The 288,358-nt window shown below is 36.4% G+C and overlaps 13 protein-coding genes, 2 long non-coding RNA genes and 1 other non-coding gene across 18 annotated transcripts; 9 read left to right on the forward strand and 7 right to left on the reverse strand.

Annotated features, from left to right (window-relative positions):
- Positions 1 to 6,566: 6,566 nt before the first annotated feature.
- Trnaa-cgc (transfer RNA alanine (anticodon CGC)) lies at positions 6,567 to 6,638 on the reverse strand. The gene has a single exon. It is a non-coding gene; the product is annotated as a tRNA-Ala (tRNA).
- A 6,308-nt stretch (positions 6,639 to 12,946) lies between these two features.
- On the forward strand, positions 12,947 to 27,244 carry LOC129940155 (cytochrome P450 307a1-like). The gene is made up of 2 exons (XM_056048405.1): positions 12,947 to 13,764; positions 25,743 to 27,244. The coding sequence occupies exons 1-2, from the start codon at positions 13,242 to 13,244 to the stop codon at positions 26,927 to 26,929; spliced, it is 1,710 nt and encodes a 569-aa protein (XP_055904380.1). The 5' UTR covers positions 12,947 to 13,241; the 3' UTR covers positions 26,930 to 27,244.
- A 4,112-nt stretch (positions 27,245 to 31,356) lies between these two features.
- LOC129940104 (uncharacterized) lies at positions 31,357 to 34,039 on the reverse strand. The gene is made up of 2 exons (XM_056048352.1): positions 32,955 to 34,039; positions 31,357 to 32,887 (listed from the first exon to the last, which is right to left on the reverse strand). Exons 1-2 carry the CDS (start codon positions 34,037 to 34,039, stop codon positions 31,357 to 31,359), a joined length of 2,616 nt encoding a protein of 871 aa, XP_055904327.1.
- Positions 34,040 to 45,736: 11,697 nt separating this feature from the next.
- LOC129941036 (endoplasmic reticulum metallopeptidase 1-like) lies at positions 45,737 to 65,527 on the forward strand. The gene is made up of 15 exons (XM_056049578.1): positions 45,737 to 46,075; positions 46,170 to 46,209; positions 46,288 to 46,610; positions 46,672 to 46,834; positions 46,889 to 47,065; positions 47,208 to 47,290; positions 47,359 to 47,634; positions 47,708 to 47,855; positions 53,150 to 53,282; positions 53,520 to 53,613; positions 63,825 to 64,005; positions 64,079 to 64,425; positions 64,494 to 64,702; positions 64,783 to 65,068; positions 65,128 to 65,527. Exons 1-15 carry the CDS (start codon positions 46,049 to 46,051, stop codon positions 65,293 to 65,295), a joined length of 2,655 nt encoding a protein of 884 aa, XP_055905553.1. The 5' UTR covers positions 45,737 to 46,048; the 3' UTR covers positions 65,296 to 65,527.
- A 2,175-nt stretch (positions 65,528 to 67,702) lies between these two features.
- On the forward strand, positions 67,703 to 68,223 carry LOC129940114 (uncharacterized). The gene is made up of 3 exons (XM_056048363.1): positions 67,703 to 67,722; positions 67,770 to 67,956; positions 68,008 to 68,223. The coding sequence occupies exons 1-3, from the start codon at positions 67,703 to 67,705 to the stop codon at positions 68,221 to 68,223; spliced, it is 423 nt and encodes a 140-aa protein (XP_055904338.1).
- A 1,299-nt stretch (positions 68,224 to 69,522) lies between these two features.
- LOC129942039 (proline-, glutamic acid- and leucine-rich protein 1) lies at positions 69,523 to 78,932 on the reverse strand. Its single transcript, XM_056050834.1, has 8 exons — positions 78,503 to 78,932; positions 78,212 to 78,428; positions 77,637 to 78,156; positions 77,398 to 77,580; positions 71,165 to 71,272; positions 70,952 to 71,096; positions 70,650 to 70,880; positions 69,523 to 70,579 (listed from the first exon to the last, which is right to left on the reverse strand). Exons 1-8 carry the CDS (start codon positions 78,605 to 78,607, stop codon positions 69,608 to 69,610), a joined length of 2,481 nt encoding a protein of 826 aa, XP_055906809.1. The 5' UTR covers positions 78,608 to 78,932; the 3' UTR covers positions 69,523 to 69,607.
- A 10,544-nt stretch (positions 78,933 to 89,476) lies between these two features.
- LOC129941934 (putative autophagy-related protein 11) lies at positions 89,477 to 155,382 on the reverse strand. Its single transcript, XM_056050714.1, has 4 exons — positions 155,080 to 155,382; positions 154,264 to 155,019; positions 92,936 to 93,091; positions 89,477 to 92,478 (listed from the first exon to the last, which is right to left on the reverse strand). Exons 1-4 carry the CDS (start codon positions 155,263 to 155,265, stop codon positions 90,319 to 90,321), a joined length of 3,258 nt encoding a protein of 1,085 aa, XP_055906689.1. The 5' UTR covers positions 155,266 to 155,382; the 3' UTR covers positions 89,477 to 90,318.
- Positions 155,383 to 165,879: 10,497 nt separating this feature from the next.
- LOC129938828 (ribosome-releasing factor 2, mitochondrial) lies at positions 165,880 to 168,887 on the reverse strand. Its single transcript, XM_056046617.1, has 10 exons — positions 168,688 to 168,887; positions 168,454 to 168,616; positions 168,096 to 168,388; positions 167,663 to 168,029; positions 167,341 to 167,563; positions 166,984 to 167,281; positions 166,706 to 166,916; positions 166,432 to 166,645; positions 166,219 to 166,368; positions 165,880 to 166,135 (listed from the first exon to the last, which is right to left on the reverse strand). Exons 1-10 carry the CDS (start codon positions 168,809 to 168,811, stop codon positions 165,971 to 165,973), a joined length of 2,208 nt encoding a protein of 735 aa, XP_055902592.1. The 5' UTR covers positions 168,812 to 168,887; the 3' UTR covers positions 165,880 to 165,970.
- Positions 168,888 to 174,663: 5,776 nt separating this feature from the next.
- Positions 174,664 to 175,086, reverse strand: LOC129940122 (uncharacterized). The gene has a single exon (XM_056048375.1). It carries the CDS (start codon positions 175,084 to 175,086, stop codon positions 174,664 to 174,666), a length of 423 nt encoding a protein of 140 aa, XP_055904350.1.
- Positions 175,087 to 177,355: 2,269 nt separating this feature from the next.
- LOC129941580 (transmembrane emp24 domain-containing protein bai) lies at positions 177,356 to 187,432 on the forward strand. Its single transcript, XM_056050252.1, has 5 exons — positions 177,356 to 177,650; positions 177,719 to 177,839; positions 178,043 to 178,113; positions 186,932 to 187,058; positions 187,130 to 187,432. The coding sequence occupies exons 1-5, from the start codon at positions 177,471 to 177,473 to the stop codon at positions 187,249 to 187,251; spliced, it is 621 nt and encodes a 206-aa protein (XP_055906227.1). The 5' UTR covers positions 177,356 to 177,470; the 3' UTR covers positions 187,252 to 187,432.
- Positions 187,433 to 187,558: 126 nt separating this feature from the next.
- Positions 187,559 to 188,204, forward strand: LOC129941581 (uncharacterized). The gene is made up of 2 exons (XM_056050253.1): positions 187,559 to 187,687; positions 187,763 to 188,204. The coding sequence occupies exons 1-2, from the start codon at positions 187,652 to 187,654 to the stop codon at positions 188,156 to 188,158; spliced, it is 432 nt and encodes a 143-aa protein (XP_055906228.1). The 5' UTR covers positions 187,559 to 187,651; the 3' UTR covers positions 188,159 to 188,204.
- A 10,826-nt stretch (positions 188,205 to 199,030) lies between these two features.
- LOC129941728 (uncharacterized) lies at positions 199,031 to 212,491 on the reverse strand. Of its 2 annotated transcripts, none has more exons than XM_056050432.1 (7): positions 212,365 to 212,491; positions 212,003 to 212,101; positions 211,768 to 211,906; positions 211,571 to 211,700; positions 200,027 to 200,121; positions 199,277 to 199,513; positions 199,031 to 199,222 (listed from the first exon to the last, which is right to left on the reverse strand). In XM_056050432.1, exons 2-7 carry the CDS (start codon positions 212,080 to 212,082, stop codon positions 199,109 to 199,111), a joined length of 795 nt encoding a protein of 264 aa, XP_055906407.1. In that variant the 5' UTR covers positions 212,083 to 212,101; positions 212,365 to 212,491; the 3' UTR covers positions 199,031 to 199,108. The 2 variants fall into 2 exon arrangements, with proteins under 2 accessions (XP_055906407.1, XP_055906408.1); XM_056050433.1 differs by lacking the exon at positions 212,365 to 212,491 and adding an exon at positions 212,239 to 212,357.
- A 32,384-nt stretch (positions 212,492 to 244,875) lies between these two features.
- On the forward strand, positions 244,876 to 247,521 carry LOC129940141 (uncharacterized). The gene has a single exon (XM_056048397.1). It carries the CDS (start codon positions 244,876 to 244,878, stop codon positions 247,519 to 247,521), a length of 2,646 nt encoding a protein of 881 aa, XP_055904372.1.
- Positions 247,522 to 248,637: 1,116 nt separating this feature from the next.
- Positions 248,638 to 249,615, forward strand: LOC129940152 (uncharacterized). Its single transcript, XM_056048406.1, has one exon. It carries the CDS (start codon positions 248,638 to 248,640, stop codon positions 249,613 to 249,615), a length of 978 nt encoding a protein of 325 aa, XP_055904381.1.
- A 13,463-nt stretch (positions 249,616 to 263,078) lies between these two features.
- LOC129954257 (uncharacterized) lies at positions 263,079 to 263,499 on the forward strand. The gene is made up of 2 exons (XR_008782673.1): positions 263,079 to 263,217; positions 263,293 to 263,499. It is a non-coding gene; the product is annotated as an uncharacterized LOC129954257 (long non-coding RNA).
- Positions 263,500 to 286,477: 22,978 nt separating this feature from the next.
- Positions 286,478 to 287,516, forward strand: LOC129941034 (uncharacterized). Of its 2 annotated transcripts, XR_008780800.1 has the most exons (4): positions 286,478 to 286,612; positions 286,674 to 286,787; positions 286,847 to 287,399; positions 287,470 to 287,516. It is a non-coding gene; the product is annotated as an uncharacterized LOC129941034 (long non-coding RNA). The 2 variants fall into 2 exon arrangements; XR_008780799.1 differs by having other exon boundaries at positions 286,479 to 286,612; positions 286,847 to 287,505.
- The last annotated feature ends 842 nt before the right edge of the window (positions 287,517 to 288,358 follow it).

Genomic DNA, 288,358 nt, shown 5'->3' on the forward strand with positions numbered 1-288,358 from the left:
ATTTATTTTAAATCACTTGCCTTCAATCTCGGCTTATTTGTTGGTGGAAATGAGCTATTAGTTTTCGGGTAATTGGAATGCTTGCCGCGTTTATCTTTTTTATTGGTAGCTCCACCTGAAGCCTTTTTCTGAATAATTCTTTGAGATATTTCTGAATAATTTGCGAAACATAAAAAAAAAAAGTTGTACAGTGAACAAGATAAAGCGTATGGAATCCCCACAACTTACTTACCTGGGCCTCAACCAACATGCGTCTTCAGTTTCGGACGCCAGGTTGGTTGAGGTCTTCCCCCACCTGCGTGCGCCACCTGAGTCGCGGTCTTCCTCTACTGCGCCGTCCCTCGGGATTGGATTCGAAGACCTTCCGGGCTGGAGCGTTGATGTCCATTCGCTCTACATGATCTAGCCATCTAAGCCGTTGTTGGACTTTAATTCTGCTAAGTACGTCAGTGTCGCTGTACAGCCCGTACAGTTCGTCGTTATATCTTCTCCTCCATTTTCCATCTATGCGTACGGGACAAAAAATCACCCGAAGAATTTTTCTCTCGAAGCATCCTAAGACGCTCTCATCTTTCTTTGACAGGGTCCAGGCCTCAGCGCCATAAATAAGAACCGGGATGATGAGTGTCTTAGAGATGGTGATTTAAGAAGCTAAAGAGAGGACTTTACTTCTCAATTGCCTTCTAAGTCCAAAGATGCAGCGATTTGGAAGAGTTAATCTTGGTTTGATTTCAGCGCTGGTGTCGTTGTCTGTATTAATAGCGGTGCCAAGGTAGACAAAGTCCTCAACTACCTCAAAGTTATAGCTGTCTATGGTGAAGTTTTGTCCAAGACGTAGTCGTTCAGTGTCCTTTTTTGATGACAGCATATACTTGGTCTTGCCCTCATTGACCACTAAACTAAAACATCACGCTTTGATCTTCCAATTATGTCAATATCATCTGTGTATCTGAGTAGTTGGATGGATCTTTGGAAGATTGTGCCTCTAGTGTTGACGGTTGAGTTTTGCACAATTCTTTCCAGAATGATGTTGAAGAAGTCGCATGACAGTGCATCGCCTTGTCTAAAACCTTTTTTGACATAAAATGCATCGGTGAGATCTTTTCCTACCTTGATAGAGTAGCGTGCATTCTCCATCGTCATTCTGCACAAACGGATAAGTTTGACAGGGATGCCAAAACTAGACATTGCTCGGTAGAGCTCTTCCCTATAGATGCTGTCATACGCGGCTTTGAAATCGATAAAGAGATGGTGGGTATAGATTTGAAGCTTCTGGTTTTTTTCCAAGATCTGCCGTAGTGTGAATATTTGGTCGATAGTGAACTTTCCTGGTCTGAAGCCACACTGATAAAGACCTATCAGGTTGTTGACGAACGGCTTCAGACGTTCAAATAATACGGCAGAGAGGATCTTATGTTAAGAAGACTGATGCCTCTGTAGTTGGCGCAATTTAGAGGTTCTTTATGTATTGGGCAAACTATGCTGAGATTCCATTCATCGGGCATGCTTTCTTCCGACCATATTTTGCAGATGAGTTGGTGCATGGTCCCTACCAAGTCATCGCCTGCAGCTTTGAATAGTTCGGCAGCGATGCCGTCAGCCCCAGCAGCCTTGTTTGACTTCAGTTTAGATATACCTATCTTCACTTCGTCTAGGTCGGGTAGACGGAATTGTTGATCTTCGTCGACTAGGTTGAGTGGTTCTATGTCCCTTACAATTAAATTCGGTTCGTCATCGCCGTTTTATAATTTGGAGCAGTGGTCTTTCCATATTCTCAACATAGAATTTGGTTATACTACGATGTTCCCTGATCGTCCTTACAAGCTTCGGTTCGTGGATGGTACCCTTGGGAGGTTTTTGTATCTTTTGGTAAAATTTACGAACCTCATTCTTGTTGTGACATCCCTCTATCTCCTCGATCGCGCGCTTCTCATGCTCTCTTTTTTCCCATCTAAGAGGCCGGTGTTCCTCTCTCCTCTTCTGCTCGTAGAGCTCGCTGCATGCTCTTGCCGGCATTCATCGTCAAACCAGGGGTTTGGCTGTGGTGGCCGCGTGAAACCTAGCACTTCAGAGGCGGCATCTCTGATGGCTGCAAGGCAATGTTGCCACTGGTTTTCAATTCTTAATGCAGGCAGCATAGGACTTCTTAAGAGGTTGTTAGAGACTCGATCGGAAAAGGACATGGCAGCCTCTTGCGATTGTAGCCGTCTAACGTCGAATCTTCTCACAGCACTTCCTTATTTTGGCTGGGAACGGGATATCCGTAGCCGTACCTTGGCTACAACGAGTTAGTGGTCCGAATCAATGTTGGCCTCTCGGAATGTTCGAATATCCTGTATATTGGAGAAGTGTCGTACGTCGATCGCAATGGGGTCAATTTGGTTGACGGTTGATTGATCAGGAGATTTCCATGTCCCCTTGTGGATATTAAGATGCGTGAACTGTGTACTAGCTAACAGACCGACTTGCCCCGCAGCGAAATTGATCAGCCTCAATCCGTTGTCGGAGGTGGTGTCGTGCAGGCTGTATCTCCCAAATGTGCCACTAAAGATGTCTTCTCTTCCAGACGTGGCGTTAAAATCTCCTAAGATAATTTTAATGTCAAAGCCAGGGCACTATTCATGTGTCTTGTTTAAGACCTCGAAGAATATGTCTTTGGTGTCTTCATCTTTCTCCTCTGTTGGGACATGCGCGCATATTAGGCTTATGTTAGCGAATTTAGCTTTGATGTGGAATGTCGTGATGCGCTCGCTCACACTGATGAAACTGAAGACTTATTACCTGAGTCTAGTTCCAACAATAAATCCACACCCAAATAGACGCTGCCTTTGTTCTCGGTTCCCGTAGTATACATCGCAGTCTTTTAGTTTCCGTTTGCCCGGTTCATCCCAACGCACTTCTTGGATGGCGGTAATATCTGCCTTGCAGCAGTTTAGGGCTTCCGCTAATTTTTCGGCTGCACGTGTTCTGTTAAGGGACCTAACATTCCACGTACAGATCCGAAGTTCGTTGTCCTTATTTCGTTTGCGTGGGTTGTCAACAGTGAATCCGTCCGTATCCGAGGCTTGTTGCTGCTTCTCAACTAAAGGTATTTTTTACTTGGCCAGGAAGTCACCCCGACGGCACAACCCCCAACCTGGAGAGCCAGATCCTTAGTATAACTCCAAGGAAGAGGAGCCGGATAAAACCGCTCCTTATAGGTCTGGGCTCCGAATAATTCGAAGAAACCCTATAAGGTGTTCACTAAGTAGTTCAACCTTACTGGAACTGTAGACGCCACCGTTGATTCCATCTCGGGAATTGCTCCGCTGCCGTCTTGATAAGAAGAGGTGCCTAAGTGGAAACAGCTCTACCCCCTCTATCGTTTTCTGGCCGAACACTTGGGTTAGAACCTAATATCAAGTTGAGGTACTAGGCACCCGATGTTCACCGCCTGATAAAGGGTTTTTCAATATGCGGCGGAAAGATGTTTAAATGGAAAAAAGAAGCTGTGTGTAAGCTATCAACAAAATTATTTTTTATTTTAAAGGCTCATGTATACCATTAAGTGTGGAGTATGACATCATTTAAATGCCCTCATCGGCTTCTTGTTCTTACGGTGGCACGAAGCAGAGTGGTCCAATTTTCAATGACTCTTTCGCATAGATCCGCCTGAATTTGGGAGATGGCCTGTGTTATGTTCGCCTTTGGAGCATCAGTCGATTGTGGTATATTGATATTGATCTGCGACTTTAAGAACCCCCACAGGAAAAAGTCTAGCGTGGTCAAATCGCATGACCTTGGTTGCCAACTCACCTTACCCTCAAATCGTTCATGCTTAATGTCAATCGTGGCGTTTTCTGTGTGGCACGTAGCGCCGTCGTCTAACTGGAACCACATGTCGTCTAGGTCCATATGGTTAATTTTGGGCCATAAGAAATTAGTTAACATCGTGCCCGCCTTACTACCGTCGTTTTCAAAAAAGTACGGACCAATTACGCTACTGCACAGTGGTACGTTCAGTGCAATGCTAGCTGGCCAAAAGTAAAATTTTGTTTGTCTTTTGATGTCAACAAAAAGCCGTTAATCATTAACCCCATTTTTTCAGTTATATCCGTTAGTTTGGTAATGCAGAGCTTTCTTAAATGTGAATTTACCTTTTTAAGTGTTACCAAGCGTTTACGAGTAATTTTATTCAGATAAAATTTGTGGAATTAGTTGATGCAAGATGTCAGAATCTAGTACAGGCAAGTATTTCAATACTAAGCAAGATATTCAAACAAAATAAAATGCACGAGCTGTATAAGATTTAAAAATATACCTGTTAAATAAGTAAGACTTCAAACATATAAATGCCATTTGACTTGTTAAACCACGCGATTCATCCCAAGACACAACTCATCCCGGAAATGAAAAATATTTGTAAGCATACTCAACGAAAACAATTGTTTGTGTATTCAAATAATTCGGTGAAAGCTTTTTTCTTAAGTTAGCTTTATTTTAGTTTAATATTAAAAGAACCAAGATAGAAAGCAAATTATCTGAAGATAAGAAAGAGGAAGAACATGTATGTTTAAATTGTAAAGCGATCGTCTGTTGGTTGTGTAGTTAGGAAGGTGTCTAAAACGAATAAAATGTATAATTAAATTTTGTCAAAATAATGCGCTCATGCACATGGGGGTTACATTCAATACAGTTAAAATAATTTTAAAAAACATTTAAGATTCAAAATTTTATATGAAAAATAAGTTTGTCTTCAAAAATTTAAATTCCATTTTATAAAACACCCTTGATTTTTCAAAATTTTCATTTAAAAATCGTTAGAGCGTTTTTTTTTTAAATTAATTTTGTATATGTAAAATTTTGTTCTTAAAATATTTTTGGTATGCAAATATACGCCCTAACTTTAAATTTCGTAAACATATTTTGACCCATTTTTGAGATATCGAATTTTGAAAAAAAAATCAATATTTTTTCTAAAATCCAAACAATAAAAATTGCACTTTTGATAATCAAATACTGTTAAGGCAATATAAGAGCTTATTCAAAAAAAATTGAAATCAGTTCATAAGTTGCCGAGAAAGTTAAAAAACAAAATAGCGGTTCTACGAGCAGTAACTTTCCTGAGCAATACAAATACATGCTTTTCTTATTAAAAGAAGTCAAGTTAAAAAATCAAATTTTAGATAAAATTAAAAAAAAAGTATCGGGTTGTTTTTGAGAAAATTCGAATTTTCGTTTTTTGAACAAAAAAATTGTATGGGGGCCATTGTTAGTTTTGATCTTAAAAAAAAATTAAGCCTAACGCGAATCTGCTCAACAGCCATTATGGCTGAAACACATACACGCTTCGGCTTCAGCTTCGTCTGCGTTACGGTAGGCCTGCTTCGAGGTTGCTTTGAATGACATTTCTATTATTTCATCCCTCCAAAGAGCAAATATTTTGTTTGTTGACATTTTTTTACAGCTGTTAAACTGTCAGCCAAAGCAAATGTTCAGATAATTGAACTAGAGCTTCCGTTTGGAGTCACATTACGTTACATTACGTTCTTTTCCTTACGATTGTCAAACGAAACGTGAGGTCGAAGCTTCATTGAGATAGCATGCATTGAATTCCTATGGCTGAACTCGTAAACGTCAGGCGAAGCCGAAGCTAAAGCGTGTTTGTGTTTCAGCCATAACTTCCAAGTTTGAACTCAATCGACCCAATGGTTTAGGCTGTAGGAGCGTGGACAGACAGACAAAACCGACCGGACGGAATCGACTTCTCTACCATCGTAATATCATGTTTGATTAAAATCTCGAGTTCGAAATTTTGCACGAATGCAAAACTTACCATATACATAGTTCCTATATGTCGCAAGTAAAAATAATTTTGTTCATACCTTAGACACACCTTGTTTTTTCCATTTCAACATCTATACCCGCCCTTATTGAAAAACCCTTTATAATGTGTTGCAAATGCGTCGTTGAGTGACTAATCAGAGTGATGTTTGTTAGAGATTTGAAACACAAATAGGGACGTTTCTGCACCCTGGCTACAAATAGAACATTTTAAATTGGGCCTTTGTTTAAGGAAATACTTTTTTTAAAACTACTTAATTCAAATTTAATTTATTTTTCAATACTTCCTATCAATTCCAAATCGTATTATTATTTACTTTTAAGTCTACATATTATTTTTTCAAACTTTACATAATGTACATAAGTATTTTCTACAAGCGCTTGCTCTACGAAATCTAATTATGCTTTATTTTCTTTCAAAAGAGACAATTAACTTTTAATCATTTAGTTAAACTTTAGATATTGACATCTTATTCTAGAATAATCTACCTTAATATCTAGACAACAAAAGAAGAACATATAAAACTATTCAACTTCGAATTTATTTTCAAATTCGAACAATCTAGGAATAAACAAATAACATTCTCGAAGTTATACAGTTTAACATTTACGCAGGTATTCTTTTGTGGCATTGAACAAAGCTTATTATCAATGTCATAATTTAAACCAAATAGATGACTAATTTATTTACAAAAAAAAAACATATTTAAAAAAAGAATTTGCCATCCCATATAGATGGCGACTGGAGATGCCGGGGTTTGAACCCGGGACTTCTCACATGCGAAGCGAGCGCTCTACCACTGAGCTACATCCCCATGCCTCTCTGGTGTTCAAGTTACTATTTAAACTACGGCAAACATTCTATACGTTATGTACTTCGTTTTCTTTGTAATATTATGTGTAGGTAACGGTACATAAGATCCACATTATTTTCAATATTATAAATCAAATCTTTAAAAGGAAAATAATGGATAAATAAACTGATAATTATTATCAGAAAAGAATTGAAGTACAATTTTCTAGGTTATGTAAGATTGTCTCATAACTTACTATGTATGTACAGCTTTGGCCAAAATAATAGGAACATTCTTTAATTTTGAATTTAAGTCTTTTTCTTACTTTAAACTTACGTCAAGAAAAAATTGTAATGGGTCCGTACGTCCGCGACGTTTTTTTCGTCGTCCATAGCTCAAGAACCAGAAGAGACATCGACTTAAAATAAATTTTGTTATACAGATAATAAGGCATAAAGATACAGAAAGGGCTCTCAAGAAAATTGCGTGGGTGGTTTTTATACCATAGCAGTTTGAAAAAAAGGTGAACATTTTGGTTAACCCTAAATATCTTATGAACCAAAAACGCTAGAGACTTGAATTAAATTTAATATATTATATTGTAACCAAACAAGTATATTTTTTGAAAAAAATCCAATTAACGTTTTTATAAATCAAAAAAACTGAAAACAATTTTATCTCCAAAACAATTTTGTGCAACGAAAAATGACGTTTTTTAAAAAAATTGGTAAAAATGTACTTTCGACTCAAATAGCTTTACAAAAATTACAAATATTGTCTCAAAACTCTTTTTATTTCACAGAAAATATTGTTTTCGATATTCAGTAGTTTCTTATATAAAAATCCAAGTCCGTTTTTCATAAAAAAAATAAAATCTACAAAAAATAGTACGCAAATTTGGTAAAAATTGATGTTCGGTTCTTGATATCTTTCAAATTAATTTCATTCATCCAATTTATAAAAATTTAAGAAATGAAAAATTTTTAATTTGTAAGAATAATTTAACTAACAACTTATTTAACCCAACACGAAAACCTACAAACTTTTAAGCAAGACTAATAGACAGACGGGATGGGAAGTTATTAGTGTGGGTCGCATCCCAGCCTCTTTTTGTATTTAAAAATTGGTACAACTGAAAGAAGACCCGTCAGAATAATAATACAAAAAAAACACAAAAAGAGGGTTTGTTCGTAGACTACTATACGCCTCAATTCTATATATACCTAAATCGAGTTGAAATGAGCTTGATTCGCCTCGATTCCGGTTGGGGATCGAAGTCGAGTCAAAGTTTCTAAAGAAAAAACTGTGTGGAGGAGTTGATTTTATACGGATAATGCATTATGGTCTGTTGATATGCATGTTTGTGTACAAAAAATATATTTTTGTTTAATCAAATTTATAAAAAAAAATTGGCACATGAAGTAGGTAGCATATTTTTATATGGTGCTGAACTATTCAGTTTTTCATTGTTTAACACGAATCAAACTATCTCAATTGCATTTCCCTAGATACATCGAAACGCCATTTGCATTTTAGAAAGTGTTGCCAAACTTTATCATTTTTACCATGAAGATTTATTTAATCTAAACTGTGATAAACTTTTGGTGGAAACATAAGAAAACTTAATTATATTTTCTATTGTTTTCTCTTGCAAAATAAGCCCGGTTAGTCCATTTTCACTTAAAAACACTAAATAATATCAACAGTAATAGATTTTTCCCCCAATGGAAAACACATGCTTCCAAATGCACAACTATTCAACGAACACAGCCATCGAGATACAAATGCAATATTAATCAAGTCACCATTTGAGAACGAAATCACATAAGATCTATTCGAGACTCGTGTAAATGTCAAAAACCCATCCGTAGTAAGATTCTACTCCAACTTTTATCGGTAGTATAACCTTACTATACAATTGAAGGGTTTTTCTACAAAACATGGGTGTTTTTGAGCTTTATGAATTCTAATACCAAGTATTTTTTTTTAAGAGAAAATGTATTTCAAGCTAAATTTATTTCCTAGATTTATTATGAAAATGTTAATGATTAAATTTCATTTTTCCTGAACAGCTGACTTCCGAATGCAAAAAAAAATCCATTTCGTTTTACTGTTGGCGTTCCAATTTGTTTCTGTTCCGATTGCACCTGTTGTCCATTTATTAGAGATTGATTGATTAAATTGATAAAATATATTAAATTACCAATATCACTTTTTAACCGACTTCAAAAGAGGAGGCTTTGAATTCGACAAACTATTTACCAAGGTATTCAAAACTTGTTTTTTCTTTATTTTGTTTGAAATCAGATCACATTAGACTAGGATCTGATGATGGGGAGGTCCTGGAGAATTTGAGAAAAATTGAAGGGAAGAATAATTCTCCTAGGTAATTCTTGCGTTTTCGAGCCAGAGCAGGGCATGTACTTTCAGAGAAGATGAAGAATTGTTTCCTCCTCTTCCTCTTCCATACAGCTTCAGCAAAAGTCATTTGAGAATACGCCTAGTCGCGTGGCGTGCTTTCCTATTAGACAGTGTCCGGTTATGACATCTATTATCGAGCTTATATGCGATCTGCTTAGAGATAGCACCTTCAAAGTTTTAATCCAGTGTTGGCCAGATGTGAATTTCAAATGGTAGACATGCGCATTCAAGAGGACACAAGCGTCCACATGTTTTTCTCAAAACCCACCTCTGTCAATCAACTCCTACTATTACCTCCCCGCGGTGAACATCGGGTGCCGAGTACCTCAACTGGATATTGGGTTCTAACTCAAGTGGAAAGTTGTTCGGGGCAGCAAATGGGAGAAGGGGCAGAGGTGTTTCCACTAAGTCAAGTCTCCTTATCCAGACTGCTGCGGATTAATTTACGAGATGGGATCAACGGTGGCGTCTACAGTTCCAGTAAGGTTGAACTACTTAGTGAACACCTTCAGCTTCTTCGACTTATTCGGAGCCCATGCCTATAAGGAGTGGTTTTATCCGGCTCCTTATCCTTGGAGTTATACTTAGGGTCTGGCCCTCCGGTAGGTTGTGTCGTCGGGTTGACTTCCTGGCCACGTACAAACTTCATAGTTGCGAAGCACGAACAAGCCTCGGATACGGACAGATTTACTGTTGACAACCTACGCAAACGAATTAAGGACAACGAACTTCGGATATGCACGTGGAATGTTAGGTCCCTTAACAGACCACGTGCGGCCGAAGAATTAGCGGAGGCCCTATAGAACGATATAAAGCAGATATCACCGCCATCCAGGAAATACGATGGGATGGGCCGGGCAAAAAGAGGATGAAAAACTGCGATATTTACTATGGTGACTGCTACCACGAAAGCCAACAGCGCTTATTTGGATGTGGCTTCGTCATTGGAGCCAGACTTAGGCATGAAGTCTTGAGCTATAGGTGCATCAATGAGCGTCTCATGACCATACGCATCAAGGCTAAATTTGGCATTATTAGCCTGATATGTGCGCACCCCCCCATAGAAGCGTAAGATGACAACACCAAGGATATGTTCTTCGAGCTCTTAGACAAAAAATATGAACAGTGTCCTAGCTACGATATTAAAATTGTCCTGGGCGATTTTAATGCCAAGCTAGGAAGGGACGACATCTTCAGTGGAATAATCGGGAAAAACAGACTGCGCGACAACACTTCCGACTCCGACGGATTCAGGCTCATAGATTTTGCTACGGGGTGAAGCGTCCTGGAAGCCAGTAAGCGTTTTCCATACCTCAACATCCACAAAGGAACTTTGACTTCTCCAGATCAATCTACCGTCAACCAGATTGACCATATTGCGATCGACGCCAGACACGCTTCTAGCATCATGGATGTCTGAACTTTCCGAGGAGCTAACATAGACTCGGACCACTACCTCATTGTAGCCAAGATAGCACTTCGGATTTCCAGACCCAAGGCAAAATAGGGAGATGCTGGGAGAAGGTACAACGTCGAACGACTTCAATCGTAAGGGATCGACAAATCCTTTTCCGACCGAGTTACAAGTAACCTCTCTCGAAGTTTTCTGCCGCCATTACAATGTATCGAAGACCATTCAACGTAGACGATGAAAGCCAAGCATCCCGACCTCCCGAATTAGTCGAATAAAGATAGCCATATCTAAGCTGAAGTCTAATAAAGCCGCTGGAGCGGATGGCTTGAATGCCGAGCTCTTTAAAGCAGCTGGAGATAAGTTGCGTAGGAGCATGCACCAACTTATCTGTAAGATATGGTCGGAAGAAAGCAAGGCCGATGAATGGAACCTCAGTATTGTTCGCCCGATCTGAAAAAAGGAGACCCTCTGCACCAACTATAGAGGAATCAGTCTACTTAACGTCGGCTACAAAATCTTCTCTTCCGTAATATATGAACGTCTTTAATCATTAGTATGGTTTTAGACCAGGAAAGTCCAAAGTCGATCAAATATCCACATTACGGCAGATCCTGGAAGAAACTCAAGAACACCAAATCGACACCCACCATCTTTTCATCGATTTCAAGGCCGCATATGTCATCATCTACAGGGACAAGCTGTATAGAGCCATGTCTATTTTTGGCATCCCTACCAAACTTTTCCGTTTTTCCAAGATGACCGTGGAAAATTCACGCTGCTCCATAAAGATTGGAAGCAACTTAACAGAACCTTTCGAAGTCAAAAAATGTTTAAGACAAGGTGATGCGCTGCCATGTGATTTTTTTAACATCGTGCAGAGCTCACACGTCAACACTAGAAGCACTATCTTTCAAAAGTCTGTCCAATTACTAGCATATGGTGATGACATTGACATAATCGGAAGAACTCAGCGTAATGTCAGTGGGGCTTTTGTGAGTATTGAGGCAAAGGCGGGTATAAGGGTTAATGAGGGCAAAGTACATGCTGTCGTCAAGAAAGGACATACAACACCGACGTCTTGGTCAAAACGTCACCATTGACAGACGTAACTTTGAGGTAGTCAAGGACTTCGTCTACCTAGGCTCTGCTAAAAACGCAGAAAACCACACCAGTTCAGCGCTGAGATCAAACGCAATAAGGCCCTACAGGCCCTATAGTTCACACAGGACTGTAGCGCCACCTTAAGTAAGTAAGTAACACAAAGATAGAGTGCAACTTATTCTTCCTGAGTATTTTACCTAATAAGTTATCTGACATCCAAGGTTTCAATTTATGCAGTCTACAAACTTTTTCTATATTTACCTTAGAAAACAAATCAAATGCAAAAGAAGGATCATTTTGTCCGTAAATTTCAGACCATTTTCATCGATTATTTAAAAACCAAACTCAAATTTTTGTGATGTTTGAGTATTAAGGCTACGATTATTTGTTTTCGGTTCCACAGATTTAAGCTGAAATAAGAGACTTGTCATACAAGGATCAATTATTTTAATGTCTAATATAGAACTTGTGATAGCAAAAACTGACTTTCTATCTAAACGACCAAAAATATGATCTAAACAATTTTTGAATTTTCCGTTAATCTTCTAGGTTCATTAATGCATGAAACTTAGCCATAAGCCGACATTAAAGAAAGATAGTTATCAGTAACTAAATTCTGAGTTATAATGTTAATATTCATATCGATAAATATCAAATCTAACCCTCAAACATATCAAAAATACTTCGATTAACAATAATTTTACTTATAGCATTTTTCTTTTAGCATCATAAGAAATATCTAAGAGCTGGAAAACGATGTGGTTTAAAAATGTGAACCTCTCCTAAATTCTCTTAACAACTTGCGTTTTTCAATGGTAAAGTGTTCCTATAATATTTCCACTTTATTTGTAAAGCCGCGAGTTCTCTTACCGACGTTAAACCACCATGACAGCAGAGAAAAGTTTTACTTCAAAACAAAGTCCCATTATCCACCGAGTATCACATCTTACCAGATACAAGCTAGCAACATGAATCTAAAAAATCGAAGACTCAAATTTTCCCATATGATTCATTTATTTATTTGAATTTCAGTTTTTCCTCTTTTTCAACTTGATTTGAAACACCGAAGAAAACAAACAAAAACAACCTGCTTGAGGAAATCAAAGAAAGATACCAAAGTTGGAACTTGAAATGGAAATGGAAACAAGGATTGAAATTGAGATTGAGATACAATTTAATATAATCTCTTGGGTCTTGAGTCTCTATACTTCTGCTCTTTCTTTTCAATTGAAATTTCTGTCCATGTTCTTCTCCATCGACATCAACTTTTGGTTTTGGCTTCGGCTTTGCCTTTGGTTTTGACTTCTTCAACACCAAAGTGCGGCTAAAAAAACAAACGCTGATCAAATCAAACACAAGAGACAAGACACGCACCGTAGTCGGTCGTATCTGCGGCAGCGTTCGGATGTGTTCCCATATAAAAGCAAACGACGATATAGAAAAGTGATCAGTTCATGTTGCGATATCTTCACGATTCAACAAACTCTGCTCCTCCATAGAGAGAGAAGCGTCGTCGTTCACCGCGATTTGAATTTCGATTTGGACAAACAAATATTGTTATTTGTGTTTCTTGATAAAAATAAAGGATTCTTAATCCTTCAAAAAATTAAAAAAAAAAAACAAACAAACAATTGTGCAACAAAATACAAAGTGTTTTAAAATTCAAAAAAAAAAAATAAGTGAGAAAAATGGGACTGGAACTAACCGTAGTCCTTACAGGAACAATTTTAATCATCTTCCTTTATTTGTACCTCCGTATTGTTTACGAGTGCATTCGAAAAGTTCATATTACAAAAATCCAACAACCTAATAAAAAATCACTCACTGCAGCCGTTGCCGCAGCCACCAATAAAACATGTGACCTAAATAAAATATCACCCATCAGCGTCACGAAGACAACGATGACAGCGCCACCGACAACGACAACGCAAACAATGACGATGACATTGAAACAAGCCCCAGGGCCATTGCCATGGCCAGTTTTAGGAAATTTAGCATTGTTAGGACAATACGCTGTGCCATTTCAAGGATTCACCGAATTAGCTAAGCAATTTGGCGACGTTTATTCACTGACACTGGGCACAACACGCTGCTTGGTGGTTAATAATTTGGAATTGATTCGTGAGGTGCTTAATCAGAATGGAAAATATTTTGGCGGACGACCGGACTTTTTACGATTCCATAAACTTTTCGGAGGCAATCGCAATAATTGTAAGTTAAATATATTTTTATTTTATATACAAAAATATAAAATGTCGAATGTGATAAAGTTATAAGAAAAGGGGAAAGATCGGAATTGTTTTGTCTTTGATTTAGTTCCGATTCGAATTATAAAAATATTGCCCTTCGATGTAATCGGCGCTTTATGAGTTTTACTACTTTTCTTGCGGTGATAACGGTATGAATTAATGTCAGATTCGATGATATGATGCGTTAACCCACTGACGACACGACGGCAATCGTAAAAATTCTGTTAAATATTATACGATTATAAACAATAAATTTCAAGTTCAAGAATACGGAAATGCTAAACCATATCAATCATCAAAAATATTGTGCAACAACAGTTTAATCATAAAATAGTTTAAGATAGAATTGTTGTAGATTATTTATGTTAAAGATTAAAGAAAGGAAAAAGACCGTTAAGTTAGTGAGCAATTTAAAATTATCACTTAACTTAATGGTGTGATGAAAAAAAATAAATATGGTACACGTGTAATAATAAAGTAATGTAGTATTTTATTAACTTCCCATAGGAAGTTACTGTAACGGGTCCGATTTGTCAAATTGAAAATTTTGACATTTCTCGACGTTTCAAGTTCCCTAAAGTGGAAATAAAAGATTTTTAGACGTACCTTCGTACGTCCGTACGTTCGCAACGTTTTTTTTGTCTTCAATGGCTCTCAAGAAAATTGCGTGGGTGATTTTTTAACCATAGCAGTTTGAAAAAAGGTGAAAAACAATTTTTTGCAACGAAGAATAATGTTTTTGACATCTGATAAAATTTTGAGAAGAATCAAATTGACAGCTTTTTCTATAAAAATAAAAATCTAAAAAAAAAATATTACTCAAATTTGGTAAAAATTAATTATCGATTCAAATATCTTTTCAACAACTTGAAACTAAGGCCTTCTTTATCTTATAAGAAATATTGTTTTCAACATTAGGACAAATTTGACAGTTAAAAAATTAGTAAAAGTTGGTAAAAATTGATTTTCGACTCAAATATCTTTTCAAAACTTTGAGATATTGGCTTTAATTTACTTTTATCTTTTAAAAAAATATTGTTGTTAACATTCAGTAAAATTTTGAAAAAAAAAACACTTGACAGTTTTTTACAAAAAATTAAAACCTAAAAAAAAATAATAAAAGTTGGTAAAAATTGATTTTCGACTCAAATATCTTCTTAAAACTTTGGCTTTAATTTACTTTTATCTTTCAAAAAATATTGTTGTCAACATTTAGTAAAATTTTGAAAAAAATCGAATTGATAGTTTTTGTACAAAAATTAAAAACCTAAACAAAATTTTACAAAAGTTGGAAAAAATTGATTTTCGACTCAAATATCTGTCCAAAAATTTGAAATATTGGCTTCAAACTAATTTATCTTATATGAAATATTGTTTTCAACATTCGATAAAATTTTGAAAAAAATTGAATTCACAGTTTTTTACACAAAATAAAACTCTAAAAAAAAGAACAATACTAAAACTTGGTAAAAATTTACTTTTTTACTCAAATAGCTTTTCAAAAATTAAAAATATTGGCTTCAAACTTATTTTATTTTACAGAAATTATTGTTTTCGATATTCAGTAATTTTTATATAAAAATCCAACAGTCCATTTTTTCATAAAAAATAAAATCTACAAAAAATAGTACGCAAATTTGGTAAAAATTGATACGAGTACATATAGACAAACTTTTAAGTAAGACAAACCGACAGACGGGATGTGAAGTTATCAGTGTGGGTCGCATCGCCCTGGCAATGATGTTTGATGTTTTTCGCTTAATATTACGTATCAACTTTTAAATGCTATACGAAAAGCTAATGTTTCTTGAAATAACAAAGAGATGGATTTAAAAACGTTAGATTCGCGGTAATGTGTGGGCAGCCTAAGAACTATCACTCCGCTTTTATAATAATACTAAGGATATGCATATTCTTAGTATCTTCCTCTCGAAGACTTTAAGTTTTTCCATTGCAGTTTTTGATGTGGTGAAGCATATCGGAAAACTGTAGGTGACAACCGGTCTTGGCAGCTGTTTGTATATCAACAGTTTCGTTAGTCTGCTTAATCCAGTTTTCTTCTTCAAGAGAGGTTGATCTCTATGGAGTGCGATGTTAGCTTTCGTTATCACAGCCTTAGAGTGTGGGTTGAAGCGTGGAAGTGTATTCCCAGGTATTTGGCGTTCTTCTTTGGTTTAATCCTTGATCCATCCGGAAACGTCAGAACAAGGTTTCGGGCCACTGCCGCCGATCTACAAAGGCTGTTGTTGGTGACGGGTCTCCGGAAGCATACCAGTTCCGATTTAGAGGTATTTATCCTTATTTCCCACTTCTGGTAATACTCGTAGAGTCTGCTTATGTGTGCTTCTACTCTTCGGGCTGCGATCGTAGGAAACATGGAGGACGAATAGGTGAGTGAGTCATCCGCAAACAGCAGATTCTCACAATACGTTGGCACTGGCTGGTCAGATGTCATGAGGCTGTAGAGGAACGGTCCAAGTTTTGATCCTTGGGCGACTCCCGCCTTTACGTCTTTAATTGTTGACTTGCAATTGTCGATTTCTACGAAGAAGTTTCTGAAAGAAGGAAAAGAATTGGCTGTGGGTTATTAAAAAATTCAGAGCTTATGGATGAGGGCCTCAATCCATACGCTTTCGAAAGTTTTCTCGACGTCCAGAAAGCATCCAACTGTGGCTAGGTGGCTATTGAGAGCGGCGGTGACGTCGGACTGAAACTTTAGGAGTGAATGGATCGTTGAGTGAGCTTTTTGGAATCCAAACTGCATGTCGATTATGATGTTTTGTTCGTTGCAGAATTTCTTCAGCCTCCTTAATATCACTTCTTCCAGAATTTTGTTGAACACTCCAGTAGCAATACTTCTTAGCACCTCATATCACAGGTTGACTCAGTAAAGATTAAGGAAGGATTGTGTGTTTCAAATTTTTGAATGTACAGCTTATTTTAATTAAAATTCTGACTGCCCAAAAATCTGCATAACCAAAAAGTAACATATCGTTGTCGCTGGGAAAGCAGAGTTCAATTAGTCAAAACCTTATTTGAATTTTAAATTTACGTTTTTTTATTTATAAATTTTAATCGAAAATTATAGAAATAATTTATTTTATATGAACGGTAAATATTAAACAATTTATTGTTACGAGCTTAACAATTTACTAGTTAGGGGTTTGCTTAATATTCAGCAATTTATTAAGGGAGTCCAACATTTTAAACTTTTGCTAGCTAGTTAATTGATAATCGCCTTTTATTAAAAAACAAACATCCAAACACGCCTAAAAAGTGACAGATCGTGAAAATAAATATACCAACTACGCTTAAACAGACCTATTAATTGGAATTCCAAAAATTAGATACATCACATTGGGTAGGTTCCGGCGACATAAGGGACTTGAAAGTAAGGCAAGTTTCTAGTAACTGATTGGCTAGCTGCAAAAAATTACCTTGTAATTAAGGAAACTTTAATGGAAAGTTGACTGGAATGTTAGTCAAGAAAAATCTCCCTAACTATCAATTCAAATCAGCTTATGTCAAAATTACAGTAAACCATGTTCTTTCATTCAATTCAAAGTTAAACTTTATTTCTTTATGATTTTTGTATTTTCTGACCAATTTTATTTAATGATTTGTGGAAAAGGGTTCCTTGTCAAAGTGTTTTGTAGACAATATTGTTTTTGGTAGTTTTTGTACGATGAACTGAAGGTAGAAGTTAGTGAAGTAAGGTTTTGAATTTGAAATGTATGACACTTGAAAAAGTAACTAGCAGCCTTGTTCAGAATTTGCGTTCAAAGGATGCAGTTGACTGCAAATTAAGTCCCTTATGTTGTCTGAACCTGCCCATTCTCAGCATATTCATATGTCAAAAAATGTATTAACAATTTACTAAATCGTTTAAAATTTTGTGCCAATAATTTTTGTCTATAAAAGTTTCAGTACTTGAATGTGAATTTAATGAACGAAAAATTAAATTTTTGACTTATGTCACTTTGTTTTTATAGTGATCTTAAAATTTCAAGACAAATCTGGCTTCAATATATGTAAATTTGCTGATGTAAAAGAATTTAATAAAAAAACTGGCTTTGTGGGCACTCTAACAAAATTTTAACTTAAGGGGCCGGTTATACATAGCTATCAGTAAAATCCATCAAAAAAAAAATGTTTGTTTTTAGTTTTTGATATTGTTACAGATTTATTTCGATTGATGCAATAAGTTGAATCCTACTCGTACATATATTGAAGTATTTTTTTTCAAAAAGAAATAATGCATTTAAAGTTTTATTTAAACTTTTTAATGATGGAATTTCATTTTACTGAACAGCTGACTGTCAAAAGCCAAAAAAAATCAATTTCGCTTTATTGTCGGTGTTCCTATTTTTTACTGTTCCGATCACATCATTAAACATTTTACTGATAAAAGCAACACTAAAAAATTGTCTGAAACGTGAAGCCCAAACTCTTCAAATAGAAACTTCAAAGTGGCATTTAATTTAGTGACGTAAATTTACTGATTGCTATTAATGCTCATCAGTAAAACATTTTAGATTCTTCCTGTTTTATTTTTTTTTTTTGGATTTTACTGATAGGTACTGATATCATTGAAATCGATTCGGGAAAATTTTTAAAACGATTATGACTAAGTTTCCCTTCGATTAGAAATGAAAATTATATTCAGATCGATCGAAAATCACACAAAGAATTTTTTGGAAAAAAAGGGTAATTTCGCATTTATTTTTCTCTGAAAATGTATTTTTCTATTTTCCGGACGGAAATTCATTTTCCGGAACAGCTGATACGCACTGATTTGTGTTCCAATTTCACACAATTCCAATGACATATTTCTGTGGATTTCAATCAGGAAATTTCTGTCAATGACAGAAACTTTTAATGATAGCTATAAACGACCTGTCAAGAAAATTCCAATGTTTGTTTTCAATGATGAAAACCAATGATAGCTATACTGGCGTCTAAATATCAAACTCCAATTTAGTTCTGTTCATAAAAGGTGGCCTTGAAGTTAAACTTTAAAACTTTTATTTAAACAAACTAAATTTCTAACAAAGCATCAAATTCTTTTAAGGCATACATTTGAACTGATTTATGTTTCAATTTCACAAAATTCCAATGACTGATTTCTGTCAGAAAAAAAGTTTTCGGTTGAATTTCAATAAGGAAAAAAAATTCAAATGATTGGTTTCGATGATGACAACCAATGATAGCTTGAACAGGTCCCTTACTCTGTTTTTTTTTTTTTAATTAACAAGCACTGAAAATACATATTTTAAAGTGGGCGTCTTTTTAATATACAGTGATGTATTTTTCATTATTTTGTTCACATTCACATACATACCTCAAACTTGTTAAATCAATTAAATTAAATTTTCCTGTTTATTCTGAAACGGTACTATGAAGTTTATCAAATGTTTAACTCAAGCTAATTAATATTAGAAGTACATGTAGAATACCGAATCCTTTGCGAAGAAGGCGTTTAACTTTTCTGTATATGAACTCAGCGAAGAATTTTAACTATTTCAACCGTAATACATCTTGTATTGTAAGTAGAGATTTTGTGTACTCCATTCTATTTTATAAATGCTTAAAGAGATATTGATTTTAAATTTTAAACGATATAGTAAAATGTAAAAGCTGTTTTTAACAATTTACTATGCTTAAAATATGATTTACTTAATTTTAAACATCTTAACGTGTATTTACAATGTGCTTAAGTTAAAATCAAGGAATGGTAACTTTGACATTTAACAATTTCCTAAATCGATAAGACATCTGTACAATTGTACTCCAATTAGAACTATTTTTTAAACCTTCCAAATTGTTTAAATTCGTACGTATATACCTAAGCTATGTTTACATTGCTCCTCTTTTGAAGTAACTCATTTTTTTCTCTTATTGCTTTAATTATTTGATTTTGATTTCACTAGGTGGTCTAAAAAAGATATGGAAGTGGATAATACGAAAGGAGAAATACCAATAGATCACCTAGAACTGATTTATGATCTAATCGATTCTGAAGGGTATGTTCGTTTGGTTTGTTTAGCTGGAAGTTTTTTATTTTCTCATTGCAATTGGTTGATTTTGTACACTTCAACCTGATTCTGAAATCATATTCAAAAGCATAAATGTTGTAGGATTCGAAAAACTAATTGAATTTTGTCATAAGTTGTCAAAGAACTGTCAAGGAAATGTATTACCAACTTAAAAAATAAATCAATGGAACTGTTTCGGCCTAAATGTGTGTTGCTCGTTCAACGGCGGCCGCCTCTTGACCTAAACTTTTAAAATTAATTTTAAATCCTAGAATAATGGAAAACATAGTTTGAAAATCAATTAAATAAAAACATTCCCTCAATGAAATGTAATTAGCAGACGCCATTTTGTTTTACCGGAAGTTTATATAAAATATGTAAAGCACATATACATGCATACATATATCTATATTAAACGTCAGACAAGTTAAACAGCAATAACAACAACAACAGCAACAATTTTTTGAAGTTCAGGGTCGCCATTAAAGAAAGGAAATAGATAATCGCATAACAAGCGCGAGTCAGGTTTATTATGCATGCGTGAAATGCAATTACCCCTGCATTGTGCGTGTGAAATAGGTATGGCTATGGGCTTGAGCTTGGGCTTGGACTTGGGCAACATTCGTATACATGACGAAGATGGCTGATGGATATGGATTCGTAACTCGTATATAACGGTATACGAATGATAATGAATGCGAATGAATGTGCGTGGAATCCCGCGAAGAAGCAACTCGCTTTGCGTTTTGCTGCAGAGAAAAAGAAGACTACTTGCTATCGTTCCACTTAACCGAGTTTACATTTTGCGTGCTGCTGCAACATAACAACAAACAACAACTATTCAAGGTCATTTTTGTTTATCGATCAAAACCGCATTTAATCCAATTATGGAAGTATAGGAATTAAGTTGCACGAGAGTCACTCGCACTCTCGAGTGCAAAAAAGAAGACATATCAAGATGCACTCTACGTCGCGTCGTCGTATGCGCGTCGCTGCGTTTGAATGCACAATGCTTCTTTTTTTTTTCTTGTGGACCCGTCACCCGTGTTGTATAGCGTTGTTTGGTATGCAAAATTAGTGCGCATCTTTGATGTCCGAAGTCCAATCTGAAACCACACTCTTCACTACAAGCTGCGTTCTTTAGCTTAGCCGTAAGGGGTATAACTTGTAATGCAGATTGTGTAGACTTCGTCCTTGAATTGAGTAGAGCACTACTTGTTGTGTCCATATACTTGATGATTAAGGCCCCTTTTGCACTTGAAACGACGGATGTACCAATAAGAAGTGCTGCGGCACATAAATTTGGTTTCATTTAAGGCCCCTTTCGTACTTGCGTGATCTGTCAGTCGAGGCGGTCTCACCCATATAAGATTCTTGTTTCTTGGTTAATTCATTGGGCGATATATGAGACAAGCAAGTACAAACTTATCTTAACTCCTCATTGAGTATCATTCAGTGGAATTTAAAATGGGACACTGTCTGGAATTGACGTATAAATAATTTGTATAAATGAATAAAATACTTCAAATTCGCACCTTTAAGTCCGCAAATAGCAAATATACTTATGTATATGTATATGAACAAAAAAACGACGCAAAAGTTAGGTCGAATAAATTCGTGGATCTTGTTACGAATTTCAATGCGGTATTTGTTCTTATTTTTTTTATTTTTCAATTGTGAATGGATATTCTTTTGTTTTTGCAAACTCATCCCTAGTCAAAAAAAATATTAACGATGTTAACGTATACGAAGGCGTCGCGACGCCCGACGCAAGTCATTTTTGTTACACTTTCTTTCTTTATGTCTGGAATATAAACATATGTACCTTGCCGAGATATTTGATCATGCGAGCGATCGTTTATATATTTTTTTTTATTTATTATTTCCGATGCGTAGAGAATATGAAATGTGATATTGAAGTTTTAATTTGGTATTTTTACGCAAAATAGGTGAAATTTTTTGGGAAATAAAATTAAATCGAGCAATTGGTTTTGTATTGCTTTTTATCAAAAACTTTAAAAACATACATACCTGCATACATAGCTTAGCCTCTGTAGAGCAATATTTGGTGTCTTCCTAAGTTTCAAATTAACCAATTTATAAAACAAAATGGTGAGAGTTTTGTCCGTACAATTCCGTAGGGAAGCAATTTTTTAAATATTCCAGTCAAGTTCAAAATAAATCTAGTTTTACCTTCTTGGATTTAAATATCCACATTTTGGAGCTAAATTTACTAGATATTGTGATTTAATTCACAATAATTGTTAGTATGGCATCGAGGTGCCAAATTTTTGACAACATTGGAACGGACTCCATCATTGAGTTATCGGATGATGATCTTCAAATCAATATCAATTAAAAGTATTTTTTTTAATTTTTAACGAAACACTACTCAAAATAAAAGTCTATTTTTGAGAAATAAAAAACAACAATAAACGTTGAGCCCGTGACAAAAAGATAGTTAAGATATTTATGGGATTATCCTGATTGAACATTTTTTTGACAGCATTATGTCATTACCCTTGTTTTGTTGGAAAATCTATCAATAGTATAGTAGGATTTTACACGAATAACAAAAACAATATCCGTAGTATGAAAACTACCGATAAAAGTTGAACTAGAATCTTACTACGGATGGGTTTTTGACATTTACACGAGTCTAGAATGGATCTTATGTGATTTTGTTTCTTAAATGTTGGTACGATTGATACTGCATTTGTATCTCGATGGCTGTGCTCGTTGAGTAGTTGTGCATTTGGAATCAATTTGTTACTGTTGATATTATTTAGTTTTGTTAGTGAAAATGGACTAACCGGGCTTATTTTTTGCAAATATAGTGTTTCGATGTTTCTTATGAAGTGCAATAGAGATAGTTTGATTCGTGGTAAACAATGAAGAACTGAATAGTTCAGCACCGTATGGGAAGCTTCAGAAGACATAAGGGACTTGAAAGTTAGGCAAGGTTCTAGTATCTAATTGGCCATTTGCCAAAAAATTACCTTCCAATTAAGGTAACTTTAATGGAAATTTGACTGGAAAGTTAATCAACAAAAATCTCCCTGACTATCAATTCAAGTCTACTTCTATCAAAATGACAGTTGATAATTTTTTTCATTCAACTGAAAGCTGAACTTTATTACTCTATGATTTATTTATTTTCCGCACAACTTCATTAAATGCTTTCTGTCAGAGGGTTCCTTGTCAATTTGGAAAAGAAATAACTAATATTTCCTTGAATACAAAATACAAATCCTGGTGGACTTGTAGCTTGTAAGTAATATTTCCTTGCCTGAGGAGTGGTTTTAAGACAGTAATTTTGTTGGTACTTTTTGTTCTATGAACTTACAAGTATAGAGATTTGCAAAGTTAAGTTCTGAATTTGAAATTCATGACGCTTGAAAAACGTAACTAGTTACCTTGGTCAAAATGTACGTTCAAAGAATGAAGTTGACTGCAAATGAAGTCCCCATTACACAAACATGCAAATAAACAGACCATAATGCATTATCTGTTAAACCAACTCCTCCACACAGGTTTTTCTTTACAAATTTTGACTCGACTCCGATCACTGACCGCAATCGAGGATCAAGATCAATTTAGGTATGTAAAGAGTTGAGGCAAGCTTCAAGCTCGCTTTAACACAACATGCAGTCTACGAACAAACCCCCTCCTTGAAGCAATTGTTAAAAGAACTTTTTTATAGAATTTCCAGATGTTTTCTTACCATTTCTTCTTGAGAATTGTCCATTTTATTAAGTTTTTTTGCTAAGTTAATTGTAACTTTTGATTTTCATTAAACTTTCTTCTATTTATGTTTTTTTTATTATTATTCTGACAGACCTTCTTTCAGCTGTACCAACTTTTAAATACAAAATTTGGCTTCTGTCGATGGGTTTTCTTGGGAATTTTCTACTATACAATTTATAGAATGCCAAAAAATATGGGTATTGGAATTGTATACGACTTGAAATACATATCAATGTAACAATTTGTTTCATTTTTAAACGAAGATAAAATCACATATTCAGAAAAATAAATTTCTTCAGGAAAATAGAAAAATGCCTTTTAAGGGGCGAGTTATATTTTCAATATTGAAATTTTTTAGAGAGGTTAGTTTGTTATGGCTTTCATTAAAAATCTCTGTCATAGTACACAAATTTCCGGATCGAAATCTGCATTTGAGGTTAGAGTTGATCATTGAAAGTTAAACTGACTACTTACTTACCTTAGATGGCGCTACAGTCCAGGGAAGACATGGGCCTAAACCAACATGCGGCTCCAGCCAGCTTGTTCCATATCTAGCTGTTTCCAGTTTCTCACGCTCAATTGGTTGATGCCTTCTCTCACCTGCGACCGTCCCTTGAGTCGCAGTCTTCCTCTTTATTGCGACGTCTTTCGGAATTGGATTCGAACACTCTTCAGGCTGGGGCGTTTCATAATACGGCAGAAAGGATCTTATCTATGGAATCTTCAGGAGACCCATGCCTCTGTAGTTGACGCAATTTAGAGGGTCTCCATTTTTTCTACCAATTAATCGCCTGCTTCTGTGGTGACCGCGTTCATTTTCATTTTTCTAATACATTTAGATTAGACATTAATACAATTCCATTGTAAACAAGCCTGAATTTGCTCGTGATGCTTTCACAATCTTCATTGTATCAACTCTGCTGTAGCTCTTACAACCGCCGAACAGACATTAAAATAAATAGAAAACTATGCACGTCTAAACAAAAAAAGATTATTTCACTCTTGTTACTAAAAAATCTGACACGTAATTTATTCTTAGACTTAGAGGAAATCAAACTGTTGTTTCGTTGTATTGTGTTCATACAAAAAGTTTTCCAATAAGAGGTTTGATTTTCAAGATTTTAAAAAGTCCGCTATTTGGGGAGCTGTCATCTTTTGAAACTTGACAACTTAAAACTACGCCAGTATTAAAATGGAACAATACACAGCTACAGTCCACAAAACTAAAGTTTAATTTCTGAAACACAAACACGCTTCAGTTTTGCTTAAGCCTGCTTTGAGGTTGCTTTGAATGTCACTTCAAATAATTTATAAAATGGCACTTCTGTCATTAGCAGCGGTTATTTTTTATCGAAATAAAAAAAATGAGTTTTTAAATCGAAAAAATTAGATTAATCACGTAAGTAGATTACACAGCCATTAATAACCGATGGGAATCCCTCCAAAAGCAAAGTTATTTTGTTTGTTGACTTTTTTGAACTGCCAGACAAATCAAATTTGAACTAGAGCTTTCGTTTGGAGTCACATTATGTAACATTACATTATTTCCTTACGATTGTCAAATGAATCGTGAGGTCGAAGCTTCATTGTGATAGTTTGCATTGAATTTCTATGTCTGAACTCGTAAACGTCAGGCGAAACCGAAGCTGAAGCGTGTTTGTGTTTCAGCCATAAGAGATTATTGCTGCTATGGCTTGAAGTGTTGACAAAAACCTAGGTTTTTTTATTCTATGTCGAATTCGGCATTCCCGAACACCGAATTTTGCATAAAGTCTTGCGTCTTTAGTCTATTTAAGTCCAGTTTACATAAGGACTCAACCCTCTCGATCACTAGCAGCGTCGTATCTTTGCGAATTTTCAAGGTGGCCGGAATTGAAAGACATTGACGGACGAAGTTTTGAACAAGACGAAGTGCTACATAATACACAAACAAGCAACGTCTGTGAACGCCCGTACCAATTGCCAACGACAACCTTAAGTTTAATATTTGATTGGAATATTTAACCTAAGTTTTGTAATTTGACACTAACTGTCTAAAGATTTGACATGTTCTTCGCTAGAATTACTTTATAAAAACATAGAAATTCTTTAAACTTTTTTGATTCTTTTAAATGCTTTATAAATCTTACTAAATCTTTCTTTTTTGTTGTATTTTCAGCTCTAGCCTTGTGCGATTGGTCACAGCTGCAACAAAAACGTCGCAACTTGGCTCGCAAACACTGCTCACCACGTGACGCTTCAGCTTATTACTCAAAAATGAGTGAAGTTGGTTGCTTTGAAATTGAAGAATTCATGGCTCGCCTTGAACAAATTATCATCCCGGGACAAGACTACCAATTCAAGCCTCTTATTCAACAGACTTGTGCCAATTTGTTCATAAAATACATGTGCTCAATTCGATTTGATTATGACGATGTAAAATTCCAAGGAATCGTAAGATCATTTGATGAAATCTTTTGGGAAATCAACCAAGGTTATGCTGTGGATTTTCTACCATGGCTGGTGCCATTCTATTCGGGACACATGAAGAAAATAGTCAATTGGTCGACGATGATACGTAAATTTATCTTAGAACGGATTATTAACGAACGTGAACGTCATATTGATGTCGATAAACCGGAAGTTGATTTTACTGATGCTTTGCTCAAGGTCTTGGCTGAGGATGGTGACGTTGAGAGGGAAACTATTATTTTTATGTTGGAAGATTTTATTGGCGGTCATTCGGCTGTGGGGAATTTGGTGACACTTGCTCTGGCTTATATTCTCCGGAACCCTGAAGTCGCGGAAAAAATTCAAAATGAAGTCGATTCGATAGCCGGAAGTGAAAATAGGAGAGTCACCATGATGGACATGGAAAATATGCCGTACACAGTTGCTACAATCTATGAAGTTCTGCGCTACTGTTCGTCACCAATTGTGCCTCATGTGGCAACAGAAGATGTTGCCATTGCTGGTTACGGAGTGACAAAGGGAACAATAGTCTTTGTCAATAACTACGAATTGAATACAAGTGAGCGTTATTGGAATCAACCAGAGAAATTTCTTCCTGAAAGATTCATTGAGCCAGTGTCACAATCTCAAGCGAAACCAAACCAAACGTCAAATCAGGTGCCAAAGTATCAAATTCGTAAGAACATTCCACATTTTTTGCCCTTCAGCATCGGCAAACGGACTTGCATCGGACAAAATCTCGTTAAAGGCTTTGGCTTTGTCATGGTTGCCAACATTTTACAAAAATATGACATTTCATGCAGTGACGTCAATTCGATAAAAACATATCCGGCATGTGTAGCAGTTCCGCCGGATACGTATTCCATGTGTCTTACGCCTAGAAAAAATCGTTAAATTAACTAAATTAAAAGTTTTGTATTTATTTTTCGATCAATTCTGAGATCGTGTAAACTTTATGCTCGAATTAATGATACCTATAATTTTAATTGAAATCATTTCAGTAGAAATGAAATTTTAGTCATTTAAAATATGAACAAATTAATAATTTTGTATGTTGTACATATATGAATATAATATAGACGAGAGTGGCTTCCTATAATTTTCTTCAGGACACATAGGGTTTAATATAGTTATTTAAGTTAAATTCTATTTAATTTTAAATTAGTAATAATAATCTACAACAATAAGACTGCGTTTAAGAGAAAATTGAAAAAAAAAAATAAAGAATCTAGACTAAAATACTTTTAAATTAAAAATATTTTTGTACAGAGGCTTTAAATTTTAGATTTAAGTGAAAATAAAATCTGTTCAAATTATTATGATGTAAATAAGTTTATTTGATAAAAAAAAATTAATAAATAGTAATAAAGAATTTAGAGTGAATAGCGTGAAAAACGCTGATCACATGTAAATAGAATTTTGAAGATTGGCTAATGTTATTTTTTGGGATATTCCCTTGAAAATTGTTAAGTTAACATTTTATCAGACAGGGAACTTTTGATGTTGACGAGTTTCGTTGATGGAAACAACTTTGAGGAAAATTTTAGTCACTAAAATTTCATTAAGGTTGTCTTTGAAATTCCAGCTTTCAGGTTATCCGTTTAGACAAACAATTTGTAAAAATTATAATATTGGTTGTAAGGCGTTACTTCCTTACTTATTTAAGGTGGGGCTACAGTCCTGTGTGAACTAGGGCCTCACCCAACAAACTTCTCCATCTAGCTCGGTCCCTAGCTTGATGTCTCCAGTTTCCCGCTCCAAGTTGGGTGAGGTGACTTTCCACTTGTGTGCGCCACCTGATCCGCGGTCTTCCTCTACTGCGCTGTCCGGTGGGTGTGGATTCGAAAACTTTCCCGGCCGGAACATTGGTTTCCATGCGCTCTACGTGACCCAGCCATCTTAGTTGTCGGACTTCTGGCTAAGTCTACGTCGCTGTACAGCCCGTAGAGCTCGTCATTCCATCTTCTCGTCCACTCCCCCTCGATGCATACGAGACCGTAGATCACACGAAGAACTTTTCGCTCGAACCGACCCAAGGTGCTTTCATCCGGTTTTTTCATAGTCCATGCTTCTGCACCGTATAGCAGGACAGGGAAGATAAGGGTCTTATATAGCAACACTTTGGTCCCTCGAGAGGGGACTTTACCACTGAATTGCTTTTTTAGTCCAAAGAAACTGCGGTTAGCAAGAGTTATTCTGCGTTTGATCTCAGCGCTGGTATTGTTTTCTGCGTTTACAGCGGAGCCTAGGTAGACGAAGTCCTTGACTACCTCAAAGTTACGTCTGTCGATATTGACGTTTTAACCATCGTTAAACCCATTTTTTCTGCCTTTGCGTCAATACACACAAAAGCCCCATTGACATCACGCTGAGTTCTTCCGATTATGTCAATGTCATCACCATATGCTAGTAATTGGACAGACTTTTGAAAATAGTGCCTTTAGTGTTGACGTGTGAGCTCTGCACTATTCTTTAAAACTCGATTTTAAAACTAGACATGGCTCTATACAGCTCGTCCCTGTAGATGCTGTCATATGCGGCCTTGAAATCGATGAAAAGATGGTGGGTGTCGATTTGGTGTTCTTGAGTTTTTTCCAGGATCTGCCGTAATGTGAATATTTGATCAACTGTGGACTTTCCTGGTCTAAAACCACACTGATAAGGACCTATCAGGTTGTTGACGATGGGCTTTAGACGTTCACATATTACGGCAGAGAAGATTTTATAGGCGATGTTAAGTAGACTGATTCCTCTATAATTGGTGCAGTTTAGAGTGTCTCCTTTTTTCAGGATCGGGCAAACAATACTGAGGTTCCATTCATCGGGCATGTTTTCTTCCGACCATATCTTACAGATAAGTTGGTGCATGCTTCTAACCAGCTTATCCCCAGCTGCTTTAAAGAGCTCGGCATTTAAGCCATCCGCTCCAGCGGCTTTATTAGACTTCAGCTTAGATATGGCCATCTTTACTTCGTCTAAGTTGGGAGGATGGGATTGTAGGCTTTCGTCGTCTATGTTGAATGGATCATCATCCTGCCTGACATCGGAATTCGGTTGGTCGCCGCCGTTATACAATCTGCAGAAGTGGTCCTTCCATATCCTCAGCATTGACTGCATTTCCACTATGATGTTTCCACTTCCGTCTTTGCAGATTTTGGTTCTAGGTTTTTGTACCTGTAAATTTCATTTTACCTGTTCATAAAACTTTCGAACTTCATTCCTGCTTTAAAATCTCTTAACATCTTCGACCGGACGTTTCTCATGCCCTCTCTTTTTCCTTCTGAGAAGTCGGTGTTTTTCTCTTCTGTTTATAGAGCTCACGAGCAGCTCTCGTCCTTTTGTTGTTTGGCTGCATTTGCCTGCCGACATTCCTCATCAAACCAGGGGTTCCTTGTTGGTGGCTGTTTGAAACCCAGCACATCAGATGCGGATTCTCTGATTGCATCTTGGCACTGTTGCCACTGGTTTTCGATACATTGTGTTGGCGGCAGAGAACTTCGAGAGAGGTTACTTGTAACTCGGTCGGAAAAGGATTTGGCGATCTCTGGCAATTGTAGCCGACGTTGTTCCTTCTCCCAGCACCTCCTTGTTTTGCCTTGGGTCTGGAAATCCGAAGTGCTACCTTGGCTACAATGATGTAGTGGTCCAAATCGATGTTAGCTCCTCGGAAAGTTCGTACGATTCCACTAAAGATGTCTTCCCTTTCTAGCTTGGCATTAAAATCGCCTAGGACAATTTCAATATCGTAGCTAGGACACTGCTCATATTTTTTGTCTAAGAGCTCGAAGAACAAATTACAGAAGCTCAGAAAACAGGATACATTTTTTTAAGGCCATTTAATATCAAGAATGCTTTATAGGGAATTTCTAAGTCCTGGAATTTCGTCTCCACCTTTGTTCTGAAAAATGTTTGGCACATTTTGTTATGTCCCGAAAATGAGGAAGAAGGTAAGTTTTATCGAAATCAACAAATTTTAGTTTTTACATCATCGACATTTCTAAACTTTCTCAGTACAAAATGCCATTGACGAGATTTCAACATAAATGGAAGTCGCGGAGGATTTTGATATCAGTGCTGATAATGTAGAATCAATGTGTTTTTTAGAAGAATCGAATTGTCCTGGAATAACACATCCTGTTATAATGCAAGTTCACCACATTAACGTTGATTTACTCAAAGAAATAAAACGAGCAAATCACAACGACAAACAATAATTGTTTTAACTTTTTTAAAAAAGTTTTTTTTTGAAGTTCCTAATAATCAATCTTGTTATTTTTTAATGTACATATGTATGTGTAAACAAAAATATGTACTGAATTTTTTTTTGACAGGAGGAAATCTTCAAAAGACACTTGGCAGTATTCGACACCAAGTAGTGTGGGACTTTTAACCACTAAAACCAACTCTTCATCAGGACCAATCTTGAATGATCGACTTCAGATTTTTCTTTCTTAATTTTGTGCAATCACTTTGGGGGAAGTTTAAACTTTTAATACTTTCCCATGTTTTTTTAGACCATAAGCTCATGAGGGTTTGTTCTTCTTAATCTCCGAACATGGTTCTTTATATTCAAGATGGACTCCATTTCAGAATTATTATTATTTATTATTATTTTGTTTTGGATTGATAAATCAGAGTTGTTACCAAGCAACCAGTACATTTTTCTATATTTCAAGTTTAGTTCTTCTCTTTTCTTTTTGGTGTGCTCTTTCCACTTAAGCTTTGCATCCAAAGTCATTCCAAGGTATTTGGCCGTATTGGCGTATGGTACAGCTTGATTATTAATGATTATTGGAATATTGTTTATCCTTTTATTTGTAAAGTTTATATGTGAAGATTTTGTTTCAGTGAGTTTGATACACCATTTTTCGGTCGAAGCTCTCACTGTGTCAACAGCATTTTGTAGTTTTACAGCTGCCTTAGAGACACATTTGTCGGGTATCAAAATTGCGGTATCATCTGCAGAAGTAGCCATTATGATATGATTACCAACTAAAATATCCCTTGTGTATAGTAAATACAGGGTAGGACCTAGGACACTTCCCTGTGGTACACCGGCTTCTATTTTCTTCAATTCCGAGTATTCTTGAATGTACCTTACTGTTAAAAATTTTTGAATTACTGTAAAGACTTCTGAATTGATTAAAGAACAAACTAATTTTTGTAGTAAAATGTATTTTATTGATAACTGATAGTAATGGTAATACTCAAAAAATTTTAGTTAATCTTATTCCATCGAGATCTAATTCAAAAGTGCGCGTTATTTCATGTTTTCTTATTCTCATCTTCTGATATACGCTGAGTAGTAGACCGGTAGGATTTTAGTTGTCTCTCTTCTTTAAATGTTCTTTCTTGTTTTCTGTATTTCGTTTGTCTTCAAGTTCAGTGATGCCACTTTCATTTTTCTTAACAGTTCCCCCCAGTTTGACAATTCCCGGTTGGGAAGTTGTTGAAACATCACTACTACCGATTTCCAGCTTCGCTAATTTTACTGTTGGTCGTTCAAAAACTCCGTGGATGGTCTGAATCGTTGCACTGCGTACCTGTCCATCGGAAGAAGCTTTAACGGAGATCACCTTTCCCTTTGGATAATTGTTCCGAGGGAGGTCTTTGTCGACGATGATGACGAGGTCGCCTATCTTCAATGGTTCCACCGGATTATACCATTTTGTTCTCAGAGTCAACTCAGGTGCATACTCTTGTATGAATCGATCCCAGCATTTGTTTGCAAATCGCTCCTTGTATTGATATGTGTATCGCAGTGTTTTAGGGCTATCGTTGATTTGTGCGATTGGTTGGGCTCCTCCAGAATCCAGCCTCAAGAAATGGTTTGGAGTCAAGGCTTCTTCTAGTTCATCGTTCAAAGGCATATATGTGAGTGGCCTGGAGTTAATCATACCTTCAGCTGCTACCAAGCAGCTTCTCAACAGCTGGTCAGTCGGCGTTTTTGTTGGCAATGAAAAGTATAAGGCTTTTTTGAATGAGCGAACTAAACGTTCCCACGCTCCTCCCATATGGGGTGACGCTGGTGGGTTGAAGACCCATTTTGTTGTCGGACTGATGAATCGCTTCGCTATGATGTTTGGATCTATTGCCTCAAGTTCACGTCGTAGCATCTTCTCTGCCCCAACAAAATTGGTTCCTCGATCGCAATAGATTTCTTGTGGAGACCCTCTTCTATGTATAAAATCTTGGAAGCATAGTATGAAGCTATCAGAATCTAACTTGTGGGCTAATTCAACGTGTACGGCTCTAGTAGTGAGGCAGGTAAATAAAACACCCCACCTCTTTTCTTGACGTCGTCCTACTGTTACCATGAGGGGCCCAAAGTAATCTACTCCAGTGAACATGAACGGATTACAATACAGCGATAATCTTGCTGGAGGAAGAGGGGCCATTTCAGGTGTGCTCGGTTTTGCTTTATTGATCTTACACCATTGGCACACTTTGATAACACACTTTAATTGTTGTCTTAACTTAGGGATTACGTACCTTTGTCTCAATTGGTTGACTACACATTCGTTATTGGCGTGCTGAAAGTCTTCGTGGACTCGTTGAACCAGTAGCTTCGTAATCGCATGATCCCTCGGCAATATGATTGGTCTCTTTGTGTTGATGTTGATACATGGGGCCGCGTCCAATCTTCCCTTTACTCGAAGTAGTTGTTGTTCATCATCTAGATATGGTGAGAGCCTCTTGATTGAGCTTGAAGCAGGAACTCGAATTGGTTTATTTGGTATCTTGTTTTGTTTCTTGAGTGATGAAAATTCTTCAGAATAAACGTCCCTCTGAGCAATACGGAATAGAATAGTTTCAGCCTTTCGTAATTCTTCGCAAGATAAAATGCCAGTACTAGGTATGTCCGGTTGTAATTTAAGTTTGATATTTAAGTATATATGTAGTTCTCAAAAGTCTTTGCCAGCTTGAAAAACGACTTATGTTGATCCACGGTTGAAGTGCTTGATGAATGCATACAAGTTCTTCGCCAGTTCCATTTGTTATTGGTATGTTCTTTGGCCAGTTGGCTTCTATGTCCATCAAAAAACTTGGGCCTTGAAACCATCGTTCGGAAGGGTCCAGCGTTGGTGGTCTTGTCCACTTAGTGGCGTCATCGGCAACATTGAATTTTGATTGAATGTACCGCCAGCTTCCACCTTGGTCGTTGTCTTGTACTTCGGCTACTCGGAACGCTACGAACTTGTTATAGCGATGGGGATTTCCATTTATCCAACTTAGTACTGTCTTCGAATCGCTCCAAAAGAATATTTTGTTCACTGTTATGGACATTTCATCGGTGAGCTTTTTGGCAAATCTGCATCCCATAACTGCAGCATCCAGTTCCAATCTTGGAACCGAGCGGAGCTTAATCGGCGCGACCTTTGTCTTCGCCCCTAATAGCGAACATTCGATGTGATTTTCTGAACTAATTCTGATGTACGCTACAGTGGCACATGCTTGTTCACTTGCGTCCATGAAAACGTGTAATTGCACAGTTCTTCCAAGCCAGTTTGGTAAATTCTTCAATAGACATCTTGGAATGCGACACCTTTCAACTTGAGGAAGAACCTTCAGCCATATCTTCCATGATTCAAAGTGGTCATCATTTACCGGAACATCCCAATCAACACGACTACGCCATATGTCTTGCAACAAGATCTTGAGATAAACCAAAAAATGAGCTATCAGCCCAAGCGGATCATATATGGACATGAGGATTCGCAGAATGTCTCTTTTCGTTGGTCGGTGTTCACCGTTCAGTACTTGTTGGTTCCCCTTGTTGAATCGTAGAGAGAATGTATATTCATCACTTCGCTGAGACCACCACATTCCTAGAACCTTTTCTAACGCAGGATCGACACTCGGGTTTAAATCAGAATAATCATCAGTAGGCTGTGCATTTAGAGCTTTCATGACAGTCAAGGAATTAGATTTCCAGTTTCTGATTTCAAAACCGGCTTTCGCATGAACAGTTGTGACGTCTCTTGCCAGCTGAATTGCTTCCATTTCGGTGTCAACACTTTCCAAGAAATCGTCCACGTAATGGCTTTCTAAAATGCTTTTAACAGCCTTCGGAAACTCTTCTTCATATTTCAAAGCATTGCAGTTTTTATATACTGTGCGCAGCTGGAGAGCAAGTCGCGCCGAAAGTCATCACTTGCATCACGTAAGTGTCCGGTTCTTCATTAGTGTTACTTCTCCAAAGAAACCGTAGTACTTGTTGGTCTTTCGCAGGAATTTGTACCTGGTGGAACATTTCTTTAATATCACCAAAGATACATACCTTGTTTTGTCGGCTTCGTATGAGGACACCCAGGAGCGATGCGTTCCAGTCGATTCCTTTCATCAATAGCGTATTAAGCGAAACTCCTTCCACCTTCCCATACCAGTCGAACTTTCTCCGGTTTGTTTGGATTTCGCACCGGGAAAATCGGTAGATACCAGACTCTGTCGTGATGTTGGTTCAATTCTTCTTGTGACAGCTTTCGGATGTAACCCTTCACTTCGTATTCGTTGATTTGTCGATGCACGTTGTCTTTCAGATCAGGATCACCATCGAGACGTCTCTCCAGAGACTTCATTCTTTACAATGCCATTGGACGGCTATCTGGCAATCTGAAGTTCTCATACTTCCACAGAAGACCAGTTTCATAACGATTTTGATTCTCAACTTTATTTGTGGTTTGGTTCAATATGCTCTTCGCGCGAAATTGTTCTTGAGTGCCTTCAAAGTCTCTTGGTTCTACCACTCCCAAGCCGTCAACAGATATGAATTCTTTCACCATCTCATGCAACTTCATATCAGTCGCTTCTTGACACTCGCACATTTGGAAATTCGATTCTGAATTCTGGTTTTCAGGTTTACCAACCAATGAAAACACTGTCCAGCCAAGCCGACACTTCGCAGCAATCGAAGCAATCGTCATTTGCTTCGAGAATTTTTAATGGGACAGCGACATGCCAGTTTCGAAGACCAATTAAAATACCAGGATTTGCATCGACGTATGACTGCACAGGCAAATTTTTCAAATGAGGATATGTGTCAGCCAAGCCTTCGTAATTCAAAGATTGCCTTGGTAGATCTAGTGCTCGGACCGTTCGCACGTTTGTTATGGTATGAGTTTTCGCATTCTTAAATATGCCAGATATGTTGACACTGACCACCCTGGAACATGGTTCCTGTCTGGGCATGGTCCCACTCCACTTCAAGCATAATGGCAAGTTGTCGCCCAGAAGTCCAAGTTGATTTGCGAGACTGTCATTTAATAGAGTGCTGGATGAACCTTCGTCCAGGAAAGCGAATGTCTGTAGCTGAATACCATTATGAGACAAGAGTACTGGCACAATTCGGAAGCGTATCGGAGTTAATTCGGAATGAATCATGTGGAAATCGTTTTCATTTGTATTGTTGTTGGCGTTATAGCTTGGTTGCCAGTTGGGATTGTGCAAAAGAGGATGATGTTTCTTATTGCAATTCAGAGCAGAGCAGGTGATTGGTGACCAACACCTAAACGGATGCCTTTTCAAGCATTGTCTGCATAAATTTGATTTTTTAACCAAATCCCATCTGGCGTCGACGTCAAATTCAAGGAACTGTTTGCAGACATCGGCAGATCTACAATTGTCTTGGCAAACTGGGCATTTCCTTGGTGTGTTTTGTGGCACATTTTTGTTTGTTGCCTTTTTTGGCATGTTGTCGTTATGGATATAAAATTCTTCTTTCTTATTTCTTGTTTTGTGCTGTGGCTCTCTTACAGTGAACCAGGACATAGACGGCTTCGCATCACAAATGTCGGCAGCTAAATCTTTTAGCCAATCACCAAGCACGCAAATGCTATCTGCTTCTATTTCAGTTCGTTTGTGAGTAGCCCAATTCAATTGCAAGGTGGGTGGCAATCTGTCTACGAGTTCGGTCATCATATTAGGATTTCGCATGTAATTCTGAAGCTGTGCCTGCTCCATTGTAGCGCATAAATTTCTTACGGCAACAGAAAACTCAATAATGGATTCGATGCGTTCAATTTTCGGTGATGGCATTTTTTGAATTTTTTCCATATAATGTTTCATTATGATTTCTGGCCTTCCAAAGTATTGTCTAAGGGTTTCGATGATTTCAGGGACGCATTCTGGTAGCGTCAGCAATGCCTCGACGACATCTCGAGCCTTACCGCGTAAGCAAAAGAGCCCGTCGTTTTGCTAGCAGTTCCTGTTGTTGCTTAAGGAGCAATTCCTCCTGATCCAAGAGTTGCAATTTTAACTTGCTTCTGTTGGATCGTGGCTTTGTTGATGCATTGGATGCTGGTTTGGGTTTGCATAGAGTGCATTTCCAATCATCGATGCTCGCCACCTCATCACTCACTTTAGCACAATCGTAGTGAATCCATTTTTTGCACTGTGTGCATTCAACCATCCTTTCTTCTGTATAAGGCTGATCACAAATGGGACATTTTGAGCCCACCACGGTGCTTGCCGACTTTGACATTGTTCAATTTATAAAATTTTTTGAGAAATGTTAAAAATTTTTGAATTACTGTAAAGACTTCTGAATTGATTAAAGAACAAACTAATTTTTGTAGTAAAATGTATTTTATTGATAACTGATAGTAATGGTAATACTCAAAAAATTTTAGTTAATCTTATTCCATCGAGATCTAATTCAAAAGTGCGCGTTATTTCATGTTTTCTTATTCTCATCTTCTGATATACGCTGAGTAGTAGACCGGTAGGATTTTAGTTGTCTCTCTTCTTTAAATGTTCTTTCTTGTTTTCTGTATTTCGTTTGTCTTCAAGTTCAGTGATGCCACTTTCATTTTTTTTAACACTTACTCTAAACCATCGGTGTGAGATGTACGATTTTAATATTTCAAAGTACTGCCGGGGAAGATCCCTTTGCAGTTTGTACTCAAGTCCCTTATGCCAAACCTTGTCAAAAGCTTGAGCAACATCTAAGAAAATAGCTGAATGTACTTGTTTTTCTTCTAATGCTTTTTATATTACATCCGATATTCTATGAACTTGGACTAAAGCCAAACTAATATTTTGGGATTAGCCTTATTTCTTCTATGATTTTGCTCTCTTCAGAAGGAGTTTTTTAAAAAATTTTTCCATAATTGGTATAAGCGATATTGGTCTGTAAGCCTTCACTTCTGTAGGTGGTTTACCTTGCTTTGATATGACAATTACTTCAGCAATTTTTCAATGGCGGGACATACCGGTGCTTAAGGCATGCATTTATTATATATTGGAGTTTTATGAAGGCTTTCAATGGCATATCTTTCATAACCTGAGCAGTAATTAGATCGTAACCTGGTGATTTTTTATTTGATAGTTGATATAAACACATACTTTTTATATCTTTAAGTCTTACAATTGGTATTTCACTTTCATCTATCTTATCAACAAACTGTAAGCTATTTTCAACGCTTTTGATGAGTATGGCTTAAAAACATTCGCATTTCTTTTGGGTTACCGATCCATTTCCCATCTTGAGATTTCAATTCCGAGTTTTGTAACTGTGGTATTTCAGGCGCTTGGCTGATTTCCATAGCGAAAAATCGGTCGAAGCATCAGTCGTTAAATTCCTTAGGAATGTACTGAGTGAATCATTTTTGAATTTGTAAATTTGTTATTTAAGATTGTTGCTTATACGGTTAAACGTTGTTTTATCATCTGGAAATCTAGTATTTTGCCATTTTCTTCAAGGTCTTCTTTTCTCTATTACCAACTTTCATTTCATTAATTTTGTCTTCCATTAGAAAATGTTGGAGTACTTTCTTCAGCGGCCTGTTGCACATCAGCAATAAATTGTTCCACTTCATGGTCAATTTGCTCGATTGTATCCATGGGAGATCTTAAATTTATAAAACTTAAAAGCCTTTCTCTAAAATCATTCCAGTTTGTTTGCTTATTTACAAGCTTTGGATTACTTTTTTCTAGTACTTCCGATTCACTTTGTGATAGAATCACTGGAGAATGATCTGATGACAGGTCATAATTACCTTCGACACTAATGTGATTTCGTTTGATTCCTTAAGCTACGAAAAAGTGAATAAAGTCTGGTATTTTGTTAGTATAGGAAGGCCAGTAAGTTGGCGACCTGGAGGAATAGAATTCAATCAATTTAATTTAACAATCTGAGAATAGGCTTTATTTTCATTACTTTTACTTTGAACAGCCTTTTTAGGCTGTTCCTTCTTCATATGTTTTCATCAGTTAAATCGTTATTTACTGTGTTTCTGGGTTTGTCTCTAGCAGATGTATTTTTTGAACTCTTGGAATTTTTTGGCAACTGGGCTGCCTCTATAACTTGCCGGGTGATTACCCTTGCAGTTCACACATTTTGCTTTCTGATCTTTGCTCATGGGACAATTTTTAGTTGCATGTTTTCCTTCGCACTTTACACAAGCAAACTCTCGGTTGCAGTATTTTTGGGTATGACCAAAAGCTTGACAACGTTTGCACTGCGGAACAACTTTAGATTTTCGGAGTGGTTCAATTTTAACAGCTATGCCCAAGAATGACCTTATTTTATAAATCTCCTCGGGACTTTGTTTGCAGTCAAAAGTAAGCATGAATAAAGGCAGCAACCTCTTACTTATCATTGATTCTCCAGAAGAGTTTTTAATTGTCTCATTCTTAAATAGATTGACTGCATCAAGGACTTGGAAGCCTATTTGTACAAGATCTTCTACTACTTCCTCGGGAGAGCACGAGGAATGAAGGCCTATGGCTACTACTTTTATTGACCTTGTAGTTTTGTTCTGATATGAGTGCCATTGTATTTGGTGTTTACTCAGTTCTTCAGTGACAGATCTATACTCTTCAGCTTCTTCGACTGTGACTTTCCAGTTGTCTTTGTTGTACGATGTTTATTTGCAAGCTTTTTTAGTACATTTTTCTATTATTTTCTTAAGATCTCCAAAAATTGCAAATCCTGAGATCATAATTGGTGGTGGTGTAATTTTTTTGCTGCCTTTAGCGTGAGATATTGATTTAGCAACAGCTACCACTTTAGTTCCTGTAATCAACTCTTTTTTATTTTCGCTTTAAGAGCTTTTATGATTTCGTGAATTAGTCTCGGGACTACGTTTTAAATGATTTGTAAGTTTTATGAATTAATTTTATGTTTGCTTTCGTTTTTTTTAAATAAAACTAAAAAATTTAAATATCAATTTCTCCTTTACTTTATTTGAGAAAAAAAGCTCTTTTATCCATTAGTTTCGATTATCCGTGATGAGATTGGTCCGGACCATCCCGGCTAATCGAGTTCCAACTGTATTAAGAAGTTTTCTTGCATAAACGCTCTCCAGAATTAAATTACTTATACAATTTTTGAAATATACACTTATTTTTTGTACTTCCAATATTAACCCACCACTAGGTCTTCAAATCTATTGTTCCTGATAGCTATAATAAATTGTATTTGAATAGTTTTGAAACCTTTTTACTTGCGACATATAGGAACTATATGGCAAGTTTTGCATTCGTGCAAAATTTCGAACTCGAGATTTTAATCAAACATGATATTACGATGGTAAAGAAGTCGAAAAAAGTGGGTTCCGCGATTCCGTCCGGTCGATTTTGTCTGTCTGTCCACGCTCCTACAGCCTAAACCATTTGGTCGATTGAGTTCAAACTTGGAAGTTAAGGTTTTGAGCAGATTCGCTTTAGGCGTTTTTTTCATTTTTTTTTTAAGATCAAAACTAACAGTGGCCACCATACGATTTTTTTGGTCAAAAAACGAAAATTCGAAATTTCTCAAAAACAAACCGATAGATTTTCTTTAAATTTTCTCTTAAATTTTATTTTTTAACTTGGCTTCTTTCAATAAGAAAAACAAATTTTTGTATTGCTCAGGAAAGGTACCGCTCATAGAACCGTTATTTTGTTTTTTAATTTTCTCAGCAACTTATAAACCGATTTCAATAATTTTTTTTCTGAATAAGCTCCTATATAGCTTTAACAATATTTGATTTTCAAAAGTGCAATTTCTTATTGTTTGGATTTTTAAAAAAATATTGAATTTTATTTTTTCAAAATTCGATATCTCAAAAACGGGTCAACATTTTTTGACGAAATTCAAATGTGTAGCGTATATTTTTAATATCTAAATAACTGCATAACAAAAATATCTTTAGAACAAAATTGAAAAATTTTATATATAAAAAACTAATTTAAAAAAAAACCGCTCTAACGATTTTCAAAAAATTAATTTGAAAAATCAAATGTTTTTTTATTTATAAAATGGCATTTAAATGTTTGAAGACAAACTTATTTTTCGGCCGAAATTTTGAATCTTAAAACAGTTTTTTTTTTAAATATTTTAACTGTGCATGAGCCCGAAAGAGCGCATTATTTTGAAAAAATTGTAATAACATTCCTAGCTTTTATCTAAATTAGTGCATTTGGTACATATTTATGTATTTTTATAACTTAAATTATTGTAAATACCAACAATGGCCGCCCATGTAGCGCAACTGTATCGGATTAACGAATATGATATATTTAATCAACAGTCTATTTTAAAGTGTCTATCAAGAAGTATTATCTTGGTAGCTTTGTATATGTGATTTTAAAATATTATTCTTTACGAATAAGGTTGTTTCACACATGATTTACTTTCCCTCGCCTACCTATATAAACTTAGTACAAGTTGAAGAAACGGGCCAGAAAGAGTATATGTATTTACTATTAGAATCACTTTTTCAACGTATACACATTATACCTATTTATAAAGGTATTACGCATGACTTCTACTAAAATCCCAAACGCACAAAAGCCTGACTGTAAACAAAACATCAAAAGCAATTTCTTGTACCTGTTCGTATGCTTGTTATTTTTTTAAACTTTAACAAAATAAATAAACTGAACGTAAAAACTTTATGTTAGCGCTGAAAACTTATAGTAAAGAAGGAATGTATGTACCTTTTAGCTACCAATAACATTTCTTCATTATCATCATAAACATGTCCTTATCTATCTATCTGCATTCTGCATAAAGCTTAGCTCGCCAATGAACTATTCTTTAGTCGTTTAAGACATCTACCTGCTATCTCGCTACACAACCAATAGGCGATCGCTTTACAATTTAAACATTCATGGACATGCCTCTTTCTTATATTATTTATTTTCCATCCTGGTTCTTCTAATATGAAATTACAATAAAGCTATCTAAAGGAAAAAAGCTTTTAAGGAACAAGTTGAATCTATATGGAACGCATCGTAGCTTTATATATAATAGAAACCATTTTTTATATACAAAGATCGTACCCAAGTAAAAGCAGACTTATAAATGTAAATAAAAACAAATATCGGTAAAAGATCCTAAACAACTGACGTAAGCATATTAAGCCATTTTATTTTACTTTTCCGTTTTTTATATAAAGTGCATTGATATAAAAAAAAAAAACAAAAACAAATTCATCAACCTTCATATGGAAGCTCTTTATGTGAAAGCATATGCAAGGATAGATTCAAATAGAATGAAGGAAATTGTGTAGACTTTTTGGGTCTAAAATTAATTATCTCCCTTATTTTGCTAGCTGCTTATAGGAATGGAAATAATATTTTTCCATCGCTCCCGCTTTCTCTACTTTCAATACTAAAGCCACGCCAACGACTCGGTATCTGGTACTGGTCAACCTAAAAGTTTCTGCTCATGAGAGTACTATGGTTTTCATAACGGTTTTTTTTGACAAATTAAATGGCATTTATATCTTTGAAGACAAACTTATTTTACAGGTATATTTTTAAATCTTATATAAGTACTTTTTTAAACAGACTCTTTGCATACAGGAGCAAGTTCGTGCGACCCAGTCGTGCATTTTATTTTATAAATGAGTAGGTGAGAAGCAAAACTCGTTATGTCCATTTTTTTAAAAATTGAGTTTTAAATGTAGATTTTAAGGGTTGGCAGCATTGAACATATTAAAACTCAAATTTTGTAGCATAACTGCTTAAATCCCTTTGAAAATTCTAGTTGGAAATCATGTTTGGTTTCAAAACTATCCATATCTACTTTGACGTTTGCAGCAAAACGTTTCATATCCATCGCAGTAGGTATTGTTTTCTTCTCCTTCATCTGTTTACCGTTGCGCTCAGACAAAATTACATTCAAGCGACTGCAGCGTTAAACTGATTTTATTTATGAAAAAACGAACTGTTGGATTTTTATATAAAAATTACTGAATATCGAAAACAATATTTTCTGTGAATTAAAAAAAGTTTGAAGCCAATATTTCAAATTTTTGAAGAGATATTTGAGTCGAAAATCAATTTTTACCAACTTTTGTTGAATGTTTTTTAGGTTTTTAATTTTTTGTACAAAAAACTGTCGATTAGATTTTTTTCAAAATTTTACTGAATGTTAACAATATTTTTTGAAAGATAAAAGTAGTTTAAAGCCAATATCTACAATTTTTGAAAAGATATTTGAGTCGAAAATCAATTTTTACCAACTTTTATACATTTTTTTTAGGTTTTTATTTTTTGTAAAAAAACTGTCAATACGATTTTTCTCAAAATTTGTCCTAATGTTAAAAACAATATTTCTTATAAGTAAAAATTAGTCAGAAGCTATTATATAAAACTTTTAAAAAGATATTTGAGTCAAAAATCATTTTTTACCAACTTTTGTTAATTCTTTTTCGGTTTTCAATTTTTTGTAAAAAAAACTGTCAATTCGATTTTTTTACAAAATGTTATTGAATGTTGACAACAATATTTTTTGAAAGATTAATTAAATTAAAGCCAATATCTCAAAGTTTTAAAAAGATATTTGAGTCGAAAACCAATTTTTACCAACTTTTATTAATTTTTTTTTAGGTTTTTATTTTTTGTAAAAAAACCTGTCAATTCGATTTTTCTCAAGATTTTTCAAAATGTTAAAAACAATATTTCTTATAAGATAAAATAAGTTTGAAGCCTAAATTTCAAGTTTTTGAAAAGATATTTGATTCAATATTCAATTTTTACTAACTTTGAGTAATGTTTTTTGTTAGATTTTTATTTTTTTTATAAAAAAAACTGTCAATTCGATTTTTCTCAAAATTTTATGAGATGTCAAAAACATTATTGTTTGTTGCACAAAATTGTTTTGGAAATGAAATCATATTTTAGTCGTAAGATTTTGGAGGTGACAATTTTTTTTCAGTTTTTTTGATTTATAAAAAAAACCGTTAGATGTATTTTTTCAAAAAATATACTTCTTCGATATCGCATTACAATATATTATATAAAATTTAATTCAATTCTCTAGCGTTTTTGGTTCGTAAGATATTTAGGGTTAAGAAAAATGTTCACCTTTTTTTTAAACTGCTATGGTAAAAAAATCACCCACGCAATTTTCTCTTCTGGTTCTTGAGCTATAGAGGACACAAAAAACGTCGCGAACGTACGGACCTCCAAACGCACGCACAGACATCTTTCTAAAAATCTTTGATTTCGACTCTAATGACCTTGAAACGTCGAGAAATGTCAAAATTTTCAATTTGACAAATCGGACCCATAACAATAACTTCCTATGGGAAGTTAAAAATATCACTTTTTCTGGGAAATTTTTCGACGAGACTTCAACCTTAGCTTTGACACACCTGCGGCGGATGCTTGTTCGGAGTGCATTAGATTAAGGTCTCTTACTAAGTGTTCACCAGGAAAGAAAAAGTGTTGACAATGGCAAAGTATGCGGTGCATAAAAAGAAAGCTAAGGCTTTTCATGAATTGCTCCAAAAATCATCTGAAGAAATCTTTAAATTTTCATTTGACTGTCAGAAAAATCTAGTTTTACCAAAAGTTCCTGATCAAGCTGCATATTATTCAAGGCAGCTCTATCAGTATAATTTCACAATCTGTGAAGGGACATCAAAAAACAAACAAACATCCGACACTGTTAAAATTTATTCTTGGTCTGAAGATCAACGGTTTAAAGGTTCCAACGAAATCGCATCAATTTTATTCTCCTACCTAAAAGGCCTAAATCTCAAAAGCTGATGTTTTCGGATGGCTGCCCTGGCCAAAACAAAAATATAACTGTTATTGGGATGCTGGCAAAATAGCTTCTTGAGCTTTCGCCTCCGAATATAAAATCCATCGAATTAGTTTTTCCAATCGTCGGCCATTCGTACTTACCATCTGACCGGGTTTTCGGTCGCATTGAAAAGGAGCTAAAGAAAATGGACACAATTATTCATCCAAAACAATACAAAAAAAATATTTGAAAAATATGGACTGGTTAAGACCGTTGGAGAAGAAGTACCCATCTTCGACTTTAAATCTTCGGTTGCCAAAAATGTTAAACCACCTGGTCAACTGCATTTCCGTTTTGCATCCTCAAAACGCATCATGCTTTTAAAGCAAAATAAAAATATCGTGGTCAAAGGAGAAGTAAATTATAAAGTGGTCAAACATTTTGGAAGTGAATGGAAGGAAATGAATAATCTTTTTGGCACGAGTACTATGACTTTGGCGACAAGATATAATAACGGCTTTTGGTAGAGGGGCTTAATAAATGCATTTTTTACTATTGGAGGGGGGTCTATCTCCCCCCGTTTAGGCGGTATTGGCAATTTAAAAAAATATGCAGATTAAATGTAAAAACATAATTAAAAACAACGGTAATACTTACAAATAAGTATTATATCTTTTTTTTAAAGCCAACATTTTTGTCTATAGACCCCCCTCCCATAGTAAAAATTGCTTGTTTTTAACTGTTCTATACAAATCCGTCATCAAACTTTGTCGCCAAAGTTATCGTACTCTCACCATCTTTTCTATTACAAAAATGTAATTTTTGCTCCTGAACAACTATTTCTTCAAGAAATTCAAAATGATGACGTAGAAACTCCACCAGAGGAACAAGAAGTGTTTACAATTTAAAAAAAATATTATTTTCCTTCTGTAACTTTAAACTTATGAATAATAAATTCAGCAAGTACCCTCTATAAGCCGTAATAAGATTTTTCCATTTTGCACAAAACCAAATTTTTGGATATGTCGAGTTTTGGTTCTCACCTACTCAAATCATGAAAATGTTTTTTTTTTTTAAATCCTAACGGTATTTTAAGCAACATTTCCGCTTTCTCCATTAAGTTGGCAACCTTGTAAAATGCAAACAAATCTCCATTTCCATTTTATTCCAACATTTGTTTACCATCAAATTTCAGCAGCTGTCATTTACCCTGGTTACAAGAGGAGATCGAGGAATCGAATCGAATCGAATTGAGATTTCGATCCAGGTATATGGTGGCACTGAATCGAGGAATCGAATTCAAATGGAATCGAAATGAAATTTTTGTTGTATTTGTGTGCGTACTGCTACGTGAATAACTTTAAAATTTTATAACAATGCTCTCAACACTAAGACGAGCGCTAAATTAAATTCAGCTTAGAACCAAAAATACTCCATTTAAATGGAGTATTTTTGCTTAGAACAAACAATATGGAAAAAACTTATCGCACGCACACAAGCAAGACCTCACACACCAATAACTCGATTCCCCGATTCAGGTTTACAAACAAATTTTCGATTCGATTCACCTCTTTCAGTGGGATCGGATCGAGTAATCCTATTTCGATCCGATCCAGGTCTATACGGCGCTAAATCCTGATTCAATTCGAATTCAATTCTCCTTGTAAACGCGGTAATTATCAACTTTATTTTTTTATTTATTCAAATGTCAAAAATCTTCTTGTCGATTTTTCGCATGTCAACGTCAAGTCAAAGTCAATTTACCTGCATTTGCTATTCGGATTCGCATTCGCACATAGTGCCGGCTAATTTTATTTTAAAAAAAGCGAAAAAAGATTCAAAAAAATACCTTTATTCAAAATCAAAACAATTCCATTGAAGTTATGAACTCGGTTTTTAGAAAACAAGCAAAGTTGAAGCCATAGGCGAACTTAAAATAAACCGTCTTAAACCATTTTTCAATTTTCTTTTAATCTAATATCTCTTTCTTCGAAAGTTATTGATTAGTATAGAAAAGTACAGGTACTCTTCTTGGGTTTTTCATTGAAAATATGCGAGTTCTTGATGGGGCTTATAAGGTAACTGCAAATAATACACTGGTTATAATTAGAATTATAAGATAATAACGTTTACTTATCTGATTTCTTGTCTTATTGCTATTAAAAACGATAGGACTGTCGCCGAGACAAGGGTGTAAATATTTTTGACACTGGTAAGTTGTTTTTGAATGAAATATGGGTCTATGTCCAGTCCATATCGATTTAAATAAATTGATGATTGAATGCTTTAGCTTATAACAAGCGGAGTGTGCATCACATTTCCGAGATATGGGGCATTATTGTCATCGTCGGAATACTGGGCTTGGGTGCTGTCACCAGATACAACTACTGGGAGAATCTGCCCAGAGGTCTGGGCAATTCACAGCTCATGCAACAGCCGAACTCCTTTATTGCCGAACGAGCATGGAAGGATTTGAAGATTCTGACTAGTTTTGGACCGCGTCCCACTGGAGCTTATAGCAATGAAGTTCTAGCTGTTGATTTCCTGAGGAGAGAAATATCTTACATCAAGCAAATGGCAAATCGCAATCAGAGAATTGAATTGGATGTTCAGGTAGTTTCTTAGTCTATCTGTTGTCCTATTTAAGATTGGTATAAATATTTTAACGATTTAGGTTGTTAGTGGTGCTTTTTGGGTGGATTTCAAACCTCATGGCATGACTACAGCTTATAGGAATGTCCAAAATGTCGTTGTTAAACTTCATGGTGAAAGTTCCACTCAGGGGAATCATTCGCTTTTGATTAATTGCCATTTTGATTCGGTTCCTGGAAGTCCAGGTTAGTGGTTGGTTTTTTTTTAGTTTCTGAAATTAAATTTAAAATTATTTTAAGGTGCAAGTGATGATGCTGGTAGTTGTGTTGTGATGCTGGAAATCCTCCGAGTTCTATCGAGAGGAAGCATGCTAAATAAGCACTCAATAATCTTTTTATTCAATGGAGCTGAAGAAGTTGGATTGAAGGCTTCTCATGGATTTATAACACAACACAAGTGGGCCAAAGATGTTCGCTGTGAGTAAAGATCATAATTTGGGTGTTTTATTTCCTTTCATTTTGTTAGGCCCCAATTGTGGGGTCTGTTGAAAACCTTAGACTCCTTTTCCTTATTTCATGAATGCAGGCAAAAACATAATTTACCTAATCTTCTCCATAGCATTTATTAATCTTGAATCAGCTGGATCAGGAGGCAAGGAAATTCTCTTTCAAACAGGTCCAAATACACCGTGGTTGGTTAAGGTACCTTAATCTTTTTATCTTTAACGTTTTGTATGCAAATTTCCAAACAAAAACTTCTTTGTCTTTAGATGTATGGACGTGCAATTCAATATCCAAATGCTCAAAGTGCTGCTGAAGAGGTGTTCCATTCTGGTCTAATTCCATCCGATACTGATTTTCGAATTTTTCGGGATTTTGGTAAAATTCCAGGGCTTGATTTTGCTCACGTTATCAATGGCTATCGATATCATACGAAATACGATCACATTGATTACGTATCAAGAAGTGTTCTCCAACATACAGGCGATAATGTTTTGGAATTAACAAAGTTCATTGTCAATTGGGAGGAATTGGGAAATGCTGATGTGAGAAGAATTTTCTTTATTCTGACTTTAATCGGAGTTTAATATGAGAATTTTTGTTTTCTTTTCGTTTTAGAAACTTCCTCAAGGAGCGGAAATATTTTTCGATATTCTTGGATTTACATTTATTTCTTATTCAATGGATTTTGCAAATATATTCAATTATGTTGTGGTTACATTGGCTGTATTGTTGCCATATCTATTTTTGTCGAGAGCTACAAGAGGTAAATATTTATTTTGAAGCTTTAGTTAAGAAGAACGAGGATGAAGTAACTATTTTTGATTTTTGATTTTTTATATTTTTTGTTTGTGCAAAATTAGATTTAAGATTTAAGTTTCCGATTTAGACCTTCTCTTATTCGTATAAAAATGTTAAACGAAACACCTTCTTTTTTTTAATGAGTGAAAGAAAGCGTTGAAGTCACTTAACTTCTTTTTGCAACAAAAATATAAACTACAAACACATTGTTTGTACGCATATCTTTCTGGCACCTCATAACTCTAAAGTAAAGAGAATGATATATCATAATGAAATGCTTATTAACCACCTTCGATTGACTTTTGGAAGTTAATTGTCGATCTAAATATACCCAATTCTTTAATTTGTTTTTCTGTTCAATGCATTGGGCAGGCTCTTAAGTTCAAAGTAAAGCAAGTTTCTTGTATCTGATTGGCCAGCTGCCAAAAAATACCCTTCCAATTACGGTAACTTTATTGGAAAGTTGTCTGGAAAGTTAATCACGAAAAATCTCCCTAACTATTAAGTCAAGTCTTCTTCTATCAAAATGGCAGTTGATCATTTTTTTTTCATTCAACTGAAAGCTGAACTATATTACTCTATGATTTATTTATTTTCTCCACAACTTCATTAAATGCTTTTTGTAAAAGGGTTCCTTGTCAATTTGGAAAGGAAATAGCTAATTTCCTTTGGAATACAAAAATCAAATCGTGATGGACTTGTAGCTTGCTTAAGGAGTTTTTGTAGAGAATAATTTGTTTTATACTTTTTGTACTATGAACTTAAAGTAGAGGTTTGCGAAGTAAAGTTCTGAATTTGAAATTCATGACACTTGAAAAACTAAGTAGTTGCTTTGGGCAAAATGTACGTTCAAATGTCAAAATGACAGCTCTTGTTGTTTTTTCATTCATCTGAAAGCTGAACTTAATTACTATTTGATTTATTTAATTTCTCCGCAACTCTATTTGATGTTTTATATAAAAGTGTTGAAAATAAAAGAAAAAGTTTTCAACCAAGTAGAAAGAATTGTATTGAGCAAAAAATGTAAGCGACGTGTTCGTTTTGAAATAGATTTGAATAGAGTGATTTTGTTCGACAATGTTTTATTCAACACCTTCCCTCACTGCGAACTCATCTAATGTTGTTTAATTCCAATAGAGAGTCGAAGTATAGAAAATGTTGGAGCGGGCAGCGCTTTCGTGGGAATGTCTGCTTTCAGCTCCTTTGTAGATATGTACGTGTTTGACGTCTATGTGAATTTCGTTTTGTAGCTGGCGAATGAAATGATGCTTGATGGAAATATGTTTAGTTCTCTTATGGAACTTTGGATTCTGAATCAATTTGATGGTGGTCATTTTGTCACAAAATATTGTTGTTGCATCGCTGTTTTTTTTTTGAAAATACCAATCTCCCTCAGAAAAGTTCGTAACCACATCGCTTCCTTCGGTGCAGAACAAGCTGATATATATTCAGCCTCAGTTGATGACAAAGAGACGGTTTTCTGTTTTTCACTAGGAGCTACACTTCTCCATTATTCAAAAGGCTACTTCCAGTTGTTTGATCGGACGGGACAAATATTTTGAATCTGCACCACTGCATTGACAGCTTCAGTCCAAAGTAACTGTGGGGCACCACAATCATAAAGCATCGAGGTAGCAGTCTCTTTTACTGTACGGTTTTGCCTTTCAATGAAACCGTTCTGTTGAGGTACATATGGCTTAGAAGTCTCATGATGAACACAATGCTTTGCCAAAATGCCTTTGAACGCTCTGCAAACAAACTCAGCCCCATTGTCTGTTCTTACCGCTTTCAAAGTGATTTAGCTGGCGAGTGCTTTAGTCAGAAACTCGTCAAACTTAGATGCAGTATCAGATTTTTCTTGCAAGAAATAGACTTGAATGTAGTTTGAAAAATCATCTTTGATTAGCAGAAAATACTTGGAACCTCGTAGAGAAGGAATCTGCATTGCTCCGTAGAGATCAGCATGGACCAATTCACCTGGTCCTATTTTTCTTGATTTTTCATCTTTGACATAACTCTGTCGATGAGATTTTCCCAAAGCACATCCCTTGCAAACGAATTTTTGTGAATCACCTACAAATCGCTGATTGTTCATAGCTGATTGCTTGATTGTGTCGACGCTCATATGTACAAAGCGCTTGTGCCATCTTTCAATGCTAGGACTGACTGAAACATTCGCAATATCTGGTTGAACAATGCTCAGAGAAGGCTTATACAGCTGAGTAGATTCACAACGTTGTCCAACTAGAAGAGTCTGTCCAAATCTTTTAACCTTGGCTGTCAGATGAGCTGACACTGAATAAATTTAACAAAGAGTACATTTATTAGCGTGTGGAATTGCACCTTACCACAAACATCTGATATGATTTCCACATTGCCGATTCCATGGGTATATTCGCGTTCATCAACAGCTCGGAAACTACTGGACGCACTTCCTTGGAAGCACATATGGCTCGATGCTCCAAAGTCAGTGTACCACCATGCACATTTTCTGTCTGTGAAGTGAGGCATTAACGCCGATGATGTACCCTTTGAATTGTGATGGAAGACTGCAGATGATTTTTGTAATTATTGTCGATTCTGCCATCAGAGCAACCAATTCCTCAAGCTGTTTAGCCATTTGTTCTATATGTGATATGTGGCTGGCCATGATGTCGTCTTCCGACTTTCGATATTCATAGAAAGTTCTAGTTGCAGTGTACTAAGTGAGACTCCTCATTTCTGCTAAAATATGGAAGAAAGTTTGGCCCACATCTTGGCTGCAGAGTCACTTGTCACCAAAGTCACTTCAGCTGGTTGAAATCCATTGACGAAGTGATTATCAGTTGTGCCTTTTTGTCTTTCTGAATCGAAGCAGCAAGGGCCAACTCCTCCGTTGGCTTTATGGATTCATCGAGAACGCAATCTTAATCATGGGCACGTAGATATACCAAAACCTGAAACTTCCAGAGCGAGGAATCTTTTCCGTAAAATTTTTGCAAATTTATACTTTTGTCCATCGTAGTTAAGTAAAGCCTTTTCAGCAGAGTTTTACAAACAAATTCGTGCTGATAACGTGTTGAAAATAAAATAAAAAGTTTTCAACCAAGTAGAAAGAATTTTATTGAGCGAAAAATGTAAGTGATTTTGTTCGACAATGTTTTATTCAACAAAATGGGTTCCTTGTCAAATTGAAAATGGAATTAGAAATATTTTTTTAAAAATACAAAATATGAAATGTTGTTGCAGCTTGTTATTGTAGCGTTTTGCAGACTTGAACTTAAGGTAGGGTAGAGGTTTGTGGAGTAAAGTTCTGAATTTGAAATTCAGAAAGAAATATGTTGAATTTCTTGTCAGTGAGTCTTCATAGGAATCTTGCGTTTTTCAGCCAGAACAGGGTATGTACAGAGGAGTTGAAAAACTGTTTCCTCCTCTTTCTCATCTGTACAGCTTCTGCTGAGAATACGCCTAGCCGCGTGGTGTGCCTGTCTTTTAGACAGTGCCCGGTCATGACACCGATTATCGAGTTTATATGCGATCTGCTTTAAAGCACTTTGATTGCTTTAAATCTAGTATAGGCCAGATGTTTTTTTTTTGACCTGACATGTGGTGGTTTGCCTTTTTCATAGCGTCCTGCAATAGCAATAGTTTGCATGTAGCAATAGGTAATTCGGGGTTGTAAGTCTCATTTATTACCAATAGCTTTTTAGCAAGGGATCTTTGTTGACTCTTTCTTACATATAACGTTTCCAATTTAGTTGTTTGTCCAAAATAAGACCCTTAACCTCGTCTGAGAACTTTATTTAATTTTTGTTTTAATATAGGGAGGGTTAACAATTGGAATTTTGTATTTCCTCGAAAATAACACTAATAAGGTTTTTGTGTGGGTAAACACCCAGTCCACACCGATCAGCCCAAAGTATTAGTTTGTCTAAGGAATTTTGTAAGACTTCTTTTAGGGTACCAAGATGCTTCACTGAAACCGCTTTAGCAATGTCAGCACTTTAAAACCCTCCGCATCCAGACCAGTTAGGATTTCATTATCCACAAGGTTCCAGAGAAGAGGGGATAGAACACCACCTTGCGGTGTCCCTCTGCTAACGAATCTTCTAGCAGAAGAGTTGCCCAGTTTTGAGGTAGTTATTCTGCTAGTCAGCATTAAATAACCCAACTAACTAACCAAGCGAACTCTCTACGTTCAGAAATGTTAGTGCAGATGTGATTGCAGCTGTGCCCACGTTGTTAAAAGCGTGTTCGATTTGTGGAACACCGTTTCCACCGTTTTACCTTTACAGTAGACATTTTGAGACATAGACAAAAGTCTTGTATCAATACTTGCCCTTAAATGAATATAAACCAATCTTTCTAAGGTCTTAAGAAATGATAATCTTTAGGGCTGACTTGTGCGCATTTGGTAGGTAAGTAGAAATGGCGATCTCAAGGCAACCTAGCCTGAGATCCAATTAGCGCTGTAGTGCGACGTTTTGATACCAAAAACTCGTTTGACCTTTGATTGAAAGGGATAGATTGATAGAGAAGCTTCATAGCGATTATGTTAGAGCCATTTTGTCGCATTGAGAAAAAAGATTAGGTCTCTAATCTTTGTCTCAGATAACTCATCGAGTTCTTGAAAGAATGTTTTTCCAAAGCATTTCATTCTGGTGTTTGCCAAAGCAGGACATTTGCAGAGGAAATGGATTATGGTTTCACTTTCTCTTTGGTCACTACAGCTACGGCAAAAGGTGTTGTAAGAGATACCCAACTTCTCTGCATGAACTCCTATAGGACAATGTCCGGTACAAACCGCAACAATCCTGGCTATGTCTTGCCTTGGCCTGCATGACTGTCTGTAAAGGTAGCCACATTACGGTTTTGGTTTGGGTTTTGTATCTTGTATCTTACATGCCTCCCTTATTGCCAGCAGTTCAGCCTGAAAAACGCTAGCAAAGTCAGGAAGCCTAAAGGATTTGGCTGCATTTAGGGACTCAGAAAAGATCCCAGAACCAACTCCGCACTCCATCTTTGAGCCGTCAGTAAAGATGGTTGTGTCGAAACCTATCGAAACGATGTCATCCTCCCAATCTTCTCTCGATGGGAAAATAACCTTAAAAGCCTTACTCTGTTTTAAGTTTTATTCAGTTCTTAACCATAAAAAGTTACCATCGATTAACTTTGAAGCTTTGTATCTCGTACCTTACAACTCTCACTTAATCCCTTCTTCCTCTTAATGCTTTAACTATTAATAATAATGCAGAGAACTAATTTGTAAATTTTCAATAGGAATCAATAAGAAACATCTGCGATTTGAGATATTTTTGGGATTTCTAATCAATGTGATAAGCTTTGTTGGTGGATTAGCTATTTGTTATGCGATCGCTTATGATTTGGATTTAATGGGGAAATCAATGGCATGGTAAGAAAAGATATTTAAAATGTATGGTTCTAGCATAAAACTTGGTACAATAGAGTCACAGCGATTCAATCGAGAATGGAGAGACTATACGTTTTTTTATATTATTTTGTATTCAATGAATACAAAAAATGAACTACCTATGCTCTTTTGTGTCAAGGTTTATGTTAGACTTCATGGTAAAAAACTACTTCGATATGTTTTTCAACAGATTACTTCTTATTGTTCTTTGTTTTCTAGGTACTCAAACACATTTCTCTGTGTGCCAACTTATTGCCTGGCTACTGTTTTCTTTCAATGTATAGTGCACTTGGTCTTGAGTAGAAATATTAAGGTAAGTCTTTCATGGTGGGTTATTAAATGTGAGCTATTTCGCGGGGTAACAAAGCGGAAAAACTATTTTAGAAATGCAACAGACATGTTGTAATTTTATGCTTTAGTAAATTAAATGAATTATATTGGTATAAGGTCCACCCAAAAACCAAGAGAAGATTAGGTTAAGATAAGACAGTCATGCTATAGTGTTTGAAAAGCTACAAGCTTATTTAAAAAAAAAGAATGTATGTAATATATTAGTTTTTTATTTTCAAAATTAAAAAATGCTGCCGAAATTGATGGGGGTGTTTAGATCAAATTAATTGTGGTACCACCTGAGAAATGTATTTTTATATCTCGTCTTCATCCTGATTCATTCTGGGATATGGTTGAGAATTTTGTAAGAAAGAAATTACCTCCGTCAATATCTGTAAATTGTCATAAAATGCAATTTTCATACAAACGCCGCATATCTTCGTTCAAAATTCTGCATTTAATCCATTTATCAAAAATTGCAATCCGGTTTCTATCCAAAATGTACAGTTGCTCATGAATTTAAAAATATTCAAAACAAAACTAATTTAGCACGCATTTCTGATCCCACTGATAAAAAGGCAATTTCAATTTCAGAAAATGTATTAATTTATTATAAAGCAGGCAGATACATAATGCTAATAATATTGTTGACTAATTGAAAAAGGACAAAATACTTACAAGCTTACCACTAGGATAAAGAATATTTAATTGATATATCAATTTTTTTTTTAATAAATAAGACTAATATTACTTTCAAAGTCAATATGGCTCCCGGAAATTACGCCAGATTTTTTTTTGGAAAAAACGATAGAAAATGTTTTCTGCTTCAAATTGAAAAAGAAGAAGAATTTTTTGTGGAAAATAAGCCAGAAAATTCTTTAGGAAAAAAATGCCTGAAATTCCGAAATTTTGCCAGAAAAATTTTGGATTTTTTTCCTAGGAAAAAAAGCCAGAATTTTGTATGAAGAATTTGCTGGCGTTTTTTCCAAAAAAAATTCTGGCGTAATTTCCGGGGGCCGTCAATATAACTACATACTGGACTCACCTGTTTCAAGCACCGTGTTATCGGCTCATTGAACCGTAGTTTACTCTATGGAAGAAATCGTTCGAAAATAAATTACGTACTTTAAGTTCTCTTGAAGGGACATATAATTTTATCAACAAAAGAAGAAAAGAAAAATCAATTTGATAAGCAAGAATATCAGGAATGAACACTGTCTCAAAGTATAGTCTTCGAGTTTATAATTGTTAAAGTTCAAAAAGATTACATCTTGTATCGTATGAAAGCATTCGAATATTCCATTTTAATGTTATCCCCATATTTCATATAATTCACAGCAATTATCAAGTACTGGCCTGACATAGCAATAATAAAACGCCTTGAGTGCAAAAGGGTCAGGTCTTTGGAATTTCGAGATATAAAACCAAGTAAAGAGTTAGCTTTCCCTACAATGATCACTCCAAGATTCTTTTTTTTTTAAAGATTGTCACAGTTTATTGAATAAAAAAGTTTGATAATTCAAAGTTACGATGAAAGATTATAAAGGGTGATTTTTTTGAGGTTAGGATTTTCATGCATTAGTATTTGACAGATCACGCGGGATTTCAGACATGGTGTCAATGAGAAAGATGCTCACTATGCTTTGACATTTCATCATGAATAGACTTACTAACGAGCAGCGCTTGCAAATCATTGAATTTTATTACCAAAATCAGTGTTCGGTTCGAAATGTGTTTCGCGCTTTACGTCCGATTTATGGACTACATAATCGACCAAGTGAGCAAACAATTAATGCGATTGTGACCAAGTTTCGCACTCAGTTTACTTTATTGGACATTAAACCAACCACACGAATAAGTACAGTGCGTACAGAAGAGAATATTGCGTCTGTTTCTGAGAGTGTTGCTGAAGACCGTGAAATGTCGATTCGTCGCCGTTCGCAGCAATTGGGTTCGTGTTATTCGACCACATGGAAGATTTTACGCAAAGATCTTGGTGTAAAACCGTATAAAATACAGCTCGTGCAAGAACTGAAACCGAACGATCTGCCACAACGTCGAATTTTCAGTGAATGGGCCCTAGAAAAGTTGGCAGAAAATCCGCTTTTTTATCGACAAATTTTGTTCAGCGATGAGGCTCATTTCTGGTTGAATGGCTACATAAATAAGCAAAATTGTCGCATTTGGAGTGAAGAGCAACCAGAAGCCGTTGAAGAACTGCCCATGCATCCCGAAAAATGCACTGTTTGGTGTGGTTTGTACGCTGGTGGAATCATTGGACCGTATTTTTTCAAAGATGCTGTTGGACGCAACGTTACGGTGAATGGCGATTGCTATCGTTCAATACTAACAAACAAATAAGCCAGCAACTATTCCAGCTTTGGAATACAACATTTCCGAAGAAATTCGGGCTATTCCGGCCGAAATGCTCGAAAAAGTTACCCAAAATTAGACTTTCCGAATGGACCACCTAAGACGCAGCCGCGGTCAACATTTAAATGAAATTATCTTCAAAAAGTAAATGTCATGGACCAATTTAACGTTTCAAATAAAGAATCGATGAGATTTTGCAAATTTTATGCGTTTTTTTTAAAAAAAAAAAAGTTCTCAAGCTCTTAAAAAATCACCGTTTACAATCACTTTAAACTAACTAAACTATCTAAATCGTTTTGAAGAAGAATTCTGATGCCAATTTAATAGATTTTAGCAATTCAATGTCATTAGAAAACATGAAACAAAGAGAAGATTTAATTATGTGAGTCATATCATAAGCAAATAGAAGAAAAAGTAAAGGTCCAAGTAGGCTTCATTGGAGAACGCCTGAGGTCAAAAATATTGGATGTGATAAAGACGAATTTATGGTGACGATCTATCAAATAAGATTTCAACCATAATAAAAAAAAACTCAAATGAAAACCCAAAGCTGATAGTTTAGCTATTAAAATGCCTTGATTGACTCCATCGAAAGTTTTAGAAAATTTAATGAAAATTACATCAGATTAAAAACCATCTTCAAGATATATGGATTTTACATTTGAAACTTTTTTCTTAAACTGAGCCATGTCTAAAGTACCAAAAGATACCTCAAAAAATTCGAGGGGAATCAAACTGCTGGATTTGTGTGATTCATTTGGGATTCATATTATGAATGGTGTAAGTGGCTTGGATACACATGGGCGAATGGATTTCCATTTTTGCAGATTTTTGAAGTTTTGTGTGAGCAGTACTCAGATCATCTACCAATCATAGCAGAGTTTTTACCCGCCCCATTGAAAACGAAGAAATAACCAACATGTTACTCCCACCATCTTTTCATCGATTTCAAGGCCGCATATGACAGCATCTACAGGGACGAGCTGTATAGAGCCATGTCTAGTTTTGGCATCCCTGCCAAACTCGTCCGTTTGTGCAGAATGACCATGGAGAATTCACGCTGCTCCATAAAGGTTGGAAACAACTTAACAGAACCTTTCAATGTCAAAAAAGGTTTTAGACAAGGTGTCTGTCATGCGATTTTTTTAACATCGTGCTTGAAAGAATAGTGCAGAGCTCACACGTCAACACTAAAGGCACTATTTTCAAAAGTCTGTCCAATTACTGGCATATGCTGATGACATTGACATAATCGGAAGAACTCAGCGTGATGTCAATGGGGCTTTTGTGAGTATTGAAGCAGAGGCGGCAAAAATGGGTTTAACGGTTAATGAGGGCAAAACAAAGTACATGCTGTCGTCTAGAAAGGACATACATCACCGACGTCTTGGTCAAAATGTCACAATCGACAGACGTAACTTTGAGGTACTCAAGGACTTCGTCAGCGCAGAGATCAAACGCAGAATAACTCTTGCTAACCGCTTTTCTTTGGACTAAGAGAGCAATTGAGTGGTAAAGTCCTCTCTCGAGGGACCAAAGTGTTGCTATATAAGACCCTTATCATCCCCGTTCTGCTATACGGTGCAGAAGCATGGACCATGACAAAAGCGGATGAAAGCACCTTGGACCGCGGATCAGGTGGCGCGCACAAGTGGAAGGTGACCTCACCCAACTTGGAGCGCGAAACTGGAGACATCTAGCTAGGGACCGAGCTAGATGAAGAGGTTTTTTGGGTAAGGCCCTAGTTCACACAGGACTGTAGCGCCACCTTAAGTAAGTAAGTTACTCCCAAAGTTGACGTGGAAACATGCAAAGACAAATGAGTATAGGAACGATCTCCAACGCAACTTGAACATAGAGGAACAACTCAATATAAGCGAGATTGATAATTTAGCTAAAATATCGTATCCATCGTGAACACAGGTTCATAAAAAGACATTTGTTTATAAGGATAAATGGTTTGATAAGGAGTGTGAAGTAGCAAGGATCTTTTTACTAAAACAAACATTGCCTTTAAAAGACTATGCAAAGAAAAAAAGAAATGCTTTCTTGAAAAAGAGGCTCTTATGCTTACATATTGCCAAAATACAAAAGAATTTTGGCTTGCAATAAACAAATTTAATGGTAATGCACCAAAAATAAGTACTCAAATAAGTGCGAGCTTATTAATGGACTACTTTCAAGCTTTGTTAAACACAATAACAATCACAGTAACCATTCATTATGCTATACACTTATATTCAAATGAAATACCCGATTCACCTTTTTTTTTATGATGAAGAAAACCAAGTTTTGAGAAATCTTAAAGAGCAGAAGTCACCAGGTCCTAATGGTATTCCCATTGAACTTTTTAAATACGCTACAAATGAACTGAAGAAACAAATGACAACTGCTTTTAATAATAAACTGGATATGGGAGTTATACCATCACAGTTTAAAGAAGCAATAATATTCCCCATACATAAAAAAGGAAATATAGCCAAGCCAGCTAATTATAGAGGAATATTCCTTCTTAATAGAATGGCACATTGGATTGAAAGTCAAAAACTTATTCATGAAAGTCAAGCTGGTTTCCATAATGGTTACTCAACCTTAGACAACATTTTTGTGCTTCAGAACATTGCTGGCACATTCCTAGATTAAAAAAAATAAATTATTCGCCATCTTCATTGATTTCAAGGCAGCCTTTGATAACATCGATCGAAAAGTTCTGTTCTATAAGAAAACCGAGCAGCGGTATGGTGTGGAACTGAGACTTCGGAGTTGTTCGCAATAAATATGGGAGTAAGACAAGGCTGTTCCTTAAGTCCTTGCCTGTTTTCGTTGTTTATCAATGACCCCACAGACTGTCTACCAGAATTAATAGAGTTTGCCGGGGTGTTATTTAAAGCACTTCTTTTTGCAGACGACGTGGTATTATTCGCGTACTCGCCCGAATCATTATAGGTTATCCTTGGAAAGTCAAAGGTGATGATTTTCAAAAAAGGAAGCGGTAGATTATATAAAAACGGCAATGGCAATGGCAATGGCATTTCAATGGAAAACCAATTGAAGTTGTAAAAAACTACAAATACCTTGATATGACGATTACTAGTAATCTCAACATGAAGTTACATACATCTAAAGGATAAACTTGAAAAAGCAAAAAGTGCAATATGGGCTGCAGATGGTTTTCAAATAAATTCGTTGACCATACTGTTAAATACAAAATTTTCGCTGGAGTAGTGGAATCGGTTATGCTGTATGTTGCACAATCTTGGGGACACTATATTAACTATATGAGATACTATATTAAAAGAATTTTTGGACTACCAAGTACAATACCCAATTATATGCTGATAATCGAAACAGGCCTTTCACCATTATTTGTTAAAACTTTGAAGCTCCACGTAGATTACATACTAAAAGTTCTTGAGATACCAGACGAAAGGCTTACCAAAATTGTTGCCTTGAGGAACTTGCGAGTTACCTTGGGATGGATTTCAAATATTTAAGGATATCAAACGGAAATCAAACAAAAGATTTGCTCTATGAACCCATTTCCAAAGTGGATAAACAATATAGGCTAGAATGTATAAATTTGGCTACATCTTCCTTTTACCACAATTTGTGTGAAAACAATTATTTCAGCAACCACAATAGCCAAGAACTAATATATGCCATCTTTAAAATGAGGGGGAAACTCATAAAGCTTAACTACATACCACATCGTTCGGATTTACCGATCTATTACAGCCTTTGCAATATGAGAAGATGTAGTACACTTTATTGGTAGATGTCCTGTTCTCAAGGAAACTCGTAGTTTGTATCTAGGCAGTGATATTAAAGCTGAATCTGAAGAAAGAGCGATTTTAAATTGTGAATCAGATGTAAAGCTAATTGTAAACTATTTATAATTAGGTGGGGAGGAAGAAAGAGGAAAACGTATCGGGAGCCATTGGTATGGAAGTAGGGTGCCATTTGTATTGGGGTAAGACATTTTTCGTTAGGTAAATGCAAGAGGTATGGGTAGGATAGGTTCGGTCGAAGAAGGTAACGCTGGGATGGGAACTAGGGTAGGGTTTGGGTGGAAGAAGGAATATCCGTTACGGTAGCTGCGGCATGCTTGCGGTGCTCAGCTGAGCTCGTAGAATGTTGGTGGGGTCTTACTACCGTAACCGGAACTCACCTCTTTACAAAAACATTGATCCTGCCGGATATTTTAAAATTAATTGTACACTACCACCACTTCGTTCACTTTTCTCGGCGGCCGCTGATGACGTCACGGCCTGGCCCTTACCAACACTTCCTGGAATCCACTCGGCCTGATTTTCGGATTCCCCAAAGGCGGACCCAGGAAAGCTCACGGCCGTGGAACTACATTTCCGACAAACCGGAAATTAACCCACATACCGCACCCCCTTTAAAATACCGCCCTATTCCATCTCTAAAGCCAAATCAAAAACAAATAAAAAAACACTGAATTTGATAGCATCGCTTTTTTTTCCTCGATGTTTGCTGACTTCAAAGCAGCGTTTGATTTGGTAAATCGCAATGCTTTAATATACAAACGTTCGCACATCGGTGTTTCAACCAGATTGGTACATGTCATCAAAAATATGTGTACAAACACAGAAGCTAACGTCTGGGATAGAGCGCATTTTTCTGAATGGTTTAGTAGTTTAGTACTGATTCTGGTATCAAATAGGGATGCCCGCTTAGTGCACTTTTATTTTCACTATTCATTAATGACATAGTTAACGACCTACCTGGAGGAATTAGAATGGCCGGTATCCGGATAAATGCTTTACTTTATGCTGACGACATGGTCATACTATCGGAATCGAAAGAAAATCTTCAATTGATGATAAACCGACTGTCTGCATACTGCGATAAATGGGGATTAGAAATCAATACAGAAAAATAAAAAAAAAATGATCTTTTCGCGAACCAATCGGACTGAAGTTGGAAGTAATTGGAAGTACAAAGGAAGAAGTTTGGAGGTGACAAACGAATATAGATATCTTGTAGTGAACCTCAACCCACGGCTGAATTTTAGTAAGCACCTTGACATTAAAGCCAAAACATCACAAAGTCTAATAAACTTAACATGGAGAAAGATCTCAAACAACCTTGTATATTTGTCTACCAAATACCAAATTTTTAATTCAGTTGTGAAGTCCACTTTATGTTATGCATGCAGCTCAAGTTTGGGGAATGGAAGAGTATGAGGAAATTGAGAAATTTCAGAGGAGTTTCATCAAAAAAATTTTCAACCTACCAATCAACACGCCGAACTATGCGATCTACTTGGAAACTGGCTTACCAAAATTATTTACAAGCACATTAAAACTACAAGCGGATTATATTATTAAAGTCTTAGGTTTCCCAGATGAGCGACTGAGCAAAATAATGCTGCTTTACGGAATAAATAATAAATAATAATAAGGAACAAAGACTGGTGGAATGACAAATGGCAACGAATTGCCTCTTCATTTGGTGAAGATATGCAAATTAATACAAGTAACATTCTTGATGTTAAGGAAAAAATGTATAAAATTATCCAGCTTAATGAAGACTCGGTTCGGAATCAATTTATAAAAACAGCTATTGAATCAGAAAGTCGAATATTATATAGCCAGTTACAATTTAATCTAAATAACAATAACTATTTTCATTAATCTTTAAGCTACAAAGATATTTCTTTGATTTTCAAAACTAGATGCGAATTCTTATGTCTCAACGGTAGACCATACAATGGGAGTTTCAATTAGTTCTGTACACTCTGCAATCATAAATCCAAAGAAGACTGCTTCCATTTTATAAGCGTATGTCCAATTTTCAGATACAAGAGATTCTCATATTTTCAAAAATTCTCTCTCACTCTACAAGAGACAATTCTAATATTGAATGGACCAGATTGGAAAAATCTTGTCAACTATCTGAAGGAAATTTGCAGATTTAGAAAATTTATTATGAATGAATATGATTAAACTAGTAGATGTATATATGTATGTAAAAATCAATATATAATTAAAACTGAAATTTAAAACAAAGTTTACCAATGTTATAAAAATTTAAGTTGCTAGTCGAGCTGACGGCAAAGCCAAAGCTTTTAAATTCAAAAACAAATGATTATGTATTTATTTTAAAAACTGTTAATAAATGAATTACTTACTTACTTACTTTAATCGCCGGAGCCACGCGGCGGGTCTTTGCTTCTCCAGCGTTCCGTATCTGAATCGCTTTCTATAGGAGTTTGTTGTTCTCTAATCGGACCCTAATTTCTTGCCTACAAAAAGCTCATTGTGGGTGGATAAAAAAAAGGGGGATGCAAAATATTACGTCGCGAGGGACGTAAGAGAAATCACTCTTCGCACTGGTGACGACGGGCACTTATTCCCTGATCAACACGTACAACAAAACAAAACTAAGACCCGGCGAATTTTCCCTATCACAATGCGAATTAATAAAATAGCGCAATAGAAATTATATAATTAAATATATTTAAAGGTGATTAAAAAAAAAGAAATTACAAAAAAAATTGAATAAATAAATATTATAGGTAAAGCAAAAAGGTAACTGAAAATTCCAATAAATAAGTAGGAATATAATAAATAAATAATAAAAACAAAAAAAGAAATATTAATTTTTAAACAATAAGGTAGAAAAAAAAGATTTAAAGTAGTAAATCCTGGTAATGTAGCATGTTTGTACATATATATACATAAACCAATCAGTGGTGTCCTGCGCGCTGTCCGCCTCAGGGTCCAGATCGGATCCTCTGGCTCTTGAGAACTCTTTTTTTTTTACTGCGCGGGTCATTTGCCTAACGACAAATGATACCCAACCTAGTTATGAGATGACATCCAATGTCATTAGAGGGTGTCTTAGCTCAATACAAATGACACCCTATCTTAACCCAACCTACTCGCTCTAGCCTTTTGGAAGACCTTTTAACAATGACCCTGTATATACAATAAAACGGTGCCACAAGACTTATCGAGTGCATCTAATAATAAAGAAATGGTCACATGGATTGATCGTCTGAATCGATTTATCTCTAACTTATGTTGATTTCTTTTTTTTTAAGCTGCAGTGAAAAAATGTATATGCTCAGAAGGCAGCGTCTTTAGGGTCAATACTGATTTGACTAAAAACTTAAAAAATGGAAGGTGGGTGTAAGAATTATGCCTTACTAACCGCCAATTTCTTGACAAATCCTTAAGATTCTGTTTAGCAAACAAAATAGTTTTTGATAAAGTCTTAAAGCATTTCATCAATAAGTTCTTAATTCCACCAGCACCTTTATTTGTTTTTGATGCAACGATGTAAAAGTGGAATGACTCGTCTTGCCCTAACCTCACAGAAGGATCTGAAAAGTATAGAAATTTGGAAGTGGCTGCGATGTAGCTTTGAGGCGAACAGTAGAGCTTGCAGCTATTTATTTGCTAAGTATATTAAAAGGCGTTAGGTAGAGTAGGGTGTCCAGTGCCGCAAATAGGGTCGATCCGCTTCTACATAGGCAAGCTGAAAGGTGGACTTTTTTTGGTAGCTTTGTTGAATCTTTCTTGTATATTTCCAATTTAGCTTTTTGTCTAAAATAACACCGAGGGGACATGTGGGATTTTGTATTTCTTCGAAAATAGGACTAAATTGTTTTGTGTGGGTCGACCTCGACACCCAGTTCATCCAAAGTCAAAGAGTATATTCGCATCTTTATTTTTTACAGAAATAAAGACTATGAACATTTTTGAAAAAAAAGTGCCTCAAAAGCTAATTCATTCATTTATTTCTTTATATTCTTTGCTTAAAATTCTTTTTATATTCCTTATTCCACAGGCTCCTCTTAGTCTTGCCCTCCAAACACAAGCTCGACTCACCGGAACAAGCATGTTTTGGGGTTTACTAGCTGCCGCACTTACTGGAGCTGGAATCCGCACTGCTTACGTGCTAATTGTACCTCTCCTTATAACTCTCTTCACAAATCTTGCAATTGGTTTCCTGGGATATCAAAATACAAGTAAGTTTCCTCTCCAAATTTCTACTCATAATAATTTTGAATTAAAACTACAACAAACAAAACTTATTTTCAGTTCGCCGTTGGCTCTATGTCCATTTGGGTGGTCAAATATTTGTTATAATTTGGGCAACACATTTCTATCATATGGTTGTTAGTATGTTCATTCCGACAGCAGGTCGATCGGGTGGTCACAAGAATCCCGACATAATGATTGCAATGATTTGTGGATCGCTAACATTTTTCGCCACAAGTTATGTAACTCCGTTGGTTATACTTTTGAAAAGATGTAAAAGTCTATTGATCTCGTTGTTTGCTGTTTACGTTATTACGAGATTTTATTTTATATCATTTACACATTATGGATTCCCGTATCGAGATGATAGAGGTGGTGCTCCAGCTGTGCAAAGGCATTATATAACGGTATCTGATGTTTCTCTTTTGATTTTAATTGCATTCTTAATTCATGTTGGGTTAATTTTCCTTAACAGCACACTGTGCGGACATTATACGATAAAGATGGTAATATACGATATACCGACTCTGGTTTCTGGATGAGTGATATGGATAGGAACTGTCGCAAAACTGTTGAAAGTCTTTCAATGCCCGAAACTCCAATACCACACGAATTTAATATTCTCTGTAAGAATGAAATATTTTGTGGGTTGCCATTTTTAACTTCACGGCAATTGCATCTTGGGTAAGTTTAAAAAAAAAAAATATACAAACAAAACTCCTTTAACAAGAATGAATTTGTTCTTTCTCCTTGAATTTATATAGTGGCTATTGGGTGCCCGCTCCAACTCCCCTAATCCGTGAAGTTGCTACTCTAAAACTTATCAGCAAAGAGAAAATATCCCCCAAAATACATCGTTTAAACTTTTTGTTAATCGGAAGCTATCAGCTGTCGTTACACATTCGTCCAAAAGATTCTGTAACTCTTGATCGGTGGAACCTAATGGATTATGTTCCAGAGCCGACGGTGTACAATAAGCAAAAGGCTCATTTTGTTATGATTAGTCATGGCATTGAATCAGCACCCATGAATATAACATTAGATTTCAAGGTAAGTACGTTTTGTTTTGTTAGGAAATTTTAAGTCTGACACCTGTTTAATTTTTTTAGACAACGAGTGACAATCACGAAAGACCTCTTGTTGACATATCTTTGGTTACCCTCCACTCGGAATATCATAAAGAACATACACCAGCATTTGCCCATATTTTAGCGAAACTACCACGTTGGGCTTATGCTGTGCCATCTGTTGCATCGCTTGTTTCATGGACATTCTAAAATGGTTTGATTTCTTTTCAATTATCAAGAAACAAAACTTAATAAATAGGCTTTAAAATTTATACTCCAAGAGCAATAATCTTATAAGTTTTATTTAAATAAAAACAAAATCTACTTCCTCCTCTACCTTTATTAATAAATCTTATGATACATTTTATCAAAACAAAAATATTAACGATTATTGCAAAGCATTTTTACTTAAATTGTTATTCAAAAAAAAACAAAACAAAAATAATAATAATAATTGGAAATTGTGTAATAGCAACGAAAGGTATTAAGAGATCCATAAAATCGAAAGTATTAATATAAAAATTGTCTTAGATTTTATTTATTTTAATTTTAATTTTTAAGAACAACAAAAGTTAAAACCAAATTCTATGAAAAATAAAAATTGTCCATACAATTTGAGGCTTCTCTTATTATTATATAATAATTAATATTTAAAAAAAAAAACAACATAGAAATTAAAGAAAAGAAACAAAAAACTGAAACTTGTTAAATATGCATTTTTACATAGATTTCAATTAAATGAAACTTAAAAGATAAATGTCGTATTTTTTAAACAATACATGAAGGGACACAATGTACCATTAAGATGAAAGAATTCGGCATCTAATGGACTCCAACAAGGGTATTCTATGACGTGCTTCCCCTTTAACCTGTTGTTAGGGAATGCAGAATTCTCTAATATCCAATCCCATACGGGCTTGAGCACATGACATCCATCAGCACAATTAGAATAAACAAGAAATTATCAAATACAAAAAGTCAAATCTAAAATTTAGACGGCAAAGCGAATAGTTTTATTGAAATGACATCCACAATCAAGTCAAACACCTCAACTGAAAAACATGGCAAAATATCTGTGTCCTCACCAGTTAATTTCCACTTTCTATTAATAATATAGAAACCAAGTACAATACTATCATAAATAGATCCAGTCATACGCTTCAGAATATATACATGTTCCTAATTCTTAAAAGACAAAACGAACGCCAAGAGCCAATACAATAGCCCTGAGTATTGAAGCCCGACCCAATCACTTTGATTGAATTTTATAGCTGTATGAATAAATTGCAGGGAAAGACTCCAATCAGAGACCAAATCTATTACCCAATGCTGAAAAACCTATCTATTCAAATCAAACACAAGTTCTGAACCAGTCTACGATAGGAATCGACTCTATTCGATGACAGTAAAGACTTCGTTTTGATATCGTTAATCACAAGACCTATTTTGTTCGCTTTAAACCAAATACCGGAAAAGGCATCCCTAACTGCTCGTTTAGTTCTTCCCATAATGTTGAAGTCATCTGCATATCCAAGATATTGTGAGGATTTCTAAAAAATGGTGGCACTGATGTTGACGTTGTTTTTCGCACCACTCATCTCAAGCGCATCGCTTTGTCGATGTCCTCTGGTGGCATCCAAGTTTTCGGTTGAGTCTCTATCAATTTTTACGGAGCAAGGAGAATTCTTCAACGTTATCCTGATAAGTCGTATTAGTTTTGCATGTATACCTAAACCCGACATGGCACGGTATAGTTAGTTTCTATTGACACTGTTATAGGCTGTGTATCGATGTTATATTTTATTCTCTAGGATCTGTATATTTTCCATGCCTGGAGTCACACTAATAATGGCCAACCAATTCGTCTGCTAATGGCTTCAGGTGTTCACATAACACGCTAGACAGGTTCCTTTGTAATTGGCGCAGAGAAGACGGTAACATTTTTTATGGGTCGGAAAGATAGTGCTTAAATTCCACTCGGCAAGCTCGATCAGCTCCCTACAGGTTGGAAAGCTACGCCCGTAAAACTTTATCACCGGCAGCTTAGCTCGACTTCAGCCTGGTGATGGTAACTCTGATTTCATTCAGGTCGGCTGGAGATCATCATCCAAATGGATTTGTAGGGCCTGCTCATTTTCGGTGCATCATCGCCATTAAGCAGCTGTTCAAAATGATGATGATGATAGTATCCGATCAGAATAAAATTTTCTCCGAATTTTATGAAATATTAGAAATTCAAGAAATATCATTTTATGAATCGTTCGATGAACAAATTTTCCAGAGGTGTAACCGATCATCCTGCACAAACGGACATGGCTCTATACAGCTCGACCCTGTAGATCATATCCATGAAGAAATGGTCTGTGTCGATTTGATGTTCTTGGATTTTTTCCAGGATCTGCGGTAATGTAGGGCCGTTTGATCACTCGCGATTCGCCAAGTTGACGTTCGCCTTAAACTTTCAAATTTGGCGAATTGAAATGTCGTTCCATTACAATTGGCGAATGATCGCCTTTATCTGTCGTAATCGGTCGAACTGTAATTCTTGGTGACTTTGAAAAATCATTTTTTTTGAATTCGAAGTAGTTGTCTAGATTTTTTTTGCGACATAAAAAAAATGTGTGAAAATCGACAAAGGTAAGAACAAAATAAATAAATTATAATTACAACTTTTATTGGTATAGCATTAAAAGAACCACCAACGCCCAGTTCTCGAAGTTGGTGGAGCTAATGGAGGCAAACCCCGACATTGCCAAGGGTGTCGGGACGTTTGGGTCATCCAAAAAAAACCAAGCCCAATATTGGGATTCGTTTGCTCTTGAGCTAAACGCATTGGGACCTCCTATTCGAGAGGGTAAAGAAAGGCATAAGGTTATTAACAAAGAATATTACAAAATGGTTTTAGAAAATAAAATTTTATAGGTTTGGCTGAACTTTAAATTAAAACTTAAGAAGAAAATCGCGACAAATAAAAAGGATGTAGTCGCAACAGGTGGAGGTGGAGGACCTTTTCGGCAGTTGTCTTCGCCACCTTTGAAACAGGCAGTTGACAATTTGCTAAGTTTACAGCAGGCTGTAAATCCAATAGGTAATACGTTTGGAACACATTCAACTGCAACAGTGGAACAACCCGACTGAAATGATGCAGACATTGAAGTTGAAGATGCTCCCATGACAATGACATCAGCCCAGTCAACAAAAATCAACGAATGTCGTAAAAGCAGGGAAAAATTTGTGGATAAACGAGTCAAACTCCTCCAAAAACAAACGGCGACTCAAGAAAAACTTTTTGTTGTGTCGGATTCCATTAAAAAAATCTTTTTCCGAAACGGCAAGATATTCAAGAAAGAATTATGAACTTAACAAATTTATGTTGAGTTACTCAAAGCAAAGGAAAAACGGAAGGAGAGAGAAAATGTGCAGAAGGCGCACAATTACAATACCACCCAAAATCATGATTTGTTCATCTTTATTTGTTACTTCTTCATTTTCATCCTCGAAGAACAATTTAACGATGCTAATCATCTTTATTTTTATTTACTTTTTTTCACAAAAAAACAATATTCTTCAATCTGACTTTATAAATATTTATGACAATGAATGATATTTCACTTTCAGTTTTTAATGTTGGCAATTTTGTTTTCAAAGACGAACTACGGAGTTCACCATTGGTAATACCACCAAACTGTTAATTCTCCAAAACATTTGACTTTGGGCGAATTTTCGATTCGCGAGTGATAATACGCCCGACATATCAGGTTGTTGACGATAGACGTAAGATGTTGACATAAAACGGCAGAGAAGATTTTGAAAGCGATGTTAAGTAATATGATTCCTTTATAGTTGGTGCTGTTTAAAAAGGTCATCCGTTTTCAGTTTCGGGCTTACAATACTGAGGTTCCTTTTATTGGGCATGATTTCGTCCGACCATATATTACAGATAAGTTGGTGCATGCTCCTAACCAAATTATCTCCAGCTTCTTTTAAAGTGCTCGGTTGGGCTTCCGTTGTTTATATTGAATGGATCATCCTGCCTGACAGCGGATTACGGTTAGTGGTCGCCGTTATAGGTGCAGTTATATTTAAACGATGTCAAAAGCAGTCTTAAGAAAACAACTAACGTTAGTAGCAATTATCGTAATTTGTTTTACGGGCACTGCGTCCTTGTCTTAAGTGTAAAGCGATTACTTAGATAAAAGCTCGTTTGCTACACTTTCCCAAAGCAATTTTTGCTTGGTTGTTTTCAACATTTCAGATGTACCCAATGTTTAAATAATGGAACATAGCTTGACTAGAGTTAAATCCAATGTTACTTTAATACCAATTTAGCTGAAATCTTTCAATACTAACGACTTTTGGAATCTTCTTTTACCCATCAGTTGAAATAGAATAACCAGTATCTTAAAGTTTGTATAAAAATAAAATACATTTTAACATAATAAGAATATATTTTCAAAGAAATAAATATTACTCTTCGTCGGTAATGCAAACATAGAAAAAAATAAACAAAATTATATTAGATTTAAAGTAACTCATCAACAAACGTAGCAGCAATTTCCTCGAAGTTCAACTCGTTATCTTCTTTTGGTTTTTCCCCTTCTTGCTGATTATTATTTGCTGTTGGATTGACTGGAACAGTTATTACTTCTAATATTTCTAATCTTGGCTTCTTAGGTGATGATGCCTCCTGATCCTCCTTAGTCTCCGTATTTTCTTCATCCTTTTTGGCACTTTCTAGAGGTGGCTTTTCAAGTACGTCAACTTCTTCGATATCATCATCATCGTCTTCATCTTCTTCTTCCACTCGTAAATTCATCTCAGGTGACTTTGGTATTTCGAGAATGTTCTCTTCAACTTTTTGCTCATTCTTTTTTTCTGGAATGAACTCCACCGAATCATTCGATGAATCCAAGTGAATCGATGGACGTCTGACTAAGCTTTCATCTAATGTCAAATCAACAGAAATTGTTAAAGGTTTTTTAGTTTCTGATGTTTTCGAATTTTCCAAGGCAACTACTGTGGTTATATTTTCCAAGTCTAACATCTCTTCGTCTTCGTCTTTTTCTATTTCTTCGTCCTCTTCATCTTCCTCGTCGCCTTCGTTTTCTTCGAATTCACAACCACCGCCTCCAAGCATTGGATCTTGAGTGAGTAATTTTTCTTTTCCGAATTTTTGGAATGCATTCTTTATTTCACGAACATCCGAAGGGAATATCAAACTCTCTTTCTGGGGATGGATTATTTTTTCGATGTTATTCAAGAGCATTGAACAAGTCTGGCGGACTTTGATATTTGAATCTTCGATTTGGGCATTTTGAAGAAGATTTATAGTCAATTGGGTGGGTGGTGGACAGAGATGATGGGGCGATAGGGTCAACGTATACAACACATTGTAGACTTCCTCACGGCATAGGTAATTATTGTACAAGTGTTCTTTTTTAAATGTCGCATTGGAAATCCCCAGGCAAATGCCAATAATCTTCAGTTGAGTTGACTAAAAAGAGGAAATACAAATTACTTAAGTTTGAGGATATACATTATATTTTTGTTGGTTTGGTTTTTACCTTCACGACAGTTGGTTTAAGGAAACATCCAGTTGACAGGAAGACACTTCGAAGGCATTGAAGAGCTTTTAGGCAGAGTTGTTGGTTTCCTTCATCGCTATAGAGCTGTTTTTTGGCCTGTGAGTCACTGGCATTAGAATGAGTTTGAACCAAATTTGATTGGTCATTTTGAGCCTTGTGCAATTGACGTCGAGCTTTTTTCGACATGTGTTTCTTCGCACCACTTATAACCTAAACAACAACAACAAACAAAATCTTTTATTCTAATTGTTTTACTAATAAATTAAAATTTGTTCAGTCACCTTGAGTGTGAAGGCATTTTCAAAGGGACTAATGTCAAACATTATTTCTTCGATAACATTATCGGCAATTATTTCGCATCTACTACCATGTTTCATTGTATTACACCAAAGATTCAGAGCTTTGTAAGCACAAGTCCTCAAGGATCTAAAAAGACGATTTAAGGTATTTTTGGAATGTTTTTCTTCGAGTAGAATGTAACCATTGCTACTTACATGTAAGGCTTTTTATGACCAGTTGACTTTTTAGATGATGTCCATTTGAGGGTATCGAGTATGATTTCTAAGATTGACGTATGGTACACAGCTAAATGTGATTTCAAACTAAAATATAGACATATTTTGATTATGAGGACTTTTTATTGATTTTAATAAATTTTTTAAATAGTTATGTCGTTGCGGTAAGAAAAATACCACTCCAAAAATATTTGTCTATGAATTTATTGTGAAATTTGTGCTAGCCTGCGGAATTGATATCATTTTTAAACTTGTACTTTGTTAATCAAGAGTATAACTTGATTTTGCGTCAGTATTTCACTACCAAAAGTTTTCCTTCTTATTTCTTTAAGAACTTGACATCTTCCGACAAAGTGTAAAACATCCTCCCTTTCCTTTAAATTGCACAATGAGCATATAATTGGTAAGTCATCTCTATGAGGTATAAAATTCAGCTGCATAACTTCACCACTCAGTTAAATCATCATTGAAATTTCGGCAATGCTATTTTCGTCCCTAAAATAATTCCTCTCTTCCAAATTGTGATATAGTTGACAGTAGAGCTGCCTGTATATAGATCCTGTGGCGTCATTCAATTATTTCTCTCGTTGTTTTATGTCTACTGCGGAAATGAGCTGGTATTAAGAAGCTTTTAAATCATCTTGGTTATTACACAAAAGGTTAAGTTGCATTCCACATTCTCTTGCCAAATGTATCCCATCACCACACACCAACTTGTTTTGGTTCGTATTACTATCTTCGGAAGCTTATTATTGCTCATCTTCATAACACTCAAGATGTAATCCACTTGCATTTTTAGGGTTCTTATGAACATAGGTGATAATCCTGATTCCAGCATAATAACATAGTTGGGTGTATTGGATGGCGGTCTAAAAGTTCGCCTAATATAGTATCAGAGAAGTTCCTCAACTGTTTGGTATTGTTTCGTTCCCCAAGTTTGTGCCGCGTAAAACATGACAGACTCAGATACCGCTTCAATTATCTTGAACTTGCTGCTATGTGCTATACTTTTGTTTAAACAACATCTTGTCCAAGTTGCACTAATTGCACCTTTAGCCTTAACTAGTTTCTGTCTTAGATGAATTTCCATGCTCATATTTTTCTTTAAGTGAACTCCAAGGTATTTGAATTCCGTGACAACTTCAATGACCTCTCCATTATAGACCCATTTTTCTTTCGCTGAACTGCGGCCTTTGGTTCAAATGGTAGACACGTGCATTCAAGAGGACACAAGCATCCACATGTTTTTCTCAAAACCCACCTCTGTCTATCAACTCCTACTCTCACCTCCCCGCGGTGAACATCGTGTGCTTAGTACCTTAACTGGAGATTGGCTTCTAACCCCACTGGAAAGTTGTTGCGGGCAGCAAACGAGAGGGAGGGGGAAGAGGTGTTTCTACTAAAGCACCTCTCCTTATCCAGATAGCAGCGGACGAATTCTCGAGATGTTCCAGTAAGGTTGAATTACTTAGTGAACACCTTATAGGGCTTCTTCGACATGTTCGGAGCCCAGGCCTGTAAGGAGCTGTTTATCCCCTTCTTTGGAGTTATACTAAGGATCTGGCCCTCCAGGTTGGAGGTTGTGCCGTCAAGGTGACTTCCTGGCCACGTAAAAAATACCTTTAGTTGCGAAGCTGCAACAAGCCTCGGATACGGACGGATTCACTGTGGACAACCCACGCAAACGAAATAAGGACAACGAACTTCGGATCTTGACGGTTAATGTTAGGTCCCTTAACAGACCACGTGCAGCCGAACAATTAGCGGAAGCCCTAAACTGCTGCAAGACAGATATTACCGCCATCCAAGAAGTGCGATGGGATGGACCGGGCAAACGCAAACTAAAAGACTGCGATATATACTACCGCGACTGATACCGAGAACAAAGACAGCGTCTATTTGGGTGTGTATTTGTTGTTGGAACTAGACTCAGTCAAAAAGTCTTGACTTTCAACAGTGTGAGCGAGCGCATCACGACAATCCGCATCAAGGCTGAATTCGCCAACATAAGCCTCATATGTGCGCATGCCCCAACAGAGGAGAAAGATGAAGACACCAAAGACATATTCTTCGAGGTATTGGACAAGACATATGAGCAGTGCCCTGGCCATGACATTAAAATTGTCTTAGAAAATTTTAATCCCAAGCAAGGAAGAGAAGACATCTTTGGTGAAACAATCGGTGGTGGAATCCGACAACGGATTCAGGCTGATCGATTTCGATGAGGGGCGAGAAGTTCTGGTAGCTAGTACGCAGTTAACACATCTCAATATCCACAAGAGGACATGGAAATCTCCTGATCAATAAACTTGCAACCAGATTGAACACATTGCGATCGACTCACGACACTTCTCCAGTATACAGGATGTCCGAAATTTCCGAGGGGCTAACATTGACTCGGACCACTACCTCGTTGTAGCCAAGGTACGGCTACGGATATCCCGTTCCCAGCCAAAATAAGGAAGTGCTGTGAGAAGATTCGACGTTAGACGGCTACAATTGCAAGAGACTGCCATGTCCTTTTCCGATCAAGTCTCTAATAACCTCTTAAGGAGTCCTATGCTGTCTGCATTAAGCATTTAAAACCAGTGGCAACATTGCCTTGCAGCCATCAGAGATGCCGCACACTCAGCGAAACAAGAGGCATACAAAACGGCACTGCACAGAAGGACCAGAGCTGCTCGCGAGCTCAACGAGCAGAAGAGGAGAGAGGAACAACGGAAAAAAAGAGAGTACGAGAAGCGCGCAATCGAGGAGATAGAGAGATGTTACAACAGGAATGAGGTTCTTAAATTTTACCAAAAGGTAAAAAAAACCTCCCAAGGGTACCAGCCCCGAACCGACGATCAGGGGAACATCGTAGTAGAACCGCAGTCGATGCTGAGAATATGGAAAGATACTTCTCCAAATTATATAACGGCGATGACGAACCGAATTCCGCTGTAAGGGAGATAGAACCACTCAACCTTGGCGACGCAGATCAACAATTCCGCCTACCCGACCTTGACGAAGTGAAGATAGCTATATCTAAACTTAATTCAAACAAAGCTGCTGCAGCGGACGGCTTCGCTGCCGCACTATTCAAAGCAGCAGACGATGACATGGTAGGGAGCATGCACCATCTGATCTGTAAAATATGGTCGAAAAAAATCATGCCCGATGAGTGGCATCTCAGCCAGTGTGCCCGATACATAATAAAAGGAGACCCTCTAAATTGCGCCAACTACAGAGGCATTAGTCTCCTTAACATTGCATATAAGATCCTTTCTGCCGTATTATGTAAACGTCTGAAGCCGTTCGTCAACAACTTGATAGCTCCTTATCAGTGTGGCTTCAGACCAGGAAAGTCCACTATCGACCAAATATTCACACTACGGCAGATCTTAGAAAAACCCCAGGAGCTTCAAATCGACACCCACCATCTCTTTATCGATTTTAAAGCCGCGTATGACAGCATCTATAGGGAAGAGCTCTACCGAGCAATGTCTAGTTTTGGCATCCCTGTCAAACTTATCCGTTTGTGCAGAATGACGATGGAGAATGCACGCTTGATGTCAAAAAAGGTTTTAGACAAGGCGATGCACTGTCATGCGACTTCTTCAACATCGTTCTGGAAAGAATTGTGCAAAACTCAACAATCAACACTAGAGGCACAATCTTCCAAAGGTCCATCCAATTACTCGGATACGCAGATGATGTTGACTTAATTGGAAGATCAAAGCGTGACGTCAGTGGAGCGTTTTTGAGCATTGCGACGGAAGCGAAGAAGATGGGTTTAGTGGTCAATGTTTCTTGTCTCACGCTTTTTTACCGTTATTTTAATGGTTTATGCTCTAGAGAAATAGCCAGCTGCATTCCTCCCTTTAAACAGTTCAACCGTAATACTCGCGCTTCTAGGAATGCTCATCAATTTACCCTCGAGCCCATCTTCGGTCGTACTGTCAAGTACAGATATTCGTTCTTTAGCCGTACTATGCGAATGTGGAATGCCTTGCCACACTCTGTCTTTCCAAGCTATTGCAATATTCAGGAATTCAAAACCAATGTGCACCGACATCTCCTTTCAACCCATCTCTCCCTTTCCTAGTGCTCACACTGTGTCTACATAATAAGGGTAATATAACACCTTGAATGTGCGCTTATTATAAAAAAACAAAAAAAAGACCAAGTATATGCTGTCATCAAAAAAGGACACTGAACGACAACGTCTTGTACAAAACGTCACCATGGACAGCTATAACTTTGAGGTAGTTAAGGACTTTGTCTACCTAGGCACCGCTATTAATGCGGACAACGACAACAGCGCTGAAATCAAACGAAGAATAACTCTTGCAAATCACTGCTTCTTTGGACTTAGAAGGCAATTCAGAAATAAAGTCCTCTCTCGAGCATCTACAATCACCATCTATAAGACACTCATCATCCCGGTTCTCATTTATGGCACTGAGGCCTGGACCCTGTCAAAGAAAGATGAGAGCGTCTTAGGATGTTTCGAGAGAATAATTCTTCGGTCGATGTTTGGTCCCGTACGCATAGATGGAGAATGGAGGAGAAGATTTAACGACGACCTGTACGGGCTGTACAGCGACACTGACCTAGTTAACAGAATTAAAGTCCAACGGTTTAAATGACTACGTCATGTAGAGCGAATTTACATCAACGCTCCAGCCCGGAAGGTCTTCGAATCCAATCTCGAGGGACGACGCAATAGAGGAAGACCGTAACTCAGATGAGGCACTCAGGTGGGTGAAGACCTCAACCAACTTGGCGTGCGAAACTGGAGACAGCTAGCTAGGGACCGAGCTGGTTGGAGACGCATGTTGGTTGAGGCCCAGGTCCGCCCTGGACTGTAGCGCCACCTTAAGTAAGTAAGTAAGTATCGATATTGGCAACCAAAACTGCATCTCCAAGTCAAGTAGACTGGATTGAACTTAAATGCGTTCTAAAATATCTAAAAGAAACATCAAATTTAAAATTAATTCTTAGTAAAGTTGACAAGACAGAACAAGACCTCATTGGATATGCTGATGCGAATTCGGCAGCAGACAGAATAAATCGAAAGTCAAACTCAGGATAAATATTCTTTATGAAGCATTTTGGCTGAGGCAACTTCTGAACGCTCTCAATCACTCTCAGACCCAACCCACACATATTTACGAAGATAACCAAAGCTTTCTCAAGCACATATGTCAAGAAAAACTAAGCAATAGATCGAAACATATCGACACTAAATTTTACTTTGTGAAGGACTATGTGGAGAAGAATATTGTAAGATGTCAATATTGCCGAACAAATGATTTGTTAGCAGATATGTTTACAAAACTACTATCAGCAACTCAACCGAAACCTTCGAAACTGCCAGAGGACTTCGACAAGGCGATGCTCTGTTATGAAGCTGCTTCAATATTGTTCTTGAGTGGTGCGAAACACCAACGTCAAAACCAATAGCACCATCTTTTTAAAATCCATACAATTACTTGGATATGCAGATGACTTCGGCGTTATTGGAATCAGTTAGTTAGAACCAGCAGTTACGGATGCCTTAGCAAGTCTGTAGCGAACAAAATGGGTCTTGTCATTAACGAGAACAAAACGAAGTATTTACTGCCATCGTGAACGTGACTATTGATAGATTCGATACAACTTCAAAGTGGTAAATGAATGTATCTATCTGGGTACTGCTGTTAACTCTGCAAATGACATCAGCTCAGAGATCCAACGCAGAATTACCCTTGCTTATCGCTTTTTCTTTGGCCTAAATGAGCAATTGAGGAATAAGAACGCGAAGTACCAAGGAGACGCTGTACAAAACCTTGATCATCTCAGTCTTATTGTATATTGCAGAAGAATGAACTCTTTTCCAGATGGATGAAGGATTTCTTGATATCTTCGAGATGAAGGTTGACAGGCAAAATATTATCTGAGACTTGACTTGCTCAAAAAACTACGTGTTCAACGATTAAGATGGTTAGGACATGTAGAGAATCGAAGCCCGTAAGGTATTTAATGGTAAACCTAAAGGAACCAGAAGCAGAGGCAGACCTCATTCCCGGTTTAGTAATCAAGTTGGAGACAACAAGCTAGAGATCGAAATAACAATCATAACCTAAAAAGTTAACCTTCAGAGGATCTGCGATTCTGTTCAGAGCCAATGTTAAAAGACAAATAACTACAAATTTCTCGAGGTAGACATATTTTGTCTTTAAGCTTACGTTAGGATCGCTGCCTCAAGAAGTTCCCATAAGTGTGTTTGCATCTTCGGCAACAAAGCCCCAATTGCTAAGTTATCCGATGTTTTATTCTTCTGCAACATAGGACATGTAACGCCTAGTCCTCGTGTAATGAGATTGAGAATTTTCTTCGGAGCTATAGCTTTCGGAACTGGATAAGGTTGACTGAAAAAAAAAATGATTATTCCATTGAACACCATGAATAACAAATATTGACTTACCGCAAAGCAGCAATAAGATACTTAACTAAATTTCTAAACCTAATGTAAATTTGCATTGCCCTCTTAACTGGTTCATCACTCAATTCTAAAGGTGCAATATTTAGTTGATCCTTCTCAATTGAGTCATCATATAATTCGGTACAGTTCGAGAAAGCCGAATCCATAAGGCTATGAAGACTTCCGAGAAGTTTCATTTGATAACTTTGCCAAGCAGCCTTGTGGCTGATCCCTTGAACTCCCCCGCCACGAACTTGTTGCAGTAGGTGAAGACATTTCCCACTCCACAATGTTAAAACTTCATCTGTGGAATCAGTGAATTTGAAAAGAAATTTCTCTATCGATCCACGTGATGGACCACTGGGGCCTGGATGCAGACGCAAACAAGTTTCGACGCACTCCAAAGCCGACTGATAGGCACATGGAACAACGGTGCTCAGGGAATCGTAAATTTTATTTAGGAAATTACTTATAAACGCCTTGGATAAGTCGGGAATGTCTACACTTTTTGTTGCAAGGTTTTCTATGAGAAAAACAAATAACAAGTGTCTTAAACAACAAAAAAAAAATGTACTTACTAAGTACACCATAGACCAGTTCTCCAACAGTTTCTGATTCTTTAGAATTGCACGCTTTCAGAGCTAGAGTCATCCACAAAACACCCTTTTGCTCCAATGCATCAACTGGACACTGGTCAAGATAGCATTGCAGAAGGATTAAGCCTTCTCGACGTGTCGCTGGCTTACTTAACACTGAGGTGATGTGTTGGACAATAGGATCGCTTCCAGTGGTTCCCTGTAATTACAAATTGTATGTTTATCTACCGATCCATAGGGGTGGATGGATGAAGACGATTGATAAGAACTTACCTTTAAGCGAAAACTTTGATGTTCGTTGAGTGCATTGAGATAGGTATCAAGGCTGTCACCTTCAGTTGTGGCAATGCCTTGAAAAATTCCCAAAATTCCATCCATTTAATGAATTTTCTGTTTATTTTATTTTTTTCCTTGCGGCAATAATTTAAAGAGTTTAAATTTTGTGTTTCTTTTTCTTTGAATTTGTTTGCTGACTGACAGTTCGATAACATGTGCTCATGTAACGTAACGTAACGTAATATTTGACTCGCAAGTACCAAAGTCATCTAGTACTGTTTTGTTGATTTCGAAGAATTTTATTCGATCGGTATTTTCGAAAGTTAAAACAAAACTTGGACTTTTTTCGAAAGTCGATTGGAGCTATCATTGAAAATGTCTGTCACTGAAACATACCCGTGGAATGATAGTTGGTGCGTTGGACTGTCATGCCAGAGGTCTTGGGTTCAATACTAATTAAAAATATAATTTTTGTCATGAAGAGTGCGTTCTCAAATCAGCCCTTCGGATTCGGCTTAAAAATGTAGGTCCCCTCCATTTGTAACAACAGTACTCGCACACAGGAATGGTTGAGAGTTGTAAATCACTAGGCCCTAGTTCTCAATGGACTGTTGCGCCACCAAATTTATTTTGAAACACACTTTTCTGATCGGAATAACGCATTTCCTGATTAGAATAAATCATTTGAGGTTAGAGTTGTTCACTGAATGTAAAACTGACAGGTGGACAAATAAAGAAACAATGTTGTTTCAAAATATGAAATTTAAAATCTGCCGTTCATTGGTTTTCATCTTTGAAACCATCATTCAAATTTTTTGACAGGTCGTCTGGAGAAATTGAAAAACAACTTAGTGGAACGATTCGTTTCACTTTTGGACATACTTCGGGAAAAGTCAAGGTATGAATTTTGGGAAGAAATGTACTTTGAATATGATCCTACTAAAGCTTTTTATTTATTTAACTCAATTTTAGATAAACACATCAAAGATTCACACAAAAAAATGTTAAAAGTTTGAATGACACCTCATTTATTAAAATTAATAGATAAGAAGAAAAAACTTGCTATCAAAATGTAGTAAGCATCCACAAAATATAGGCTTAAAAATTATTATAAAAAACTATGCAAACACACTAAAAAAATGGTAGATACTTACTTACTTAAGGTGGCGCTACAGTCCTGTGTGAACTAGGGCCTCACCCAACAAACTTCTCCATCTAGCTCGGTCCCTAGCTAGATGTCTCCAGTTTCGCGCTCCAAGTTGGGTGAGGTCACCTTCCACTTGTGCGCGCCACCTGATCCGCGGTCTTCCTCTACTGCGCTGTCCTGTGGGTGCGGATTCGAAGACTTTCCGGGCCGGAGCATTGGTTTCCATGCGCTCTACGTGACGCAGCCATCTTAGTCGTTGGACTTTTACTCTTCTTGCTAAGTCTACGTCGCTGTACAGCCCGTACAGCTCGTCGTTCCATCTTCTCCTCCACTCCCCTTCGATGCATACGGGACCGTAGATCACACGAAGAACTTTTCTCTCGAAGCGACCCAAGGTGCTTTCATCCGGTTTTGTCATGGTCCATGCTTCTGCACCGTATAGCAGGACGGGGATGATAAGGGTCTTATATAGCAACACTTTGGTCCCTCGAGAGAGGACTTTACCACTCAATTGCTTTCTTAGTCCAAAGAAACAGCGGTTAGCAAGAGTTATTCTGCGTTTGATCTCAGCGCTGGTGTTGTTTTCTGCGTTTACAGCGGAGCCTAGGTAGACGAAGTCCTTGACTACCTCAAAGTTACGTCTGTCGATTGTGACTTTTTGACCAAAACGTCGGTGTTATATGTCCTTTCTAGAAGACAGCATGTACTTTGTTTTGCCCTCATTAACCGTTAAACCCATTTTTGCCGCCTCCGCCTCAATACTCACAAAAGCCCCATTGACATCACGCTGAGTTCTTCCGATTATGTCAATGTCATCAGCATAAGGTAGTAATTGGACAGACTTTTGAAAGATAGTGCCTCTAGTGTTGACGTGTGAGCTCTGCACAATTCTTTCAAGCACGATATTAAAAAAACCGCATGACAGCGCATCACCTTGTCTTAAACCTTTTTTGACATCAAAAGGTTCTGTTAAGTTGTTTCCAACCTGTATGGAGCAGCGTGAATTCTCCATGGTCATCCTGCACAAACGGACGAGTTTGGCAGGGATGACAAAACTAGACATGGCTCTATACAGCTCGTCCCTGTAGATGCTGTCATATGCGGCCTTGAAATCGATGAAAAGATGGTGGGTGTCGATTTGGTGCTCTTAAGTTTTTTCCAGGATCTGCCGTAATGTGAATATTTGATCAACTGTGGACTTTCCTGGTCTAAAACCACACTGATAAGGACCTATCAGGTTGTTGACGATGGGCTTTAGACGTTCACATATTACGGCAGAGAAGATTTTATAGGCGATGTTAAGTAGACTGATTCCTCTATAGTTAATGCAGTTTAGAGTGTCTCCTTTTTTCAGGATCGGGCAAACAATACTGAGGTTCCATTCATCGGGCTTGTTTTCTTCCGACCATATCTTACAGATAAGTTGGTGCAAGCTCCTAACCAACTTATCTGCAGCTGCTTTAAAGAGCTCGGCATTCAAGCCATCTGCTCCAGCGGCTTTATTAGACTTCAACTTAGATATGGCAATCTTTACTTCGTCTAAGTCGGGAGGACGGGATTGTTGGTTTTCGTCGTCTATATTGAATGGATCATCCTGCCTGACAGCGGAATTCAGTTCTTCATCGCCGTTATACAGTCTGCAAAAGTGGTCCTTCCATATCCTCAGCATTGACTGCGGTTCCACTATGATGTTTCCACTTTCGTCTTTGCAGCCTTCGGTTCTAGATTTATGTACCTTTGAATTTCGTTTCACCTGTTCATAAAACTTTCGAACCTCATTCCTGCTTTTATACCTCTCAACATCTTCGACCGCACGCTTCTCATGCCCTCTCTTTTTCCTTCTGAAAAGTCGGCGTTCCTCTCGCCTCTTCTGCTCATAGAGCTCACGAGCAGCTCTCGTCCTTTTATGCAGCGCCGCTTTGCGTGCCTCTTGTTTGGCTGCATTTGCCTGCCGACATTCCTCATCAAACCAGGGGTTCCTTGTTGGTGGCTGTTTGAAACCCAGCACATCAGAGGCGGCTTCTCTGATAGCATCTTGGCAATGTTGCCACTGGTTTTCGATACATTGTGTTGGCGGCAGAGAACTTCGAGAGAGGTTACTTGTCACTCGGTCGGAAAAGGATTTGGCGATCTCTGGCGATTGTAGCCGTTCGACGTTGTATCTTCTCCCAGCACCTCCCTGTTTTGCCTTGGGTCTGGAAATCCGAAGTGCTACCCTGGCTACAACGAGGTAGTGGTCCAAGTCGATGTTAGCTCCTCGGAAAGTTCGTACATCCATAATGCTGGAAGCGTGTCTGGCGTCGATGGCAATATGGTCAATCTGGTTGACGGTAGATTGGTCTGGAGAAGTCCAAGTTCCTTTGTGGATGTTGAGGTGTGGAAAACGCGTACTGGCTACCATGACGTTTCGGCCCGCAGCAAAATCTATGAGCCTTAATTCGTTGTCGGAAGTATTGTCGTGCAGGCTGTTCTTCCCGATTATTCCACCAAAGATGTCTTCCCTTCCTAGCTTGGCATTTAAATCGCCCAGGACTATTTTAATATCGTAGCTAATCTTATTTGGTAGGCAGAGAGAAAAAGGTTCGTCTACATAGAGTTTTTAGTACATCGGTTTTTATAAAGAATGGAGTTTCACAGGGATCTGTTCTTGGACCATTATTATTTCTTATTTATATAAACTCCCTATTTCAACAAAGGTTTAACGGTAACCAAATAGCTTTTGTTGATGATATCGCTTTCACTTACACCTTCCGAATGTATATTTAGGATGAATGAGGACCTTCAAATGCTCGGAATCTGGTTTGCAGCTCACAAACTAATAATGAGTGAAAAAACTAAAATGACGCATTTTGAGACATCAGGATAAACTTTTGATGACTACGAAGTTTCCTATCATTCATACGATTGTAAAAAAAAATAGTTTACCGCTACATATTTGTGGAAGAAACAATTTCCAAAAAATTCCAGGAGTTCAAAAGCAAAAATACATCTGCTAGAGACAAACTCAGAAATACAGTAAATACCGATTTACGAGTAACTGCTGAAAACATATTAAGAAGGAACCGCCTAAAAAGGCTGTTCAAAGTAAAAGCGATGAAAATAAAGCCTATTCTCAGATTGTTAAAAATGTGCGGAAGAATGAAGAGACTTCCTTAAAAGAAATGCTACAACTTATTCTTAAAAGAATTGATAAACAGGATTTGAATATCAAACAGCAAAGCGAAAAAGTCGCTCTTAAAAAACAATACAGAACACTTAAAATCGCTACATGGAATGCAAACGGTCTTATACAACATTCATCCGAATTAAAAATCTTTTTAGATCTAGAAGATATCGATATTTGCCTGGTGTCCGAAACTCATTTCTCCAATGGGCAAAGTCTAGAAAATGTAATAGAAAACTATTCATGTTACCACGCTTCACATCCAGCTGACAAGGCAAGAGGTGGTGGATCCGCGATTGTTATAAAAGAAAGCTTAAAACATTATGAAGTAACCAAGTTTACTAGTGAAAATTTGCAAGTAACAACTATTAGAATTGGTATGAAACAGAAAGAGTTTAGGATAGCAGCTATATACTGCCCACTGAGGCGCTCCCCGATAGAAGATGACTATGCAGATCTATTTGATCTTCTAGGCATAACTTTCTTGTTGGCGGAGACTTCAATGCGAAACACACCCATGGGGGTTCAAGACTTATATCAACAAAAGGCAAAACACTTTTCCAAGCAGGCCGTAAATACAATTGCAAATTCTATTCCTCCAGGTCGCCAACTTACTGACCTTCCGATACTAACAAAATACCAGACCTTATTGAATTTTTCGTAGCTATAGGAATCAAACGAAATCACATTAGTGTCGAAGGTAATTATGACCTGTCATCAGATCAATCTCCAGTGATTCTATCACTAAGTGAATCGGAAGTACTAGAAAAAAGTAATCCAAAGCTTGTAAATAAGAAAACAAACTGGAATGATTTTAGAGAATGGCTTTTAAGTTTTATAAATTTAAGATCTCCCATACAATCGAGGAAATTGACCATGAAGTTTAACAATTTATTGCTGATGTGCAACAGGCCGCTGAACAAAGTACTCCAACATTTTCTAATAGAAGACAAAATGAAATAAAATATCCTTTAGAGACAAGAGAGTTGATAATAGAGAAAAGAAAAGCTCGAAGAAAATAGCAAAATAGTAGATTTCCAGATGATAAAACAACGTTTAACCGCATAAGCAACAATCTTAAAAAACAAATTTGACAAATTCAAAAATGATTCACTCAGTACATTCTTAAGGAATTTAACGACTGATGCTTCAACCGATTTTTCGCTATGGAAAGCAGCCAAGCACCTGAAAAAACCGAAGTTACAAAACTCGCCCTTGAAATCTCAAGATGGGAAATGGACCAGTAACCCGAAAGAAAAAGCTAACCTATTCGCTGAACATCTTGCGAATGTTTTTAAGCCATACTCATAAAACTGAAAATAGTATACAGTTTGTTGATAAGAAAGATGAAAGTGAAATACCAATTGTAAGACTTAAAGAAATAAAAAGTATGTGTTTACGTCAACTACCAAATAAAAAATCACCAGGTTACGATCTAATTACTGCTCAGGTTATGAAAAAAATGCCATTGAAAGCCTTCATAAAACTTCAATATATAGTAAATGCATGCCTTAGGCACCGGTATGTCCCACACCATTGGAAAATTGCTGAAGTAATTGTCATACCAAAGCCAGGTAAACCACCTACAGAAGTGACGGCTTACAGACCAATATCTCTTATACCAATTATGGCAAAAGTTTTTGAAAAACTGCTTGTGAAGAGACTTAGCAAAATCATAGAAAAGTTTTTGAAAAACTGCTTCTGAAGAGATTTAGCAAAATCATAGACGAAAGAAGGTTAATCCCAAACCTTCAGTTTGGGTTAAGAAATTAACATAAAACGATAGACCAAGTTCATAGAATAGTAATAGAAAAAAGATTAGAAGAAAAACAAGTGTGTTCAGCTATTTTCTTAGATGTTGCTCAAGCTTTTGACAAGGTTTGGCATGAGAGACTTGAGTACAAACTGCAAAGGGATTTTCCCAGGCAGTACTTTGAAATATTAAAATCGTACATCTCAGACCGATTGTTTAAAGTAAGGTACGATCAAGAATACTCGGAATTGAAGAAAATAGAAGCCGGTGTACCACAAGGAAGTGTCCTAGGTCCTACTCTGTATTTAATATACACAAGGGATATTCCAGTTGGTAATCACACCATAATGGCTACTTCTGCAGATGATACCGAAATTTTGGTACACGATAAATGTGTCTCTAAGGCAGCAGTAAAAAAAAATGCCGCGCCGTCGACACAGTGAGAGCTTGGGCTGAAAAATGGCGGATAAAACTCAACGAAACAAAATCTTCACATATAAACTTTACAAATAAAAAGATAAACAATATTCCAATATTCATTAATAATCAAGCTGTACCTTACGCCAATACGGCCAAACACCTTGGAATGACTTTGGATGCAAAGCTTAAGTGGAAAGAGCACACCAAAAAGAAAAGAGAAGAACTAAACTTGAAATATAGAAAAATGTACTGGTTACTTGGTAACAACTCTGATTTATCAATCCAAAACAAAATAATGCTGTATAATCAAGTACTAAAGCCTGTTTGGACCTATGGAATCCAATTATGGGGCTGTACAAAGAAAACAAACACCGAAATCATCCAAAAATTCCATAACAAAGTCCTTCGTGGAATTGTTAATGCACCTTGGTACATACGAAATACCGATCTACATCATGACTTACAAATAGAAATGGTTACAGAAGTTGTTAAAAATACGCTGTATCGCATAACCAGAGACTGCAAACTCATACTAATTCTGAAATGGAGTCCGTCTTGAATATAAGAAACCATGTTCGGAGATTAAGAAGAACGAAGCCTCATGAGATAATGGGCTGAAAAAACATGGGAAAGCATTGAAAGTTTAAACTTCCCCCAAAGTGATTGTAGAAAGCTAAGAAAGAAAAATCTGAAGTCGATCATTCAAGATTGGTCCTGATGAAGTGGTGGTTAAGAGTCCCACGCTACTTCGTGTCGAATACTGCCAAGTGTCTTTTGAAGATTTCTTCGTGTCAAAAAAAAAATTAAATGTTTAGGGGAACACATACACAAGGCTTCTGATATAATTGCACCAATCCTTGAGGCAATTTCTAAAAGCTGTCTTTACCTGGTCCATGTTCCCTCGGCATGGAGAAAAGTTAAAGTTGTTTTTATACCTAAAGCAGGTAAATGCTCAGAAGTCAATCCTAAAGATCTACGACCTATAAGTCCCTGGAAAGATTGATTGATATCCATTTAGGGGCACGTATCGATACAAGACTTCTGTCTTCGTCTCAACATGCCTACTGTAAGGGTAAATCGGTGGAAACAGCGTTACACACTATAGTACGCACCATCGAATATTCCCTCCATCATAAAGAGTTCACTATGGTTGCTTTCCTTGACATCGAAGGTGCCTTTAACAATGTGAAAGGGACACCGAAAGGTAGTGTTCTATCCCCTCTCCTCTAGAACCTAGTAGTGAATGAAATCGTAACTAGTCTGGCTGCGGAGGGTTTCAGAGTGATAGCCTATGCGGACGACGTTGCTATAGCAGTTTCAGGAAAGCATCTTCATATCTTAAAAGAACTCTTACAAAATGCCTTGGACTAATACTTTGGGCTGATCGGTGTGGACTGGGTGTTAACCCACACAAAACCGATCTGGTCTTATTTTCGAAGAGATACAAAATTCCATTTGTCAACCCTCCTTACATCAAAGGAATCCAATTAAAATTCTCAGACGAGGCTAAATACCTAGGTCTTGTCTTAGACAAAAAACTAAATTGGAAACGTAACGTACAGGAAAGAGTAAAAAAAGCTTCTGTAGCTCTCTTTTCTTGTAAAAAAGCTATTGGTAATAAATCTGGTTTACAACCCAGAATCACGCATTGGCTATACACATCGATAATCTGACCGATTTTAACGTACGGTGTGGCAGTATGGTGGACTGCTTTAGAGAAAGGTATAAACAGGGATAAGTTAAATAAAGTCCAACGTTCAGCCTGCCTATGTATAAGCGGATCGCTTCGCACGACCCCGTCTGCTGTACTGGACACCTTGCTCTACCTTACACCTCTTGACATTTTTAGCAAACAAATAGCTGCAAGCTCTGCTATTCGCCTCAATGCTTCGTCTCAGTGGACTAACAACAACATTGGCCACTCCGTAATTCTAAGGTACTTAGAATCAATTCTAAAGCACACAGACTACACCATCCCTCAACTACAATTCGACAGAAACTTCCAGATTTCTATACCTACCAGATCTTTTTGGGAGGACAAGACATTCTTGGAGGATGAGTCAATCCATTTTTACACAGATGGGTCAAAAACCAAAGAAGGGGTTGGTGGAGGTGTGTACTCTGAACGACTGAAATTAAGTCTCTCATTCCGCCTTCCCAATCATTGTAGCGTGTTCCAGGCGGAATTTTTAGTGATTAAAGAAGTCTTGTCTTGGCTCAAAGAAAACGTGATATCAACATCTGATATCCGTATTTTCTCTGACAGCCAGGCTGCTATCAAATTTCTGGACTCTGTTTCTACAAACTCTATAACAGTGCATAACTGTCGATCATCTCTAATGGAGATGGCACAACAGTTTAATATTTACCCTTGCTGGGTGCCGGGCCATAGAGACATTCCAGGTAACTGTAAGGCAGATGAACTCGCCAGGAACGGTAAAGTGCAGCCCATCCTACAACGTTTGGCACACACTGCCATACCAACGCTACTTGTAAAATGCTGCTAATGCAAGACGCTGTGGGGAGGGCAGGCACCAGGTGGAACAACATCACCACGTGTCAAGCCACAAAAAACATCTGGCCAACACTGGATATAAAACGTTCAAGGTGCTTGCTCTCTTTAAGCAGAACGCATATAAGCTCGATAATAGGTGTCATAACCGGACACTGTCTAATAGGAAAGCACGCCACGAGACTAGGCGTATTCTCAAATGACTTTTGCAGAAGCTGTATGGACGAGGAAGAGGAAGAAACGGTTCTTCATCTTCTCTGCACATGCCCTGCTCTAACTCGAAAACGCAAGAATTACCTAGTAAAATTCTTCTTTAACGATCTAAATCATATCGGTATAATCAGCTTCTCACGTTTCGTAAGGGACTGAAGCTGGTTCCATTGAGCTTAGGAGGAAGCCTCAAGATTCATGTGGTATCACAATGTCCATCTTGGACAGCCACTATAACCTAACCCTAACCTAACCTAATCTATAGATGTATGAGAACAAAAACAAATTTTTTTTTTTTTGCCCATGAAGAAGCAACATGCTCTATTAAAAAAAAAACACTTCAATTGCAAAAGTATTCCAAAAAGCGGACCTTATCATTTGGGATGAATGTACGATGAGTAATCAAGCTCATATTGAGGCTGTGAATAGAGTCCTTAAAGATTTAAGATCCTCGTCAAGACTTATGGGTGGAGTCACAATGGTTTTTTTTAGGGTTTTATACACAGATAATTTCAGTGATTCCCAGGGGGTACTCGAGCCGATATTATTAAAGCTTGCGTTAAGGCGTCTTCTATTTGGCGATTAGTACAAAAACTTCAACTTAAAATCAATATGAAAGTAGAGCTTACTAACAACACTGATACTTCTGAGTTCGCGTCTCTACTTCTAAGAATTGGTGATGGAAAACATACTTTCATAGGTCCAAATACAATTTAATTAAACGAAAGCTTCGGAAAAATTGTGTATAGCACAGAACAACTTATTCAGTATGTGTATGGAGACCTGAACGCGTTAGAATCAAGACTATTTTCTTGGTTTTGCGAAAGAGCTATCGTGTCACCAAAAAACTGTTCAGTGTATGAAATAAACAGATACGTGCTTCAGAATCTTAAAACGGAGTCGCATCAATACAATGCAATTGACACTGGGGTTGATGATAATGATAGTGTGCATTACTCTCATGCGTTTTTAAATTCATTCAACCCAACAGGCTTGCCGCTATATCAACTTAATTTTAATATTGGTACACCAATTATTCTAATAAGAAATATCAATCCTCCGAATCTGTGCAATGGCACACGATTCCAAATAAAAAAACAATGGGTAGGTTCAGAGTTCAGACATCATAAAAGACTTCATTTGCAGTGAAGTGCAAAGTACATTTTAACCAATCCAACTAGTTAGTTTTTCAAGTGTCATAGATCTAAACTCAAAATTTTACTTCACTAATCTTTACCTTCACTCCATAGTATAACAACTACCAAAAACAGTATTTCCTACAAAGCACTCCTCAGGCAAGCTACAAGTCCACCACGACTTGTATTTTGCATTGCAAAGAAATGTTAATTATTTCTCTTCCTATTCGAAAAAGAATCCTAGAATCCTTTTACAGAATACAATGGAATGGAATTGTGCAGAAAATAAATAAATCAAAGAATAATAAAGTTCAGCTTTTAGTTGAATACAAAACATGATCAACTGTCATTTTGACATAAGTAGACTGACTAGCTACGTTAGAAAGATTTTACTTGACTAACTTTCCAGTAAGTTTTCCATTAAAATTGCCTTAATTCAGATACTAGAAACGAAACTTGCCTTAATTTAAACTTCCTTATTTAGCTTAAACCTGCCCGATGACACTTGAACAATTTTACCAAAAATAGTTAATGTTACTTCAACTAAGAAAAAATTACTTAACTTTTTGGAATTTTCATTTTAAGCTGCCTCTACGCAGCGTTTATAAATACGAGTGTAAGTATTAATTCTATTTTTTTTTATTGATAACATTAATCAAACATTTTATTTTATTTTGTAACAATCGGGACATCACATATTTTCGACGAACGTTTGCTGCACAATAGGCTCCTTTGAAGAATTTGTTCAAGAATTAGTCGTTGTTGATGAAGACAAACAATTCTTCTTTGATGCAAATACACAAGCTTCATATTGATTCCATGTTCCGAAATCCTCTTGCAGATTTCTTGAAGTTTTGAAAGTTTTTAAGAACTTTTCTCACAACTCTATTTGTTTATTTCCATAACGAAATTATCCACAACCAAGCGGATTTTTTTTCAAATCCCGCAGCTGAAATATTTTGAACTTTTGAGGTAAGTTTTGTAAGTGATTTTTTTAGAAGTTCATTCGACATTCGATGTCCTTCTATTTCTTTTTCACAGAATTGACGTTCAGCGTTGCGTGTAGCCTCGTGGAGTTTTTGTAACTGAGTTGTTTCTTGATGATCCGGGTTGTACCACCAAAGTATCAAATGGTTTTTAGGAAGATCGACGTTTCTGTTGCGAATCTGTCCTCTGATCATCTGATGCTTTGGGTGTAGTCCTGAATGTTTTATCATCAGAAGAAGTTCTCGGTGTATTTTTATTGACTTGGACGGGATCTTTATGTAAGGCCTTTTTCTCTTTATTATTGAGTTTCAGAGATTTTCGGGAAATCGGTTTTTGTTTTCTTTTTTTGGTCGGATTTTATTTTTAGAAGTGTATTTTCATTTCAACTTTTTGGAATTTTAACTTTAAGCAACCTGTACGCAGCGTTTATAAATACGAGTGTAATTCTATTTTTTGTATTGATAATATTAATCAAACATTTTATTTTATTTTGAAATGCTTGGAATATCACAGACTTTCTCAGCACGTTTGCAACACATAAGCTCCTTTGAAGAATTTGTTGAAGTAGTTGTTGTTGTTGTTGTTGTTGTTGAAGACAGACAATTCGGTTTAAGCCTTAAGGCGGCTTCAGACATTCTTTGATGCAAATACACAAGCTCCTTGTATGATAAACAATGGATTCCATATTCCAAAATCCTCTTGCAGATTTCTTGAAGTTTTGAAAGTTTTTTGAAATTTTTCTCAGAACGCCATTTGCTTATTTCAATAACGAAATTATCCAAAACCAAGCGCATTTCTTTTTCAAATTCTGCAGCTGAACTATTTTTAACTTTTGAGGTAAGTTTTGTAAGTGATTTTTTTAGAAGTTCATTCGACATTCGATGTCCTTCTATTTCTTTTTCATAGAATTGACGTTCAGCGTTGCGTGTAGCCTCGTGGAGTTTTTGTAACTGTGTTAATTTTGTTGAACTTTTTTTGTCTCTTGATGATCCGAGTTGTGCCACCGAAGTATCAGATGGTTTTGAGGTAGATCGAAGTTTCTGTTGCGGATCTCTCCTCTGTTCAATTGATGCTTTGGAGGTAGATCGAAGTTTCTGTTGCGGATCTCTCCTCTGTTCATTTGATGCTTTGGAGGCAGATCGACGTTTCTGTTGCGAATCTGTCCTCTGTTCAATTGATGCTTTGGAGATGGATCGACGTTTCTGTTGCGAATCTGTCCTCTGTTCAATTGATGCTTTGGAGGTGGATCGACGTTTCTGTTGCGAATCTGTCCTCTGTTCATTTGATGCTTTGGAGGCAGATCGACGTACCCGTCGCGAATCTGTCCTCTGATCATCTGATGCTTTGGGTGTAGTCCTCAATGTTTTATCTTCAGAAGAAATTCCCTGATCATCTGATGCTTTGGGTGTATTCCTGAATGTTTTATCTTCAGAAGAAATTCCCTGATCATCTGATGCTTTGGGTGTAGTCTTGAATGTTTTATCTTTAGAAGAAATTCCCTGATCATCTGATGCTTTGGGTGTAGTCCTGACTGTTTTTTCATCAGAAGAAGTTGTCGGTGTATTTTTATTGACTTGGACGGGATCTTTATGTAAGGCCTTTTTCTCTTCATTATTGAGCTTCACAGTTTTTTGGGGAACCTGATCTTGTTCCTTTATTTGTTCGGATTTTATTTTTAGAATTGTATTTTCATTGTCTATGAGTTTCTGTTTTTGTGTGTTGATCGTTTCCTTGGCTTGGTCTAGATCCCTTACTAAGGCCATTTTATCCTCTGTCAAATTCTTATTCTTTATTTTCTCATCGTCTAATAACTTCTTAAGATTCTCTATTTCTTGTTTGCATTTATCTGAATAGTCAACAGCGTTCAGTACCGTCTTGAGGTTTTCATTCCGGTCCTGGACATTACTGATATCATTTACTAACTTTCCGACTTCCTTGAGGCTTGCTTCAGAGACAGTCAATAACTCCGTTGTTCTTTGGTCCAATTTTTTTATTTCTTCTTTTTGAGCTTTCACCTTATTCTCACATTCTTTCAGAGCATCATTCAAATCTTTGTTTTGTTTTTTTAGCTGTCGGTTTTCATCCTGTGCAGCAGTTAGTTCTGCCATTAAATCCTTCGTTGCTTCACCACTGAACTTCTCTGAGTCTGAGAGTTTTGACTTTTCCAGATCAAAATCACGTTGAAGATCATTCGACTTATTCTTTAAGATTTGAATTTCATTTGCATGCTCAGATCTTAATTTAGTTATAAATTCGTTAAGGCGAGCTACTTCAGCAAGACAATCTTCATCAGACTTTACTTCAATGTTAAGTTGCTCTAAGCTTTCTTTAACTGTTGCATTTGTCCTTTGCAGGTTTTCTAAAAGCTTTTGATTTTCCATCTCTTTTTCATTAAGTTTGGCAACCATTTCTTTTTCTTTCTCTTCGCTTTCGCGGCGAACTGTTTCTAAATTGGCTATACTCTGAGCCAATTCAGATTCTAGTTCTTGTCGCTGTTCGAGTTCTTTAGAAATCTGGTCAAGAGTTGCCCTTGTAGTAGCAGCCAATTCTTCTATGTTTTCAGTGTTTTGAGTCTGGCTGACGGAGTCGTGTACGCTGCGATTATCTGCATTTGAAACTTTTGATTGCAACCCTTCAATCACACCCTATAGCAAAAGAATTATAAATCGACTTTTAGTCATATTAATCCTTAAAAATCTTCCCTTAAATACAAATAAAGACAGGGATTATTATAAAAACTCATTTTATTTTAATACATCACAAACAAAGTACAAACTATACAAAATATTTATTTAAAATACTGAATTTGTGTTTGTTTTTACTTAAAAACGACATAAAATCATCTTGAAAATTAGGATCCAAATTAACTCGAAACCTCTATAAAAACAAAAATAGATACAATTAATTTTAAAATTGATATTTTGTTTTTAAATTTAAAGTAACGTATTAATTTTACTCACTAAAATAATTAGGAAAAGTTTTTCGCATTCGATTTTAAGTTGTGATAACCGCCTTGAATGAAACTATCAATTTTGTACTTTGTGAAAGTGAAATATTAAAATAATCTTTATTAGAAATTTGAAATCAAAAAACAATATTTACCAATAATTCTTGGAATTGTATGTCGTAATGTTCGATTACACAATTTTTATCACACAATTCTCTTGATAGTAATTGAATTTGATTTTGAAGTGTTGTAATTCCTTTCAAATTGCTGTTGCATCTGCAAAGTTCTTCCTTTAGCACCTGGTTTTCCTCCTGGATAAGAAATTGTATAGTTTTGTTTTAATTAATAAGGTAAAGAGTTAAATAAGGCTAAGTAAATAAGGTTTTCGAGATGTAACAACACCCTCAGATATCTTACAATCCTGAGAACGTAAAATTTTTTGTGGCAATATTGCCAGAAACGTCTTTGCCAGACGACGCACGGTGACGTTTAAAACTGACAGATGTAATTATTGAGGAAGTCTGACGATTTTTGATATATACATGATAAACACATATGTACCGTTATTTTAACGGCTTATGCTCTAGTGAAATAGCCAGTTGCATTCCTCCCCTTAAACAGTTCAACCGTAATACTCACGCTTCTAGGATTGCTCATTAGTATACCCTCGAGACCAAACTTCGGTCGTACTGTCAAATACAGAGATTCGTTCTTTAGCCGTACTACGCGAATGTGGAATGCCTTACCACACTCTGTCTTTCCTAGTCATTGCAATATTTAGGAATTTAAAACCAAAGTGCACCGACATCTCCTTTTAAACCCTCTCTCCTCTTCCTAGTACTCGTACTGCCCCTCTGCATAATAAGGGTAGTAATATCCCCTTGAGTGTGTGTTTATTATAAAAAAGGGCCTTACCAATAATTATTGACTAAACATGCGTTTATATCAACGCCACGTTAAACTTTAGAGACGAGCTTAACCAATAACCAAATTAAAATAACAAAAAGATAAAAGAAACATACTAAACATTTCTTTTGCTACCAACTGTCAGAATGACAGCACAAACATGACGTTTAGACTTAATCACGAAGTTAAACACGCGTTTCTCTACTCTAAAATTTAGAGTGACGTTCAGCGTTAAGCTGACTATTAAATTGATTATTGGTATGGTTGATTATTTAGAGTCCACTTTAATATTTAAGTCGTCACTAAATTTGATTATTGCGGTAAGGCCCATAAACTGTAAAATTTAAATTATTTTTAAATTGCTAAGTCTTAAGATGGGGTTTTCCTTGGGTAGAATAAATCAATTTATTTTTGATCTAGCTTTCTCGAAACAGACATTTCATGGGGGAAAAAATTGATTTATTTTCGATTGATGTAAATTTTTAGCTAGAAATTTAACAGCTCTACCGTACTCGTTAACAAGTACCCGAAGTTGAACTGATGGAATAGACGGATTCAGACCTAAGGCAAAAAGTGTCTTCCTATTGAAGTAACATTATTGGAATTTTGGCTAGAAAGTAAGTCTCCCTAACTATCAATTCAAGTATACTTATGTCAAAATGACAGTTGATCAATGTTTTTCATTCAACTGAAAGCTGAACTTTATTACTCCATTATGTATTAAGGTTCTGCTCAATTCTATATAAAGTTTTGTGTAAAAGTGTTCTTTGTCAAAGTGGAAAAGAAAAAAGAGGCTGAGATGCGACCCACACTGATAGCCTTGTAGGTTTTCGTCTTTTGTTAAAAAAATTTTCAGTTGAATTATTCTTAAAAGATTAAAAATTAATAACAATATTTTGCATATGATGAAAAAGATTGATTTCAAAATCTATTGTGGTTAACGAGATTTTTATTCCAAAACCAATTTTTACCAATTTTTGTAGCATTTCTTAAAAGTTTTAATTTCTTATATAAACAATTACAAATTGGATGAATTAAACCAATTTGAAGTAAATATCTCTTATTGTTCAAGAGATATCGAGAACCGAACATCAATTTTTACAAAATGTTTGTACTATTTTTAAAATTACAAAAAAATTACAGAATGTCGAAAACTATATTTCCTCTGTTAAAATTAGTTTGAAGCCAACATTTTTAATTTTTGAAAAGATATTTGAGACGAAAATGAATTTTTACCATGTTTTAGTATTCTTTTTTTCTAGGATTTTTATTTTTTGTAAAAAAATCTGTCAATGCGAATTTTCTTAAAATTTAACCGATTTTCGAAAATAATATTTCTTATGAGATAAAATAAGTTTTAAGTCATAATCTCAAATTTTTGAAAAGATATTTGAGTCGAAAGTCAATTTTTACCAACTTTTGGTAATGTTTTGTTAAGGTTTTATTTTTTTGTATGAAACTGTCAATTTGATTTTAATACAAATTTAATTAAATGTAAACATTTTGGTTTGAGTTGCAGAGTTAACAAATTGCATCTAAGTCCGTTCTATGTGGCCCGTAGTTGAGCTCAAGAGTTTCAGTCCGTAATTTGAATATTAAACTTATATCAGATGCAGAAAGGTCCTCACAGAGATAATTACTAACACCCAAAGTCAAATTAGGTGATTCCCTAGCCCTTTCGAGATAAGTTTTGTACATTTCCTCATTAACCATCGAAATTCAGTTGTTTAAGGTATTTCTCCATTCTTCTTTGTTCTTGGCATTTAGATTCTTCTCAAATTATCTGCTGTGGCAAGAGCATGCCAATTTCTAAAAGGGGAATATCCACAATGGAGTGATATAAGAGGATATGCTTGTGCACTTGTGCAGATTACTATCAGGTCTGCGTTGGCCCTTAAATTTCTAACATAAATTTGCGGAAGCCGAACTCAACATATATGACGTAATTAGGCGTGCTGGGTCTGGGGTTAAAAAAAACCATGATTTTAGATTTAGAAGTGTTGATTTTGAGATCCCACGAATCGCAATATTGTTAACTTCCCATAGGAAGTTATTGTAATGGGTCCGATTTGTCAAATTGAAAATTTTGACATTTCTCGACGTTTCAAGGTCCCTAGAGTCGAAATAAAAGATTTTTAGAAAGATGTCTGTGCGTGCGTGTGTACGTACGTTTGTACGTCCGTACGTCCGTACGTCCGTACGTCCGTACGTCCGTACGTCCGTACGTTCGCGACGTTTTTTTCGTTGTCCATAGCTCAAGAACCAGAAGAGATATCGACTTCAAATAAATTTTGTTATACAGATAATAAGGCAGAAAGATGCAGAAAGGGCTCTCAAGAAAATTGCGTGGGTGGTTTTTTTACTATAGCAGTTTGAAAAAATGGTGAAAATTTTGGTTAACCCTAAATATCTTACGAACCAAAAACGCTAGAGACTTGAATTAAATTTTATATAATAGATTGTAACGTGATACCAAACAGGTATATTTTTGAAAAAAATCAATATAACGGTTTTTTTTTTAAATCAATAAAACTGAAAAAAAAAATTTGTCACCTCCAAAATTTTACGACCGAAATATGATTTTATCTTTAAAACAATTTTGTGCAACGAAGAATAATGTTTTTGACATCTGATAAAATTTTGAGAAAAATCTAATTGACAGTTTTTTTATAAAAAATAAAAATCTAAAAAAAAACATTACTCAAAGTTCGTAAAAATTGAATATCGATTCAAATATCTTTTCAAAAACTTGAAATTAAGACTTCAATTTTATTTTATCTTGTAAGAAATATTGTTTTCAACATTCTGAAAAATTTTGAGAAAAATCGAATTGACAGTTTTTTTTTACAAAAAATAAAAACCTAAAAAAAAAATTTATAAAAGTTGGTTAAAATTGATTTTCGACTCGAATATCTTTTCAAAACTTTGAGGTATTGTCTTTAATTTACTTTTATCTTTCAAAAAACTTTGTTGTCAACATACTATTAAAGTTTGAAAAAAAATCGAATTGACAGTTTTTTTTACAAAAAATAAAAACCTAAACAAAAAATTTATGAAAGTTGGTAAAAATTGATTTTCGACTCAAATATCTTTTCAAAACTTTGAGATATTGGCTTTTATTTACTTTTATCTTTCAAAAAATCTTGTTGTCAACATTCACTTAAAGTTTGAAAAAAATCGAATTGACAGTTTTTTTTACAAAAAATAAAAACCTAAAAAAAAATTATAAAAGTTGGTAAAAATTGATTTTCGACTCAAATATCTTTTCAAAACTTTGAGATATTGGCTTTAATTATCTTTTATCTTTCAAAAAATCTTGTTGTCAACATACAATTAAAGTTTGAAAAAAATCGAATTGACAGTTTTTTTACAAAAACTAAAAACCTAAAAAAAATAATTTATAAAAGTTGGTAAAAATTGATTTTTGACTCAAATATCTTTTCAAAACTTTGAGATATTGGCTTTAATTATCTTTTATCTTTCAAAAAATCTTGTTGTCAACATACAATTAAAGTTTGAAAAAAATCGAATTGATAGTTTTCTTACAAAAAATAAAAACCTAAAAAAAATGTATAAAAGTTGGTAAAAATTGATTTTCGACTCAAATATCTCTTTAAAATTTTAAGTATTGGCTTTAAAGTAATTTTATCTCATAAGAAATATTGTTGGTAAAATTTTTAAAAAATCGGATTGACAGTTTTTTTTACAAAAAATAAAACTCTAAAATAAAAACAATACTAAAACTTGGTAAAAATTTACTTTCGACTCAAATAGCTTTTCAAAACTTAAAAATATTGGCTTGAAACTTATTTTATTTCACAGAAAATATTGTTTTCGATATTCAGTAATTTCAATATAAAAATCCAACAGTCCGTTTTTTCATATAAAAAATAAAATCTACAAAAAGAGTACGCAAATTTGGTAAAAATTGATACGAGTACATAAAGACAAACTTTTAAGCAAGACAAATCGACAGACGGGATGGGAAGTTATCAGTGTGGGTCGCATCCCAGCCTCTTTTTTAAGTTTATTTATCAGAAGCTGCAATGTCACTGGGTTAACAAAGAACACCGCCAGGTCATCAGCATAGAGCAAAACATTCAAAGGTAATTTATTAACTTCCCATAGGAAGTTATTGTAATGGGTCCGATTTGTCAAATTGAAAATTTTGACATTTCTCGACGTTTCAAGGTCCCTAGAGTCGAAATAAAAGATTTTTAGAAAGATGTCTGTGCGTGCGTGTGTACGTACGTTCGTACGTCCGTACGTTCGCGACGTTTTTTTCGTCGTCCATAGCTCAAGAACCAGAAAAGATATTGACTTCAAATAAATTTTGTTATACAGATAATAAGGCAGAAAGATGCAGAAAGGGCTCTCAAGAAAATTGCGTAGGTGGTTTTTTTACCATAGCAGTTTAAAAAAAAGGTGAAAATTTTAGTTAACGCTAAATATCTTACGAACCAAAAACGCCAGAGACTTGAATTAAATTTTATATAATAAACCGTAACGTGATCTCAAAGAAGTATATTTTTTGAAAAAAATCAATATAACTGTTTTTTTAAAAAATCAAAAAAACTGAAAAAAAAAATTGTCACCTCCTAAATTTAACGACTAACATATGATTTCATCTCCAAACCAATTTTGAGCAACGGAGAATAATGTTTTTGAAATCTGATAAAATTTTGAGAAAAATCGAATTGACAGTGTTTTTTATAAAAAATAAAAATTTTAAAAAAACATTACTCAAAATTCGTAAAAATTAAATATCGATTCAAATATCTTTTCAAAAACTTGAAATTTAGGCTTCAAGCTTTATTTTATCTTATAAGAAATATTGTTTTCAACATTTGGTAAAATTTTGAGAAAAATCGAATTGACAGGTTTTTTACAAAAAATAAAAACCTAAAAAAAAAATAATAAAAGTTGGTAAAAATTGATTTTCGACTCAAATATCTTTTCAAAACTTTGAGATATTGGCTTTAATTTACTTTCATCTTTCAAAAATATTGTTGTCAACATTCAGTAAAATTTTGAACAAAATCGAATTGACAGTTTATTTATAAAAAATTAAAAACCGAACAAAAATTAACAAAAGTTGGTAAAAATTGAATATGGATTCAGATAACTTTTCAAAAACTTGAAAGTTAGACTTCAAACTTATTTTATCTTATAAGAAATATTGCTTTAAGCATTCTGAAAGATGTTGAGAAAAATCGAATTGACAGTTTTTTTTACAAAAAATAAAAACCTTAAAAAAAAATTTATAAAAGTTTGTAAAAATTGATTTTCGACTCAAATATCTTTTCAAAAATTGTAGATATTGGCTTTTAACTACTTTTATCTTTCAAAAAATATTGTTGTTAACATTTAGTAAAATGTTGAAAAAAATCGAATTGATAGTTTTTGTACAAAAAATTGAATACCTAAAAAAAAATTAAAAAAAGTTGGTAAAAGTTGATTTTCGACTCAAATATCTTTTCAAAAATTAAAAACATTGGCTTCAAACTTATTTTATTTAACAGAAAATATTGTTTTCGATATTCAGTAATTTGTATATAAAAATCCAACAGTCCGTTTTTTCATAAAAAATCTATAAAAAATAGTACGCAAATTTGGTAAAATTGATACCAGTACATATAGACAAACTTTTAAGCAAGACAAATCGACAGACGGGATGGGAAGTTATCAGTGTGGGTCGCATCCCATCCTCTTTTCTTTTTTTCAATGTCAATGATAAAAAGAGCGATCATCAGCGGCCTCAATATACAGCCTTGTGGAACACCTGTTTCGGTACTAAAGGATATTGACATAGATATACCATTACAAACTAAAAGCAGCTTTAAAATCGACTAAAAAAGTGTATAGGGGCTTCCACTTTTGTCGATAAAACTCCTGGCAACGCTCGTAAGAGCAAAAATTTGATCAATCGTTGAAAGGCCCGCCTGGAAACCAGCCTGATATCGACTTATCAAATCATTTCTTTTAATCCAATTCACAAGCCTAACTTACAACATTTGTGCAAACAGTTTTCTTAGTGAGCTCAGAACTGAGATATCTCTATAATTTTCTAGTGAATTCGGATTACCCTTTTTAAATATAGGAAATATTGTAGCCAAACGAAAGTAGCTTTTAAATTTCTCTTCTGTAAACATTTTGTTTAACAACCCCAACACACGCTCGAGAAATTCAAGAGTTGAATTCTTATAGAATTCGATAGGAATGCCATCCAATCCCGCTGCTTTGTTATTTTTCATTCTGCTTAGAGATGCCAACATCTCAACCATGGTAAAAGAAGAGTCTAGCTCAACGATTGAAACATTTTGTAGGGCCAAACTGATGGACTTCTGGTCAGGATCTGGCAGTAGTAAACCTTCAAAGTATGTGGCCAGGTCGTCAACACTAACACTTAAAGACGAAGACTTACTGCGACCTCCCAAAATCCGTACATTGTACCAGAACGACTTTGAATCTTCACAGTTTACAAGTTGCCCAGCCGCTTTGATTAAATATAATTGCTTTTTTTCGTCTACACAAATCTTTATATATTTTATTCTATTCAAGGTAATTTAATCTGTGAGTTTCGTTGTAAGATTGTCTAAACAATTTTAGGTAAGTGAAAGACTTTTCCCTACATTTACTACGCACAAATCTATAACAGAGCATCCTTGGGTTGAAATAAATGTATAGTTACCACTAGAATCTTCGTTCGTAACCCCAATACAAAAAAAATACAAAATCTTCAAACATTTCTAACAGTAACTTTCCATTACCGTTAAGACATTCATCTAGTGAATTTCTCGTGGAGAAGAACCTCCCATCGTTCTGAAGCTGAGAGTTTTGAAAATTGCGACCATTGAGATCACCAATAATCATGAGATTTTCTATATTACTTTTTACTAAAAAGTTTTGTAGCTCATCATATTCTGAGCTCCAATTATTATAATTTAAATAAACAGGACAAATTTGAAAATGTTTTGAACCACAAACTATATCAATCAAAATTTTGTTTCCATAATTCTTGAAACTTATATTATCAACACAATATTCCACAACTTGCTCTCCCAAGTCTATTATTTCTTACACCTGGAAAGCACTTAACTCTAAAATGTTCAAAATATTTTAGACATTCCAGTTCTAATAATATAATAATATCGTAACTAAAAGCTAATTTTAAAAAATCTTGCATAAATAAGTTACTTTTAAGACCCGTGATATTATAGCATAAAATTTTAAATTTACAATAATTGATCTTTTTCTGGCAGTAGGCAACCCTATCCTATTTACTATAATAGCCGCGTTTTATTATCACCATGATCTGATCCGGATCAGATCATGATAATAAAAGAGCATTGGATCATCATATTTTTTATTATTTAAAGTTTGGTAGCAGTGTCAAATTCTTTCTTTCAAAAGTGACATTTCGAAAGTGTGTTTTAAATTTCAAACAAATTATATAAAAGTTCAAACAATTATTAGATGGAAATTTTTTGAAATAATTTTTTGAATTTAATAGAGTTTACGGAATCAGTTAGCAGACATAAATTAGAACTCAGAATCGTCTGAACCATCTCAATGAAGAGAGTAGTTATGAAATGACAGTGGGTTGTATGTAACACTTTTAAGAATTTTGTATGATTTTCTATCGAGAAAAGCTGGGGCGCACCCCATCATGGTCGTGCGTAAGTTGATTGACAGGTGGCTCTGCTCTTGATAAGAAGTTAGGATTGTCAAAAGAAATTTTTTAAAACCAACGTTATTGAAGTTTTGTTTAAGAAAACACATGAAATGTGCGAAATAAAGGTTAACTTTTACCTCATTATTGCATGTTGCGAATCTTTCCAGGGCTTTCGTTTGACTATTATTATTTTTCACACTTAAAGTAGAAATGGTAACAAATTTAATTCTTTGTGGAATGAGAAATTTTATCCCGAATAGGGTGAAATCTATTAAACCTAAAGAGAACTCATGGTTTGATTCGAGCTGAAAAGAGGTTATTAGGTTCAGAGATGTAAGTTTCCGTTGTTAAAAAGGCAACCCGACTGAGGAAAACCGGAATAAGTTTAAAAAAGCTAGAAAGACCTGTAATGGTCATATTCGACGAACCAAAGAGTACTGAAAGACCTTGACATACACAAATCCGCTGGCCCGGATAGTACTCCCCCTATTGTTCTGAAGAGGTGTTCTTCAACGCTGGCAAAAGCACTGCGTAAGCTTTTCCATCTGTCCTATTCTACAGGTCTCTTCCCGAGTGGATTGAAAACTGCATTTGTCCAGCCTGTCCCTAAAAAAGGCGAATCATCCTCTTCCTCAAACTATCGTCCAATTGCATTTACGTCCCTTCTTTCTAAGGTCATGGAAACGCTGATTAATTTTCAGCTTAAGAAATATCTTGAAGAACGGAAGCTTCTTAATGACCGACAATATGGCTTTCGTATCAATAGGTCCACTGGTGATCTCATGGTTCATCTCACCGAATAGTGGAACAAATCTTTACATCGTTTTGGAGAATGTAAGATTATTGCATTTGATAGAGTTTGGCACCAAGCTCTCTTATCGAAAATGTGTGTTTTTGGTATTGATGAATTTTTTCTTCGTTGGATTAGAAATTACCTTTCTAACCGTTCAATACAAGTTGTATTGGATGGTTTCAAGTCTGAAATTCATAAAATAAATGCTGGTATACCCCAGGGCTCCGTTTTGTCTCCGACTTCCTTTCTTATATTCATAAACGATCTTTTGTCTTTCACTTCTAATCCATTAAACTGTTTCGCCGACGACAGTACCCTCAGCTTTTCATATTCGTTTGTAGATTCACATCCTTGTCCTTTGGATGAGGAATTTAAACGGCAGCGTATGATAAGCTCATTAAATTTTGATCTTGACAGCATTGTCCAATGGGGAATCAAAAACCTCGAAGAATTTAATGCTTCGAAGACGCATTGCTGTCTCCTGTCGTTAAAGCGAATAATAATCATAGAGTAATAAAGTTCAGATTTCAGTTAAATGAAACGAAAAAACTTGATCAACTGTCACTTAGTCAAAGTAGACTTTACTTGGAAGTTAAATAATTAGGTGGCGCCACAGTCCTTTGAGAACTATTGCCTAGTGACTTAAGCATCTTGCACATGAGCTACGAACTGCGAACTGTGGATGTTCGCATATTTTGACTTTTCTTTCACATGAGCTTTATATCTATTCGCAGACGAATTGTCAATTTATAATTACCCTTTTCAGCAAACAAAAAAAAGAGTGGTATAGTTTTGAGGTTAAGTTGAGCGCGAACAATTTATTCGTTGCAATGTGGATGGTATGTCTAACGCGAATAGAGTTTGACAGTTCGTAGCAAACACACTACAATTCGTTACTACCAAATTGTTTTTACAAAACTCTCTTATTATAGAGAACAAAATGCAAATTTTATTATCCTAACATAAGTTTGAATTAATTTCTTATTATTAAAATGTGTTTTTGTTTGAAATTTACTTTTTGAAATGTACATATAAAATCGCGTTTGTTCGTCCATTCGTTCATTCGTTGTTCGCTCTCATGTGAAAGGCTCTTAACAACTCCTAACCATACCTGTGTGCGAGTAATGTTACTCGGGAATCTGAATCTGAACAGCTAATTTGATAAAGCACTTTTTTTGACAAAAATTACTTTTGGATGATTTGTCAATTCCTCGCAAGAGGCAGTACCCGTGCAAAAAAACTTTAGGCGGCACAGACAGGAATTAAAATCAAGACCTCTGGTATGACAGTCCAGGGAAATCTTTTTTGACAAACAGTTCAGTCAATTTTCCAATAAAGTTGCCCTAAATGGAAGGCAGTTTTTTTGGCAGCTGACCGATCAGATACTTATGTACATACTTTCAAGTCACTTACAGTCTATTCGACAGTTCTTTTAAAGGTTGCTGAGCTGAGACCTTTCACTCTTTAATTTTTATATATCACAAAACTAGTCGTTCCAATCTTTATAACTGCGACCTTAGACGATAAGATAGCAATATTAATTGGCCAGTTCTAAGATCTCAGACATTTCCGTATTATCAGAAATATTAACAAAATTTCTTACTTTTGTTGTCAGAAATGTGAGAGCAGAATTTTTATGATTCGATAATTCTCTATCGCACAATTCAAAACGGAAGAGCAGAAATGAAAAGCTAAATTGATTACTAGGTGAGAATGAATAGTGAATTGTGTTCATATTTCATTCTCCTGCTTTGTCACAATTCGACTGAGAAAATTCGCAGAGACCCTAGAAATATAAACGGGCCTAGTAACAAAGTCAATGACTTTAAAGTGTTCATTGTCATGTATGTTAGGCATTGAGTTCTCGACTTTCCTTCCCAAGATCAAAAAGGATGAGTCCGAAGACATGACCAATTGTGTTACTGGTATTCTCGTATATTGCTGTGTATATTTAAACCTACCCAATTGATAAGTAGTTTAAAGTCAAAAAATATAAATTTTGTTTTGTTTTCAATTTGACAAAAACATATTTGTTCCGGGTTTCAGTAGTAAATATTTACCTATGCCTAGCCAAATTACTCAGACTAAATGACTTAGGTAAACATAAGTAAAAATAGTTTCCACCTAAGTCAATAAAGTTTATGTTTGCGTTTTCGTCTATAAAAGTCTGGCGTTTTGTAGTCAAATACATCACTTAATTCGTTACGTCCAAGAGTGTAGAATCAAAAACTATATTAAAAATGTTGTACAAGTATGCTGCTGCTATCCTTTTGGTAGTTCTCATCGGTCTTTCACTGGCTGAAGGTAGTCGAATGCCGCTAAGTATCTTTGCATCTTCGTACAGAAGAAAAAAATCTGGCTAAATTACATATTTTGGGACATTCTGGGACATAAAGGCTCTAACTGTTTGGTCAAGTTTGATTTTCAATAAAATGTTTGAATTCGTGTATTATTTTTTAGTTATGAGTTGTTTTGTTTTATTGGTTCCTCCCTTAGACGCTCTGTTTGGCGCTGTCTGACTTCAATAGTGTCATTTGGCTAAAGTTTAATAAAATGCACAAACACATACTTTTTGTTGACCATTTAAAAATTAAAAAACAGTTTTAATAAATTTGTCACCTCGGAAAGATTCGATGTACATTTTAACCACTTTTTACCATATTTTATGCGTTATCACTTTGCCGATTGCTTATTTAGTCAGTGGATTTTTAAGTAAGTTTTAATAGCTAAAACCCGTTGTTTGATTGTCAAGCGAGAAATTACCGAAAATTCCAATGACATTCAACTGATACTTTGGCAATTGAAATGGCAGCTGAGTTTGACAGATGTCAAGTTACAGCTTGAAAACACGAATTGAATGACGCTTTACAAACTTATGTACATTTGATTGTATATTGTATTTCCAATGGCAATTGAAATGACAGCTGAGTTTGACAGATGTCAAGTTCCAGCTTGAAAACACGAATTGAATGACGCTTTACAAACTTATGTACATTTGATTGTATATTGTATTTCCAATGGCAATTGAAATGGCAGCTGAGTTTGACAGATGTCAAGTTCCAACTTGAAAACACGAATTGAATGACGCTTTACAAACTTATGTACATTTGATTGTATATTGCATTTCCAGTATGTGCTTTTTCACTGCTTCTTGCAGTCTCATGAGAAAATTAATGCAGCTTTTAAACAAATAATAGAGGTTGGCAGAAACAAACCTAAATATTTACATTTTATAACCAAATTAGAGATGAAAAATGAGGATTAATATGTTAATACATCTTGGAATGGGGATATTGGTTAAAAACAGATGTTTAAATAATTAAATACTAAAAGTAATTGTACGACTTGAATTTATCTTATACAAATAAGCAAATTGGCTTCGAACTTATTTACTTAATTCATCTTATTAAAATATAACTGTTAATGTGGAAATTTGTTTTATTATTATTAGTTTAACGTCGTGGTTTGAACATCTGGATAACAAAGTGTTCGATTTTCTTATGGTTTTAAAAATGACAATTCTCGTAATCGTATTTATAATAGTTGCAAATTTTTAAAGAAACCAATGGATCAAAGTTTGAAATCAATGCGTAGGTTCAGACTATATAAGAGACTTTTTTGCAGTCAACTCCGTTCTTTGAACGTATATTTTGACCGAGACAACAAGTTAGTTTTTCAAGTGTCACACACTTCAAACTCGGACCTTTACTTCACTTACAACTACCTTTAGTTGATCGTACATAAGGTACTAAAAACATAATTGTCTACAAAACATTTTCAGGCAACCTACAATTCCATCTCGACCTGTATTTTGAGTTTTTAAATAATATTACTTATTCCTTTTCCAATTTTATAAGGAACCCTTTTACATTAAACATCAAATAGAATTGAGCAGAAACAAAATAAATCCTAGAGTAATAAAGTTCAGCTGAATACATAAACATGATCAACTGTCATTTTGACATAAGTAGACTTACTTAACAATAAGAACGATATTTTTTGAGTAACTTGTCAGTCAACTTTGTTGCTTTAATTGGAAGGCAATGTTTTAGCAGCTAGAAATTTGCCTTACTTTCAAGTCCTGCCTTTCATAGATCGGGTCACTGTCACTTTCAGAGATAATCTTACTTAACAGGTATCGAAAGTTTGTCAAAAATTATAATATCCAATGAGATTTAACATAACCCAACAAAATCAATTATAAAGAATTCATATGGACGAAACAAAGTGTACAGATTTGAATAGAAAGGTACTTACGACCATGACCAGAAGTAAGTAGATTCAAATGCAGTCAACTGTATCAATTAAATGCACGGTAATAGCAATTTAACAAGATTCTCAGAGGTATCTTAAGTCACAAAGCTATTCTTCTCTTCAAAACCAAGAACTCCGAAAAAGAGTTCCAACCCCAGCTATGCTTTCTATAGATTTTGTTTGTATATATTTGATGAGAAACCTAACCACACAAATTTTTAAATAAAATAAGCGAAAAATAAACAAAACTCAATGTAATATCTTATTGCTTCACTGTTAAATCATAAAACGGAATGATACGATATTTTGATTTACATGATTTTGAAAACATTCTTTTAGTTGGCAGTAACTTTTTTGAGAGTTGGCCTAACTGGGATTTTGTCTTACTTTCTGAAATATCGACGCATCTAATAGGGACTTGACAACTTTGAATTTAATTTGTGAACACACCCTTTCGTTAGTCATCGAACTGTCAATGTCAATTTATTCAGTAAACTTAACAAGTACATCATGTTAAAGTACACGAACTAGTAACGTCAGCAAGCTATGAAGAATGTCTACCGAAATTCGGAGTCTGACCACAACATTAAGCTTTATTTTTCAGTTGTTTTTTTTCATCCTAGTAGACAGGAAATCACAGCCTCAGTATACAGGGCTGGATTGAGGGGAGGGCAACCGGGTTGAAAGCCTCGGGGCTTTCACAAATGGGGTGTCCCCACAATAGATTCCAACTAGTAAGCATCTTTTCCTTTGATATGTATTTTTTTTGCTGTCGCAGTTCTGTGTTCAGTTCTTTTTTCTTTATACACTAGCACGAGGCGTCTGATCGCCACCTAACTGCATTAGAAAATTGGAAAACTTTGGAAATGGGCTTAAAGATGCAAAACACAATCGACAACAATTTGCAAATGTAAATGGGTGCAGAAAAAAAAATGGCGCGATATTCCAACACGGCTTTTGATCGTTGTTTTGTTTCTTGCTCGCCAAAACCTTTCTTTTCGAGGCCACAGAGAGGACTTGTCATCAGAAAATAGAGGCAATTTCTTGGAATTGGTGAAACTTATATCCAAATATGACCCAGTTTTAAAGGAGCATTTGTTGAGAATCGAGCATTCAATAGGTGATAAGACACGAGTCGGCTCGTATTTGTCCAAGAATATTCAAAATGAATTTATAAGCCTTTTGGGTAAAGAAGTGAGGACAAAAATTGTGAAAGACATCCACCAGGCGAAGTACTTTGGCATTATATTCGACAGCACACCCGATGAATCACATATCGACCAAATGAGCGAGGTCATTAGATACGTTCACATTCAGGACGGCAAAGTTGAGGTTAGGGAATATTTTCTAGGGTTTTTTTCTACATCTGGAATGACTGCCAAAGAACTTACCGATGATATCTAACTCAATGAAGATAGTCTTGACATTAATCTTTGTCGGGCTCAGGGATATGACAATGCTGCGACTGTGGCGGGCATTCATGGAGGAGTTCAAAAATTAATTAGGCAAATTAATCCAAAAGCTTTGTTGTAATTCTTTAAACCTTTGTGGAGTTCACTCTTTGGGAAGCACTCCTTCAAGTAAAGACTTTACTCATTTTTCTCAGCATCTACGCATCGTTGGGATATTTTCACACAAAATGTAGGTGTGTCAGTCAAGCGACTTGTAGACACTAAGCCATTGAAGGAAAATTTTGTGAAGATAGTTTCAACTCTTGAACTCCTTTGTGATCCTGAAAAGGAAAATTTAGATACAAGAGGATCTGCAACCATACTCTTATCTGCTGTATGTGACTTTACGTTTTTATGTTATCTTTCATTTTGGTTCCATATTTTGGAAGAAGTTGATTCAGCACAGAAATACTTGCAAAAATAATAAAACTTAAGGCACTAGCGAGTTTTCTTCGTGAACACCGTGATGAATCCGTGAAAAAGGCCGTAATATACGCAAGAGAACAATGCACCGAGCTAGAAATTTCAATTGAAAGGAGGGGAAGAAGAAAATTATGCCAGGCGAAAAGGCTCAAGATGGGTTTGGCGTTGGAAGAGGAAACACGAAGAGCCATGTTAGAATGTCAGGATACATTTTATACTGAACTTGTGCATCAATCTAAGGCCATGGAAAATATTGTGTCAGTTTTTTCAGCTCTTCAACAGAAAATATTGCTGTATGGAACGGAAGAAGAACTGCGGGCTGTGGTTCCAATGCTTACCTCGAAATATTCAGAACTTACAGACAACAGTATCATATTGGAAATCAAGCGAATTCGGAGTCACATGGTAGCTTCAAAGATAAATTTAAAAGATGCAGAAATTCGCCTTTGAAATTTTAAGCTTCATTGTTAAGTGGGATTTTTCAGACTCTACCGAGTCTGCCTTTGGCGATGAGAATTTATTTAACAATTTGCGTCACAGTGGCATCGTGTGAACGAAGCTTTTCCAAATTAAAATTCATAAAGACTTATCTAAGATCAACGATGAGCCAAAATAGGTTGACTAATTTGGCTATACTTTCAATCGAAACGGAGCACACAAAAAATATAGATTTTAATGATATAATCGAAACATTCAGTACAATAAAAGCTCGTAAGCACCTTTAAATAAAATCTTTGTTCGTGTTTTTTTCTTAAATTTTTCAAGGGGTGTAAGCTTGCTTTATCGCCTCGGTTGTCACTGATTCTTAGTCCGCCACTCATCACATCCAGTACAGAGCGGCATCGAATTCTGATTAACAAATTATCGGAGAAGAAAAGTGGACAGTTTTTAGTCTTGAAAAAGCTCAGCGACACTCGTTGGCCTTGTCGAGCTGAAGCTACGAAAGCCTAAGTAAACGGCTATTCGCAAATCGAAAAAGCTCTAACCAGCATATCTTCCAATAAAGACATCGTGAGGAATGACGCAACGCACCTTCTACAGAAGATAAGTGGACTCGCAACTGCTTTGTTTGCAACATTTTGAAACGATATCTTGAATCGGAAATGCGTGCATTAGAAGATACGAGGAAGCAGCCAAAAAAATATCCCATACTGATGAATATGTATAATCACGATTACGGGAAAGTACAAGACGCAAATCTGTCACCTAAGGTCACCACATCGAGAAGATGGATACTGAATATTTGCACGCTGCAGCAGAGGCATTGGTGAAAGTGAAACCGGATGATTTCAGGGCCTAGTCTTGAAAATGAATTGGTTCAATTTGAGTCTTTAATTGACCCATACAAAAAGGAAAAGGACTATGGAACGGATCAATCACCGGAACTATTTTACTAACAAATTCTTGAAGATCAAAATTTCAGAGCTACATTTCCAAACCTCGAAATTGCATTGAGGATGTATTTGGTTTTGATGGTAACAAATTGGGCTGGAGGGCTCTCATTTTCAAAAATGAAAATTATACAAAAAAAGGCTTCGAACAACGATGGGAAAACCGTCTATCGAAGCTTTCTATCCTTAGCATTGAAAGCGATTTACTCAGGGAACTGGATTTCAACGAAATCATCAACGATTTTCGGAGAAAAAAGCTCAAAAGGTTCCGTTCGTTAGCCCTAAAATTAAATTTCAGATAATTCTTTTTCCGTTTATATTTATGTGTTTTTTCTATACTAAAGGAATCTACTTGGTTTCACAATAAATTATTTATTTAGTGAAAAACTCGAGTGAAAAAAAAATGGTTTACTTTATTTTGAAAATAATTTTTTATAAATCCGGCCCTGTCAGTACATATTCTTTGGGTGATATTGCCGTAAGAGTATGGCAATGGGTTTATCGAATTGTCAAACATATCTGCCATTCAAGTGTCCGTTGCAAACCATACAAATCAGTCAATGCCATAGCTTTCTCACGCCATCGCTCATAGTATCTATACTTTATGGGCTATGGCTGAATCACAAACACGCTTCAGCTTCGGCTTCACCTGACGTTTACGAGTTCAGCCATAGGAATTCAATTATTCAACGTATGCTGTCACAATGGAGCTTCGACCTCACGTTCCGCTTGACAATCGTAAGGAAAAGAACGTAATGTAACGTAATGTGACTCCAAACGGAAGCTCTAGTTCAATTATCTGAACATTTGCTTTGTCTGATAGCTCAACAGCTGTACAAAAAATGTCAACAAACAAAATATTTGCTCTTTGGAGGGTTGAAATAATAGAAATGTCATTCAAAGCAAGCTCGAAACAGGCCCACCGTAACGCAGACGAAGCTGAAGCATGTTTGTGATTCAGCCATTATGGGGTATTTTACGTAAGGATCTTGGCATACACCCTAGCTGTCTCGTTAATTGAATCGAGAACAACCTAATAAAATGTTGCAGGAATTCTTTAGAATTTGTTTTACTTATGAACAAAATTAAAAAAAAAAAACATCATAATAAATTTAAAATTAAATTATTTTATTTAAATAAATTTAACCAGTAAGAGATGTTAGTAGCACCGGATTTATTGGCATTGGTGATCCTTGAGCTAATGAAAGTCCGATGAGAACTACCAAAACGACAGCAGCTGCATACTTATTGAACATTTTGTAGATTTGATTTATGATTCTATACTTTATGGCAGAAAGAATGAACTGATAGATTTGACTTCTAAAAGCCTGGCTTTTATAGCAGGCAATACGGTTAAAATGGGAACAAAACTTTATTTACTCAGGTAGATGTATATATTACACCTATTCATGTTTACCAAAGTCCTAAATAGTCTGGTTATTTTAGATACACATGTCTAAATATTTGCTATTGAAATTCGTATCCAATTAAGTTTGAGTACATTTTGTAAATGAAAAAGAAACTAAAATATCAACTTTCATCTCTGTCCCAAGCATGAATATAATTCACATGTTTTTCCCTATAACAAGCATAAGTCTTTAGGGCAGAATCCATAAATGAGCTTTAAAAATGATATGCGAACAGTTTTACATTTCATTCGTTTTTTTTTTACCAATATGTTGATGAATAATGTTCTGTCAAAATATCTGTCAAATATTACTTGCCCGTAGTACTCTAACTTTGATGAATACGAAACAGTTTCTCCATGTGCTTAATTTCAGACGTATTGTCAAATATAGAGATTCTTTTTTAAGGAGCACATCAAGAATGAGGTTAACATACATCTTTAAGTCTATTAACCCCAACTACGACACATCTCTCCAAACTTTTTGCAAATTTGATGTCCTATCTGATTCAATCACAAGTACTGTTTCGTCAACGAGCCACCCGAATATTGGGCAAAAAAACACTCTTGACTTGTTTTTTAATTTTTAATTAAGAGTCACGTTGTATCTTTTGTATCTTTTGGAAATGAGAACTTTGGTTGCAATTAGGGTTAAAAGCATCAGCCCCAAGGAAAACGCATGGTTTGATTTGAGCTGCAAAGAGGTTTTCATGGTTAAACAAGCAAATTTCCGTTATCATAAAGCATAGACTTTGTAATCGCAAATCTATGTCTTCGGTTTTGGATTTTAAATTACCTTTCGGATGCTCCCAATTCTGAGAAACACAAAATAAAAGAACACATTTTCTAATTTTTATTAATAATCTCTAGTCTAAAACTTGCTTCTCTGCTGAACGACCATACATAGTACATTCAGCTTTTTTTATTCGTTTTAAGATTTACTCCCTGCCATTAAGATTAATATCTTCTTATGATTATATTTCTTTGAAACTATCCACGAGTGGCGTATGTATCATAAATATATTAGGTGCCGCAACATTCTATTAAGAACTAGGGCCTAGTGACTCACAACTCTCAACTATTCCTGTGTGCGAGTACGGTTGTCAGGGATGGAGGGGCCCTGCATATTTAAGACGAATCTGAACGGCTGGTTTGAGAAAACACTTTTCATGACAAAAATTACTCTTGGAGGATCTGTCAAATCCTCGCAAGATGCAGTACCCGTGAAAAATCAACAACTTTTAGATGGCACAGGCAGGAACTGGACCTAAGACCTCTGACATTACAGTCCAACGCGCTTTTTTTTATTTTTAATTCATTTTTATGAATTCATTCTTAAAGCTAGACAAAAATTCATAAAACTAGCCTAGTTATCCATAACTTACAACTAACTTAATGGTCCCATACGGACACTCTAAGTTAAACTATAACACCAACTACTAATGCCTTTCGGCCCTAAGATCTATTTTAACTTCAATTCAATTTTGTTTATTTTGTATTAATTAGAAAATTTAAAAAAACTAATATCAATATTCTTTTTATTTTGGCTTAAAAACTGCTTACCTACAATAAGGTCCCTAATATAGAACTTAAACCTTACTTAAACTACCTATTCTGCCTATAAACTACTTAAAACTAGAACAACCACAGCAGCAAATCTAACGTTTTTTTTTATTGTCTTTTTTCTACGCTTTTAATTTTATTCTTTATATTCCATGTTATTTTTTTTCTTTTTGTGCCACCATGCCTATTCTACTTAAAACTAAACCCTAAAACTATAAAACAAGTATGTAAGCCGGCCAAGGCTTAAAACCCCATCCCGACTACCCACTATTAAGTGCCGATTGAAGCTACCAAAACTGGTTCTCCTGCTTCACCCTATCAGTTCGGTCCCGTTCGGACACAGCCTTACTGAACCGAAGGAGCTTTGCTCCGCCTTGTGCCATGACGTCCCGATTGTTCGGGAGTCGCCTATCCACAGTTCTTCGTCTGACGTGGTAGATTAACGGAACTGCTTACTATTCTGTATCAGACCGCATTTGTCTAAAAAAAGAGGAATGCCTCCGGTGGAATGAAGCCACTCGCAAGCGTGCACTTTCAAAATACTCGTCGTTCGGATAGAACGCCCCGAAAATTAAATTGTTGGTCGAAGACATGCTCTTGCAATGTGACCTCGAACGAGTTTTTATCATGAAATTGTTAATTCTGTTGATTCGAGCCCCCTTGTTAGGACCTCGTTTGAATAGTAATGCACATAAGAAGATTCAGCTGTTTGATATAAGCCGGTACAGCGTCGTAAACACTGCCGCTCGAACACCCGAAACTTCTCCATCTGTGAAGGGGCAACGTTGAACCACACAGGACAACCATACACGATCATTGGCCGTATGAGGGCCATGTAGCAAATTACCTTCACTCTGGGGTCAGCCGACTGCTAAAAAACAGCCGTTTCGTCAGAGCGAAGGCTCCTCTGGCCCTGGGCAGAGCAGCATTTATATGTCTGTCGAAATATAAATACTGATCTAACCAGATACCGAGGCACTTTACTACACTTTTGCTCGCTAATGGCTGCCCATGAAGATCAACGATGACCATCTTGCGCCAATTCTTGCACGTATCCCTCGTGGCCCCAGCCAACGGAATCCGGAACAGAATTGTCTCCGACTTTTGGACATTTATTTTCAGTTTCCAGTTGTCGCAATATCGCTGAATCTTGTCGAAATCACGCTGCAAGAGAATTCTAATAACCTCAACCTTTCGGGCCGTTCTGTACGCAATTAGATCGTCGGCGTACGCAATTGCCTTTGTAAGACTACCTATCAGATCGCTGGTGTAAATGCTGAAGAGAATCGGCGAATTCACCGCTCCTTGTTGAAGACCATTTTTAATTGAGAATGTTGTGGTAGAAGTTACATTGCCACTTTTGACAACAAACTTTCTACCGTTAAGCATATCATAAAGTATATACAACAATGGCTTGCTTATGCCAAGCCTGCTTAGTTTTAGGTAAAGACCCTCTAACCATTCGGTGTCAAAGTCCTTTTCCAAATCAACCAGAACAGCACCTGTGCATTGTTGTTTTGATTTATTCCATTGGATATCAGAAACGAGTTTAGACGCAGCATGAATTGTGTCATGACCCGCCTTGAAACCGAACTGTTTATCCGGAATTATTTTGTTGTCCGCAACCCACTTAGTCAGAGCCCTATTAATGATCTTTTCGAAAACTTTGCTGATGCTCGGAAGAAGACTTATCGACCGAAGATTTGACGGGTTGGAGTTGTCCTTTCCCTTTTTCGGAAGAGGCTGAACCACAGCGGTCTTCCAATGCACTGGATAATATGCATTATTCAGTGCATTATTGAAGAGCGTGGTGTAAATATCAATTGCTTCCGTCGGTAAATGTCTTAGTACAACGTTGGATATACCATCGACACCTGCTGACCTTTTTATTTTTTATTGAGTTGAAGATGAGCTGAAGCTCAACCTTCGTCACTAACAAGGGACTTGGTCCCGTTTGCGCGGCGATTATGGCATTTGCCAAGGAATCGTCATTGAACCGCATGAAACCGCGGTTCTCAGATCGCCATTGTGTCATATCATTTCGAAGGTAAAAGTGATTAAGTAGGGCTCTGTTTTCCAGGTCGTGGTTGGGGCGAATGCTAAAATTCACCTTGTACACTTGCTGGAAAGCAGCTCCCACCGCCTCCACTTTTTCCTTCGGATCTTCAATTATGTAAAAGTCATCGTCAAAGATGGATTCTTCTGGATCTGTTTGAGCTGTCATGAGTACGTCTCTGTTCTCTTCAGTTCTTTGGAGTTTAAGACACGGAAGGTCATTATCGTTTTTTTTCCTGAATATCTTGTTGATTTTGGGGAACATACTAGGGTCACTCGAATTAACTGACCGGATCTTGCGGTCCCAGTACTTGTTAATTGATAACCTGTAGTTCTCCTTAATCAACAGGTTGACATTTTTTATTGACGATTTCAGTGTCCTAACCTCCAAGTCACGTGGGTCTGTAAGTCCTCTGTGCAAGTTTTTGAGTCTTGTCAGTAAGCCACTCTTGTGCCTACGTAGTGCGTCAATTGTCGCGTTTCTGTAAGCGTCCATTTGGTCCCGTTCTTTGTACTTTGGGATTGTCCGTTCCATCGTTCGTTTTATTGTTTCGTCCATCTGTAGTAAGTGTTGGTAAATTTCTGTATTTGTCAGGTTTCTGTTGTTTGGTGGGGCTATGTCACTCGAACAAAGTTCTCTCGCTAAGGCGTTGGTGAAACGAGGCCAACGCATCTTAATGTAATTGTAAGAGTGCCTTGCAACGTATTCTTCCAATTCCACGCGTTCGTTCGGAATCTGCATTACAGCAGCCAGTCCGCAGTGATCACTGTCATAGTCGACTGTCTGTAAGCAGTTTCGAGGTTGATTACCCACTTTGTCTGTAACTGTCAGTCTGGTGTCGTACAGCAAAAGATCCAGAAAGGAGCCGCTTCTTGGATGGCTTTTCAGTAGCCAGCAGGTCGACGCCATATTCAATGCTGTAAAGATTCATCAAATTAAAAAGATGATTACCTCTGGGATTACTATGTTGATTTCTCCAATCTTCATGTTTTGCGTTCAAATCACCGTCCAAGATGAAATAGTTTTCTACCAAGCTCAGTTTAAGTTCCCTAAAAACAAGCTCGAGTTCTGATGCAAAGTAAGTAACCTGTGGAGCTCCAGCCGCATAAACCGCAATCATATACATCCGCTTCCCTTGAGATAGAGAGATGCATACAACGCAAACTTCTAGCGTCTTGAGCTTTCGCAATTCATTTTTGTATATGACTTTATAATTAATGCCTTTTCGTATAAGGAGAGCGACACCGCCCCCTTGAGTGGAGTCGGGCCGGTCTCTTCTTACGATATTGTAATTTTTAACAGTCCAACGCGCTAACCATTACGCCATGGGTACCACTAAGGCACATGCATCAATGAGACGGAATACCACGAAGTTCTCGATATGTGTATTTCTAACCGGCTCTTAAAGGGTCACATATGGTCTAAAATCATCAAGGTGCAGAATTGGCTTTGCTAGCAAGTTAATGTCTTAAATCTTGACTTTATTGAGAAAAAAATTAATGAAATACTAAAACTAACCTGTCTTGTGTGTCCATCAAACAATATAATCTATTAATAAAGTACATTTAAAATTAAATCAATATATTCACGCATTAAAAATCATTTCGGAAACGCGTCCTAATCTTCAACAACAAGTCCAAAGTATAATTCAAAAACGTAGGGTATAATCGATCAAAAATAATTTTAAGTGAACGCTGCCATTCGGTGTCAAACGTCAGTCGAGGAAGAGAACAATAACAAAGCCGACTGTCAGAGTATTTATCGTCAAATAAATTATATCTAAATGGTATTTAACTTTCTATTCGTTATTCGTAGAGCCTACATCAATAGTCTGTCAAGTCGTGAACGTATTTATTGCATTCAATTTTTGATAAAATTGTTTTTTTACGACACGAAATAACAAAGTTACCTTAAATATTTCCCTATTCACAAAGTCAGATCGCATTTAAGATGGCCGCCGTATAATCAAAGGGCGAGCTTATTTGAAATCGTCATTTCGTGGACGTTCCCGCCTCCCGGACATGATTTGACGTATTTTACTTGTAATAGATTTTGTATGTATTGTTTTTGTTATTGCTTATTTAATATAGATACATACTATACCCATGTTATTAAACAAAGCTTAAATTATGTGCTTTGTTTTTTTTTGTTGATTTTATCAAACTTAGAAAAACGTTCCCAAATTGATGGTTTCTGTAAAATGTTTAGTACTAAGCAATATTACTAAAAATGTATAGGATTCTGTGCGCAGCCCTGTCAAAGTTTACTTATATACAAATTTTGAAACTAACTATAAACTAAAAGTCATCATAGCTTGAATTTTTTTGTCATAAAACCGATTTTGGCATTTGCATGGTCATGTTATTTTAAGGGATTATACTTTAGAGAAACGGCCAATTGTATTCCTTCAGTCAAGAAATGTAACCATAATACTCGCACCTCAAGTCATAGCAGTAATCAGGAATTCAAAACTAATGTGCACTGACAGATGCTTTGTCATCCGCTCACCTTTTCCTAATGGCTGAATCACAAACACGCTTCAGCTTTGGCTTCGTCTGCGTTACGGTGGCCTTGCTTCGAGGTTGCTTCTTTCATTTCATCGCTCCAAAAAGCAAATAATTTGTTTGTGGACATTTTTTTACAGCTGTTGAGCTGTCAGACAAAGCAAATGTTCAGATAATTGAACTGAAGCTTACGTTTGGAGTCAGATTACGTTACATTACGTTCTTTTCCTTTCGATTGTCAAACGGAAGGAGCTCCATTGTGATAACATGCATTGAATTCCTATGGCTGAACTCGTAAACGTCAGACGAAGCCGAAGCTGAAGCGTGTTTGTGTTTCAGCCATAATGCTCACACTGTGCCTTGGTGTGTAATAAGGTTATCCAAAATCGCCTTATTGTTAAAAAACAAATTGCTTTTGTTCAAACAATTTCTCTCTAGTTAATGTAATGTTTAGACATGCGTGAGCTTAAAAAACAAACTAGAAATTGAGTAAACATCTTGAGAATAAAAATAGCTTACACTTATGTAAACAATATTTGGTTTGGTCCTATTGCCATCTATAAAAGCCAGTCTTTTGGAAGTCAAATGTATCAGTTTATTCTTTCCGTCTAAGAGTACAGAAATAAAAACCAAAGTAACAAAATGTTCAACAAGTATGCCGCAGCTGTCCTTCTGGTAGTCCTCATTGGAATTTCACTAGCTCAAGGAAATCCAATGCCTCTTAGCATACACACACTTAAAACGTTGGCTGGTTAATTCAATACTTTGTCAGAAAGGACATCCAAAGTGTAGGTTTCATCGTTTTCAAATGTTATTTTTTGTTTAATAAAATGTTCTAAATTTTATCTTTTGTACTATTTTTTGAGACTTTGGTATTTTGGCGTCGATTTCTAAAGTTTTATTTAAATCGACAAAAATTACCCAAGTGGAGTGGGCGTTTACAAACTAGTCATTTTTGCTCTAACATTTCTTCTTTTCTGGATTGAACTATTGAAAGTTTTTAAAACAAACGTTTTTTCTTTTTTTCTGAAATTTTATTGTTGATAAATGGCAGTCAAAATAATCGAATTTGATCTATGCAAGGTGATTGTCAAATTGACAGCTAAAAAGCTGTCACAACAATTTTTTTTCTTTTATAGTGATTTTTCAACAAATACGTCCTTTCTGGCAACATTGCCTTGCAGCCATCAGAGATGCCGCCTCTGAAGTGATAGGTTTCACACGGCCACAACAGCGAAACCCCTGGTTTGACGACGAATGCCAGCAAGCGCACGCAGCGAAACAACATGCATACAAAACGGCGCTACATAGATGCACCAGCGCTGCTCACGAGCTCTACGAGCAGAAGAAGAACACCGGCTTCTTAGATGGAAAAGAAGAGAGCATGAGAAGTGCGCGATCGAGGGATGTCACAACAGGAATGAGGTTCGTAAATTTTACAAAAAGGTAAACAAAACCTCCCAAGGGTACCAGCAAGGAACAGAAGCCTGTAAAGACGATCAGGGGGACATCGTAGTAGAACCGCAGTCGATGTTGAGAATATGGCTGAAGGCATCGCTGCCGAACTATTCAAAGCAGCAGGCGATGATTTGGTAGGGAGCATGCCCCAGGTAGGTAGGTAGAAATGGCGAACTCAAAGCAACCTAGCCTAAGATCCAATTAGCGCTGTTTGATAATAAAAACTCGTGTGACCTGTGATTGAAAGGGACAGATTTATAGATAAGCTTCATAGCGATTATGTTAGAGCCATTTTGTCGCATTGAGACAAAAGATTAGGTCTCTAATCTTTGTCTCAGATAGCTCATCCAGTTCTTGAAAGAATGCTTTTCCAAATCATTTCATTCTGGTGTTTTCCAAAGCAGGACATTTGCAGAGGAAATGGATTATGGTTTCACTTTCTCTTTGGTCACAACAGCTACGGCAAAAGGTGTTGTAAGAGATACCCAACTTCTCTGCATGAACTCCTATAGGCCAATATCCGGTACAAACCGCAACAATCCTGGCTATGTCTTGCCTTGGCCTGCATAGAAGATCGTTTGTACGGGTTTTGTTATAGGTGGGCCATATCTTCCTAGATATAATACAGTTGGGTAAATTGCTCCACCTTCGGTTTGAGCACCAAGAGGAATGTTTACCATTTCCGCAAGTGAGCTATGAAGGGCCGATCCTTGCCTGGTTAGCTCGTCAGCCCGTTCATTTCCCTCGATACCACTATGGGCCGGAACCCAGATCAGGGTGACACCGAGGTTAATATTCAGGTTCGCAAGCTCATCGCGACATTGCTGGACCAATTTAGATGAGGATATGGCCGAGTTAATGGCTTTGACAGCTACCTGACTGTCTGTAAAGATAGCCACATTTCGGTTTTGGTTTGGGTTTTGTTTAAGCATCTTACATGCCTCCCTTATTGCCAGCAGTTCAGCCTGAAAAACGCTAGCAAAGCCAGGAAGCCTAAAGGACTTTGCTACATTTAGGGACTCAGAAAGGATCCCAGAACAAACTCTGCACTCCATCTTTGAGCCGTCAGTAAAGATGGTTGTGTCGAAACCTATCAACACGATGTCATCCTCCCAATCTTCTCTTGATGGGAAAATAACCTTAAAACCCTTACTAAGGTTCAAAGTAGGAGTGCAGTAGACAGTGTCTACCGAGATAATATCTGAGGGAATTAATTTCGTAGTGTTGTTGTGACCATAAGGTTTTGACAACCAGCTATTTGATTCCTTCAGCCTAATAGCGCTGCTGGAAACTATGTATTTAATAAAAAGGTCGATTGGTAGAAGATCCAAAATAACGTTTAAGGCGTCCGTTGGGCAAGTACGCATGGCCCCTGTGGTGCCCACTCAAGCTGTTCTCTGAACCTTCTTTAGCTTATTAATATTATAGGCTTTGCTAAGAGCAGGCTACCACACAATCGAACCATATGTTAAGATTGGGCGTACTACGGCTGTGTAGTGCCATAAAATCATCTTCGACTGAAGTCCCCACTTTTTGCCGAAGTTTTGCTGCAGGCGTAGAAGGCAACACAGGCCTTCTTAACCCGTACTTCAATATTTAGTTTCGAGTTTATTTTAGGGTCGAGTATAACTCCCAAATATTTTGCACTGGAAGACAATGATAGGATTTGACTGTTGAGTCGAGGTAGCGTGAAGGGCGGTACTTTAGTTTTGGTGGTAAAGACCAACAGTTCAGTTTTACTTTGGTTAACTCCTAGTCCACAACTAGTGGCCCAGTTGCTTAATTTCCTCAAAAGCTGACTCCGTGATTTCACTAATCACAGTATGCCCCAACTCATCTGCAAAATATGGTCAGAAGAAAGCATGCCCGATGAGTGGAATCTCAGCATAGTTTACCCGATACTTAAGAAAAGAGACCCTTTAAACTGCGCCAACTACAGAGGCATCGGTCTCCTTAACATTGCGTATAAGATCCTCTCTGCCGTATTATGTGAACGTCTGAATCCGTTTGTCAACAACCTGATAGGTCCTTATGATATTGGCATAATTGGAAGACCAAAGCGTTATGTCAGTGGAGCACTTTTGAGCATGGCGACGGAAGCGAAGAAGATGGCAAGACCAAGTACATGCTATCATCAAAAAAGGACATTAAACAACGACGTCTTGGACAAAACTTCATAATGGACAGCTATAACTTCGAGGTAGTTAAGGACTTTGTCTACCTAGGCACCGCTATAAACAGAGACAACGACCGACACCAGCACTGAAATCAAACGAAGAATAACTCTTGCAAATCGCTGCTTCTTTGGACTTAGAAGGCAATTGAGAAGTTAAGTCCTTTCTCGAGCATCTCAAATCAACATCTATAAGACACTCATCATCCCGGTTCTCATTTATGGCGTCGAGGCCTGGACCCTGTCAAAGAAAGATGAGAGCGTCTTAGGATACTTCGAGAGAATAAGTCTTCGGGTGATTTTCGGTCCTGTACGCATAGATGGAGAATGGAGGAGAAGATATAACGGCGAACTGTACGGGCTGTACAGCGACACTGACCTAGTTAACAGAATTCAAGTCCGACGGCTTAGATGGCTGGCTCATGTAGAGCGAATGGACATCAACGCTTCAGCCCGGAAGGTCTTCGAATCCAATCCCGAGGGATGGCGCAGTAGAGGAAGACCGCGACTTAGGTGGCGCACTCAGGTGGGAGAGGACCTGAACCAACTTGGCGTGCGAAACTAGAGACAGCTCTCTAGGGACCGAGCTGGCTGGCGACGCATGTTGCTTGAGGCCCAGTTCCGCCCGGTCTGTAGCGCCACCTTAAGTAAGTAATTAAGTTACCAAAATAAATTAAATTAAACTACAAAATTTGGAGACTTAAATTATTTTATTAAAAAAAAACAACATTGTAAATAAAACTTGACAGAAACATTTGGGCATTGACTGTAATCATAATATGTCCTTTTTGTTAAAGTAGTTAATAACCACTCAAAAGTCTTAACTCGCTAGGTGGCACTGGATTCCCTTGAGCTAGTGAAATTCCAATAAGGACTATCAAAAGGACATACTTGTTGAACATTTTGTATATTTGATCTGTATTTCTGAAGTCTAAGACGTAAGAAATTAACTTATAAATTCGACTTTAAACACCTCAAGCTTTTATAGGTGAAAAAAAGTTCAGTTCAAAAACAGAACCACACATTGTTTGCTATCTCGACTTTTGGTCTGTTTATTTGGGGCCACCTGTATAATTGTATAAATATTACACGTAACTAGTGAAATTCCAAAATGTTTGTTTTTAAGTACAATTAGAAAATATGTTTTTTAAACAAAAACAATTTGTTTGTCTTTTTAAATTTGCATATTGTACCTAAAGCTGTTATTATTTATTCTATCACATTCGTCTAAAAATAGGTGCCACAACAGCTCGAAAACAAAACAGGGCTTAGAGACGTAAAGCTCTTAACAATACCTGTGTGCGTCTGTGCGAGTAATTTCAGAGATGGAAAGGGCCTGCATTTTGTGTGTCCAACCTGAACGGCTAATTTGTGAAAGAACTTTTCATGAAAGTTTTAATTTCAGCCTTTTCTCAAAGTATCAATATTATTTGATATTTTAGAAAATGATTCTGGAACAATGGAATAAGATGAAAAATCGCATGATCTTATTGTGTAGTTGATATCGCCACGACGAGAAATTACGCGGCCAGGAAATGTCTCTTGCTTTAAGCCATATTCGCTCGAGTTGTGTGGCATGTGGCAACCACATATTCTCCAAGTCGTTTTCTTCAATAGCAGACAATAAATGACCATAAAACTCCGAATTGGCCGTGATAGTCGTTCCATCTTCGTTTACAAAGAAGTAAGGTCCAATGAAAACCCCGGACCAAAGAGCGCTTCAAAGCGTTGCTTTTTGCGGGATGTAAACATACCCAACGAGTGAGAATTGTGCTTCGTAGCTGAAGACAATGTTGTTCGAAAAATCGCCGTCCAAATCAAATATGTATATTGTGCCATTAGGCTTTTCTAATTCCTGAAAACGACGAGGAATTGAGACTTTCGGGTCTTCGGCAACGCTTTCAGTTACAGAAGCCATATTTCCAGTGGTACGTGCGAAACGAGGCCTTACAATATCTGTAACCAATCCAGATTCTTCAAATTTCTTCACATTTTTTCCAATTGCTTGCTTAGTTGGACAATTTGTGTAAACCATAATCTAATAAAGTAGTGTCTTAAAGCACGATATGTGGCTGTGACAGAATCACCATTTTTCTGATAGCTAAGAGATCCATTTTCGTAAATGTCAGACTTTAGACTTAAAATAAAAATTGGTTTAACAACTTAGTTTGGCAGATGTCAAATTCCAGCCCTTTACTTTTGAAAACGCAAAATGGATAACCGGTTTTTATTTGTATCTGCGTGTCCTAAATAAACAGTCTAAGAATTGGGTGAACATCTTAAGTTAAAATAGTTGATAGTGAAAACACTGGATAAACTTTAACTGTCAACTTGTGTCTGTTTACTGAAACAAAAAACAACCGAGATCATACGAAATTAGTTCCAAAAGTCACTCAACATTAAGAGGATAATAATTCTTGGAAGAATTTTGAAGCACATAAAGTAGTAACAGACTTATTATTGTAGCTCATCCAGGTCCAGGTTAAATATTGGGACATGCATAAAGTGATCACTTCGAAATATGTTTTGTTTATAAAATAATGATTTTTTTAGTTGAATGTGACAGGCTAAAACACTTGACAGTTTATTTTTTAGAGACCTGAAGAACGGATTAACAACTCGAAATTCATTGTAATATAAGATCTCTTTATGAGTAGCGAAGCGAGCTTAAAAAGTTGCGAATTCGATACTTTTGTATTATGAGTATCGATTCGCTAGGATTAATTTCGCTTCAAATGTCAAAAAATTATCGAACTTGGTTGTCACTAAATTATCATTAGCGAATGTTCGCTATAATGTAACGGCTCAAAACGTCAAATTTTATCGAATCAAAATATTCTGTGATAAAACTATCGAATTCAGAGTTTTGTGTTTGTTTGTTAAAATGAGGTTGAAGACTATTTTTAACAAAACTCAGTGATGCCAAGTGCAACGGAGGGCGAGCATTGCCAAGAATCATCTGCACAACAAAGTTCCTTGCCAAGTCGGAAAAGATCAACAGGAATCAACAATTCCAATAAAAGGAAATCTTAACGATTCAAGTTGTTGAAAACACAGACTGAAACCCAGGCAGATCTTTTATATGTATCTTTATGCTTTCTTCCCTTGTTCTGGCATAATCGTTATCTTCCAAAAAAATCAATGTCGCTTAAAATTATCGTTGTTTTTTAATAAATCAGAAGATAAAAACAAAATCTGAGAAATACAATACTAATTGAAAGTTATTATTAGGCGTTTCATTTTTTTTTAATGTATGGACAGGTGAAGAACTCTCAGACTGGTTTGAAACCTCATCGGGAGTAAGACAAGGTTGTACATTAAGTCCTACTTTGTTTGCACTATTCATAGGTGACCTTAAAGCCAACTAAACTAAGGAAATCCGAAAAAGTTCAAGCGGACCAAATTTAAGAAATTTTAAGTTTTAACGCAATGTCTTATTTATTTGTTAGTTCTTTATAGATATGCTTTTCAGCGCTGCCAGAGAGTGATATGACTTTGCGTATAATTGAGAGCAATCTTTTTGCACGACGTCGGGTAAAAAAAGGATGAAAATCTGCGATATTTACTATGGTGACTGCTACCGAGAAAACCAACCGCCCTTATTTCGATGCAGCTTTGTCATTTGAACCAGACTTAGGCAAGAAGTCTTGAGCTATAGATGCATCAATAAGCGCCTGCAGACCGTACGCATCAAGGCTAAATTCAGCAACATTAGCCTGATATGCTTCGAGCTTTTAGACAAAACATATGAACAGTGTCCTGGCTACGATGTTAAAATTGTCCTAGCGATTTTAATGCCAAGCTAGGAAGGGAAGACATCTTTGGTGGAATAATCGGGAAAGACAGCCTGCACGACAACACTTACGACAACGCATTCAGGCTAGCTAGTACGCGTTTTCTCCACCTCAAAATCCACAAAGGAACTTGGAGTTCTCCTGATCAATCTCCCGTTAACCAGATTGACCATATTGTGATCGACGCCAGACACGCTTCCAGCATCGTGGATGTCCGAACTCTCCGAGGAGCTAACATCGACTCGGGCCACTACCTCGTTGTAGGCAAGGTAACACTTTGGGTTTAACGACCCAAGGCAAAATAGGGAAATGCTGGGAGAAGGTACAACGTCAAACGGATACAATCGCAAGAGATCGAAAAATCCTTTTCCGACCGAGTAACCTCTCTCAAAGCTCTCTGCCGCCAACACAATCTATCGAGAACCAGTGCCAACATTGCCAAGATGCAATCGGAGAGCTGCCTCTGATGTGCTGGGTTTCAAGCAGCCACCAACAAGGAACTCCTGGTTTGATGAGAAAAGTCGGCAGCCAAACAACAGGGATGGAAACCGGCGCTGCGTAAAAGGACGAGAGCTGTTCATGAGCCCTATGAGCAGAAGAGGCGAAAGGGACACCAACTTCTCAGAAGGAAAAAGAGAGGGCATGAGAAGCGTACGGTCGAAGATGGTGAGAGGTTTAAAAGCAAGAAAGAAGTTCGAAAGCCTTATGAACAGGTGAAACGAAATTCCCAGGTACATAAACCTAGAACCGAAGGCTTGAAAGACAAAAGTGGAAACATCGTAGTGGAACCGCAGTCAATGCTAGGGACTAAGCTAGATGGAGAACTGTAGCGCCACCTTAAGTAAGTAAGTAAGTAATCTTCTTTCGCGCATATACAGAAGGCAAAGTCCTAAAAGATTTTAACACACACAAATTCACTGATGGTATCCCAGTTCTGAAGGTATCGTTTCGAGTGAATGGAAAACGGCATTTATTCAGCATATACAGGAAAAAGGCAAATTCTCTTAACGCTTATTGACTATCAGCTCAAGAAATATCTCGAAGACCGAAGGCTTCTTAATGACCGGTAAACGTACGGCTTACTTACCAATAGGTCGATTGGTGATCTGATGGTTTGTCTCAGCGAACAGTGTAACAAATGTTAACATAATTTTGGAGAGAGTACTTGCACTGATACAGTGTGTCATCAGAATAATTAACCGTCGTTAACCATACTTTAGCACATTTGCCACTATCCATGAGTGGCACTTGCTTCAAGAGGACTGAAAACCTGAAAACTTTCGATATGTGTATCTCCAACCACTTCTGGAAGGATGGCATATGCGATGTCATGTTATTTTTTTAATGGATTATGCTCTAGAATAATAGCTACTTGCATTCCTCCCCTCAAGAAATTCAACCGTAATTCTAGCACCTCAGGGAATGCTCATCAGTATACCCTCGAGCCCAACTTCAGTCGTACTGTCGGGTACAGAGATTCGTTCTTTAGCCGTACTACACGGATATGGAATGCCTTACTACACTCTGCTTTCCAGCCATTGCAATAATCAGGAATTCAAAACCAATGTGCATCGACACATACCTTGGCGTAGAATAAAGGTATCAAACAATCCCCTTTAGTGTACGCTTAGCTTTTTATAAAAAACAAAAAAACTTATTCTTGTCAAATAATTTTTCTCTAGTTAATGTAATGCAAATATTTGTGAGTTTCAATAGTTTATGTTTAGACAAGCGTGAGTTTAAAAAACAAACTAGACATTGAGTAAACATCTTAAGAACAAAAATAGCTTACACTTATGTAAACAACATTTGGATTGGTATTTAACTTATTCCCAGTATAAAAACGAGTCTTTTGGAAGACAAATTTATCAGTTAATTCTTTCCGTCTAAGAGTTTAGAAACAAAAAACCAAAGTAACAAAATGTTCAACAAGTATGCCGCAGCTGTCCTTCTGGTAGTCCTCATTGGAATTTCACTAGCTCAAGGAAATCCAATGCCTCTTAACATGCGCACACTTAAAACTGTGACTGGTTAATTCAATACTTTGTCAGAAAAGACATCCAAAGTCGAGGCTTCATCTTTTTTGTCGAATTTTGTATATTAATTTTGTTTCTTTTTTTTTAATAAAATGTTTTGAATTTTATTCGTTTGTACTTTTTTGCATTTTGGTATTTTGACTTCGATTATTATTTTCTGTTAAACTATCAGATCTTGGCGTAGAAAAACTTAATACAAGCTTTTTCTTACGACCAAAGCCTTATCAGATGCTCATAAGAAGAGAAGTTATAAGAATCAAACATTGGTAGCACTCTTATCTCGTAAAAAGAAGTCCATACCTGGGATGCTTTCTCAAGACGGACCAAGGCGACTCAAGCGAAAGTAACATTGAGATCCTGAAATTCTTAAGACCATCGTTTAGCAAATCAGAACTTAGAGGTGACTTTACTATAAGGATCGAATATGATCCGTGCAATCGAGATTAGAATTAAAAAGAACTCCAAGATCTCTAAAACTTTGAATGCGATATTTTATAATCAATCAAACTATGGAAGTACGTTTCTTTTAGAGTAAGTCCCTGAGATTTATTTGGATTAGGGTTAAACCTATTCTTTTGGCACCAAATAACAAAACTGTTAATATCCTCTCATTCTCTCATATCATTCGCATGGATTAAAATTTTACTGTAACGTACATAAATGGGTACATCATTGATGTCTAAAATAAAGAGTAGAGGTCCTAAGTGACAACCCTGGGGGACTCATGATTTGGCAATGAAAGAGTTCGAGATTTCCGAGAGTTCTAAATTTAACTTGAGAAGACCTGTTTTGAAGAAAGGATGAAATCCATGTGATAAGCTGAAAAGAAAACTCCATTGCTTTAATGTGATTATAACATAAGAAAGTTGGTCAAAAACTTTAGAATAATCAGTTGAGCTCTTGATTGTGTTCTAGAGTTATGCCAAAATGCAAGAAGATTAGTAATTATCAAACGTTTTCGCATATTGTTAATTACATATAAAATTCTTGAAGTTAAAATTTTCATACAAGACAGTTTAGAGATTGGTCTGTATTTACTAATGCCAGACTTGTTACCCTTTTTTAAGACTGGTGTAATAAATGCCTTCTTACATACGCTTGGAAATTTACCGAATCTTAGGGAGTGAAAGAAAGAAATTCTAATATATTTTATCAAAAAATTTAAGATTGCTGAAAGTTGTAGGCAAACGCGTTACAAATTTCTGCAGTACTAACTTAATTATCTTTGTTAAAAGTTAAAGCCATCCGATTTCCGTTTTATAGTATCAATTTTCCAAAGTCTTTTGGGGTCAATCTTAAGAGAACTTTCCATATTTATAAGATATTCTTAACATAAATAATTGGACAGAGACTTAAACTCTTCAAAGAGGTTAACATACACTTCATGATAAGATTATAAGATTTTATGAGTATAGCCTGAGGGATCTTAAATAGATTCTGGTCTTGACTTGCATTGGGGATACTTACAATGGCGGATCTAGGGATGTCGTAGGAGTCATGACACCCCTACGATTTTTAAAAAATAATAATTTTCTTTTAAACTTTATATCTCAAAATGAGGTGAACGTTTTTGAACGAAATTTAAATGTAAAATGTATAATTATAAGTACTTTATTCAGTGCTTACCAAAAATATTATTAAGACAAAATTTAAAAATTAAAATGATTTTCGGAAGAAAAAAAAAATTAAGGGTTTTTGAGAAATAAAATGGCATTCAAATTTTTGAGAAAAACTTATTTTGCAGGTACATTTTTAAATCTTAAAATTTAGAAAATGTTTTTAAATAGACTTTTTGAAAGAAATTAGCAAGTTCTATCGATTTTGTGGCGCACTTTATTCCTTTCAAAATTGATTTTCTGTTGAATACAAAAACTTAAATTGAAGAAATCTACTTTTTAAAGTGAATTGGCTTTAGATGCTCTAGAACTGAGATTTAAACACGAATTTCAAGAATATAAATGTCCCAAAAACAGCAAAAGTGACACTTTTATTAAACTAATGGCTAATTGAAAAACATAATGCACGTTTCATACCTATATGAATATAAAAGATTTGAATCTCTTGAGAACTGAAGTGAAAAGAGATTCTGAAACGTGTAATTTGTGACTTCCACATAAAAGTTTCTTCCCGACTTATTTGTTTACCTTAATTTTGTTTTTATTTATTTTTAGATAAATTATATGCACTTAAATTAAAGCTCTATCCGCACTTTGATACACACAATTTTATCCTGCCTTCTGTAAAGATTTGATCTATTAGATGTAGAAACAATACGTACATTTTTTTTAAAGCTCTATAGTTTCCACCTTTAATATATAAATCAGAGTTTGTTTAAAAAAAGAGGGGGGGATGCGACCCACGCTGATAACTTCCCATCACGTCTGTCGTTTTGTCTTGCTTAAAAGTTTGTAGGTTTTCGTGTTTGGTTAAAAAAGTTGTCACTTGAATTATTCTTAAAAATTTTAAAATTACCAACAATATTTTTCATATAAAGAAATAATTTAATTTGAAAATCTAGTTTTGTTAAATAAATTTTTAGTCGAAAACAAATTCTAACCAATTTTAGTAGTATTTCTTAAATTTTTACAAATTAAATGAATGAAATTAATTTGAGAAATATCAAGAATCAAACATGAATTTTTACCAAATTTGTGTACATTTTATTTTTTTTATGAAAAAACGGACTGTTGGATTTTTGTAAAAGAAACTTTACAATATCGAAAACAATGTTTTCTTTAAAATAAAAAGAGTTTGAAGACAATATTTTTAATTTTGAAAAGCTTTTTTCAAGCAAAAGTAAATATTTACCAAGTTTTCAGTATTATGTTTTTATTTTTTGTAAGAAAAACTGTCGATTCGATTTTTATAAATATTTTACTGAATGTTTACAACAATATTTTTTAAAGGTTAATGCAGTTTAAAGGCAATATCTTAAAGTTTTGAAAAGATATTTGGATCGAAAATTAATTGTTACCAACTTTTGTTAAATTTTGTTTAGTTTTTTGTAAAAAAAACTGTCAATTTGTTTTTTCTCAAAATTTAACTAAATTTTGACAACAATAGTTCTTAAAAGATAAAAGTAGTTTAAAGTCAATATTGCAAAGTTTTGAAAAGATATTTGAGTCAAAATTCAATTTTTACCAATTTTGAGAAACGTTTTTTTTTTTAGATTTTTATTTTTTATAAAAAAACTGTTAATTTGGTTTTTCTCAAAATTTTACCAGATATTAAAAACGTTATTTTTCGTTGCACAAAATTGTTTTTTGGATGAAATCATTTTTTATTCGTAAATTTTCGAGGTGACATTTTTTTGATTTATCAAAAAAACCTTAATTGGATTTTTTTTAAAAATATATTACTTTGATATCACGTTACGTATATAATACAAACTTTAATTCAAGTCTCTAGCGTCATCGGTTCGTGAGATATTTAGGGCTAACCAAAACTTTCACCTTTTTTAAAACTGCTATGGTAAATAACCACCCACGTAATTTTCTTGAGAGCCCTTTCTGCATATTTCTGCATTATTATCCGTATAACAAAATTTATTTGAAGTCAATATCTCTTCTGGTTCTTGAGCTATGGACTACGAAACGTGCAGACGTACGCACAGACATCTTTCTAAAATCTTTTATTTTGACTCGAGGGACATCGAAATATCGAGAAATGTCAAAATTTTCAATTTGACAAATCGGACAAATACGTTTTGTATGAACTTCTTAATAGTGAGTCCATACCTGTGAAGCATATCGTCGTCGTTCTTTGAAAATTCCCTCAGCCCATTTTCCGCAAAAATGATAGAAATACCTACACCAAGTTCATGCAAATGACTTTCTCAAAACCTATTAATTTGCATTTTGATTTCAAACTTTTAATGCAAATATTTCAAAACCCAAAAAATGTTAGTCCAAGTTTTAATAGAACGGCGACGATATGCAAGATAAGGACGAACATGACAATTGAACAAAGAAAGAGTAACATAGGAATCATTGAACTCCTTTGCCCAGCGTTTAATAAAACCAAGCCATAGATCTTGCTAAAAAGTTATTTTTAAATTGATTAAAAAGAATAATTCTTATAAATATATTTCCAGTCTACCGCCTATACTTTAGCCATTTAATCAAAATTAAAATTAAACAATAAAATTAATGTAATGTTTAAACTCTAAGTTGCAACAGAAATGAACACCTAAATCTTTAAATGTGGAGCCGCGACAGAGATTTTGCTGTGAATACAATAATCAAATACACTAACGAGTCGTTTTTTAGTAATAGTTATCGTGTGGCATTTTAAAAGGATACGATCATGGGTGGACTTTATAATCTTAAAAATTTTCATGTCATCAGCAAAAATGAGAACTTCACTTGAGCGTAGACATGACGATACCTCGTTAATAGACAGGATAAACAAAAAAGGGCCAAGATGACTTCCCTTGGGAACACCACATTGAGCAACAAAAGGTTCACAATTTCTAAATTTTACCTCATAGGATTTGTTTTCAAGGTATGATTTTAAACAAGCTAAGAAAAAATGGTGGAAAACCAAGACCTTTAAGTTTAAATAAAATAATTCCGCGGCTAAGTTGGCCAAAAGCTATAGAAAATTCAGTGTATACACAGTCAACTTTTTAACCTTGTTCTAAAGCGTTGGAACATATGTTTGAGAATGTGAGGAGATTAGTAACGGTTGATCTTTTTTCACTACACTTTCACAAACAACTTGTTCAAACACTTTACGAATGCAAGTAAGCTTTGCAATGGGCCTGTGGTTTGTTATATCCACCTTGTTACCTTTTTGGAAAATTGGTGTTAGAAATGACTTCTTCCATATACTGGGAAATTTGTTTATTTTTAGAGAATGTTTGAAAAAGAACGTAAGGAACACTTTTTTAGTACTATCGGTAGAATACCATCGGGCCGGCTGAACAGTCATCATTCAACACAGATAAAAGATCACGAACCGTACTCTATAGCACAGGTATGTGACTATGTGTAGCAAGTTTGATATTATTAATAACAGACCAATCTCCTTTAATCTGTCCTGTATTTCCAAACTTTTTTGAACAAGTTGTAACATTATGTGATTAACAACATGCTTTTATGTGAAAACGTTCGTTCATTACTAATATACTTGCATTTTGGGATAACCCTAGAACACAATCAAGAGCTCCACTGTATTCACGCTGATTTTATTAAAGCTTTTGGCCAACTTTCTTATGTTATAATCACATTTAAGCTTAAGGCAATGGAGTTTCCTTCTCAGCTTATCACATGGATTTCATCCTTTCTTCAAAACAGGTCTTCTCAAGTTAAATTTAGAAGTTCATTCTCGAACTCTTTCATTGCCAAATCATGAGTCCCCCAGGGTAGTCACTTAGGACCTCTACTCTTTATTTTAGACATCAATGATGTACCCATTTATGTACGTTACAGTAAAATTTTAATCCATGCGAATGATATGAAAGAATGAGAGGATATTAACAGTTTTGTTATTTGGTGCCAAAAGAATAGGTTTAACCCTAATCCAAATAAATCTCAGGGACTTACTCTAAAAGAAACGTACTTCTATAGTTTGATTGATTATAAAATATCGCATTCATAGTTTTAGAGATTTTGGAGTTCTTTTTAATTCTAATCTCGATTGCACGGAGCATATTCGATTCTTATAGTAAAGTCAGCTTTATGTTAGAATTTGCTAAACAATGGTCTAAAGAATTTAAGGACCTCAATGTTAATTTTGCTCTATGTAACACTTTGGTAAGTTTTGAGTACGCATCCCAGGTATGGACTTCTTTTTACGAGATCCATAAGAATAGAATAGAATCTGTGCAATGCAACTTCAAACGTTTCGCCTTAAGAGTGTTACCATTGTTTGATTCTTATAACCTCTCTTCTTATGAGCATCTGATAAGGCTTTGGTCGTAAGAAAAGGCTTGTATTAAGTTTTTCTACGCCAAGATCTTAAAAGAAAATAATAATCGAAGTCAAAATATAAAAATTCAAAAAGTACAAACGAATAGAATTCAAAACATTTTATTAAAAAAAAAAGAAACAAAATTAATATAGAAAATAGAAAATTCGACAAAAAAGATGAAGCCTCGACTTTGGATGTCTTTAATGACAAAGTATTGAATTAACCAGTCACAGTTTTAAGTGTGCGCATGTTAAGAGGCATTGGATTTCCTTGAGCTAGTGAAATTCCAATGAGGACTACCAGAAGGACAGCTGCGACATACTTGTTGAACATTTTGTTACTTTGGTTTTTATTTCTGTACTCTTAGACGGAAAGAATTAACTGATAAATTTGACTTCCAAAAGACTGGCTTTTATAGGGGGGAATAAGTCAAAGACTAATATAAATGTTGTTTACATAAGTGTAAGCTATTTTTGTTCTTAAGATGTTTACTCAATGTCTAGTTTGTTTTTTAAACTCTCGCTTGTCTAAACATAAACTATTGAAACTCATAAGTGTTTGCATTTTACTGACTAAAAACAATAATGTTCAAACAAAAGTTAGGTGTTTTTTAATAAATGTTAAAATAAAGAAAGTGGAATGCCACATTATACAAAATAAATGGCTAGACAAATTTGAATTTTTATCTTCCCATAGGAAGTTATTGTAGTGGGTCCGATTTGTCAAATTGAAAATTTAGACATTTCTCGCGGTTTCAAGGTCCCTAGAGTCGAAATTAAAGATTTTTAGAAAGATGTCTGTGCGTGCGTTTGTATACGTATACGTTCGTACGTCCGTACGTTCGCGACGTCAACAAGGACTGGTTACTTGACACATAGTTTTGTCAAGTTTTGTTATTAATGTTGTGCTTTAATAAAACTTTTTGTACATTCTACTCATTTTTTTTAAATTTTGAAGTTTGAGTAAATTTACCTGCGAGATAAAGCTAATAGAATACAATTCTAAGTTCTTTGTTAGACTTGGACGATACAAACAAATTGAATTTTCTAATCCGAAAATCAAGCCGATCTCTTCGTTTCCGGTTGCTAGTAGCAGCACTTTAACTCCTCCTGGAGCATAGGGCGGCAACCAGTTCCTTCCATCTCTCTCTATTCCTAGCACGAATCCTCAGCTGGGACCACGTCTCCAAGTTTTGGAACCGAGCTTCCTTCATGACGGATGGTCTCCATGTTTCTCTTGGTCTTTTAGGCCGCCTTCTACCTTGAAGACCTTGAAAGCACTGCTTTGCTATGTTGTCTAATGTTAGCCTGCACTTTTGTTTGCCCAGTCCTGAGCCACAGTTCATCGTAAGATATGGTTTGTGGCCACCGGATGTTCAGTATGTAACGTAGACAGAGGTTGACAACAATTTGCAACCTTCTCGAGATGCCAGCAGAGCACTTCCACGTTTCCCAGGCATATAGCAGCACGGACTTACGTTGGACTCAAACAACCTTAACTTGGTACGGGCGCAATTTTCCCGAAGTTCCACACTTTAGAAAGCATTCCGAATGAACTACGGGCTTTATTTATTCTATTGGTGACATCCACGTCCGTGATGGTTGCTATTAACTTTGGAAATATGGACAGAAAGGTGATTCCACGCCAGTTATTGCAGTTCTTAAGATCATCTTTTTTTGGAAGCTTGGCGATTACCCCGTCCTACCATTCCCTGGGAAAGGTTTCCCTTTCCCAAACAGACTTAACAAGTGGCAACAAGATACCGGCAGCCAAGTCGGTGGAAGGGACCTACAGTTTATAGCCGAATCCAAACGGCTAATTTGAGAAAGCACTTTTCAAGACAAGATTTACTGTTGGAGGAATAGTCCTCACAAGAGGCAGTAGCCGTGAAAAAACTTTAGATAGCACAGTCAGGGATCGAACCCAAGACCTCTGACAATCAAACGCACTAACTTATAAAAAAAAAAAAAAAAAACTAACCATCATGCTACGGGTACTGCCAAGTATATGCCGTCATCAAAAAAGGACATTGAACTCGACGTCTTGAACAAAACGTCACAATGGACAGCTATATCTTTGAGCTAGTTGAGGACTTTCTCTAGGCACCGCTATAAACTCAGGCAACCGACACCAGCGCTGAAATCAAACGAAGGATAACTTTTGCAATTCGTTGGTTCTTTGTACTTACAAGGCAATTGAATAATACAGTCCTCTCTCGAGCCTCTGAAGTCACCATCTATACGACGATCATCATCCCTGTTCTAATTAATTGCTCTGAGGCTGTCAAAGAAAGATGAGAGCGTCTTAGAATGCTTCTAGAGAAATATTCTTCAGTGATTTTTGGTTCCGTCTGCATATATGGAGAGTGGAAGAGAAGACGAACTTACGGGCTGCACAGCTACACTGACCTGGTTAAAAGGATAAAAGTCCAACAACTTAAATGGCTGGGTCATGTAGAGCGAATGTACATCATAGGTAGGAGACGACCTTAACCAACTTGGTGTACAAATCTGGAGACAGCTACCTAGGGACCGAGCAGGCTAGGGACGCATGTTTGTTGAGTTCAAGGTCCGTCCTATTTTTGGAACGCCACTGGTTGGTAGCTTCAACTTTTATTTCAATACTTATTTTTTTATGTTTATGTCCAATTAACGAACATTACCCTTTTATACCTTAATCTTTTGTACATTCAGTTGTATTCTTATTGATATTTACAATTAAATTATTTTTGTTGAAAAATTTGTTTCATTTTAACAAGTTATTTCAAAAAAAAGTTGACAGCTTAAATAAGCAATGTAAATATTTATTATCTTTGAAACAATTGTTTAAGCGGATAAAAAAACTACTCGGTCCCATTTATTAAAAAGAAATTGTTTATTTACTATTAGTTAACATATCCTACCTTAGTTAAATACAACTGTTTAAACGTTAGCTCCACTTTCACGTTTAAGAAATTAAAACAATTATCTACATATACACTTTTGTATGCATATGTATTTCAAACTTTACATCATGCTAAAATATGAGATATAATTTAGGTTTATTTAAACAAAATTCTAAAAAAGCTCAAAAACCAATAAGTTCTTTGTTGAACACAGAATCAACCGATATTTTGTCTTATAAACATTTAAATTAATAAATATTAAGCAGGTTTAAAAATCACAAATTAATCTAAAGTAAGGCAAATTTCTAATATCTGATTGGCCAGCTGCCAAAAAAAGCTTACTGGAAAGTAAGTCAAGTCAAATCTCCCTAACTACAAAGTCAAAGGTCTACTTATGTCAGAATGACAGCTAATCATAATTTTTTATTCAATTGAAGACTGAACTTTATTGCTCCATGATTTATTTATGTTTTTAAACAATTCTATATTTGATGTTATGTGTAAATGGGTTTTTTGTCAAATTGAAAAATGAATAAGTAATATTTTATTTTAAATAAAAAATACAGGTCAAGATGAAGTTGTAGCTTTCCCGAATAGTGTTTTGTAGACAAATATATTTTTGTTAGTTTTTGCACGATCAATTTAATGAAGAGGTTTTTTTAAAGTAAAGTTCCGGGTTTGAAGTTTATGACACTTGAAAAACCTACTAGTCGCCTTGGTGAAAAAGAACGTTCGAAGAATGCAGTTGACGGAAAATGTAGTCCCTTAAGTTCTCTGAACGTGCCCATTGCCTTGTAATTAATGCATCGTAATTGGAAAGTGGACTGGAAAGTTAGTTAAGAAAAACATCGCTTATTTTTAAATCAAGTCCACTTATGTCAAAATGACAGCTGATTATGTTTCTTCATTTAACTGAAAGCTGAATTTCATAACTCTGTTATTCATTTATTTTCTGCACCATTATATTTAATGTTTTTTTGAAAAAAAAACAATTAGTAATATTTCATTGCAATACATAATACAACTGATGATGAACTTTTAGCTTGCCTGGGAAGTTTATTTTATAGACAATGTCTTTGGTACTTTTTGAAGAACTGATCAACAGGATGTAGAGGTTAATGAAGTCAAGTATGAAATAATAGACATCTGAAAAACGAACTTATTGCTTTGGCTTAAATTAATAAAGTCCTTTTTGTAGTTTAAACCTGCCCATGGCAAAAATAGCTCTTTTAACTGGAAGTATTTTTTTGACAGCTATTAACTTGTTCTACTTTCAATTCCGCTTGCCATCTGAACGCACCCATTATTGTGCGACAAACTAAATAATCAAGAACAAATATACGTACTTTTGTATTTCTTGATCTATACTTACAATTAGTTAATTTTGTTATGCTTATTTACAAAAAAACTAACCATAAATTAATATAATTTTATTTAAAAACATTTAAAACATAACTTTTTAAAAGTTTTAGGTATGTATGCTTCAATATTTTAAATCGTTTCCTGTTCTATCAAATTAACCAAATATTTTTAATTAAGGCTACCAAATTACAAACTAATACAGTATGATTAATTAGAAAAGTAGGATATGAAAAACCTATTGGTTTGGAATGTCTGCAAATTACAATTATTGGGAACATTTTAAACTGAACATTCCACATTCGTAAAGTAAGTTAAAAAAAGAATCAATTACAGAATTCAACTACAAAATAGTAATCAAATATACACTGATGAACATTCTTAGAATTTCCACAAGAGCACTAAATATGAAAATAATAATAAAACTGGTCAACAAAGGTAATCTAGGTGATTTTATGGCTTTAGCTCGAATCCGACTTTAGGCTCAACCTATCATGTCAGTTTTTTGGCGCACCATGGCGGCCATTTTGTTTTGGTGACATCTGTCATATCTTTTACTCAACATTCAGTTGCTTATGCCAAATGATCATGGTAAGTTACACGATTCAACAGTACGTTTTTAGATTTAGATTAGATTAAACATTTTATTTCTTAAAATCCAAATAAAAACACAAAACGTTCAAATAATAAGACTTTATTAGCCAAATTTGGTTCAGTAAACAATCAGCCAATACTCGTATACGTTCAAGGAACGTAAGTTTGGAACTTGGGGAATTTTGCGTCGGGACTTGGGCCTACACCCGTACAAGATCCAACTGATCCAGGAGCTTAAAGTTCATGACTAGAGAGAAGGTCGTTTATTTGCGAAAAGTTTAAAATTTAGTGTTTTGTGACACAACTTATCAAACGGTTTACTAAAATCAGTTAATAAACAATAGACTTGGTCACGTTTCTCAAAAACATTGAAACAAAAAGACGTAAAATTAAATAAATTAGTAACAATAGAACGTTTAAAAAAAAACATTCTGGTTATCACAAATAATGGAACTACAATGAAAAAACTAAGTCGAGTGTTCTTCCAAAACGGTCTATTAAATTAGTTAAGACCACACAAAGACATACCATCTATTACAAATAAGCTCATTTGAGATAAACGCGTTTATTGGAACTTAGTTTATTAGTTTCTTATCTAATTTAGATTCATCTTCATCTTCTGAGCATAAAGACTTTTAATAGAATCATTAAACTATTCGTAAAAACCACTGTTAGAACTTGGAGGCATGAATGTAAGTCCGGATACAAGCTAAATTTTTGTACAAAGAACGTTGATGTCAATGGAGCGAAAATCGTCGTGCGAGGCTTTGATGGCAAGAAGAATTCCTGCTCTCACATGTGTCAGAAATGTCGTGTACATGAAAATCGAGCCTGAATATTTGATAAGAACCATCAAAAAGCTCCAACTCAAGAAAAGAAGTATATTTATCCAAGTTTCTATTAGCAGATTAAGATTAGATTAGATAGATTTTATTTACTTGCAATTATTGGTAAAATTTCATTAACAATCTTTAAAGCATGGTTTTGCCTATCCTCTCGTTCACCCATGCTGCAAATATCATACAGCAGTGGACGATCTTCGCGATGTGGAACGTAATTTATGTTAAGTAGTTCACCTCTTATCCGAAACATGTTGGAGATTTGCTCTTCAGTATTTATGCTCTGGAAGTAGTTTCTTTCAATTATAATTCAGCCTGCAAAAGATCATCCGATGAAGTGAGCTGGATGCCTTTTCTGTGAACACATTTCTACAATTTTCATCCAGACGCCTAACCACTGAGATTTAAAGTTACAACTGTATCTTCTGATAGCCCAATCCACTCTTTAACCCATCCTGTTTTGCTTTGTATCGCTTGCAAAGCTGCTTTTTTTGGTAAGCGATTCACAATGGTCCATTAAACTCTGCTAAGTGTGTCCGTTTCCATCATGGACAGCCACTATAACCTAACCTTGGTAAGCGATAATTGGACATATTTTGTACTTACAGAATGTAATCGACTTGCAGCTTCAACGTTTTTATGAAGAGTGGAGATAAGCCTGTTTCTAACATTATCATGTAGTTTGGGGTGGAAGGGTAGGAAGGCGAAATGTTCGTTTTAAATAAAATCTCAGGAGTTTTTAAACAGTCTCAAATTTCTTTGCTCACCACACTTGCGCTGCGTAAAACAGTATTGATTGGGATACTGCTTCGAAAACTTTATATTTACTGCTATGCGCAATGTTTTTGTTGTTGAAACATTGTTTTCATGCCACGTTAATCGCGGTTTTAGCCTTAAAAAGTTTTTTGTTGAGGTGTTTTTCCATACTTAAGCTTTGGGTAAAATGTACTCCTAAGTATTTGTACTCTTTCACTCTTCCTATGTTCTTATTATTGAAGTACCATTGTTCATTGAGCTTAACCTTCCTCCACCTTTCTTGATAACCATCTTTTTCGACTTGTTCAGGTTCACTACCAAGCTCCAACGTCTACTGGTATTATTAAAGTCTATTTATTATAAGCTGTAAGGATTGCTGTGAGTTTTCCAGCAAGACTATATCATCTGCGAAGAGTAAGGCTTTAATGACCTCTTCAGCAAATCTAACACCTCCTGATAATGCGTCAGTTATGCCATTTTTAAATAGTGTGAACAAGCTAGGACTGAGAGCACAGCCCTGTCTTACTCCCGACTGCGTCTGAAACCATTCAGATACCTGCTTTCCATTCCATACCGCTGCTATCGTGTCTGCGTACAAGTTCTGAATAATTCTTCCAAACTTAAACGACATCCCGCCCGGATCCAAACAACTTGAACGTCAATGCGTTTCGATCAACTGAGTCAAATGCAGCTTTAAGATCCATACCAAAAAGTGTATGGCTTTTTATTTTTTTCCAAAAAAGACTCAGCAATGCTCCTTAAAACGAATATATAATCGATGGTCGATTAACCCGACCTGAATCAGGCTTGAGACTCACATAACAGATTATTTGAGTCTATCCACGTTTTCAGCCGCTTTATTAGAATCACAGTAAAGTTTCTATAGGAAGCGTTCAAAAATGAGATTCCTCTATAGTTGGCAGCATCTTTGAAGTTGCCTTTTTTGTGTATCGAAAAAATCAAAGCATCTTTAAACTGCTGAGGAATGATTCCAGTTTCAAAAACTTGATTATATATGTATGTTTGCCAGGTTCTTAATCAGTTTGTCAGTGCCATATCTGTAGAACTCCTGTGCTATCCTGTCTGCACCTGACGCTTTTCCATCTGCTAGTGCGCTGACCGATAAGCGAAGCTTATGCTGGGAAATTGCACTGTCTAAAATCTCGTTATGAATATAGGGTTGGGTATAGTAGATCATGACTGAGTCTAAAATTGGTGGGTTCAGCAGTTGATTCAAATGATTTCGTAGAGTAGAAGTATCCAATACTTCCATCCATTTAGTTCCAAAATTCAGGGATTGAGTTCAATATATTGGTTTTTCGAATTATGGTTCCTATTAGTATAATGCCAATGTATGGTAGGTTTTGTATGTTTTTGAAGACTTTTTACTACTACAAAGTACTTTCCACTTAAATTAAAAATAAAATTGATCAGGCCACTAACCCAATTACAACCAAAAAAGTAAACTTTGACATTAAAAACAGTGAATTTCACAAACAACACTTCAACTTGAGGGGACATTTTCTATGACTTCACATTTATTCAACTGTTTTTATTTCTTCTAAGAGCGGAGATGAAAGTAGAATAGAATTCTTTAAAACGAAAGTAGGTTTTTGATAGCGTGCCAAATTAGATTTCGTTCAAGTCCCTCTTGCCATCTAAACCACCGAATATTATATACCATACAATGATGAATCGAGAACAACTAAACGAACTTTTGTAGTAATCTATTAAAAGTTACAATCTTATAAAAAAAAATTAAAAGAAATGACAATTAATACAAATTTATATCATTTTATTTATAAACATTTAAAACAAAACTTTATAAAAATGTGAAGGCGTCAATATTCCAGTCATTATTTGTTGTCATTGGTTTTGTTAAATTAACCGGCAAGTGATGCCAAAGCTGCGGGACTGATTGGCATTGGTTTGCCTTGAGCCAATGAAAGTCCAATGACGACGACTAAAACGACGAGTGCGGTGTACTTGAACATTTTTAAAATTTGGTTTGTGCTTTACTTAGATGGAAAGACTTAACTGATGCTTTTGTTTCAAAAACTTCTGACTTTTATACTCGAAAACATATAACATTGTTTTGTTTACTTTGACTGAAGATTTTTTTAAATATAATACAGAAAATAATAAATGCCTAAATGTTTAATGCAAAGTACATATATTAAATATATTTAATAATATTAAATATGTTTACATTATGATTACAGCAAATTAACAAACATGTCAATTATTATATAATGTTTGATAACGACCTTATTTACCAGCAAATAAATTATAGAGTTTATAGCTGATGTTATTTTTAGCTAAGGCTACCAAATAACAAGCTAACATATAATTTCAAACGCATTGTGAGCAATTACGAAAGTAGGATATGAAAAATATATTGGTTTTGAATGACTGCACGTTGCAATTATTGGTAAATTTCAAACTGGTTAAAACATTCCACATTCGTACAGTGCGGCTAAAAAAGAATCAAGTAAAGAATTGAAGTACAAAAAAGAAGCTGGGATGTGACCCACACTGATAACTTCGAATCCCGTCTGTCGATTTGTCTTGCTTAAAAGGTTATAGGTTTTCGTGTTGGTTTAAAAAAGTTGTCAATTGAATGATTCTTAAAAGTTTTAAAATTACTTACAATATTTTTCATACAAGGAAATAGTTAAGCTTGAAAGTCTAGTTTTGTTGAATAGATTTTTATTCGAAAACAAATTTTTACCAATGAATAGATGAATGAAATTAATTTGAGAGATATCAAGAACCGAACATCAATTTTTACCAAATTTGCGTACTATTTTTTGTAGATTTTAACGGACTGTTGGATTTTTATAAAAAAAAAAACGACTGAATATCGAAAACAATATTTTGTGTGAAATAAGAAAAAAAGTTTGAAAACGATATTTTTAATTTTTGAAAAGCAATTTGAGTCAGAAGTAAAATTTTATCAAGTTTTAGTATTGTTTTTTTTTTTGTTAGTTTGTAAAAACACTGTCAATTCGATTTTTCTCAAAATTTTACTGAATGTTGACAATTATATTTTTTAAAAAAAATAAAATTAGTTTAAAGCCAATATCTCAAATTTTTGAAAATCCAAATCCTTTTCCGACCGAGTTAGAAGTAACCTCTCTCGAAGTTTTCTGCCGCCAACACAATGTATCGAAAACCAGAGGCAACATTGCCAAGATGCAATCAGAGAAGCCGCCTTTGAAGTGCTGGGTTTCAAGAAGCTACAAACAAGGAACCCCTGGTTTGATGAGGAATGTCGACAGGCAAATGCAGCCAAACAACAGGCACGGCAAGCGGCGCTGCATAAAAGGACGAGAGCTATGCTCATGAGCTCTATGAGCAAAAGAGGCGAGAAGAACACGCATGAGAAGCGTGCGGTCGATGATGTTAAGAGTTTTAAAAGCACGAATGAAGTTCGAAAGTTTTATGAACAGGTGAAACAAAATTCACAATTACATAAACCTAGAACCGAAGGCTGCAAAGACGAAAGTGGAAACATCATATTGGAACCGCAGTCAATGCTGAGGATATGGAAGGACCACTTCTGCAGACTGTATAACGGTGACGAAGAACAGAATTCCGCTGTCAGGCAGGATGATCCATTCAATATAGACGACGAAAGCCAACAAGCCCGTCCTCCCGACTTAGACGAAGTAAAGATTGCCATATCTAAGTTGAAGTCTAATAAAGCCGCTGGAGCGGATGGCTTGAATGCCGAGCTCTTTAAAGCAGCTGGAGATAAGTTGGTTAGGAGCATGCACAAATTTATCAGTAAGATATGGTTGGAATAAAGCATGCCCGATGAATGGAACCTCAGTATTGTTTGCCCGATCCTGAAAAAAGTAGACCCTCTAGACTGCACCAGCCATAGAGGAATCAGTCTACTTAAAATCGCCTATAAAATCTTCTCTACCGTAATATGTGAACATCTAAAGCCTATCGTCAACAACCTGATAGGTCCTTATCAGTGTTTTTTTTAGACCAGGAAAGAGGCCAAAGTGTTGCTATATAAGACCCTTATCATCCCCGTCTTGCTATTTGGTGCAGAAGCATGGACTATGACAAAAGCGGTTGAAAGCACCTTAGGTCGGTTCAAGAGAAAAGTTCTTCGCGTGATCTACGGTCCCGTATGCATCGAAGGGGAGTGGAGGAGAGCTGTACGGGCTGTACAGTGACGTAGACTTAACCAGAAGGCAGGGATAAAGCATCAATTAACAGTTTCATACCCTTCACAACAAAACGAAGTAGCTGCACAAGGTAAAAGAACTCTCGTTGAAATGGCAAGGTGTATGCTATTAAACGCAAATCTTCCGAGTTCACTTTTGGCAGAGGCAATAAACACGGCTGTTTATTTGCGCAACCGATCGCCCACAAAGATTTTACACGACAAAACACCATATGACGCATGGGGTGGACGAAAGCCAAATGTATCCCATTTAAGAATATTTGGATGTAAAACGTTTATGATGGACAAGCGGCCGTCGAAGTCAAAATTTAAAGCAAGAGCTACAGAATGTTTTCTGGTGCGGGCTACTCTGTTGAATCTAAAGCGTATCGCCTTTATGAACCAAAATCAAATAAGATTTTTAAAAGTCGCGAACAGGTAAATAATATTCTATGCAACGAGGTCGATTTGATTCTACAACTTACTTACTTAAGGTGGCGCTACAGTCCGGGGCGGACCTGGGCCTCAACCAACAAGCGTCTCCAGCCAGCTCGGTCCCTAGCTAGTTGTCTCCAGTTTCGCACGCCAAGTTGGTTGAGGTCCTCTCCCACCTGGGTGCGCCATCCCTCGGGATTGGATTCGAAGACCTTCCGGTCTGGAGCGTTGATATCCATTCGCTCTACATGACCTAGCCATCTGAGCCGTTGGACTTTAATTCTGCTAACTAGGTCAGTGTCGCTGTACAGTCCGTACAGTTCGTCGTTATATCTTCTCCTTCATTCTCCATCTATGCGTACTAGAACGAAAATCACCCAAAGAATTTTGCTCTCGAAGCATCCTAAGACGTTCTCATCTTTCTTTGACAGGGTCCATGCCTCAATGCCGTAAATGAGAACCGGGATGATCAATGTCTTATAGAAGGCGATTTTAGATGCTCGAGAGAGGACTTTACTTCTCAATTACCTTCTAAGTCCAAAGAAGCAGCGATTTGCAAGATTTATTCTCCGTTTGATTTCAGCGCTGGTGTCGTTGTCTGCATTAATAGCGGTGCCTAGGTAGACAAAGTCCTTAACTACCTCAAAGTTATAGCTGTCCATGGTGAGGTTTTGTCCAAGACGTCGTCGTTCAGTGTCCTTTTTTGATGACAGCATATACTTGGTCTTGTCCTCATTGACCACTAAACCCATCTTCTTCGCTTCCGTCGCAATGCTCAAAAACGCTCCACTGACATCACGCTTTGATCTTCCAATTATGTCAATATCATCTGCGTATCGGAGTAATTGGATGGATCTTTGGAAGATTGTGCCTCTAGTGTTGACGGTTGAGTTTTGCACAATTCTTTCCAGAACGATATTGAAGAAGTCGCATGAGAGTGCATCGCCTTGTCTAAAACCTTTTTTGACATCAAATGCATCGGTAAGATCTTTTCCGACCTTGATAGAGCAGCGTGCATTCTCCATCGTCATTCTGCACAAACGGATAAGTTTGACAGGGATGCCAAAACTAGACATTTCTCGGTAGAGCTCTTCCCTATAGATGCTGTCATACGCGGCTTTAAAATCGATAAAGAGCTGGTGGGTATCGATTTGAAGCTCCTGGGTTTTTTCCAAGATCTGCCGTAGTGTGATTATTTGGTCGATAGTGGACTTTCCTGGTCTGAAGCCACACTGATAAGGACCAATCAGGTTGTTGACGAATGGCTTCAGACGTTCACATAATACGGCAGAGAGGATCTTATACACAATGTTAAGGAGACTGATGCCTCTGTAGTTGGCGCAGTTTATAGGGTCTCCTTTCTTATGTATCGGGCACACTATGCTGAGATTCCACTCATCAGGAATGCTTTCTTCCGTACATATTTTGCAGATGAGTTGGTGCATGCTCCGTACCAAGTCATCGCCTGCTGCTTTGAATAGTTCGGCAGCGATGCCGTCAGCTCCAGCAGCTTTGTTTGACTTAAGTTTAGATATAGCTATCTTGATTCTACAACAAGAAACAGAAAACCCAAAAACAAGTCTCCTTGAAGAAGAAAGGTTAAGACACTTAATATCGAGGCTGATTCTCCAGATGTGAAAAAATCTTTAAACGTGTTGGATGTGAATGACGATGTTTTGCCACTGATGTTGTTGTTGCTAATGAGGATGACTCAGATGATGTTCTGTTGCGCATGAGAGTGAGATTGAAGACGATGATTTTGAAGATGCTAACAGTATGGGTAACAGTCCTTTAAGTGAGCACATTAGAACAGATGATTCCGATCGAAGTGTGTTTTATGTGAGTGATGATGATGTTATTGCCGATGGAGTCAGAAATGATGGTCGAGTGATGATGGTTGGTGATGGTGAAGTGGTCGAGCAAAATATACCAAAAGGGAACACAAGGAAGTGGAGGCTGCGGTCAAGTAATCAAGTAAAGTAATAAGTAGTTTTGCAAATTTTTTGATAAAATCTAATGAGTTTCTTGTGAACCCAACCACAGTCGAAGAGGCCCTTAACCGACACGATAGAGACCAATGGAAAAAAGCTATGCAATCAGAATACAGTACTCTTGTACATAACCATACTTGGGACCTAGTCGATTTACCAACGAATAGGAAGGCAATCAAATCAAAATGGGTATTTAATAGCAAGCGCGATAAGAATGGCAACGTAGAACGCTACAAAGCTAGGCTGGTGGCAAAAGGCTGTAGTCAAAAATTTGGACTTGACTATCATGAGACGTTTTCACCTGCCGTACGTTATTCCTCAATAAGGTTGTTGCTTGCTAATGCTGTAAAATATGACTTGATAGTACACCAGATGGATGTTGCAGATGCCTACCTAAACGGCGAATTAAAGGAAAATGTGTGTATACTACAACGGATAACGCAAGTAAAGTATGCAAACTAAAGAAATCCTTATATGGACTTAAGCAGTCAGGGAGGGAATGGAATGCGAAGTTGGATAAAGTTTTAAAAACTATTGGGGTCCAACAATTCAAGGCTGATACATGTGTTTACATTATAAATCGAGAAGGCGTGATCACTTTAATAGGCGTTTATGTGGACGACTTATTGATCGCGTGTTCAAGTCGGCGGAAATTAGAAGAAATAACGTATCTCATCGGACAGGAGTTTGAAGTGGTTGATAAAGGTCCTGTTGACTACTTCCTTGGAATGGAAATATCCAGAGACATCAAGACCAATGAAACCAACTATCTCAGCATCAATTCATCCTGGATTTGATCGAAAGATACAACATGGTAGAGTCGAGGAAATGCAGTACCCCCTTAGAACCTGGATTTAAATTAAGGAATTGCAGCGATTGTTCCGAGTGTCGTAAGGTGGACCCGAAGTTGTATCAGTCACTAATTGGTTCTCTGATGTATCTGGGTATATCAACTAGTCCAGATATTTTGCTTTCTATAAGTAAACTTGCACAATTTGACATGGATCCTCATGCAGAGCATTTGGTGGCTGCTAAACATGTTTTGAGGTACTTAGCTAACACTCTAAATTTCAAAATATCTTTCAGAAAAACCACCGAGTGTTTAAACGCATATGCTGACGCTGATTGGGCTGGGAGCTGCGAAGACCGGAAATGTACCTTGTAATATCATATGAAATCATATGCTTATTTAGTTTGCGAATTAAACTTTTAAAGCAAACTTCAATTTGTTTCATTTATTCCCAACAGTGTCTTCCCAGATATAATGAATAACTAACTAAATCACAATTGGCTCAGTAACCGTGCTATTTTGGCAGCAAAAAATTTTGATGTAGATTTAAATTAACTACCAGATACAACAATTATATAATATAATATAATGTCGTTTAATACAATCGACGCTACTGTCGATGAAGACGAGGCAGTGAATTTTTGAATTTTTTAGACCTATCAGGAATGCCACTACACAATCTTCTCCTAAACTATGCAACCGTACACGTTTGGTAATCAAAAAAATCACCGGAAATGTTCTCGAAGCAACTATTTTGGCAGAAAAGTTCAAAGGAGATTCTCCAATACCATTCAAAAGACTGCAATTTCTTATCCGTTTAACTTTTGCGATGACTATTAACAAATCACAAGGACAAACAATGTCTATTTGCGGCTTAGACTTAGAGAATCCATGTTTCTTTCATGGGCAATTATACGTGGCCTGTTCACGTGTAGGGAGACCATCGAGTTTATTTATGTTGACAAAAGACAGGCTGACATAAAATATTGTTCATCGATTGGCACTTCAGAAACTTTAACTGTGATTTAATTTAATTTACGTTAATCATAGTATTTATTAATAAAATAAAATTAAAGATGTTATGTAAATTAGTGTTCAATTTTGTCTATTAAGTAATTCCTTAATTACTCAGCCACATCAACGCGTGGCCGGGTCTGCTAATTGTCTAATAAACTATGCTTACCTGATAAATTTTTAAAAATAATTCATAAATACTCGTAAGTTATACAAATTAAAACTGAATAATTTAGCATAGATATGAAAAAATGTATCGAAAACATTCTGGGGTACAAATGGATCCCTTGACACGATTGTACCAATTTCACCCATGATGTAAGGGAGGGCTAAGGAACGATCGTACAATTCACATAAAATATCTTAAGTAGTATTCACATGAGCGCGACTAACGAACGACGAATGAATTACAAAATGTGAGTTTATATACGTTTGAAGACATATTTCCACACAAATTCTTAACAAAACGATGGTAATATAGTTTCTATTTGATTTACGATACATACTTTTACTTTTAAACATAATATATTAATAAATTTAAGAAAACAAATTTATTCGTCGCGAAAAAAATTATAGTTGATACGAACTGTCAAACTTTATTCGCGTTCCACATCATCCACACCCGCAACGAATAAAATAATCACGCGTACTTAACCTAAAAAATCGTTCTTGTTTTGGTTTCGGTGGTGAATGGTGTTCGGCTGTGGCTTTATTCGCGACGAATTAAAAAAACTCTCATGTGAAAGAAACGTCAAAATCGACGAATATTCGTTCATTCGTTGGTCGTTGGTCGTGCTCATGTGAATAGTGCTTTAAGGCTTTTTGCAGAGATAATCTTACACACTACTTATCAAAAGGTTACTCTCTAGTGTTCAAGGCGATTCAACATAACCACAATTTAATGATTCGTGCAGTCAAGTGCTATCTAAACGCGCCCAATATTAAGTGCCATACAATTATGTATCGAGAACAACTGAACGAACTTTTGTAGTAATCTATTACAAGTTATACAGTTAGTATCAAAAAATTAAAAGAAATCACAATTAATACAAATTTATATCATTTTATTTATAAATATTTAAAACAAAACTTTATAAAAATGTGAATGCTTCAATATTCCAGTCATTATTTGTTGTCATTGGTTTTGTTAAATTAACCGGCAAGTGATGCCAAAGCTGCGGGACTGATTGGCATTGGTTTGCCTTGAGCCAATGAAAGTCCAATGACGACGACTAAAACGACGAGTGCGGTGTACTTGAACATTTTTTAAATTTGGTTTGTGTTTTGCTTAGACGAAACGAATAAACTGATACTTTGGAATAGAAAACGAACGGTTTTTATAGGTGAGAATATTGTGGATTTTGTTTTGTTTACTTTTGAATTTTTTAAATAAAATTTTGTTGATATTTAACATAGTCAAACTTTGTGTATTTCGGGCATGCATATGTTTAGATATTTACTTTGCCAAAATTCCATAAAAGCACTTGTTCAAAGAAAAGGGCACAATTTGTTTGCTCGCAAGGAAATTTTCAATTTTCCGAAGTATTTAATCAATAAAATACTGAATTAAATGATCAAAGTAGAATTATTTTGTTTTCAGAGTTAGACTTGATATTCTCGATTTTTGCAAAGAAAGTTTAACTACTACGTTGAATGATATATTTAAATGTAAAATAATTTTAATAAAATTCCAGAATTTTTTAGTTACACCCCCGAAAAAAGTACTTTAACAATTCATTTAATCAATATTTTTCTTACTCGAAAACGGACCTAAGGTCAGAAATATGGCTGTTATTATAAACTTGTGCCGTATTTAGACCTGCATCAGCATGTTTATGAAGTAAGATTTGAGATTGCACAAACGCGTAAGTAAACGTCAAAATTGGCATAGGTTAGGTTATAGTGGCTGTCCAAGATGGAAACGGACACACTTAGGCCAGTTTAATGGCCCATTGTGATACCACATGAATCTTGAGGCTTCCTCCTAAGCTCAATGGAACCAGCTTGAGTCCCTTACGAAACGTGAGAGGCTGATTATACCGATATGATTTATATCGTTAAGATCGTTAAAGAAGAATTCTCCTAGGTAATTCTTGCGTTTTCGTGCTAGAACAGAGCATATGCATAGAAGATGAAGAACCGTTTCTTCCTCTTCCTCGTCCATACAGCTTCTGCAAAAGTCATTTGAGAATACGCCTAGTCTTGTGGCGTCCTTTCCTATTAGACACTGTCCGGTTTTGACACCTATTATCGAGCTGATATGCGATCTGCTTAGAGAGAGCAAGCACCTTGAACGTTTTAAATCCAGTGTTGGCCAGATGTTTTTTGTGACTTGACACGTGGTGATGTTGTTCCACCTGGTGCCTGCCCTTCTTACAGCGTCTTGCATTAGCAATAGTTTACAAGTAGCGCTTGGTATGCCAGTATGTGCCAAACGTGGTAGGGTGGGCTGTACTGTACCATTCCTGGCGAGTTCATCTGCCTTACAGTTACCTGGAATGTCTCTATGGCCCGGAACCCAGCAAAGGTGAATGTTATACTGTTGCGCCATCTCCATTAGAGATGATCGACAGTTATGGACTGTTATAGAGTTTGCAGAGACAGAGTCCAGAGATTTGATAGCGGCCTGGCTTTCAGAGAAAATACGGATATCAGATGTTGATATCACGTTTTCTTTGAGCCAAGACTTCTTTAATCGCCAAAAGTTCCGCCTGGAACACGCTACAATGATTGGGAAGGTGGAATGAGAGACTTAATTTCAGTCGTTCAGAGTACACACCTCCACCAACCCCTTCTTTGGTTTTTGACCCATCTGTGTAAAAATGGATTGACTCATCCTCCAAGAAAGTCCTATCCTCCCAAAAAGAAAAAGGCATAAACATCGTTCAGTTTGTGCATCCATATTTTTGTACCTGTAGAAAGCGCGGTGAATTATTTATTGGTATTTTTTAATAACTGTCAACTGTGCAGATTAAATTTATCTTTTTTTTAGTGGAACAAGAAATTGCAAGGTGGAATTTGGGTTAAATTACATTTTTAACTGGAAAAAATAAATCCCCTGGAAAAAAGAATTTTAATCAAAAAAAAAGAAAAGTTTATCCACTGTTTGCATCCTTGGATATCCAAAAATCCTGAGTCGCCAGTCTAGGATTTTTGTATGATTTTTGTGGACATTGACTATTTATAATAATTCTTAAGGAGGCCTGCACACGATCCGCAAAATTGTTGGGTTCCATACTGGAACGAAGCAAAAAGAACATTGTACAATCATAATCACAATAGTCGGGAAATGTTTGTCTGTAACTCTTACCGTAGAGTTATGTAAAGTTATGTAATAAATACTGATTTCCTGTCAAAATTTCGAGCAGGAAACAGACAGTTTCAAAACCAACTTTGATTTAAAAAGAATCATAGCTTATTCTTTGAAAATTTCAGACGCCATAACGGTCTTCGAATGCAATCAACTGCATTCCTTGAAATTTCGATCAAAGCAAATGGTTAGTTTTTCAGATGTTATCTTTAATGTTTTAAATTTTGGTTCCAAACCCAGTGGAAAGTTGTTGGGCGTAGTAGGCGAGAGAGGGTGGGACAGGTGTTTCCACTTAGGCACTTCTCCTTTCATCTAGACGGAAGCCAAGGAATTTCTTAGATGGCGTAAGTACAGTTTGAGTAAGGTTAAACTACTTAGTGACCTTATAGCCTACAACCTGCACGACTCATCGAGTTTGCTGCGTGGTGAAATGTCATGATAGCCAGTAGGAGTTTTCACACATCAACATGCACAGAGCAACTTGAAGTTCTCTAGACCAATCTACCGTCAACCATATTGCTATCAACGCTAGACACGCATCATGGATGTCCAAACTTTTCAAAGAAGTAGCATCGACTCTGACCACTACCTCGTTGTAGGCAAGATAGCATTTTGGGTTTCCAGACCCAAGGCAAACCAGGAGATGCTATGGGAGAAGGTACAAAGTCGAAGGACTTCAATCGCAAGAGATCACCAAATTCTTCTCCGACAGAGTCACTAGTAATCTCTTTCGAAGTTCTCTGCCGACAACACAATGTATTAAAAACCAGTGGAAACATTGGCAAGATGCAATCAGAGAAGCTGCATCTGATATGCTGGGTTTCAAGCAGCCACCAACTAGGAACCCTTGGTTTGATGAGGAATGTCGGCAGGCAAAACAAGAGACACGCAAAGCAGCGCATCATAAAAGGACAAGAGCTGCTCATGAGTTCTATGAGCAGAAGAGACCAAAAGAGCACCGACTTCTCAGAAGGAAAAAGAGAGCGCATGAGAAGCGTGCGGTCGAAGATGTTGAGAGGTTTAAAAGCAGGAATGAAGTTCGAAAGTTTTATGAACAGGTGAAACGAAATACACAGGTATATAAAACTAGAACCGAAGGCTCCAAAGACGAAAGTGGAAACATCATAGTCGAACCGCAGTCAATGCTGAGGATATGGAAGGACCACTTCTGCAGACTGTTAAACGGCGATGACGAACCGAATTCCGCTGTCAGACAGGATGATGATCCATTCAACATAGACGACGAAAGCCAACAATCCCGTCCTCCCGCCTTAGACGAAGTAAAGATTGCCATATCTAAGCTGAAGTCTTAGCTCTTTAGCAGCTGGAGATATGTAGGTTAGGGGCATGCACCAACTTATCTGTAAGATATGGTCGGAAGAAAGCATGACCGATGAATGGAACCTCAGTATTGTTTGCCCGATCTTGAAAAAAGGAGACCTCTAAACTATAGAGGAATCAGTCTACTTAACATAGCCTATAAAATCTTTTCCGCCGTATTATGTGAACGTCTAAAGCCCATCGGCTACAACCTGATAGGTCCTTATCAGTGTGGTTTTAGACCAGGAAAGTCCACAGTTGATCAAATATTCACATTACGGCAAATCCTGGAAAAAACCCAAGAACAAATCGACACCCACCATCTTTTCATCGATTTTAAGGCCGCATATGACAGCATCTGCAGGGACGAGCTGTATAGAGCCATTTCTAGTTTTGGCATCCTTGCCAAACTCGTCCGTTTGTACAGTATGACCACGGAGAATTCACGCTGCTCCATAAAGGTTGGAAACAACGTAACAGAACTTTCCGATGTCAAAAAAGGTTTTAGACAAGGTGATGCGCTGTCATTCGATTTTTTTAACATCGTGCTTGAAAGAAGAGTGCAGAGCTCACACGTCAACATCTTTCAAAAGTCTGTCAAATTACTAGATGACATTGACATAATCGGAAGAACTCAGCGTGATGTCAATGGGGTTTTTGTGAGTATTGAGGCAGAGCCGGCAAAAATGGGTTTAACGGTTAATGAGGGCAAAACAAAGTACCTGCTGTCGTCAAGAAAAGACAAACAACACCAACGTCTTGGTCAGAACATCAACATCGACAGACGTAACTTTGAGGTATTCAAGGACTTTATCTAATTAGGCTCCGCTGTAAACGCAGAAAACAACTCTTGCTAACCGCTGTTTCTTTAGACTAAACGGTGCAGAAGCATGGACGACGACAAAAGCGGATGAAAGCACCTTGGGTCGCTTCGAGAGAAAAGTTCTTCGTGTGATCTACGGTCCCGTATGCATCGAAGGGGAGTGGAGGAGAAGATGGAACGACGAGCTGTACGGGCTGTACAGCGACGTAGACTTAGCCAGAAGGGTAAAAGACCAACGACTAAGATGGCTAGGTCACGTAGAGCGCATGGAAACCAATGCTACAGCCCGGAAAGTCTTCGAATCCACACCCTTTCTATAAACTATAGATTAGGTTATTACGAATATTCAAAGTGTCATTCTAAATTCGAAAAGAAATTATTGGGGAACGAGTAACAAAAACTTATTTATTATTTTATATTTTATATTTTAAATATTAAGTTAAAAGTAAATATTTAGACATATGTCTGCGCCCCAAAGTCTACACAGTTAAACAAAGCCAAAGGTAAACAAAATAAAAGTCTTGTTTTTATTTTGACTGCATCTTTTCCTATAAAAACCAGACTTCAAGTTGTCAAATGCATCAGTTTATTCGTTTCGTCTAAGCAAAACACAAACCAAATCGTAAAAAAATGTTCAAGTACACCGCACTCGTCGTTTTAGTCGTCGTCATTGGACTTTCATTGGCTCAAGGCAAACCAATGCCAATCAGTGCCGCAGCTTTGGCATCACTTGCCGGTTAAACAAAATTACTATCGACAAGAGCAGCGCATACAATTTGTATAAAGTTCTGTTTTTAATATTTTGTATGTAAATAAAATGATATAAATTTTGTATTTCTAAAAATTGTGTTTCAATTTTTTTCTTATTTTAAGTTACTTATTGAATCCTTAAAGAGTTGATTATAAGCTAATTTAAAAAAAAAATTAAGAAAATGATACATTAACAAAAACCCAAAAGGTAAATTCTTACGAACAAATAAATAAATAAATTGGGTGGCACAACAGTCCGTTAAGAACTAGGGCCTAGTGACTTACAAATCTCAACCACTCCTGTGTGCGAGTACTGTTCTCAGGAATGGAGGGGACCTACAGTTTTTTAAGCCGAATCCGAATGACAAATTTGAGAAAGCAAGACGAGAATTTCTCGGAGAATTTGCCAATTCCTCGCCAGAGGCAGTACCCGTGAAAAAGACTTTAGATGGCATAGGCAGGGATCGAACCCAAGACTTCTGGCATGATGGTGCAACGCACAACGCACAACAACCATCATGCCACGGGTAGCACAAAACTGAAACTAGAACCCGAATTGTGGTCGGTTTTGGAAAGTTTCGACTTCCTCAACTACAATTTTTGCCTTAAATTTAAAATTCTAATATAGTTCAATACTTACTTTCAAAGAATTATACAATGCACAAACTTGCTCCCGTTCCTGTTCTTTTATCTTGAAACATTTAATGTTTTCTCTGAATTCATACTCAAGTTCTTCAATTCTTTCGCAATATTCTCGAAGTCGTTCATCTTTCTGCTGAAGTGCAATACATGCCTTTTTCTTGAAGTGTTTAAGTTTCTCAGCATCATTTTTCCATTCGATAATTTTTCCCTCAACCGATGCAAAACTTTCGCACTTTTCTCTAAGGGCATTACGTTCAGCTTTAATTGATTCAAAACTCTCAGAATCTTTGAGAATTTTTTGATTCTGATCCGCATTTTGATTTCTTTTCTCCAAACCTTTAAGTTTATCTTTATTTGTTCCTTCATCTGCCTTTTTGGTTTTGCTTAATCCGTCTAGCATTTGTAATAATTCATTTTCGTCATTTTTGTCAATTTTTGATAATTTACGAAGTTGATTGATTTTTCTTCTCATTTGGTCAAATAATTCATTAGGTGGGGGTCCGTCAGTTCTACTCGGACTAATTGCAGCAGACAAGGCTTTATTTTGTTGTTCGAGAACTTTAAGTTTCTCTTGCGATTCATTGAGACGTAATTGGAGATCATCTTTCTCTGCCCTGACAGCATCAACCAATTCATCCACTTTTTTGCTGTTGTCTTTGGGAAAAATTTGTGCCACAGGATCCTTTATGCTTCGATAAGTTCGGTTTTTTTCTTGATTTTCTTCAACTCCATCTTCAGCATCATCATCCACATACTGAAAATCATTTAATTTTCCTTAAATTACCGTTAAATAAAATTATGCATTTCAACTTACTATTCTACACGAAACCAAATCAATTAAATATTGGGTTTTCTTGTTGTCATTTATTGACCATGCTCGCTCATCTCGAGCACTTCCGAAGGTTTGGATCTTAATTCCTTGCATTGGCAGACATATTGGATGAGGGTATTCGTTTGAAAATGGAACATGTTGAAAAGCCCTTTGTGTCGAAAATGCCATTTACATAAGTGTTGTTTTTGTTGTTTATTTTAACTATTTTTAAAAAATAAAAGAAGAGAGACGTTGGACAGACAAAAAATACATGAAATTTTTAAGACGACAAACAAAAATAAAACTAATTTTTTTTTTATAATCAAATTGAAAAAAGAAAATTTAAACAAGGTATTTTTTGTAAAAAAAAAGCCTGAGTTTGTTCTTAAGCTCTTGTCTTCATTTTTTTTGGGCTTTACCTTCAAATAAAGCACCAGAGCTATTATCAACAAATGTTAATGAATTACTTAAGATGAGATTTCGTAACTGAAAATGGATGTTTTGATTATTATGGTTGTAGAAAATGGAGAATGCAACGCCCTTAAGGTGTTTAGGAGCACCCAGCTCCATTTCTGGGGTTCCAAATTATGTCCATAACATTTTAATATTTAATAACAGTAACCGAAACATAAGGTATAAATAACTATTTTTTACGTGCAACACTAATAGTTTACATCTAACGATTAGTATGCCAACATTAGCAAAACGTTACAGAATGGGTTGAACTGTACTATTTCTTGCAACTTCACCTGCCTTACAATTTTATTGGGCCATCTCCATTAGAGATGATCGGTAGTTATGGACTGTTATAGATTTTGTAGTGACAGAGTACAGAGATTTGATAGCCACCCGACTGTCTGAGAAAATATCAGATGCTGATATCACGTTTTCCTTAAGCCAGGACAAGGCTTCTTTTATTGCCAAACGTTCCGCCTGGAACACGCTACAATGATTGGGAGGTGGAATGAGAGTCGTTCAGAGTGCACATCTTTACCATCTACATATATCATTTGTTTTGTATCTATTTGTGTAAAAATGGACTGATTCGTCTTCTGGTGGCCAGAAAGATTTAAAAGGTATAGAATTGTTTAAGTTTCTGTCGAACTGCATTGGGATGGTGTAGTCTGTGTGCTTTGTAATAGATTTTCAATACTTATAAATTACGGAGTGGCCAATGTTATTGATAACCCAACGCAATGAAGCTTTGCTGACATTCCTCATCAAACCAGGGTTCCTTGTTGGTGGGTGTTTTAAACCCAGCACGAAATAGGCCGCTTTTCTGATTGCTTACTTACTTACTTAAGGTGGCGCTACAGTCCTGTGTGAACTAGGGCCTCACCCAACAAACTTCTCCATCTAGCTCGGTCCCTAGCTAGAAGTCTCCAGTTTCGCGCTCCAAGTTGGGTGAGGTCACCTTCCACTTGTGCGCGCCACCTGATCCGCTGTCTTCCTCTACTGCGCTGTCCTGTGGGTGCGGATTCGATGACTTTAAGGGCCGAAGCAATGGTTTCCATGCGCTCTACGTGACCCAGCCATCTTAGTCGTTGGACTTTTACCCTTCTGGCTAAGTCTACGTCGCTGTACAGCCCGTACAGCTCGTCGTTCCATCTTCTCCTCCACTCCTCTTCGATGCATACGGGACCGTAGATCACACGAAGAATTTTTTCTTTCGAAGCGACCCAAGGTGCTTTCATTCGCTTTTGTCGTGGTCCATGCTTCTGCAACGTATAGCAAGACGGGGATGAAAAGGGTCTTATATAGTAACACTTTGGTCCCTCAAGAGAGGACTTTACCACTCAATTGCTTTCTTAGTATAACGAAACAGTGGTTAGCAAGAGTTGTTGTCTGCGTTTACAGCGGAGCCTAATTAGATAAAGTCCTTGACTATCTCAAAGTTACGTCTGTCAATGTTGATGTTTTGACCAAGATGGCGGTGTTGTATGTCCTTTCTTGACGACAGCAGGTACTTTGTTTTGCCCTCATTAACCGTTAAACCCATTTTTGCCTACTCTGCCTCAATACTCACAAAAACCCCATTGACATCACGCTGAGTTCTTCCGATTATGTCAATGTCATCTAGTAATTTGACAGACTTTTGAAAGATGTTGACGTGTGAGCTCTGCACTCTTCTTTCAAGCACGATGTTAAAAAAAATCGCATGACAGCGCATCACCTTGTCTAAAACCTTTTTTGACATCGGGAAGTTCTGTTACGTTGTTTCCAACCTTTATGGAGCAGTGTCGATTTGGTGTTCTTGGGTTTTTTCCAGGATCTGCCGTAATGTCAATATTTGATCAACTGTGGACTTTCCTGGTCTAAACCCACACTGATAAGGACCTATCAGGTTGTTGACGATGTGCTTTAGACGTTCACATATTACTGCAGAGAAGATTTTGTAGGCGATGTTAAGAAGACTGATTCCACTATATTCAGTGCAGTTTAGAGGGTCTCCTTTTTTAGAATCGGGCAAACAATACTGAGGTTCCATTCATCGGGCATGCTTTCTTCCGACCATATCCTACAGATAAGTTGGTGCATGCTCCTAACAAACTTATCTCCAGCTGCTTTAAAGAGCTCGGCATTCAAGCCATCCACTCCAGCGGCTTTATTAGACATCAACTTAGATGTGGAAATCTTTACTTCGTCTAAGTCGGGAGGACGGGATTGTTGGCTTTCGTCGTCTATATTGAATGGATCATCCTGCCTGACAGCGGAATTCAGTTCTTCGTCGCCGTTATACAGTCTGCAGAAGTGGTCCTTCCATATCCTCAGCATTGACTGCGGTCCACTATGATGTTTCCACTTTCGTCCTTGCAGCCTTCGGTTTTAGGTTTATGTACCTGTGAATTTGGTTTCACCTGTTCATAAAACTTTCAAACCTCATTCCTGCTCTTATACCTCTCAACATCTTCGATTGCACGCTTCTCATGCCCTCTCTTTTTCTGCTTATAGTGCTCACGAGCAGCTCTCGTCCTTTTATACAGCGCCGCTTTGCGTGCCTGTTGTTCGGCTGCTTTTGCCTGCCGACATTCCTCATCAAACCAGGGGTTCCTTGTTGGTGGCTGTTTGAAACCCAGCACATCAGAGGCGGCTTCTCTGATTGCATCTTGGCACTGTTACCACTGGTTTTCGGTACATTGTGTTGGTGGCAGAGAACTTCGAGAGAGGTTACTAGTGACTAGTGAGAGAGATTTTGCGATCTATTGCCATTGTAGCCGTTCAACGTTGTAGCTCCCTGTTTTGCCATAGATCTGGAAAACCAAAGTCCCGCCTTCGCTACAAGGTAGTGGTCCAAGTCGATGTTAGCTCCTCAGAAAGTTCGGACATCCATGATGCTGGAAGCGTGTCTAGCGGCGATCACAATATGGTCAATCTGCTTGGCGGTAGATTGATCTATAGAAGTCCAAGTTCCTTTGTGGATGCTGAGATGTGGAAAACGCGTACTGGCTACCATGACGTTTCGCCCTGCAGCAAAATCTATGAGCCTGAATCCATTGTTGGAAGTGTTGTTGTGCAGGCTGTTTTTCCCGATTATTCCACAAAAGATGTCTTCCAAATAAGAGTTGTTGGTTTTATCGGTAGCAGTCACCGTAGTAAATATCGGAGTTTTTCATCTTTTTTTTGCCCGGCCGATCATAACGTATTTATAAAGCATTATATGAAATTCTTCACCTTTTTAAAAATATTTTTAATACCGGAAAGTTTCCACAAGCTTTTCAAGAATCTCTGGTGTATCCAATTTTTAAAAAAAGGCGATGTTAACCTAGCAAACAATTGTTGATATCGTTTATGAATTCCATTGCAAAGATATTTCCAACTGTACTCCTAAGTCGCATCAACATTTGGATAGCAAATAATGAAGTGCTAAGTGAATATCAATCTGGTTTCCGTAAGGCTACTCCACAGTTGATAACATTTTCATCTTAAACTCAATTTTACAGTATTTTCTTCGGCAAAATAGAAGTTTGTACATAATTTACGTGGACTTTAAAGCTGCTTTCGATTCGATAAACCGACAAGCATTGTTTTACAAACTGTCACAAAAGGGACTGTCTAAACTTCTAACTTCTAAACTTCCTTTGGTCATGAAACGTATGTACAAAAACACTCACTCAGCGGTTTGGGATGGGATAGATATTAGGGTGTCCCGTCGAGCTATACTATCAAAAGGGGTATCAAAATTTGCGTAATTTTACACAGATAAAGAAAACGTCAAACAAAACTGAAAGAACATGTTATCTTGAGGGTACTACCGGGCTTTGAAGATTTTTAAAATTCATGTTTTTACATACTTTAATCGTTTGAATAAAACTTTAAAAAAAAATAAGTTTTAAACGTATTTTATTATTAATATTATTTAAACAAATCACATAAAAATCACGACAGCAGCAGGAGATCGCGTCGATAAACCTTATCGATCACATACCTTAGCAACTGTTGGCAACATCAATCTATTCCGATAAGCTCTTGAAGTCGATGGTGCCTCTGTCAAAGGGGGGTTTGTTGAGGATGCCTCTGTTACCGAATGTATTTCTGGGGAAGATTCACGCACCAACTCTTCATTGCAGTTTCCTGAGACAATATCCGTTGCCTGTGTAGACCATTTTTTTGCTTCCCTCTTTGACTCTTCAATTTGCCTCTGCTGTCGTTTCTTCAAGATACATATTTGTTTCTTTCTTGTCAACCCCGCTTATAACCATTTTCCTTTCATTCTTTGATTGAACAAAAAACTTCTCTCATGTATGGGAACTTTCTTTGGTTTTAAACACGAACCGAACAAGTTTCAAATGAAGTGCATTTACAAGCAGCAACGTCGAAAATCTTCTCAGATGACTCTAAAAACACTTCAGTTTGTTTTCGAAACTAGCATTTTGTTTGCTTTTGGGGTATTGCTTCACAATATTGTACCTTTAGAAACAGGATTTAAATAATTGAATAATAATTACAATTGGAATCGAAGCTTTAGCCCAAATTTTGTCGATTTCTTCAAAAACAATCGCATATATTTCTGAATGGGAAGGATCCTTTCAGTTGAATTTAAGTTTTAGTTCGTTCCTTACAAACAAAATTAATTTACTGACACCTCTTGTAGTTGGTAGCTGCCGATCGTCAAGTTTTTGTATGATCCCAATAAAGCACAAGTAGACCCACTACGTCTTGAACTCATTATTTAAAAAAAAATCACAAAAATCGCTTCTAAAACTGTCTGTTACAACGCACTTTACACAACCCGTTGAGGATCTCAAATGAATACTATAAGGACTTCAAAGTGTGGCTTTCGTATAAGATCAGGTCTATGGAGTTCAACAACCGATTTAGTCATAAACAAATGGTGACTGAAAAACCTCTACGTTTCCTCAATAAACAACATATGTGGAATTGTGTGGATATTTATCAGGTAGAAAACAGCCTTCAGTTTTAAATCCGACCTTATTACCGGATTGAGTTGTGTATTTTACAGGTAGGAAACAGGTAAAAACCCATATCCATATAAGGACATCAATAAATTAAGTCATTTGTGCGGTAGGCCTCAAGTTTATAAACAATTTTGTCTTCAAAATCGGATAGGTATAGAAACTTAAATTCAAATTGTGTCAGATTTATAGAGCAGTGGTTTTAAGTTCCAGGAATGATGATAATAACAATATGCGCCAAAAATTAAAAAAATTCATTTTGGTCACCTATTGAGGGTATTCTTAGCTTAAAACCTTATAAATTTGAAACCGCTGGAAACGTATTGTTCTATGCAAATGAAAACGTCAAATATGTTCTAAACCTAATAAGATCAAAAAGTTAATATTCTATAATAAATAGTAGTTCAGGAACCGAAATTATGGAAGGGAAAAAAAGCATAAAAATATCAATTTGTCACAATTTTGAGGGTCAGTACAACCCCCTAGACAAATTTTAATGTTTTTTTTATATATTTTTGTAATCTAAGTCCAATTACGCAAGTTTTGAGAGGTCTTTTGTTCGGGAAATCCAAATTTCAAATGCTCTAAACGAGAGATTGACAAGACACCAGTTAGTTAGTTTGAAGTGACTGTCCAAGATGGAAACGGATACACTTAGGCCAGTTTAATGGCCCATTGTGATACCACATGAATCTTGAAGCTCAATAAAACCAGTTTGAGCCCCTTACGAAACATGAGAAGCTGATTATGCTGATATGGTTTAGATCGTTAAAGAAGAATTCTCCTATGTAATTCTGCGTTTTCGAGCCAGAGCAGGGCATGTACAGAGGAGATGAAGAACTGTTTCCTCCTCTTCCTCGTCCATACAACTTCTGCAAAAGTCATTTGAGAATACGCTTAGTCTCGTGGCGTGCTTTCCTATTAGACTGTGTCCGGTTATGACACCTATTAATAAAAATAAATAAATTGGGTGGCGCGACAGTCCGTTGAGAACCAAGGCCTAGTGACTTACAACTCTCAATAATTCCTGTGTGCGAGTAATGTTGTCAGGAATGGAGGGGACCTACAGTTTATATGCCGACTCCGAACGGCTAATTTTGAGAAAGCACTTTTTCAAATGGTAGACATGTGCATTCAAGAGGACACAAGCTTCCACAGGTTTTTCTCAAAACCCACCTCTGGTTATCAACTACTACTCTCACCTCCCCGAGGTGAACATCGGGTGCCTAGTACCTCAACTGGAGATTGGGTTCCAACCCCAGTGGAAAGAGTGGAAAGTTGTTGGGGGCAGCAAACGAGAGAGGGGGGGAGAGGTGTTTCCACTAAGGCACCTCTCCTTATCCAGGCGGCAGCGGACGAATTCTCGAGATGGATTCAACGGTGGCGTCTACAGTTCCAGTAAGGTTGACCTACTTAGTGAACACCTTATAGGGCTTCTTCGATATATTCGGAGCCCAGGCCTGTAAGGAGCGGTTTATCCAGCTCCCCTTCCTTGGAGTTATACTAAGGATCTGGCCCTCCAGGTTGAGGGTTGTGCCGTCGGGGTGACTTCCTGACCACGTAAAAAATACCTTAAGTTTCGAAGCACCAACAAGCCTCGGATACGGACAGATTCACTGTTGACAGCCCACGCAAACGAAATAAGTATAACGAACTTCGGATATGTACGTGGAATGTTAGGTCCCTTAACAGACCATGTGCAGCCGAACAATTAGCGGCAGCCCTAAACTGCTGCAAGGCAGATAAATTCGCCAATATTAGCCTAATATCCACGCCAGCCCCAACAGAGGAGAAAGATAAAGACACCAAAGACATATTCTTCGAGCTCTTGGACAAGACATATGAGCAGTGCCTGGCTATGACATTAAAATTGTCTTAGGAGATTTTAATGCCAAGCTAGGAAGAAAAGACATCTTTGGTGGCATAATCGGGAGATACAGCCTGCACGACACTACCTCCGACAACGGATTCAGGCTGGTCGATTTCGCTGCGGGGCGAGACGTTCTGGTAGCTAGTACGCAGTTCACGCAACTTAATATCCCCAAGGGGACATGGAAATCTCCTCATCAATCAACTGTCAACCAGATTGACCACAATGCGATCGACGCACGACACTTCTCCAGTATCCAGGATATCCGAACATTCCGAGAGGCCAACATTGACTCGGACCACTACCTCGTTGTAGCCAAGGTACGGCTACGGATATCCTGATCCAAGCCAAAACAAGGAAGTACTGTGAGAAGATTCGACGTTAGACGGCTACAATCGCAAGAGACTGCCATATCCTTTTCCGATCGAGTCTTTAATAACCTTTTAAGGAGTCCTATGCTTCCTGCATTAAGCATTGAAAACCAGTGGCAGCCATCAGAGATGCCGCTTCTGAAGTGCTAGGTTTCACACGGGCACCACTGGTTTGACGACGAATGCCGGCAAGCGCACGCAGCGAAACAAGAGGCATACAAAACGGCGCTGCACAAAAGGACTAGAGCTATTCGCGAGCTCTACGAGCAGAAGAGGAGAGATGAACACCGGCTTCTTAGACGGAAAAACGAGAGCATGAGAATCGCGCGATCGAGGAGATAGAGGGATGTCTCAACAGGAATGAAATGAGTAAATTATACCAAAAGGTAAAAAAAAACCTCCCAAGGGTACCAGCCACGAACCGAAGCCTGTAAAGACGATCAGGGGAACATCGTTGTAGAACCGCAGTCGATGCTGAGAATATGAAAAGATCACTTCTCCAAATTATCTAACGGCGATGACGAACCGAATTTCGCTGTAAGGGAGATAGAACCACTCAACCTTGGCGACGCAGATCAACAATTCCGCCTACCCGACCTTGACGAAGTGAAGATAGCTATATCCAAACTTAAGTCTAACAAAGCTGCTGGAGCTGAGCATCGCTGCCGAACTATTCAAAGCAGCAGGTCGGAAGAAAGCATGCCCGATGAGTGGACTCTCAGCATAGTGTACCCTATACATAACAAAAAAGACCCTCTTAATTGCGCCAACTACGGTGGCATCAGTCTCCTGAACATCGCATACAAGATCCTACCTGCCGTATTATGTGAACGTCTGAAGCCATTCGTCAACAACCTGATTGGTCCTTATCAGTGTGACTTCAGACCAGGAAAGTCCACTATCGACCAAATATTCACACTACGGCAGATATTGGAAAAAACCCAGGAGCTTCAAATCGATACCCACCATCTCTTTATCGATTTTAAAGCCGCGTATGACAGCATCTATAGGGAAGAGCTCTAGAAAGCAATGTCTAGTTTTGGCATCCCTGTCAAACTTATCCATTTGTGCAGAATGACGATGGAGAATGCACGCTGCTCTATCAAGGTCGGAAAAGGTCTTACCGATTCATTTGATGTCAAAAAAGGTTTTAGACAAGGCGATGCACTGTCATGCGACTTCTCCAACATCGTTCTGGAAGAAATTGTGCAAAACTCAACCGTCAACACTAGAGGCACAATCTTCCAAAGGTCCATCCAATTACTCGGATACGCAGATGATATTGACATAATTGGAATATTAAAGCGTGATGTCAGTGGAGCGTTTTTGAGGATTGCGACGGAAGCGAAGAAGATGGGTTTAGTGGTCAATGAGGACAAGACCAAGTATATACTGTCATCAAAAAAAGGACACTGAACAACGACGTGTTGGACAAAACGTCACCATGGACAGCTATAACTTCGAGGTAGTTAAGGACTTTGTCTACCTAGGCACCGCTATTAATGCAGACAACGACACCAGCGCTGAAATCAAACGAAAAATAACTCTTGCAAATCGCTGCTTCTTTGGACCTAGAAGGCAATTGAGAAGTAAAGTCCTCTCGCGAGCATCTTAAATTACCATCTATAAGACACTCGTCACGTCACTCATCCATCATCCCGGTTCTCATTTATGGCGCTAAGGCCTGGATCCTGTCAAAGAAAGGTGAGAGCGTCTTAGGATGCTTCGAAAAAAAATTCTTCGGGTGATTTTTGGTCCCGTACGCATAGATGGAGAATGGAGGAGAAGATATAACGACGAACTGTACGGGCTCTACAGCGACACTGACCTAGTTAGCAGAATTAAAGTCCAACGGCTTAGATGGCTAGGTCATGTAGATCGGATGGACATCAACGCTCCAGCCCGGATGGTCTTCGAATTCAATCCCGAAGGACGGCGCAGAAGAGGAAGACCGCGACTTAGGTGGCGCACCCAGGTAGGAGAGAACCTTGACCAACTTGGCGTGCACAGTTAGCTAGGGACCGAGCTGGCTGGAGACGCTTGTTGGTTGAGGCCCAGGTCCGCCCCGGACTGTAGCGCCACCTTAAGTAAGTAAGTTGAGTTTCCAATTTAGTTTTTGTTTACCTAAGACAAGACCCAGGTATTTAGCCTCGTCTGAGAATTTTAATTGGATTCCTTTAATATAGGGAGGGTTGACAAAAGGAATTTTGTATCTCCTCGAAAATAAGACTAAATCTGTTTTGTGTGGGTTAACACCCAGTCCACACTGATCAGCCCAAAGTATTAGTCTGTCTAACACATTTTGTAAAAGTTCCTTTAAGGTGTTTCGATGCTTTCCTGACACTGCTATAGCAATGTCGTCCGCATAGGCTATCACTCTGAAGACCTCCGCCTTCAGACTAGTTCGGATTTCATTCACCACTAGGTTCCAGAGGAGAGGGGATAGAACACCATCTTGGGGTGTCCCTCTACTAACGAATCGTCTGCCAGAAGAGTTGCCCAGTTTTGAGCTGATTATTCTGCTAGTCAGCATTAAATGAATTAACTCCCGAAGCGAACTCTCTACATTTAGAGATGTTAATGCAGATGTGTCCACGTTTTCAAAGGCACCTTCGATGTCAAGGAAAGCAACCATAGTGAACTCTTTATGATGGAGGGAATATTCGACGGTGCGTACTAAGGTGTGTAACGCCTGACTAAACATCAATTTTTAAAAGATTTAGGATTTGCCATAGTGAAAAACCTATTGCGCAAGCGTTTAGAGTCACGAAGTTTGCCATCAGAGCTGCGAAAAAAAATCGACGAGAGAACCATCACAAATATTAGCATTGTGAGGGAGGAAACTCGAGCGAAGTGTGACTTGTGCACAGGGCAGCAAGCTACGCGGACTCGTGGAGTTTGTGTCATCGTCGCGTTTGCGATGAACACCGGGCAGGTATGTGCATAAATTGTATAGATACCGTCGAATAAATTAATACCTATTACACAAAAAAAATATTCCCATAAAAAACACTGGTTTTTAATAAAAATAAATTAAAATGAATAGGAGTTATAAAATGCCAAAAGTACGGGATCCCAATTTTCACCCGTGTGACATTTAAGCTTCAGGAACGAGGTGTGGCCACAGATGGTTAAAAATATATAATTAAAGGATGACATTATGTAAACTTGGCTTTTTTGAAAAATAAATTATTTATTTTAGTCATAATATAAATTCGCGTCACTTCATTAAGTAGCAACTATTCTAAGCCTTGAGCTCTCCGAATAGCCACAACTTCATCTTGTGAATTCATATTAGAATATCCGCACGGTTGCATTGTCATGCTGGCAGTTCCAGATGTAATCGTTCGTATCACACTTGTGTACCCAGATAATTCTGCTAATGGAGCTTGAACATCAATTAACTAAAAGCAAACAAAAAACAAACAAAAACAAGGAACATAAAATAAATTGAGTGGGCAGTCGTAAAAAAAATCAAAACTCCTACCTTATTACGATCACCTTTTGGTTTAACATCATTTATTTTAGCTCTTCTCCGTGATAAATCAGAAAGAACTGTTGAAACCTTCTCTGAAGGAACGATAATTTGTATTGCCATAATAGGTTCTAAGAGACGAGTTCCAGAATTACTGAGGATCTAAAATCAAAGTGAATTTAGTAGATTTATAGACACATGCTCAAAATGTTTTGTTTTTCGAACTTTTTGAACACATTGTCCGGTGGCAGCCATAAGAAAAGAATCCGCAGTTCCTCGACCAATCACTGCATTATGAAGCTTAACTTGAGTTTCAACAACTTGACCCCCAACACGAGGGCCTCTTTCCAGAGCTGCAGTGGCTCCTTTCTTGATCACTTGCAGGATACGAGGCCGAAGTGTATTAAGATTTGCCATGTTTTCTTGTGATTTGCTCAAACTATAGAAACAGAAACTGTCAGCAAATGGACCTACGCATGACTAAAACAAAACAATATACCTGAAGACTTCTTTTTGATCATTGACCAATTCAAGGGTGATTGTGACACTTTGCTTAGATCCAGCGATTTCTTTTTCTATTGTAATTGTTTCAATTGAAGGTGAGTCGATTGTTTCTTTATAAGCAATTTGAAGTGGACCCAAATCAACATCGATTTTATATTCGGTAAGGATTCGAGACTTTACAATGTCCATATGCAATTCACCCATTCCTATTAAAAAGGTTTTTTTCTTTTTAAGAAGACAAAACTTTAAAAAAGAAACAAAGTTCATCCGAACCTCCCAAAACTGTCTGCCCCGTAGTTTCATCAAAATTAACCCTCAAACTGGGATCTTCGCGTTGCAATTGTTTCAAAGCAGCTTCCATAGCTGTTTGTGATCCAATACTAGGTGGTTCGATTGAACAAAAATACACCGCATCAGGTATTTGTGGTTCCAAGGCTAGCATTTCTTTTATAACTTCAATGTTCTCTTCCTCGTCATCTATTTCGGATTTGCCAAGCATTTTTTGAAGCTTCTTTTGGGCTTGTTTTATTGAAGATCCACTTGATGTCAGTAAGTCTCCAGTCACTGTATTCTAGAGTGATACATTTTTCAAATGCCAATACTTTGTAGGTAAAGGTACAAAAATCTCACCTTAAGTCCACTACAAACCCCAACATCTCCTCTAAGGACTTCATTTATTTCACGATATTCATCAGCTAGGGGTTCATAGATTCTTTGTAAGGATTCTGTTGATGACTTTGTGTTGATGAGACGCATTCCCTTCTTCATTGAACCACGCAACACACGAATTAGTGTCAATGGACCTCGTTGTTTGTCATGAACTATTTTGAAAACTTTGCCAACGAAGTCGTTTCTGAAAAACTTGTGATTAAAATTATTTGATGATGAAATAAGCTTTCTAATCGAAGCTTTGAAGTAGAATTTTGTATTTATTATGCAGACGTTAACGTACCCAAAACAATCATACAATTGATTTCTCTCATGGGGCGCTGGCAGGAATCGAATAACAGAGTCCATGAGAGGCTGTATACCTACGTTTTTGTAGGCCGATCCAAGGAGCACAGGAACTGCCTTATGGCTGCCAGTTGCACGTCGAATCGAAGACCAAATTAAGTCATTGGAAACTGTGTCAAAACTTTCGGCACTTATCACAACATCAGCTAGTTCATCATCTATTCCAGAAAGTTCGTCGATTAAATTGTTTCTACAACTCATCGCCTCATCCAATGATTTCTCCTTCAACGGTTCACAGTGGAATTTACGTCCAAATGTCTCAAGGTTCCAGGAAATTCGATTCAGTGTGACTATGTCAATAATACCTGCAGAAGAATTGCTTCCTTTTAGCATTTGTTTCCTAGCAATAGAATCATCATTTTCAAACTCACTTAAATTACCCTTGGAATCTTTCTCGGGATATTGCAGGGAAATCGGTTTAATATCTAACTTTGACTTAATGTCTCGCACAGAAGCATCAAAATCAGCATCTGGACGATCCATTTTATTGACGAAAATCATTTTAGGTAGTTTGTGTTTCTCTGCTTGTGACCAAACAGTCATAGTTTGGGCTTCAACACCAGCAGTTCCGTCCAAAACAATTATTACCCCATCGACGGCAAACAGAGACTGTTCTACTTCCATGGTGAAGTCTATGTGACCCGGAGTATCAAGTAGATTAACCCTACACTTTTGAATTTTGAATTAAAATCAAAGAAACCTTTTGAAAAATTTGTTTTTATTTTATACTTTGTATCGTTCCATTTAAAGGTTACTGCTGAGCTACAAATAGTTATGCCTCGATCCCGTTCTTGGGTTAAGTAATCGGTGACAGTGTTCCCTCGATGTACCTCTCCCAAGGATCGTGTTTTTCCAGAATAGAATAACATTCGCTCGGTTGTTGTTGTTTTACCTTTATTTTTATGGTAGAATATATTTTCGTTATTTAGAATTGAAGAAAACAATAATTTTTGTTGATTTTACCGGCATCGATGTGAGCTAAAATACCAATATTTCGAATGTCATTTGCTTTTGTACTATAACTTCGATTCCGAGTGATTGAAAGAACTTTTTTAATGTATTGAATAACATTTTTTTGAAGAAACATTTTAAACTTCGACTATTGTTTTATAAAATTAAGTTAAAATTACAAAATTATGGTTACAATTTCAATTGGTTAAAGAAATGTAAACATATGGCTGTCAGCTGTCAATATGTATATGTCGCTGCATTAAGGCGGGCCTGCAATAGCTGTACAATGGCTGCGTTCAATGCAAACAAAAATCATTTTCTTCTTTTCATTGTTTTCAAACGAAATAGCTGTCGGTCTTATTTCTCAACTCATATTATCGAAGGAGTATTAAAACGCCTTTAATACTGAAGTGATTTTAAAGGCTGAGTATGCTAAAATTTGTTCATAGGAGGAATAAATTCGAATCAAAACAGTTTTAGTATTTAAATGTCATTTTTATAGAGTTTAAAATTTCAAACAAAGTTTCAATCCGTTTACTTGTACTTATTTTGCCTTTTTTATTTAAATTCCTTAAACTTCATATCTAAGAAAAGACAAAACCAAAAAAGAATAACTATAGCTTAGCCTTTCAAGTAATGATATTGGAAACGCAATGTATTACATTTATAGATACAATTTAAATTTTAATTGAAAATGGGAGTGCAAATGAGAGCCGACATTATCAAAAGTTTCCATTTATTTATCAAATTTATCGTGTAAGGTATCAATAAGAAACGGTTTTTTTGCATATTGTACGCGCACTCAAGGGGATATGAATACCCTTATAATGATTATACACAGTGCGAGTAATTAGGAAGGGAGGATAGGATTTGAAAGGAGATACCGATGCACATTGGGTTGAATGCCTGCACATTGTAATGAGTGGGAAATATTGAGTCTGGTAAAGCATTCCACGTTCGTGTAGTGCGACTAAAAAAAGAATCTCTAAACTTAATAGTACGACCGAAATTGGGCTCAAGGGTAAACTGATGGGCATTCCTAAAAGAACGAGTTGATTTGTTTGAGGGGAGGAATGCAACTGGCTGGTTTGTAATGCACATACCTAGGACTGATAGCTGTTCAGTCTCCTCGATGCAAGTACCACTCATGGATTGTGGCATTGACAGCATTGAGTTTTTGAAGCATTAAATTCTACACGGTTTTCGATTCCCCATTGAACAATGCTGTCAAGATATGAATTTAATGAGGTTATCATACGCTGCCGTTGGTAGTCCACATCCGAAGAACAAGGATGAGAATCTAAAAACGAATCGATAAGAGAGCTTGATGCCAAACTCTATCAAATGCTTTTTAGCTTTAGGTTTTAATTTTGTGTGGAGTGGCATATCCAGTTTGTGTTTCTAACGAGACGAACTCAATCTTCTTAAAGCCAATAATTTTAGAACCTATTTAACAAAAATGTTGAATACAAAAAAGTCTTTTGAGAAGAAGTTTTGTATAGAGGGATCCGTCAAAATTTGGCATTCTTTAAAATTATTTTGAAAAATATTTGCTCCTTCTAAGGACGTTTTTGAGTCGTTGTTACAAAGCTCTGCTAAGACCTTCCCCAGTGTACTTAGAAGGACGGACGGTACTTCACAATACTAACTTACTTAAGGTGGCACTACAGTCTCACTTGGTCGTCGGTCTTCCTCTAATGCGCTATGCTGTGGGTGTAGATTCGCAGATTTTCCGGGCATTCGTTTCCATGCACTTTACATAACCCAGCCATCTCAGTTTTCGTCTTTTATCCTTCTGACTGTCGCTGTACATCTTGCTTTCTAAGCTCAAAGAAACAGCAATTTGCAAGAGTAATTCTTCGTTTGATCACAGCGCTGGTGTTGTTTTTTGTGTTAATATTTTTCCGATTTTGTGAAAGTCGTCAGGATATACCAGTTATTGGAAAGACTTTTAAAAGATCTTCTTTAATATTCTTTCAAGTACGATGTTAAAGGAATCGAATGACTGCGCATAACCTTGTCTAAATCCTTTTTTGACATTCAAAGGTTCTTTTAAGTTGTTTACAACCTTAATGGAGCAGAGCGAATTCTCCATAGTTATCCTGCACAAAAGGATGAGTTTGGCAGAGATACCAAAACTAGACTAGATCCATGTCACTTCGTCCCTGTAGATATGTTGCAAGAGAATATTGTAAAGGCTTCTTTGACCATATTTGTTTTGGCCTTCTTGTGGCCCTTTTGCTCGTCAGCTGTCGAAAATCTCTTCAGGAATCATACAGGTACATACCAAGTGTACCACTTTTAAAGAAGAAAGATTTTTAGCGAAAGTTGTTAAATATCGTGCTCAAAAAGATTTTTATATATTTTAAGATTTTTCAACATCTCACCAATCCTTACAACCTCAATTAAAAGAACGTTTTTTTAGGCTTTTAGGTTTTTTTATGGATTTACCTCCCATTTTTCTAATGCAAGGTGTTAGTTTCTTTTTAAATCACAGGTTATTTTGAAACTTTCCGTTGTTTCCGTTTTGAAGTCTTGAAATACGATGTCAAATATTGACAATTTATTTCCAAATTAAATGCTGTATAACCTAAACATGTTGTTTTTAAAAAGAAGTTTGGGTTTTGCAGTTTGGTGCTCTTAAACAAACAGAATTTCGTCAAAAACAGACTCTGAAAAGTGATTCAAGAACTTATAGAAAGGCCAATATCGTTCCAGTAAATCGTAAGTTCTGAGTCTTGTCAGATCGGAGTAACAAAATTCAGTGCTGCAATGCGCAGCCAGCTAGACTAGATGTAGTTTTGTGAATTTTATTGCATTTTTCAAAAATAAGTTTTTATTCAAAAATGTTTGGTTCACTTCCCTATTATTCTTAAACAAGACTGAACTTTGCATTACCGTAGCACGAATTTCGAAACGTGGTTTTTGCATTTGTAGATACAAAAATGAATATGAATTTTCAAATAGTAATACATTTGTGAGAGTATATGAGAGCCTTACCAAACAAAATCGTATGCTCGTTCGAAAGGCAAATGATCTTCGAAAGATAAAAAGCCTGTATTCTGTGTTTACAAGATCTGGCAGAGTTTACATTAGAGAACATATTGACAAGGGCCAAATTTGTTTTACGAATGTTTATCAATTAAATTCAATATACTCCTTTGGAAATCAAGAGTGTGAATTCGTGGAGTTCAGTCACAAATGATGCTGGTGGTGTTGATGAAGTTGAGAATGTTGCTGGTGGTGTGGACAACGCGACGATGAGAGTGTTGCTGCTGCGGGAGTTAATTTTGAAGACGTAATCGATGTGTTGTGACCCTTTTTTGATTATATTGAAGCAAAAACAAGTATGCCTTTCTTGAACGGGGTGGTGAGCTTTTTTAAATTTAAATATAAATTATGGTTTTTGATATTGTTATTCAATGTATTGGTGTGATGTGCGTGATGGCCTCAATGTTTGTCATTTCTTCGAAGTATGCTCTGCTTCATCAAATGATTGGTTGTCCTAAAGTTGATGTTGTAATGATGTCAGAATAATGGTTACATAATAGAATTTCTTCTCAAATTGTTAGTTTTCATCTTCTAAATCTAAAATTGAATTTTTATGCGTTTAAATCTCTAACGGCGTTGAAAAATGACATGAATAATCCGGAATGAAATGAATAATCCGTCGCTTATTGATATGTTCTTAACATCCTCAAATGATAAAGTTATTTGCTTTGAACAAATAAGGCCTGCTTTTGACTTTATTTATCACTTTTTATGTTGTTCTTTTAAATTTGATATTAAACACTCAAGAAGTTCCCAAACCTTTAGTTATCGGTCATATAGATCAGTAAACTTGACTGATATACCAGATAATGTTCATAATAATGAGAATGGGAATAGTATACTTTATATAACTGATGTTTCAACTAAAGTTTCTATTTTTAATAATTTACTGACTGATTTATTCAATAAATATATCCCACTAGTACAAAAAAGAATTAAAAGTAAAAATTTTCCCTGGTATGACTATGAAATTGAACAGCTCATTCTTGAAAGGGATCAGTTTTTCAGGAGATATAAAAGAAATCCTTCATCTGATAATAAGAACCAATATATCTCTTCTCGCAACCGAGTTATAAGACTTATTCGCTATAGCAAAAAATTGTACTTTGCTCAAAAGCACAATCTCTCTTTAAGTTCCAAGGAACTTTGGAGAAACCTAAAGGAAATTGGTGTAAATAGGGACAAAAACTTATCTAAATGCTCCTTAGACCCACAAGTGCTAAAGTTGGTATATGTTCAACCTATGCCTAGCTCCATTGAAAATGATAATGCTTTCGAATTTAATTGTGTTGAGTCTCGTGAATTATTAACTGCTATCAGGTCGATTCACTCTAATGTTGCAGGTTCTACCTACTCCTAAAAATAATAATGCAACTGAACCATCTGACTTTAGGCCAATAAGTTTACTTCCATTTTTCAGCAAGTTGCAGAATAAATAATAACTTTCTTGGAACTTCATAACCCTTTAACTAAATGAAAATCAGGCTTTCGTGCTAAACATAGCTGTGATTCTGCTGTTTTGAAGGTCACAACAGATTTGATTTTCGTGAATTTCTAGCATAGGCCACCATATCCTTTTGTCCAAGTTAAGCAATAAATTCAATTTTTTTTTTCTTTCAGAGCTATTTATTAAATAGAAGTCTATCAATTAAAACTGACATCGGAACATCCAGTCCCTATAATATGATTAGCGGATTTCCTAAGGGTTCAGTTCTTGGACCTCTATTGTTCTCTATGTTCATCAATGACTTACCTGATGTTGTATGCAGACGATGTTATTGTCTACAACTACAGCGGATTTCCTAAGGGTTCAGTTCTTGGACCTCTGTTGTTCTCTATGTTCATCAATGACTTACCTGATGTTGTATGCAGACGATGTTATTGTCTACAACTTTTGTGACCTGAGTAACTAGGGTTGCTGTGGTGACGAAATAAATAATGATTTAGGTAATATTCAGAAATGGGCTGTTTCAAATAAATTGGTTCTTAATCCTTCAAAAACAGTGAGCATGCCTTGTTCTTGAAGAAAAATTAATATTGAAAACCTACCTATGACAATTTTAAATGGACAAAATGTTCATTCTTTAAATGAACTCTATATATTCTTTTTAATTTCAACTTTATGTATGTATTAAAATTAATTTTTTGTGTATAATTTATATTTAAAGTATTCGTAACATATAAACCTGGTAGCTGTAAATGTTCATGCATCTAAAAGATTCATTATTTTGTTGTCGAGAAAACATTTATTTCTGTTTTAAATTGATCTTCAAAGTCAACTTTTTTACATAAAACACACAAAAAAATTAAGACATGTTCAATTGAGACCCCTACCTAACTTTAAAAAAAAAATCAGAAGGAAATTCGTGATAGGTTATATCTGAAGGGATTTGATAAAAATCCAAGGAATAAATGATGAAAGGAAACGCTTTTACTTTTAATTACAAAATACTTTTAATTGAATATAAAATAATAGAGAAAAGTCTAGAATAATCCAAAAGCGAGAAGCGCCAAAAAGAGAATGAAACAATTCAAAATGTAAGAATACTAAAAGGTGTGTTTAGATAAAAAAGATACAAGGTATGTTCAGATAATAGATACAGAACTGAATCTTAAGGTTGATTTGCAGTTCATAATTTCAACACCCTTTCTTGAACAAAAATCTATAATTTAAACAATTCCAAAATTATTTTTACAAAAATTAAATTTGTTACCACATAATGGTTTCGTTAAGGAGTCTGCGACCATTTGCTCCGTTGGAGTGTACTGCACAACGATGTTCTCATTTTCAATGTGATCTCGAAGAATGTCGATGTGTTTTGTGCGCGGACGAAATCCAGCTGTTGATGCAAGATCCACTGCGCCTTTGTTGTCACAGAATATAACAGTTGGTTTGGATATAATTGATGAATCGATTTCAGCTGCCAAGCTTCGAACTTAAAGCACTTCTTGACAAGCTGCTGATAGTGCCATGTATTCGGCTTCGGTTGTCGACAACGCTATTGTCTTTTGTCGTTTACTATCCCATGAGATGGGACCGCCTTGCATTTTCAATATGTAGCCACTAACTGAACGCCTATCATCAACTTCGTTTGCCCAATCTGCATCGCTATATGCCAATAATTCGGAGTCATCATTTTTGGAGTATTCGATTTTAGCATCGATTGTGCCCTTTAAATAACGCATGATCCTTTTTACAGCCTTCCAATGTGCATGACCTGGATTCGACAAATATTTACTTACAACACCCACTGCGTGAGCTATGTCTGGCCTCGTTCCTTGTGAAGCATAAAGAAGACTTCCCACTGCTTCTCTATATGGGATATCTTGCATCTTAACACGGTCTTCTTCATTTTTCATATCTGAAGTTACTTTTGATTAGAATCCAAAGGATTCGTCACTGGATTGCAATCGGTCATTTTAAACTTTTCGATAACTGCAGTCAAATAATCGGATTGGTCTACTCAAAGTTTTCCTCTAACTCGATCCCTCGTAATCCTCATACCCAAGCATAATGAAATTTCGCCGAGATCTTTCATCTTGAATGCTGCCATCAGCTTATCCTTGGTATGCTTCATTTGATTGATATCGTCAGCGAGAATTAATAGGTGATCAACATAGACCGCAACTATTTGAATATTTTTACTTGATGTCTTGATATAAACACATTGATCTGTACGCGTCTGCATATAACCTATACACTTAAGAATGGAGTCTATCTTCTTGTTTCAGGATCTGCTACCTTTTTTGAGACCATACATTGCCTTGTTCAACCTGCAAACTTTATTTTTCTGAGATTCTACGACAAAAGATTCAGGCTGTTTGATGTAGAGATCCTCATCTAAATCCCCGTGCAGAAATGCATTCTTTACATCCATGTGGTGAAGGTGGAAATCATATCTAACAGAAAGGGCAAATAATAATCTGATTGTGTTAGTTCTTACCACAGGCGCATAAGTTTCTTGGAAATCAATCGACTTTTGTCCATATCCTTTCGCTACCAACCTAGCCTTGAACTTCTTAACTTGTTTGTCATCTCCGGGTTTGGTTTTAAATACCCATTTTGCGTTGAGTATCTTTCTATTCGGCGGAGGATCTACCAAGTTCCATGTATTATTTTCAAGCATTGCATCATACTCATCTTGCATAGCTGTCTTCCAACATGACGCATTCGGTCCACTTAGAGCATCTTCAACGGAGATAGGATCGGCAGGATCATTTGTCACTGTAAAATAAGTGATGTAATCGGGAAATGTCCTGGGTTTTTGTGGTTTTCTTGATCGCCTCTGTGGATTTTCTTTTTCTGCTGGTTCGCTTATTTCGACTATGGTTCGGTCTTGATCATCACTGTCTTCTTCAGGTGAACTGTAACTTTCTTGCTTCAAATCATCTGTACTGGCTGGTTCGATAATGTCATCTGGTACTATCATCTCAATGTTTTCAATAATCGTGCTGTCTTCTTCATCATATTTTTCGTCAAATGAATCTGCACCTACAACATTCATCTTCTCAGACAAAATTGGAGTTACAACGGATTTTTCTGAGGCTTTTTTCTTTTCGGATGTGTGATGAACATATATATTTTCATTTTGACCAATTGTTTTGTCTTTGGATCAACGAGACGATATGCTTATGTTTCGTCACAGTAGCCGGTGAAAATTAGCTCTTGAGATTTCGGATCCCATTTCAATCTTTTCTTTTTTGGGATATGTGACATGGACTTGCAACCAAAAATTCGAAGATTACTTAAGTCTGGCTTTCTTCCTGTCCAAACCTTCTCAGGCGTTACATTTCGGAGATTATTTGTCGGTGTCCGATTAATTAGGTAAACGGCGGACGCTACTGCCTCGGCCCAAAAATCTTTAGGAAGTCCGGCATCAAAAAGCATACTTCGACCTTTTTCTACAATGGTGCGGTTCATTCGTTCTGCAACTCCATTTTGTTGCGGAGTGTAAGCAATTGTGAGATGGTGTCGGATTCCTGAATTCTTCAAGAATGATTTTAGTTGCGTACTCACATATTCAACACCATTGTCGGATCTTATGATTTTTATTCTTCTGTCGGTCTGGGTTTCAACTAGATTCTTAAAATCTTTAATCTTCTCAAATGTTTCGCTCTTCGCCTTTAGAAAATATACAAACACCTTCTTAGAGCAGTCGTCAATCATAGTAAGAAAATACTTTGCACCTCCGATGGATGTTATCTCCATTGGTCCACATAAGTCGTTGTGTACCAGGTCAAGTAAATTCTCGGCTCGCTTACCCTTGTGCTTGAAAGATTCTCGATGTTGTTTTCCTTTAATGCAATTCTTGCACGGTTCTTTAATGCATTCGGCAAGTCGAATTAAATTTGCTAAATATTAATATATTTCCTCCATGTAATAGATACAGAACTGAATCTTAAGGTTGATTTGCAGTTCATAATTTCAACAATATCATCGATGTTTTAACTGCTCTCTCGTGGCCTAAACGTAGCATTAATTGCCTAGTGAGTGCCACACCTAGTCGTTGTGTTCACAAGTATCTAACACCCTTTGAATGCACTCATTTGAGTTTGACAGGCGGCGCAATGGCCACCTCATCTGACATCAGCTATCAGCTATAAGGCTAAAAACTCCATTGTCAAATTAGAAAAGAGAACTTAAAATTTAAGATAGAGAACGAGAAACTTTGACACAGCGGCACAAAATTCTTTCCCACAAATCTCAACACAGTTTCGGTTTTATTAAAAATTCCTCCATAAAAATGGATCGTCTTATAAAAAACATTAGTTTTATGTGTTTGCTAATTTGTTATGTAGACGGTGTGATGTTTCATTTGGCCCCAAACACCCAAAAGTGCCTAAAAGAAGACATTCAAGCTAACCAGCTGCTTATGGGCGAATACGAAGTCACTGATATTCCCGGCCAAACGATCGATTATATTGTAAAAATGAATTCTTATTTTCTGCTTTTCAATCATTTTATGTATTTTTAATAATTCTTTAATTTAAGGCCAAAGATACCAAGGGACATATTCTTTCTCAGAAGGAGCACATAACAAAGGGAAAGATAAGTTTCACATCGGAAATCTACGACACTTATGAAATCTGTTTCACGTCTAAAGTACCGCCACGTAAGTGAATGTGAAACTCTTTCTTTTTTTTTTGTATTATCGAATTCCTGTTGTATTTTTGTTTGATTGCTGGAGGGAAACTTGTTTTCTTGTTGCTTCGGGATTTCGATAACAAAAATTGTATTATTCTGAAGCAAAATAATGATTTGCAGATGTTTCTGGGAAGAAGATTTAAAATTTGTTGTTTTGTTCTACTTTTTCAGATCAACGTGGAGTCTCACAAGAAGTTTCCTATACCACGAAGAAGGGTGTTGAGACTAAGAGCTATGAAGGAGTAAGTTCAATGGAATATATTTATTTTTAATTAATTGTTTTTCTATACTCTTGTTTTCTATTGCTCTTTTATTTCTTTTCTTTTTTATTATTGCACATTTAATTTACGAAAAATAATTAACTTGGTCTTCAGTTGGTAAATATTGTTTTTCCCCCAAAAACAAATAAGTTTTTTCTATTTTGCTGTTTGAGTCCATCGTGTGATTTTCATCTTATCGTTTTGCTTGGATTTCATTTATTTTCCAAACTGGTTTTTGAAGCCCTAACACATCACGAATTCATTTTATTTTTGTTAGTTATGAATTCATTTATTTTATTTGTTATTTGTATCTTAAGTTGGCCACACAATTCCGAGCCATTTGTATGGGTGGGTTTCCAATTTTCTAGAAATTCAAAATCTTTGGCAGATCTAGTTTGTGATTAAGTTCTTTTGAACCAATTGCATTCGCATACTTCCAATTGATCGACAGAGTTTTATGACACCAAAATGGGGAGCTATTTGGGGCTACGTCTTGTGTGGCTTTCTTTAGACTACTTCCTAGTTATAACAGGATTAGGTAAACCCGCATTTTAATAACCAAAACTTAAAAGTGTTCACCTTCCCTTTCTAATCAAGTTAGGGACCGAAATTAGTTCTAGTTTAATTAAAAACCTGGATTCGTGTTATTATGTACGAAATAGCATCCCGGCTTCGTAAGATGTCGGTCTAATTTTCAATTATTCGGATGAATATATGAGGAATTATTCTAACAGTGTAGCATTGGATTAAAAATTTAAAAAAAAAAAAATAGGTGGCGGAACAGTCCGTTAAGAACTAGGGGCTGGTGACTTACAACTCTCCACCTTTCGTGTGTGCGATAAATTTTGTTGTACCCGTGAAAAAGACTTTAGATGGCACAGGCCTCGATTGATTCCTAAAAATCTGGCTTGACAGTCCTACGCGCTAAGTACAGGAAAAAATGATCATAGAAATTAAAAAACTCCGCTTAACATTTCATTTTAAATTTAAATCACGAAGCTGGAAAAGTGTGCTTTTCATTATATTAAGGGTTGTTGATATTTAAAACCTCACCATACTTGCCATACCTGAAGTGAAAAAGCAATTTAACTAAAATTCGATTTGAAAATTTCAAAAGGAATAACGTAGAATAAGTTCTTAAGAGATTCTTTGTTTCAATTAGACTAAAACTCGGTAGTTGACTAACTTATCAATTAAAAACCGCGGCTGTATTAAGACAATCGCAGAATGCAGCAAGAAATCCAAAATTCAATATGAATGCTTTAAGTGATCCCAACATAAGTCGTAGCTATATCAACACCCTTAACTACAGAGTGGATGGAACACTATTGGTATCAATTGAAGATCAACATCGCAAGTGGAAGGATCACTTTTGTGCCCTGTTAAATGAGCACTCCGTTGAACAGAGTGCTGAAGTGCCCCAACTTAACGAGATGCGCAGATCCTGCAGGGGTATTGACATCGAACCCCCTGCAGTAGCGGAAATTGAAACAACGATTAATCTCCTCAAAAACAACAAAGCTGCCGGCTTGAAGGAGTACCAGCAGAATTCCTGAAAGCTGATCCCGCCACCGCAGCTAGTATCTTGCATCCGCTTATACAAACTGTTTGGGAAACGAAATATATCTCAGGGAATGGAAGAATGGAGTAATTTTTAAGGTGCCAAAAAAAGGTGATCTCAAGAACTGCAACATTCGGCGTGGTATTACGGTATTGTCCGTTTTCCCAAAGCTAATGGCAACTTTAATCCTCGAACGGATAAAGGCTAGAATTGGGACTACACTCAAGAGGAATGAGGCTGGCTTCCGCAGCGGTCGGTAGTGCGTTGACCATATCAACACCTTACGCATTGTTCTTGAGCAGTATGCAGAATTTCAAACACCGCTAAACCTCATGTTTGTAGATTTTGAGAAGGTCTTTCACCGAGTTAACTAAGAATGTACATATATATATGGAGATCACTTCTTGGGAGAGGAATTCCGCCAAAAATTGTTGCCATTATAAGGGAGTCCTACAACAATGCAAGGTGTTTCGTGTTGCATAATGGGCAGCTATCCGACTCTTTCCAAGTGCGTCGGGGTGTAAGACACGGGGATGTTTTATCGCCAATTCTTTTTCTGCTGGCGATAGATGATGTTCTGACGGCCAGCGTCGGTACAACTGAGAGGCAAGGTATTCAATGGAGAACGTTTGAAAGGCTTAGCTATTTAGACTATGCCGACGATATATGTCTCATGGAAAATAACATCAGTGGACTGAACGAGGTGTTTCAAACTTTACGGGTGAAAGAATAATCGTGCGATCTTAAAATAAATAGCAAAAAGACAAAAATAATGCTAACAGACCCCCCAACACAACATCGTATTATTTTGCATGACGCGCCTGTGGAAGAGGTCGAACAATTTTATTACCTCGGAAGAATTGTATCAGCAAATGGTGGTACGGATCTAGACATAAAAAGCAGAATAAATAAAGCTCGCTTTGCCTTTGGTGCTCTGTCCCAAATTTGGAAATCCAGTCAAGTCTCCTTACGCACTAAACTGAGATTCTTGGAATCCAATGTGAAATCCATGCTTGTGAAACATGGAAAGTCTCGGCCACCATCTCGAAAAAATCGCAGGCTTTTGTGAACCGCTGTCTGCGTCACATCCTTAAAATTCGCTGGCCACAAACCATAGCTAACCAGGAATTGTGGTGTAGGACAGGTCAGAGGCGTTTTGACATCGAAATCAGAAAGCGCAAATGACAATGGATTGGTCGTACACTGAGGAAACCAAACGATGATATTGCGAAGCAGTCCTTTGAATGGAATCCTCAGGGGTCACGGCGGTTTGGATGACCAAGAACAACATGGAAATCTACTGTGCTATCGGAAACTAACTCCCAGAGAAAGACGTGGCCACAGTTAAGGTATTTAGCTGCAGATCGAGAAGGATGGAGACGTTTTGTTGACGCCCTATGCCCCGTACGGGGTTAGAGAACCTGATGATGATAGGTTAGGTTAGGTTAAAGTGGCTGCGGATTCAGAATACACACACTTAGACCAAAAGTAAAGGCCCATTATGATACCCCATTGATCTAGAGAATTACTTCTTACTAGTCGAACCCAGTGCCAGTACCCGTAGCATGAAAGTTAGTGCGTTGGACTGTCATGCAAGGGGTCTTGGGTTCAATCCCTCTGCCTGTGCCACCTTAATTTAAAAAAAAAATAATAATAATTTTCGCGGGTACTGCCTCTTGCGAGGAATTGACAAATCCTTCAAGAGTAATTCTTGTCATGAAAAAGTGCTTTCTCAAATTAGCCGTTCGGATTCGGCTCAAAATTGTAGTTCCCTTCCATTCCTGACAACAGTACTCGCACACAGGAATGGTTGAGAGTTGTAAGTCACTAGGCCCTGGTTCACAACGGACTGTTGCGCCACCCAATTTATTTATTTATAGTCGAACCATTTTGAACTTTTTATAAAGCGACGAAGATATTTGATATCCTTTTTAGCTAGTTCACTGGGATTATCAAAAGAGAAGTCTCCCGGTGAAGTTTGCGTCTTAGTGTAAAAGCAGGGCAAGTGCAGAGAAGGTGAAAGATTGTTTTCTCTGTTTTCTCTTCTTCCACGTCCATACAGCTCCTGCAGAAGTCATTTGAGGCTACACCAAGTCGTATTGCGTGTCTGTCACTTCCACAGACGTCTGCTTTGAGATAACAAGTCTTTAGAGCGCTTTAGGTTTCTTTTAGCAGAAGTTTACATGCAGCTATCGGTATACCTATCTTCTCCCTTTCAGGTGAAATAGGCATGACGGTTCCATTTTTAGCGAGTTCATCGGTTCTACAATTTATCGTTATGTCTCGGTGGCCCGGCACCCAACAGGGGTGAATGTTAAATTGCTGTGCCATCTCCATAAGAGACGATCGATAATCGAAGGCCGTTTGAGATTTGATTGAGACACCGTCAATAGATTTAATAGGAGCCTGACTGTCGGAGAAGATGCGGATATCAGAAGTTGATATCACGTTTTCTCTTAGCCAGGAGAGAACCTCTTTGATCGCTAAAATTTCCGCTTGGGAGACGCTACAATGATTAGGGAGTCGGAATGAGATGTTAACCACATGTTTCACAGAAGAGGGGACAGAACACCACCTTGCGGAGTGCCTCTACCGACAGACCTTTTTGTATAAAAATCGCCCATCTTAGAGTTGATGATTATTTTTAGCATAAGATTAATCAACTCACAGATTGCGAATTCGGCATTTAGGGTAGTCAAAGCAGAAGTGAAAGCGGATGTGTCAACGTCATACTTACAGACAAGGACATTTAAATAGAAACACCAAACGGAGTTTGAAATATTAAATTTTGTATTGACTTAAAAAGATTTTTTTTTTCAAATAGATACACACATTTTAAAAAAATTGAATTAAATGCAAATCTGACTGGATTTAAAAATTATTTTAATATCTGGTAGCCTGGCCCTTAGCCTTAATTAGAGTATAATATCTGTTGAACATTAAGTCAAATAATCGTCAGCAACTGTGAATTGAAATGTACCACTCCTATTGAACCATCCTGTATAGTTCTTTTTTTTTGTTAAATGTTTCCCAACCGCGCAGGCGATTGGGATGGCCACTCCAATACACTTATTTGTTTGGTCTTTAAAATACTTTTGAGCAGATTTGGAATGTGTGCTTAGGGTCGTTGTCCTGCTGTTAAACACATTTGAGAGGCATGTTCTCGTCTGCATAATTCAGCATTGTATCCTTCTTGATATACACCTTCATATTTTGATCTATTTTACCCTTAATAATATGTATTGGTTGAACGCCATACCAAGAAAATTAACCCCAAAGTATGATTCTGCCCCCACCATTCTTAGCCGTTTTTTGCATTAATTTGGGATTTAGTTCTTTCAATGGAAGCCTTTTAACGGTTTGTCTGCCATCACTCCCCTACAAATTTATCTTTGTTTCGTACATTCACAAAACATTCCTCCAATTTTTGCCTCTTTTTGACCCAATCCAAAATGATCTTGGGAGTTGTTATATTTTTTTTAATAAGAAAGAGCACCATTCTTGCGTTTTTAGAAGCTGCAGTTTGTTTTTTAATTCCCTTGAAGACTTGTAAGGATCTTTTTTTTTAACGCAAATGATGTTTCAATCTTCTGCTGTGGTTGTTTTGTTTGGTTTTCCCAGCTGTTTTTTGACTAACAGCGGTCAAATTGCTTTTGCAATCAACTTGAGAGATCGGCTTATTATTCTGGCTATTTCCCTCAAAAATTTTCCCTAGCTTCGAAAAACGAAAATAACAGCATTCTCTTCTAGGGAACAATATTTGCTGCGACCCATGTTTTCCATAGAATTAATTGTAATATTATTAGAATAATTTAAATTTTCTTCCTAAAGTGAATTTATTGTTTTATAAAAGTAAAACAAAAAATATTAGAAACTAATATTTTTTTAAAACTTGTTAAATATTAAGGTCTCGGTTCCAATGTCTTTCTATTTTATTGTCCACCAAAACTACAGGCTTACTTAAGAAAAGGATCATCTCCAACAATCTAACTTTTCTTTGATAACGGATAAAACTACTTCTAAGGCATGTTGTTGTTTGAATTTGTTTTTACTCTTAGCAACTGTCTATGCGTTTTTTCAATGTCTTTATCTGTAAGTTAAAAATGCAGTTGATAATTGTCTTTCTTGACTTCCGTAGCGATTAACTCACGAAAAAGAATGAATTTGATCTTTTTCAAATTTTTAAAATTACTTACTTAAGGTGGCGCTACAGTCCTGTGTGAACTAGGGCCTCACCCAAAAAAATTCTCCATCTAGCTCGGTCCCTTGCTAGATGTCTCCAGCTTCGCGCTCCAAGTTGGGTGAGGCCACTTTCTACCTGGGTCTTCATCTTCTGCGCTGTCACGTCGGTGTGGATTCGAAGACTTTCCGGGCCGGAGCATTGGTTTCCATGCGCTCTACGTGACCCAGGCATCTTAGTCGATGGACTTTTACCCTTCTGGCTAAGTCTACGTCGCTGTACAGCCAGTACAGCTCGTCGTACCATCTTCTCCTCCACTTCCCTTCGATACATACAGGACCGTAGATCACACGAGGAACTTTTCTCTCGAAACGAACCAAGGTGCTTTCATCCGCGTTTGTCATAGTCCATGCTTCTGCAGGACGGGAGTGATGAGGGTAAGACCCTCGATAGCGATACTTTGGTTCCTCGAGAGACTTTACCACTCAATTGCTTTCCTAGCCCAAAGAAACCGCGGTTATCAAGAGTTATTCTGCGTTTGATCTCAGCACTGGTGTTGTTTTCTGCGTTTACAGAGGAGCCTAGGTAGACGAAGTCCTTGACTACCTTAAAGTTACGTCTGTCGATGGTTACGTTTTGACGAAGACGTCGGGGTTATATGTCCTTTCTTGACGACATACAGCATGTACTCTATTTTGCCCTCATTAACAGTTAAACCCATTTTTGCCGCCTCTGCCTCCATACTCACAAAGGCCCTATTGAAATCACGTTGACTTCTTCCCATTATGTCAATGTCATCAGCATATGTTAGTAATTGGACAGACTTTTGAAAGAGCGCTTCTAGTGTTGACGTGGAGGTCTGCACTTTTCTTTCAAGCACGATATTAAAAATTTGATGTTCTTTGTTTTTTCCAGGATCTGCACTAATTTGAATTTCTGATCGACTGTGGACTTTCCTGGTCTAAGATCACACTGGTACGGACGAGAAGATTTTATAGGCGATATTAAATAGACTGATTCCTCTATAGTTATATACTGAGGTTCCATTCATCGGGCATGTTTTCTTCCGACCATATCTTACAGATAAGTTGGTGCATGCTCCTAACCAACTTATCTCCAGCTGCTTTAAAGAACTCGGCATTCAAGCCATCCGCTCTACTGGTTTTGTTAGACTTCAGCTTAGATATGGCAATCTTTACTTCGTCTAAGTCGGGAGGAAGGGATTGTTGGCTTTCGTCGTCAATGTTGAATGGATCATCCTGCCTTACGCTGAGTTCGTTTCTTCGTCACCGTTATACAGTCTGTAGAAGTGGTCCTTCCATATCTTCAGCATTGACTGGGGTTCCACTATGATGTTTCCACTTTCGTCTTTGCAGCCTTCGGTTCTAGGTTTATGTACTTGTGAATTTCGTTTCACTTCTCATGCGTTCTCTTTTTCGTTCTGAGAAGTCTGTGTTCCTCTCGCCTCTTCTGCTCATGGAGCTCATAAGTAGCTGTCTCATCCTTTTATGCAGAGCCGCTTTGCGTGTCTGTTGTTTGGCTACATTTGCCTGCCGACATTCCTCATTAAACCAGGGGATCCTTGTGGATGGCTGCTTGAAACCCAGCACATTAAAGGCGGCTTCTCTGATTGCATCTTGGCAATGTTGCCACTGGTTTTCGATACATTGTGTTGGCGGCAGAGAACTTAGGAAGAGGTTGCTAGTTACTCGGTCGGAGAAGGATTTGGCGATCTCTTGCGATTGTAGCCGTTCGATGTTGTATCTTCTCCCACCATCTCCCTGTGTTGCCTTGGGTCTGGAAATCCGAAGTGCTACCTTGGCTACAACGAGGTAGTGGTCCGAGTCGATGTTAGCTCCTCGGAAAGTTCTAGCGTCGATCATTTGTGGATGTTGAGGTGTGGAAAACACGTACTGGCTACCATAACGTTTCGCCCCGCAGCAAAATCTATGAGCCTGAATCCGTTGTCGGAAGTGTTGTCGTGCAGACTGTTTTTCCCGATTATTCCACCAAAGATGTCTTCCCTTCCTAGCTTAGCAATAAAATCGCCCAGGACAATTTAAACATCGTAGCTAGGACACTCCTCATATGTTTTGTATAAGAGCTCGAAGAACATATCTTTGGTGTTGTCATCTTTCTCCTCTGTGGGGCGTACGCATATCAGGCTAATGTTGCCGAATTTAGCCTTGATGCGTATGGTGATGTGGCGCTCATTGATGCACCTATATCTCAAGACTACTTGCCTAAGTCTGGCTCCAATGACGAAGTCGCATCCAAATAAGCGCTGTTGGTTTTCGTGGTAGCAGTCATCATAGTAAATATCGCAGTTTTTCATCCCCCGGCCCATCCCATCCCATCGTATTTCCTGGATGGCAGTGATGACTGCTTTATAGCGGTCTAGGACCTCCGCTAATTCTTCGGCCGCACGTGGTCTGTTAAGGGACCTAACATTCCACGTGCATATCCGAAGTTCGTTGTCCTTAATTCGTTTGTGTAGGTTGTCAACAGTAAATCCGTCCGTATCCGAGGCTTATTGGTGCATCTTTCTTAAACCGCACTTCGAGAATGTGGTATGATTTGGCCTAATCTGTTTTTTTCTTCCATATTAATATTCAGATATTTAAAACCAATGTCCACCGCTATTTCGTCTAAAATTGTCCCTATTTTTCTAATGCTTGAGTTTGAATATAAACTTATATAGGGTCCTACTAACCCCTTTATTGCCTGTAAATTATAAAAAAATATTTCCAATAGCATACAAAAACTGCATTTAAAAGGTTCTTCCTGAATTTGTTTTTATTAATTCGAAAGCAACTCTATTTCCTCTCAAATTTTTATAATTAACAGTTGTTGAGAATAGAGTCTCTAAAAGGTTTTAAAATGTACATTTATGTAGACAAAAATCATAATTTGGTTCTATACATTTTTGTTTAACCAATTTCCATAACATTCTTCAATAAATTTGAGTTTTTTAAAATTTTGTTTTGCATGTAGTGCTGATTTTTTCAAATTTCAAATCTATGAACATATCGTGCTAATCTTTAACTTCGACTCCATAGATCGGCGAAGCAGCTAAACTCAAGCCTCTCGAAGTCGACTTAAGACGTTTGGAAGACTTATCCGACTCGATAGTTCGTGATTTTGCATTAATGCGCAAACGTGAAGAAGAAATGCGTGATACTAACGGTAATGATAAATTTTATATTTAAAAAAAAATTATACTTTTATTTCTCTTTGTTTTATTGTTCTTCTTTCAGAATCTACAAACAGCCGTGTACTGTTCTTTAGTATATTCAGTATGTGCTGCCTGCTGGGATTGGCCACTTGGCAAGTTCTCTACCTGCGAAGATATTTCAAAGCAAAGAAACTCATTGAATAATTTCTCATCCCCCCTCGCCATTCACATTCTCTATGTGAACATATTAATTTCTGTTCTATCTCTAAACAAACAAAAACACTCTATAATTTTTTAGAAATCTATTAATTTGTTTTATTATATTTTGTTTTCATTTGTAATAAAACCGTCAACAAAGAAGTTACAAAAACAAAAAAACAACAAACTTAGTATTTTTGTTTTAACCATTGAAAAAAATGTTTTGTGTCATCATATTTTATCGAAATTTATCTTCAATGCCAACTTGACTCAATTATTGCAATATGATATCTTATCAGTATTTCATTTGTTATAATTTTGCCTATGGACAGATTTTTTGAATTGTCAAGTAAACAGTTTCAACGTTTACTTTTAACAAAACACTCAGTCGGGAGTCGTGTTGGAAATGGATTTAAAGTTATTCATAATTATTTTCGTTCTTGTAAGTTATAAATTTTACTCCTTGTCAATGTGAACTTCTTGTCTCTTCTAAATTAAAACCGATTATAAATTTCAGTTCGGTTATTCAAAAGCTGCCTGGAATGTTACTTGTGATTTCGATTTGGAGGGAATTGAAAATATAATTAAGTATCTACCAACTGAATGCATAGAAATATATAAACAGGGAGTGGATTCGGAATTGTATCAAGCTTCATTGAGGGAATACACAGCATTTGCAGATTTTTACAAAAAATTAGAACGTTACGAACGGCGACCAGGTTCAAAGCCAAATGAAGTTCCAACACAAAATACCAAATTAAGATTTCATATTTATAATACAACTTTATTGAACACTTGCGGTATTGATATCGCAAATAGGACTGATTTGACAACGGATGGAGATAGGGCAAACAAATATTATGAGTGTTTATCTTTGAAGAGGGATGAAATGATAAAGTTGATTCCAAAGTGAATCACTTGGGTATCAGATAGTTTAAGGTGTTAAGTTAATAAAGTAAAAAGAATAGAATGTTTTGTTTTAAAGAGATTTATTAATTAATAACAATTAATTCGTTCTTGTTTGTTTATTGGTAAATTTTCAGTAAATTACTTAAAAAGGTAAATAAAAATTTACATGTAAATATCATGTCACTAGAAAGCTTCCAAAGTCATGGGATTAATTATTTGAAGGCGGCGTTAACATGGAGGAAGGATTTGAATATCATATCAAGATAGGGCTCGAAGGAAAATTAAAGGAAACGTTTTTGAACGCTGTTAATTGATAAAGGGACCATACTTGAGAGGTTTATTTAAGTAGGGGTAGGAGCAAGGTGATGTGGTAAGAGTAACTAAATGGTTGGAAGATTCATTCAACCAATTTTTGCATTTATGAGGACACAAACGTCCACAGGTTTTTTTCAACGCCCACCTATATTATATCAACTCCTACTCTCACCTCTCGCGGTTAATATCGGGCGCCTAGTATTTCAACTGGTGAAAAGGTTCCAACAAAGTTGTTGGGGTATACAAACGAGAGAGAGAGGAGAGGTGTTTCCGCTAAGGCACTTCTCCTTTCATCCAGACAGCAGCGGAGGAGGCAACGGTTTCGTCTACAGTTCCAGTTAGGAGGAACTACTCAGTGAACACCTTATAGGACTACTACGACATATATGTACGTAGTCCAGGCTTGTAAGGAGCCGGCTCTTTCCTTTGGAGTTAAATCAAGTACCTGGCCCTTCAGGTAGAAGGTAGTGCGTCAGGGTGACTTCCTGACCGCATAGAGAAAATCTATTTGCGAAGTACCAACAAGCCTTGGATACGGCAGGATTTACTGTGGACAACCTGAGCAAACGAACTTCAAATAATAGAATAGGTGCAGCCAAACAATTAGCGGAGGCGACGAACCGAATTCCGCTGTCAGACAGGATGATCGATTCAACATAGACGACGGAAGCCAACAATCCCGTCCTCCCGACTTAGACGAATTAAAGATTGCCATATCTAAGCTGAAGTCTTACAAAGCCAGTGGAGCGGATGTCTTGAATGCCGAGCTCTTTCAAGCAGCTGAAGATAAGTTGTTTAGGAGCATGCACCAACTTATCAGTATATATTCGGAAGAAAGCTTGCCCGATGAATGGCACCTCAGTATTGTTTGCTCGATTCTGAAAAAAGGAGACCCTCTAAACTGCACCTGCACCAACTATAGAGGAACTAGTCTCCTTAACATCGCATACAAAATCTTCTCTGACGTTTAATGTCAACATCTAACGTCCATCGTAAACAACCTGACAAAAGTCCAAGCCGATCGAATATTAACATTACTGCAGATCCTGCAAAAAACCCAAAAACATCAAATCGACACCAACCAACGAGGATTACCGACCATAATTTAACAGAACATTTTTATGTCAAAAAAGGCTTTAGACAAGGAGATGCACTGTCATGCGATTTCGTTAACATAATAGTGCAAAGCTCCCACGTCAACACTAGATCCACTATCTTTCAAAAGTCTGTCCAACTACTAGCATATGCTGATGACATTACGCAATCGGAAGATCTTTTCTAAGTATTGAGGCAGAAGCGACAAAAATAATTTTCGCAGTTTAGGTCAAATCAAAATACATGTTGTCATTAAGAAAGTACCTACAACACTGTCGAGACGTCTCGGTCAAAACATCACTATCGACAGAAGTAGCTTTGAAGCAGTTAGGAACTTTGTCTACCTAGGTTCTGCTATGAACGTAGAAAAAAGGAGTGGTGAGATAAAACAAAGAATTGCTCTTGCTAACCGCTGTTTCTTTGGGCTAAGGACCCCTCTCGAGTAACCAAAACAGTTATCATCCCCGTCCTGCTATACAATGAAGGAGCATGGACTATGACAAAAACGGATAAAAGCACCTTGGGTCGTTTCCAGAGATAAGTTTTTCGCGTGATCACCGGTCCCGTATGAATAGAAGGTAAGGGGAGGAGAAGATGGAACGACGGGATGTACAGTTCGTGGACTTAGCCAGAAGGACAAAAGTCCAACAATTAAGATGACTGCGTTAAGTAGAGCGCATGGAAACCAATAAAGGAAAACCGCGGATCAGGTGGAACGCACAAGTGACCTCATCCAAATTCGAGTGCGCAGCTAGTCGAGGCCCTAGTTCACACAGGACTGAAAATCCTGGACATTAATTTTACCTGGAAGATGCTAGAGTTTGATTTTATTCCCAAAGACTTCACTTGATGGTATTTGATTTAAGAATACAATTACAATCTTACGTCTTGATACAAATTAATTTTTATAAACATATACATGGAATCAACGGTGGCGTCTAAAATTCCAGTAAGGTTGAACTACTTAGTAAACACCTTATAGGGCTTCTTCGACATATTCGGAGTCCAGACCTGTAAGGAGCGGTTTATCCGGCTCCCCGGCCTTGGAGTTATTCCTGGCCACGTAAAAAATACCTTTGGTTGCGAAACACCAACAAGCCTCGGATACGGACAGGTTCACTGTTGACAACCCAAGCAAACGAAATAAGGACAACGAACTTCGCTCTCATGTGCAAGCACAACGAATGAACGAATGGACAAACAAACGTGATTTTATACATTTCAAAAAGTCAATTTCAAACAGAAACACATTTTGATTATAAGAAATGAATTTAAACTTATGTTAGAATAATAAAATATGCATTTTGTTCTCTATAATAAGAGAATTTTGTAAAAACAATTTGGTAGTAACGAATTGCAGTGTGTTTGCTACGAACTGTCAAACTCTATTCGCGTTCCACATACCATCCACAGTGCAACGAATAAATTGTTCGCGCTCAACTTAACCTCAAAATTCTCTTGTTTTGTTTGTTGAAAAGGGTAATTATAAATTGACAATTCGTCGCTGTCTGCGAATAGATATAAAGCTCATGTGAAAGTAAAGTCAAAATATGCGAACATCCACAGTTCGCAGTTCGTAGCTCATGTGTAACAGACCACGTGTAGCCGAACAATTTGCGGAAGCCCTAAACTGCTGCAAGACAGATATTACCGCCATCCAAGAAGTGCGATGGGATGGACAGGGCAAACGCAAACTAAAAGACTGCGATGTATACTACGGCGACTGCTACCGAGAACAAAGACAGCGTCTATTTGGGTGTGGATTTGTTGTTGGAACTAGACTCAGGCAAAAAGTCTTGAGTTTCAACAGTGTGAGCGAGCACATCACGACAATCCGCATCAAGTCTAAATTCGCCAACATTAGCGTTATATGCGCGCATGCCCCAACAGAGGAGAAAGATAAGACATATTCTTCGAGCTCTTGGACAAGACATATGAACAGTGCCCTGGCTATGACATTAAAATTATCTGAGGAGATTTTAACGCCAAGCTAGGAAGAGAACACATCTTTGGTGGCACAATCGGAAGATACAGTCTGCGCGACACCACCTCCGACAACGGATTTCGGCTGATCGATTTCGATGCGGGGCGAGACGTTTTGGTAGCTAAAACGCAGTTCATCAGTCTCTAATAACCTCTTAAGGAGTCCTTTGCTGCCTGCATTAAGCATTGTAAACCAGTGGCAATATTGCCTTGCAGCCATCAGAGATGCCGCCTCTAAAGTGCTAGGTTTCACACGGCCACAACAGCAAAACCCTTGGTTTGACGACGAATGCCGGCAAAGCGCACGCAGCGAAACAAGAGGCATATACAAAACGGCGGCGCTGCACAGAAGGACCAGAGCTGCTCGCGAGCTCTACGAGGAGAAGAGGTGAAAGGAACACCGGGTCCTTAGATGGAAAAAAGAGAGCACGAGAAGCGCGAGTAACGTATATTGACCCTACCAAAAAAAGTGATGAGTCTATAAATCAAGACAATATTAATAAATTGCAACCACTTTCATGGTAGGGTAAATAAACACCTCATTTCCGTTGCTTTACTCCAACGTTGAATCAATATTACTCAGCATAAATAAGTTTATAATTCATAGTATGAATTGTATCTACATAGTAAGCATTAATTTTAGATATGTACACATGTAAATAAAATAATTGTCTTTAATTTAATTTGGCAATAGAGAATTGAGTTGAGTTTGGAACTCTAAACATACGGTCGTTTTGTATTCTACTTAAATATATAACTCGCACGATCGAGGAGATAGAGGGATGTCACAACAGGAATGCGGTTCGTAATTTTTACGGAAAGGTATAAAAAAACCTCCCAAGGGTACAAGCCACGAACCGAAGCCTGTAAGGACGATCAAGAAAACATGAAAGAAGAACCGCAGTCTATGTTGAGAATATGAAAAGACCACTTCTCCAAATTATATAACGGCAACGACGAACCGAATTCCGCTGTAAGGGAGATAGAACCACTCAACCTAGGCGATGCAGATCAACGATTCCGCCTACCCGACCTCGACGAAGAGAAGATAGGTATATCTAAACTGAAGTCAAACAAAGCTCCTGGGGCCGACGGCATTACTGCCGAACTATTCAAAGCAGCAGGCGATGACTTAGTAGGGAGCTTATCAGTGTGGCTTCAGACCAGGAAAGTCCACTATCGACCAAATATTCACACTACGGCAGGTCTTGGAAAAAACCAAGGAACTTCAAATCGATACCCACCATCTCTTTATCGATTTTAAACCCGCGTATAACAGTATCCATAGGGATGAGCTCTACAGAGCAATGTCTAGTTTGGCATCCCTGTCAAACTTATCAGTTTCTGCAGAATGACGATGAAGAATTCACGCTGCTCTATTAAGGTCGGAAAAGATCTTACCGATGTATTTGATGTCAAAAAAGGTTTTAGACAAGGCAATGCACTGTCGTGCGACTTCTTCAACATCGTTCTGGAAAGAATTGTGCAATACTCAACCGTCAACACTAGAGGCACAATCTTCCAAAGGTCCATCCAATTACTCGGATACGCAGATGATATTGACATTATTGGAAGATCAAAGCGTGATGTCAGTGGAGCGTTTTTGAGCATTGCGACGGAAGCGAAGAAGACGGGTTTAGTGGTCAATGAGGGCAAGGCCAAGTATGTGCTGTCATCGAAAAAAGACATTGAACAACGACGTCTTTTACAGAATGTCACCATGGACAGCTATAACTTTGAGGTAGTTAATTACTTTGTCTACCTAGGCACCGCTATAAACACAGACAATGACACCAGCGCTGAAATCAAACGAAGAATAACTGGTGCAAATCGCTGCTTCTTTGGACTTGGAAGGCAATTGAGATGTAAAGTCCTCTCTCGAGCATCATCATTCCGGTTCTCACTTATGGCGCTGAGGCCCGGACCCTGTCAAAGAAATAGATGAAAGCGTCTTAGGATGCTTCGAGAGAAATTCTTCGGGTAATTTTTGGTCCCGTACGCATAGATGGAGAATAGAGGAGAAGATATAACGACGAACTGTACGGTCTGTACAGCGACACTGACCTAGTTATAGCAGAATTAAAGTCCAATGGCTTAGATGGCTAGGTCATGTAGAGCGGATGGACATCAACGCTCCAGCCCGGAAGGTGAAGATGATAAAATTATGATTTCATTCGATGTTACGGCCCTTTTTCCATCGATTCGAAGTCGAAGCAATCAGAAAGCATTTACTTAAATTTGAACTACAACCCGAAAAAAAAACAAAAACTTACATTGATTGCATCAACATTTGCATGAAACACAATTGTTTTCAATTTCGGGACTCATTTTATTCAAACGTCTTCGGATGTAGTATGGGAAACAGCCTCTCGCCATATGTCGCAGAAGCTTACATGTGTAAATTTGAATCTGATTAAAAAAAAGAAGGTAAACTACCACGTATTTGGCACAGATTAGTTGATGATACCTTTGCTGTAGTGAAGAAATCAGAAGCTGACAAAATACTCGCAACAATCAACAATAGATTCCATAGCATTAAATTCACTTTCGAGAAAGAGGATGACACCCTTTACACTTTGCCCTTCCTCGACCTTGGAATCAAGAGAAAAGGGAAAACGTTGAGTTCAGTGTCTACAGAAAACCCACATCCACAGATCGATACATAACAAATGATTCATATTGCGCCTATAATCAAAAAATTGCAGCCTTCCATTCAATGGTTTACAGATTATGCCGTCTACCTTTATCAGTTGAAAGCTACATGAAAGAATACCAACAAAAACTTCATATAGCTGATATGAACGGCTACGATAAATTAGTCATAGACCATTTGATCAAAAAACACTCGAAGAAGTTAAAGCTCAGCAACATCAGTACGTTATTTGACCAAAACCATTGTATATATATTTTCTATAGTACTCCTATGGAACGAAAATTTTTATTTCATCTCCACGCCGTTTATGGCGCTGCGTGTATCAAAATGCTTGGTAGGAAATCAAGAATAAGGAGAAAATTACTAAAGAAAGAATGAGAAGAGTAAATTTGTTTAGGTTCCATAAGCATTAATATGTTCGAGGGAGATAGCTAAAATACAAATTTCAAATCAAAAAGGAATAATATTTGTTTACATTTTTCTTTGCTTTCACGTGTGAATGTAGAGGAGATGTGCATATGTATTCATATGCTTGTAGCTATGTATACTTTAACGTTGTAGGTATTTTGAATTTAAAAATTGTCGTTAGATTTTAAATTTTCAATTTTTGCCATATTTGGCATATGATGCATTGAAGATTTTAAATATATTCAGTTATTTTGTTGTTGTTATTCTTGCGTATTATTTGTTATTTGTACGCATCAAGTATAAACACAATCAAAAATTAAAATTTATTCAAAACTTGGATGATTTTTGTTTTTTAACGGCTAAATAGGGTGTACTGAATTGAATTTTAAATTTTTATATAAAAACATTCAAATAAATAAATACAATATAATATAAAACTAGGTTCAAAAATAAACCTTACAGATATCAATGCCTTAATTTGAAAGATATAAGCCTAATATATAAGATATCGTGATTTTGACAGAATGGAAGTGTTTCTTGTGTGGAGATATCATTATGATAACATTAATTGCTTCTATGGAACTCTTCGATTCATATATAGCCCAGAACATTTTACTTTTTTCGGTTTGAATCTTTTAAGGTCTTTTCTTGTAAAAGATACAAACATACTTGTAAGTGCATTCTATGCCGAGTTTGCACCTTGTTTCAAGAGTTTTTTTTCGGCGGGCATTTTAATTAACATATCTAGGAATTTAGCAACAAAAACTTCTCAAAAATGAATATCTTATCAGAACAAATAGCCCATTTGACTCTAGTTAGGATCTTACTAAAGAATTCGTAGATAGAGTCCCTTTTAAAGTGAAGGGAGATTTTGTACCTGTTATCGTCTTCTGTTTGGTCTATAATTGCACCATAATTCGTCTAACAAACTAACAACGCTTGCAATTTATTGAATTGAAATATAGAAAATTGGACTAAGCGAATGGACCCCTTGAGGCGCTGTCAAGTTCAACATCTGCATGAAATAATCTTCAAAAATTAAATTATATGGACCGTACTATCCATTCAAATAAAGATTTCATGCATTTTCCGAATTGTATGCGTTTGTTTTTAACTTTTAAAAATTTAGCCTTTATAAATATATACATATAGGTACCTACATATAAAACGGGCAAACTAAAGGAATTACATGAAACTACATTTTTGGTATAAAAATGATAAAATATATTTTTTTTATTTAAGAGTCATATTAAAAATAAAGACACCCTATTGAATTGAAAAACAAATATATTAAAAAATATATTATATTCACTACCTACCTCAAAAAATACTCTTGCAGTACTTTTTTACGTTGTTATTGTTTCTCTTATAAATATTTTTTCTATTTCTTTTCAAAGCATAACCGTAAAAACTTTCCTCTTTAAGTATAATATGCATACATACATATAATGTCAAAAAGTTGTTGCTATTGTCTCCCTCGATCTCCTACTACATTTGCATATGTTCTTCTCTATTTTCTATTCTTTAATTATTGTTGAATTTTCCTTCATTCTCAACTATTGAGGGGAAAAAAAAAGGGATCAAATTCAATCATCTCCACGCCTCTCAGATGTCGCTTCGATCGTTCCTCTTCATGAGAGTACTATAGAAAATATATATACAATGCCAAAACACAAGTTCAAATAAACACCGCGTCACTTTACCCTCCACCCCGAATATCACCAACAAGCTTATACATGTCTTTTCTAAATCACAAATGAGCATTGTACATACAAACAACAACAAATTAAAATCTATCCTAGGATCAACAAAAGACAACATACCAACTAATCGATGCAGCGGCATTTACCAAATCTCTTGCTCTAACTGCAACAAAAAATAAATTGGACAAACAAGAAGAGCTGCAGAACACCATCGATCCGTGAAAAAGAAAGAGATAGACAAAGCAATAGCAGCCTCATATTTGACCCAAACAACGATAGTCCACACACTATATGTAACTTCTTTCGACGACAATTTTAAGCTTTTAAAAAAAGTAAACAAACCTAATAAACTGGACGCATATGAATCTATACGTATATAAATCAACAACAACCGAATTAACTTAGAACCTGGAGTGGACCAATTGACTCCAAACTATTCAGCGCTATTAAGAAAGAGAGTAGATAATAACAGTACTTATCACACTCTTTCTTTTGTTTTGTTTTCTCTTAAAGTCAATCTTTTGTAAATTGTAATTTATGTAATCTCATTGTGTTTTTGTTTAATTGTCGTCCGCTGATGATGGTTCCGCAGCTGAGAACCGAAATGCATTCGTATTGAATAAAATGTATTAAAATTTAAAAAAAACAACAACAAATTTTGCCTTTTTATTACGAATTTTGCGGTCAATAAGGAAAAACCTTTTTTAAATAATTAATGTACTGGCTGTACAGCGAAAAAAACTTATCCAGTAAAAGTTAAAGATCAACTAAAGATTATGGGTCATGAAACGCGCATAGAAACCAAGGACCGAGGAAGATGGAGAAGTTTCTTGGGTGAGGGCCTAGCACACAGGACTGTATCACCACCTCAAGTAAGTGAGGACGTGTATACACTTGAACAACGCTGGGAAATATTGCCTGCGATCGAAATAGAGAAGATCCCGGTTTTTCCAAAAAATCATCCTTTCAGATGGAGCTCATTTTGATCTTGGCGGGTATGTAAACAAACAAAATTGTCGAATTTGGGGCACAGAAAACCCACACGCATACATTGAAAGGCCGATATACACAAAACGAGTCACTATTTGGTGGGGATTTTGGTGCATAGGCATAATTAGGCAATTTTTCTTTAAAAATGAGCAAAGAGTGGTCGTTACATTCAATGGCGATCGTTATCATGCCATGTTGAACGAATTTTTGTTCATTTGAAGTTGAGTTTTGCACAATTCTTTTCAGAACGATGTTGAAGAAGTCGCATGACAGTGCATCGCCTTTTCTAAAACCTTTTTTGACTTCAAATGCATCGGTAAGATCTTTTCCGACCTTGATAGAGCAGCGTGCATTCTGCACAAAGTGATAAGTTTGACAGGGATGCCAAAACTAGACATTGCTCTGTAGAGATAGTGGACTTTGCTGGTCTAAAGCCACACTGATAAGGTCCTATCAGGTTGTTGGCGAACGGCTTCAGACGTCAGTCAAGTCATCGCCTTCTGCTTTAAATAGTTCGTTTGACTTCAGTTTAGATATAGCTACCTTCACTTCATCGAGGTCGGGTAGGCGGAATTGTTGATCTACGTCGCCTAGGTTGAGTGGTTCTATCTCCCTTACAGCGAAATTCGGTTCGTCATCGCCGTTATATAATTTGGAGAAGTGGTCTTTCCATATTCTTAACATCGACTGCGATTCTACTACGATGTTCACAGGCTTCGGTTCGTGGCTGGTACCCTTATGTAGAACGCATGGAAACCAATAATCCGACAGCGCTGCAGAGGAAAACCCCGGATCATGCGGCACGCACAAGTGACCTCATCCAAATTCGAGTGGGCAACTGGGTGAGGCCCTAGCTCTCACAGGACTGAAGCGCCACCTTAAGCAAGTGTCTTTGTGGAGACAAAATTCTGGAAATTAACTTCTGCCTGGAAGATGCTAAAGTTTGATTCTATTCCCAAAGATTCCACTTGATGGTATTTGATTTAAGAATTCAATTGCAATCTTACGTCTTGATACAAATTAATTTTTATAAACACTTATGGAAATTTTATTTACCATAGCTTCCAATCAATTTATCAGATTCATGAGGTTTATGTCCGTTACCAGTTGGAATCATGAAATGAAAAGAATTAAGGGGTTTTAAGCTTTTGCCTGGATTTCATCCGTATGAATGGGTCTTCAAAAATCCAAGTAAGAAATAAAATAAATAAAATGCTCAAAAATTAAAAAGTTTAAACAAAATTTATTATTTTCCATATAAAACAATACTAATTTTTCTTATAAAAAAATAGTTGTAAAATAACTAACTTTGAATACGGAACAAAAAATAAAATTCTTGAAAATTTGTAAATATTTTTCATGTCAATGATTTATAAAAAAAAACATTAGTCACAATGTAGAATAAAAAATACAAGTTTTGTTTATAAACAAAAACAAATTAAATCTAATTTTAATTTTGTATAGAATTTTAACTTTGTGGACGGCATTGAATACGTTCGTTTAAGAATGTTTGTAATACATTTTAATTTTGTATAAAGTGATGATACAATAATTAATAATCTTTAACATTAAGGCACAATAATTGCGTTCGTTTTTTTTTTAAAGAGTGTTATAAAAAAATGTTGAGATTCTAACATAACCTCGTTTATAAAATTCTTAAAAATACAAATAGTTTTACATCTAATATTTAAAATCTATAAAAAGAAGGGACGGATGTGTATGTTATTCGTTTTGTTGTTTTTTTTGTCTTGTGGATATGATTTTGATATTTTTAAATATCTCATTTTGTGTTTTTGTTTTGAAATTGTTATTTAAATAATGTCTCCCCAATGGGCATTGTTGAAACCGTGCTGTGAGGAGTTGTTGGACGTGACCCAGCAAGAGAATGTGTTGTGGAATGTAAAGAAGCCATTGTTCCCATCTAAAAAAAAATATTTAAAATAAATTTAAACAATAAATAAAGGATAAAACTTACTCTTAAATGTGCCAAATCTTCTAATTTCGTCAAATCTGCCAATTCCAAGAACAACGAATACACAATTAACCAACCGTAAATGGAAATACAAATGATGACAATCCACAACAGGACCATGACAATGTTGTAGAAGAATATCAAATCGTTGACAATGGCAAAAAAGATAAATGCCAATAATCTAAGGCACGTAAATGCTGCAAACGACCACAGCCATGGCTTGACTTTTCGTTCGTATTCCTAAATAAAATATCAGAAAGGCATAGTAAAAAAATAATAATTTACTCAAAAAGGGGAGTATTTATGATCACACATGCTGCAAGAACAAAAGATTACACTTATCAAGGTGAAGTGTGTTTCTTATAAGCGTGATCTACTGTACTAGAAATTTTGGACCAATTTTAATGCAGATGTTTTAAATTTTGCATGAAACATGTGTGATGGGGATAAAGAAACAAAGAACGGAAACAAAACAAAGGACTAAACTACAACTACAGAAACAGAAAGTAAAGCCTACCGGTATGAAGAATCTGTTCTTAAAGTATCCATGCTCTTTTCTCTTTTATTTTGTTTTAATTGAAAAAATGTTGCATGAATGAGCAGTGAGCGTGAAATGTGCATTTTTATATATTTAATAAATGATTCTTATAGACAAAATTTAATGATTATGATACAATTGAATATCGTATGAGTTATAATTTGTTAGTGAATAAAAATGAAGAATTGGAAACAAACCTTAAAAATAAGACTTACCTTGCGTAAAGCTATAACAAGCAGGATACTGGTGAAAAAGATCACACAAGCACCAATTAATGAAAACAGAGCGGCCACAATGAGTCCGTTGCGTACTGAAAAAAAGAAAGAAATTATTAAAAGGGTTAAATCATCCACATTCGAGTAGTGAGGTCAAAAAACGATGATTTTCTTCAAAAGCATATTGATAAGCATTGAGGGAGGGCGGGGGTGGTATGGAACTGGTTATTATGCTTATGACAGCGATGAAGAAATTCATTAATACTACCTTTTCGAGGGCTTGATAACAAACTCTATCAAATGGCTTTGAAATACATCAAGTCTTGCGTTGAGGTACCAGTGAACCAATATGATTAAGAAGTTATCGTTCTTCAAGATATTTCTTAAGCTGAAAATTGATAACTTTTTCCATGACCTTTGAAAGAGGGGACGTAAGTGCAATTGGACTATAGTTGGACAGGTTAGTTAGGGGAGGGCGGGAAAAATACTGTTTTCCATCCAGTGAGAAAGACCTGTACATTAGGATATATGGTTTTGACAGCGTTGAAGAACACCTCTTCAGAAAAATTTGAGAAGTTTGAAAATTTTGTAGTACTGTAGTAACTACACGAATGTAAGAGTATCGGCCAAACAAATAACTACACCTCAAGAACAAGAAGCGTTAGGTTAAAGAAAAAGCAAACTGTGATGTAGGCTAATTGCTTACAGTAAGAATGTCTTTAAAAAAAGAGGGTCGATTTTTAAATAGCATTACACCAGTTTATTGACATTTGTGTGTGAATTACTAATAAAATGAATAAATAAGGTAGAGCAATAGTCTGTTGAAAACTAGGACTTACAACTCTTAACTATTCCTGTGACCGAGCCATTTCAGGAATTGAGGAGACTTACAGTTTTATGTTAAATCCGAATGGATAATTTGTGAAAACACAAGAATTACTCTTTTAGGACTTGTCAATTCCTCACAAGAGGCAGTATCCTTGAAAAGAAAATTAGATGGCAAAGGCAGGGATCAAGACCTCTAACATGACAGTCCTACGCACTAACCATCACGCCCAAAATCCACAACAAGCATAAACTTTATTTGGATGCATTGACACCTCTTAAACCTAGCGTAGATTGTTCTCCCAAATCTGTCAATTTTGCTTATTCACGTAGACATTCTTCCAAAAATGGACCTTATCGTTAAAGATGATTTTAAGACCAAAATTGGACCAAATTCGTATCGTCACCTCCTCGTGGTGCCTGCTGGGTAGTCGAAAAGTGAACTAACGAACGCATTCTTTGCGACGAACGTTGGATCCATGGGATCCAGAGCTGTGATACCTGAGTTAGCTTATCAGGAATTAAGAGCAAAAGACTAGATATCGCTCTGAAGAACCAGCTCCAACGATCTCAGTCATGTGCAGGCCTCACAAGCCGGCCATGAAAGGAAAGGAAAGTGTGATGAAAACGCAAGTAATAGCCTTGAATGAACGGACTGATAATGTTGACATCAGAAATGCTGCAGAAGAGCTGCTAGGTTTCTCACAGCCGCCACCAAGGAAGCTCTGGTTAGACTCTGGATGTGCTCAGGCAAACAAAGCCATAACGAAGGCATACTGATTGTGGCAGCAAAGGAGGACACTATCTTCCCGCCAGATGTATGTCACCAAAGGAAGGGATAAGAACCACTTGCTCAGAAGAAGGAAAAAATCTCATGAGCAGCGGGAAGTCAAGGAGATCCAGGGATGTTTTAACAGGAAATAGGTGCGGAGAAGAGTGAAAAAGAAAACAGCAGGATTCACTAACCGCCCTAGAGCCTGCAAAGATAAGGAGGGGAATAACGTTGCCGAGACACAGTCAATGCTAAAAATCTGGAGAGATCATTTCAACTAGCTGCTTAATTGTGATGAAATCAAGAACTTCGCCAACGAGCATCCACGTCAAATCCACTTGGTTGACGATCTAGAGTTCCACCCACCCGACCAGAGTGAGATCAAGCTACCCATCATCAAGCTGAAGTCGAACAAAGCGGCCGATGATGACGGTCTGCAGCCGGAGCTTTTTATGTACGCTGGAGCAGATCTGGTAAGGAGCATGCACCAGCTAGATACTAAAATTTGGTCGGAAGAAGGCATGCCCGACGAGTGGAAATAAAGCACCATCTGCCCGATCCATAAAAACGGTGACCGCCTTCTCTGCGCCAACTACAGAGGCATTAGTCTTTTAAACATAGCATACAAGATCTTGCCAAGCGTATTACGTGAACGCCTGAAGCCATTTACTGACAAACTAATTGGCCCTTACCAGTGTGGCTTCAAGCCTGGAAAATCTACAATGGAACAAAATTTCCCCTCTACGCCAAATCCTTGAAAAGACCCAATAACATAACATCGAAACACACCATCTTTTCATCAGCTTAATACAGTGTAGACAGGAACGAACTGTATCGTGTAATGTTGAGTTTTCGTATCCCTACCAAACTGATACGACTTATCAGGATGACGCTGGAAAATGCTGGTTGCTGCATCAAAATTGGAAGAGACTCGACCGAAACCTTCGAAACCACCAGAGGACTTCGACAAGGCGATGCGTTGTCATGTAGCTGCTTCAACATTGTTCTTGAAAGAGTGGTCCGCAACACCAACGCCAATACAAGTTGCACCATCTTCCAAAAATCCACACAAAGTAAGTAAGTAATAAACTTGTTTCGTTGAGATTAACCATGTGATTACAAGTGGATCCATTTATTTTCGGTTTCCATGATATTTGAAGAAGAGACGTTAGTGCAACTGATCGATAGTTAAATGGGGAGGAGGTTGCGGCTTTTTTAGGGACAGGCTGGACAATTGCCGTTTTCCATCCATTCCACAAGAGACCTGTACAGGCTAAATTTGACCGATGATGGCATCGCTTTTAATGTCTTTCATACAGGCCTGCGACTTAGATTGGTTAGGTTGAATGGGGTAAAGTTCGAGAAAATATTTAACTTGGATTTTTTTGGAAAGGGAAAAAGATTATGTATGGTATAAAAAAGCAATAGGGCTCCTTCCTGAACCATCGTGATTTCTGGGAAAATTTAATTCCAGGTGGTAAGGACGAAACGTCGCATAAACCGTCGTAAAAATAATTTCATAATACTATCATTCTTTTTTTGGTTAGACTTGGGTATTCGCATAGGAAACGGATGAGTTATGACTCATAAGGACATACAATAGTAAGGACAGCTAACGCCTTCCTAGTTGCAAAAGGAATTTTGTTTTACTTTTGGAGAACTTCGGCTATATATTCCTAGAAACTCTGCAAGTTTCATGAGCTGACCAACTGATGATTGCGATTTGAATGAAACTTTGGTGGATTTGTTCATTTACCTGCTCTATTGGCCTGTATTCATTGATATATCGCTTGAACTGCGCATAGATTTGTTTTTGGCTTATTTGGTTGCCTTTTTTATTACCGTCAATGACACAGTGTTTTGAGAGCCAAAGGAGCATAACCCTGTAGGCTTCGCTGAATAAACGAAGCTCCCTACTGCATTGCTGTACCAGTCTTGAGTTTGTGACAGTGGTAGACATGACCTTAATTGCAGTCCAAAGCCTTTTTCCAGTTCTTTCACTAATGCGCTTTTGGACGGCAGAGAGGGGGCTAGCGAAAAAAATGTCTCTAGGGCTGCAGTCTAATGGAGTCGAATCACACAAATATGGAGGCCAATTCACGTTACCTTGGCGATTGAGTTTTGAGTTGTGAGGCCGCACGTAATGATCAACCCATAGCGATTGACGCTGACGGCGGCGATGGCGTGGCCAGCATCGTTTCGAAGAAGTACGAAGTGACGTCTATAGTTAAGGTTCTATTGCGAATATCTTCATTTCATACCGTTTGACAGAATTTTTCTTTCCATTTTGGTCTGACACATCCTTAGCTGGTCAAGTGTTTTTGCAGTCAAGGTTATTGTTTGTAGTCCGTAAGTAAGGATCGGTTGGAGATATATTTCATTGTGTTTTAGTTTTCAATTTGTTAATTTAAAATCTATCATTTTTACAACAAGTAAACATGTCTTGAAAACTTGTCCACATATCCATATTTTGTTTCCCAGTAAGATTTGTTGGAAAGTGTTTTCCAGAACTGAACTAAAAAGAGGTGATGATGTCTAAATCCTCTTGTTAAATCGTCTCTAATATATTTTGGGTTATGTTTTAATTTCTCAGGGAGGACCATATCATTGCGTGTTCAAGATTTAATTAAGTCAATAAATAGAAAATAAACCGGTTTAAATTCATTGCATTTTACTATTAGCTGATTCATTGTCTGTAAGTGGTCTGTTGTAAATCCAGCTTATTCGCTTGGTTAATTGTTATTAAATTCTTCTTTGATGGTCCTGTTAAGTGCTTTGGAGAAGAGTTTGTAACTTTTAGAAATGTTGCTTATGAGTCTATAACAATTGATAACGTCCTTCTTACCTTTTCTGTGTATTAATGTTATCTTTCTTTCCATTATTCAGAGATTCGTTATGTTTGTACTATTTCGTTAAATATGTTTGTTAAAATATTGGAAAGGGAGTTTTTCCTAGAACTAGAACTAGATTCCACACATAAAGTTAACGCCTTATTATTTGCCGCAGTTAATCCTGTCCAGCAAATTTAATGCTGGACGACCATGTCACAGATACGAATTTTAAACCCAACTGAGGAAAACCGGAATAAGTTCAAACAAGCTAGAAAGACCTGTAACGGACATATACGACGCATTAAATTTGTACATGACCAGAAATTACGGCAAAAAATACTACAATGTCCCAATGGCAGTAAAAATTTCTGGTCATTCGTAAAAAATGTCTTCGTCGGTTCCGACGCTTGTTTCCAATGACACTCCCTATGTTAGCTCGATTGATAAAGCCAATTTGTTTACAGCACACTTTGCTGTCAATTCGATGTTGCCAGTGAGTGACGTGACTCCGCCTGTACTTGAAAGCGTTAACGATTCTATGGGACGAATCTTCTTTCGCACTCGTTCAGTTACTAGAGTACTTATAAATCTTGACATTCACAAATCCGCTGGCCCGGATAGTATCCCCGCAATTGTTCTGAAGAGGTGTTCTTCAACGCTGGCAAAACCACTGCGTAAGCTTTTCCATCTGTCCTATTCTACAGGTCTCTTTCCTAGTGGATGGAAACTGCATTTGTCCAGCCTGTCCCTAAAAAAGGCGAATCCTCCTCACAATCCAACTATTGGTCCAATTGCACTTACATCCCTTCTTTCCAAGGTCATGGAAACTCTGATCAATTTTCAGCTTAAGAAATATCTTGAAGAACGGAAGCTTCTTAATGACCGACAATATGGCTTTCGTAGCAATAGGTCCACTGGTGATCTCATGGTTTATCTCACCAAACAGTGGAACGAATCTTTACATCGTTTTGGAGAAAGTAAGATAATTGCACTTGATATTTCAAAAGCAATATAGAGTTTCGCATCAATTTCTCTTATCGAAAATGCGTGCAATTGGTATTGATGAATCCCTTCTTCGTTGGGTTAGAAATTACCTTTCGGACCGTTCAATTCAAGTAGTATTGGACGGGTTCAAATCTGATATTCATAAAATAAACGCTGGTGTGCCCCAGGGCTCCGTTTTGTCTCCGACGCTCTTCCTCATTTTTGTTAATGATCTTTTGTCTGAAACTTCTAACCCACTAAATTTTTTCGCGGATGACAGTACCCTCAGCGTTTTCATATTCGTTTTTAGATAATATTAGAATTAGAAACATTTTATTCATTCATTTTTTCATTTCCAACTTAAAACTAGTACAATAGCAAGTGTATAAAAAAAAAAAAGGAATAAATAATAGCTATCATTCTTTAACTTGAAAGTTAGTATTGAATGATACATTGTGATTTAATTTTAATTTTACAATAATTAGAAACTGTTGTGGGGTGACAATCAGCAATACAAATAATAAAACAATGGTTCAATGAGTTAAGTAAATCAATAAATATTTTAAAGATAGTATAACTGAATATAAAAAGAGTAGGTATATACATACATTCATAGGTAATAAATAATTCATCATAAAATTCATTCAAAAATAACAACAAAATGGTACATTTTTTATGATCATAAAACTATGATACAAAATTTAATAATAGTTATCAATAGAATTTAAATCAATTGTAAAAAGCAAGTCTTTTAGTTTTTTTAAGAAATAGTTTAAGTTTTGAATTGTTCTGATAGACAAAGGTAATTTATTAAATGACTTTGGTGCTGCGGCAGTATAAAAGTTAGAGAAATGAGTCTTATGGGCAGTGGGTTCATTGACAAGGTGCATGTTGTTTATTCTTAGATTATATAACTGCGAGTTTCTACTAGGAATATTACCGCTTTGCTTGAAAAATTCTTTAAGTACTTTGAAAATATACAGATGTCTCAAAGGTAGAATCCGCAATTCCTTGTATAAAGGCCAACTTTCAGTATAACGATTTTTGTTGCAAATAATTCTAATAAGATGCTTTTGGGCAATCAATAACGGCCTAAAAGTATTTGCATAGGAACCACCCCAGCTAGATAACCCATATTGTAATTTAGAGTGCGCAAGACCATAATATATTGAAGTTAGAACCTTTTTAGAGCAGAATGGTTTTAAAAGATACATTTTTCGCGTTATGAGCATCAAATGATTCTTGTAACTATGATCTTTCCAATTAAGGTTTGAATCAATTGTTAAATATTTAAAATTATTCACAGAATCAATTTTTAAACAAGAATTGGAACAGGAATATTTATGTTGGAAATTAGGTTTACCACAATTGTGAATTGGAAAGCTAAATTGCCTACAACTCGAAGCATGAAAAAATAAATTGTGATTACAGACTGGATGGCCAGATGTTTTAAAAGTCATGAATTTAGTTTTTTCACTAATTATTAACTTATGGTTAGAAAACCAAGTCCTTAGAACTTCGAGATCTTCTTCAATTAGTAAAACACAATTAAAATCCGAATTAGACTGGTAGGTAAATGATATATCATCAGCAAATGCCGTCGAAAGGCCATTTAATCGAAGCTTAAAAATAGAGTTAATATATAGTAGGAAGAATAAAGGGCCGAGTACAGATCCCTGTGGTACTCCATTTTTTAAAAAACGAGCTTCACTTTGTGTACCGTTGATAATAACTTTTTGAACTCTTCCCTTTAAGTATGATTTTAACCACTGAAAAATTACTCCCCTAAATCCTGCATTATACAACTTATCTAAAAGTAAATCGTGGTCAACCATATCAAAAGCTTTTGTCATATCAATAAAGAGAGCCATTGTAGATTTATTGTTATTCAAACTGCCATAAAGCTGACTGCATAGCCTAAGAATTGCATCTTCGGTTGATTTTCCTGAACGAAATCCAAATTGATTTTCACTAAAAAACTTATTTTTATTCAGGAAAGAAGTAATTCTATTAATCATAAGTTTTTCAAAAAATTTTGAAAAAGTAGGAAGAATAGAAATAGGTCTGTAGTTAACCATATTTTTCTTATCTCCCTTTTTAAAGAGGGGAATAACCTCAGCGCATTTAAATTGTTCAGAAAAACAACCCTGTTCAACACTTAAGTTAAATATGTAACTCAAAACATCTGAAACATAGAATGCAATTTTTTTAAGTACGTTACTAGATATTCCATCTGAAGTGCAAGAATTTTTATTTTTTAAAGTTAGAATTATTTTGTAGGTTTCAAAAGAGGTTATAGAATTAAACGCAAAGCTATTTGATTGTATGAATTCAGCATCTGGACAATGTTGATTACAGCAATCACAATCATTACCGGTATTACTAGATGGCTTCAATATTTCAGATATTTCAGTAAAATATTCATTAAATTTATTAGATATACAGTTAACATCAGTTAGAGGAACATTATTAACTACAATAGTTTCTATTACGTTTGGCTTTTTTGTTTTACCTAAAATGCTGTCAACAGCCTTCCATTCATCTTTTATATTGCCTGTTGATTTTTCAAATAAGTTACAATAATACTTTTCGCGAGTCAATTCAACATTTGTACTAACGGCTTTACACAGTGTGAGGTAATACTTTTTTAGCTTTACATTATTTGGATGTTTTTTTAGCTTAATACTAATTGTGTTCTTTTTTTTAATCTGCTTAAGGAGACTCTTATTCATCCAAGGCTTTAAAAATTTGTTTTTATTAGAATTTTGTATCGACACAGAAGTACATGACTCTATATGTTTTTGCAAGATTGTGATAAAAATAGCAAACGAAATTGATGGGTCCGTTTCCGAATAAACCTGATCCCAAAATTCATGCTTCAAAATATTCCGCAATAATATGTAATCGGTGGTATAATGCTCTTTTCTTTGTGTTACTGAAGTAGAATTCCGATTATTTTGTAACTCATTACATAAAATGATCGATTTATGATCAGTAATATTTAGGTCCAGAACACTTCCAAAAAATTTGGATTTATTGTTGACTTTAAAACGAGTAAAAATGTGGTCAATGCAAGTACTTGAAGATTTAGTTACGCGAGTTGGTTCATTAATAATTCTCTTTAGACCATTAGAAGCCATAAGAAACAAATAATTATCACTGTCTTTGTCGGATACGTTTAAGATATCAATGTTAATATCCCCAATCAAAATTAAATTACAAGTCTTATTTATGCAAAGAATTTGACTGAGTTCCTCTATAAACAAACTTTTACTAAACGCGTGCAATCTGTAGAAACATAACATTGTATAGTTTTCGTTTTGATAGCAAAACGACAACTTAACAACATCCGCGCTGCAAATGTCGATTTTTGAGAATTGGTGAACAAAATTTTCATCAATGTAAACTGCGACACCACCTGACGAATAAGATTCATTGCAACAACTAAAAATCGCATAACCCGGTATATTATAAAGGCTTATTTCACTCTCATAAACCCAAATCTCTGTAAGAACTATTATAGCTGGCAATTTTTTAAATGACTAAATGTGAGCTAGGAAATTAGAAAAATTTTTTCTGAGACTACGGATGTTTTGTTGTATACAAAAGCAATCATCTATAAAACTACTAAAAACTGGCACTTCACAAATACTTTGAACTGAATAAGGAATAGGATTAACAATACTCATATTTTATCAAAATCAGAAATATAATTAATTCTTACAGAATTGTCACCCTCACTCCTCCTCATAAAAATATTTCCATTCCTAGTCCAAACGTATTTGACTCCTTTCGTAGTTTTTAGGGCTAGCGCAGTATTTAGAAGTTGACGCCTCTGATGAGTTAAGCAATCGTTTATGTATACTTTCTCCGGTTTACCTTGTGCTCCAAATATTTTTGTTGTTAGTTGTTCTCTTCTCTCTCTCTTGGTTTTCATAATTTTCTCTTTCAAGTGATGAGAAACAAATTTGACATGCAGAACATTGGTGCTCTTCATGTCGCCATTCGCATGAGAATTGCCTTTTTTAATTTTTTTGACAAAACATTGGTCGATGTCAGTCTCATTTACGTTAATATTCAATGCATTGCGAATCATACCAACTGCAAGATCGATGTGTGGTGTGTCTTTGTTTATAATTGGAACATTATATACTTCAATGCTGTTAGATCCTGTTCTCATCCTTGTTCTTCGGATTTGGACTACCAACGGCAGCGTATGATAAGCTCATTAAATTCAGATCTTGACAGCATTGTTCAATGGGGAATCAAAAACCGTGTAGAATTTAATGCTTCGAAAACTCAATGCTGTCTACTGTCGCAAAAGCGTAACCCTCCCATAATGCCACTATCCATGAGTGGTACTTGCATCGATGAGACTGAACAGCTATCAGTCCTAGGTATATGCATTACAAACCGCTTGTTGTGGAGTGATCTCATATTTGACATCGCCAAAAATACTGCTATTTGTTTAGGTTTTCTCCGACGATGCAAGAAGTTTTTTACTCTTGGACAGAATTCAAAAGAGAGCTCTAAAAATGATAGGTGACCATCGTCTAACTGAAACTTTTGTATCTCTCGAGCACCGTCGTAAGGTTTCATGTCTCTCATTATTCTATCGCTACTTCCATAAGCAATGCTCTAATGAAATAGCCAGTTGCATTCCTCCCCTCAAACAATTCAACCGTAATACTCATTCTTTTAGGAATGCCCACCAGTTTACCCTTGAGCCCAATTTCGGTCGTACTGTAAAGTTCACAGATTCTTTTTTTAGTCGCACTACACGAATGTGGAATGCTTTACCAGACTCAAATTTCCCAATCATTACAATGTGCAGGCATTCAAAACCAATGTGCATCGGTATCTCCTTTCAAATCCTATCCTCCCTTCCTAATTACTCGCACTGTGTATAATCATTATAAGGGTATTCATATCCCCTTGAGTGCGCGTGCAATATAAAAAAAAAATTGTACGTTGTAGATTTTGTTTATTTCTAAGGAGACCGCAATCTTCCTTATCGAATTAAGTTCATTTCAAATTACTTGAACTTGAGATATATGTATGTTGTTTCGTTGTTGCTGAAGTTAATAGTCTTGGAATAAGCCTATCGACTATTGTCCCTACTTGCCTGAATCTTTGTACCCACTAACACACTTATCACTTAGTCTTAAAATATTAAAATGAGTACAAAAAGACCGACGAGCACGAACCATTGATTTACCTCACTTCAAAAATTACTCCACCGCAAACGCGCAAAGTGCTTCCGACCAGTAGCGACTCATGACGACTAACAATTCTTTAAGCGCGCTTTAATTGAAAACTCTCATGCTTACTAGTAGTATGCTAGTATTTCAATATTCACGACTAAAAGATGACAAATTTGATTTGATTTTTTGTACATAAAATGCGTATAAATTTTACACCATGTCTCACTTTAAAGTCTTTTCCTTTGAAGTTATTATCTGTAATAGGAGGTTTATTTGAAGACTCTGTTGGTTCTTGAGACGTAGCCGACAGAAAATGTTATACCGAATGTAAGGACCTAGCCGATATCTCTCTAAAATTTTTTATTTAAGTTTTAGGGACCTTGAACGTTAAAAATCTCAAAATTTTCTATTCCAAAAAACTGACTGATTACAATAACTTCTTAGGAAAATTAATCAGTGTCAGTTTGTGTAAGGAAATGCTCAAGAAATGCAATGCCAATGGTTTAAAAGCTATGAACAATTTATGACACGTGTTAAATCATAGATGTATGCCATTGAGCAAACTAAATAGCAATGGACTGTTTGGGTGTTTCAAGATAAAGCACAAAGTGCGAGCATAAGGAAAGAAAGAAAACTAGAAAGATTGTATATGTGGATTTTGGCTTTGAAATCTTTAACTTTGAAATAACATGAAAAGATTAAGCATTTCACATTCGCGTATTATTAAAATGAACAAATCTCTGTTCATCACAATACGGCCGGAGTTAGGATCCTTAGGCATTCGTAGTAGCGCGAGTATTACGGCTAAACTGTATCGTTTTTACATAACGGTAACCGTTTTCAATTATCGAACAAGTAAATACAAAATTATTGACTTGCTAGAGACCAAAAAAAGGAATCTATCCAGATTATAACTTAAGCAACTTACCATGAACATTTCCAACGTAGACAAATTCATAAGAAATGATATAATATCCGTAATGAGTTGATCCTGGAGCGGCCATGGCGAGGCAGTATAAATCGAAAATCGATGTTGCAATCGTAAATAAGGAGACGAACTGCAAAAGAAAAACTAAGTCAATATCTATTCCAGCTCAATAAACGAATTAACCTCCTTTGACTTACGATAGAAAAGAATCCAATAAGCAGAGCACTCTTCTGAACATCGATATATTCGTTGTTCTTTAAAATTGGCTTCTGATACCATGGTATTCGAACAGACCGAGTTGAACGTGATTTTATAGAATGAAGATTAGTTGAAGACCTGGAGGAAAATAAGATTTTTATAATTAAAAAATCATGAGTATTCGTACTCCAAGAAGCTTAAGGTATTTTAAGGAATGTTGTCTTAATTGTTTACCTTCCTGTGGCGTGTGAGTAAACAGAAGGATTTGATCGATATGCACTCGATGGAGTTTTCCTTCCATAGTTAAGAGTCATTATTTTAAAGAGTTAAAGACTGTTTCAATAAGAAAAAAAAAGCAAAACAACAATTAGTAAGAACTTCTGAGAAACAAATCAAAAGAAAGTTGGGTTTTAATTAAACAATAAGGCGTCAGCTTCAGCAGCAGAATCACTTTTTTGGGCGTTACCCACATGTGAGCTGTTTGTTTACTGAGAAATTTTGTCTCCCATCAAAAATAAAATCAACTTTTATTAATAATTCTCTATTATACACAGTTTTTTAAGCTATTTTTGTTTAAAGTCTTTTAAAAAACATACCAAATAAAACAAAAAACTTTAATTTTTATAACAAAAACTTTATAAACGAGATAAAAATTTGTTTTCTTCTTTTCTGTCAATTAAAATTCTGACACATCGCATTTTTATGGATTTGTTGAAATGTCACTATTAGAGTCGGTATGGTAGGGTGTTTTGTTAGTTCACGGTTAGGAATTCTTAGTGCTTGGGTATATTCACAATAGTTCAGTTTTTATTTTAAAATGTAAAGCAATTTTAAACAATAATAAAAGAATAACTTTATGGCATTAATTATTTTGTTATTTTACCTAAAAAATAAACTAAAATCATTTTAAATATAATTAAAATTTAGTTAAAATGTAATTTTAATTCTTTACACAGTTAAAGTATGTCACTAATGTTAGAAGCAATTTGCAATAAGTTTCATGAAGTTCACACTTGGAAGGTTTTTTTAGAAGTAATTCTTGAGAAAAGTGTCAAAAAGAATAAATATAAAAGTTTTGGTACATTTGTAATAATGTGACAGCACTAAATATTAATTGCTTTATATTATTGGAAATGATCGATAAACTTACTTAGTTACTTTTTTAAGATTGCGCCAAAGTCCGGGCGGACCTAGGCCTCAACTAACACGCGTCTACAGCCAGCTCGGTCCCTAGCTGGTCTCAAGTTTCGCCCGCCAATTTGGTTGAGGTTCTTTAACACCTGCGCCGTCCCTCGGGATTGAATTCGAAGACATCCCAGACTGAAGGGTTGATCTTCATTCGCTCTACATGACCCAGCTATCTAAGTTGTTCTACTTTTATCCTATTAACCAAGTCATGAGAACAGGGATGATGAGTGTCTTATATACATATGTAGATGGTGATTTAAAGTCCCCGAGAGAGGATTTTTTTCCATCTAATAAGCCAGTCTTCTGCTCGTAAAGCACGCGAGCAGGTGGTCCTCTGTGCAGCACCGCGCCGTTTTGTATGCCTGTTTCTTAGCTGCCAGCGCTTGCCGGCACGGCATTCGTCTTCAAACCAGGGGTTTCGCAGAGGCGGCATCTCTAAAGGCTGCAACTTGTTTTTAATGCTTAATGCAGACAGCATAGAAATTATTAAGATGTTAGAGAATCCAACGGAAAAATACATCCCAGTCTCTTGAAATTGTAGCATTTGCCGTAGTATACATCGGAGTCTTTTAGTTTGCGATTGCCCGGTATATTCCATCATACTTCATGGATGGCGGTAATATCGGCCTGGAAACAATTTAGGGTCTTTTAAAAGGCCTAACATTCCATTGTATGGTTCGTCATCAGTAAATCCGTTCATGTCCGGAGCTTGTTGGTGCTTCGTAACTAGGATATTTTTACGTGGTCTGGAAGTCACCATAAAGACACAACCTTCAATCTGGAAATCCAGATCCTTAGTATAACTCCAAGAAAGGGGAGCCGTATAAACCGCTCCTTACAGGCCTGGGCCAGTCCTTTAGAACTTAAATTTTTCGTATTTCCGTATAAGAGTACAGAAATAAAAACCAAAGTAACAAAATGTTCAAGAAGCATGCTGCTGCTGTCCTTCTGAAATTTCATTAGCTCAAGGAAACCCAATACTTCTTAGTTTGCACACACTTAAAACTATGAGTGGTTAATTCAATACTTTGTCACAAAGGACATCCGAATTTGATTTTTGGTCAAGTTTTCTATTTTAATGTTGTTTTTTTTTTTAATAAAATTTAATAATTTTTTTTCTACCCTTTCCTCTTCTTTTCTGGTTTTGAAACATTCCAAATTTTTCAAACAAACATGTTTCGCTTTTTCTGAAATTACATAATATGTCGCACCTCCTCCGGTGCAATAATGACGTAAATGCAATTTTCTTAAATGTTCAGGAATCACGGTTAGAGTTTGCTTGCTTATTGAAAATACTATATCATCCTAAAATAGGCCTTCAAAAACGACTTCAAGAGTCCTAAAAATAGCTGACTATTCAGTGAGTTAGAGTTCATATTCTTACCTTTTATATCTTTCACCTGTTTCTTTTTTGAGCTTGTGAAGGGTTTGAACTATTGTGGATCGCAAGGTAAATTACGACTTTGTTGCTCCGAAAAATTTTATAGTTTAAACTTTTGTGTCAAACAAAAAAGTGGCCTCTTTTGGGCACTAGCAAAGATACAATCACGTCAATTTTACCACGGATAAAACTTGACATTTGGGACATTATGGCGTTCTTAACTCAATTTCAGAAAAAAATGCAATTGCGTAGATATTGCACCGGAGGTGCGATGTGTATTATCACGAAGCAATAAGTTATTTTCGTAACAGGGAAAGAATGTTATTGAACTACAAAATCAAAAAAGGATAACAAAAACTTAAAAAAAAAAACAATTCATTAAATAAAGAGAACGTAAATAACGGGTTAACCATTTTGCGGTTTCAAAAGTAAAGGACTGGAATTCGACATCTGTCAAAATAAGTTGTTAAACCACTTTTTCTATCGCAGAACACAAACCAATTTGCTAAAACTTCCTACAAAAATTTTGAATCTGACTTTGGTTTACTTAATCGGCTTAAAACGTAAGCTTTTGGCACATTGTGAAGAAATTTGAAGAGACTGCATTAGCTTCAGATATTGTAAGGCCTGTGCATCATCCCTTTCCTAGTACCACTGAAGATATCGCTGTAAGTGCAAGTGTTGCCGAAGGCTCGAAAATGATATTCAGCTACGAAGCTCATTTAATGTATAACCGATTGATTATACATTATATTGATTATTTAAAATAATTAGTATTTAAAAATAAACGTTATTATAATTTGAAAATATGTTCACATACAAAAATTCAAGTTAAGATAAAATAGTTTTTAAATTCAAATGTTTTTAAAGTTTACAATTCATTCATTAATTCGTATATCCCCACCTCTCGGGAACTTTCTTCACTCGGCTGGATCGTCGAAGGTTGTTATCGTTGTTTTGCATTGGTATATTACCCGTTGACTTCCCATTGCTGTGTATTGGTCGTGAAATCACGGATTCAGCATTTTGTAATTGATTGGAAGTAGACGGTCCAATATCTTGCGATTGATGGCTCACAGCTAGCGTCGATAGTCTCTCCTCCAACAATGAAAATCGGTCGTCATCTACCTCCTTTGTATCATCGTCAGTAACCATATAATCATTTGGTGATTCGCCAATTTTCTCCCCTATCTTCCTAAGCTGGTCTGCATGTCTCCTCCAGTACCGATTGTCATCCAATTTGATGTTGTAGTGTAGATCACCCAAAATTGCTTCTACAATTCCAAACTGCCACTTCTTCTTTGCCATATAGTCTCGTACTGCAACCCTTTCTCCCACAGAGAATTTCTTTTTTGGAAGTTCGCGATTTGTTATGACTTCGGCTATCAAAAGTAGGTCCAACATTGAATGCATTTGACGCCCTAGCATCAGCATTGATGGGGATTTTCCTGTAGTTGGATGAATCATTCGCCTGTAAGCAAACAAAATAGTATTTAAAAAACTTTTCATAGAATCTTGACTACAGTTTGCTGTTTTTATTTTATTTTTGATTTTTTGGATGAATCGCTCCGCAAGCCCATTGGTAGTTGGGTGATATGGTGGCCCCTGTTTATGAACTATACCGTTTCGTTTCAAGAACAACTGGAATTCCTTTTAATTGAATTGGGTTCCATGATAACTCACGAAAATCTTCGGGATCCCAAAAGCAGCAAAACTTTGTTCGCAAATATGGATTGTGATATGTGCTGTTATGCTGGATATGATGTGGACTTCTGGCCATTTGCTGAATGCATCCACAAGAATGAATAGATATTTTCCCATGAAAGGCCCCTCGAAATCGTCATGAACCCTTTCGAAGATATTCCTCGGTGTCACCCAGCAATGGACTGGACGCGTAGATTGACATAGATGACAATTTGACACCATCTTTTCGATATCTCTATCCATTTGGTTCCACCAACAATAGGCTCGGGCTAAACTCTTCATGCGAGATATTCCAAAATGTCCCGTATGCAACTCGGAGAGTACTCGCTCCCGCAGCTCATTCGGAATGTACACACGGATACCACGTAATAAGCATCCTTTTTGCACGGTAGTCACGTTGGCCTACATATAACCTGCACAATCCAACCGCGTCTTACAATAGCTGTATAGTTCTATTTTATTTGCATTGCTTTTGAGTTTTGAAAAATACTTTTTTGCATCCATCAAGCTCATTAGTGCTACTGAAGCATCTGTGTCGATTTCAAAATTAAAAAATGTTTTGTTAACTTCCAACTTACAAAATATCTTAGCTCTGTTGTTTAATACACTGCCTTTGTATCCGACGTGGAAAAGCTCGTCCACCAACAGCGTGTCTGTATTTTGCTCTTCTTCAATTTTATTTAATTGTTTGTTGGCCTTGAAACAAACTTTTTGTAAATGGCCTTTCTTTTTACAGAAATGGCAAACGGTGTCTTTGTAAGAATATTGATGCGATGTCACGCCACATCGAAAACATTTCTTTGCTCCGTTATACTTGCCATCAGATTTATTATATTTACCGTACTTTTTGTTGGGCCGTTTTCCTTTGTGTTTTTCGTGCAATTTGCTAACGCAACCCTTCTCGCTCTCTCCCTCACACTGGTGAAGTTTAACGCCTCCTCTTGCAGCACACTCATATGCCGTAGCAGCATTCACCGCTTCATCTAATGTAAGAGTTTTTTTCTCTAGCAATCGGCCTTTGGATTTTTTGATTACGCAGACCAAAAACAAATTGATTTCTTATAGCGGTGTTCAAATATGTTCCAAAATTACAGCTGCTTGACAATCTCCGAAGGGCGATTAAGAATTCTGCGCAATTTTCATCGTTTTTTTGCTTTCGCATGTAGAATCTATAATTCACAAGAATCTCATTGGGTTTCGGATTGAAGTGGGCCTCAAGAGTCTCAACTATTTCCTGGTACTCAATTCGTTCTGGCACCTGGGGAAGTAATTTGTCGCACAGAACATCATAATATGTCTCTGCTCCCATGTAGTGGAGAATAAGTTGACTTCGTTTCCCAGCGTCGCAATTGTAAAGGACCATTGCTGTCTCCAGGCGTTTAACCCAGCGAGCCCAAGACGTCACTTTCTGACTGAACGAGTCAAAGTTAAAAACCGTAGTTTGAGGAACTGGATCTAGTGCCATATCTACTTTTATTAAATTTAATTTTACTGTACAAATGAAATTTAATTTCTAGCACACGTGTAGTTGAATTGACTCGTAGCCAAGTAATGTATAAATATCGATGTTAATTGAAAGACGGCTTTTGACTGACTAACATTTAATTTCATTTATAACTTAAAAGTAAATTCACAGAATTGACAGTTGTCACTTATAAAGTAATAGAAGATTATATTGTCACTTATGACAATATTTATCACTCGGTGGGGATGTTAATAATGTTTAGGTTGGAATTTAATGAGCTTACTCTTATCATATTTTGTCGTTGCAGTTCCACATCTAAAGAAGAGGGATGTGATTTTGAAAACGAATATGAAGAGCTAAGATTACTATTGTACACATCCAAAACTACTTGGGTTGAACTCTCCGACAGACAATTACTAATTCAATGAATAATTCTTTGCATGAAAAGTGCTTTCTCAAATAAGCCGTTCGGATTCGACTTAAAAAAGTAGGTCCCCTCCATCCCTGACAACATTACTCGCGCACATGAATGATTAAAAGTTGTAAGCCGCTAGGCCCCAGTTTTCAATGGACTGTTGCGCCACCTAATTCTTATTTATTATTAATAAAACTTGGCTGTAGCCTGGACTTTACTCTTATGTCCTTTGTGCCAAAATAGTAAATAACCACTCAAAAGTTTAAACTTGCTAAGTGGATTTGGATTTCCTTGACGTACAGCTCTCAACCAGCGAGTAATGTCAGGCATGGAGGGGACCTACGTTTTATATCTCCAATCTGATTTTGCCAGGTATAAACGTGACCTAGAGTTTTAAGACGAATCCGAACGTCTTATTAGAGAAAACACTTTTCAAGACAAGAATTACTCTTGGGTGTACAATAGTTAGGAATACAGATCTGTCAATATTTGATATTGTTCGTCCATTGAGAGGCAATTAATTGACATTTTTATAAGATCTGACATCTAGATATTAACCTTTAGCACGAGCAAGGAATATGTAGCCTCTTACTATGTACCTACGTACGAATTATTGTACATCTACGAATTAAAAATTTAAATGAAGCCGACACATATTTCCTTTTTACATTTTTTTTTCGGATTTTATTGAATTATTTTGAAACTATGGTAGATTTATTTAAATCTCTTTATTTATTCATTATCATGGGATTAATTGAAAATTCACGCAACTAGGAACACTTCTAAACTCATTTCACTTATAAGTTTTAACTTTGTTTTCTTCTCGTAAGTTAAAAGTTGCTTTTGATACTAAATTAAGTTCCTGTGCTACATTATCCATGCATAGGTTTAACTAGTATTCATCTTTCGTATTTTAATTAGAAATTGGGAACAGGTAATTGTTCGGGAAATTGAATTAAGGTAAATATATAATTTATTATTTTTGGTTCTTATGAAACTTATAGTGTTATACTTTTCTTCTTGTGGGCAGGTAATGGAAAAGAGGCTGGGATGCGCACCCACACTGATAACTTTCCATACTTAAAACTTTAACAAAATGTCCAAAACAATATTTTGTGTGAGATAACATTTTAAGTCAAAATATCTTTCTTTTGTATACGATGAAATTATTTATACCAACATTAATTTTTGTCAACGAGATTTTTAGTCAAAAACCAATTTTTAAAAAATCTAGAAGGATTTTTTTTAAAGTTTTTATTTGCTTATATGTATACAAAAATTTTCGATTTTTCTAAGAAAATTTAGCACAGAATAAAATCATTTTTAAGTCAATGCCTTTATTAAATCATGACATAATTGTTAGTGCGTTGGATTTTCATGTCAGAGGTCTTGGGTTCAATCCCTGCCTGTGCCACCTAAAGTTTTATTCACGGGTAACGCCTCTTGAGAGGAATTGACAAATTCTCCAAGAATAATTCTGTGCTTTCTCAAATTAGCCGCTCGGATTCGGCACATAAACTGTAGGTCCCCTCCATCCCTGAAATAACTCGCACACATGAGTGGTTGAGAGTTGTTAGTCACTAGGATCTGGTTGTAGGGACCTTGAAACATCAAGAAATGTTTAAAAATTTCAATTCTACAACTTGGACCGATTACAATAACTTCCTATTTGAAGTTAATATAAAATGGAAAATGAAGTGTAATAATAAATTCACCATGAAAATAAAATACACAGGTAATAACTCTTTTTAATGTCAAAAAATAATTTAGACGAGATGATGCACTGTCATGTGATTTTTTTAACATCGTCCTTAAAAAAAAGTACAGAGCTCCCACGTTAACACTGGAGGCTTTATTTTTCAAAAGTCTGTTCAACTAAATCGGAAGAACTGTGTGATGTCAATGGGGCTTTTGTGAGTATTGAAGCAGAGGACAAAAATGGGGTTTTAGCGGTTAATGAGGGTTAAACAAAGCACATGCTGTAATCAAGAAAGGACCTACAACATTAACACGTCTCGGTCAAAAAGTCACCAGTGACAAACGTAACTTTATGGTAGTTTTTAGTTTGGACTAAGCCAACTAGGATAGCTAAGAAAGTATAGCTTCAAAAGTTGTTGAAAGCAGCTTTGGTCGTTTGGAGAGAAAATTTCTTCGCGTGATCTACGGTGCATAAAAGATGAGAGTGTAACAGAGATTGCTAAACCAGAAGGATAAAAGTCCAACGACTGAGATAGCTGAATAGAGCGTATGGAAAACAATGCTCCGGCCCGGAAAGTCTTTGACTCCATACCCACAGGTGAGCGAAGAGAAAGAGCCCGGATCAGGTCACGCACAAGTGGAAAGTGATCTCATCAAACTTGGAGTACGAAACTGGAGACATCTAGAGCAAGATAGAGCTTTTGCTTAAATGAGCAAATCATTCACTATTGTTTCCTTTATGGAAGCCCAAATCTAGACAGAGTGTCAACCTCTAGTGAAATTGATGCTTTGTCTGATTCTATCCAAAGAATTGTTTCGTCCTATTCTCGCACTGAAATAGCGATTTTAATGTACACAATTCTTCATGGCTTCACCATTCGGGCCAGACAACACCCGAAGGAGAGTTTTCTGAGATCTTCGCCGAGTTGAACCACATAACTCTGCTGGTCAACGAGCCCACCCGAATATCGGACGTTGAAGGTCGAGCAGAAAACAAGTCTTGACTTGTTTCTGACCTCTGACCCTGATAAGTACACTGTTAGTGTTCTATCTCCTCTAGGCACATCTGACCATTGTGTCATATCATAAATTCCTCGTGTCAACACTCTCCAGTTAAAAAAGGAGCTCCTAACAGAACCGTTTGGAAATACGAGGAAAGCAAACTGGGACGGTCTCAATAATTATTTTAGGATCTTTAACTGCTAACTATGCTTCCTCGATAGTGACGTTGACGCCAGCGCTGATATGATCATACAAGTTCGATTTTCTTGAGAATGAAAACTTTTATCCCGAATATAAATCAAAGCATCAGACCTAAGGAAAACGCACGGTTCGATGCGAGCTATAAAGAGGCTATTAGTTTCAAGAAGGTAAGTTTCCGTTGTTTTAAAGCCAATCCAACTGAGGAAAACCGGAAAAAGTTCAATCAAGGCAGAAAGGCCTAATTACCGACCTATTGCACTTGCGTCCCTTCTTTTCAAGGTCATGGAAACGCTGATTAATTCTTCATGACCGAAGGCATTCGTAGAAATAGGTATACTGGTGATCTCATGGTTCATTTCACCGAACAGTGTAGGACATTTTTACAGCGCTTTAGATAAAGCTTGTTATTTCAAAAGCATTTGATAGGGTTCGGCATTAGGATCTTTTATCGAAAATGCGTGCTTTCGGTTTTCATGAATCCCTTCTTCATTGGTTTAGTAATTATCTTTTGGATCGTTCAATGCAAGTAGTTTTGGATGGGTTCAAATCTGAAAACCACAAAATAAATGATGGTCTGCCTCAGGGCTTTGTTCTATCTCCAACACTCTTTCGGGTTCTTATTAATGATCTCCTGTCTGCAACTTCTTATCCAATACATTGTTTTGCCGACGATAGTACTCTTAGATTTACATATTCGTTTTCAGACTCATATTCCTATTCTTCGGGTGTGGAACTGCAGCGAAACAATATGATACGAGTAAGCTTATAAAGTTCCAACCTAAACAGTAAACAGCATTGTAGCAAGTCAATTTAATGCTTCGAAAACCCAATGCTGTCTTGCATCGTTAAAACTATATATATTCAACTTGCCATTATCCATTGATGGAATTCTCTTCGAGGAGACTGAACATCTTTATATTTCAACAACCATCTCTTGTGCAACGATCACATACACGATATCGCCAAAAATGGCGCAAGATGTTTGGGTTTTTTACAGCGATGCAAGTATTTGTCTCCCCTTCTGATCTAGCTGTAATCTACAAGACTGATATACGTCCAAAGCTACTACTACTACTTAAGCCTCTTGGACAGAATCTAAATGCTCTACGTTTAGTAGAGCTTGAAGATTGATTGGTGATAAAACCACATATGTCTGTAGTAGGTACCTCTTTTTGACTTTAAAATACTATAACTTTTTGACAGTACAGTTCTGCTGCAAGCCTTCAGGAAAGTGTAACGAATTAATTCAAAAAACCTAACTAAAGCTAAGAAATAGTAACAAATCCGAAAATATTTTCAGAAAAACAAGAAAAAAACAACGCTTTCAAAGAACAAAGTTGGTTTAAATTAATTAAAAGCATTAAAATTCGAAGGGGCATCTCACCGATGTAGAAAAATAGTTCAATCAGTTGAATAAATCGAGTTGAATAATTCTCGAATTTCCTATAATGGAGAAATTAATATATTCTCCAATCTTCTTTTATCTAACGAAATTTGTACGTAGCATTATTTTTTTTGGTTTGTAGATACAAGTTAACCAACCATAAGAGACAAAAATCACAGCTTGCTACATCCCTATTCCAACATTTAATGCAGTCTTGATCCCTAAACGAGGTGAATAGTAACATATTCCATAAACCATTCCCCTGAATCTGAGTTTTATTATTATTACCGTGAGCATTAAACTATTAAGTATGTGTTAGGAATCATCTTATTGCCCCATTAAAAGGACTATAACATTCTACAGGAAGTTACATACAAATTAAACCGTTAAATTCCATTAAAGTTAATTTTATTCTGTTTCCTCTCATAATCCTTTTTATAAAGATCAATCAGATCCCGCTATTACAGTACATCTAAATGAATATGTGAACTCCATATCATTTGCCCTTTGTTCAACATTCATTCCATCGGGTTCCATTCGAGCACATTATCCCAGTTTGATTAAGCCTCGTATAAGCCCAAAGGATTTCGAATTCTATTTAATTTCTTTCCATGCAAACAATAATATGATTCTATGAGTCTATGACATTCTGCTAAAAATACAAATTCCGACCATCAGTTCATCTCAAAAAATACGCTCTTAGTCATAGAGGATATCATCGTATCACACATCCTCGCATCCTTTGCTCAATATACGTTGTTCGTCGTCACTCATCCTGCTTGATCCGGAGACCCGGAGACCGGAGCCCTTAAAAGAAACATTTATTATTTTTATCTATTGGCAGAAAAAAAGAGGTTTTATTTTATGTTTCTCATTCAGAAACAACCTACGACAGATCTGACTTTTCTCTCTTTTAATGGATTTTATTCAAGATAATCATCCACATTTTCCTATTGAAAAGGAATGAAATTACTTTAATGGCTCCAGTAAGAGTTGTAGCAGGGGAATAATCAAAGCTGAGTAATGGATATTTATATCATTTATTCCTAGACATGATTTTTTCTTATTGATTATTTTATTTTCTGTTTTAAATAAATCCAGGGGAAGTGGGAGGAGGGGGCATGTATCACATAAAGAATCCCCAAAAGAACTGTTTCGTCGAGTTTTTTCTTTGAGGTTTTATTTTTGCGTGTTTCAATTTTATTGAAAACCTATCTACGCATTAAAAGGTTTTTAACGGAATTTGTGTTGGGTAATATTGTGTATATTTTATCCAAGAACAAGAATTGTAACATTAAAAAGGCGTAACTTTGTTCACACAGTCAATAAATAAACTTTAAGTCTTCCCTTAAACAATGCAACAAAAAGTTGTGAACTATTTACACGAGTGTAAAAGCTTTTAAATCCTTTATTTTTAACAGTTTAAGTTAACATAAGAAAGTAATAAACAATAAACACTAAAATAAAAAAATCAAAACTAACAATTGATTCCATCCGCTACCTACTCATGGGCATAATATTAATAAATATTAACGTATGTTTTCGAAAACGTCATTTGACTTGAAAATGTTTGAAACTAAAAAAGAAAACACTGAAAGCGGAAAACCAGATCAAATTTGTATATAAAACAAAATTTGGCGAACGTCAAATGCGGAAATTTTAAAAGAATTTGCAAGAAAACTTATTGGAATTTTTCACTACAAGCAAGAAATGCAAATTTGACGAAAAATTGACGATAATCAAAAGACATTCAATTTTTGGCAGATTCAATGCCACCATCAATGGCATGATACAACTATCAGTATCGAAGGAAAAACTATAGTGGACTGGTTGGACGATCATGTTGATGGTGGTAGTGTCGCAGCCAAAGCCAACATTCCCCAGAACTCCAACAACTCTTTCAAGTTCAAATTTTGTTTTTGTCATTTCAGACATCTTCAACTATACGTGTTCAACTGTCCCAGCGATTAGGATCATGAAGCAGTAGTCCTGTCCATAAAACTAAGCCAACCAGCCATTTTAGCAGCGAGACCTCAAGCGGACTTCATCGACTACAATAGAATAAATTTCGAGAGATTGCAGTTGGACATCGAAGGAAACCTGGTGATTCCACTATCGAATCGAAACCCCAAAGACAACGAAATTGATGAAGATGTCGAGTCCATAGAATCAACCATTAAAATTGCTCTTGATGCCCAAAAAATCCACAGGACAACGAAGGACAGATACCAACACCTCCCGGAATATGTTCAAAACCTATACTCTCACCGACAAAGGCTGAGGAAGCGCCTTTAGAGGATCCATCAGAGGGAACTCAACAGTCTGATCCCCGAAAACCGGACTCACAACGACATCTAATTCAAAAACAGATTGAGGACCAAATGCCTTCAAGGAAATCAACCACATCATCGGTAGGAGAGAACCACTGCCGGAAGTCATGATGAGCAACAACATCGAGCTATCATCAACAATTGACAAAGTGGAAGCTTTTGCGTAACACGTTGAACAGAGTTTCACTCCAAAACCATCAACGGACCAAGCCTTCCTGAACGAAGTAGAAACCTTCATCCAGTTGACTCAACAGCTAATACTTCTAGTTCAATTTGACGACAACTGCAAAGCCGATGCACCAGCTTGACCCATAAATTCTGCAATCCTGAGAAGATAGCTGAGATCATCAACACCTTGAAGCCGAAGAAGTCAACTGGAATGGACGAGATTTCCAACTATATCCTGAACAGACTTCCGCAAGTTTATATGATAATCTTGACTATTATCATAAATAACTGCACCAACAACGGCTACTTTCCAAAAAAGTGGAAGACAGCCAAAGTAGTGGCAAATTCGAAGAAAGGCAGTACCAATATGATCTCCAACTACAGGCCAGTCTCACTCCTCAACAATATCAGGAAAATTCTGGCAGAAGTCACTTTAAGGAGGCTAAAGAAATTCTGCAACGAGCATAGCATTATCCCCGACATGCAGTTTGAATTCCGACAAGCTGACTCAACGATCCATCCGACTTCGCCGCTGCTTTCAATAGCCACCGAGCCATAGTTGGATGCTTTCTGGATATTGAGAAAGCTTTCGACAGCGTATGGATTGAGGCCCTCACCCATAAGCTCCGAATTTTTGTTTTGATATCCCCATCCAATAATACAAATTTTGTTTTCTTTTCTTTCTTTCAACTTTTCTTTGTAGAAATAGATAGTTGCAAGTCAACAATTAGATACGTAAAGGCTATAGTCGCCCAAAGATCGAAACTTGGACCGTTCCTCTATAGCCTGATAACATCTGACCACTCACGTCCATGCTTCCTACTATCGCAGCCCAAAGGGTAGAAGCACACATAACCAGATTTTACGAGTACTACCAGAAGTGGGGGAATAAGGCTAAATACCTCCAAAACGGAACTGGTATGCTTCCATAACCCGTCACCAACAACAGCCACTGTAGATCGGTGGCAGTGGCCCGAAACCTTGTTCTGACGTTCCCGGATAGATCAAGAATTAAAGCCAAGAAGAAGGTCAAATACCTGGGAATACACTTCAATAAGCTGCTGCACTTCAAACCACACTCTGAGGCTGTGATAAAGAAAGCCAATATCCCACTCCATCGAGTTCATCCTCTCTTGAAGTAGAAAACTGGATTGAGTAAACCAACGAAACTGTTGATATACAAACAACTGCTAAGACCGGTTATCACCTACAGTTTTCTGATATGGTACACTTTATCAAAAACTGCAATGGAAAAAATTAAAGTCTTCGAGAGGAAGATACTAAGGATATGCACTAATCTACAATTCGACCGTCAACGGCAGAAACTTTATAGCAATCGTAGAGTCTACGAAGAAGCTGAAATCAAGCCACTTCACCAGTTCCTTCCACAGGCAGCAAGGAAGATTATCACCAAAGTCGCCAGCCACCCTAACCAATTAATACCTTTCTGGTATGGATATCTTGGACAAACTCACCACTGACGACGAAGACGTCTCCTTCTATGCTGGCCTGAAGTCAGCATACTACCGCGGCTAAACGCCGCTACACCCAACCAACCTCCATCAGGACAACCGGGACTGAACAACCAGAGATGAACCTGACCAACGACACTATTTTTTTAGCCATCGACTTCATGTTAAACACATGTTAATTTTTGTAATTATTTACCAATGATAAAGTTAGGCCCCCTTTGTGCCAACAAATATTTTAATTTAAATTATTGTTAAATATAATTTATGTTAGAATTAAGCCAAATATATGTACATTTTTTTTATAAATAAATTAAAATGAAAAAAAAAAATCACTGACAACAGTAAGGCGTTATGCCCTAGTTCTAAACGGAATGTTGCGCCACCTAATTTATTTTTTTAATCGACTAAGTTGAATGGTGCTATCTCCTTAACGGAATCGAATTGTTTGAAAACGTAACTTTTTTCCAAAAATAATATGTACTTTTCTTGTTTCCATTTTTATTAATCCGAAGAACGCTGCAAAATTAAAAAAAAAAAACAAAAAAGAGGCTGGGATGCGACCCACACTGATAACTTCCCATCCCGTCTGTCGATTTGTCTTGCTTAAAAGTTTGTCTTTATGTACTCGTATCAATTTTTACCAAATTTGCGTACTCTTTTTGTAGATTTTATTTTTTATATGAAAAAACGGACTGTTGGATTTTTATATTAAAATTACTGAATATCGAAAACAATATTTTCTGTGAAATAAAATAAGTTTCAAGCCAATATTTTTAAGTTTTGAAAAGCTATTTGAGCCGAAAGTAAATTTTTACCAAGTTTTAGTATTGTTTTTATTTAAGAGTTTTATTTTTTGTAAAAAAAGACTGTCAATTCGATTTTTTAAAAATTTTACCAACAATATTTCTTATGAGATAAAATTACTTTAAAGCCAATGCTTAAAATTTTTAAAGAGATATTTGAGTCGAAAATCAATTTTTACCAACTTTTATACATTTTTTTTAGGTTTTTATTTTTTGTAAAAAAACTGTCAATTCGATTTTTTTCAAACTTTAATTGAATGTTGACAGCAAGATTTTTTGAAAGATAAAAGTAAATTAAAGCCAATATCTCAAAGTTTTGAAGAGATATTTGAGTCGAAAATCAATTTTTACCAACTTTTATAAATTATTTTTTTTAGGTTTTTATTTTTTGTAAAAAAAAACTATCAATTCGATTTTTTTCAAACTTTAATTGTATGTTGACAACAAGATTTTTTGAAAGATAAAAGATAATTAAAGCCAATATCTCAAAGTTTTGAAAAGATATTTGAGTCGAAAATCAATTTTTACCAACTTTTATATTTTTTTTTTAGGTTTTTATTTTATGTAAAAAAACTGTCAATTCGATTTTTTTCAAACTTTAACTGAATATTGACAACAAGATTTTTTGAAAGATAAAAGTAAATAAAAGCCAATATCTCAAAGTTTTGAAAAGATATTTGAGTCGAAAATCAATTTTTACAAACTTTTATACATTTTTTGTTTAGGTTTTTATTTTTTGTAAAAAAACTGTCAATTCAATTTTTCTCAAAATTTTTTAGAATGTTGAAAACAATATTTCTTATAAGATAAAATAAAATTGAAGCCTTAATTTCAAGTTTTTGAAAAGATATTTGAATCGATATTCAATTTTTACGAACTTTGAGTAATGTTTTTTTTAGATTTTTATTTTTTATAAAAAAAACTGTCAATTAGATTTTTCTCAAAATTTTGTCAGATGTCAAAAACATTATTCTTCGTTGCACAAAATTGTTTTAGAGATGAAATCATATTTCAGTCGTAAAATTTTTTAGGTGACAATTTTTTTTTTTCAGTTTTATTGACTTTAAAAAAAAACCGTTATATTGATTTTTTTTTCAAAAAATCTGGCTCTTCAGCTATGGACGACGAAAAAAACGTCGCGAACGTACGGACGTACAAACGTACGTACACACGCACGCACAGACATCTTTCTAAAAATTTTTCTTTTTAACTGCCTTTTTCAGTTCGATGGAAACGATTCTGGAACAACTCCCAATTTAGTGGCAACTGCTTTTCAATCCGATAAAATTTGATCCCATCCGTTTCGAATAATGTTCTAATCGGAGATAAAGTTGTCGATATTTCGAACTTCAACGTCAATAGTCATGTTTCTGGCTTGAAGAATGATACTTCTTTCATTTATAGCGCTAAGAACCTTGCACCAAATCGAAGACATCAGGACGCATTCAAATATGTGCATATATTTTAGAACGCCATTTACATCTCTTCGAGCTTCAGCAGTTAAATGATTTGCAAATGGTGACCATCTTCTATCGGAAAGTTTGTGAAGAGATCCGGGCACATTTTTCTTAAAAAATTCATAACTATGGGCACTGCTGCTCAAAAAGTTGAAATAATTGTAAACAACATCAAAAAACGTGATTGCGGCACTACAACATTTCGCTATATACACACTTTGAAGTGATTGAACCTATTTTTTAAATTATATTACGGAAACCACAATTGAAAAACGTTTGCGTGGGATTTTCCGGTCGGGGCACCGAAACCGAAACAAACATTTCGTTCTTAGCAGAAACGAAAATAGAAGAAAAGAAAATTTACAAAAACGGAAACCGTTTCTTTCGTTTTAAGTTGCCGGGCCTCTTATTTTGACTTTAGAAATTTTTAAAATAAAACAAATTTGAAATTAACGTTATAGTCAATAAGAAGAGCGAAACAATAGTTCAGAGGTGCCTAATTTTTCATTAAGTATTAACAAAAAGTACACCAATAATAATCAGGGGCCCAAATGGCAGGCTTGTGGCTGATAGATGGGTAGATAATATGAAAACAGTGACCCAATTGCGAAAGCATAAATGATTTTAAATTTTCGGGCCAATAAAAATAAGTGGGAATAGGCATGTTGATAATGAATATAGATAAAGTATATTAAAAAAAAACACTCTTCTAATTGCTTTCAATTTTAAGGGCCCTAGAAAATATCGGGCCTGGGGCGTTTTCTCCCCTTTCGACGGGACTGGGGCCAATACAGACAGACAGACTAACGGAAACGGAGGAACCACTTTTTTCAACTTTTCTACCATCGTAATGTCATATTCGATTAAAAGCTTGAGTTCAAATTTTTTTACGAATGCAATACTTGCCATATAGTTTCTACATGTAGCAAATAAAAATAGCTTTAATGCTCATTATTTATATTTATGTGCGTCAAAAAAATAAGACGGAATTGAAGGTGAGATTCAGGAATTTAACGACAACTTAATATCAAATTGACAATCTCTAATTCAAGGTTTATTTTGAAGAACCTGCATATTTACTCTTTTTCTTAGAAACAAATTTTATAAAAATAATTTTAAGCATACTAAAGTTTTTCCATATTCTAAATTGCATGAAACTATTTGAATTGCCTTACAGGCTTCCGTTCGTGTCTGGTACCCTTGGAAGGTTTTTTTACCTTTTGGTAAAATTTACGAACCGAATTCTTGTTGTGGCATCACTCTTCTCAGGTTCCCTTTTTTTCCATCTAAGAAGTCGGTGTTGATATCTCCTCTTCTGCTCGTGGAGCTCGCTAGCAGTTCTGGTCCTTCTGTACAGCACTGTTTTGTACGCCTGTTGCTTAGCTGTGTGTGCTTGCCAGCATTCGTTTTCAATCCTGGGGAAACGTCTTCTCAAGAGGCCCAATGTTGGCCCGTCGGAATGTTCGGACATCCTGTATACTGGAAAAGTATCGTTCGTCGATCGCAATGTGGTCAATCTGGTTGACAGTTGATTGATCAGGAGATTTCCAGGTACCCTTGTGTTTATCAAGATGTGTGAACTGCATACTAGGGTACTACCAGAACGTCTCGCCCCGCAGCGAAATCGATCAGCCTGAATCCATTGTGCCACCAAAGATGTCTTCCCTTTCAAGCTTTGTCTAGTAAGAAAATTTGAATGTCATAGCCAGGGCACTGCAAATATTCCTTTTCGAAGAACTCGGGCAATATTTCTTTGGTCTTCATATTTCTTTTAGTTAGGGCATGCGTGCAGATTAGGTTTAAGTTCATTGTCCTTATTACGTTTTCTTGGTTCGTCATCAGTAAATCCGTCCGCATTCGAAGCTTGTTGGTGGTACGCAACTAGGATATTTTTAGGTTGTCGGGAAGTTACTCCTGACGGCACAACCCCCAACCTGGAGAGCTTAGTATAAGTCCAAAGCCGAAGAGACGGATAAACCGCTTCTTACAGGACTGGGCTCCGAATATGTCGTAGAAGTCTATAAGGTGTTCACTTAGTAGTTCAACCGAACTGGAACTATAGACGAAACCGTCTCTGGAATTCCTCCGATGCCGTCTGAATAAGCAGAGAGGCCTTAGTAGAAACACCTGTTCCCCTCTATCTCGTTTTCACCAGTTTAGGTACTATAGGCACCCGCTGGTCACCGTGAAGAGGTTAGAGTAAGAGTTGATAGACAGAGGTGGGTTTTGAGAAAAACCGGTGGATCCTTGTGTCTTCTTCAATTCACATTTCTACCATTTGAACATCATTGTCAACTTAAGAAACGATTAGTTGCCGATTAAAAAGCTTTGTTGAGTTACGATACTTACGAAACCAACTTGAGATGTTTACTAAAATTAACTCCAGGTCTTAAGAACTAATACTATTTGAATTTTATTTTTGAAAAAAATCACTTGATTATTACAAAGGATTTTTTGATAAGAGCGGGTAGATGTTGAAATAAAATAAAACAAGCTTTGTGCGAGGTATTAACAAAATTATTTAATTATTTGTAAGGTGCATGTATGCCGCCGCCGCCACCGTCCTACTGAAACCACAAATAGTCTAGGTCAATATGGTTCAATTAGTTATCATAATTATCATTACATTATATTAAGCACGATTTCTTCAACAAGAAGCTGTAGCCGATTTTCCTCATGCAAGCTGCAAGACCTCGCACTGCCCGACCTGAAGCGAATGTGGAACGCATTCCTGCAAGTCATACTTTGTGATTCCAAAATAAATTAACAAACAAATTTAAATCTTTAAAAGTTCGTTATGTCGTTAAAGGATCTCAAAGCCGAAATTTACAAGAGATAGCAGTCATCAAAATTTAGTTCAGCGAATGGATTGTTGGTAACACGTGTTCTTAGAAGGAACGTAAAGAACTTTAAACTTGAATATTACATCACTTAAGCGTTTAAGAAACTCTTTGTTTTCAGATGATTTTTATTAATAATATACGCATAATAGACAAAGCTGCTTTCTTTTCCTCGTTTGCACCTTCAACAAAATCCTGCTTTAGATAGATATACATAATTATCTATTAGCTCAAAGGCTGTTACATAAAGTTCAAGAGGATGTGAAACTATTACGTCACTCCAAAGACAGAAAACAAACAATGTGTTTCTATTTTAACGGAGAGATAAGACGCCTCTTGCAGAAAAGCAGAAAAAAAAGAAGAAAACTTTCTTGAACATGATATTTTCGTATTTTCCAAAGAATGGTCATTTTCAATTTGGATTTCGATGTAAAATTAATACTCAACCAAAGCACGTTCCAAAAGTTATCCGTAGGTATCTCTCTGCCAACCAAAACGTTTATTAAATTTTGTTTAAAAACGAAAAAAAAACCTTCTTTCCATCGACTATAACTATTTTCATTATAAAACGGAAACAAGGCCGGAATAAGATTGAAATTTATGTTTTGAATTTAAAGTCTATTTGCCTCTGACAAACATCTATCAAAAAGAAAAAAAGGTCTACTCCCTCGTAGCGTCCAACAACAACCGGCTTCTCCTCTTCTTCCATAAAATTGGGACATAAAACACAGTCCGTGTCATGTCGTCCATCAAATCCCATTTGTGATTCACAAACGCGATGCTCATTTGATTCATTAGAATTCATAGAAAGACACTGCCGAGCCTAAAACAACAACAAAAAAGATGAAGTATCAGTTGCAGAATGTATACGCAGGCAGCACACGTCCTGGATGAGAAACAAACAAACAAGCAACACAAAATCTCTAAAAGATGAAGCGAAAAATACGGTGTTTCCTATCCTACGGTAGATCCTTCTAAATTCCGTTCGTCCATCATAAGGACACAATGAACTTCTCCCATTTTTTGTTTCCCTTACCAGTAAAAAACGCCTTTATCTCACTATCCACCCGTCCGTCGCATTGTTGCGTTGGTGCCGTTCTCTCAATGTCATCCCGATTCCCGACGCGCGCCGGACGCCGGACGACGACCCAAATATAACAACGGTCTGTACAGAGTTGGCATTGTCACTCTCGGTTCAGCTGGTTAAGCTCTGTCATGTATCTTCACCTCATAATCCATCCAACATCCAGCAAGGGTACTGGTAACGGCAGTGGGAGATAGTACATACCATAATCAATGATAGCCAGGAGCGTCACTGTTGGAAAGTTTATTCAATTGGAAAGATTTAATAGCTTCCCTCATGACAGGCACACTCAAACAAGAATGGGAGGCTAAAAGTTTTACTTAAGAATGTTCCACGGTAAGTATATAGAAATAGGACACTGATGAGGATGACGGAAGCGAGTAAAGTTTTTAAAATAGAAAACTAAATTAAATTTAACTTAGAGTACAACGTGGATTATATTTTTAAAATTTAAATAAAGGATGCCCGGGAGCCAGCCAGCGCACGGCTGGATGTTCGTCTTGAGTTCGTGGAAAGTTCAATTTGCTGTCCATTTTTAAATATGTTATCCGAAGAAGTTCACCTAGCACGTATTTAATTTGTTTAGAAAGAACTATAATTCCAATTTTGATGAAACATAAATGGATTTTAGGGTTTTGTTTTGTATTTTTAGAAATAATCAGTACTTCCTACAAATACTTTATACATCATACGTTTATTTACTTGGAGCGGCAATGCGCTTCGGTTTAGTCAAATAAGCCTTTAATAATGAAGCATTTTCCACATATTGCATGTGCTAAATCAATCGGTGGTGTTATGATTAAACACTGAAGCTGGTATTTAGTGATTTGGTTATCATCTTCCCAGATTTAAAAAATCCAAGCAAGTGCTTTATCGCTTATTTGTTGAGAAGCTGTTCCCAATCGTAGGGAGAAGTTTGTATATAATGAAACCAGTGCGTAAGCTTTTTCGAGGTGGATACAAAACATTTGGATGGAAAACCAATCCTACTCCCCCTCCAACTATCGTCCAATACCACTCAAGTCCATTCTTTCCAAGTTAATAAAAACACTGATTTATTTATCAGCTTAAGAAATATCTCGTACAACGAAAGATATCTAATGACCGGCAGTATGGTTTTCGTAGCAATAGGTCTACTGGGGATCTCAAGGTATGTCTCACCAAACAGCGGAACAAATATTTACATCGTTTTGGAGAAAGTAAGGTATTGCATTTCAAAGCCATTTGGAAGAGTTTGGCACCAAGCTCTCTAATAGAAAATGTGTGCTTTTTGCATGGATGAATTTCTTCTTCGTTGGTTTAGAAATTACCTTTCGTTCAGTACAAGTTGTATTGGATGGTTTTAGGTATGAAATTCATAAATAAATGCTGGTGCCCCAGGGCTCGGTTTTGTCGCCAACTCACTTCCTTATCTTCATAAACGATTTCTTCTCTGCCACTTCTTACCTATTAAACTCTTTCGCTGACGACAGTACTCGCAACTTTTTATATTTCTTTCAAGATTAACATCCTTGTCCTTCGGATGTGGAACTTCAAAGTCAGCGTATGTTAAGTCCATTAAATTCCGATCTCCATAGCATTGTCCAATGGGGAATTATTAACCGTGTAGAATTTAATGCTTCAAAAACTTATTGCTGTCTCCTGTGATTAAAGATTAACCCACCTTCGATGCAACTATCCATTAGTGGAAAACAGGAAATTTATTAACTCTCAATGATCGATATGTGTATCACAGATCGCCTCTTATGGAAAGCTGCTAGGTGCTTAGCATGCTGACGAATTAGTCACTGGCATTCCCCCCTTAAACAATTCAGCCGTGATACTAGTATTAGCACATTAGTTTAACAATTTTGGACGTACTTTCAAGTATAGAGATTCTTTTTTAACCGCACCTTGAGAATGTCTATGCTTTACCCAACTCTGTTTTTTCCTATCATTATGATATTCAAAACTTAAAGACAGATGTGCAATCGATTTTTCTTCTCGATGAAACAACTCTTAAATTTTATGGAATACTTGGATTGAACTAATTATGAATCACCTTGATTTCGATATAAGTGTTTTTTTTTTAACACAAATTTCGCTAAGATCCTTTTTCGACTAACACAGTAACTGGATCTTATAATAATTTAATGATGTTAAATAGATCACTGCAGTTTTGCGATCGAGTCTTGGCGTGGAATAGGATTTAATCGAAGTATTTTAACCTATTGTAAGGAAGTGGTAAATTTTTCAAAGGTATCTGTTGCATTATAAAACTTAAGGCTCTTACGCCAACCTGAAAATTAACTCTTCGTTGACAGATTACCGGAATAAAGTTAAAAAAGATAACTTACCATTCCGTCTGTCGATTTGTCTTGCTTAAAACTTTAACAAAATATTCAAAACATTATTTTGCGTGGGATACAAATTTGAACTCAATATATTTATTTGTTCTGTTAATACTTGAGTCGAAAACCATTTCTTAATCTAAAAGTTTTGATAAGATATTCAAGTCCAAAATCATTTTTTACCATTTAAATAAAATTAGTTCAAACGTTGAAAACAATATTTTTTATAAATTAAAATTAATTTGAAAATGTTTGAAAAGTCAAACTTTTCTAAGTTTTTTTTTTAGGTTTTTATTTCTCCTGTGATTAAAGAGGGGGGGGGGGGGAGAGAGGTGTTTCCACTACGGCACCTCTCCTTATCCAGACGGCAGCGGAGGAATTCCCGAGATGGAATCAACGGTGGCGTCTACAGTTCCAGTAAGGTTGAACTATTTAGTGAACACCTTATAGGGCTTTTTCGACTTATTCATAGCCCAGGCCTTTAAGGAGCGGGTTTATCCGGCTCCCCATCCCTTGAGTTATACTTAGGATCTGGCCCTCCAGGTTGGGGATTGTGCCGTCGAGGTGACTTCCAGTCCACGTAAAAGCTTTCATAGTTGCTAAGCACCAACAAACCGGGGATACGGACAGATTTACTGTTGACAACCAACGCAAACGAATTAAGGACAACGAACTTCGGATCTGTACATGGAATGTTAGGTTCCTTAACAGACCACGGCGGCCGAAGAATTCACGGAGGCCCTAGACCGCTATAAATCAGATATCACCGCCATCCAGGAAATACAATGGGATGGGCCGGGCAAAAAGAGGATGAAAAACTGCGATATTTACTATGGTGACTACTACCACGAAAACCAACAACGCTTATTTGGATGCGGCTTCGTCATTGGAGCCAGACTTAGGCAAGAAGTCTTGAGCTATAGGTGCATCAATGAGCGCCTCATGACCATAAGCATCAAGGCTAAATTCGGCAACATTAGCCTGATATGCGCACGCCCCCACAGAATAGAAAGACGACAACACCAAAGATATGTTCTTCGAGCTCCTAGACAAAACTTATGACCAGTGCCCTAGCTACGATATTAAAAAAGTCCTGGGCGATTTTAAAGCCAAGCTAGGAAGGGAAGACATCTTTATGGGAATAATTAGGAAGAACAGCCTGCACGACAACACAATACCAAGAGATCGCCAAATCCTTTTCCGACCGAGTTACAAGTAACCTCTCTCGAAGTTCTCTGCCGCCAACACAATGTATCGAAAACCAGTGGCAACATTGCCAAGATGCAATCAGAGAAGCCGCCTTTGATGTGCTGGGTTTCAAGCACCCACCAACAAGGAACCCCTGGTTTTATGAGGAATGTCGGAGGCAAATGCAGCCAAACAACAGTTACGCAAAGCGGAGCTGCAAAACAACGAGACCTGCATGGGAAGCGTGCGGTCGAAGATGTTGAGAGGTTTAAAAGCAGGAATGAAGTTCGAAAGTTTTATGAACAGGTGAAACGGAATTCACAGGTACATAAACCTAGAACCGAAGGCTCCAGGAAAGTCCACAGTTGATCAAATATTCACATTACGGCAGATCATGAAAAAAACTCAAAAACACCAAATCGACACCCACCATCATTTAATCGATTTCAAGGCCGCATATGAAAGTATATACAGGGAAGAGCTGTATAGAGCCATGTCTAGTTTTGGCATCCCTGCCAAACTCGTCCGTTTGTGTAGAATGACGCTTCTCCATAAAGGTTGGAAACAACTTAACAGAACCTCTTGATATCAAAAAAGATTTAAGACAAGGTGATGCGCTGTCATGTGATTTTTTTAACATCGTGCTTAAAAGAATAGTGCAGAGCTCACACGTCAACACTATCTTTCAAAAGTCTGTCAAATTACTACCATATGCTGATGACATTGACATAGTCGGAAGAACTCAGCGTGATGTCAATGGTGCTTTTGTGAGTATTGAGGTAGAGACGGCAAAAATAGGTTTAACGGTTAATGAGGGCAAAACAAAGTACATGCTGTCGTCAAGAAAAGACATACAACACCGACGTCGTGGTCAAAACGTCATCATCGACAGACGTAACTTTAAGGTAGTCAAGGACTTCGTCTACCTAGGCTCCGATGTAAACGCAGAAAACAACACCAGCGTTGAGATCAAACGCAGAATAACTCTTGCTAGTCGCTGTTTCTTTGGACTAAGAAAGCAATTGAGTGGTAAAGTCCTCTCTCGAGGGACCAAAGTATTGCTATACAAGACCCTTGTCATCCCCGTCCTTCTATACGGTGCAGAAGCATGGACTGTGACAAAAGCGGATGAAAGCACCTTTGGTCGCTTCGAGAGAAAAGTTCTTCGTGTGATCTACGGTCCCGTATGCATCGAAGGGGAGTGGAGGAGAAGATGGAACGACGAGCTGTACGGGCTGTACAGCGACGTGGACTTAGCCAGAAGGGTAAAAGTTCAACGACTAAGATAGCTGGGTCACGTAGAGCGCAAGGAGACCAATGCTCCGGCACGGAAAGTCTTCTAATCCACACCCACAGGACAGCGCAGTAGAGGAAGAGCGGGGATCAGGTGGCGCGCATAAGTGGAAGGTGATCTCACCCATCTTGGAGCGCGAAACTGGAATCATCTAGCTAGTGGCCGAGCTAGATGGAGAAGTTTGTTGGGTGAGGCCCTAGTTCACACAGGACTGTAGCGCCACCTTAAGTAAGTACATAAGTAACTATTTCATTATATGTAAAATATTGTTGCTAGTTTTGAAATTTTAAAAAATAATTTAATTGACAATATTATTAACCCAACACGAAAACATACAAACTTTGAAGCAAGACAAATCGACAGAAGGGATGGGAAGTTATCAGTGTGGGTCGCATCCCAGCCTCTTTTTCTTTTTTTAACTTCCCATAGGAAGTTATTGTTAAGACTATAGATTCCAACTAATTTTAACTTATAAGAAATATTGTTTTCAACATTTGGAAAAATTTTGAGAAAAATCGAATTGACAGTTTTTTTTTACAAAAAATAAAAATCTAAACCTAATAAAAAACAATACTAAAACTTGGTTAAAATTTACTTAAGGCTCAAAAAGCTTTTTAAAATTAATAATATTATCTTCAAACTTGTTTTATTCTACATAAAATATTGTTTTCGATATTCACTAGTTTTTTTTTTTTATAGAAATCCAACAGTCTATTTTTTTTATAAAAATATTAAATCTACAAAAAGTACGCAAAATTATTAAAAATCAATTTTCGGTCCTTGATATCTCTCAAATAAAATTCATTCATCCAATTTAAAAAAATTTAAGAAATGGTAAAAAATCGTTAAAAAAATATGTTGGACTAAAAATCTATTTAATTTTCAAACTAAACTATTTCTTTATAGGAAAAATATTGTTGGTAATTTTGAAATTTGTAAGAATAATTCAACTAAAAACTTTTTTTAGCAAAACCCGAAAACCTACAAACCTTTTAAGCAAGACAAATTGACAGAAGTTATCAGTGTGGGTCGCATCACAGCTTCTTTTTTTTTGTAAATGTTACCATCTATCAAAAACGTTATTTTTTGAACAACAAATTATTTGGAGTTTATATCTTTTTTACCAAATTTATAATACTTTTTTCTTTGTATAAAATTATATCTTAGCAGTAAAGGTTAAAAAAATGACATAAAACTCTACAAAAATATATATTGAATTTGAATGTAATATAGACTTATAAAATGTAACTAATAAAACTTTAACTTTAACTAACTTTTAAATATCTTTTTTTGTTGTCAAAACATTTGGGATGACAAATATTTTTTCGTTTTTTTGATTTCTTAAATTCTTATCAAAATTTTCAATTCTACATATCGGACCGATTACAATAAGGAATTTTGAAAAATACCTTAGATTTTGACACAACTTACTGTCAATAACTATTATTTTATTATTTTTCATCATTAGAAATAGCAATTTTTTTAAACGAAAAAGCAATTGCAATGCAGTAATTTGAAATCAAGTTTCTATCTGAAGCAAACAAAAATCAATTAAATTTAACCAAATTTTCTTCAACCAAAAACTAAAAAAATAATTTATTATGCTGTGTAAATGCAAATTAACCGAAACTGAGCTCCTACGACTACCTACTTAAACCTTCTCAAACTTCAACAAAAGGAAACCATATCTTTCAAAACCAATTTAAACTTTAATTTGAAGAATCCATATCTTTTATTCCTAGAAAGAGAGACTAAGAACATGCATTTAAATGCCATTTTTATAACCTAGGTATTCCTCTTTTTGTCCTTTTAACTTTGAAGTTTGTATAATGGAAAACTTTTTAACCGAAAATTTTAATCAGCTCCACCACCGAGCTGAAGAAAACTCGTGTACATAAACCTTCTTATTCTTACTTTATAACATATCAAAGGCTACCTTGAGGCTAAAAATATATACTCCTATTATTTAAAATAAATATAGAAAATTAAAAGAAGTATATGTAAGTACATAGGTTTAGGTATTCCTAAGAAAAAATTAAGAACTTTTGCTCAGACTTTTTGCGTAGGTGAATGTTTGGAGGTATGTTTATTGGTTTTGATGCAACCTTAGGAAAAAGTTGGTTATCCTTAAATGAGTTAGCTTTCTTACAGTTGAACAAATTCGAAAGTATAAGGATTTAATTTACTTTTATTTGTAAACCGATAAGAAATCAAAGAATAGTTAAAAAAGGGAGTGAAGAATAATAGAAACTTTTACAGACTTCAAAGTATATTAAACACTGAACAATGTAAGACGTTATTTGCATTGGACGCTTTTGAGTCGACTCATTTTGAAGTCCTATAATTTTATTTCCTTCCCACGTGGTATTTGAAAAAAGACAGGAAAGTGAAGCAGCCATTTGTAAATAAGAAGACATTAGTGTAGGCAAGATAGAATGATACCTGATTATTGAACCATGCTATCACTATTGTCTAAAGGATATTTAATAATGAAACCAACCAACCAAATTGACCAATTCGCTATTAGTCGACGCTATAGAACCAGCCTCTTGCATGTATGAAACAGAAGAGGCGCTGATATGGGACTTGCCCGTGACCTTAATGATAGCTACCCTAAGATTGCGTACAGCTACAGTTCTAAGATCCAACGGAACAACGCGAGCCCTCAAATTCAACATCGCCAGACTGAAGGATCCCACGACCCGTCAACAATTTAGCTACCACCTGTCACACGGAATGAGAACAATCAGCAGCACAGTACATGACTACATCGAACACCATTAGAATGCTGTGAAAAATGTTTTCATTTCAAGTGCTGACAGAATAGTCGGTCGGAAAAAATAAAGCAACAAAACTTGGCTTTCAGAAGAATCTTGGGCGAGAACCAACGAACGCAAACAGTTACGGGCTCGAATAACTGCTGCACAAGAGAAAGAAAGAAACAAGCTGTAGTCCTCGTATCGCATGAAAAATAGAGAGGTTCACCGCAGTGTGCGCAGTAGCTCAAGAAGCAGAAGATGCCGCAAACAGGTGGACAGCAGGACCGTTTACAGAATGACCAAAGATCTGACCGGTGCACACAGCTCAAAGGAACACCTGGTAAAAGAAGAAATAGGTACTGTGATAAGTTCGGTGGATGGGCAAGTCAAAAGCTGGAAAGAACCCTTTACCTCGGTTTTAAACCGAGTGTTTGCAAACAACGTGCAGCCGATACCTTCTGAAGCTAGGAAACTAATCCCCGAATCCGCACCGCACCTCCCAGTAAAGACGAGATCGTTGCCACAATTAGAGCACTTAAGAACAACAAAGCGGTAGGACTTGATGGAATTCCCGCAGAGCTTTTACAAGCAGCACCAACGGATGAGCGGATGAAGCAGTTTGCTTGATGGCCAAACTGCTTCATAAGCTCATACAAGCTTCCCCTATATAAGGGGAAGAAGGGAATTTGCGTTCTACCAGCCGTTGCCAAAATTATTATTATTATTATTATTTATTGAACTATACATAAATGTACAAAACAATACTTAAAAGCTAATAGCTACCAGGGCTTCTAGCTGAAATGTTTAAAATAGTATTTTTGGATATTATGATGTTTTAAATTTGCCAGCTGCAGGGGGCGGTCGGAGTAAGTAAGAGTAATAGGTCTGACATACTCCGACCGCCCCCGCAGGGGTTTTTAATAAATAAATGTTAGATACTCTGGTGAAGGTTTAAAAGTTTTAAAATTTTGAAAATATTTTTTATGTTTTGTTCGGAAGGAACCAAAAGAAGATTTTTTAGATTACAGTTAAAAAGTTTATTACAAATTTCATTGATTTTCGGGCAGTCTGTAGTTAAATGGTTGATGGTCAGCTGGATATTGAGTTGGCAGAGGTGGCAAATGGGTGGGGGATCTTTGTTGAGTAGGTGACTGTGGGTGAGCTGGGTGTGTCCAATCCTCAACCTGGTGAAGCATTTGTTCATGATTGCAGGCGTAGAGGTGGGGTAGATAACTGGGCTGCAATTTTGGTTGATGGAAGAATAGTGGTGATGATAACGAGACCAATCTGTTATTTTTTGATTATATAAAATGGAGCGAGTCAATTTTAAAATATCGTTTTTGGAGGGTTGGTATATTGATATTGCTAAGTTTCTGTTCCTAGCGGTTATTTTGGCTTCATTGTCTGCGTGCTCATTGCCTTTTACACCGATGTGACCTGGCACCCAAAAAATCTTTATCGCTTTTCCAAGTTTGATGACGTTGTCTCTAATTTTTCCGATGTAGGATGATCGATTGTTGACGTTTTCGATAGCGGCTAAAGTTGAAAGACTGTCCGTGTATATCACTGTTTTTTTCTTCGATTTGCGGGCGAATTGCGTGGCTTTTAAAACCGCTAAGGCTTCGGCTGAGAATACAGAGAAAAATGGTGGTAGCTTTTCTGAAGAGATTAGATTGTTGTTTGAGTCAACAATTGCGAAAGAGGTACCTTCCTCACACTTTGAGCCATCGGTAAAGAGGATATTCCAGTTATTTCTGATGAAAGGATTCATTAATTCATGAAAATGCTGCAGATATACCTCTTCCGGAGTTGAATCTTTTTTAAATCGAGCGAGTGCAGTGTTGATGGATTCCTTCGGGTATAGCCAAGGAGGGTCACACTCGACATCTTTTTTTTTAATTTTTGGTTCAATGCCGATTTTTCTCGAATACATTAAAGTTATGTAGAGGGCTGATGGTTTTTTTGGAGTCTTTAAGCGTTTGAGGATTTTCGTTGAGTCCAAAAGAATTGGAGAGTCATAGGATTCAAGTATTTTTCCTACAAGTCTTGATGTAAGGACTTCTTTTCTTTTTGTGATCGACGAAAAACCTCCCTCAGCTAAAATATTTTTTAAAGGGCTTGTCTTAAAAGCTTTGAGGCTGGCTCTTATTGCGGCGTGATATGCTGATTGAACAGGTTGGATGTAGGATTTTGCACATTTTCCATATATAACAAGGCCATAATCAATTTTTGATAATATTATGGCTTTTGTAACATTAATCAATGAATTCATATGGGTCAAACTATTTTTTGATGCTAAATATTTTATGATATTAAGCCTGGTAGCCAAGTTAGATCTTAAAGCTAAACAATGTTCCTTAAAGCTAAATTTACAATTGCCAAAATAGTAGCAAAAATTATACTGGAACGCATCGGAGAACACCTTCAAACCACACTCGATGACGAACAAGCAAGATTCCGCGCTGGATCCTCCTGTATTGATCATATCAACACCCTGCGGATCATTATTGAACAGTGCGTTAAATATCGATCACCACTATACTTTGTGTTCATCGATTTCCAGAAGGCCTTCGATGTGTTAACAAGGAGTACATATTGTTAGCTTTGCGGAGGAGAGGCATCCCAGAAAAACTAATTGCTATTATTAAATGATATATGATGAATACAAGTGTCACGTTCTGCACGATTGTAGGTTTTCACATGATTTTGACATCCGCAGCGAATCAGACAGGGCTATATTCTGTCGAAAATATTGCTTTTTTGGTGTTAAGCGCAGCTTTGTCAGGTAGCGGAGGGATCCAATGGACTTTTAAATCCTTTTTACAGAGCTTGGATTATGGGGACGATGTTTGCTTACTCACTCATAGGATCATGTATATCAATCAAATGGCAACAAGTGTCTAAAAGGAGCTGTAGGCATTAATTTTTTGATGTAATTGCTCTTGCACAACCGACTGTTCTCTTTTCACAAAACAGCTCTTTAAGTAAATAGAAAAAGAAACAATCTCAATCGTATGATTCTCCCGCTATTAAATTGTTTTATGTCTACATACATTTCGTAATAATGAGTCTTCAAGCACAGCTTTCGAAGCTGTTAAACTTCTTCTCTAATAAACTGTCATAAAGCAAACATCGTGTTTTTTATGCTCGGTCGAAAGCCATTCAAGAAAGCAGAAGTTGTGGGGCTGAAAATTAATTCCGGCAAAAACAAAAAATGATCAGCCTCGGAACCCGACCATCCTCTAACACAAATATTTCCTCACAACCGATGGAAAAAGTGGAGAGCTTTCAATAATTTGGAAGCATCGTTTCCATCGAAGGCGGGACCGAACAAGACGTCATCTGCCGCATCGGCAAAAAAAAAGCCGCTTACGGTATGCTGTCAAAAATTGGAGGAATAACTCTATCAGCTTAAGAACAAAGCTACGACTGTTTTCCACAAATGTCGAAACTTTCGTGAATATTATGTCTTCGTAATATCCAAAGGATTTTCTGGCCAAACCGAATATCAAAAGAGGTCCATCATAGAAGGACATGGCAGGAACTTATAGAATCTATAATACGACGACGTAAGTGGCAATGGATTGGACATACGCTTCGAAAAGGTAACGAGTGCATTGCAGGCCAAGCAATGCTGTGGAATTCGCTCACACAAGAAGGAAGAAAGAGTTGGACTACCGAGAAGCATATGGTGCAGGACAGTCGAGGTGTAATCAGCGTCACTAGGCAAGAGATGTAGAGAGCTGAAACACATCTCCGGAAACCGTACACGATGGCGGGTGGGCGTAGTAGAGGCCTTATGCCCCTTAAGGGGTTCCCAACGGACTTAACAGGTCTGAGGACTTAAATACTGTTAAGGTCTTATCATTTTCCTAAGTAGCGATTTTTATGTATAAAATGTGTAGCAATTTACTAATGGACTCCAAAATTTTAAACCTTTCTTTTCCTTTTTTTAACTAGTGTTTTGTAATGAAAAACATAAGTCTACACTATGCCCAACAATGTCCCATTTCACCCTAACTTTACATTCAGCAATTAAAATTCTAAATTTACTCTCGCTCCCAACAAACATTGTAAAATAACGTAACTTTTTTATCATTATTTTTGCATTCCTTTTGTTATTCATATTCTTACATGCTAAGTCTAACTTTTAAACAGAAAATTCTTTCTCTTACATTTTGGACACCACAGAGTACACACCTAACTTGGACATTGGTAACAAAACATAAATTGTACAATACATTACATTAAATTACTTATAATATTGAATATTAAATAACATTTACATATACCTAAATTTACTAAACTTCTTTTTTGGCAAAGACTTGTTTTTTTACAAAATTAAACATTACAATACAGTCCACAAACAAACAAACAAAAAATACTATTAATCCAAAACATAATGGTCCTTATGCTCGCCGGATTAAAATTGATCAGTGCGTGAAAGTTTAATTAATTAAAACCTTGTGCATACAATTTTTCCAATATATATGTATTGTTTTTTATAAAAAAGTGCTCCTTGTAACGGGTCGATGCAATATGATGAACACATGATTTTTTTTTTGCATGAAAACTTTAATTGCATGAACAATTATTTAATTTATACGGTTATATAATATGCTTTGTAAAATTTATTGGCTAAATTCTATTTGATATCGCAAATAAAATTCTTAGTCAGAATATAGAACTGTCAAAGACATTGATTTCTTCGAGAATTTTAAGAATTTATATGGCATTTTTTCCATAAACTCTTTGGCATTTTGGTGTTAAACTTATCATAAAAAATTAATTGAAAACTATAAAACTACAATTAGAACGTGTTGTACATTAGAAAGCATTGAATGGTACACATCTATATCTTGCAATTATTGCACGAATAAACAATTTAGTCGTCGGTATAGAAACAAAATCTTTTTTTTAATTTAAATAAAATTTGTCTGCAAAATGAATATTGTCAAGCAAAAACGCGGTCGTGCAAAGGGTACAATCACTACGGTTTCAACATTTTCGGAATCAGTCGTCGATTCCACCCCTATTGACATGCTAGAAATTCAATTAAAGAAACTTCAGGAAGCTTGGTCTGAATTCGTTTTGCAGCAAAATAATTTATACGAGTTCTACGACCAGGAAGGTTTCGTCGACCCTGAACCCGAATACGGGGAATATGAAACGAAATATTTCGAAGCGTTTTCTAAACTTTCTGGGTCTATAAGAAAACATCCAGATAAGGATCGTGATGAAGCATCAACAATAAATGCTTCGGTTTTGCAAAAATCAAACTCTCGTCAGTCGGTCGTGTTGCCAAAACTTGTAATTCCAGTTTTTACTGGAGACTATAAGGATTGGCCGGTTTTTAAAGATTTGTTCACGGGAACAATTGATTGCAATGTCTCCCTAACCGGTACGCAAAAATTTCAATATCTGAAATCATTTCTGGGTGGTGAAGCGTTTACTCTTTTGAAGCACATTTCGTGTACCGAAGAAAATTATCTCGAAGCTTGGGATAAGCTTGAAGCGCGTTACGACAAAAAACATTTAATCGTACAATCATTCATTCAAAGTTTCATGGCCTTGCCGTCGTCTAATAATTTGAATTTAGAAACTCTTCGCAAGCTTACAAATGGAGCTGATGAAATAGTTCGTGGTTTGAACGCGTTACAAATGAACTCTAGAGATCCTTGGTTGATCTATATTCTTGTTCAAAAATTAGACAGTGAAACAAAACAAGCGTGGGCAAAAAAGGTAGAATCTCGGGATGACTGTACCATCCAAGAATTTCTTCTGTTTCTACAAAATCAGTGCGTTTGTCTCGAATCGTGTAGCTCATTTTCTGGTCCTATTAAAACATTGAACAAAGTTTCTAACAATATTCGAACACATTTCGTTGAAGCAAAACCTACTTGCCCAAAGTGTAAGGAAGATCATATACTTCCATTTTGTAAGACATTTCTCGCTCTTGATACTACCGCACGTCGCGAATTCGTTAAACAAAACTCGATTTGTTTCAACTGTCTTAGAGTTGGACACGCATCTAACAAATGCAATTCTAAATTTCGGTGCAGGTCGTGCAATGCTAGACATCACACCCTAGTACATGAACCTAGAACTACATCGACTAATAAAACAACTGAACAGCCATCGACACAAAACCCTTCGAACTCCGCTGTTACTCATCATTCTCTCGAATCTACTCGTAATACTCATTCATCTCTCGAATCCAACGCTATTAAATCTACAATTCTCCCTACTGCCGTCGTTAAGGTTCAGGATAAATTTGGCTCGTTTCAAAACATTCGAATTCTACTCGATTCAGGATCCCAAATCTCGTTTATTACGGAGAAAGCTCTCCAACGTTTGGGTCTTCCTAGAAAACCATCTCGTATCCCTATTGTTGGAGTCGCATCAACTTCTGCGGGCACAACCAATGGTCTCATTTCGTTAAAACTACACTCTCGTTTCAATTCAAATCACATAGACATAGATTGCCATGTAATAAAAAAACTTACGTCTATGCTTCCGCCACTTTCGTTGAATTTAAACACAACACAATTTCTTTCGTTGGATCTTGCAGATCCGAAATTTTATGAACCAGGAACGATTGATATGCTCATCGGAGCAGATAATATTTTCAACATTATTCTCGAAACACCAAGGGCAGAACCGGGTGCTCCTAACTCTTTGTTGACAATTTTTGGATGGGTAATTGCTGGAAGCTATAATCGCACACCATCCAGTGAAGCTTTCGTTATAAAATCATTTTGCACACAGCTTGATTATGCCAAGTACTTTGATTTGGAACGCTTTTGGCGTCTAGAAGAGATTTTTTATGAACAACCTTTGTCTATTGAAGAACAAAGAGCTGAGGATGATTTTATTCAAACTCATAGTCGCCATACAGATGGTAGATACATGGTTAATTTACCATTCAAACCTAATTGCAAACCCACATCTGAAAGCTCATCTCGAATCGCACTCAACCGACTATATTCAATGGAAAAGAGATTCGTTCGTGATCCTGAACTTCAAAAACAATACTCTTCCTTCTTAAACGAATACATTTCATTGGGTCACATGGAAGAAATACCTGTTAAAGAGATAAACGATTCAGATTCTTACTATCTACCTCACCACGCCGTGTTCAAGGCTGATAGCAGTACAACAAAAGTGAGAGTTGTTTTTGATGGCTCCGCAAAGTCATCACCTGATTCGAGGTCCTTAAATGAATCCCTTTTCGTTGGCCCTGAAGTCCAATGCGACATATTTACAATATGTCTTCGTTCTCGTCGTCACGTATATACAATGTCTGGGGACATTGAAAAGATGTACAGACAAATCTGGATTTCACCAAAACATACAAATTATCAAAGGATTCTATGGCGAGAAAATCCTGAATCTCCGATTAAACACTATAGGCTTTTAACTGTAACCTACGGGACCTCGGCTGCTTCATTCTTAGAGAAACGCGCGCTTAAACAACTAGCTTTGGATTCTGCTGAAACACACCCTCGAGCTTCTTCAGTTATTCTTAATGACTTTTATGTCGATGATTTGGATCGAAGATTTAATCGCTCTTCAAAAAGAGCTTGTTGAGGTTTTGTCACTTGCCGGTTTTAACCTTCGTAAGTGGACAACTAATTGCTGGCCACTTCTCATATCCTTCCCTGAAGATCAACGGGAACTATCTCCTATCGATTTTGAAAATTCTCTGACTGTAAAGGTCCTCGGGCTGCGCTGGTGTCCATCTGGGGATTGTTTCTCGTACAAGGTAAATTTGGACCAATCAACATCATGTACAAAACGCTCTATCCTATCCGAAGCATCGCGCATCTTTGATCCCCTTGGCTTTTTAGCTCCGGTCGTGGTAGCTGTAAAGATATTCTTTCAGGATTTGTGGAGAGCGGGTGTAGGGTGGGATGACCAAATCCTACAGGAACTTTCGCATCGCTGGATCACTATACGAGAAGAACTTCATTTATTGGAATCAATCCGTATTCCGAGACTAATGTGGACAAATAAAGTGAACTACGAGTTCCATGCATTTTGTGATGCTTCCTTGGATGCATATGCAGCTGTAATCTACTGCAGAAGTGAAAATCTAGATGGGACTGTCTCAATTTCATTAATCGCTGCTAAAACGAAAGTTGCTCCAATCAAAGTGCTTTCACTTCCTAGACTTGAGCTTTGTGGAGCTCTTTTATTAACCCGCTTAGTTCAAAAAATCAAGATTTCGTTACAGATCAAACATATGCAATTATTTGCTTGGACAGACTCGTCCATTGTCCTACATTGGCTAGCCGCACCGCCCAAAAAATGGTCAGTTTTTGTTGGAAATAGAACATCAGAGATAGTTTCATCTATTCCGGTGAAATCCTGGAATCATGTTAGATCCGCCGACAATCCTGCTGATGTTCCATCAAGAGGAATTCCGCCATCTCAACTCGAGTCGACTGATATCTGGTGGAATGGTCCAGTTTGGCTTAAAATGAACCGCAGTGAATGGCCTAAAACTCAACATGATTTGCAGAACGTATCAAGTGATCAGCTGGAGGAAAGGAATTCTAATAAAGTCCAGGTATTCGTATCCCAAATAAATGAAAACAACATTCTGAGACAAATAATTAATAAATCGTCAGATTGGATAAAATCGGTACGTGTGGTGACTGCATTGATTGCTTCAAGCAAAGAAAATCTACTTCCGAACAAATGATGGGGAATCTACCAATCGAAAGGGTTCGTTTTTCAAGGCCATTTAGCAAAGTTGGCTGCGATTATGCTGGACCTATCACTCTTCGTTTGGCTCGTGGAAGGAACCCTAAATTTGTCAAGGGTTACATAGCTCTTTTTGTTTGCTTTGTGACAAAGGGAGTTCACATCGAGTTAGTGGGTGATTTGTCATCCAGTGCATTTATTTTGGCCCTAGACCGCTTTGTATCGCGCCGAGGAAAACCAACAGAAATATGGAGCGGCAACGCCACAAATTTCCATGGTGCTAAACGGTTTCTCGGGGAGATGCATGAATTGTTAATGGACCAGCAGCGAAACAATATCATTGCAGATCATCTATCTAAAGACGCCATTGATTGGAAATTCATACCACCTTCTGCACCCCACTTTGGTGGGCTGTGGGAGGCAGGTGTGAAATCCGTGAAGAAGCACATCACACGTGTCATTGGTGAACATATACTTACCTACGAGGAGATGTATACTCTTCTCTCCAAAATCGAATGTTTACTCAACTCACGCCCAATGTGGCAGACCTCCGATTTTGAACCAATTGCACTTACTCCGTCACATTTCATGATTGGAGAACCATATTGTGCAATTCCTCAACCTGATTTAGATTTTTCAAAATTTTCGATAAGTTCTAATTGGCATCTTTTACAGACTCTCATGCAAGGTTTCTGGAAGCAGTGGCATAAGGAATATTTGACATCATTACAAAACAGACCCAAATGGCAAAAGGTTCAACGAGATCTACAGAAAAACGACATGGTGTTGCTCAAGGAACCGAATTTGCCACCTTCGAAATGGATACTTGGACGAGTCATAGAAGTTCACCCTGGTGCAGATGAAAGGATTCGTGTGGTTACCGTTCGTACCAAGAATGGTGATTATGTTCGACCCATCGTTAAGCTAGCGCCTTTGCCGTTTTCTGAAAGACCGGAGTCTTCCAGGGGGGGCTGAATGTTTTGTAATGAAAAACATAAGTCTACACTATGCCCAACAATGTCCCATTTCACCCTAACTTTACATTCAGCAATTAAAATTCTAAATTTACTCTCGCTCCCAACAAACATTGTAAAATAACGTAACTTTTTTATCATTATTTTTGCATTCCTTTTGTTATTCATATTCTTACATGCTAAGTCTAACTTTTAAACAGAAAATTCTTTCTCTTACATTTTGGACACCACAGAGTACACACCTAACTTGGACATTGGTAACAAAACATAAATTGTACAATACATTACATTAAATTACTTATAATATTGAATATTAAATAACATTTACATATACCTAAATTTACTAAACTTCTTTTTTGGCAAAGACTTGTTTTTTACAAAATTAAACATTACAATACAGTCCACAAACAAACAAACAAAAAATACTATTAATCCAAAACAACTAGTAAATTGCTAATTAGCTTCTATTAAAAAACTGGCACCGAAACACGTCTGAACATTGACAATTCGTGAAACTGAACAAAGCAAACAAAAGGCATTTACTATGGAGGCCTTCCTAGATATTGTGGCTGCCTTTAACAACCATAACTCATTAGCAATCACTTCTGCTATGACGACCCTAACCCCGAATACTTAATCTGTGAGTTTATTAATCTAATGCTAAAAGCAGCTATTCCAAGATAAGGGATTTTTGTATGGAAAGGTCTGTCGGTGAGGCACTCCGCAAGGTGGTGTTCTGTCCCTTCTCCTGTGGAACATAGTGGTTAACGAACTACTAATATCCCTTGAGAGGGAAGGCTACAGAGTAGTTGCGTATGCCGATGATGTTGCTATCGCAGTCATAGGAGAACATCCTTATACACTGAGAGACCTGAGATCGGTCATCCGAACAATACTTATGTAAGGGGCAGTATGGTGGACTGCACTGGAGAAAGTCACATACTACGACAAACTCAGCAGAGTCCAACGCACTGCTTGTCTCAGACAAATGACAGCGAGTACAGCTATAAGACTCAACGGCTCATCTCAATGGACCAACAACAATGTGGGGCACTCCATCATTTTGAACCGCTTTGATTCTATACCAAAGTACATAGACAACACTATTCCAAAAACCAAATTTGGAAAAAACTTACAGGTATCCATTCCATCCAGAGATGAATGGGAAGGCAAAAAACTCCTAGATGAAAAAAGCATCAATTTTTATACAGATGGATCCAAGGTAAATGAGGGAGTTGGTAGTGGTGTGTACTCAGAAAAGCTTAATCTAAGCATCTCATTCCGCCTCCCTAATCATCGTAGCGTTTTCCAAGCGGAAATTTTAGCGATCAAAGAGATTCTCTCCTGGCTAAGAGAAAACGTGATATCAACTTCTGATATCCGCATCTTCTCTGACAGTCAGGCTGCTATTAAATCTCTTGACGGTGTCTCAACCAGTTCTCAAACGGCCCCCGATTGTCGATCGTCTCTTATGGATATGGCATATAAGGATATCAAATATGTTCTTCGGTTTATAAAAGGCTCAAAATGGTGCGACTAGTAGGAAGTAATTCTCTAGGGCCTTTTATTTTGGACTAAGTGGGTGGATTCGGAAACCGCAATATCAAACTATTGGTTAAATTAAATAGGTTTGTTTTAATTTAAATAAAATTGTTGATAAGTTTTGATTGAATAAAACTTATCAAAAATAAAAAACTTGATAATTGATTACTAGTTTTGACGAGTGTTAATGACAATCGACACTTACATTCTCAAGGATTACTTACTTACTTACTTTAGGTGGCTCTGCAGTCCCAACAAACTTCTCCATCTAGAAACATTGGATTCCAGTGACCCAGACATTTCAGTTTTTGGACTTTTATCCTTCTGGCTGAAAAGAAGATGGAACTGAGACTCTGTTCAGCTCGTCGTTCCATCTTCTCGCCCATTCACATTAAATGCATACCGGTTCGTATATCACGCTTATCCCATTTTCTCTCTAAAGGACTCGAAAGGATGTTTGTATCCGCTTTTGTTGTAGTTCATTCGTTTGGATTGTATAGCAGGACGGGGATAATAAGGCTCTTATGCAGCCACACTTTGGTCCCCAAGAGAAGGCTCTACTTTCTGACCGAGACGTTGGTATTACAGGTCTTTTTTTAAAGACTCATTACCCACTGAACAAATTTCTGGCTCAATACTCGCAAAAGCCGCATTGATATCAAGCTGAGTTCTTCCGATTATGTGAATGTCATCAGCATTTGACAGTAATTGGACAGACTTTTGAAAGATAGTGTCCTACTGTTGACGCGGGGGCTATTCACTTTTCTTTCTAGGACGATGTTAAGGAAATCGCAGCACCCTATCTAAAGCCATTCTTGACATCGAATGGTTTGGTTAAGTTGTTTCCGACCTTTATAGAGCTGCACCCTGCACAAACAGACGAGATTCCAAAACTAGATAGTTTCATATGCGGCCTTGAAATCAATGAAAAGATGGTGGGTATCGATTTGACTTAAATTTTTTCCAGGGCGGAAGTAATGTGAATATTTAATTGACTTTATACTTTACTGGTCTAAAGCTGCACTGATAAGGACCTATTAGGTTGTTGACGATGACCTTTAGACGTTTATATATCAGATTTGTAAATCATGTTAAAAAGACTGATTCCCCTATACTTGTGCTGTTTAGAGGGTCTCATTTTATCAGAAACGGACAAACTATACTTATGTATGTTCCATTCATCGGGCTTGATTTCTTCTGACCATATACTATAGATTAGTTGATGCATGCTTCTAACCAAATTATTTACAGCTGTTTTGAAAAGCGTGGCACCCAAGCCATCTGCTTCAGTGGCTTTGTTAGACTTCAGCGTAGATGTGTCAATCTTTACTTTGTCTAAGTCAGGAAGGTGGGATTGTTGGCTTTCGTCGTCAATGTTCAATGGATCATCTCGCCTGACAGCGGAATTCGGTTCGTTGTCGTTGTTAATAAGTCTGCAGAAGTGGTCCTTCCATATCCTAAGTATTCACTGCGGTTCTTCTATTATGTTCGAGGTTTTTGTACTTTTGAATTTCGTTTCACCTATTCATACAACTTTCGAACTTTATTTTTGCTTTCGAACCTCTCAAACTCTTCGACCGTACGCTTCTGATGTTCTTTCTTTTTCATTCGGAGAAGTGCGTGTTTCTCTCTGATGAATTTGTAGCCGTTCCGCGTTTTTTCTTCTTCTAGAAGAAACCCGAAGTGCTACCTTGGTTACAAAAAGGTAATGATACGAGTCGATGTTAGCTTGAGGATTAAAACTGTTTAACAATATTTAAAAAAAAAAACCTTTCGATTCCGATATACTTTTTTTGGCTACATTATATAACCCAATATCAGTTTAAATAACTCGTGTCTGTCAAGAAAAAACGGTCGTTAACAAGTCTGTCATGAATCTCAATAAGTCAAGGGCAGCAGACGATTCGTTCATTAGAAGGGTTTTCCTATATACCATATTATAACAAAAATACAATAATATCTGGATCCCATTGGATTGATCACAATTGTTGATTACTTTTTATTAGTATTTAAGCATTATACACTTTTGATATACTTTTGACTTCATTGTACTAATGAATACTTAATTTTTTCAATTTTTTTATAAACCGCAGTATGATAGGAAGATGTAAGGGTACCCGTAAAAGATCTATTACACTTCAATATAAAAGATTTAGCAGCACTTATCATTAAAACTGCCGCGAGAAAAGAAATACCATTCTCTCTTGATTTTAAACGAAATTTGGAGATGTAGACTTCTTTTGCCGTCTCAAAAACTTCTATTGATGTTTGTCTTTTAGTAATTTGAGTCTTTTAAATATTTACACGACTTTTAAAGCACGAAACAAAAATAAAACACGACCTTTTTTCTTCTAGCCTGAGGAAAATTTCAATTAAAAAAAATATCCACCTATAAATGGAATACCCAAGTCTGGAAGTGAATTGTGCCAAGAAATGACACAGTTAAAAAATACAGAATTCCATTTTCCCACTCTTGTGTTAATTCAGATTGGATTACTATACGAGTATCATGTCCCATGGGTAAATATAGGAACAGTTTCTCCAAAGATTTACGTACAGCCTTGTTGGTACTCTTGTTTCATGGTTTTCCAGATGACGATGATGTAGTGGTCGCAATGTACATCCTTTTTGTATATTTCGATAGCAAAGTGAAGGTATGGTGTAACGTGCTTGTAAATTCGAAAGGATATTGCCTTTAAGTTCACACGTTGTGTGTTCGATGGTTTCTTTGTAAAGTTTGTTAATTCCGATATACCTACTGAGCCCTGACCACAGAACACAGGAAGTTTACCTTTGAAAGAAATATATGGTCTGAAAAAATATATGTTATAGGTATGTTGTAACTCTACCGCACTTTAGTCATTTTTTTACCAATGCCTATACCTATGATGAGTGTAAATTAAAATGTGGATTGTTGAAAATAATTAAATTCTGTTCGAAAATATATCAGACCTTCAGCTGATACTGATGCAATTTATGAGGGTACGTGTAAAAGTTGCAATGTTTATCCAGGACAATTTTTTTAAATTCCTCAGTAAAGCCTATGACAATTAAAATAGTAACGTAACTTTGGCATCAATGGGAAGATTTTTTGTCTCACCGAAAAAAATAAATTTTTTAAAAATATTTAAATTTCATTCAGATTATGATAGGTTTTCCTGGGTTACGGGTTAGACCTTTCCAACTCGTGGAAATAAACTCTTGGTTATCAATGATGACTCGTTTGGAATTTTAATTTCGAATTCTATATTTTGATGCTTTTTAAGAGCTCCTACGGAGATTGGTCTTCTTCGTATTTCAAATTCATATAAATTATAGTAGGAAATTTCGTTCTCGTTGATTCTCATTGACTGATGTCACCATTACTATGGAATAAACATTCATACACCAAGGACGCATGGTAATGCTTACCCCATCCGCTACTGATCATCATTAAACACTAACAAAACTTATAATGTTAACCTCAGATATAATATTTAAAAAATATATACTTTAAAACTTAACTAAATGCCTAAGCAGAGCCCTTTCTGTGCTCGCAAATTCTTATCGATGTCATAGCTCGTTTGTCCAAATTGTACAAAATAAACATAATTATCTTTTAGCTTATAATAAATACCACTAGATGGACGAAAACATTCATACATAAAGACGCATGGTACTGCTTACACCATCAACATTCATCTTTAGTCAAAATTATACTTAAAACCATCTTCAGTGCTTGCAGGCTAATATTTATGTCCCTAAAATTTTAAATAATAAATATAAAAAATATAAAAATAATAAAACAACAATAGTTGAAAATTGTGCAGTGCTTTTGGTAAATTGAAAAGGCTATTTTTTGTGATTCGTTATATGGTGATTGCGATGCGAATTCCGTACCCAACTCAATTGAAATAACCTAATATTGTGTGCGGTTTTTTAAATGTGTAAGAGAGTCAACTTTTCTTTTGAAACACCGAACTCAAACCCCAGACAAATTTTGACTATTCTCTCAGTTTGAAATGTTCAATAATTTGTGTTAACAGTTTTGAGCTGTTTTAAAGTTAGAAAAAGTTTCTATTCTATGATTTTCTGTTTTATTCTAAATATTTTGCGATTGCGAAAATTGGCCAGCCCTAAAATAAGAAAAAATAAGCTGTAAACGTTTTTATAACGTCCTTCTGATGTTCAAAATGTTTCATAATTGTTTCAGCAATGTGGGCATATAAACGAGCTATATTTTTACGTTACCATTTTCGAAGTCTCAAAAAACTTTAAAATATTTAGTTGGTCAACTGCTTTCCCCGGTTTTAAGAAAATAATAAACAAGACTTAACGTTATCTAAGGAGCGAAAAATCTATAAACAATCATTATAAGTAAATCGCTATCATCTGTTATCTTCTGACATTTGAAAAGTAAAAACTAAAAATTAAAAATTAAAAGACACACTTTTCAACAACCCATGGAAATAGTTAAAATTCACTACAAAATGGTTAACATTTTGCAGTCAAAGTTCGCAGTTTATCTTAGAAAAGGTTTAATAAATGTGATATTCCTCGAAGATTTGATCATTCGAACATCTAGAACACACAACCATGAATTCTCCTAACTTAAGGTGGCGCTACATTCCGGGGGCGTACCTAGGCCTCAACCAACATGCGTCTCCAGCAAGCTCGGTCCCTAGATAGCTGTCTCCATTTTCGTACGCCAAGTTGGTTGTGGTATTCACCCACCTGCGCTGGTGTCGTTGTCTGTGTTTATAGCGATGCCTAGGTAGACAAAGTCCTTAACTACCTCGAAGTTATAGCTGTCCAAAGTGACGTTTTGTTAAAGGCGTCGTTGTTCACTGTCCTTTTTTGATGACAACATATACTTGGTCTGGCTCTAATTGACCACTAAACCCATCTTCTCCTCTTTTGTAGCAATGCTCAAAAACGCTACACTGAAATCACGCTTTTAATTGGATAGAGGTTTGGAAGATTGTGCCTCTAGTGTTGCCGGTTGAGTTTTGCACAATTCTTTCCAGAACGATATTGAAGAAGTTGCCTTGTCGAAAACCTTTTTTGACATTAAATGCATCGGTGAGATCTTTTCCGACCTTGATAGAGCAGCGTGAATTCTCCATCGTCATTCTGCACAAACGGATAAGTTTGACAGGGATGCCAAAACTAGACATTGCTCTGTAGAGCTCATCTCTATAGATGCTGTCATACGCGGCTTTAAAATCGATAAAGAGATGGTGGGTATCGATTTGAAGCTACTGGGTTTTTTCCAAGATCTGCCGTTGTGTGAAAATTTGGTCGATAGTGGACTTTCCTGGTAGATTAGGATCTATCAGGTTGTTGACGAATAGCTTTAGACGTTAACATAATACGGCAAAAAGGATCTTATATGCAATGTTAAGGAGACTGATGCCTATGTAGTTGGCGCAATTTAGAGGGTCTCCTTTCTTATGTATCGGGCACACTATGCTGAGATTCCACTCATCGGGCATGCTTTCTTCCGACCATATTTTGCAGATGAGTTGGTGCATGCTCCCTACCAAGTCGTCGCCTGCTGCTTTGAAAAGTTCTGCAGCGATGCCGTTAGCTCCGACAGCTTTATTTGACTTCAGTTTAGATATAGCTAGCTTCACTTCGTCCAGGACGGGTAGGCGGAATTGTTGATCTGCGTCGCCTAGGTTGAGTGGTCCTATCTCACTTACAATGGAATTCGGTTCGTCATCGCCGTTATATAATTTGGAGAAGGGGTCTTTCCATTTCTCAAAATAGACTGCGGTTCTACTACGATGTTCCTCTGATCGTCCTTACAGGGTTCGGTTCGTTAACACAGCCATTCAAATATGGGCCTAGGCACTAAACAAATCAATTGAAAAACCCTTTACTTGAAAGACACTCCAGTAATATTGATGCCTTATTGAATTTGCTAGGGGTGGAAAATATGAAAAGTTGCAAGACCCTACCTTCACCGCGTTTTGGGATCATCTGTAACGCCCCATAGATAAATGATTTATTTTTATGACTCTTGTTCCATCCAGTCCTTCTCTGTGGAATTGTGTTACTGGGTTAAAATCTATGTAACGGCTTTGGTTTAAATAGTCTGCCTGAGTGCCAATGTCTATGTTAATAGTGATCTTTATTAGACGTAATGCACCTTTGGCCGCTAGTCCCTTAACTAATATAACGCGTGGGACCAGTGAGACCACTGACTCTAGGGCTGCAGCAGGTTTAGTATTCATGGCACCTGTACATGCAATCATATTCTTAAAAAAATTTAACTGCAGTTATAGAAGTCTACTAACTCTTTTCTTTCTATTTCTTTCCTGTGTAGGGAAACGCCATTAATAGTAAGGCATTACAAAGATGGATTTTTTCATGACCGGTACACACAGTTCAAACCAACACCTGGTAAAAGTGGAAGCGGTTCGGTTAAAAGTTAAGTGGATGAGCAAGTCAGAAGGTGGAAAGCACACGTTTTCTCCGTTTTAAACCGAGTTTTTGCAAACAATGTGCAGCCGATGCCTTCTGAAGCGCCTGAACAAACTAATCCCCGACTCCGCAAGTAAAGATGAGATCGTTGCCGCAGTAAATCACTTAAGAACAACAAAGCAGTAGGAATTGACACAGAGCTTTTACAAGCAGCGCCAATGTCATCAAGCAAACTGCTTCATCCGCTCATAAAAGCTTCCTCCAAGGGAATTTTCGTCAAGCTCCAAAAAAATGGAGATCTTACAAAGTGCGAAAACTGGAGAGGAATTCGCGTTCTACCTGCTGTTTCCAAAATAGTAGCAAAAGTCATGCTGGAACGCATCAGAGAACACCTACGGCCACACTCGGTGCTGAACAAGCAGGATTCCGCACTGGATCCACCTTTATTGATCATTTCAACACCCTGCGGATCATTATTGAACAGTGCGTTGAATATCGATCACCACTACACCTGCTGGTTCATCGACTTAGAGATGGGCTTTGATAGCGTTAACAGGAAGTATATGTGGTTAGCTTTGCGGAGGAGAGGCATCCCAGAAAAACGAATTGCTATTATTACAGCAACATAGGATGAATCCAAGTGCCGCGTTCTACACGATAGTAGGTTGTCAGATGGTTTCGAAATCCGAAGAAAAGTCAGACAGAGCTGTATTCTGTCGCCAATATTGTTTTTGTTGGTGACTAGCGATGTACTGCGCTCAGCTCTGTCAGGTAGCCGAGGGATCCAATGGACTTTGACATCCTATTTAAAGCATTTAGATTACGCGAACGATGTTTGCTTACTCCCTAATAGGATCAAGAATCTCCACAAAATGACAACAAGTTTGGAGAGAGAGAACAGAAGCTGTGGGGCTTAAAATTTATTCCGGCAGAACAAAAATGATCAGCCTCGGAACCCGACCATCCTCTAAAATAAATATTTTCTCGCAACCGGTGGAAAAAGTGAAGAGGTTTCAATACTTTGGTAGTATCGTCTCCATCGAAGGCGGAACTGAACAAGACGTCATCTGCTGCATCGGCAAAACAAAAGCATAGTTCGGTATGTTGTCGAAAATTTGGAGGAATAACTCTAACAGCTTAAGAACAAAACTACGACTGTTTCCCACAAATGTCGAATAGTTCAGCAAAAGAAGAAAGCTGCAAACTTTCGTGAATATATGTCTTCGTAACATCCAAGGGATTTTCTGGCCAAACCGTATATCAAATGAGGTCCATCATAGAAGGACATGGCAGGGGTCCCCAACGGACTTAACAGGTCTGATGACCTATGTAAGTAAGTAAGGTATAAATTTGACTGAAGCCATTAGCCGAGTGTTGAGAAATATTGGAAACAGACCAAGTTATAAGTGTATTCATAAATTTTTCATGAAAAAAAACTTCAAGTAGATAGTCTTGAGTTTGTAATTAAGTACGATTTGTGAACCACCCTGTACATCATTTCAATTCAGTGTCGTGGTAATGATAGTTAGTAGGTCCTTAAATTAGGAGTATTTCTAAATAAGAAGTGCACGCTGATACGTAATAAAAGTTTTCAAGTTTTATGTTTGAATTCATATTCAACCTAAATAAATAAATCTTCTAACTCCCACACGTCCAAATTGTTTTTATAAACCTATTTCATTTTCTCCATAAAGCTTTTAGCTACATTATATCCGTTTAGCTAAAGTCTATTGTTTTGTCCTTCCGTAATTTACATTTCTTAAGAGACCAAAAATCAAGATTTAAAACAACAAGAACTCTCTACGTTAAAGGCAAGTACTTAATTTCTCATAAAACTCTATTTTCTTTTGTCTTTGCCAACATAAAGCACCTTTTAGGTGATAAGGGTTCTTTATACCACTTATATTATCCAACAGCAAGTGAACTGATTTTCTTAGATAATAATAAGTAAGATAAGGTTCTTTTGGAATAAATTAATCTAAGCAGCTTAAAGGTAGGTAACCTATATTACTTAACCACAAAAGAATTTAACCCCATTTTTAAGTGCTGCACATATTTAATAAATGTTCCCTTTTTTGGTTTTCTATTTAACTTTGTGTCTAAAGAGCTTCTTAGCATTCTATACTGGATGCTGGAAAATTATCCCGTAAAACTCATAAACATGTCTTATAAATCAGCTACCTTGCCAATCTTAATTACGAAATTCTTGAAAACTGTTAAACGAGGTGTTTTGCCATTTGTGTAAACAATCATTGATAACATTGGTTTAAGTTTTACAACCACCTGAATGTGATCCTATTTATACCTTCCACCTATACTTTACCTACCTGCTATCACTCCAAGCTCCAAGCCAGACAAACTGCTACACTCCAGTTCATAGTCATACCTAACAATCCCTTAGTATATCACTAATGAATTTGAAGAAAACCCATGTATCCATCAATCAGCCACTTCCATTCCATCCATCCAACTTTTCTCCCCCAAACAAGAGATGAAATTCCTTGGGAAGGTTTTAGGTATAGAATGATGGCATACGAAGTTTACCTCGTCAGGAGCATCTAAATTGAATCGAATCCTGACATGATTTTCTGCCCGGAGGTGATGGTGTTTCCTATCGTTCCGTTGCGTAGCGTCGTTGGTTGGTTGGTTGGAACGTACTCTGGGATTGGGATTATGTGTAACAAAGCTTGTTCTAATGTCTGTGGAAGGAACGAAAGGAAAGGAAAGGCCGAAGGTGCACAGCTTAAAATTAATCTTTTGTTTCTACAATCATAATGACTTTCAGGACTTCCGTTGTTGTGCACGGTTTAAGGATCCATTCTTCGAAGGAGCACATACTGACATGACATTATGAGCGTATTCATGGAGCATGGACGTTGATGTTGAAAGTGGTTAATTTATACCTACCTACTGTAGAATTTATGTTCTTCCTACAACCTAGACATATATCCTTGTATTTTGGAGGATGTCAAACTCCACTAGACCAGAATCACTTAATGAACGTTACCACATTCCAAAGTAGGTAAGTTATACAGGAACCTATCAAGTATAAATTTACTTGTGGTTTTAACCATTGAAGTGTGCCTGTCTTGTCCATCGGAAATTCAAATTGGGAAATTGAAAGATGGTTTTGAAATGAGTTGCATATATTTAATCAACTTAAATTGAGGCTGGTAATTGAGAAGGTAAGGACTGATATTGTTTGCTTTCGTGTGTGAATTGAAGACGGATGATAATTATTTATGTTTGCTTTAATGGTTTTCGCATTGTGTATGATTTAACCGCAAAATTAACATTGCCATCTTAGATTATGTGTATAGCAAACCAATACCCTGTTAAACGTTGAAACCCATCATCTGGAATCCAATCCTGGATATCAATAACTTTCAACAAGGAAAACTCTGATAATAAAACCAAATGAGATGAATTTTGATATTGAGAAAATTCTGTTTCAGAGAGTTTTCGTGCATTTTCCCCAAAAAAATTCTTCACTTATTTCACTCAATCTTCTCTTAAACGTTGAAACCCATCATCTGGAAGCCAATCCTGGATATCAATAACTTTCAACAAGAGAAACACTGATATTAAAACGAAACGAGAGGAATTTTAATAGTGAGAAGGTTTTCGTGCATTTTCCTCAAAAAATTCTTAACTTCTTCCACTTAATCTCCTCTTAAACGTTGAAACCCATCATCTGGGAGCAAATCCTGGGTGTCAATAGCTTTTAATAAGGGAAACTCTGATATTAAAACCAAATGAGAGGAATTTTGACAGTGAGAAAATTCTGTTTCAGAAGGTTTTCTTGCATTTTCCTCAAACATTTCTTCACTTCTTCAACTCAATATCCTCTGAAACGTTGAAACCCATTATCTGGAAGCAAACACTTGATATCAATAACTTTTAACAAGGGAAACTCTGATATTAAAACGAAATGAGAAGAATTTTGATAGTGAGAAAATTCTGTTTCAGAAGGTTTTCGTGCATTTTCCTCAAACATTTCTTCACTTCTTCAAACAATCTTCTCTTAAACGTTGAAACCCATCATATGGAAGCAAATCCTGGGTGTCAATATCTTTCAATAAGGGAAACTCTGATATTAAAACCAAATGAAAGGAATTTTGATAGTGAGAAAATTCTGTTTCGTGCATTTTCCTCAAACATTTCTTCATTTCTTCCACTTAATCTTCTCTTAAACATTGAAACCCATCATCTGGGAGCAAATCCTGGATATCAATACCTTTCAACAAGGGAAACTCTGATATCAAAACCAAATGAGAGGAAATTTGATAGTGAGAAAATTTTGTTTCGTGCATTTTCCTCAAACATTTCTTCATTTCTTCCACTTAATCTTCTCTTAAACATTGAAACCCATCATCTGGGAGCGAATCCTGGATATCAATACCTTTCAACAAGGGAAACTCTGATATCAAAACCAAATGAGAGGAAATTTGATAGTGAGAAGGTTTTCGTGGATTTTCTTCAAAAATTTCTTCACTTCTTCCACTCAATCTCCTCCTAAACGTTGAAACCCATCATATGGAAGCAAATCCTGGGTGTCAATATCTTTCAATAAGGGAAACTCTGACATTAAAACCAAATGAGAGGAATTTCGATAGTGAGAAAATTCTGTTTCAGAGGAATATCGTGCATTTTCCTCAAACATTTCTTCACTTCTTCCACTCAATCTCCTCTTAAACGTTGAAACCCATCATCTGGAAGCAAATCCTCGGTGTCAATAACTTTCAATAAGGGGAACTCTGACATTAAAACCAAATGAGAGGAATTTCGATAGTGAGAAAATTCTGTTTCAGAGGAATATCGTGCATTTTCCTCAAACATTTCTTCACTTCTTCCACTCAATCTCCTCTTAAACGTTGAAACCCATCATCTGGAAGCAAATCCTCGGTGTCAATAACTTTAAATAAGGGAAACTCTGATATTAGAACCATATGAGACAAATTTTGATTGTGATAAAATTCAGACTGAGAATGTTTTCGTTCATTTTCCTCAATCATTTCTTAACTTCTTCCACTCAATCTCCTCTTAAACGTTGAAACCCATTATCTGGAAGCAAACCCTGGATATCAATAACTTTTAACAATTGAAACTCTGACATTAAAACCAATTGGGAGGAATTTTGATAGTGAGAAAATTCAGTTTGAGAAGGTTTCCGTGAATTTTCCTCAAAAATTTCTTCACTTCTTCCACTCAATCTCCTCTTAAACGTAGAAACCCATAATCTGGGAGCAAACCCTGGATAGCAATAACTTTCAACAATTGAAACTCTGACATTAAAACCAAATGAGAGGAATTTTGACAGTGATAAAATTGGGTTGCAGATGGTTTTCGAGCATTTTCCTCAAACATTTGTTCACTTCTTCCATTGAATCTACTCTTTAACGTTGAAACCCATCATCTGGAAGCAAATTCCGGCTCTCAATAACTTTCAACAAGGGAAATTCTGATATTAAAACCAAATGGGAGAAATTTTGATAGTGAGACAATTCTGTTTCAGAAGGTTTTCGTTCATTTTCCTCAAAATTTCTTCACTTCTTCCACTTTTTTGTTCGCCAAGTCCATTGCGCTAAGGCTTTATTATTTCTTCGAAAATTAATTGATTTATGTCCGGATCGGAAATAATAATATTTTCCAGGTAAAATTTGTTTTGCCAATCGATCTAATGATTCTTTCAAAATCTCTACTTTACCATAAATAATGCCACTTAAAGTTTTCACAACACTGAACTGACCGGGATAAGGAGTTCCAGAGAAAACCCAGAGAATACAGACAAATAGAGAAACTCCTACAAGAATAAAAAATGAAATTCTGGCCTTCCTGGGATAAACGCGTGTTTAGAATAATTTCCTGGACCAATATCTCCATAAGTATAGCTTAACTGCGAGTATTTATAATAAAAACGATTCAATAATAATAATCCTCTGCCATGGAATATGGATTTATTATTTATTTATCGAAAATGGAAGAGGAAATTATTATATGCGGTTTGAATGGAAGTTCTTTTATTCGTTGTTGGTTGTTTTATATGTTTTATGAGGTAGAAGGAATATAATTTATTGGAATCAAATAAATGAAATAAATATCGAGAAATCTAATAAAATTCCCAATGTGCTCGTGATGTTGTAGGAGGACGATTATGATGATGAAAAGGGATTAAATAATTGTTGTGGGTCTGTTTTGTTGGTAGGTATATTAACACTATCCCTGGGTTAGGTCAATATTTGCTAAATGAACAGCAGTTTATTTGATAGGAGAATTATATGTTTGCATTGAAGATGTTTGTATTTGAAGATTAAGATCTCTAATCATTTTATGAATGCATGTAAATATTTGTATAATTAACGATTTTGGTTCTTTAAGGGAATAGTCAAAGATTTGTACATTAATTCACGTAAGTGTTAAATATTTTACAATGTAGTTTAATCGAGGGTTTTCTACTGAGAAGCTTCATAGTGAATAGCTTACAATTTGGGCAGCCACTTTTGACATTGGACAAGTGAAAAATTCGACGTTACTGAAGCGTTCTACCATTTTTAAAATTCACTGAGAAAATTGTAAACATTTTTAGACAGAAATCGAAAACTAAAGAACTTTTATTTCGTCGAGAAGCAACTTCTCAACCGGTAGTGATGAGACTGATGGACAGTTTTAAACTGTTAAGGTTACAGATAAGGTGCATTCATCCACTTTTGTCATAGTCCATTGTTCTGCACCGGGGACTTATATAGCGACACTTTGCTCTTACGAAAGAGAGATTTGACACTCAATTGCTTTCTTAGCCCAAAGAAACAGCGGTTAGCAAGAGTTATTTTTCGTTAGATCTAAGCGCTGGCGTTTTTTTCTGCGTTTACAGCGGAGCTTAGGTAGACGAAGTACTTGAATACCTCAAAGTTACGTCTGTCGATGGTGACGTGTTGACCAAGGCGTCGCCGTCGGTGTTGTAGGTCCTTTTTTGACGACAGCAAGTACTTTGTTTTACGCTCTCTGCCTCAATAGGTACTTCCAAAAGCCCCTTTGACATCACGGTGAGTTCTTCCGATTATGTCAATGTCATCAGCATATGCTAGTAATTAGACAGACTTTTGAATGATAGTGCCTCTATTGTGGACATGTGAGCTCTGCACTATTCTTTTAAGCACGATGTTAAAAAAATCACATGACAGCGCATCACCTTGTCTTAAACCTTTTTTGACATCAAAGGGTTCTGTTAAGTTGTTTCAAACCTTTATGGAGCAGCGTGGTTTCCCAATGCTCATCCTGCACAAACGGACTAGTTTATCAGCGATGCCAAAACTATACAGCTCGTCCCTGTAGATGCGGCAATGAAATCGATTAAAAGATGGTGGGTGTCGATTTGGTGTTTTGGAGTTTTTCCTGGATCTACCGTAGTGTAAATATTTGAACGACTATGGACTTTCCTGCTCTAAAACCACACTGATAAGGGCCTATCACTATCAGGTTGTCGACGATGGGCATAAGACGTTCACATATTACGGCACAGGAAAGCGGGATTGTTGGCTTTCGTCATCTATGTTGAATGGATCTTCCTGCCTGACAGCGGAATTCGGTTCGTTGTCGCCGTTATACAGTCTGCAGAAGTGGTCCTTCAATATCCTCAGCATTGACTGAGGTTCCTTTATGATGTTCCCACTTTCGTCTTTGCAGCCTTCGGTTCCATGTTTATGTACCTGTGAATTTCGTTTCACCTGTTAATAAAAGTTTCGATCTTCATTTCTGCTTTTAAATCTCTCAACATCTTTGACCGCACGCTTCTCATGCTCTGTCCTTTTCCTTCAGAAAAGTCGGCGTTCCTATCGCCTCGTTTGCTCATAGAGTTTATGAGCAGCTCTCTCGTCCGTTTATGTAGCTCCACTTCGCGTGCCTGTTGTTTGGCTGCATTTGTCTGCCAGGGGTTCCTTGTTGGTGGTTGCTTGAAACACAGCATGTCAGAGACGTCATCTCTGATTGCATCTTGGCAATGTTGCCACTGGTTTTCGATACATTGTGTTGGCGGCAGAGAGCTTCGAGAGAGGTTACTTTTAACTCGGTCGGAAAAAGACTTGGCGATTTCTGGCGATTGTAGCCGTTCGACGTTGTGCCTTCTCCCAGCACCTCCCTTGGGTCTGGAAATCCGAAATGCTACCTTGGCTACAACGAGGTAGTGGTCCGAGTCGATGTTAGCTTCTCGGAAAGTTCGGACATCCATGATGCTAGAAGCGTGTCTGGCGTCGATCGCAATATGGTCAATCTGGTTGACTGTAGATTGATCTGGAGAAGTCCAAGTTCCTTTGTGGATGTTGAGATGTGGAAAACGCATACTGGCTAGGCTACCATGACGTTTCTCTCCGCAGCAAAATCGATGAGCCAGAAGTGTTGTCGTGCAGGCTGTTTTTCCCGATTATTACACCAAAGATGTCTTTCCTTCCTAGCTTGGTATTAAAATCTCCAGTTTTTCCTCCTCTCGTGTTTCCTTGGTGGTGGTGATGTCTGCTTTATAGTCATCTAGGGCCTCCGCCAATTTTTCGGCTGCACGTGGTCTGTTAAGGTATCAAGTATCAAGTAGGATATTTGTAGATGGCAGAAAGTCACTCCGAAGGCACAACCCCTAAACTGGAGCGCCAGATCCTTAGAATAACTCCAAGTACGGGAAGCCGGATAAACCGCTTCTTGTACCTGCAAAATAGACTTGGGCTCTGAATGTGTCGTAGAAGACCTATAAGGTGTTCACTTAGTAGTTCAAACTTATTGGAAGTGTAGACGCCATAGTTGATTTCACCTCGGGGATTCCTCCACTGCCATCTGAATAAGGAGAGGTATCTTACTAGAAACACCTCGTTTGCAACCCCTAAAAACTTTCCACTGAGGTTGGAACCCAGTCTCCACTGACATCACCCCTGCGAGAGATAACCTTACCCTCAAATCATTCATGCAAAATGTCAATCGTGGAGTTTGATGTGCGGCACGTAGTACCGTTCTGCTGGACCCACATGTCATCTAGGTCCATATGGTTCAATTTGGGACCTAAGAAATTATGTATCACCGTTATGTAGCGCGCTGTTCACAGTGACCGCCTCACTAATCACCACTGCTGTGCTGTGTGTAGCGGAATGTCACACTGAGTTTCAGTACACTAGTGTCCACACAAGTGTGGTTTCTAAGGGCCGCTTTAAGAGTTATTATAATATTTACTGCGAAGAAGAATTTTTTATTCCTATAAACTCCAAACATGCTTCCAGCCACTTTATAAATGAATGCACAAATTTAAATCTCAGAAATTTAGGCCATTGATGCTAAGATATTGCGCAAGCCAAAAATCTGTAGCTCGCATTGTCATTCATTCTATTTCTATACAAATTTACTTTTTCTCGTAACTAGTCCCTGAAATGTGTCCAATAATAAAATTCTATGAAGATACAAAACTTAATTTTAGCCGTTCCTTAATTTACAACTTATAATGGGAATCCAATTCGGATTTAGACATTGATGCATACTATTATCACAGATAAGAAGCTATACAGATGTCTCATCGCCATAGAAGAAGATTTCCCATATTTTTTCCACTGCTCGAAAAGCTTTTCGTCGGTTGATAGTCAAGGAGCAGTGAAAGAAATATGGGACATTTTCTTCTATGGAGATTAGACAACTGATAGTTTTCAATGTCTTGGAACTATATTCTTTACTGAAGGTATAACCGAAAAAGATATCGCCAGCCAAAATCAAAGAGTGATACGTTAGGGTTTTCGTCCAATAATTGGATGAATAATTTTCTTAGCGTGAACACAAAGCTTAAATTTCAAAACAGTACTGTAATACGGATGAAGACCCTGGAAAATATCAGCAAGAGTTTACTAAAAAATTGTAAGTTGTACCTGCAAAACAATATACGAGTTTTCTGGTTCAATATAATATCTTACGAAAAAATGCATAGGAAAACGGTTCAGGAACCCAACCCCGAAGAGTCGAGAGACTGAGAAGAACATGGATAGAAACTGATGAAGGAATATCTGTAGGAAGCTCAAACATACCGCCGAAAACTGCACACCATGATGGTGCGTTGAAGTTATTGAGACCCTTTGTCCCACTAACGAACACCATCGTACAGGCTTCGTATGTCTGAGAACCGTAGTAAGTAAGAAGATAACAACCTGCAATACAAAACTATCCTTCTTTGTTCCTGCTTCCATCGTGTATCCTTAAAACCTCTCAATTTAAATGGTCAAATAGTTTACAAAATTACATCCGCTTCCGCAATCGTACAAAAATATTTACTTTTTGCTTACCAGTATAATTCTTTTGAAAACATTTTAATAGCAATTTCGGTATAAGACTTGCAGTATTATCATTTAGCACTTTAAATGGTTAAACATTTATATAAATATTTCCCCATTCATTTCTTCCTAGGGCAGCATCATAATAATGCAATAATTGCAGTTTCATACTGTTGCTTTGAATACGAATAACTCCATACTGCGCGATAATTATACACGCTTCCATTTCCTCTGGATTCTGGAACTGAAGCCTTATATAAGCCCCTACATATACGAGGAGAGTATGCACTGCTGAACCGACTACACACAGTACCACGACGAGCTACGTATAAAGTCGAATAAATAATGCAATTATCTCGGAAGTAAGTTGTGGTAGCAGGGTGAAAGAATTAAAATTTTATCCGACAAATGCAGTCATCGCATCGTATCGTATCTTGTCGGGTGTGATTTTCACTTTTCAGAGTATGAAAATGAAAATTTAAATGGAAACAGTGGAAAACATCAAGCCCCATCCTCAAAACCATTATCAGGTAGGTTTGTTGATGATGGTTGGGTTGTATAATTGAATTTAAGTTGAAATCTGATGAAAATAAACTTCATTAAGCAGCTAACTGCTATCTTCTGCAGATGCAGATGCAGATATTTTATTTTTATTTTTGTTGTTGTTTTGTTTATTTTTACAATCCCTTCTACCAAATGCAATTAGTTAGATCGCTCAAGAACCCTCCCTACCTTATAAAAATTCATAGATAAAAACATAATTGGAAAAACTTTTTCATAAGTTATAATATAGTTTTCTGTTCCGTTATTCGATGAAGCAATTAAACTTTTTTATCTACAGAAAACATATAACCCGAGCAAAAATTCAATAATATAAAACTTTAAAAAAAAAGAAGAAATTCAAGAAACCTTGAGCAAATAATTTTGATTCTATAAAAATTTATATAACGAGACACCAAAAACCTTAATTCTAAAGCAATTGCTGATATTACTTCTAGATTTGTTCCTAAGTTCAGGTGGCGATAGTTTATTCTCGATCCAAAAACCAATTTAATCACTTAACTTAAGGTATAACATTTCTTAAAGTCATAAATTAAAATAGAACTAAAATAAATAAATTTCAAAAATGTTGGCTTCTATCTATCATAAACAAACTGCATATAAAATTTTTCTCACGATAATGTGAAAAGTTGGAATTTTATTCCCATTATAATAATGCAATCATCAGGTTCTCATTTTTGTATGGAAGTTTTAGTACTGTTTCAAAAAGTTCAACATAACACTCAGGAGCGTATTTACCGCGGTATCAGGTCTATCAATGGAAGTTGGCTCCTAAAGTATTTGTCTAAAAGAAAACAAATTAAAAACGAATTAATACAAGGAACGAGAAGATTTAAATAAATAAAGGAAAAATTGATGAGGGAAATTTTTAATGCAATTTGAAATAAATTGAATATGCAATTTGGAAAAGGACACATGTCGGATATTTTGTCTAATACGTCTTTTACAGCAATGTGACGTTAATGTTTGTCTACATTCATTAAGATTGAAAACAGCAGATCTCTGCCATTAAAGATAAAGATCACTGTTGGCAAACAACTGGATTAGAAAAAAGAGGAGAGGTTTTACTAGCAGTGAACTCTTTATACTCTTGTATTGAATTATTTCGTGTTCTTTTGGTTTATATGATATAGACCAAATAATAATTAAAGTCAATTTTAATACAAATTATGTATTGATTGTCATTATAAGTTATGTACTGCCTTTGTATATGAAAACCATAGTAGGTACTCTCATGGTGGAAGTCGAATAGGGCGGCATCTACATATTTTTTGTGGAACGTCAAGCGAAGACATTAATGGAAAAATCGATTGCAGTCGGGAGACTTATAAATGTTACAATTTGCAATAGAGAAAGACTATAGTGAATTAACGAAAGTCTGAGTGCGAGGGGAATACACATTTGTTTCTTTGTGTTTGTATCTTGGTTTGGTTATATTTTAACACACGCAAAACGGTAGACTTTCTATACAAAGATGATAAGACAAAAGCAGGTGAATTGCGATTTTGAGTAGGAATTTTATATTCTTGGTTGAGATTTTATATTTTTGATGATTTAAGGATTTTATTAGGAACTTATAACTGCAACTATTATAGGCAACTAAATATGTAGGTATTGTATTGTTATGAAATAACAGATTTTTTTTTTTTAATTTGAAAACTTAAACCTTTCTTTCAGTTTGTTTTCAAATCGAGCATAAAGAAGTTTAAATCTTCAATCTCTTAGAACGATGTTTTATTTTTAATAAATACATTTGTTGACAACTTAAAGTGAAATAAAATATTTGTTTGATGTTAAATTTTGTACACATATTAAAAGATAGTAAACATTTGATTTAAGGAAATTTTAGCTTGGACGTTTTTTAAGGGTAGTGATTTTTTTAAATGGGATCAGGTGCTTTTAAAATCTTTTGTAAAATTAATACAAATCATTGAGTTTATAAAGTAAGGAAGGAAGTTATAACTTCCGGTCAAAAAAGTGTTTCAAGGACAAATTTTAAGACATAGTTTTACTTAAGTTCTTACGATGTTATGCTATATGTAGGTATTTATTATAATCTATCTACAATATTAAGTTATCAAGGATGTAAGGAAATACTTTCTTCTATTTTAGTAAAACTATCCTGGCCCATTTTTGAACTTACATACATTTTGTTCGCAAGGGGCGTTCTATTCTCGGTATCGATGTGAAGGAAAATGCGAATTCAATTTAAATTGTTTTTATTTTTAAATATAATCTCCCCTAACATCAATGCATTTGTTATATCTTGAGATAAGCTTTTTTAAACCCTCAAAAAAATAAGTTTCCTCTTTCCCTGCAAAATACCCATTTATTGCCGACTTGAGTTCTTCATCATCCGAAAATCTTTTTCCACGAAGACTTTTTTTCAAATCCGGAAACAGGAAGTAATCACTAGGGGCAAGGTCTGGACTATAGGGTGGATGTTGAATTTCTTCAAAACCACAATCTCGCACAGCAGCCGTGGCGTTGAGAGCGTTGTCATAAAGAAGCAACACACCCGCTGCGAGTTTACCCCGTCTTTTCTTTTTAATTTCCTCCCGCAAATTATGCAAAGTGGAAGCGTAGGATTTGGCGTTGATGGTTTCACCTTTTTTTTTGTACTCAATGAGTAAGATTTAATTTGAGTCCCAAAAAACTGTGGCCATGAGCTTCCCGGCAGACGGAGTGACTTTGAACTTCTTCGGGGGGTCTGTTCCTTTTTTATGCCAGTGCATGGACTCTTGTTTGCTTTCAGGGTCATAGTGGTGAGCCCATGTTTCGTACCCAGTAACAATACGATGCATAACACCGTCCGCGTTCTCACTACACATCTCCAAAGCTCTCTACAGCATGCGATTCTTACTTTTTTCTGAGGCGCTGTGAGCATTCGTGGCACCCACCTTGCACTGACCTTTGAAAGGTTAAGATGGTCATGAAGAATGGTACCAGTCGAAAGCTTGGTGATCTCTGCCATCATTTTCATCTTTATTCGGGCATCCTCGAAAACAAGTTTTTCGACTTCTTTGATGCTTTCTCCCGTACAAGCACTAGCCGGGGCGCCGGAGCGGAGGTCGTCTTCAATGCTCTCTCTGCCTCTCTTGAACTCACTTGACCACTTTTGCACAGTTGATAATGAAGGTGCGGAACCCTGGTAAACTGCCACCATTTCTTCATGAATAGTTTTTTGACTTTTTCCTTGCTTAGTGAGAAATTTGATTACAGCGCGATGCTCAATTTTCACCATCATCGTCTCAGTTGCCATTATGATTCTGTTTAAATAGAGATTTAACGGTAAATAATAATCACATTTATATGAAATTTTACATGAATACACTAAAATAATAGTATTACTTGATAAATAAGTCAATTTATATATATATCCATAGCTTCACCCACCGAGAATATATTGAACGCCCCTTAACTACATAAATTTGATGACTTTGTCTCAGTCTTAAGATATCTACTTTTTTTAAATGTAGGTATAAATAATAAAATTACACTGCAAGAGAAATTTACGAAAAAAAACAACGTTTAATGATGCTATAGATAACCCGAGATAAGAATTGTTGAAAAGGCAGTTTTAAGCTTTAATTGTCAAAGGCTGTAAACAGAATGGGAGAGTACCATAGCTTTTCCGCCAAGATTTTAGGATTGGAAATGAAAAATGTAAAGTTATTAATTGAATTTTTCTTAAAAAAATTAAAATTACCAACAATATTTTGCATATGATGAAATAGTTTAATTTCAAAATCTATTTTATCAAGATTTTTAATCAAAACCGAACTGTTACCAATTTTAATAGTATTTCTTAAATTTTTACAAATTGGATGAATGAAATTAATCTGAATTCAATATCTTCTATTGTTCACGAGATATCGAGAACCGAACATCAATTTTTACCAAATGTGTGTACTATTTTTTGTAGATTTTTTTTTATAGAAAAAACGGACAGTTGGATTTTTATGAAAAATTAAGTGAATGTCGAAAACAATATTTCTTATAAGATACAATTAGTTTAAACCAAAATCTGTACATATTGGAGTCGAAAGTCAATTCTTACCAACTTTTAATAATGTTTTTTTTATAGGTTTTATTTTTTTTTATAAAAAAAATGTCGAATCTATTTTTCTCCAAATTTTACCTACGGAAAGTTACATTACACTACATTTACGAAACTATATCTACTTACTAATAGTTAATAAAATAATGAGTTGAAAAAAAAACTTTTAATTGGATTTTTTTTAACGTCACATATCATAAAATAGACGAGCTGACAAAATTGTATTATAGGTACTTATAACAGCAAACAACATATGCATACCTAAAAACCTAAATATATTACATACCTACTACATTTTTATGTTGCTTATGCCCTCTAAGGTCTATTGTTATTAATTAAAAATTATACAGTAGGATTGGAACATATGTAAATAGAAGACATACATTCTGTTATGTTAGACGAAGAAGTCTTGGTTCTCGAAGGAACAAAATTAGTTTCTTAGCTTTAATATAAAGCCGCTTATTTTTCGAGCATCGAGATGCAGGATATTGAATGAGAAGAGTCGCAGTTAAGGTTGTAACTTAGACTGGTTTTATTTTAAAAATTTTCTTCTATTTATACTTACAACTAGTTCTATACAAAATTAATTTCTCATACACAGATATTCTTATTTTTAATGATTTCACAAGGTAAAGCACTATCAAATTTTTAAAGAATTAATTTTTGTTTTTATTTTAAACTACATATTTATAAAAACTGTACCTATCAATCTACTTATCTCAAACGAAATTCTAAATGTACGGATATTATCACTGTCCGGATACTAGTAGGAATTCCCTGTGAAATTTTATGAAATACCTTCCTACCTACGAATACCCTTTACATCTTAAATTTAAAATCAAGCCCACAACCTGAAAAAAATCATCTACTAATTGATATTTATCTACAAAAAAAAACTTTAAAGGTCAAGGTCAAAATCTAATCTTCAAATAATGCAGAAAAACTGGATGCCAAATAAAAGCAAAGTACCTACCAGCCAAAATATACATAACTATATCCAAACGTATTACTATATGTATGTATAAAGATCGCACACTAGTAGCAGCAGCCTTATGAATGTAAATAAAAACAAAAATCGGTAAAAGATCCTTAACAGGTGATGAAAGCATACAAAAATTTCATTCATCTCCTTATTATGGCTGAATCACAAACACGCTTCAGCTTCGGCTTCGTTTGCGTTACGCTGGCCTTGCTTTAAGGTTGCTTTGAATGACATTTATATTATTTCATGCCTCCAAAGAGCAAATATTTTGTTTGTTGACATTTTTAAACAATTGTTGAGCTGTCAGACAAAGCAAATGTTCAGATAATTGAACTAGAGCTTCCGTTTGGGGTCACATTGCGTTACATTACGTTCTTTTAATTACGATTGTCAAACGAAACATGAGGTCAAAGGTCCATTGTGATAGCATGCATTGAATTCCTTTGGCTGAACTCGTAAACGTCAGGCGAAGCCGAAGCTGAAGCGTGTTTGTGTTTCAGCCATTAGACACAATGTTCAGCCATTTTTGTTTTACTCTACCGTTTTTCATATAAAAGTGCATTGATATAAAGAAAAAACAAAAACAAATTCATCGGCCTTCATATGGGAAGCTTTGTATATGAAAACGTATACAAGGATAGACTCAAATAGAATGAAGGAAATTGTATAGACATTATGGGTGGAAAAATAATTATCTCCCTTATTCTGCTGGCTGCTTATGGAAATGGAAATAATGTTTTTCTCTCGCTCCCCCGAAATGTCTCCACTTTCGATACTAGCGCCAATGGCTCGGCATCCAGTCGCCCTAAAAAATTTTGCTCATGAAAGTACTATAGTTTTCATATACAAAGATACTGCCAAAAAGTTCACTCGATCTCTATAAACTACATGTAAAAAGTTGTGAATATATTTTATCAATCAAATTGTGACAGTGCTCTTCTCGTCGGGGGTTTGTTGTGGGACTTCAGTCAAACCACACAAAAGAAAGCAGCTTTGCTGTGTTCTCAACCGCGTTTGTGCGTCCGGGGACTACAGCGAACGCTGAATTGCCAACACATAAAAGGGATGAAGAGAGAAAGAAAAGAAAAGGTAAAATAAAAACCATTTTATAAAATTTGATCAATTAGATATAATGTAATTTTTATCAATAAGTTTGCCTTTCTCGTGAAAGAACAGATTTCACAATTTCAACACGGTTTCGTATCGGGAAGATCAACAACCATTAATTTGTTTATTTTATCCAATTTTATTTTAAATAAACTCGAGAAAGGTCACCAAATTGATGTAATTTACACAGATTTTGCGAAAGCTTTTAATAGTGTTGATTACTCAATTTTGTTGAGAAAATTAATTTCTTTTGGTTTTCATTCAAATCTTTTGAAATGGTTGGACTCGTACGTTAAGAATCGTATTCAGTTAGCTAGAATTGAAAATATGGTTTCAAGTCCAGTTCTGGTAACCTCAGGTGTTCCCCAAGGTAGCCATCTTGGGCCACTTCTTTTCCTAATCTTTATCAATGACTTACCTGATATTTTCGAAAATTCTGTTCAACTTTTATTTGCTGATGGCTTAAAGTATTTTAAATGTATAAAGTTCATAACGGATTGTCATCTCTTGCAAAATGATCTTCGTAAATTATCTGAATGATGCTTTGTAAACCAATTATATATTGAATTGCTTTTCCTTTGGCAAATGTTTTTCTTTTTGTCGTAACTTCTCCCAAATTATCTTCGAGTATAAGATTATTAGGCATGTTCTTGATAGAGTTTATGAAAAGAACGATCTGGGCGTAATTTTCGACTCTAAATTAAACTTTGTCAAGCATATAGAGTTCAGTGTTTCCAAAGCAAATTCCATGCTAGTCTTTATTCAACACAATAGTAAAGATCTCAAAGAGCCTTTTGCTCTTAAATCGCTCTATTCATCTTATGTCAAATCAATATTAGAATACTGTTGTTTAATTGGGAATCCATTTTATAATATTTATTGAGTTATTTTTTTGCCAGCAGTTAGCTAACACGTCACGTTTTGCTTTCATAATGAGTTTTTATGATTCCAACAGTGAAATTCCGATAAGAAAGAAAGTTGTTATAAATATTGCGAAATATAAATACGATGTCATTAAAATTTCTTAAATTAAGGGTTTAGCTCATTTAAACAACAAAGGGAAACGAGTACCAGGACGACAAACAGGAGTCAGTTGCCGGTGCCCCCAAAAATGTTTTGAGAAAATGTCTGACGACTTTATGGAAAACTTGATTGAACGAATCAACTCTTTTCCGATAAAAAACGAACAAGATATGTATCTTGAAGGCATGCTAGAGTTATTTGTACCTAAAGACACCTTTAAAAGAACCGAGGATCAGACTAAGACAAAACCTAAACCGATTTCCTGCAAATATTTTGTCTTCACGGAAAGAAAAAAGGTTTAATCTGCGTTCGTAAGCTTACAGGGAATAACCGTTGACAGATGTCAACGTTTGTCAAAACTAAAAAACTAAAATAAAATACCACAAGATCTGAGAGGCAAAGCAGAATGTTCAAGAAGGAATGTTATTCCTTATGAATATTGCATAAAAATTCCCGAATTCATAGATAATCTTAATAAAAAGGAAATCCACATCTATTCACGAAGGTTTGCAGCTTTCTTGTAATTGCTGAAGTAACCTTCCAAGTGCTGCACCCATAAAGAATCACAGATTCGACATTTGTGAGAAACAGTTGTAGCTTTGTTCATAAGCTGATAAAGTTATTCCTCAAAATTTTTGACAACATACCGAACGCCGCTTTTGCTTTGCCGTTGCGGCAGATGACGTCTTGATTTTTTCCGCCTTCGATGGAGACGATACTTCATAGGTATTGAAAGCTCTCCACTTTATCGACCGGTTGTGAGGAAATATTTATTTGAGAGCATGGTCGGGTGCCGAGTCTGATCATTTTTGTTTTAACGGAAATAATTTTCAACAGCATTACTTCTGCTTCTTTCTCCACACTGGTTCTCATTTGATGGGGATCCATGATCCTATGAGAGAGTATGCAATCATCGTTCGCGTAATCCAAATGCTTTCCCTTCGCTACTTGACAAAGCTGAGCGCAATACATCGCTTATTACCAACAAAAACAATATTGGCGACAGAATGCAGCCCTGTCTGACTGCGCTTCGGATTTCAAAATCATCTGACTATCATTATGTTGCTTTAATAATAGCAATTCGTTTTTCTGGGATGCCTCTCCTCCGCAAAGCTAACCAGATGTACTCCTTGTTAGTGCATCGAAGGCCTTCTCGGAGTCGATAAACAGCAGGTGTAGTGGTGATCGACATTCAACGCACTGTTCAATAATGATCCGCAGGGTGTTAATATGATCAATACAGGAGGGTCCAGCGCGCAATCCTTCTTGTTCGTCATCGAGTGTGACCTTAAGGTGTTCTCAATACAGGAGGGTCCAGCGCGCAATCCTTCTTGTTCGTCATCGAGTGTGACCTTAAGGTGTTCTCTGATGCGTTCCAGTATAACTTTTGCTATTTTGACAACGGCAGGTAAAACGCAAATTCCTCTCTAGTTTTCCCACTTTAAAAGATCTCCATTTTTTGGGAAATAAATAAAAAATGAATTGGATGGCGCAACAGTCCGTTGAGAACCAGGGCCTAGTGGCTTACAACTCTCAACCATTCCTGTGTGCGTGTAATGTTTTCAGAAATGAAGGGGACCTACAGTTTATATGCCGAATCCGAACGACTAATTCGAGAAGCACTTTTTCATGACAAGAGTTACTCTTGCAGAATTTGTCAAATCCTCGCAAGAGGCAGTACCCGTGAAAAGACTTTTGGTGGCATAGGCAGGGATCGAACCCAAGACCTCTGGCATGACAGTCCAACGCACTAACCATCATGCCACGGGTACTATTACCATTTTTTGGGAGCTTGTCGATAATTCCCTTCTTCCACTCATCGGGGAAGCTTTCCGCAGTCCGTGCTTCTTCTACGAGCGGATGAAGCAGATTGCTTGATGACGTTGGTGCTGCTTGTAAAAGCTCTGTGGGAATTCCAACAAGTCCTACCGTTTTGCTGTTCTTAAGTGCTTTAATTGCATATAAGATCTCTTCTTTACTGGGAGGTGCGGTGTGGAATCAGGGATTAGTTTTTTAGAAAACTTCAGAAGGCATTATTTGTACATTGTTTGCAAGAACTCGGTTTAAAACCGAGGAAAAGTGTTCTTCCCCTTTATGACCTCTGCTCATCCATCCAACTTATCACATAAATGACTTCTTCTTTTACCAGGTGTTGCTTTAAGCTGTGTGAACCGTTCAGCTCTTTGGTTATTCTGTAAACGGTCTCGCTGTCGCACCTATTTGCAGCATCTTCTGCTTCTTGCGCCAATGCGTTGATGTATAGTTACGCTTGTCGCGGCGCACATTGCGGTGAACCTTTCTCTTTTTCATGTGTTACGAGGACTCCAGCTTATTTCTTTCTTCCCTTTGTGCAGCAGTTATTCGAGCCCTTAACTCTTTGCGTTCGTTGATCCTTGCCCAAGATTCTTCTGAAACCCAAGTTGTGTTGCTTCCTTTTTTCCGACGACTATTCTGTCAGCACTTGAAATGAAAACATTTTTCACAGCATTCCAATGGTGTTTTATAACGTCATGTAGTGTGAGACAGGTGGTTTCTGAATTGTTACGGGTTGTGGGATCTTTTAGTCTAGCGCTGTTGAATTTGGGAGCTCGTGTTATTCCGTTGGATCTTCGAACTATAGCTGTATGCAATCTTAGGGTAGTTATCATTAAGTGCTGGTCACGGGTAAGTCCCATATCGGCGCCTCTTCTGTTTCGTACATCCAAGAGACTGCTTTTAATCGCGAATTGGTTAATTTGATAGGAAGACGCTTGTCTATCCGTCGACGCCCAGCTAATTTTATGACACCGTTTGCGTTCAAACATAGTGCCACCAATCACAACGCTATTGGCGTCATTGCAGAAGTCAATGAACCTCTCACCATTATCATTGCAATGGGCAATTCCGTGAACATCCATCACATGCCATGGCCCTATGTTTTTACTACCAACCTTAGCATTGAGGTCTCACATAACCAAAATAATATCTCCGCGGGAAGTGTTGTTGTAGGCGAATCCTAGTTGACTGTTAAAGTATTCTTTCTCTTCATTTGATGCGAGCTCCGTCGGGGCGTAATACTTTGTAATGGTCACGGGTCGTACTCTACTAACCTAGCTTTGATAAGTCTTTTCCCAAGGGGTTCCCACGAAATAAGGCTTCTAATTGCCGTTTTCGTAAGGAGTAACCCAACTCCAGCTTCTCTAGCGTTTTATGTGGATCGTGACCAGAGTAGAGCAGTACAGTGTTACATGTCGGTGAATTATATTTGCCCGATCCCAAACATCGCACTTCGCTAAAACCTAAGATATCTATAATGCACCTCATAAATTATCTCTCTAATTGGAGGAATCTGGCATTGTGCTGCCCTTTACTTCCTGTGTCCAGAAGCGTCCTCACAATCCAGAAACCAATCTTTGTCCGGGTACAATAGCCAAAAGTCGTCAACGAGTTGTCTTAACTATACGAGGCGTAATTTCGGTTGCCATAGAGTGATGGAGGTTAATTACAGAGTGTGCTAATCTCCATAACATATCCTGAGGACTAAGAAAACTTCGATTTTGCAATTTTTGCTAACTTATTAATATAGGGATACACAAATCGGGGGCAACCACGAGGAGGTAAGGCAAGAACTTTGACATGGCAAGAAAGTTGCATCGCTAGCCTATACAGAGTTTTAGACAATCACCAATTACCCTAACTGTCATGTCAGCTGCAGGCCCGCATGACCACACTAAACAATCAGTTTTTGTGGATGTAAAGGTGCCTCAATGCACAATTAAGGATTAGGGATCATTATTCAACAAAAAGTTGAGCTTCAGAGCATATCAAATTTCTCTTATAAGAAGTTGGGATCAACGGTAATTTTCTTTTGCACAATTTTCTTTTCACGTTAAAATGCCAAACTAAACTTAAAATAAACACTTGATAGCTGACAAAATAACAGCCAATTAAAATAGTGTTACAACATAAAGGGCTCTAAAAACACTTTTTTTAATTAAACTTGAATCTTAAAGCTTAAAAATACAATTTTAATGATCGTGTGTACCGTTTGCACCCAAAAAGTTCATGTTAAAATCTATTGAAGTCTTATAGGAGAAAAGTTATGGGCCCCTTAATTTTTGGGCCCAAATAAGTCAGCTGTGCCACTTATGCATTTCATATACAACCCTGAATGTTGATAATGCAATTGTTTTCCCCATAGTAGTGTACAAAACTTATTTTTTCCATAGAACATGAAGCGCAGGTTGGAACATTCATCATTAATAAACTTATGATAAATATTAAGGACGCCATATAAAGTTGGTAATGACTTTGCTTATGGCGTAGTACATGCATACAGTTTTCAAAGGAAAATTAGAAAATGTTTGAGTATGTAGGTATTTACGGACCTACATAAAATGTTCACAGCTACAAAGTTATGGAAATAACTATGAGGGTTCTCATTCAAGTCCTTGAAATTCAAGTTATAATTTGAAAAAGATAAGTCATATACTGGTAACTTTTTCTTGAGGTCCATATGCAAGAAGCATGCAATGAATGATTGAAATTTACACTGCCAACCACTAGGATGCGGGCACACATTTTGGAATAGATTTTCGCTTTTTATAGCTGATGGAATTGTTTCACCCAGAACTTTTACTACCTGTAAATAGTTATGCAAGCTAAATTAGAAACTGGCGTTGAAATTTCCCAATATCAAAATAGCTACAGAAAGAACAAGGACAGATGCTGAAGGATTTACTACTCTCAGGATGTGAAATAGCAAGGAGTCTTAACAGAATCAAGTTGTAGTGTTGTAAAGCATCATATTGCTGACCCACAAAAAAAATCAAATCAAAAAGGCTTGTTGATTTCGCAAACGATGTCCAACGATTGGCTCGACTAGTCTACCCGTCTTTGAAAAGAGATGTTTGGAACAGTTTATGCGTTCAACAATTTCTAGATGGCATTTCCGATAGTGAAGTTCAGTGTCGAGTACGTAAAAGTGAACTTAAATTACTCCATGATGCCTTGAAGATTGCCTTAAAATTGAATCGAATCGTACTGCATCCAAAGCCGCACGACGATCTGAAAATATTTTACTTGCCCAATTTGAAGAAAGAGAAAGTTCGGGAAATGGGAATACGTCAGCTTAAATGGGCCACCGATTTGGCCCTGAGCGTTCATAGCCGTACGGTCAGCAAAACAAACACCCGAGAAATTAACCTTTCTCTTAATTACACGCTATTCGAGCAAAGTCAAATGGTATAGCTTCGTAAAAAAATATGGCTTCATCAATTGTCCTTCACTGAAAAGAAAACTTTCATGCGCGTCAAGTTTATACAAATTTACCTGGGACGCCGGATATACAGGTGGGTGACCATTTTGAATTCAAAGTAATCACTGCGTCTCCAAATTTTCAGGCAATTAAAATCCTAATTCTCTTGATGACAAAGGACCGGCTTTTAAAACCCATCAGAATCATGCAAAGACGGAAAATTTAAACTGCAGCTCGCTGTCTCCGAGTGACAGGAGTCAGTTGTGAACCTAGTCCCTGTTATAAATTCTGCTAGCTTAAACCACAAGGTTCTCTATATGCAAGGTTGTATCGAGACTTACCCATGTCAACTTTCGAAGCTTAAGCCATTTTTGTCTTTCATTATGGACACCTTACTCCGATACAAGGATCCATTGAGGTTTCGTTTCAAATCGAATCTTTTGCAACACAGATGAATGTTATTGTCGCTGATATACACCAAGATTGATACTTGGAGTTGACTTTCTTGGTTCGTTTCGATGCTTAGTGGATTTGGAATCACAAGTACTTCGCTTTGCAGGAAATTCATATTCCGCTTCAGGGTGACCTCTGTCAAAATGAATTTAACTCGCAGTTCAAAATTTTGACTAACAGTAGAAGTTAACTATCTTAGTTCTTGCTGCTCATAAAATAAAAGCTGATGATTTTTTCGCTTGTTATCGAACTGTTTTTGCCTTGAGTCCAGACGAGTGTGTTGAAGCGTCACATGGAAACGGGTAAGTCGTTTCCAATTAAACAGACTCCTCGACGTCTTCCTTGGATCATTCGGAAGTCAAATAGCCTATGGCTATCCCCAGTAGTTCCTGTAGGCAAGAAAGATGGAACTTTTCGTTTTTGCGACTACCTCCGTCTAAATGCACAGCAAAAAATGGTTATTCTATGCAAAGAACCGATGCACTTGACTCAATTGCCGGATCGAAATGGTTTGCAACCCTTGATCTTAAATCAGGTTATTGGCAAGTAGAGTTGGTTGATTGATTAATTGATTGATGTTTATTTAGCATTAATAACGCTATTTTACAATTTTAATACTTAAAACAACTTACATAATACAAAAAAACTACAAAATAATTAAGTTAATAAAAGTATATACAATGTTTTATGATAACTTAGTAGTTGTGTTTGAAAAATTGTGATATTTTATTTTTAAATCTAAGCATATTGTTTTCGACTACTGAACATTTGTAATCCTTTATAAAACAACATATTTTGGGTTCTATTATTTGTGAAAAATTGTACATTTAAATTGTTATTGTTTCTAAGGTTATATGGCTCAACATCAGCTCTTCTCGTCAATTTTCTTTGAAGATAGTTTGGCGTTAAATTATTTTTAATCTTGTATATAAACAGTAATGTGCAAAAAATTATTCTTTGTTTAATACTTTACCAGTTTAGAATACTTAACATGTTACTTATGGGTGTATATCTATTACATTTCAATATCGACCTCATAGCTTTATTTTGTAATATTTGAAGGTTTTGAATCATGCCATTACTCCCCAATAATAGTATTGTTGGACAATACTCAAAATGTGGTTTAATTATAGTGTTGTATATTTTTATTGCCATTGAAGTACTTAATTTCATTCTTATTCTTCAAAAGAAACCGATTTTTTTAGATATCTTTTTAAACATACTTTCAAAATGCCTTTTAAAGTTTAAATTACTATCTATTAATATTCCTAAATATTTAATTTCCTTTACACATTCGAATTCTTCAATATAATTTATTTCACTTTTATTGGGCAAAATCAATACTTTCGTTTTTCCGTACATTTTCACATTTTTTATATCATCTTTAAGTTTAACTATAGCAACATTTACATCAACATCACTAACATATAACAGTCCATCATCAGCAAAAAATGCTATTTTTGAGTTACTTATAACCTTTTTAAAATCATTTATGTATAATATATATAACAGTGGGCCTAACATTGCCCCTTGTGGTACTCCTAACTCTACAGAAATACTGTTCGAATGTTCACTATTATATACTTAACTAATTGCTTTCTGTTTTCCAAGTATGATTTAAACCATAAATATTTCATTCCTCTTACCCCATAGCTGTATAGTTTCTTTAATAATATACCCCTGTCAACAGTTTCGAATGCTCTTTTGAGATCCAAAAACACTGCGGTTATTTTCTTCTTCTCATGCATCTTCTCTTTCCAATCAGCAATTACGAAATTCAACGCAGATTCAAATCAAATGGGGTGGCGCAACAGTCCGTTGTGAACCAGGGCCTAGTGACTTACAATTCTCAACCATTCCTGTGTGCGAGTACTGTTGTCAGGAATGGAAGGGACCTACAATATTAGGCCGAATCCGAACGGCTAGTTTGAGAAAGCACTTTTTCATGACAAGAATTACTCTTGAAGGAATTGTCAATTCCTCGCAAGAGGCAGTACCCGCGCAAATTAATTTTTTTAAATTAAGGTGGCACAGGCAGGGATTGAACCCAAGACCCCTTGCATGACAGTCCAACGCACTAACCATCATGCCACGGGTACTACAACGCAGATTCACGGGAATGTTTATTACGAAAACCAGATTGTTCTTCCATTATAATGTTGTTGTCTTCCAAGCATTTCTCAAATTGTATTTGTACAACCTTTTCTAATATTTTTTCAAGTAACGGTAGCATATTCACTGGTCTAAAATGTTCGCATTTATTAGAGTTAGCAATTTTTTGAACCGGAACTATCACAGATGTCTTCCAATTGTCAGGAAAAATCCCAATAGTTAATGAATAATTTGTTAACTTCCCATAGGAAGTTATTGTAATGGGTCCGATTTGTCAAATTGAAAATTTTGACATTTCTCGACGTTTCAAGGTCCCTAGAGTCGAAATAAAAGATTTTTAGAAAGATGTCTGTGCGTGCGTGTGTACGTACGTTTGTACGTCCGTACGTCCGTACGTTCGCGACGTTTTTTTCGTCGTCCATAGCTCAAGAACCAGAAGAGATATTGACTTCAAATAAATTTTGATATAATAAGGCAGAAAGATGCAGAAAGGGCTCTCAAGAAAATTGCGTGGGTGGTTTTTTTTTACCAAAAAGGTGAAAATTTTGGTTAACCTTAAATATCTTACGAACCAAAAACGCTAGAGACTTGAAATAAATTTTATATAATATATTGTAACGTGATACCAAACAAGTATATTTTTTGAAAAAAATCAATATAACGGTTTTTTTATAAATCAATAAAACTGAAAAAAAAATTTGTCACCTCCAAAATGGTACGACTGAAATATGATTTCATCTCTAAATTAATTTTGTGCAACGAAGAATAATGTTTTTGACATCTGATAAAATTTTGAGAAAAATCTAATTGATAGTTTTTTTTACAAAAAATAAAAACCTAAAAAAAAATGTATAAAAGTTGGTAAAAATTGATTTTCGACTCCAATATCTTTTCAAAACTTTCAGATATTGGCTTTAATTTACTTTTATCTTCAAAACATCTTGTTTTCAACATTCAGTTAAAGTTTGAAAAAATCGTTTTGACAGTTTTTGTACAAAAAATTAAAAACCGAAAAAAAAATTAACAAAAGTTCGTCAAAAATGATTTTCGACTCAAATATCTTTTAAAAACTTTCAGATAATAGGTTCTAACTAACTTTTTCTTATAAGAAATATTGTTTTCAACTTTAGGACAAATTTTGAGAAAAATCGAATTAACAGTTTTTGTACAAAAAATAAAAACCTGAAAAAAAATGTATAAAAGTTGGTAAAAATTGTTTTTCGACTCAAATATCTCTTCAAAAATTTTAAACATTGGCTTCAAACTAATTTTATCTTATAAGAAATATTGTTTTCAACATTTGGTAAAATTTTTAAAAAATTCGAATTGACAGTTTTTTTACAAAAAATAAATCTCTAAAAAAAACAATACTAAAACTTGGTAAAAATTTACTTCCGGCTCAAATAGCTTTTCAAAAATTAAAAATATTGGCTTCAAACTTATTTTATTTCAGAGAAAATATTGTTTTCAATATTCAGTAATTTGTATATAAAAATCCAACAGTACGTTTTTTTCATAAAAAATAAAATCTACAAAAAATAGTGCGCAAATTTAGTAAAAATACATATAGACAAACTTTTAAACAAGACAAATCGACAGACGGGATGGGAAGTTATCAGTGTGGGTCGCATCCCAGCCTCTTTTTTTTTTATAATTTGTCAATCTTCAATAGACCTAGTAGATACAAACTTCAAATAACTCTTAACTTTATGGGTCCTTAATGTTCGCAGATCATTATTAAACCATTTTATTTTATTATTAGATTTAATACACTTCTTAGTTATGAATTTTTCTATTACACTTAACATTTCTTTTTCAAAAATATTGCTTGTTTGACTATTAATTTGTGTAATTATGCTTAAGTTATTGATTGCGCTTCTTCTTATTTTTTTAACAAATTGAAATATATTATACTTTAAATATCTTATTAATTTTCTCTTTTCACACTTATCTTGTTTTATCGTTGTTATTTTAAATGTAATCGTTTCGTGATCACTAATTTTTAACTTGTGGTCGACTTTGACCATACAGTTTTCTATATTTGTAACTACATAATCTAAAAGAGTTTTCGTCGTTAAGGTTATACGTGTTGGTTCAGTAACCAGTTGATTGCACATAATTTTCCGAAACATACACTCTAGTTAATTTTTATATATGCTATTTTTAAGCCAGTCTATATTGAAATCACCAAGTATTATTAAATTCTCTTTTCCTTCAAATTCATCCAGCCTTTCTTTTATTTTATCACAGAAATTTCTTATAGATGTGCTCGGTGAACGATATACAACAAAAATAAAACTTTTTTATATTGAATTTATACCTCAATTACTAAGATCCAAACACTAAGTTCTAATTGGAGATTCATTAAAATTTTAAATTCGTAACATTCTTTTAAATATGTATATTACTATTCCTCCCGTATGAGATGATGTACTTTCACATTTTATCATATTATAGTGCACTATATTCACTTCACTGTCTTGTATCCAGTTACCTAAATGAGTTTCAGTTAAAATAATAACATCTTTTTCACTTATTAAATGTTTAATTCCAGTAAAGTTACTTATTAATCCTTGAATATTCAAAAGTATGCTTTCAAAATACGATTTTGATTGCTAGTATGCAAATTTAGTACGGTCTTGATTCATCCTTCTTAAGTATACTGGACAATTCACATCACGAGCATAGAGGAAATATATTATCTAGAGTCCCGACTTAATGGGTTTGCTCTCTTTCGGCCTACAAGCTAAATTGGGAGGATTTTGTCCATAAGGATAAGCATGTGTTAGTGGTACCGTGCATTTCTTATGGGACCAAGCCATTATGAATGTAGTTGTTATGGAATTTGTGCCAACATTGCTCGACCGCGGGGGAAAAAACTATGAGGTGAACTCAGACGTTCAAAAAAGAAATCCGTTGAATTCAAAAATTGAAAAATGAATGCAATATTTTTAGAAAAATGAATTTTACAACTTCTTTTTAGTGAAAACTGTGCTAAAAATAATATTTGAATGCTTTTTGCACACAAATTCTATGTATTTTATGAAAAATTTCGCTGAAAACAGAAAAAATCGTGCTGAAAGTATAAGCGCACCCTAGAACTGTAATGCGAACGTATCCCAATTTGAGTTATGTCTAGTTTTGACAGATCAACAGCGAGGTGAGTATTTTGACGATTCTACGAAAATGTAAACAAACCAAAATTCAGTATCAATAAAGCAAATGAAGGTAAAGCAAAATATTAATTTATTGAAATAAAAATATAAATTGAATTTAATTTAATCCTCAGATAAAGAAGAAACCAAGGATTACGTTGCAACAAGAAAAGTGGAAGTGGAAGCCCCGCGTAGGAAGCCAGCAACGCCGACATATTTATTGTGGAGTGAATAGGTACAAATTGAAGGTAAATGTGTTCATATTAATTTTTAACTCAAATTATATGAATATTGTTTTGTTTTTTAGTAAAAAATTACACTGCTCAACAAGACTGGCGATCAAATCGCTCTATTCTGATGGCTTATATCCTCATTGTTAACCCTGTAGGAATGAGAAGGGCCGATTACAGCGAAGGGATGGATGTCGCAGAAGTCTCAAAAGCTTCGCTTTGCAACCTATCTGACATGCTTCATTTGACGAGATGGATATACAAGTCGAGAGTTGTTATAAAGTTGAGGAATCTCTTTACTTGGTGGTCATTCATAGCCAAGCCAAATACAAATACAAGTTGAATTAATTGCAGCGTGTGATAGCAGTAGCACATTCACGTAATGTGCCACCATCTTTGCAATGCAAAGCACTTCTTTCAGCCAGCTACGGATAGTCGAAAGATCGCAATGAATGCAAGTCCTTCCTCATCATGTGAACAATAGTTAATTTAATCTACAGTCAGTTTTTCAAGACAGTACCTACAACCGAGGATTGGCCAATTGATCTGTTTCACTATGTTCTTTTTTGCAGAAATTCACATTTGAATATCTTCCTTTTACATTTTTTGGCGAACTCTGTGATGTAGTTGGTGAGGATGTGTTTATAAATAATAAAATAAGAACTATCTTAATTTTCGCTTTTTCTAATTTAAATTGTAGGTCTCTGGAATTCAATTGAAATACCTTCTTTCAATTATGATTTATTGCAGAAGGAGACAAGATCGGAAAATTTGTTGGCGATGGTATTTGGCTGGACGAAGAAAAACCGTCGCCTTTTTCTCTTTATCAGTTCTTTTTGAAAATACCAGATTCTGAAGTCGAGAATCTTCTCAAGTCGTTCACGTTGTTCAAGTAGTTTTATTCCACTGGAAACTAAGGGTAACATCATCGCCTGGTTTCAGTCCTTCTTCAGGTGTGAAGTTCAATTTGATTGTTACTTTATTGGACTTTCTTCAAGTGGTGAAACTATACACAAAATAAGAGAAACAACATAGAATAAGAATTTACAATTCGATTGTTATTTACTTTGGTTCCTTTCGTTGAACTTTTATTCGAAGTCGATCATTCCCCGTTCCTCTTCCTTGGTTGGCAGTTTCATAATGGTTGTGGCCATATGGTACATCCTTGGGTTAGTTAGCTTGAGGATCAATTCAGTGGACGTGCCAGGCTTCAGTGGCTTTTCACAACGCACAAGCAGAACGTTGGGCACATGGTAGTTAGCAAGCAATTGAATGCGATACTTGATAGATCCTGGATGGTACTCCGGCTTGATGACATTGTTTTCGCATTGTCGACAACGCAGAGGTCGCTTCCGCTGCGAATGGAGGTTATTCACTGTGAATAGTTGATCGGCAGGTTGACCATGACACTGCTAAATTGTCGTGCCTATAAAGAAATTAATTTTCATTAACAAGGAAATCTTAAATGGAAGTTGACTTACTTTTTTTGATGTTGATTTTCTGTGTGAAAATCGATGGATTCCACTGTTTCTAATGGTTTTGATGGTGACACCTCCGCCGTCAACGCCTGCGGCAGCTCTTGCCATTGA

The sequence above is a fragment of the Eupeodes corollae genome, chromosome 1, assembly GCF_945859685.1.
Source record: "Eupeodes corollae chromosome 1, idEupCoro1.1, whole genome shotgun sequence".
NCBI lineage: Eukaryota > Metazoa > Arthropoda > Insecta > Diptera > Syrphidae > Eupeodes > Eupeodes corollae.

What these genes read in the sequence shown, in the direction of transcription:
- LOC129940104 (XM_056048352.1), bottom strand. Translation starts at nt 34,039, where the DNA reads ATGGAAGCAATTCAGCTGGCAAGAGACGTCACAACTGTTCATGCGAAA. An exon ending in ATAAGTCGTTTTTCAAGCTG is followed by an intron (nt 32,888 to 32,954) that starts GCAAAGACTTTT and finishes GGACATACCTAG; the next exon opens with TACTGGCATTTTATCTTGCG.
- LOC129940141 (XM_056048397.1), top strand. Translation starts at nt 244,876, where the DNA reads ATGAATATTGTCAAGCAAAAACGCGGTCGTGCAAAGGGTACAATCACT.
- LOC129941728 (XM_056050432.1), bottom strand. Translation starts at nt 212,082, where the DNA reads ATGACTCTTAACTATGGAAGGAAAACTCCATCGAGTGCATATCGATCA. An exon ending in TTGTTATAGCTTTACGCAAG is followed by an intron (nt 199,514 to 200,026) that starts GTAAGTCTTATT and finishes TATTTTATTTAG; the next exon opens with GAATACGAACGAAAAGTCAA. An exon ending in AAGATTTGGCACATTTAAGA is followed by an intron (nt 199,223 to 199,276) that starts GTAAGTTTTATC and finishes ATTTTTTTTTAG; the next exon opens with ATGGGAACAATGGCTTCTTT.
- LOC129941580 (XM_056050252.1), top strand. Translation starts at nt 177,471, where the DNA reads ATGGATCGTCTTATAAAAAACATTAGTTTTATGTGTTTGCTAATTTGT. An exon ending in CACGTCTAAAGTACCGCCAC is followed by an intron (nt 177,840 to 178,042) that starts GTAAGTGAATGT and finishes CTACTTTTTCAG; the next exon opens with ATCAACGTGGAGTCTCACAA. An exon ending in AGAAATGCGTGATACTAACG is followed by an intron (nt 187,059 to 187,129) that starts GTAATGATAAAT and finishes TTCTTCTTTCAG; the next exon opens with AATCTACAAACAGCCGTGTA.
- LOC129940122 (XM_056048375.1), bottom strand. Translation starts at nt 175,086, where the DNA reads ATGAAAAATGAAGAAGACCGTGTTAAGATGCAAGATATCCCATATAGA.
- LOC129941036 (XM_056049578.1), top strand. Translation starts at nt 46,049, where the DNA reads ATGCGAGTTCTTGATGGGGCTTATAAG. An exon ending in GAATTGAATTGGATGTTCAG is followed by an intron (nt 46,611 to 46,671) that starts GTAGTTTCTTAG and finishes TTAACGATTTAG; the next exon opens with GTTGTTAGTGGTGCTTTTTG. An exon ending in GTGGGCCAAAGATGTTCGCT is followed by an intron (nt 47,066 to 47,207) that starts GTGAGTAAAGAT and finishes TCTTCTCCATAG; the next exon opens with CATTTATTAATCTTGAATCA.
- LOC129942039 (XM_056050834.1), bottom strand. Translation starts at nt 78,607, where the DNA reads ATGGATGGAATTTTGGGAATTTTTCAAGGCATTGCCACAACTGAAGGT. An exon ending in ATCAAAGTTTTCGCTTAAAG is followed by an intron (nt 78,429 to 78,502) that starts GTAAGTTCTTAT and finishes TTGTAATTACAG; the next exon opens with GGAACCACTGGAAGCGATCC. An exon ending in AAAATGCCTTCACACTCAAG is followed by an intron (nt 70,881 to 70,951) that starts GTGACTGAACAA and finishes GTTGTTGTTTAG; the next exon opens with GTTATAAGTGGTGCGAAGAA.
- LOC129941934 (XM_056050714.1), bottom strand. Translation starts at nt 155,265, where the DNA reads ATGGCATTTTCGACACAAAGGGCTTTTCAACATGTTCCATTTTCAAAC. An exon ending in ATTTGGTTTCGTGTAGAATA is followed by an intron (nt 155,020 to 155,079) that starts GTAAGTTGAAAT and finishes AATGATTTTCAG; the next exon opens with TATGTGGATGATGATGCTGA. An exon ending in CATTGTATAATTCTTTGAAA is followed by an intron (nt 93,092 to 154,263) that starts GTAAGTATTGAA and finishes TTTCTTATCCAG; the next exon opens with GAGGAAAACCAGGTGCTAAA.
- LOC129941581 (XM_056050253.1), top strand. Translation starts at nt 187,652, where the DNA reads ATGGATTTAAAGTTATTCATAATTATTTTCGTTCTT. An exon ending in TCATAATTATTTTCGTTCTT is followed by an intron (nt 187,688 to 187,762) that starts GTAAGTTATAAA and finishes TATAAATTTCAG; the next exon opens with TTCGGTTATTCAAAAGCTGC.
- LOC129940155 (XM_056048405.1), top strand. Translation starts at nt 13,242, where the DNA reads ATGGGACTGGAACTAACCGTAGTCCTTACAGGAACAATTTTAATCATC. An exon ending in CGGAGGCAATCGCAATAATT is followed by an intron (nt 13,765 to 25,742) that starts GTAAGTTAAATA and finishes TTGTATTTTCAG; the next exon opens with CTCTAGCCTTGTGCGATTGG.
- LOC129938828 (XM_056046617.1), bottom strand. Translation starts at nt 168,811, where the DNA reads ATGTTTCTTCAAAAAAATGTTATTCAATACATTAAAAAAGTTCTTTCA. An exon ending in GGGGCAGACAGTTTTGGGAG is followed by an intron (nt 166,917 to 166,983) that starts GTTCGGATGAAC and finishes CCTTTTTAATAG; the next exon opens with GAATGGGTGAATTGCATATG. An exon ending in GATCAAAAAGAAGTCTTCAG is followed by an intron (nt 166,646 to 166,705) that starts GTATATTGTTTT and finishes CTGTTTCTATAG; the next exon opens with TTTGAGCAAATCACAAGAAA.
- LOC129940114 (XM_056048363.1), top strand. Translation starts at nt 67,703, where the DNA reads ATGTGTGAAAATCGACAAAG. An exon ending in ATGTGTGAAAATCGACAAAG is followed by an intron (nt 67,723 to 67,769) that starts GTAAGAACAAAA and finishes TTATTGGTATAG; the next exon opens with CATTAAAAGAACCACCAACG. An exon ending in AGGGTAAAGAAAGGCATAAG is followed by an intron (nt 67,957 to 68,007) that starts GTTATTAACAAA and finishes AAAATTTTATAG; the next exon opens with GTTTGGCTGAACTTTAAATT.
- LOC129940152 (XM_056048406.1), top strand. Translation starts at nt 248,638, where the DNA reads ATGGGGAATCTACCAATCGAAAGGGTTCGTTTTTCAAGGCCATTTAGC.